This window comes from Chlorocebus sabaeus, chromosome 16 (genome assembly GCF_047675955.1).
Source record: "Chlorocebus sabaeus isolate Y175 chromosome 16, mChlSab1.0.hap1, whole genome shotgun sequence".
In the NCBI taxonomy this organism is placed as follows: Eukaryota; Metazoa; Chordata; class Mammalia; order Primates; family Cercopithecidae; genus Chlorocebus; species Chlorocebus sabaeus.
In genome coordinates, this window is record NC_132919.1 from 58,618,855 (window position 1) to 58,862,647 (window position 243,793).

General features: G+C 43.1%; 4 protein-coding genes and 2 non-coding genes across 18 annotated transcripts; 2 read left to right on the forward strand and 4 right to left on the reverse strand.

The window, feature by feature from the left end:
• Nucleotides 1-26,917: 26,917 nt before the first annotated feature.
• Nucleotides 26,918-28,652, reverse strand: LOC103243152 (crossover junction endonuclease MUS81). The gene has a single exon (XM_008012005.3). It carries the CDS (start codon nucleotides 28,584-28,586, stop codon nucleotides 26,931-26,933), a length of 1,656 nt encoding a protein of 551 aa, XP_008010196.3. The 5' UTR covers nucleotides 28,587-28,652; the 3' UTR covers nucleotides 26,918-26,930.
• A 1,822-nt stretch (nucleotides 28,653-30,474) lies between these two features.
• KPNA2 (karyopherin subunit alpha 2) lies at nucleotides 30,475-42,709 on the reverse strand. The gene is made up of 11 exons (XM_008012007.3): nucleotides 42,579-42,709; nucleotides 41,206-41,303; nucleotides 40,919-41,056; nucleotides 37,359-37,447; nucleotides 35,475-35,743; nucleotides 35,126-35,220; nucleotides 34,764-35,027; nucleotides 34,030-34,263; nucleotides 33,599-33,781; nucleotides 31,421-31,570; nucleotides 30,475-30,815 (listed from the first exon to the last, which is right to left on the reverse strand). Exons 2-11 carry the CDS (start codon nucleotides 41,278-41,280, stop codon nucleotides 30,723-30,725), a joined length of 1,590 nt encoding a protein of 529 aa, XP_008010198.1. The 5' UTR covers nucleotides 41,281-41,303; nucleotides 42,579-42,709; the 3' UTR covers nucleotides 30,475-30,722.
• A 14,925-nt stretch (nucleotides 42,710-57,634) lies between these two features.
• TRNAR-CCG (transfer RNA arginine (anticodon CCG)) lies at nucleotides 57,635-57,707 on the forward strand. Its single transcript has one exon. It is a non-coding gene; the product is annotated as a tRNA-Arg (tRNA).
• A 3,265-nt stretch (nucleotides 57,708-60,972) lies between these two features.
• Nucleotides 60,973-61,079, reverse strand: LOC119622259 (U6 spliceosomal RNA). Its single transcript, XR_005238922.1, has one exon. It is a non-coding gene; the product is annotated as a U6 spliceosomal RNA (small nuclear RNA).
• Nucleotides 61,080-78,258: 17,179 nt separating this feature from the next.
• C16H17orf58 (chromosome 16 C17orf58 homolog) lies at nucleotides 78,259-83,516 on the forward strand. Its single transcript, XM_073005098.1, has 4 exons — nucleotides 78,259-78,604; nucleotides 80,710-81,276; nucleotides 81,458-81,649; nucleotides 82,524-83,516. Exons 1-4 carry the CDS (start codon nucleotides 78,529-78,531, stop codon nucleotides 82,712-82,714), a joined length of 1,026 nt encoding a protein of 341 aa, XP_072861199.1. The 5' UTR covers nucleotides 78,259-78,528; the 3' UTR covers nucleotides 82,715-83,516.
• A 7,985-nt stretch (nucleotides 83,517-91,501) lies between these two features.
• BPTF (bromodomain PHD finger transcription factor) lies at nucleotides 91,502-240,342 on the reverse strand. 13 transcript variants are annotated; one of them, XM_037993308.2, is made up of 32 exons: nucleotides 239,718-240,342; nucleotides 211,987-212,809; nucleotides 200,477-200,700; nucleotides 192,425-192,628; nucleotides 191,701-191,889; nucleotides 180,655-180,840; nucleotides 175,305-175,492; nucleotides 173,724-174,079; nucleotides 173,293-173,424; nucleotides 163,881-164,010; nucleotides 162,956-163,094; nucleotides 159,530-159,709; nucleotides 155,884-158,194; nucleotides 150,487-150,611; nucleotides 148,866-148,994; nucleotides 146,010-146,160; nucleotides 144,623-144,665; nucleotides 140,272-140,518; nucleotides 139,753-139,914; nucleotides 139,384-139,535; nucleotides 136,329-136,437; nucleotides 130,499-130,716; nucleotides 126,803-127,025; nucleotides 124,856-125,772; nucleotides 123,400-123,482; nucleotides 122,905-123,130; nucleotides 113,999-114,333; nucleotides 110,377-110,550; nucleotides 109,478-109,670; nucleotides 107,583-107,667; nucleotides 98,024-98,210; nucleotides 91,502-91,822 (listed from the first exon to the last, which is right to left on the reverse strand). In XM_037993308.2, the coding sequence occupies exons 1-32, from the start codon at nucleotides 240,325-240,327 to the stop codon at nucleotides 91,786-91,788; spliced, it is 9,468 nt and encodes a 3,155-aa protein (XP_037849236.1). In that variant the 5' UTR covers nucleotides 240,328-240,342; the 3' UTR covers nucleotides 91,502-91,785. The 13 variants fall into 13 exon arrangements, with proteins under 13 accessions (XP_037849236.1, XP_037849245.1, XP_037849234.1 ...); XM_037993317.2 differs by having other exon boundaries at nucleotides 125,285-125,772; nucleotides 180,655-180,843; XM_037993306.2 differs by having other exon boundaries at nucleotides 180,655-180,843.
• Between the last annotated feature and the right edge of the window lie 3,451 nt (nucleotides 240,343-243,793).

The window sequence follows — 243,793 nt, forward strand, 5'->3', positions numbered from 1 at the left end:
TGAGGTCAGGAGTTTGAGACTAGCCTGGCCAACGTGGCGAAACTCTGTTTCTACAGAAAATACAAAAAATTAGCCAGGCGTGGTAGTGTGTGCCTGTCGTCCCAGCTACTTGGAAAGCTGAAGCAGGAGAATCGCTTGAACCCAGGAGGTGGAGGTTGCAGTGAGCTGAGATTGCACCACTGCCCTCCAGCCTGGGCGAAAGAGTGAGACTCTGTCTCAAAAAAAATTTTTTTTTAATAAATAAATAAAAGGCTTGATTGGGTTGAATTCACCCAGGTTTAGGCTTTGGAGTTGGCATGAATAGTCTACAATGGCTAACTCAGACTTGACTTAATAGAGACCTAAAGTTAAAGTTCCACCACCCAGAAGGAGCTGGCTTAGAGGGCGCCGAAGTGGCTGCTGAAAGTTCATTTACAGGGTTAGCCTGGAGACGACACCCTGTGGGCTTCAAGTGTTGGTCTACAGAATGCAATTTTGTCTTTGAAAAGCTGCTAACATTTGGAGTTGTCTCCTTCAAAACTAGAAAGTATATATCTAGAGGCCAGTCACAGTGGCTCACGCCTGTAATCCCCAGCACTTTGGGAGGCCAAGGCGGGCGGATCAGGAGGTCAGGAGTTCGAGACCCGTCTGGCCAAGTTGGTGAAACCCCATCTTTACTAAAAATAAAAGGATGGCTGGGCACAGTAGCTCACGCCTGTAATCCCAGCACTTTGGGAGACCAAGGAGGGCGGATCATGAGGTCAGGAGTTCGAGACCAGCCTGGCCAACACGGTGAAACCCCATCTCTACTAAAAATACAAAAAATTAGCCGTGCATGGTGGCAGGCGCCTGTAATCCCAGCTGCTCAGGAGGCTGAGGCAGGAGAATCGCTTGAACCTGGGAGGCAGAGGTTGCAGTGAGCCAAGATCATACCACTAAACTCCAGCCTGGGCAACAGAGCAAGAGTTCATCTAAAAAAAAAAAAAAATCCCATTTACAATAGCAACAAAAGTTATAAAAGGCTTAAGAATAAATCTAGCTGGGTGCAGTGGCTCACACCTGTAATCCTAGCACTTTGGGAGGCCAAGGTGGGCAAATCACTTGAGGCCAGGAGTTTGACACCAACCTGGCAAACATGATGAAATCTCTACTAAACCAAAAAATTAGCCAGGCATGGTGGTGTGCACCTGTAATCCCAGCTACTTGGGAGGCTGAGGCTGAGGCTGAGTTGGAAGGACTGCTTAAGCTGGGAGGTCTGCAGAGGCCACAGTGAGCCTGCGGCACCGTTGCACTCCAGCCTGGGCAACAGAGCCAGACCCCTCTATCAAAAACAACAACAACAACAACAACAAAAACAGTGTAGTATTTGTGCAGGGAGAAACAAAGAATCCAGTGGAACAAAATATAACCAGCAAATGACCCATGCCATATGAAAACAATATGTGGTAGAGAAGACATTACAGATAGTGAAAAGAAGACACTGGTGCTGGCCTAATTAGTTACCCAAATGGGAGAAAATAGTTTGATCCTTACTTCACAGCATACACAAAAATAAATTATAGGTGAATTGAAGACATAATTGTGGAGGCAAAACTCCAAAATGGTTAGAAAAAATACATAGGGATTTTCTTTATAGCAGAGTAGAAAAGAGTTTCTCACATAAGACAGAAAAAGGATACACTATAAAATTATTTTAGAAACTTACCAAAAGAAACAAGAAGGAAAATTTTAAAACCATAACAACAGTGAAAATAAAGCCACAGACTTTAAGATTCATTTTCAGAAAAAAAATTTTTTAAACTCCCATAAAATCAAGAAGAAAATAACAAACAACCCAAGTGGAAAATGGGCAAAAGGATATTAACAGGAAACTCACAGAATGGTCAAGGGCATGTGAAAAGAGCCTCCAAACTCATTAACAGGGAAATGAAACTTAAAACGACCCGGAAAGACCACTTTACATCCTTCAGCTTGGCAAGAGCTTGAAGGACTGACAATGGCAAGTGTTGGCAAGGACACCAGAAATGGGAACTCACACACACTGCTGGCCAGAGTGTAAATTACTACAGTCACTTTGAAGAACAATTTGGCCATAGCTAGTAAAATCAGTGGTGAACAAATCCTTCAGTCCACCAGTGCTGCTTCCGGATATACACCACAAGCTCATACACTTGCCTGAAACAGAGTAAACAGCACTGCCCATTGTAACGCTGTCTGTAATAGCAAAAAACTGCAAACAACTCAAATATTCATCAACAGAAGGCTAGAGAAACAAATTGCATACAGTTGAAAAATAAAAAAGAATGAGAGCCACATATATGACTATGGATAAATTTCAAAAACAAATTTGAAAGCATGCTGAAGTTTTTGTTTTGTTTTGTTTTGAGACTGAGTCTCACTCTGTCGCCCAGGCTGGAGTGCAGTGGCGCCATCTCGGCTCACTGCAATCGCTGCCTTCCAGGTGCAAGCAGTCCTCCTACCTCAGCCTCCTGCGTAGCTGGGACTACAGGCACGCACCACCACACCTTGCTACCTTTTTGAAATTTGTTTTTTTGTTTTGTTTCTAGGTGGAGTGTCACTCTTATTGCCCAGGTTGAAGAGCAATGGCTCTATCTCAGCTCACCGCAACCTCTGCCTCCTGGTTCAAGTGATTCTCCTGCCTCAGCCTCCCGAGTAACTGGGATTACAGGCACCCGCCACCACGCTCAGCTAATTTTTGTATTTTTAGTAGAGACTGGGTTTCTCCAGGTTGGTCAGGCTGGTCTCGAACTCCCGACCTCAGGTGATCTGCCCACGTCGGCCTCCCAAAGTGCTAGGATTACAGGCGTGAGCCCCACGCCTGGCCGAGTTGGGTTTTTTGTTTGTTTATTTTGTTTGTTTGTTTTTTGGTGGAGACTGGGTTTCACCATGTTGATGTCTTTCTCAAAATCTTAAAGAGTCACCTTATATCTCCTTACGACCCAGCAATTCCACTTCTGGCTATACCTCTAAGAATTGCAAACATACGTTTACACAAAAATGTGTACACAAATGTTCATGGCAGCATTATTCATAAAAGTCAAAAAGTGGATATAACCCAAATGCTCTTCAATTGACAAACGGATAAACAAAGTGTGGTATCTCCATACACTGGAATGTGGCTTGGCAGTAAAAAGGAATGAAGGACTGGTCCACGCCACAACAGGCATAAACCTTGAAAACACGCTAAGTGAAATAAGCCAGACACAAATGATGACAGAGTGTATGATTCCATGCATATAAAATGTGCAGCGTAGGCAAGTCCACAGACACAGAGGGTAGATGAGTGGTTGCCCAGGGCTGGGGAGGAAGGGATCAATGGGGAGTGACCGCTAATGGATACGCAGTGTTTTTTAGGGAGTGAAGAAATCTTCTGAAATTAGATAGTGGTGATAGCTGCATAGCTCTGTGAATACAGTAAAAGTACTGAATTGTACACTTTACAAGGGTCAATTTTATGGCACGTCAATTATACCTCAATTAAAAAACACACACACACTTTGAGAATCTTATGTTAAAGTTTGGGGCCTGCTCTGCCTGTTTCTCTATCACTTCCACCATTTGCCCCTAGGAGGAGGTTGAGGACAGCATAATGGGAGTGTGAGCTGGACACTGTTCAAATGCTTGCCCTCCTACAAAGACCCTGAGGACATGAAGCTGGAGCCCAGTGTCAGAAATCCAGTTTCATAGGCTGCAGTGTGGTCATCAAGAATGTTTGCCACTTTCTCCTATAGCCAAGCAAATGTTTAATTGTAGGAAACAAGTGAGCTTTGGAGTGGCATGTAATGGTTTAAAATGTTATTCCATATTTTATTTTATTTTATTTTTTGAGACAGAGTCTTGCTCTGTCACCCAGGCTGGAGTGCAGTGGCATGATCTCGGCTCACTGCAGGCTCTGCCTCCCAGGTTCAAGCGATTCTCATGACTCAGCCTCCTGTGTAGTTGGGTCTACAGGCATGCACCACCACGCCTGGCTAATTTTTTTTTTTTTTTTTTTTTTTTTGTATTTTTAGTAGAGACAGGGTTTCACCATGTTGGCCAGTCTGGTCTTGAACTCCTGGCCTCAAGTGATCCACCCACCTCGGCCTCTTCAAGTGCTGGGATTACAGTCGTGAGCCACCGTGCCTAGCCTAAATGTTACTCCATATTTTAGATCTGCTTAACTACTCTGAATTTACTTATAAGACTGCGATAGTCATGTCACAAAATCATGGCAGTCTCTTGATAAGCAGTCATTTTCATTCATTTTGTAAGCAGATCTGAATGCTGTGGTATTTCAAACGTCTAAAATATTTGTAAATAAAAATATGAAGCTGGGTGCAGTGGCTTATACCTGTAATCCCTATACTTTGGGAGGCTGAGGTGGGAGGATCACTTGAGCCTGGGAAATCAAAGCTGCAGTGAGCCCTTATCATGCCAGTGCCCTCCAACCTGGGCAACAGAGTAAGACCCTGAGAGGAAAAGAGAGAAAGAGAGAGAGAAACAGAGGGAGGGAGGGAAGGAAGGAAGGAAGGAAGGAAGGAAGGAAGGAAGGAAGGAAGGAAGGAAGGCAGGCAGGCAGGCAGATGGAGGGCTGGGTGAGGTGGCTCACACCTGTAATCCCAGCACTTTGGGAGCCTGAGTCGGGTGGATCACCTAAGGTCAAGAGTTCAAGACCAGCCTGGCCAGCATGGCGAAACCCCATCTCTACTAAAAATACAAAAATTATCTGGGCATGGTGGCAGTGCCTGTAATCCCAGCTACTCAGGAGGTTGAGGCAGGAGAATCGCTTGAACCTAGGAGGCAGAGGTTGCAGTGAGCTGAGATCAAGCCATTACACTCCAGCCTGGGCAACAAGAGCGAAACTCCAAATTAAAAAAAAAAAAAAAAGACAGATGGGATTATTCATTTTTATAAAATATTTAACCCAACAAATCCAAAATGTCATTTCAGCATGTAAACAATACAGATGGTCCCCAATTTAACCATAGTTCCATTGAAGGATTTTTGACTTTAATAATGGATTTATTGGAACATAGCCTCATCATAAGTTGAGGAACATCTGTATAAAAATATATTAATGAGATACCCTACATTCATTATCCTTTGCATGCCAAATCTTCAACATACCATGTGGATTTTGCACTTCCCACATATCTCAGTACGGACCAGCCACATCACGTGTCCCCTGCCAGATGCAGCTAGTGGCTTCCACATTGGACAGCTCCACGCTAGAATGACAGTAAGCCACAGAACCAGACTCAGTCCCCTGGCTTCCAGCTCCCAATCTGCCACTTATAGCCATGGGAGCTTTGGAGAGTGCCTTAATAGTTATGAATCTCGGTTAGGCATCGTGGCTCATGCCTGTAATCCCAACTCTTTGGGAGGCCAAGATGGGTGGATAGCTTGAGGCTTTTTTTTTTTTTTCTTAGACAGAGTCTTGCTCTGTTGCCAGGCTGGAGTGCAGTGGCACAATCTCGGCTCACTGCAACCTCTGCCTCCCAGGTTCAAGCGATTCTCCTGCCTCAGCCTCCTGAGTAGCTGGGATTACATGTGCGCACCACCATGCCCAGCTAATTTTTGTAATTTTAGTAGAGATGGGGTTTTACCATGTTGGCCAGGATGGTCTCGATCGCTTGACCTCATGATCCACCCACCTTGGCCTCCCAAAGTGCTGGGATTACAGGCGTGAGCCACCGCGCCCGGCCAGCTTGATGATTGAGTCCAGGAATTCAAGACCAGCCTGGGCAACATGGTCGAAACCCTGTCTCTACTGAAAAAAAAAAAAAAAATTAGCCGGGCATGGTGACACACGCCTGCAGTCCCAGCTACCCCAGAGGCTGAGGTGGGGAGGATCACTGAACTCCCGAAAGTTAAGGCTGAAGTGATCCAAGATTGTATCACTGCACTCCAGTCTGGGCAACGGGAGTGAGACCCTGTCTCAAAAAACAAACAAAAAAGCTCTGAATCTTTGGGTTCTAGCCCTGGGAAATTCTGGATAAAATGGAGTTAACAGTTCACCTGCCTCAGGTGCAATAATGGAAAACTAGAAAGGTCCATACCATTGTGATGTCTAATTGAATCTATTTATCAAAACAGTACCCAAATGCTGTATGTTCAAATAAACTTACAGTGTTAGGTAATAATAACCATAGACGGCCGGGCGCGGTGGCTCACACCTGTAATCCCAGCACTTTGGGAGGCCGAGGCGGGCGGATCACAAGGTCAGGAGATCGAGACCACGGTGCAACCCCGTCTCTACTAAAAATACAAAAAATTAGCCAGGCGTGGTGTCGGGCGCTTGTAGTCCCAGCTACTCGGGAGGCTGAGGCAGGAGAACGGCGTGAACCCGGGAGGCGGAGCTTGCAGTGAGCCGAGATCACGCCACTGCACTCCAGCCTGGGCAACAGAGCGAGACTCCGTCTCAAAAAACTAATAATAATAATAATAATAACCATAGACAAGATAAAAACTATGGGCTGGATGTGGTGGCTCGCACCTGTTATCCCAGCATTTTGGGAGGCCAAGGTAGGAGGATCACTTGAGGCTGGGAGTTTGAGAGGCCTGGGTAACATAGCAAGACCCTATCTCTATAAAAAAATAAAGATATGTATAATATATACACATATATTTGTACATGTTTACTTGGGGTGAAGGGTGCAGGGAGGGTGGAAAGGAGAAAGTCATAATATTAAGCATCAGTAAACAACTCTAGAGCTGGGCACCATGTATCACTCCTGTGATCCCAGCTTTTCGAGAGGCTGAGGCAGGAGGATCACTGGAGGCCAGGAGTTCAAGACCAGCCTTGGCAACATAGTGAAACTCTTCCCATCTCTAAAACAACAACAACAACAAAAAGTTAATTAAAAATTAAAAGAAAAGAAAACTCCATAGCCATCTTCTCCAGGAAAACAAGTCCCAAAGCCACTTGTCACTGACACAGAGGTGTGTAGAACCTGAGGAACACAGAGTCATAGTAGCTCTGCAAATTGATTTTATTCCAGGCTAAAAGATGCTATTTCTCAAAGAAAGGAACTTGGAGTGTCTCTGTTTATGAATTCATTTTTCAGGGGTGGGGTGATTTCAAGAGCCCAGGCCGTTTCCTGACCGTGCACACTGAGCCGGCCTGGAAGCCTCAGGCCCCAGCCAGGCTGACCATGAGCTAGAGCTGGAGTAAGCTTCGTCCCACACTCCCTGTCGGTCCAGGCAGCCTGAGTTTCCTGGTGACCCTTGCCTGCACCCAGCTGATTCAAAGGCCTGGCAAGGCCTGGTGCCAGCCAAGAAAATCTGAGGCGGCCAGGTTTGTTATTTCAAATCTCTAAACCTTCAGACCTCTGGGCTTGGCTTATATATGTGAAAGTTAAAACAAGGATGTGTGTCACGGTGGTGATTATAATTCAAGTAGGCAAAGATCCCTGCATGACCAGCCTTCAAATGTCAGCCCATGCTGACGTTAACACATTTAACTCATAGAACAAAATAATTAAAATGAGGAGTGGACGCAAAATGGTGCTGCCATTCTAGAAAACAGTTTGGCAGTTTCTTATAAAGTTAAACATACACTTACCTCAAGACCCAACAATCACCCTCCTGGGTATTTATCCCAGAGAAATGAAAATTTATGTTCATATAAAATATTGTGCACAAATTATTACAACAGATTTATTTGTAATAGTCATGTATAAATCAGGATTCCCTAATGAAATAGGACCAATAGAAGAGAGATATATATATAATAAATCATATATATAAATGATATATATAAGAAGCTATACACACACACACACACACACACACACACACACACACACACACATATACCTCTCAGGGATCTCCAAAGAAATAGAACCTGTAGGATATATCTATCTATAATAAATCATGGCCAGGCATGGTGGCTCATGCCTATAAACCCAATACTTTGGGAGGCCGAGGCAGGAGAATCACTTGAGCCCAGGAGTTTGAGGCCACCTGAGCAACATAGTGAGACCCTGTCTCTACAAAAAAAAAAAAAAAAAAATTAATTAGCCAGGTGTGATCCAGGCACGGTGGCTCATGCCTACAATCCTAGCACTTTGGGTGGCCGAGGCAGCAGATCACTTTGAGCTCAGGAGATCAAGACCAGCCAGGGCAACATGGTAAAACTCCATCTCTACAAAAAAACACAAAAATCAGCCAGGCATGGTGGCACATGCCTGTGGTCCCAGCTACTCAGGAGGCTAAGGGTGGAGAATTTCTTGAACCGGGGAGGTGGAGGTTGCAGTGAGCCAAGATCATGCCACTGCACTCCAACCTGGGTGACAAAGTGATACCCTATCTCAAAAAAAAAAAAAAAAAAAAAAAAAAAAATTGCCTAGGTGTTCTGGTACACACCTGTGGTCCCAGCTACTCAGGAGACTGAGTGAGGTGGGAGCATTTCTTGAGCCCAGGAGGTTGAGGCTGCAGTGAGCCATGATCACACCATTGTACTCAAGCCTGGGTGACAGAGCAAGACCCTGCCTCAAAAAAAAAACAACATATGGATAAGAAATTATATATAGATCTATATAGATAAATGATATGTATATAATAAATCATATATATTTATAATATATACATTTATCACAAAGAATTATCTCACATGATTATGGAGGTTGACAAATCCTAAGATGTACAGTCAGCGAAGCTGAAGATCAAGGAGGTTCAATGGTATTGGTTCAATGGTATTGTTCTAGTGCCAAGGCCAGGAGCTTGCAGTGAGCCGAGATCACGCCACTGCACTCCAACCTGGGCGACAGAGCGAGACTCACCTCAAGAAAATACAAACAAACAAACAAAGAAAACATGGTGTGTGCCTGTAGTCCCAGCTACTCGGGAAGCTGAGGTCGGAGGATTGCTTGAGCCTGGGAGGTCAAGGCTGCAGTGAGCCAACATTGCGTCACTACACTCCAGCCTGGGCAACAGAGTAAGATTCTGTCTCAAAAAATAAAAACAAAAACAAACCAGTCACCTTAGGAATAAACACTGTATTCCCACTTTATAGTCAAGGAAACACTGAGAGAGTGTAATCACTACCCAGTCACATAGCTGGTAAGTGGCAAAGCCAGGACTTAAACCAAGTGCACCTGACTCCAAGGCTTTGGCCTTTCTCATGTTGCCTGCTAACACACACACAGACTCCAAGAACGGGGCCTCCAGCCTGCCCGTGGAGATCTTTCTAGCCCTGCTGCTGCCTCACACCACAGCGGAGCGTCCGCACTGTGTTTTCCGTACTCCCTGGATAAACACAGAAAGTCCTGCTCTGTGAAGAGGCCGTCAAAACCAGCACAGAGATGAGGCATTGGCGAGCAAACTCCAGGACAAGTCCAGAGAGACAGATGGCTCAGCCCGAGGTCAGGGTCCTCCTTATACCTCACTTGAATTTAGACGGCAGGCCGGGCATGATGGCTCATGCCTGTAATCCCAGCACTTTGGGAAACCGAGGCGGGTGGATCACCTGAGGTTAGGAATTTGAGACCAGCCTGGCCAATATGGCAAAACCCCATCTCTACCAAAAAACTAGCCAGGTGTGGTGGCACGCATCTGTAGTCCCAGCTACTCAGGAGGCTGAGGCAGGAGAATCCCTTGAACCCGGGAGATGGAGTTTGCAGTGAGCCAAGATTGCTCCATTGCACTCCAGCCTGGGCAACAGAGCAAATCTCTGTCTCAAGAAAAAAAAAAAAAATTTAGATGGCAACCAACTTCCCAAGGGTGTGTCTCTGGGCTGCTTCCCCTGACTCCCTCCAGGCTGAGCTACAGACCCCTCTTCCATGCTTCCACATCAGCAGGATTTACCTTAATTGAGGGCCTAATATACAGTTGTAGAATCACTAATGTATAATTTGTTGATGCGAGAGCCTCTCACAGAACTTGGCTTAGGGAGAAGCCCAGTAAGCGTTTGCTGAGTGAATGAATGAACTGCAAGAATCTTATGCAAGGCTGTGGACTCAAATGCCTTCAGAGGCCACCAGACACCACCAATGAATGAGGTTGGGGATGGTGATTCGTAGTGAGTGGAGCGGACAGGGGTGGAGTGGGGACATGTGCGGGAGCCACGGGGGCAGCTGCCACTCGCTTGCCCTCATGCTGCCGGGCGGGAATGTGGGCCATCTATTACCACATCTGATTTTTCAAAAGAAGCCAAAATCCAGTCTTTTATGATAAGCTCCTGATTTGTTCATGTTGTAGACTAATTTTAAGTTTTTTTTTTTGTTTTTTGTTTTTTTTGAGATGGTTTTCGTTCTGTGGCCCAAGTTGGAGTGCTGTGGTGCCATCTCAGCTCACTGCAACCTCCACCTCCTGGGTTCATGCCATTCTCCTGCCTCAGCCTCCCGAGTAGCTGGGACTACAGGCGCCCACCACCATGCCTGGCTAATTTTGTGTGTGTGTGTGTTTTTTTTGAAGAGACAGGGTTTCACCGTTTTAGCCGGGATGGTCTCGATCTCCTAACCTCATGATCCACCCGCCTCGGCCTCCCAAAGTGCTGGGATTACAGGGGTAAGCCACCGCACCCGGCCTAATTTTAGGCTTTTTAAATTAAGTGAGGGCCAAACGAAACACATATGCTAGCTGAATACTACCCAGAGGACATGGTTTGGAATTTCTGCTTTGAAACTTGAGGATGTTCCAGCATTTCTGATGCAGTGACAGTGATTTTCCTGATGACTACGAGACAAAGGTGTCCACAGCAGGTAAAGGAAAGCCAGTGTCACCAACAGCCATGAGCCAATTCCATGTGGATGGCCTCCTCTGCTGGCATCCCACTGGGAGGGGCTCCAAGAGCCGATAAGAGCCCTGAAGGCAGGGTTGGAGGGAGGACAGGGAGGAGGGTACGGATGACCCATGATTGCTGGCTGGTGTAGTATTAGACTCTTAATAACTTGAATTCTCATGAAACATGCATTTTTGATGGATTATTAGATTATTTTCATCCTTGCACTAGTGGCACAAAGACCGGACAATCCCATGTAATGGACAAAAGATAGTGCCACTTGCACCAGACAGAAGGAAGCTAAGACAAGGCTGGACAAGGTCCTGGGAAAGAGGCCACAGGTGGCAAATCCACCCCCCTGAAGGACCTCATCTGGGTGCAGACTTCTACCTCCCACCCTTCGCTTCAATACCGGAGGTCTTACCTTATTTTCCTCACCAGACAGTTCTTTTTCTCAAACTGAGGAAATGAGCGCACATCTCAGAGTGGCCCCAGTTCAAATCCTTCCTCTACCATTTGCCGACTGTGATGAACAGCTTTGGAATCCCCATTTGTCCATCTTTCCAACACGACTCGTAAATGTTGATATCACACCTCCCGGATGTGATAGGATGAGGGCACTTCATCTCTTAGGTACTGTTGCCAAAATTCTGCAGACCCAGTCTAATCATGAGAAGACCAGAAACTGTCACCACTCAGAGGAGACTAAGGACAGATGGACACTCAACGCAACACGGTGTCCTGGATTAGGTCCAGGAAGGGAAAGAGGCCTTAGTAAGACAACTGCTGAGACCTGAAGAAAGTCTGTAGTCCAGTTGAAAAATCATGGATCTAGGCCGGGAGCAGTGGCTCATGCCTGTAATCCCAGCACCCTGGGAGGCCTAGACAGGTGGATCATTTGAGATCAGGAGTTTCAGACCAGCCTGGCCAACATGGTGAAACCCCATTTCTACTAAAAATACAAACGTTAGCCAGGCATAATGGCACATGCCTGTAATCCCACTACTCAGGAGGCTGAGGCAAGAGAATCACTTGAACCTGGGAAATGGAGGTTGCAGTGAGCCGAGATAGTGCCACTGAAGTCCAGCCTGGGTGACAGAGCGAGACTCCGTCTCAAAACAAAACAAAACAAAACAAACAGACAAACAAAAAAAAATAGATAGCTGGGCGCAGTGGCTCACCCCTGTAATTCCAACACTTTGGGAGACCGAGGTGGGCAGATAAATGAGGGTTGAGAGTTCGAAACCAGCCTGGCCAACATGGTGAAACCTCGTCTCTACTAAAACTACAAAAGATCAGCCAGGCATGGTGGCGCGTGCCTATAATCCCAGCTACTTGGGAGGCTGAGGCAGGAGAATAACTTGAACCAGGGAGGCAGAGGTTGCAGTGAGTGGAGATTGTGCCATTGCACTCCAGCCTGGGCAACAGAGTGAGGCTCCATCTCAAAATAATAATAATAAACAATAAATAATAAAATAAAAATTATAGGGCAGGGTGTGGAGGCTCACACCTGTAATCCCAGCACTTTAGGAGGCTGAGGTAGGTGGATCAACTGAGGTCAGGAGTTCAAGACCAGCCTGGCCAACACGGTGAAAAAATGCAAAACTAGCCAAGCATGGTGGGGTGCACCTGTAGTGTCAGCTACTTGGGAGGCTGAGGTGGGAGGATTGCTTGAGCCTGGGAGGTGGAGGTTGCCGTGGGCTGAGATCGCACCGCTACATTCCAGCCTGGGTGACAGAGTGAGACTCTGTCTCAAAAAATAAAAATAAAAGTTAAATAAAAATAAAAATAGTTAAGACGGCAAATTTTATGTTATATGTATTTCACCACAATTTCTTTTCTCTCTTTTTTTTTTTTAAGACAGAGTCTCACTCTGTCACTCAGGCTGGATTACAGTGGTGCAATCTCGGCTCACTGCAACCTCCATCTCCCAAATTCAAGTGATTTTCCCGCCTCAGTCTGCCAAGCGGCTGGGATTACAGGCACCCACCATCATGCCTGGCTAATTTTTGTATTTTTAGTAGAGACAGGTTTTCACCATGTTGGCCAGGCTGGTCTCGAACTCCGGACCTCAGGTGATCCACCTGCCTCAGCCTCCCAAAGTGCTGGGATTACATGCATGAGCCACTATGCCCGGCCTGGGAATAATTTAATTATTACAATGAATAGTGAGAGTCATGGATTATAACCTATTGCATTCACGAGTCCGTGCAGACATAAATAAATCACTTGCCCAAGATCACAGTGGGATAAGGTAGCACTGGGGACGAAGGACACTCACTCTCATTTTCCTTTAGTGCGTCTTTCCCCCCAGATACTGTGAGTGGGAAGGACATGACACACAGAGCAAGCTGGAGGCCCAGAAAATTCCTAGAGAGAGAGCGTCCAGGACATATGGACTTTTGAGATCTGTCCAGTGTCATTTCCTGTTTCAAATCATGCTGGGGGAAGGGAAGGTGCAGGAGGTGCAGTGAGGGAGGGAGTGTGGGGGTGAGAGAGGCCAGAGAGCGGGGAGGAGGCTGGTCCATCAGCTGTGGCTGCCAATGATGCCGAGGGACTGGTCGGGGGAGTACGAGCAAGGGACCTCCTGGAGAGCGAGGTGCCCACATCTGGTTCACATTGAAGGGTAAAAACAAACAGGTTTGTAAGCTGGAAGGAGCCCAGCAGCCTGAGCCAAGCCGTGCGGCTCGGACACTAGGGCACAGCATCCCCTCTTCCACGGGTCACTGGGCGTGGCCAGCTCCCAAGGGCTTGCAGAGGGGACGCAGTTGGAATAAGGCCATCTTCTCTGCTTAGAACCACATTATCTGGGTCCAGCTCCTCCTAATGTACAAACCAGCCTCATCGTGTGTCCAGACAGGCTGGTTCTTTGATTTGTAGATGACTCATTTCAGGCCCTTGAATGAAGATGAGATTGCACACGTGCCAAACGTCACCATGTCCACCCAGAGGGCTTGTTTGTGCTTCGTGTAATGTCTCCCTTGGCTGGGAAGAGACAGCGGCTTGCTGTGGAATCTGGAGCAACTTTCTTAACTTCTATGAGCCTCAGTTTCCCCAGCTATAAAATGGAAACAACAGTTCCTCCTGAAGGGTCATGGTTGGCCTATTAGAGTTACTGAGCATCAGGTCCAGCCAGTGCCGAAAAGCTCTCAGTCAGCGTCCAGCATTCCTACTGGTCATGTGGACTCCAGCCTTATCTCTACTATTGGGTATTTAAAGTTAGCCTGTAGCCCCAGCTCCTTGGGAGGCTGAGGTAGGAGGATCACTTGAACTCGGGAGGCAGAGATTGCAGTGAGTCAAGATCGTGCCACTGCACTCCAGCCTGGGTGACAGAGCGAGACTCTGTCTCAAAAAAAAAAAAAAGAAAAAAAAAAAAAAAGTTTTAGGTAAAAAAGACTTTCCTCTAGGCCAGGCATGGTGGTTCACACCTGTAATCCCGGCACTTTGGGAGGCCAAGGCAGGTGGATCACCTGAGGTCAGGAGTTCAAGACCAGCCTGGCCAACATGGTGAAACCTTGTCTCTACTAAAAATACAAAAATTAACTGGGTGTGGTGGCATGTGCCTGTAGTCCCAGCCACTTAGGAGGCTAAAGCAGGAGGATCACTTGAACCTGGGAGGCGGAGGTTACAGTGATCCAAGATCACGCCGCTGTACTCCAGCCTTGGTGACAGAGCAAGACTCTGTCTCAAAGAAACAAAGCAAAAGTTTTAGGAAAAAAAGACTTTCCTCTAGGATTTGTATTCCAGCAATTAGTACCATCCCTGGCAATATGAGGCAAGTGGCAGGCAGACCACAGATGACTTTCCAGTTTTGCTGTTTGGTGGCTGTGTGACACTAAAAAGCCTCCTTAACCTCTCTTAGCCTCAGCTCCTTCTTCGGTAAAGGCAGAATTCTTGCCCTGCCTCTCAGGTATTTGTGAGAACTCGGAGGGTAATGCATATCAGAGAAGGGGATGGTTTGTGGTAAATACTATTTTCCTTCCCAGACCCATATTAAAGGCTCAAAGAATAGTCTTTGGGTGGAGGGGAAACACATCAGGGAAGCACCTTTCAAAACCACTGGGTACGGCCCTTTCTCTGCTCAGCGTTAGTTCTTTCCTCTTCAGTAAGTGGCACCATGGCCAGGCACAACAGCTCACGCCTGTTATCCCAGCACTTTGGGAAGCCAAGGCTGGAGGATCTCTTGAGCCCAGGAGTTTGAGACCAGCCTGGACAATACAGTGAAACCCAATCTCTACAAAAAAAATTTTAAATTTAGCTGAGCATGGTGGCACATGCCTGTAGTCCCAGCTATAGGAGAGGCTGAGGCAGGAGGATCACTTGAGCCCAGGAAGCAGAGGTTGCAGTGAGCTGTGATCATGTCACTGCACTCCAGCCTGGGTGACAGAGTGAGACCCTGACTCAAAAATCAATCAATCAATCAATCCATCAATCAATCCAGGCGCAGTGGCTCATGCCTGTAATCCCAGCACGTTGGGAGGCCAAGGCAGGCAGATCACTTGAGGTCAGGAGTTTGAGATCAGCCTGGTCAACATGGCGAGATCCTATCTGTACTAAAAATACAACAATTAGCCTGGCGTGGTAGCTCATGCCTGTAATCCCAGCTACTCAGAGGCTGAGGCAGGAGAATTGCTTGAATCCAAGAGGCAGAGGTTACAGTGAGCCAAGATTGTGCCACTGCACTCCAGGCTGGGTGACAGAGCGAGACTCTGCCTCATAAATAAATAAATCAGCAGCAGACAGCAGGGAGCTGATTCATTCTGGAGAGAGCCCTGAGGCTCGCGTCCTGGCCAGCACCTTGTAGAGACCTCAGCTTCCTATCCTGAACTCACCTCTTGCTGTCCCCAAACTTACAGGAAAGGATGTTGGCCCTTTGCCAGATGCAACCAGCTGGCTGTCCTCCAGCACCCGCCAGGGTGTTCTTGGGGAGTCCGCTTCCGTGGGCCCACTTGTTCACCGTCAAAAGCCCTTGGCTGGGCATGCTTGGTGGCTCACGCCTGTAATCCCAGCACTTTGGGAGGTTGAGGCGAGCGGATCACAAGGTCAGGAGTTTGAAACCAGCCTGGCCAATATAGTGAAACCCTGTGTCTACTAAAAATACAAAAATTGGCCCCGTGTGGTAGCGAGCGCCTGTAGTCCCAGCTACTCCAAAGGCTAAGGCAGGAGAATCACTTGAACCCAGGAGGTTGCAGTGAGCCGAGATCACACCATTGCAGCACTGCTCCAGCCTGGGAGACAGAGGGAGACTCCGTCTCAAAAAAAAAAAAAAAAGCCCTTGTCCAGGAGCCCCTACAAAGCAAAAGTCGGAGACACCATCTGCCTTGGTCCTTGGGAGAAGGTAAAATTAGACAAACTGGTTACACCTTGGCAAATCATTTGACCTCATTATGCTTCAGTTTTCTCATCTGTAAAAAGAACTATTTTTTTTTTTTTTTTTTTTTTTTTTTTTTGAGATGCAGTTTTGCTCTTGTTACTCAGGCTGGAGTGCAGTGGCACGATCTCAGTTCACTGCAACCTCCGCCTCCCGGGTTCAAGCGATTCTCCTGCCTCAGCCTCCCGAGTAGCTGGGACTACAGGCGCCCGCCACCACGCCTGGCTAATTTTTTGCATTTTTAGTAGAGATGGGGTTTCACCGTGTTAGCCAGGATGGTCTCGACCTCCTGCCCTCAGGCAATCCGCCCCTCTCGGCCTCCCAGAGTGCTGGGATTACAGACGTGAGCCACAACTCCCTGCCTCTTCATGCAGTTTCTCTTACTCCTGTCAGAAGCAAGGAGTCTGATATTCCATCAACATGGAACCCACACCTATAAACCAGCCTGCAATCCCAGCTGGTGAACTACAGTCCAATCAGGGATTAAATCTAAATTCCTCCCATCTGATCACTGGGATCCCTACCCATCCAACTCACCCCCTCCTCCTCCAGAAATGTTACCAATCCCCTAAATGCCTCCAATCACCTGCTGAACCACCAGCCAAGAGCTTACTACTCCCCGTCTCCCAAGCTCAGGCACTTGATGTAATTGATGGACACGCAGCATTGGGAGCTTTAACATTAAGCAGATCTCCCAATCTCGGTGAAATTGTAGGTAAAACTCCAAGTAGAATACCCCAAATAAATTGCATAAATAATGATAATATGTCATAATGTGTTTATTACATGCATATATATTAGATATATTTGGAATATATAGGTATTATGTATTCTAAACTTCTATCATCTATCTATCTATCTCCATCTGTCTATCTATAGTCACCCCAAAGGCTAAAAGAAAGTTTTCCACACTCAAGAGTGAAATGGGGCTGGGCTCAGTGGCTCACACCTGTAATCCCAACACTTTGGAAGGCTGAGGCAGGAGGATTGCTTGAGGCCAGAAGTTCAAGACCAAGACCAGCCTGGGCAACAAAATGAGACCCTGTCGCTACAAAAAAATATATAAAAATTAGCCAGCTATGGTGGTGCACACCTGTGGTCCCAGCTACTTGGGAAGCTGAGGTGGGAGGATTGCTGAGGACAAGAGGTGGAGGCTGTAGTAAACCATGATTGCTCCACTGCACTCCAGCCTGGGTAACAAACTGAGACCTTGTCTCAAAAAAAAAAAAAAAAAAAGAGAAAGAGAGTAAAATGGAACAAATTATACATCCTTTGCATGACAAGAAAGAGCTAGAAGAATAACATTGTGCAGGGTCCTGGTTTCTCTGAAGGAGCTGTTGAAATCTGCTCTGTGATCAGAAAGGGACATGATTGCAGGTGGAGGCTGGAAAAAGGCCTTTGAGCAACTGTTTAGATTTTGGGTTAAACCATTTTGCATAGCTGGAAAAATATGCTCTCAAAAAAAAATCTATTTATCCAACATCCATGTATCTATCTATCTATCTATCTATCTATCTATCTATCTATGTATCTATCTATCTGAAATGAGTTGCCCCCTTAAACTCCTGCTTTGTAAACTAACACTGACTGAGAGCTTACTTGGTGAGCTGGGTATTCAAATCACCTTTAAAGCACCTCTAGGAGTTAGATACTAGTTTCATCCTCATTTTGCTGAGTTGGAAAGTGAGGCACAGAGCAGTTAAGCGACTTGCTGGAGGTCACACAGCTATTAGGTGTCAGAGCTGGATTGAAATTCAAATCTGATTCCAGAGCCAGCACTATTTACCACTAAGCTCTACTGCCTCCCTGTGGCAGCTTTCCAGTCAGGAGGGAGTCCTCAGCAGCTTTCACAAATACTGTACCTCCCTCGCCCACAACACACGGAACTCAGTCTCCCCCTGTTGTTTTTCATAGTAAACCCTATGCCCTGTGTTCATACTTTTGACATGCATAAAATCTTGACCCACCATGAGAAAAAAATACTTTGTTGATGTGTGTGTGTTTTAACCAATAACTTCTACTTTCTGTCTTTCTAAACTATTAGAAGGAAAAACATTTGTTCTCACCTTTCCTATTTTGTGTGTGTGTGTTTGTTTTTTGAGACGGAGTTTCGCTCTTGTTGCCCAGGCTAGAGTGCAATGGCATGGTCTCAGCTCCCTGTAACCTCTGCCTCGCAGGTTCAAGCAATTCTCCTGCCTCAGTCTCCCAAGTAGCTGGGATTACTAGGCGCCTGCCACCATGTCTGGCTAATTTTTGTATTTTTAGTAGAGATGAGGTTTTGCCATGTTGGTCAGGCTGGTCTCAAACTCCCGACCTCGGGTATCTGCCCACCTCAGCCTCCCAAAGTGCTGGGATTACAGACCTGAGCCACCACGCCTGGCCCTCACCCTTCCTATGTAAAACCAAAAGCATTCACTCACTGTCCATCCACAGCACAGGTTGGAAGCCACTTAGGAGCCGTGGGGGTTGAATCTAGTGAAGAGAATTTGACGATGCTTGGTGCACTTTGGGGTGAATTCATTTTGACACCTAGATCTGAAGTTTTAGAAATACCATTGTTCTTCATATTGGTGTTTTAGATAGAGGAGGCACGTTAGTTTTCTTTTTTTTCCTTTTTTTTTTTTTTTTTTTTTTTTTTTGAGACAGTCTCACTCTATCACCCAGGCTGGAGTCCAGTGATGCAATCTCAGCTCACTGCAGCCTTGACCTCCCTGGCTCAAGCAATCCTCCCACCTCAGCCTCCCAAGTAGCTGGGACTACAGGTGCACACCACCACGCCTGGCTAATTTTTGTATTTTGTAGAGATGGGGTTTTGTCATGTTGCCCAGGCTGGTCTTGAACTCCTAGACTCAAGCAATCCTCCTGCTTTGGCCTCCCAAAGAGCTGGGATTACAGGAGTGAGCCACCACACCTGGCCAAAATGTTCCATGTTTTTATCTGGATAGTGGTTACCTGGGTGTCCAAAAATGCATTGAGTGGCCAGGCACAGTGGCTCACTCCTGTAATCTCAGGACTTTGGGAGGCTGAGGCAGGAGGGTCACTTGAGTCCAGGAGTTCAAGACCAGTCTGAGCAATATAGCAAAACCCCATCTCTACTAAAAATACAAAAACTAGCTGGGCATTGTGACTTGGGCCTGTAATCCCAGATACTCAGGAGGCTGAGGCACGAGAATTACTTGAAGCCGGGAGGCGGAGATTGCAGTGAGCCAAGATTGCACCACTGAACTACAGCCTGGATGACAGAGTGAGACCTTGCCTGAAAAAAAAAAAAAAAAAAAAAAGTGTTGAGTAGCACACTTCAGATTAGAGCACTTCACACTCATTACTGAATATAAATTGCACCTTAAGGCCAGGGCAGTGTCTCATGCCTGTAATCTCAACACTTTGGGAAGCCGAGGCAGGCAGATCACCTGAAGTCAGGAGTTCGAGACCAGCCTGGCCAACATGGCAAAATCCTGTCTCTACTAAAAATGCAAAAATTAGCCAGGCATGGTGGCAGGTGCCTGTAGTCCCAGCTACTTGGGAGGCTGAGGCAGGAGAATTGCTTGAACCTGGGAGGCGGAGGCTGCAGTGCGCTGATATGGTGCCACTGCACTCCAACGTGGGTGACAGAGCAAGACTCGTCTCAAAGAAAAAAAAAAATTAAATAAGTTGTACCTTAATAAAATAAAGACAATAGAAAGGGAGGAATTAGGAGAATAAGTTGTTGTAAGGGCGAACAAGGTTCATAAAACACACACCCCCTGTGGTGGTTGTGAGGACTAGTGTGGGACAACAGAGGAAGAGAAGGCAGGGAGACCAGAGTTGAAGGTTACTGCATGTTGTCCATGTTTTAATCTCTTAGACAGAAAAGGGCAAAGACATGCCCTTTTCATTGTCACCAACTTTACTTTTACCTTTTAAAAGTAAATTGTTGGCTGGGTGTGGTGGCTCACGCCTGTAATCCCAGCACTTTGGGAGGCTGAGGCGGGTGGATCACCTGAGGTCAGGAGATCCAGACCAGCCTGGCCAACATGGTGAAACCCCATCTCTACTAAAAACACAAAAATCAGCCAGCCTGGTGGCACACACCTGTCAACTACTCAGGAGGCTGAGGCACAAGAGAATGGCTTGAACCCAGGAGGCAGAAGTTGCAATGAGCCTAGATCGCAACACTGCACGCCAGCCTGGGCAACAGAGCGACACTTTGTCTCAACAACAACAAAAAGGAAATTGGATCGGAGTGCAGTGACTCACACCTGTAATCCCAACACTTTGGGAGGCCGAGACTGGAGGATTGCTTGAGAAGTCTTCCTGGCTGAAGTGAAGGTTTCCCAGGTTTTCTCACGAGAGAATGTCTTTTAAGTTTACAAAAGGAAAGGCTGAAATTAAATTCCCTGGTATCTTTCCATCGGCTGAATTTCCCTGAATTTCCTCTTGCTGAAACCTGGGGTCTCCCTGGCAGCTGGGCCCAGAGGAGGCAGGAAGTAAATAGCTATTCTCTGAATGGGCTCTTCAGAGAAACGGGAATGTCCCCACTATATTCACTGCAAGAAACACAGGACCTCAAAGCTCTGGGGCCCAACTGGGGACTACACAAGTGGTTCCTTTTCCAGAAAGCCCACTCATAAGGTGCAGAGGCGTCCAATTTCCCAGGAATATATGGCACAGTGAGAAACGAGTCTTCACCACCCAGAAGCTCAGGACAATGTCATCACTCACAGAGGCATCGATGGGAGGGCTGAGCTCAGGAACCCACGAGAGGCTCAGGGTGCTGCCATGAGCTTAGATCCTAGACTTGAGGGGGCTGAAAGGTCACCAGGCTAAGATTTAGGGCTAACACAGAGGAGAAAAGCCAACGCTGAGTCACTTTGAAGCTTGAAATTAGGGTTTTTAACCCCCACGCTATTGACATTTTAGACCAGAAAATTATCTATTGTGGGGGCTGTTCTGTGCATTATGGGGTGTTCGGCAGCATCCCTGGTCGCTATCCACTAGATAACCGTATCATCCCCCTCCCCAGCAAGGTGACAACCAAAAACATCTCCAGGCCGGGCACAGTGGCTCACGCCTGTAATCCCAGCACTTTGGGAGGCCGAGGTAGGCAGATCACCTGAGGTCAGGAGTTCAAGACCAGCCTGGCCAACATGGCAAAACCCCATCTCTACTAAAAATACAAAAATTAGCCAGACATGGTGGCAGGCGCCTGTAACCCCAGCTACTCAGGAGGCTGGGGCAGGAGAATCACTTGAACCCACGAGGCGGAGGTTGCAGTGAGCTGAGACCATGCCATTGTACTCCAGCCTGGGCAACAAGAGCAGAACTCCATCTCAAAAAAAAAAATGTCTCCAGATTTTGTCAAATGTCATCTTGGGGGCAATATCTCCCTCGGTTGAGAATCACTGCTTTAGATAAAAGCAAACTCTTAAGCCAGGCTCGGTGGCTCATGCCTGTCATTCCAGCACTTTGGGAGGCCGAGGTGGGTGGATCATTTGAGGTCAGGAGTTCGAGACCAGCCTGACCAACATGATGAAATCCTGACTCTACTAAAAATACAAAATTAGCCGGGTGTGGTAGTGCGTGCCTGTAATCCCAGCTACTTGGGAGGCTGAGGCAGGAGAATCACTTGAACCTGGGAGGTAGAGGTTGCAGTGAGCTGAGATCGCGCCATTGCACCCAGCCTGGGCAACAAAGGCAAAACTCCATCTCAATTTAAAAAAACACAAAATCTGAGACTTGTCCATTTTTGGGCCATTGCCTGAAATCTTGGACAAAGGCCTAACTGACCCAGTTAAAATACCAGTATCTGAGCCCCACTGTTAGGCTGAAGCAAACCGAGGAGGCAATTAATTACGTGTTGCCTAACTTGCTTCTCCCTTGCAGTTTCAATTGTATTAGGCTGCCAGCTTCCCTTCCTCTCCACGGTTTGAATTGTTGCTGTGACGGGCAAAAACTGCGGCTGGTCCACCTCAGAGCTGGCCTCATTTCAATAACAGCCGGGAGGACTGGCATGGGGCTTTCCAAGCTTAATTAGCTCATGTTTGTAAAGTTCCTCAGGAAGCTCAGGCCAGTATGCTATGGGAAGGCCAAGTTACTAGGATTCTCGCCACACTTAAAAGAAGAACATTCCCGCATAAAAAGACTGGTAGAGCCAGAAAAGAGCACCTCAGAGCGTGTGTGTGAATAGCGAAGGGTCCTTGTGAACCATATTTGAGACCATAAAGAAAGAGAGTAACGCATTCCAACTTTCAGGCCCTCCTCCTATTCTCTAGAGCAGGAAATTATGTAAAGTATTTCCTGAACAGCTGAAGCATGTTAGAAACCTGCTAGCATCCTCCACAGTGTCTCCAGGAAATGGACACTGAAGAATTTCTTTGCAACGAGAAACTATTTGAGCTCTACTGGCTGTTTCTACCTGAATGAGTTGGATACTCTCAGCCTGGGAGTGGAGAATACAATCTTCTTAGATCATGTTTATGTCAAACTCAGCATCCTACAGCAAGAACACACTGGAAGAGAATTCCCCTTGTGTATGCACATATATATGAAGAATTGTCATATATATAGTATACATACACATATATTAGTATACATCAAGAGAGACGGAGACAGAATGAAGAACTTTCTTTGTTAGGTAATTTAGCAACGTCAGTAATAGCTTGCTAGTTAGTTATTCCCGCTCGGTCTTCGGGTGGGGCAAGAATGAGGTCAGCCTCTTCTGTTTTAGGCAGAATTCTAGAACATGCAACAAAAGGGAACTGCTTGGCCCCATCCCACCTCTAGAGATTTGTCCTCTCCAAGGCCTGCCTATAAATCTCCCAGGGTGGGGATCCAGGAGCAGGGTGCCCCGGCAAGCCAAGCTTGAACCTCCCAAGCAAATCAGCGTCGGAATGTTGGTGGGGTCACAGGATCAAGAGCCATCTGGGAGCCAGCTGTGACTTGGGCTGATTCCCATGGTTTCCTATGAGAAGGGCGAGTGTGATCACTACAGCCGAAATACCAAAGAAAAATGGCAATTGTTACCTCCGGAGCAAAGAACAAGGCCTAGAGCAGAGCCGGTTCCTACAGAGAATGACAGATCGGAATATGCTGGCGAAGGCCAGGCAAGTTCTGTGCTTCCTAACCAGTTAGAAGCCCTTCCTCCCGCGGCGGCCGAGCTGGGATCCAGAGCTTGGGAGGTGTGGGACCTGCCTCTCTGAGACCTGGCTGTCGGCAGGAGGATGAGGAGCCAAACTCGTCCCATTGTTACCACCCACCCTCTGGGGCTTGCAGGGAAACTGCACTCCTGGCCGAACGAGAAATATAAACCCTTGCCATCTTCTCTTTCCGGGGACAAAGGCACCACAGATTTTTAGTATTTTATCATGCTTTTGGAACGAATGTCAACCAAATGCCATCTTTTAGGGACAGCAACTAAACTGTTCAACTGGAGTTCTTTAGTCAAATGGCAGTTACATTCATTGATCTGATGTCTTAAACTACTTAGGCTCAGGGAGTGACATTAAAAAAAAAAAAAAGCAGCTGAGTGCAGTGGCTCATGCCTATAATCCCAGCACTTTGGGAGGCTGCGGTGGGCAGATCACAAGGTCAGGAGTTCGAGGCCAGCCTGGCCAACATGGTGAAACCCCATCTCTAAAAATACAAAAATTAGCTGGACACAGTGGTGCATGCCTGTAATCCCAGCTATTCAGGAAGCTTAGGCAGGAGAATCACTTCAACCCAGGAGGTGGAGGTTCCAATGAGCTGAGATCACACCATTGCCCTCCAGGCTGGGCAACAAGAGCAAGACTCTGTCGAAAAAAAAGAAAGGCCAGGTGCGGTGGCTCACACCGGTAATCCTAGCACTTTGGGAGGCCTGGGCGGGTGGATTGCCTGAGCTCAGGAATTCGAGACCAGCCTGGGCAACAACAGTGAGACCCCGTCTCTACTAAAATACAAAAAATTAGCTGGGCGTGGCAGCATGTGCCTGTAGTCCCAGCTACACAGGAGGCTGAGGCAGGAGAATTGCTTGAACCTGGGAAGAGGAGGTTGCAGTGAGCCGAGATCACGCCACTGCACTCCAGCCTGGGCTCAAAAAAAAAAAAAAAAGAAAAGAAAAGCACATTTACAAATGTGTAGAAAATAGGCTGGGGGCAGTGGCTCACATCTGTAATCCCAGCACTTTGGGAGGCCGAGGTAGGTGGATCACCTGAGGTCAGGAGTTCAAGACCAGCCTGGCCAACCTCGTGAAACTCCGTCTCCTACTAAAAATACAAAAATGAGCTGGGCATGGTGGCGTGCGCCAGTAATCCCAGCTATTCGGGAGGCTGAGGTGGGAGAATTGCTTGAACCTGGGAGATGGAGGTTGCAGTGAGCCAAGACTTCACCACTGCACTCCAGCCTGGGCAACAAAGTGAGACTTCGTCTCAAAAGAAACAAAAAAAAAAAAAAAAAAGAAAAAAGAAAAGAAATGGAAAGGAACTATACCTGAAGCTTGTAATATTTTGAAGTTAGCTCTACCTTTGAGAACCTAATTTTCCCCAGGCTATGATCCCCTTTCTTTGAAAAGCACCCACATGTATTTAACAGTAAACTTTGCATACAGTTTCAGATGTTCAGGAGCCCCGTAACCTATCTTGGATCTCAGGTCACACAGGTTAAGAATTCTTATTCATGCCAAAATATACAATCCAATGGTAGAATTTTAGGTTATTATTTTGATCTTTGTGGTATTCTGTTTTTCAAATTTTCTAAAATTAGTATTATTTCTGTAACTAGGAAAATACATTTTAAAGAGTTACCAGGAAGAAAAGAAGGAAGGAAGGAAGGAAGGAAGGAAGGAAGGAAGGAAGGAAGGAAGGAAGGAAGGAAGGAAGGAAGGGAGGGAGGGAGGGAGAGAGGGAGAGAGGGAAGAAGGAAGGAAAGAAGGAAGGAGCGGGGGAGGGAGGGAAGAGAGAGGGAGAGAAAAAAGAGAGAAAGAGAAGAAGGAAGGAAGGAGGGAAGGAGGTAAGGGGAAAGGGAGAGAAAGTAAGGAAAATCAATTAGCTTTGTGTTCCCTAAGTTAATCTTTGCTGAGTGGCTGAGATGTTGGTTGAAAGGATGGGCAAGAACAGAGTAGGGTGACAGTCATTGGTCACCTCCAACTTTAGTCTAAGCCAAAGGATTGAAAGAGACCATCTTGGCCGGGCATGGTGTCTCATGCCTGTAATCCCAGCACTTTGGGAGCCCCAGGTGGGCGGATCACCTGAGGTCGGGAGTGTGAGACCAACCTGACCAACATGGTGAAACCCCATCTCTACTAAAAATACAAAATTAGCCAGATGTGGTGGCGCATGCCTGTAATCCCAGCTACTCGGGAGGCTGAGGCAGGAGAATCTCCTGAACCTGGGAGGGGGAGGTTGCAGTGAGCCAAGATCACGCCATTGCACTCCAGCCTGGGTAACGAAAGCGAAACTCCATCTCAAAAAAAAAAAAAAAAGAAAAGAAGACCATCTTATTTATACATGTTTTTCTACATTTCTCCTGTATTTCAACAGTTTTGCTTTTAAAATATGTATTTTTTGCAGCCACAATCAGGAGATGCCTTCTGGGTGTCATACTTTGACCATTAACTTTAATTTTGAATTTATTCAAAGTTTTCTTATTTATCCAATCTTTCCTCATATTCCCTTGTTTTTATGGATAAGCTTCCAATATTTCTGCCTAAACTTGTTCAAGTTCTAAACATGAGTTTCTTCATAGTAGAAAAACAGTCAAGTGTTCGCTCATTTAAGAAACTTCATTAACACTAGTATTAGGGGCCTATCAGGTATTGATACTGACAAGTTTCCACCACCAAGTTGGACTTGGGTGGTTCGGTCCTGTTCTTGTGGCCAGTAAGAAGTTAGGTGAGGAGGCGCTCAATTATTCTGTCCAATAGAATTAAGAGAAAGGGAACCAGTGGGCACAGGAAGACAGCTGGACCTCTCACTGGGATACTGCAAAGGCTAACAGCCATTCTAGGAACTTAGTCACAGTGGGCCCTCCTTGAGCCAGTTCCACTGTTCAGAGAGCTATGCCAAGCCCCTAAAAGACCTTAAAGGTTGACAAAACATTTGACTTTTCAGTAGAATCCTATCATTAAGTATATAAACAATCCAGTATGGTGATCTTATGTTTACTTGTATCTGACTGACAAGGGGAAAAAAAGAGTACTAATAAACTTAGCCTGGACGGTAAAATATATCAAAACAAGGGTCTATGTAAGAACAAACAGAAATCTTTGGTGTTAAAAGGTTGGAGGCAGCCGGGTGCAGTGGCTCATGCCTCTAATCCCAGCCCTTTGGGAAGCTGAGGCAGGATAGCTTGAGGCCAGGAATTTGAGACCAGCCTGGGCAACATAGCAAGACTTTGTTTCTTCAGTTACTACGGCTATTCCCAACAACAAAAAGTTTGGAATAGCTGTAATACTTAACTGGGATATATCTATTATGTAGGAATTAGTATCTATACTTTTCTTTTTTTGTGTGTGTGTGTATGGTTTTCAAGCTTTTCTTTTAGGAAGTTTTATTTATTTTTATTATTTTTATTTTCCCAATGAGCCCTCTGCACTCCTAAGGAAGTTTTATTGGATGAGGACCAACTGATGACATAAAATCGATTCAAAGCTGCAGTGCCCCACTGACTCCATCTCCCTGACCAGGCAATCCCAGGTCCTAAGCAGCTTTGTTTAAAAACCACTGGTCCAGACGGTATCCCTGGTTCCTGCGTATTTCACGAGGTCCCCAGGGCCAGGCATCTTCTACCTAACACATATGGCTGCAAACACTTAGATTCTAATTTTACTCCAAAAGATGCTGTTAAAAGGCTGGCTAGCCTGCGTGGGGGTACAGATGGGGGTTGGAGGCTCACAGCATAAGCTCAGGTCAGGGGGCTGTAGCTGCAGTAGAGCTGGGATAAGGTCCTGCTCAGAGCAGGCCCCAGATTCCTCTGTAGACGCCCACACTTGATGGTGCTTAGCAGTGTCTCTTGTTCCTTGGGGGTGGCACAGGCATCATAGGCGGCCAGGAGGCTGGCAGGGGTGCTGTATCGATCCACCAGGGCTGCTGCTTTCTCCTCACTCACTCCGCGCACCTGCATCAGCTGCCGGGCAAACACTTCTCGCACTGACTGGGCCTTATTTTTGATGGCTCCTGCGTTGAAGTCACTGAAGGTGAGGAGTGAGCAGAGAGGGTTTGGAGAGGGCATGGCCCCTGATTCAGGGTTCCCAGGGGTTCCCCAGGGGCGGCTGCGTAGGGTGTGGCCCTGGTAGAGTCTCTGCAAACCCCGCGTCAAGAGGGCCAGATAGGTAGCTGACTCCTTAATGTCTGCTGTGCGCTTCACAAAAAAGCCATCAATGACCTGAGTGTTAGTGACAGCCTGCAGCAGCGTACTCTCAGGAAGGCTGAGATTGTGGACCGAGCCATGCTCTTCCACCAGGTATACCCGGCGCTCCAGGCCACAGCGCTTCAGGCGGAACTTCTGCTCCCGGAAGCGGCCGTCAATGATGCTGCTGCAAAGGTCATCCAGCCGCTTGCGCTCTACAATGTGGTCCAGTACCAACTCCCCAGGGCTCGCTGGGTCTCTAGGATTGGTTTCCTGTGCCACCCATACAAAATCCCCAACGTGCAGCTTGCGCACTGTGTGGGTCACGTGCAGCCGCTGTAGCTCTCGGAGCAGCTCCGGCCTGTGCCCGCCCCCCCGGGTCTCGCCAATGTCCACACACAACAGCACCCTGTACTCTCCAGGCCTCAGCTCCAGTGGTGGCTGCTGGACGCCTGCTTCACTGGCAAGCTCTGCTGAAGCTGCTCCTGGCACTGCTGTCTCCTCCCCAGGGGGCTCCTTAGGCCCGATGCCCACATTCAGCAAGCTCAGGCCTTCTGACTCGGCTAACTTCTGGGCCAGCTCCAGGCCCTCTGGGGTCAATGAGTACCTGGCTGGCTGGTGTGTCCTGAGGACCAGGTTCCTGTGGAGGAGAGAGCGGAGGGCTGGCCAGGGTCGAGCACTCCCAGGGGCTACCCTGGGGGCCTTCTGAGCACACCTCTGCAGCAGCTCCTCCTTGGTTAAGAAGTGGTAGCCATTAGGATTCAGGTGCTCTCGGTAAAGCATCAGCAGTATCACTCGGGCTCCTGAGTGCCAAGCTGGCCAGTAGTTGCCAGAGCCTCCCGCTTTGGACTGGGCAGGAACTGGCATGGAAGAGTCCTGGACTTCCGCAGGTCGCCCCTGCGGGGCTGGACTGTTCTCTCCAGATGGCGAGCCCGGGGCATGGTCACCGCCCGATGTTCGGTGCCGCTGCAGCCGCTCGTCCAGCATCCGGCAGAGCCCGTCTCCGAAGTGCTGTAGGATCTTAGCTTCCTTCCCGCTGCACAGAGGCAGTGGGTACCGTCGGAGGGACCGCAGCGCCTTCTGAAACACGAAGCGTGTGCGGCGCCCGCTGCGGGTCGCCTCGTCCCGCCACTCGGTCAGCCAGCGAACGAAGAGCGGATTGGGACAGGCAGGCAGCGGGCGCTTCCGGCCCAGGCGGACCGGGGCCGCCATGAACCCGAGGGCGGGTCCTCCGGCGCCCCACACCCGCGGGACTGGGACGCCGCCAGTTCTGGAGTGGGGATTCGAACCAGTATCTATACTTTTCTTATGCCAGGCACTTAGCTGCCCCACCAAAAGGTCTTTTACTGACATAATAAAGAGGCAGGATTTGAATTCAGACAGATCTGGCTCTTAAATACCAGTCCATTTCACTGCACCATGCTACCTCCCACAACTAGGATGGGAAAAGACATTGACATTGTGAAAAGCCTGGAATGCAAGAACTGATCAGTTTAAGAGGGTTCGATGCATACACCTCCTACAGTGTTATGAAACTGTCCCAAATATTTAGGAGGAACTGGGTGTTTGCAGACACTGGAATTAGCTTTCAAACTATGCCAAAAACATGTCGTTTAACATGCAAGTGCTCAAAATTAAATTGTACTTCTGCCCTCAAAAAACCCTAGTTGATAGCTTGGGTGTTTCTTATCATCTTTATTAGCTGGGGTTATGAAACTTAAATGGGTGATGTTGCTAAAACGCTTTTCTCTAACACTTTCCCATGGGGAGTTAGAGGGAGGCTGCATGATTTGGCCAGGTTTTCATCACAAATTAGGTCAACAGCCCAATCCCAAAAGAAAGCACCATTAATGAAATGACATGTTTCAAGGGCTTTCCAAAATCAGTCCACCGGGTTTTGGCAAGCTCCAGCAAGGGTGGAGAGGGGTAAGGGGCAGCCAGGCCTTAATGGCCTTCTAAACTTGGGTCCTGTATCTGACATGGTTTCCAATGGCTCATATGAACAAAACTGACTTTGCTGTTACTGCTGTTATGCAATTAAAGAAGCCAAATGCTGAAATAAAAATCTTACTTAATGAGGATTTACAATAACAAAAAATTATCCTGAGCTTTTTCTTCAGTGATGATGCAGCCACAGATGAGAGAAAAAAAAATCAACATTAGGAAACAGAATGATTTCCTTTGTTCTAAAAATAATCAAGTAGCTTATTTTTAGCCAAAATGCAATATAGCAATGAATCAATACTTTGTGAAATGTTTAACACTGATATCCAATCTTTTAATGTTACCCTTTTAAGATTATTTCAACAAGCAAAATAAGTGTTAGCAGTTTTTACTGTTAATTGCCAAATAGGTTTAGGAATATTACGTTTCCTCCCTTGCTTACAACAAAAACAAATACAAAAATGAAAGTTATAGGTAAAGATACATTATTTATCAGTGGTTTTTTGTTTTTTTTTTTTGAGACGGAGGCTCACTACTGTCACCAAGGCTGGAGTGCAGAGGCGCAATCTTGGCTCACTGCCACCTCCTCCTCCCGAGTTCAAGCTATTCTCCTGCCTCAGCCTCCCAAGTAGCTAGGATGACAGGCTCCCGGCACCATGCCTGTAATCCCAGCTAATTTTTTGTATTTTTAGTAGAGACAGGGTTTCGCCTGAGTGACAGAGACTCCATCTCAAAAAGAATAGTGTCTATCAACCTACACTGTACAGGAGGAGCCCTTGGGAATTGCATTTTTTAAAAAGACCAAAGGTGGACCCTCACGCCCCTCATCAACTGAACAGAACTGGGTACTTTCCCAGGTGAGGCCCACGTGCAGCCATGATTGACCTTGGAATCCCATTCAGCCTTGAAGTTTGGGAGGAATGAATTCTGCTTGTAGCTCCAGGAGAGATTTATGATTAAATTTAAGGTGTTTAGCCCATCTCCCTGGCCAAGGAGACTTAAGGAGACACTGGCTGAGGGTTTCTAGAAAATGTTATTCATTCTTCTGTAAAAAACTGCAGCCACGACTACTCTGGTTCATCACACCAATTCGGATGGGTTACCTTTCACCAGAGACATTAAAGGCTCCAAATTAGAAAGCCACACACAGGCATGGTGAAGTAAAGGGTGGACTTTAATGTTTATTTACAGGATGCTGCAAGATATGAAATTCCACATAGAAATAAGAAACCTAGTCAGAGGACAAGCTTCATACAGTATGTACAGTTGGAACTGTTCAAGTATAGTTTCAGTGTAAAAAGTGCTACAATAACAAACCACATTTAAAAAGAGTTCTTAGTAGAGAAACAATAAGACAAAATACCAAACATGGTACACAACAAATGTATGCCTCAGCTATGTGATCTAAAAGGTAAAGGTCCCAGGAGCCCCATCCTGAACTTGGAAGGTGTAGCCTTCAGAGGTAGTTTCCGGCACAACGTTTTGATCTTCCTCTTCCTGGAAATGTATTATAAAAAGAATTTAAGTATTTCAAGCAGCAGCCTACCTAGAAGTCTATATTTAATCTCTAGGTCTTGATCTGCATATTATACCTTTAATCCTGTATGATATTCTAGTATTTGACATAGGGGAGGGAGGGTCTCTGAAACTTTGCCAATTCATGAGTGCCTGGGGTGTTGCAGGGACTGGGGATAAGAAATGCTACTACAGTGACAGAAACAGATTTTTTTCTTCCCCAACTGCCACTTTTCAATAGGAAAAGACTGTATTAGGCCCAGAGCATAGTGGTGGGTTTGGCCTCCTTCTCTATCACCTCCTACAATGACACCCACTAACTTACCCTCCAGATATTCTAAGATTCTCAAGGCTGTTCATTTGAAACTAATCTGGTGACACTTAAAATCTCAGTTTAAAAAGATTTTATTACCATCAAGCCAAACTAGAGGGGCAAATAAGTACATTATGTCCTATGCACACTGGTATTTTACTATATTTAACAAAGATATGAGACTTATTTTAAAAAGTATGAGGGGAAAAAAAGGCTCATGGCCTTGACTTTAGATGTTTCCAAGTTGTTACTAATATTACCATCCATTACTCACCTCTACAGAGAAATACTTCTCAATTAAGCTTAACGAAGCCTTATACACAGACTCATTTTCATGGTTTTGTAGAGCTTCAATTTTGTCTAAGCCACCACATTCTTCAATCATTATACTAAGTTTCTCAGTTTCACCTAGTTTTTCAGCAGCCTAAAAAAAAAAAATTCCAAGTTTACTGGTGTATACTCTGAATGTTTTATTTTAATGAACAAAACAACATCGATAATTTGAATATAGATACATGTCAGGCAGAAATAATCACCTAACAGTTCCTTCAACAAACCTATCACTATCACAGTCCATTTTATATTTTGTTGAAATTCAATGTGATTGGATCTGTATCTGCTTTTAGCACTACTTCAACTGGAGCCAAAGATCTTAAAATCAATAGCTCTCAACCTTTTCTATGTATCAAAATCACGTGGGCAACTTTTAAAACATACTACATTCCAGTTCAACTGGTCTGCTATGGGAACAGGGGCTTATTGTTCTGTAAAAAATCCTTTAGCATCACAAGGTGTAGTCAAGGTGTCAAAGGCAAAGATGGCCTATGGAGTGCTAGACTAAATGTCTGACCAGAATGTGTGTTGGTATTAAGGATTTACTGGACATACGGAATGGTATGTAGGTTAGTTTTCCTTTAAATTTTCAACTTTAAAGAGATACATAAATATCTATAGATGAAGTAACAGATTTGCTTCAAAGTAACTTAGGGGATTAGATGAGGTGAAGAAGAAATACTGGCCACATATTGACAAATTATTTATACACAGTGACAAATACACCAGCATCCATTATTGTAGGCTCAACTTTTTTTTTTTTAGACAAGAGTTTTACTCTTGTTGCCCAAGATGGAGTGCAATGACGCAAACTCGGCTCACTGCAACTTCCGCTTCCCGGGTTCAAGCGTTTCTCCTTCCTCAGCCTCCTAAGTAGCTGGAATTACAGGCACCTGCCACCACGCCCGGCTAATTTTTTGTATTTAGTAAAGTCAGGGTTTCACTATGTTGGCCAGGCTGGTCTCAAACTCCTGACCTTGTGATCTGCCCACCTCAGCCTCCCAAAGTGCTGGGATTACTGGTGTGAGCCACTGTGCCCAGCCTGTAGACTCAACTTCTATATGTAAAAATCTCTAGAATCTAAAGTTGATGAGTAGGACTGACCTACCACCAATCACTATGACAAAGTGCCATATGCTGGTATGCTTGGATCAATTAGGGATACAATCAGAAGAAAAATATAAGTTACTCAAATTTTTTTTTTCTGAGACAGTTTCACTCTTGCGGCCAGGCTGGAGTGAAGTGACATGATCTTGGCTCACTGCAACCTCCACCCCCCGCCCAGGGTTCAAGCGATTCTCCTGCCTCAGCCTCCCAAGTAGCTGGGATTATAGGCGCCCGCCACCACACATGGCTAATTTTTGTATTTTTAGCAGAGACGGGGTTTCACCATGTTGGCCAGGCTGGTCTCGGACTCTTGACCTCAGGTGATCCACCTACCTCGGACTCTCAAAGTGCTGTGATTACAGGCATGAGACACCATGACTGGCCAAGTCATTCAAATTTAATTTCACCAAAATTCAGTATGAAATTGGGACATTAGGCCGGGCGCGGTGGCTCAAGCCTGTAATCCCAGCACTTTGGGAGGCCGAGACGGGCGGATCACGAGGTCAGGAGTTCGAGACCATCCTGGCTAACACGGTGAAACCCCGTCTCTACTAAAAAATACAAAAAACTAGCCGGGCGAGGTGGCGGGCGCCTGTGGTCCCGGCTACTCGGGAGGCTGAGGCAGGAGAATGGCGTAAAAACCCGGGAGGCGGAGCTTGCAGTGAGCTGAGATCCGGCCACTGCACTCCAGCCTGGGCGATACAGCGAGACTCCGTCTCAAAAAAAAAAAAAAAAAGAAATTGGGACATTAAATCAACTAAGTAAACAGATGTGATGAGCCCACATAAACGCCCCGACTTCGATTCAGGTCCCATCATCCACTTGTCATCTCTTTCTTCTTTGATAATGCCTGTCACATTTTTAATCAAAGGTGTGGCCCACCTAAACAGGCTTTCTGAATCTGTGGCTTACTAATGAGTAAACTTACAACAGTTGCCCTCCCCCAGGTCTAAATAGTAAACTGATTATTATCAAGTTCAAATTCAAACAAAGCCACCTTGATAGGACTTACCTGAAAGATATTTGAAATGGCATCCAGGATAACCAGAATAATCTTGGTATCTTTTGCAGTTAAGAGGTTCATCAATGGTTCTATTATGCCACAGTGAACAAGGTACACAATCTGCTCAACTGTTCCACCACTAGTGTAGTTGGTCACAGCCCATACAGCTTCCTTTTGTGTCTTAAAATCTGCCTATTAAACATAAGGAAATGGTTTTATTTCAGAAAGTTGCAAGAATAAGTTTCCAAGAGTACTTTTTCACAAAAACAATGACTCAAAGTACCAAGGTTCTATCCAGCTGTAAGTGAAAGGGGTTACTGGGTATTTTTCAGCAAAGGACTCCAAGTAGAACCCAAGATTCTTGCACGTGAAGAAGCTTATCAAGCAGAGCTTTCTATAAATACTAAAAATGACTTGATTAAATCCTAAGACTTCATTACCTTAGAGAGAACACTGACAAGGAATGGGACTAATCCATGATTCACAACTTGCTGTATCTGGTCCTGACGGCCAGCTGTGATGTTTGACATTGTCCATGTAGCTTCCTTCTGAATGTTAGTTTTGGGGTTGGTGAGCAGGCTGGGAAAGACAGCGAGTGCTCCTGCATCAATTACAACCTGAGTCTGTTCATCTGTACCAGTGACAATATTCCCTATGGCTCTTAGGGCAGGAGTCTGAAAAAAAAAAAAAAAAATGTTGATGCTGGTTTTTTCCCAGCACTTCAGAAATTCTGTACCCTAAAAGTTTTAACAAGAGGCCCATCATGGGTATGAAATAGGTAATATTTCAATATTAGTATCAACTGATAATTTTTTTTTTTTTTTTTTTTTGAGAGACAGGAGTCTTGCTCTTGTCACCCAGACTGGATGGAGTGCAATGGCACGATCTCGACTCACTGCAGCCTCTGCCTCCCGGATTCAAGCAATTCTCCTGCCTTAGCCTCCCAAGTAGTTGGGATTACAGACGCGTGCCACCACATCCAGGTAATTTCTCTGTAGTTTTAGTAGAGATGGGCTTTCATCATGTTGGCCAGGCTGGTCTCTAACACCTGACCTCAGGGGATCCACCCGCCTTGGTCTCCCAAAGTGCTGGGATTATACAGGCATGAGCCACCGTACCCAGCCCTGATCATGCTTTTTATACTTATGTCCTAATCTACAAGTAAATAACTTACCACAATTGGCAATTCAGAAGCTCCGAGAAGCTTCACAAGTTGGGGCACAACTCCTGTTTTCACAACCATGTCAATTCGTTCATTTGGACCATCAGTAAGGTAGGAAATAGCCCAGCAGGTATCTGCTAATACTTCTGGATCATCATGATGCAGGAGCCGAACTAAGGTAGGAAGAATCTGCTCAACAGCATCTATCGGGGGTGCAGGATTCTTGTTGCGGCAAAGATTTGAAAGTGTCCAGGTAAGATTACGTAAGTAGCCACACTAGGGGGAAAAAAATAGGCAATGAGAGGTTGTCTTTTGAGAAGATGGGGGAAATTAGAATGAAGAAGTGAGTAACTTTATTCATGTTAGTAACTTACTGCTAAAGATGACATATCAGGAACCGCAAGGAGAGCCAACAGTGGGTCAACTGCACCATACTTAATAACCAAGTCTCGGAACACTGAGCCGTCACCTGAAAAAAAAAGGCAAGATTAATTTTATTACCTTGTCCAAAACCATCAACGTTCAGTGATTGAATGCACCAGCAAAAACTCCCAAATGTACTTAGATGCCCCTCTGCTGCCTTTGTAAAGACGACACTTTCATTCCTAATAACGACTTGAAAGCAAGCTCAAAAGTTGACGAAGTCGTTACTACTTATAAGGCCTTTCTTCGAACTCATTACGCTTAGATACATTCAGTCAAAAGAACTTCAAGTCCAAGTACCTGCAATGTTTCCTAGAGCCCAGACGGCTTGTTCACTGATGTGAGCATGGGGAGATGCCAACAGAGAGATGAATGCTGGGATGGCACCTCCATCTACCACAGCCTTGGTCTGTTCTGATGTCCCAGAAGCAATGTTAGTAAGTGCCCAAGCAGACTCAAACTGAATGGGACTACAATCAGTTCTGCCCAAGAAGTACACAAATTTTGGAATCAAACCAGCCCGGATTATGTTGTCTATGGGGGGCTGTTTTTCTCTAGAAAGTAGTTTCCTAAAGGGGAACAAAAAGAGAAATAAAAGTTGAAAGTGGTTAACAAAAGGAGTTTGTGTAAAAACCAATTTAAAATGCAATTCAACAGTTTAGAACTTCAGACAACCTTTTAAGTAAATCACTAAATGCTGAGACATTCTGGAACCTAAGAGAAGCTGAACAGATTACCTGTATGGTGCTATATATGCGGTATAATTAACTACCATTTTTCCAAAAATTAATGTAGATTACCCTCCTCTCCATCCCTGCAGAAATCTACAGATCTTGTCACTTAAACTTTTGACATTCTGACAGGGTTATACTCCCATTGTTAACTGAATTTGTTCTCCCTGACAGTTGTGGTTAAGCACATTTTTATTTTTTGAGACGGAGTCTCGCTCTGTTGCCCAGGCTGGGGTGCAGTGGCCGGATCTCAGCTCACTGCAAGCTCCGCCTCCTGGGTTCACACCATTCTCCTGCCTCAGCCTCCCAAGTAGCTGGGACTACAGGCGCCTGCCACCTCGCCCGGCTACTTTTTTGTATTTTTTAGTAGAGACAGGGTTTCACCGTGTTAGCCAGGATGGTCTCGGTCTCCTGACCTCGTGATCCGCCCATCTCGGCCTCCCAAAGTGCTGGGATTACAGGCTTGAGCCACCATGCCCGGCTACATTTTGTTTTTTTGAGACGATCTCACTCCACCCAGGCTAGAGTGCAGTGCCATGATCACAGCTCACTGCAGCCTCCACCTCCTGGGCTCAAGTGATCCTCCCACCTCAGACTCTTTAGTAGCTGGGACAACAAGTGTGCACCACCACACCCGGGTAATTTTATTTACTTATTTTTTGAGACAGAGTCTTGCTCTGTTGCCCAGGCTGAAGTGCAATGGCAAGATCTCAGCTCACTGCAACCTCAGCCTCCTGGGTTCAAGCAATTATCGTGCCTGGGTCTCCCGAGTACCTAAGATTACAGGCATGTGCCACCACACCCAACTAATAATTTTTTTTTATAGAAACGGGTCTCACCATATTGCCCAGGCTGGTCTCAAACTCCTGGGCCCAAGTAACCCACCCCCTAGCCTCCCAAAGGGCTGGGATCATAGGCATGAGCCACAGTGCCCAGCCTAGAACTTTTTAATGATAATTTACCATTGAAATTTGTTCTTCCGCACACTGTCATGCTACAGAACTTATTAATCCTTTCTATCATATCATAAATATCTGTGTATGGTGGGAGGTAAAGGTCAAATTATACTTATCTCCTAAATGGATCTATCATTCTAAATGCATGTCTCAATCCCACTTACTATTTATTTCTTCCTTTCCCCGCCAGTGACCTGAAACATTACTTTGGTAAAAATTTTATGAGCAGGTGCAATGGCACACACCTATGATCCCAGCACTTCAGGAGGCTGAGGTGAGAGGATTGCTTGAACCCAGGCATTCGAGATCAGCCTGGGCAAAATAGCAAGGCCTCTCTCTCAAAAAGTTAATAAATAAAAAATACTATTTGGTGTATGGCTGGCTGGCCTAATCTTTCCTTACACACTATCTGTCCCTTCCTGCCCCCACCCCAAAAAAAAAAAAATCTAAAAACCTGAATTTCTTGGGCTACCCATGCTATTGCAGACAAGACTTACCTGGCAGCTTGAGTAGCTTGGAGCTGATTTTCCACATTGCTGCTATTTATGCCTTTGACAATGTCATCAACAGACCAATTTACAGTACCCTAGAAGAAAAGTGAAATTTTGCACATTATCATTAAGCTTAAACACAAACAATAAAATCCACACTTACTTGTGTAAACATCATTAGGCTTATAGCCAGCTACTACATATTTAGCCCTACATTTAATTTTGCCTGCTAAATATTCATTATTTTATATGTAGAACAGTTTCCAAACTCAGTGTCATGACTCATCAGAGTCTCAAGTTATGGAGTATCCAAGTGTTTTGTCGCTAAAAAAGGCAGCTTTGAACCATTTAAAAAATGAACTAGAAGGCCAGGCATGGTGGCTCACACCTGTAAGCCCAGCACTTTGGAAGGCTCAGGAGGGAGGATGGTTTGAGCTCAGGTGAGACGACCTCCCCACGACAAAAAAAAAAAAAAAAAAAAAAAATCCAGGCATGGTGGTGTTTGCCTGTCGCCATACAAGACCAAAGATTATTTCTACATTAGTCTTAATAACTTGCATTCAGATATACTTTGAGGGAGAAAGACATGAAGTTATAGGCAACGTTCTGAGGATTTTCTTTTTTTGAGATGGAGTTTCACTCGTTCCCCAGGCTAGAGTGCAGTGCCACGATCTTGGCTCACCACAACCTCCGCCTCCTGGGTTCAAGCGATTCTCCTGCCTCAGCCTCCCGAGTACCTGGGATTACAGGCATGCGCCACCACACCCAACCAATTTTTTTTGTATTTTTAGTAGAGACAGGGTTTCTCCATGTTGCTCAGGCTGGTCTTGAACCGCCAACCTCAGGTGATCCGCCCGCCTGGGCCTCCCAAAGTGCTGGGATTACAGGTGTGACCCACCACGCCTGGCCGAGGATTTTCGTATCTAATTTTATAATCTGTGTATTTCCATGGTTGAGTGTTGTTGCAAATATAAATGTTTTATGTTCAGCTGGGCGCAGTGGCTCATGCCTGTAATCCCAGCACTTTGGGAGGCCGAGGTGGGCAGATCACCTGAGGTCAGGAGTTCAAGACCAGACTGGGAAACATGGTGAAACCCCAAGTCTACTAAAAATGCAAAAATTAGCCAGACATGGTGGTGATCCCCTGTCATCCCAGCTACTTGGGAGGTTGAGGCAGGAGGGTCACTTGAACCCAGGAGATGGAGGCTGCAGTCAGCCGGAGATTGCACCACTGCACTCCAGCCTGGGTAACACCTCAAGACCCATTCCCCGACCCCCACAAAAAAAAAAAAAAAAAAAAAAATTTATGTTGTGAATCACAGTAGAAAGGTTTGAGAACCAGTGCTACCCGTAATTTAAAAAGACAGTATCCCTGTCTCTCCAGGAGCCTGACGCCTCACAGAGGAAATGTGACAAGCAGACAAACAGCGTACAACAAGTGGTAAATAGATGGGCTACACAGCATTTACTCCCTATTTTGGGTGCAGAACCAAGGTGCTAGAGAATCCTGAGAAAGAAGTGTCTTTCCTGCTAGGCTAAGGAGTGCTATAAGGAGAAGATGAGCTTTGAGTATTAGTACCCTAGATATAGAACATAGGTAGTATTCAATTAAAAAAAAAAAAAAAAAGATAAATGTGGAGTGCTAAAGGAAGCATAATGTGGCTGGGTGTGGTGGCTCACACCTGTAATCTCAGAACTTTGGGAGGCCGAGGCAGGTAGATCACCTGAGGTCAGGGGTTCGAGACCAGCCTGACCAACATTGCAAAACCCCGTCTCTACTGGAAAAAAACAAAAATTAGCTGGGCATGGTGGCACATGCCTGTAATCCCAACTACTCCGGAGGTTGAGGCACGAGTATCGCTTGAACCCAGGAGGCGGATGTTGTGGTGAGCCAAGATGGTGCCCTGCACTCCTGCCTGGGCAACAAAGCAAGACTTCATCTTAACAAAAAAAAAAAGGAAGCATATTGTGAGAAAAAGATGTAGGAAAGTGCCCAGATGAAAGATAAATTTGAAAATCTAAGATAGGTCTACTTTATGGAAGGCCTTCATGGAGCAGGGATTTTTATTTTTACAGATAGGGTCTCACTGTCACCAGCACAGAGTACAGTAGTGCAATCATAGCTCGCTGCAACCTCAAAATCCTGGCAAGTGATCCTTCTGTCTCAGCCCCCTGAATACCTAGGACTAAAGGCCAATGCCACCATGCCCAGCTAACTTTATTTTTTATAGAGCCAAGGTCTTGCTACGTTGCCTAGGCTGGGCTCAAACTCCTGGCCTCCAGTGATCCTCCCATTTCAGCTTCCCAAAGTGTTGGCATGAACAGGCATGAACCACCATGCCCAGGTGGAATATGAATTTTTTTATTTTTATTTTTTTCCTTGATTGTTGCCCAGACTGGAGTGCAATGGGACAATCTTGGCTCACTGCAACCTCCGCCTACCAGGTTCAAGCAATTTGGAGGATGGATTTTGAGGAGAGAAAACACATGTCTAAAGCAGTACTTTAGGAAAAATTTCAGGAAAATAATATATGGCACAGAAAGGAGGAAATGATAACTTAGGAGGCTACCATAAATATTTCAGAAGGAAAGTCCTGAACAAAGCTGGTGACAAATACAAAAAAAGAGAGAATACCAAAAAAGGCAGAAATAAACCAAAAACGGGCAGGGCCTGGTGGCTCACGCCTGTAATCCCAGCACTTTGGGAGGCCAAGGCAGGCATATCACGAGGTCAGGAGTTCAAGACTAGCATGGCCAACATGGTGAAACCCTGCCTCTACTAAAAATACAAAAACAGACCGGGCGGTGGCTCACACCTGTTGATCCCAGCACTTTGGGAGGCCGAGGTGGGTGGATCATGAGGTCAGGAGATCGAGACTTTCCTGGCTAACACGATGAAACCCCGTCTCTACTAAAAATACAAAAAAATTAGCTGGGCGGGGTGGTAGGCGCCTGTAGTCCCAGCTACTTGGGAGGCTGAGGCAAGAGAATGGTGTGAACCTGGGAGGTGGAGCTTGCAGTGAGCTGAGATCACACCACCGTACTCCAGCCTGGGCAAGAGAGGGAAACTCAAAAAAACAAAACAAAAAAATACAAAAACTAGTCAGGCATGGTGGTGCATGCCTGTAATCCCAGCTACTCAGGAGGCTGTGGCAGGAGAATTGCTTGAACCCAGGAGGCAGAGGTTGCTGTGAGCCAAGATTGTGCCATTGCACTCCAGCCTGAGCAACAAACCGAGACCCCATCTGAGGGGGGGGGGGGGGGTTGAGAATAAGCCAGAAACTGGTTGGCTCTGGACACAGTGGTCAGGTCAAGGTACCCAGTTAGCAGCTAGAAATGCAGGGAAGTCAGAAGGAAGGTCAGAGCTAAAGGAAGATCCTAAATCAGCTTCAGTGGATTACGGAAGGCAGGAAAGAAGACAATTACTAATTGGGAACAGAGAAAAAGATCTTCACAGAAAGTTACAACCTAAGGCTAAAAATGTTAAGTTTACTTGAATTTCTAAGAAAAGTTCCTACTGATTTTCTGGATTTCACGTAACTCATAAACTAAAATACATTTTTTACCTGGTTGTTGCGGTTTTCCTGCAGCGGAGAAGTAGCATCATCAGGAAATGAGCTTACGTTTCTCCTCTTCAGCATCTGGTCATCCTTCTTAGCTTTCCTCAGCTCCACATTGACCTCTATTCTGCGACGCCTCATTTCCTTGAGAAAAGATAACATGCCGTTTCACCTATCACATCAGTTTTTGTTGCTAAGTGAGGGTATTTTTAAAAAGATCCCTAAGTTTTCACCCCTTTCCAAATGTCCTCCCATTTAAACACCACCACAGGAAAGCAACAGAAGGTACTCACTGTACTGTCTTTTCCCTTGTTCTTGAATCTGTGAAGACGGGCAGCTGGTGTATTAGCATTCTCGTTGGTGGACATGGTTATGAGACAAAGGGAGAAAGCTAAAAGATGGGCGAAGAGAAAAATATTTCCTTTATCGTTTTCCTTTGTCAATAATAGTACCAAATAAGAATTGAATTATCAAGCATCTAATGAATCCACAACTGTATACTAGAGGATCATCATGTTTTCAGCACTATGAAATAGCTTTCCCCAACGGGGAACTGTCCCCCTTCCCTCTGAAGGGCTGAGACTTCCTGGAGAGGGCTGTCCACCAGAAATAGATTGCAAGCTATATAAATTGAAACTTCCTAGTAGCCATACTTTTTAAAAGGCGAAAAGAAACAAGTGAAACTAATTTCAATAATTTATTTTACTTAACCCAACATATCCAAATAGTATTTCAACATATATATTTCAATATATAAAATAACTGATATCTTTTACATTCTTTTTCCATACTCCATCTTTGAAGTCTTTTGTGTACTTTAAGCTTACAGTGTATTTCAATTTGGACTAGCCACGTGTGTCCACCGTTTCTGACAGCCTGGCTCGATACTCCAGAGTCCCTAATAGTTAATCCAAGGCAAAGTAGGGGAACCAAGTTAACTTACAGCTAAAAATTATGTGCCAGGGCAATAAATTCAGATTCTCAGGAGGCTCGCACTACTTTACTGTCTTTACTTGGCCAAAATAGGTGCAGATTCGAAAACTAGAAATTTGCTTCATCATTACATTATGGTCAACATTAAAAATGCAGTGCCGCATGTCGCATATTTGATTTGCATTTCCAGAGACTAGGAGTGAATGCACTTAATTAGGACGACATCAGCTGTCGTCATTCAGAAGACGACAAAAGTCAAAGCCCTCCTTACAATTTGCTATCTTTGCTTTCATTACGCTCGCCTACGACTTGGTGGCACAGCCACCCCGGGGCCAAAGTGTCAGAGACGGTGCTCCCAACTGCCACCCCCAGCCCCTGCCCCTGCCCCTGCCCCTATGTCGGGGAAGATGCAACGAGAAAGGGGGAAGAGAGGCCAGGGCCGCCACGAGCCCTCCCGGGACATTCGCCCTCAGGCCTGGCTCGCTCTGATTCTCCCGACCGCCACGCGATATGGTCTCCGCTGCCGTTTGAAGAGCGTCGGCGCCCTAAACCCGCAGACCCCGCGAAACCCAGCCGCCTGGTCAATGAACCAGTCGCCCCCGAGGCCTAGTCAACGCGGGAGGCTGAGCCAGGCTCGGCGTGGACCCGGGGCCTCCTTCCCCCCACCCAAAGGCGAACGCCGCCCGCGGGCAAACCGTTAGCGCTCGGGCCGAGCCGCCGCCTGAGTCTGTACCTGCGAAGCGGGCCCGGGCTTCCACGGGAGGCGATGCGGGGAATCAGCGGCTGTGGGACGGATGCACTCAAAGCGTCCACCTCGACTCAGCTCAAAGACCGTGTGGCTCGTGCAGCCGGCCGGCGCGATTTAAATTTCCCGGTGACTCCGCATTCCGATTGGCTGGTTCGAGCCCAAGCTGTGTGCCCATTGGTGGATTTGAAAAACACGTTGAGAGGGGAGGGAGTCATAGGGCTTAGGGGCGAGGGGGGGGGGGGGAAAGGAGGATGGCATCGCGAGATGAGGGAGCGGCCGGGCGGTCCCCGAGCGCCTGGCGGGGCGGAGCGGGAGGACTCCAGATCCCGTCAAGCAACGCGAAGGGGCGGTCCCCTGGGCCGTTCGTGTTTCCACTGGGTTGAATCGCGCATGGTCCCTGGGCGTTTTCCTGGGCGACAGCCTTAAACAAATACCGCAAAATGATTCTCAAAGTCATTATTTTAGAAAAACTTTGTTGTTGATCTTCATGAAAATTAAAAAATGATAATTAGTAAATAAGTAATCTTTATAGAAAGACATATTGCTTTGCATTTTTTTCCTGTTACGATATCCGAAGAACTTGGCAGGGGTTTCTGGCCACTATGGGAGGGAAGATTTATGTTATATTTTTTAGTTTAGTTTTTTTTTTTCAATTGCGTCGTAAAAGACTGTATAGAAGCCGCAAATATGGTAACAAAACGTTTCTTATTCCTGTTTCTCCAAACACTCAAGTTTTGTCTTTTTAAATAATTTCAAATGCAGAATTGCAAATCCTTATCCAGATTTGCCAAATGTTAACATTTTGCCACATTTGCTACTGCTGTCTCTATACATATATATGTATACCTATGCACATGTGTACCTATGTGTGATTTCAATATGTTACTTTTTGAAACATTTGAGAGTTTCAGAATCGTCCTTTTTCCTCTGTTTCACGGTGTATCTCCTAAGAAGACATTCTCTTATATAACCACACTGCAGTCGTCAAATTCAGAAAAACTGAAATTTCATGCTGTTGTTTAGTATGTAGTCTGTGTTCAAGTTTTGTCAATTGGTCCAGTAACATTCTATGCTCGTTACACATTTCTGAATTTTGCAATTTTTGCCATATGCTCAAACGAATAAACAAAACAAAGATGGTCAACAGAGCATCAGGATTATGGGCCATTTTTGTTTCTGCAATTTTTTTGTGTTCTAAAAGATTATATTTTAGAAAAGTTGTCATGGTTTATTTCTTACTATAAATAAATTCAAACACCAAATTTGTCCATTCTTGCAGTCATTAATGCCAGCCTCATTCATTGTATAGCAGCCAGAGTTCATAAGGGGTTGCACCTACACTTAATCAGCATAATCCCATCCCCCTAAATGCAAGAATGTGGAAGGAATTCACCCCTAAACCAATCACTGTGAGGCATTCTCTCAGCTACTGAGAATGGTTCAGGGGCAGGCACATGACCTAAATTCATCCAGTTGGACAGCCTGTGCCTTTTGTTTACTGGTTGGAGGTAGGAAAGCAGCGTCTGTTCTTCTGAACTGAGGGATGTGAGTCCTAGAAATCTGAATAAGAAAACTGTAGGGAAACCTTGAGAGGTCTGACCCGCTCTATCTCTGAAGGTTTGCAATTATGAGATCCGATACACATTTCTTTTGTATTGTCAAGTTGAGTTTCTTCTCTCTCTCTCTCTTTTTTTTTTTTTTGTTTATCTTTTTTTTTTCTTGTCTTTGAGACAGGGTCTGGCTCTGTCACCCAGGCTGGAGTGGAGTGGCACGATCTCGGCTCACTGCGACCTCTGCCTCCTGGGCTGAAGCCATCCTCCCACCTCAGCCTCCCAAATAGCTGGGTCTACAGGTACACACCACCACGTCCAGCTAATTTTTGTATTTTTTGTAAAGACAGGGTTTCACTATTTTGCCCAAGCTGGTCTTGAACTCCTAAGCTCAAACAATCCACCCACCTTCGCCTCCCAAAGTGCCGGGATTACAGGCCTGAGCCACCATACCAAGACAAGTTGAGTTTCTTTTGCTTGAAAATACTGACTACTATGTGTCCAGAAGTGTTCTGAGTGTTTACCATGTATTAATACACTTGATCTTCACAACTGTGAGGTAGTACTGTTATTTGCTCTATTTCACAAAAGAGAGCACTGAATCACAAGTGTTTATGTAACTTGTCCAGGGTCACACAGCCAGTACATGGCAAAGACAGGATTCAGCCATTACAGATCCTGGTTCCAGGATCTGTATTCTGAACCACTATTCTGTACTTGCACCTAAAAACAACCTGAAACAGAAGTATAATGCCCAAAATTGCCTTTGAAAGATACGATATAGTCGGGTGCGGTGGCTCACACCTGTAATCCTAGCACTTTGGGAGGATGAGATGGGCAGATCACCTGAGGTCAGGAGTTCGAGACCAGCCTGGCCAACATAGGGAAACGTCTTTACTAAAAATGCAAAAAATTAGCTGGGCGTTGTGGCGGTCGCCTGTAACCCCAGCTACTTGGGAGGCTGAGGCAGGAGAATCGCTTGAACCTGGGACGCAGAGGTTGCAGTGAGCCGAGATCGCACCATTGCGCTCCAGCCTGGGCAACAAGAGCAAAACTCCATTTCCAAAAAAAAAAAGACTAGCCTATCCAACGTGGCAAAACCCTGTCTCTACTAAAAATACAAAAAAAAATTAGGCAGGCGTGTTAGCACACACCTGTGGTCCCACCTACTCGGGAGGCTGAGGTACAAGAATCGCTTAAACCTGGGAGGTAGAGGTTGCGGTGAGCCAAGATGACGCCACTGCACTACAACCCAGGTGACAGTGTAAGACTCCGTCGCAAAAAAAAAAAAAAAAAGAAAAAGACCTATCATTTACAACCAAGTTTTAGCTGATGTATTAGTCCACTAGCATAGTCTGCTTAGGTTACCATAACAAAGTACTACAGGCTGGAAGGCTTAAATAACAAACATTTATTTTTCTCACATTTCTGGATCACAAAATCTGAAATTAGGGTGCCAGAGTGGTCAGTTTCCAGGAAGGGCCCCCTGTTTGGAGTCCAGATGACCATCGTCTCATTGTGTGCTAGCGTGATCTCTTCATTTTAGCACAGAGGAGGGAGAGTGAAAGCTCTCTGGTGTCTCTTCTTTCTTTTTTCTTTTTTTAGGCAGCGTCTCACCCTGTCACCCAAGCTGGAGTGCAATGGCATGATCCTGGCTCACTGCAACCTCCATTTCCTGGTTTCAAGTGATTATCCTGCCTCAGCCTCCCAAGTAACTGGGATTACCAGTGCATAACACCACATCTGGCTCATTTTTGTATTTTTAATAGAGATGGGATTTCACCATGTTAGCCGGGCTGATCTCGAACTCCTGACGTCATGATCCACCCACCTCAGCCTCCCAAAGTGCTGGGATTACGGGCATGAGCCACTGCGGCCTGCCTGGTGTCTCTTCTTGTAAGGACAATAATCTCATCATGAGGGCCCCACCCTCATGAACTTATCTTAACCTCCCAAAGGCCCCATCTCCAAATACTATCATACTGGGAGTTAGGTTTTCAACATACGAATTTTTGAGGGGGATGCAAACGTTCAGTACATAATATTCATTCACCATCCTGGGCAACATAGCAAGATGCCCTCCCCCAAACCACCATCTCTACAAAAATAAAAATTAAAAAATTAGCCGAGGCCAGTGGTGGCTAACGCCTGTAATCTCAACACTTTGGGAGGCCAAGGCAGGTAGATCACTTGAGGTCAGGAGTTCAAGACCAGCCCAGCCAACGTGGTGAAATCCTGTCTCTACTGAAAATACAAAAATTAGCCAGGTGCAGTGGCTCGTGCCTATAGTCCCAGTTACTCAGAAGGCTGAGGCACAAGAATCGCTCAAATCCAGGGGCAGAGGTTGCAGTGAGCTGAGATTGTGCCACTGCACTCCAGCCTGAGCAACAGAGTGAGACTCTATCTCCAAAAAAAAAAAAAAAAAAATTTAGCCAAGCATGGTGGCGTGTGCCTGTAGTCCCCACTACTTGGGAGGCTGAGGTGGGAGGATGACTTGAGCCTGGGAGGTGGAGGCTGCAGTGAGCCGATGTTGCACCACTGCATTCCAGCCTGGGTGGTAGAGTGAGATACTGTCTCAAAAAAAAATTTTTTTTTAAATCCATCAGATTCTATTCCTTGAAAATATGAATGTTGAGTGAAAACACACAAAGAAAGAAAGAAAGGAGCTGGAGCTGAGTTGGCTGAAAGACACAGGGCCACTAGCTACTGAAGCTGAGGTCCTTTGGTTTCTGTCTTTCTAGGCCGTCTTGTAAACTCATGTTTCAGTTCTGTAAACTATACAACATCCCTCAAATACACCACTTTCTCACTTTTTTCTTCTTTTTGAAACAGGGTCTTGCTCTGTCGTCCAGGCTGGAGTGCAATGGCACAATCAGAGCTCCCTGCAGCCACCTCCTGGGCTGAAGTGATTCTCGCACATCGGCCTCCCAAGTAGCTGAGACTACAGGCATGCACCACCACGCCCAGCTAATTTTTGTATGTTTTGTAGAGATGGGATTTTGCCATGTTGCCCAAGCTGGTCTAGAACTCCTGGGTTCAAGAGATCTGCCCGCCCCAGCCTCCCAAAGTGCTGAGATTACAGGTGTGAGCCACCGTGCTCAGCCAAATACAGCCCTTTCCGATTTAATTTAGTGTGGCAGCAAGCCTAGTTATCCACCAAAACTCATGTTTCACCTTCCATTTGGTATCCTTGTTACTGGCAGATGGCTGCCTAGCCAGTGACTCTGCTTTTCAGTTTCCTTGGATCCAGGTGAGGCCGTAAGTCTATTTGAAGTGAAAGTAATGCATTTGTCTAATGGGTTAGCGCTTAGGAAATGGTGTCTCTCTCTCTCCTTTCCCTGGCTTGAAGCAGACAAGCTGGCCACATTGGGAGCCCTAGGAAGAAGGTGATAGGGCTGCAACATGGAAGGAACCTGGGTCCCTGTGTCAGCTGAAGAGTCTCCAAACCCATCCTGGGTTTACTTGCCTGTTCCTGAGTCTGCAGGTGGGACGGATATTCCCAGCTGCTGGTAGAACCCCCACACTGGCTTTCTTACCCTCTGCGTCAGGGCTACGGTGGCAGGCTTGGCTAAATGAAAGTCACTGATGCTCCCTTCCCCACAAAAAGAGTAACTCAGAAGCAAAACTGCATCCTCGGGGAAACTGCAGAGATCAGTGCCACATATGGAGACTCTTCAGTAAGGAACTGTCCTCGTTTTGAGAAAGAGCTCTTGACCACCTTACTGATCACCAAATAAAAATGTAACCTGCCAGGCGGGGTGACTCATGCCTGTAATCCCAGCACTTTGGGAGGCCAAGGTGGGTGGGTCACTTGAGGTCAGGAGTTTGAGACCAGCCTGGGCAACACGGTGAAACCCCGCCTCTACTAAAAATACAAAAATTAGCCAGGAATGGTGACGTGTGATTGTAATCCCAGCTACTCAGGAGGCTGAGGCAGGAAAATCGCTTGAACCTGGGAGGCAGAGGTTGCAGTGAGCTGAGATTGTGCCGCTGCCCTCTAGCCTGGGTGACAGTGAGATTCCATCTCGAAGCTTCTTGAAGCCCTCACCAGAAACAGATACTGGCACCATACTTCTTGTACAGCCTGCAGAACCATGAGGGACCAACCCCCCCAACCCCGCTTTTTAAAAAAAATATAAATTACCTAGCCTCAGGTATTCCTCTATAACAATACAAAATGGACTAATACACAGCTCTGAAAGAAAGTAAGTAGTCAAACTCCCTAGTGGGTAGAACCTTGAAGCATGCAGCTGGTACACATTTTTCTCAAAGGGCAGATATCCCAAGGTGAGATCTACACTGATTCCCAAACAGTGAAAACCAGTTTGGCTGGCTGGTTGGTATAAGGGTCATTAATTCTTTTATGTTGCCCAGCAGATATGCACACTTCTGTTAAAAGAGTAATTCCTAACTTTCCTGCAGGAACCAGCGCTCACCCGCACCCAGTCCATGTGCTTGGATGAGGTTGACTCCATACCCTGGGTGGACTCTAACTGGCATAAGCCAAGGAGGATAACCCTTCCCCTAGGTCACAGGGATGGCTTCATGGAGAGCATGTAACTCAGTAGGGACCAGTAAGAATCAGGCCTGGGACTTTGACCAATAGGGGAGAGATGTACTTCCTCTATACTTGGAGTTATGATAATGGATGTAAAGTCTGGAGCTACTGTAAATATTTTACCACTGTAAGGAAAGAGCCTGGAGCCTGTCTGAAAATGGAGCAACAATACAACAAAGCAGAACAGGTTCAAGAGAGACACCAGATTCTGATTTCTTTTATTTTTATTTTATTTATTTATTAATTATTATTATTATTATTTTTTTTTTTTTTTGAGATGGAGTCTCGCTCTGTCACCCAGGCTGGAGTGCAGTGGCGCGATCTCGGCTTACTGCAAGCTCCACCTCCTGGGTTCACGCCATTCTCCTGCCTCAGCCTCCCAAGTAGCTGGGACTACAGGCGACCACCACCACGCCCGGCTATTTTTTTTTTTTTTTTTTTTAGTAGAGACGGGGTTTCACTGTCTTAACCAGGATGGTCTCAATCTCCTGAACTCATGATCCGCCTGCCTCAGCCTCCCAAAGTGCTGGGATTATAGGTGTGAGCCACCGCGCCCAGCTGATTTCTTTTAAACCCCTAATCAAGACACATCTGAAAGCAGACTTATCTCTGGACTTTTTTTTTTTTTTTTTTTTTTTAAAGACAGAGTTTTACTCCATTGCCTCAGGCTGGAGTGCAGTGGCACGATCTTGACTCATTACAACCTCCACCTCCTGGGTTCAAGCGATTTTCCTGCCTCAGCCTCCCAAGTAGCTAGGATTACAGGTACTTGCCATCACGCCTAGCTAATTTTTTTTTTTTTTTTTTTTTTTGAGAGGGAGTCTCACGCTGTCGCCCAGGCTGGAGTGCAGTGGCCGGATCTCAGCTCACTGCAAGCTCCGCCTCCCGGGTTTGCGCCATTCTCCTGCCTCAGCCTCCCTATAGCTGGGACTACAGGCGCCCGCCACCTCGCCCGGCTATTTTTTTGTATTTTTTAGTAGAGACGGGGTTTCACTGTGTTAGCCAGGATGGTCTCGATCTCCTGACCTCGTGATCCGCCCGTCTCGGCCTCCCAAAGTGCTGGGATTACAGGCTTGAGCCACCGCGCCCGGCAATTTTTGTATTTTTAGTAGAGACAGAATTTTGCCATCTCTACTGGAGTTGGCCAGGCTGGTCTCAAACTCCTGACCTCAGGTGATCCACCAGCCTTGGCCTCCCAAAGCGCTGGGATTACAGGCACAACCCACCGCACCCGGCCTGGACTTTTGTTATTATTATCATTTTTTTTAGAGACAGGGTCTTGCTCAGTCACCCAGGCTGGAGTGCAGCGCCTCAATCATAGCTCACTGCAGCCCCAAACTCCTGGGTTCAAGCAACTGTCCTACCGCAGCATCCCAAATACCTGATACTATAGGTGCACACCACCACACCGGGATAATTAATTTTTTTTTTCTTTTTTTTTTTTGTAGAGAAACAGGGTCTCCCTCTGTTGCCCAAGCTGGTCACACAAATCCCTGGCTTCAATTGATCCTCCTACCTCAACCTACCAAAGTCCAAAGTGCTGGGATTACATGCATGAGCCACTGCGCCCAGCCTTCTTATTTGAGGTGGTTAATTCCTTTATTCATAAGCCAACTCCGAATTGGGTCTTCTGCCTCTTGCAACCAAAAGAGTCATAAACAATCCAGTCAGGAAGTTGTGAGAGGAAGACAGGATTGACAACAAAGGTGGTTTGGAGAAGGGGTAGATGTATGGATCTCTTGGAATGAACTTAGAGGGTGTGGATATTTGAATTATACGGATGTTCACCCAAAGGCCTCCACCGTGGAATAGGCTATTAATATTCAGGTGGCCATGATGGCCTGCTCTGTAGATGTCCATCATCCTCCTTCCCCTGCCAGGCCAGTGCTTGCTTAATGGGATCATGAACCACATGGCCGAGGCGGCACAGACAGAGGCTATGCATAGGCTCAGTATCATTCACGTCCTACTACTGAGTGTGGTCTGGCTACTATTCCTGCTGGGGCCCAACCAGCCCTGATGTTGACTTCACACCCTGAAGGCACCATTCAATTACCTGGTGATCACGACAATAACATTGGATGCTTTCCATAATAGATCAGGAGGAAGAGACATTGTATCTGGATTGGGCCATATTTACTTTCCAATATGTCAGTCTGCTGCCAGCACCAGCATCCATTCACTTTCTTTTTTTTTTTGAGACAGAGTCTTGCCCTGTCGCCCAGGCTGGGGTGCAGTGGCATGATCCCAGCTCACTGCAACCTCCGCCTTCCGGGTTCAAGCAATTCTTCTGCCCCAGCCTCCTGAGTAGCTGGGATTACAGGCATGCGCCACTACGCCCAGCTAAATTTTTGTATCTTTGGTAGAAACAGGGTTCCACCATATTGGCTAGGCTGGTCATGAACTCCTGACCTCATGATCCACCCGCCTCAGTCTCCCAAAGTGCTGGGATTACAGACATGAGCCACCGCGCTGGCCCTTCCATTCACTTTCTGCAAGTCTTTTATGCTGTCATGGATTCCCAGACAGACAACACTGCTCCAACCAAGAAACTCACCTCACGGCAAAATTATGGAATGGCAAATCAAAATAATGAGACACCACCACACGCCTATTAGAATGGCTAAAATGCAAAACACTGACAACACCAAATTCTGGTGAGGATATGGAACAAGAAGAACTCTCATTCATTGCTAGTGGGAATGCAAAATGGTACAGCCACTTCAAAAGACAGTTTGGCAGTTTCTTACAAAGGTAAACATAGTCTTACCATACCATCCAGGATTCGCAATCCATGGTATTTATCCAAGTGAGTTGAAAACGTGTCTACACAAAAACCTGCACCTGCATACAAATGTTTATAGCAGCTTCATTCGTAATTGCCAAAATTGGAACCAACCAAGATGTGCTTCCATAGCGAAATGGATAAACAAACTGTGGTACATCCATATAATGACAGGATCTTGCTTTGTTGCCCAGGCTGGAGTGCAGTGGCATGATCACTGCTAATTGCAACCTCAAATTCCTGGGCTCCTCTGCCTCAGTCTCCCAAGTAGCTGTGTACAGTAATGCACCATCATGCTCAGGTAATATAAATTTTTATTTTTTGTAGAGATGGAGTCTTGTGATATTGCCCAGGCTGGTCTTGAACTCCTGGGCTCAAGCGATCCTCCGGCCTTGGTATATGAACATACAATGGAATATTATTCAATGATAAAAAAGAAGGCTGGACCAGGCACAGTGCCTCATACCTGTAATACCAGCACTTTGGGAGGCCAAGGCGGGCGGATCACCTGAGGTCGGGAGTTTAGGACCAGCCCAGAGAAACCCCGTATCTACAAAAAAAATACAAAAATTAGCCAGACGTGGTGGCATGCACCTGTAATCCCAGCTACTAGGGAGGGTGAGGCAGGAGAATCATTTGAACTTGCGAAGCAGAAGTTGCAGTGAGCTGAGATTGAGCCACTGCACTCCAGCCTGGGCAACAGAGCAAGACTGTCTCAAAAAAAAAAAAAAAAAAGAAAGAAAGAAAGAAAGAGAAAAAGAAAAGAAGGCTGGGCATGGTGGCTTATGCCTAGAATCTCAGCACTCTGGGAGGCCAAGGTGGGCAGATTGTTTGAGTCCAGGAGTTTGAGACCAGCCTAGGCAACATGGTGAAACCTGGTCTCTACAAACAATATAACAATTAGCCAGGCATGGTGGTGCACACCTGTCATCCCAGCTACTTGGGAGGCTGAAGTGGAAGGATCACTTGAGCCTGGGAGTTGGAGGCTGCAGTAAGACGTGTTGCATCACTGCACTCCAGCCTGGGCAACAGAGTGAGAACCAGTCTCAAAAAAAACAGACCGGGCGCAGTGGCTCACACCTGTAATCCCAGCACTTTGGGAGGCCGAGGCAGATAGATCACTTGAGGTCAGGAGTTCGAGTTTGAGACCAGCTTGGCCAAAACAGTGAAACTCCGTCTCTACCGAAAATACAAAATATAGGCCGGGTGCAGTGGCTCATGCCTGTGATCCCAGCACTTTGGGAGGCCGAGGTGGGCAGATCACCCGAAGTCAGGAGTTTGAGACCAGCCTGGCCAACATGGAGAAACCCCATCTCTACTGAAAATACAAAAATTAGCTGAGCATAGTGGCATATGCCTGTAATCCCAGCTACTCCAGAGGCCGAGGCAGGGGAATCGCTTGAACCCAGGAGTAGAGGTTGCAGTGAGCCGAGATCATAGCCACTGCACTCCAGCCTGGGTAACAGAGTGAGACTCCATCTCAAAAAAAAAAAAAAAAAAAAATTTAGCCAGGCATGGTGGCACACACCTGTAGTCCCTGCTACTCAGGAGTCTGAGGCAGGAGAATTGCTTGAACCCAGAAGGTGGAGGTTGCACTGAGCCGAGATCTTGCCACTGCACTCCAGCCTGGACGACACAGCAAGACTCCATCTCAAAAACAAACAAATAAACAAACAAGCAAGCAAAAAAGAAATGAGCTATCAATCAATGAGAAAAACACACAGAAACCTTAAATGCATATTGCTAAATGAAGGAAGCCAATCTGAAAAGGTTACACACTATATGATTCCAACTACAGTAAATGACATTCTAGAAAAGATAAAACTATGGAGACTAAAAAGATCAGTAGTTGGGGCCGGGTGCGGTGGCTCACACCTGTAATACGAGCACTTTGGGAGGCCGAGGCGGGCGGATCACGAGGTCAGGAGTTCAAGACCAGCTGGCCAATATGGTAAAACCCCGTCTCTACTAAAAAATACAAAAATTAGCCGGCCATGGTGGCTTGTACCTGTAGTCCCAGCTACTCGGGAGGCTGAGGCAGGAGAATTGCTTGAACCCGGGAGGTGGAAGTTGCAGTGAGCTGAGATCAGACCACTGCACTTCAGCCAGGGCGACAGAGCAAGACCCCATTTCAAAAAAAGAAAAAAAAAAAGAAGTAGTGGTTGGAAAGGGTTTTAGTGGAGGAAGGGGACAATGAATAGGTGGACTACCGCATTTTAAAGGCAGTGAAACTACTCTGTGTGATACTGTAACAGTGGATATATGACATTATACTTTTGTCAAAAACCATAGCATGCACAATACAAAGAGTGAACCCTATAGTGTCAACTATGGACTTTAATAATAATGTATACTATTAAATATTAATTATTATGTTATTATTATTATATTATTGTTAATAAAGTTAATTATAATGTATCAGTATTAATCAATTGTAACAAACATACCATACTAAGGCAAGCTGTTAATAACAGGGAAAATTGGTGAGGGAAAGTGAAGGAATATACAGGAACTCTCTGTACTTTCCACTCAATATTTCTGCAAACCTAAAACTGCTAAAAAATAATAGTCAATTAATTAAGAAAATATGCTGCAATGTGAAAACTAGAGCATATCACCAAACTTTCCGTATTCTGTTACATTGAAATCCATTAGTCTGGCCATGCACAGTGGCTCATTAGTCTGGACTCCACTTGGATGCATATTTTACTTTTACCCATGCATGAATATTGAACATTATGTATTGGTCATTTGGAACATACTGGACTTTAAGGTATGCAGATCTTCCAAGTGTTAACACATTGAATTGTACAACATCAAAACATTGCACTCATTAAACAGAAATGTCTTTAGGTATTTGAAAGCTATCAAGCTTACAGTGGTGGATTAAAGGCTTCAGGCTTTTAAATTTTCCCTTGAAAGTTTTTTGTTGTTGTTTGTTTTGAGACGGAGTCTCGCTCTGTCGCTCTGTGGCCAGGTTGGAGTGCACTGGCGCCATCTAGGCTCACTGCAAGCCCCGCCTCCCAGGTTCAAGCAGTTCTCCTGCCTCAGCCTCCCAAGTAGCTGAGACTACAAGAGCGTGCCACCGCGCCTAGCTAATTTTTGTATTTCTAGTAGAGATGGGGGTTTCACCATGTTGGCCAGGCTGGTCTCGATCTTCTCTTGACCTCCTGATCCGCCCTCCTCGGCCTCCCAGAGTGCTGGGATTACAGGCGTGAGCCACCACGCCCGGCCTTCCCTTGAAAGTGTAAATTGTTTCATTAGCCACAAACAGTTAAATTATCTTCCTTGAAGCGACATGCTCACTTTCCTTGAAGCGACATGCTCAGCTATTTTCTAAAAAACATCTGCAAAATGCCCGACTCTGAATAATCTAGTTTGTCTGTCAGTTGTTCCTTCAATGAAAATTCGGTTCCATTGAAAAGCAGCTAGTTCGGAGTGCAACTGGAACATCCCACAAGTGTTTTACTCAAGCAAAAACTATTGTGTGTTCGTATGCATAGAGGTGATTTATTCATACTTCCTATTGTCAAAGAAAATATTAAAAAGCCGCGCATTCAAGCATTGAAACTTAATACACTTATTTATTCTTAGAGCGTCACCAAGGATATGCTTCAGTAAACCTGGCTTTTTCCCACCAGTGCACGAAGGTAAAGATTATGACTATTGGCCGGGCGCGGTGGCTCACGCCTGTAATCCCAGCACTTTGGGAGGCCGAGGTGGGCGGATCACGAGGTCAGGAGATCGAGACCATCCTGGCTAACACAGTGAAACCCCATCTCTACTAAAAATACAAAAAATTAGCCGGACATGGTGGCGGGTGCCTGTGGTCCCAGCTACTCGGGAGGCTGAGGCAGGAGAATGGCGTGAACCCAGAAGGCAGAGCTTGCAGTGAGCCGAGATTGTGCCACTGCGCTCCAGCCTGGGTGAGAGTGAGACTCCGTCTCAAAAAAAAAAAAAAAAAAAAAAAAAAGATTATGACTATTAGTAGTTTAGTTCAACTGCCTTAAATTTGCTATTTCACCATCGGTGCAAATGTCAACACAATAAATAACTTGTTTTCATGAAAAGCATTTCCTGAATGCCTCAGAGTTCACAGACCAAGGTTAACAAAAGAGTTAAGTGACATATCACACACAGACTAGACAGACTAGATTAGAAAGATATGCACCAAAATGTTAATACATTTTGTAGTACTGGTTAACTTCGACTGATAAAAATTAGGGCCACTTTCGATTTTCTTTTCTTTCCCCTAGACGGAGTTTTGCTCTACCTTCCAGGCTGGAGTGCAGTGGTGCAGTCTCGGCTCACTGCAACCTCCGCCTCCTGGGTTCAAGCGCTTCTCCTGCCTCAGCCTCCCCAGTAGCTGGGATTAAAGGCACGCGCCACCACGGCCGGCTAATTTTTGTATTCTTGGTAGAGACGGGGTTTCACCGTGTTGGCCGGGCTGGTCTTGAACTCTTGACCTCGTAATCCGTCCGCTTTGACTTTCCAAAGTGCTGGGATTACAGGCGTGAGTCGCCGCGCACGGCATTTTTTTTTTTTTTTTTTTTTTTTTTGTAAAGGTTGTCTTGCTCTATTACCCAGGCTGGAGTGCAGTGGTGGGATCTCTGCGCACTGCAGCTTCCGCCTCCCGGGTTCATGGATTGTCCTGTCTCACCCTCTGGAGCAGCTGGGACTACAGGCGCTCGTCACCACGCCCCACTAATGTTTGCGTTTTTAGTAGAGATTAAGTTTCACCTTGTTGGCCAGGCTGGTCTCGAACTCCTTAACCTCAAGTAATCCATCCGCCTCGGCATCCCAAAATGCTGGGATTACAGGCGTGAGCCACCGAGTCTGGCCCAATTTCGATTTTCTTTACTTGGCTTACCCTTTTTTTTTTTTTTTCGAGACAGTCGTGCTCTGTCGTCCAGGCTGAAGTGCAGTGGCGCAATCTCAGTTTACAGCAACCTCCGCCTCCCGGGTTCAAGCGATTCTCCTGCCTCAGCTTCCCTAGTAGCTAGGATTACAGGCGCACGCCACCACGCCCGGCTAATTTTTTTGTATTTTTAATAGAGACTGGGTTTCACCATGTGTTGGCCAGGCTGGTCTCCAACTCCTGACCTCAGGTGATCCGCCCGCCTCAGCCTCCCAAAGTGCTGGGATTATAGCCATGAGCCACCACGCCCGGCCGGTTTAGCCATATTTTATACAAACTTGTGAAGAACAAGTGTTACGTGTCTAAGAATAAAACAAAATTGTGTATTTGTAAAAATCACAAATGCAGCATATTTACATGCAACAAGCATACAGATACTGTGCATGGCACCAGAAAGTCTCTAAATCTTTCCTCAAAAGTTAACTTCAGGATGTTGGTTGGGGGCGAGGGGGAGACAAACCCGTACCATTTGGCACTTAGGGACCTTGTTGTGTTAATTTTCCCTTTACTCCAGAGGGAAAGAAGAGTCAGGGGGAGGAAAACGGCCGAGGGTGAATGGCCGTAGGGACAGAGGTCAGATCTGAAGTTCTCTGGGATGGAAAAGCCTGTTCACCCAGGAGTCCAACAGTTCCCAGCACATAACAGGTTATCACATTAATCTCTGCTGAATAAACGCGGGAAAGAAAGAGAAGAAAGGGACAAGAAGGTCGGCGGGAGAAGGAAGCTGCGGGAGGATTTCGCGATCTGCAGGGCTCCCAATGCCGCCTGCCCTGCAGAGGGTCCCGGGGAACTTTGTAAACTGAAGGCGCCCAGGTCCGCCCAAGTCAACTGAACTAGAATGGGATGGGGTAGGCACTGGAACCTTGTTTAAAGTTCCCCAGGTGAGCCCAATGGACAACCAGAGTTAAGAACTCTCGAAGAACCCAACAGAAAAGCCAGCACCCAAACCCGGCAGCGCGGATGCCATGCAGTTACCCGGCAGCAGGGATCGGAGGGTCAGGCGCAGGCGCTCCGGAGCCCTCGCGGCCGCTCCGGGCCCACGGCGCAGGCGCGCGGGAGGTCCAGGCTGCCGGTAGGGACAGCGACGCAGAAAAGCGCAGGCGCGCGCCGCCGCAGCTGGGGGCGGCTGCCAAATCACTTGCCGCTGGGCGCGAGACCGCAATGCGCGGGGGCAGGAGCGTGATGATGGCATCACGTAAGGAGAGGGTGTGAGAAGCCGGATCCTGTGGTGACCCAGTGGCCTAATGGATAAGGCATCAGCCTCCGGAGCTGGGGATTGTGGGTTCGAGTCCCATCTGGGTCGCGTGTGATTAGTTTTGGTGGAAGAAAAGGTGATCGTTGGACAGTAGATTGCGACATGGTTCTTTCGGTTCTCGGCAGCTATCGTTATCACAAATGAAGAGGTGCTTTTGAGAGTTTTAAAAACACTGTCAGCGAATGGGTACAGAAATACGGTCAGACCTAGTGTTACGAAGCACAGTAGGGTAATTATAGCTAACGGTAATTTACTGTATATTTCAAAGTAGCTAGAAGAAAATATTTGAAATGCTCCAAACACAAAGAAATGATCAGTGCTTGAGGTGACGGCTATCCTAGTTATCCTGATTTGATCATTACACATTACACGAATGTAACACAGTATCACTTATTATTCGGGGTGGGGTGGCTCACGCCTGTAATTCCAGCTCTTTAGGAGGCCAAGGCGAGAGAATAGCTTGAGTCCGGGAGTTTGAGACCAGCCTGGACGACATAAGGAGACGACACCACCCCCAACCCCAACCTCCCAGAAAAAAATTTTAAAATTAGCTGTGAGTTATACGATTGGGCCACTGCACTCCAGCCTGGGTAACAGAGCGAGACCCTGTCTCAAAAAACAAAAACAAAAAAATTCAAAATCGATATGAAGTATCAATCTTTAAAAAGAATTTAAAAACCGGGCCGTGGCTCATACCTGTAATCCCAGTGCTTTGGGAGGCCGAGGCCTCACCTGAGGTCAGGAGTTCGAGACCAGACTGACCAACATTTGAAATACTAAATACGAAAAATTAGCTGGGCGTGGTGGTGCATGCCTGTAGTCCCAGCTAATTGGGAGGCTGAGGCAGGAGAATCGCTTGAACCTGAGAGGCGGAGGTTGCAGTGAGCCGAGATCGCGACATTGCACTCCAGCCTGGGCAACAAGAGCAAAACTCCATCTCAAAATAAATAAATAAATAAATATATATATATATTTTTAGGCCAGCCGCAATGGCTCGCAACTGGAATCCCAGCACTTTGGGAGGCCAAGGCAGGTGGATTACCTGAGGTCAGGAGTTCAAGACCAACCTGGCCAACATGGTGAAATCCTGTCTCTACTAAAAGTACAAAAATCAGCTAGGCCTGGTGCACGCCTGTAATCCTAGCTACTCTGGAAGCTGAGGCAGGAGAATCGCTTGAACCCGGGAGCTGGAAGTTGCAGTAAACTGAGAACTGAGATGGTGCCATTGCACTCTAACCTGGGTGACAAAGCCAGACTCTGTCTTAAATAAATAAATAAATAAATAAATAAATAAATAAGGCCGGGCGCGGTGGCTCATGCTCGTAATCCCAGCACTTTGGAGGCCAAGTCGGGTGAATCACGAGGCCAAGAAATCGAGACCACCCTGGCCAACAGGGTGAAACTCTGTCTCTACTAAAAATACAAAAACAGTTGGGCATGGTGGCGCGTGCCTGTAATCCCAGCTACTCAAAAGGCTGAGGCAGGAAAATCACTAGAACCTGGGAGGTGGAGGTTGCAATGAGCGCCAAGATTGCACCACTGCACTCCGGCCTGGTGACAGAGCGAGACTCCATCAAAAATAAATAATGATAATAATAATAATAACTTTAAAAAGTGTTTTTCCCCAGCATTATTGAGATGTAATTGACAAATAAAAATTGCTCACATTGAGGAAGCATTTATTCTTGCTTAACTTTAACTGATTTTTAAACGAAAAAGACCTTACCAAACACAAACTGGCAACTAAACATATGGCATCATCTCTTTTTCTACTTTGTGTGTGTGTGTGTGAGATGGAATCTCGATATTGTAGCCCAGGCTGGAGTGCAATGGCGCGATCTTGGCTCACTGCAACCTCCGTCCCCCAGGTTCAAGCGATTCTGCTGCCTCAGCCTTCTGAGTTCTGTCTACTTTTTCAACCCGACATTCACAATGGGCAGCCACACTTACGAAACTTTCTTCCTATTCTTATCCCAAGGGATGTGTGAGCAGATCCAACTGTGCTGGCCTCAGATTTCCAGGACAGTACTAAGGAAAGTTTATAGCAGAGTAACTGTGGAGTTACACCATACAACTATAATAAACATAATTTATTGTTGCTGTCTTCAAAGTATTACGTACAACAAATTATAATTAGGACAGTTCGTGTGTTCGTGCCTGTGTATGTGTGAGAGAGAGATCTGTAAATTAGTGAAATAAAAAATACACACACACAATAATCAGAGTTTAAGCTTTTCAGATCAGATCAGTTGACTAGCTTGAAATTTTTATTTATTTATTTATTTTTGAGACAGAGTCTTGCTCTTTTGCCTAGGATGGAGTGCAGTGACATGATGGGGGTCACTTCAACCTCCACCTCCCGGGTTCAAGCAATTCTCATGCCTCAGCCTCCAGAGTAGCTGGAATTACAGGCATGTGCCACCACGCCTGGCTAGTTTTTCTATTTTTAGTGGAGGCTGGGTTTCACCATGTTGCCCAGGCTGGTCTTGAACTCATGTCAGGTTATCCGTCCGCCTCAATCTGCCAAAGTGCTGAGATTACAGGCATGACCCACTGCACCCAGCCTAGCCTGGAAAGTTTAAACTCTTCTTGCACACTTGTACAAAAGGAACATCCACTGAGTTCATCCCTACTCTTTAAAAACAACTAAACACTAAATGCAATGTGGTGTCCTGGGTTGAAGTCTGAAACAGAAAAGGATATTAGTGGAAAAAAATCAGTAGACTCAAATACTGTACAGTGTGGAGTGTCTTTTTTTTTTTTTTTTTGAGACGGAGCCTTGCTCTGTCGCCCAGGCTGGAGTGCAGTGGCCGGATCTCAGCTCACTGCAAGCTCCGCCTCCCGGGTTTACGCCATTCTCCTGGCTCAGCCTCCGGAGTAGCTGGGACTACAGGCGCCCGCCACCTCGCCCGGCTAGTTTTTTGTATTTTTTTTTTAGTAGAGACAGGGTTTCACCATGTTAGCCAGGAAGGTCTTGATTTGCTGACCTTGTGATCCGCCCGTCTCAGCCTCCCAAAGTGCTGGGATTACAGGCTTGAGCCACCGTGCCCGACCAGAATTTCATTACTAGTAATGAACCAGTGTTGATTTCTTAGTTTTGACAAACATACATAGTGACATAAGATGTTAACACTAGAGTTAAGGGATATGCCAGAACTCTGCCCTATATTTGCAGCTTTTCTGTAAATCTGAATTTACTCCAAAATAAAAAGTGTATTAAAAGAAAATCCAACTACTAATAACCAGTGGAGAATTTTAACGGACACCCTTGTCCCTTAAGATTAGAAATTAGTGTTGAAATTTTTTTTTTTTTTTTAACATGGAATGCTTCACGAATTTGCATGTCATCCTTGCACAGGGGCCATGCTAATCTAGTCTGTATCGTTCCAATTTTAGTATACGTGCTGCCGAAGCGAGCACTTAGTGCTGAATTTTTAAACCAGAAAGCATTAATAAATACAGAAGACCAAGAATAATTTCCAGTTCAATTCCTGGTAGGTATCTCAGAGTTGAATACTGGTGGCCACATTAGGTCCTTGGATGCAGTAGGTATTCAAAAAATCTGAACTGCGGCCAGGTGAAGTGTCTCATGCCTGTAATTCCAACACTTGGGGAAGCTGAGAGGAGAGGATCAGTTGAGACCAGGAGTTCAAGACCAGCCTGGGAAACATGGTGAAACTCCCCCATCTCTACGAAACAATTAAAAAAAAAATTTGGCCTGGCATGTAGTAGCACACACCTGTGGTCCCAGCTACTCAGGATGCTGAGGTCAGAGGATCCTTTAACCTAGGAGATTGAGGCTGCAGTGAGCTGTGTTCATGCCACTGCACTCCAGCCTGACCGAAACCCTATCTCAAAACAAAACGGCCAGATGCAGTAACTCACGCCTGTAATCCCAGCACTTTGGGAGGCCGAGGTGGGCGGATCACAAGGTCAGGAGTTCGAGACCAGCCTGGTCAATATGGTGAAACCCCGTGTCTACTAATAATACAAAAATTAGCCGGGCATCATGGCGTGGTCCTGTAGTCCCAGCTACTTAGGAGACTGAGGCAAAAAGAATTACTTGAACCCGGGAGGCGGAGGTTACAGTGAGCCAAGATTGCACCACTGCACTCCAGCCTGGGCGACAGAGCGAGACTCCATCTCAAAAAAAATAAAATAAAATAAACTGCATGGTCTCCTGTCCCCCACCTGCAGCCAGCATCTGGAAATTACGACGGTGACAATGTGTCCTTGATCCCCCAAATGCGCAGATACTGGAATGTGCAGCCCCCAAGTCTGGGCACCACAAACTCATCCTGGATTCTCTGCCCTTTGAGCTTCTGACAGCTGCTCAGTCCTCTGCAGTGCTCATCTGCCTCTCCCACCTTCTTCCCCTCCTTCAGCCTCCTTCTGAGCCCAGCTCCTTCTCTCTGGGAGATGTTTCTAGCCTCACTCACCATAGTCCATTGAGCTGGAGTCAGCCAATAGTGATTGAGTGCCTTTAGCTTGTCCCCCTGCTGGCTCTTGCCTCTGAGTCCAGAAGCATTCTGCAAGACTGGGCGCAGTGGCTCAAGCCTGTAATCCCAGCGTTTTGTGAAGCCGAGGTGGGCAGATCACCTGAGGTCAGCAGTTCAAGACCAGCCTGGCCAACATGGTGAAACCCGTCTCTACCAAAAATACAAAAAGTAGCCGGGTGTGGTGGCACGTGCCTGTAATCCCAGCTACTCAGGAGGCTGAGGCAGGAGAATCGCTTGAACCCAGGAGGCGGAGGTTCAGTGAGCTGAGATCACACCATTGTACTCCAGCCTGGGCAACAGAGCAAGACTCCAGCTCAAAACACATACACAAAAACAACAACAAGAAAAAACACTCTGCAGGTTGCAGGTTCTCCACCCCTTCCAAGCTCAGCCCCGGGCCTATGGCGCTTCTCACAAATCCTGTTTGCCCTCTCTCCGAGCAGCCAGGCTGTATCATGAGTGGTGTCTACCTGTCCAGAGTCTCCTCTTCACTTGCTGTCCTCCCTCCGCTGCCACCTGACACACTCCTCCCCAGCAGTGGCCTCTTCATAGACAAATTTAAGGAACACCTTTCAGTCCTTGACTTGCTTAAGTTGGTCCTGACATTTGAAATTCCTGTTGAATCTTTCTTCTGGAAACACACTTTTTCTGGGCTTCCAGGAAATCTTTTTCTTGGTTCTCCAGACAACTCCTTAGACTCCTTGACCAATTCCCTCTTGTTGCCAATAATGGAAACAAACCAGCCCTACCTAAGCAAAGCACATTATAACTCACTGGAAACATAGAGGGGAGAGAGTGCTCACTAAACCACTACAGAGACAGGAGGTGGGGAGCTGTAGGACCAGGTTTGGGAACCCGCAAGAATAAAGACCAGAGCCCCTGAAATAGCAAGCAGCTGGAAGCACAGCAAATGTCAGAGCCAGATGGCCGTCACTGTAGCCAGCGCCTCTGATTGCTTGTGTGTTTGAGATGGACTCTTGCTCTGTTGCCCAGGCTGGAATGCAGTGGCACGATCTTGGCTCACTGCAACCTTCACCTCCTGGGTTCAAGCAATTCTCCTGCCTCAGCCTCCCGAGTAACTGAGATTACAGGCTCTCACCACCATCCCCAACTAATTTTTTATATTTTTAGTAGAGATGGGATTTTACCATGTTGGTCAGGCTGGTCTCGAACTCCTGACTTCAGTTGATCCACTTGCCTTGGCCTCCCAAAGTGCTGGGATTACAGGTGTGAGCCACCATGCCCGGCCAATTTTTACATTTTTAGCAGAGATGGGGTTTTGCCATGTTGGCCAGGCTGGTCTCAAATTCCTAACCTCAAGTGATCTGTCCACCTTGGCCTCCCAAAGTGCTGGGATTACAGGCATAAACCACCATGCCTGGCCACGTCTGATGGTTTGCATTGTCCTCAGGCCACTTGCTCCCGAATCAAGGTTCCAGACAAAAGCTTAACGAGTAGTCCAGCTTTGGCCCGGCTCAGTGTGATGGTTAATACTGAGTGTCAACTTGATTGGATTGAAGGATACAAAGTGTTGATCCTGGGTGTGTCTGTAAGGGTGTTGCCAAAGGAGATCAACACTTGAATTAGTGGGCCGGGAAAGGCAGAGCCACCCTTAACCTGGGGGCACACAAGCTAATCAGCTGCCAGCAAAGCTAGAATATAAGCAGGCAGAAAAATGTGAAAAAAGAGACTGGCCTAGCCTCCCAGCCTACAGCTTTCTCCCGTGCTGTGCTGGATCCTTCCTGCCCTTGAACATCAGACTCCAAGTTCTGCAGTTTTGGAACTTGGACTGGCTTTCCTTGCACCTGAGGCTGCAGATGGCCTCTTGTGGGACCTTGTGATCGTGTGAGCTAGTACTTAATAAACTCATATATATATAAATTCATATATATGAGTTTATTATAACATATATAAACTCACATGCATAAGTTTATTCTATTATAATGTATATAAACTCATATGTGTTTATTATATTACAACATAATAAACTCACATATGTGAGTTTATTATAACATATAATAAATATGAGTTTATTATATATTTTTATATATATATATATTTCCATTGGTTCTGTCCCTCTAGAGAACCCTGATACACTCAGTGACTCACACCTGTAATCCCAGTACTTTGGGAGGCTCAGGCAGGAGGATGGCTTGAGCCCCAGAGTCTGCGTCCCCTTCTCTCTTGCCCTCCCCCTCCCCTCCCCCTCCCTCTCCCCTTCCTCTTCTTCCTCTTTCTCTTCTTCCTTTTCCTCTTCTTCTTATTTTCTGAGACAGGTTCTCCATCTGTTGCCAAGGCTGGAATATAGTGGCACGATTGTGACTCACTGCTTCTCAATCTCCTGAGAGCCCAGGAGTCTGAGGCTGCAGTAAGCTATTATCACACCACCACACTCCCGTCTGGGTGACAGAGCAAGACCCTGTCTCTAAAAGCAAACAAACAAACAAAAAACTCCGCTATGGTAGAGGTGAATTTTCTGTTTTATACTGATAATTCTGCTTACTTTAGTCCCGTGGTTCTCAACTGGGCCAATTTTTCTCCCCAAGTGACATTTGGCAATATCTGGAGATTTGTAATTGTCACAATGGAAGTGGAGGGGGTTGCTATTAACATCTAGAGGGCAGAGGTCGGGATGCTGCTTAACATCTTAAAACACACAGGACCACTTTTTAGTAGAGACAGGTGTTCACTAGGGTCACCAATCACTAATTGATTGATTTTTTATTTATTTATTTATTTATTTTCAGACAGGGTCTTGCTCTGTCACCCACATTGGAGTGCAGTGGCATGATCTCAGTTCACTGCAACCTCCATCTCCTGGGCTTAAATGATTCTCTCACCTCAGCCTCCCAAGTAACTAGAACTACAGGTGTGTGCCACTCCTCCTGGCTAATTTTTGTATTTTTTGTAGAGATGGCGTTTCACCATGTTTCCCAGGCTGATTTTGAACTCCTGAGTTCAAGCGATCCGCATGCCTCGGCCTCCCAAAGTGCTGGGATTACAGGCATGAACCAACCGCGCTTGCCCCTTAACACAGTATTTGAAATTATAATACTATAATACTTTTAACATTTACCAGGTTCCAACATTAAAATGACAGTGAAGATGCCATTATTTTTTTCTACTCTTCTTGGAAATCCCACAAAAGCAACAAGGGGATGAGAATCAGAACCACAAAGACCGCTTCAGTTAAACTGGGGGATATTAGAAACTTCAAATAAAACGAGAAAAAGGCTACAAAAACAGTGAAGACGCTGGGCGCGGTGGCTCACGCCTGTAATCCCAGCACTTTGGGAGGCCAAGGCGGGCGGATCGTTTGAGGTCGGGAGTTCAAGACCAGCCCGGCCAACATGGTGAAACCCTGTCTCTACTAAAAATACAGAAAGTCTCCGGGCATGGTGGCGCCTGTAATTCCAGCTACTTGGGAGGCTGAGGCAGGAGAATCGCTTGAATCTCAGAGGCGGAGGTTTCAGGGAGCCGAGATTGAGCTACTGCACTCCAGCCTGGGCGACAGAGCGAGACTCCGTCTCAAAACAAACAAACAAACAAACAAACAAACAAAACACACCAACCCCTACCTCTGTTGGCGAGGATTAGAAGCGGGATGCGCGTGGCCACAGATCTTAGGGGTGACCAGCAGAGGGCGCTGCTCCAAGATGAAGGTCGCACCCCAAGAGGCCATCCTTTTTTGTAGTGACCAGACTAGGGTGTGCGGACAGTGCTTCTCAGAGCCACAGACCCGTGTTCTGGGTGTGGATTTTCCTCCCTTGCCTGTGGGGCTTCTGCTAGCACTGCCGTTCCTAGACTTAGACAATGTTAGAATGAGTCCAGGAAGCGAGGAGAGGAAGTGGGAGTGGCTCCTCCCACTGTGGCCCCTAAGAATTCACACGAAGAATTTTTGCTTTCCTCGCCAGGGACCGGGGACTCAGTGGGTCCAGAGGTCCTGGTGCCAAAGGAAGGAATGTGTAGACCAGGAAACACTATTGTGGTTTTATTCAACTGGAAGCCGAGGGTGGCCATTTATTTTATTGTTTGTTTATTTATTTAGAGACAGAATCTCACTCTGTTTTCCAGGCTGGAATGCAATAGTGCAATCGTGTCTCACTGCAGCCTCAACCTCCCAGGCTTAAGCGATCCTCCTACCTTAGCCTCCTGAGTAGCTGGGACTACAGGCACAAGCCACCTTGCAATTGTTTTTTTTTTTTTTTTTTTTTTTTTTTTTTTAAGATAGAGTCTTGTTCTGTCACCCAGGCTGGAGTGCAGTGGTGTGCTCTCAGCTCACTGCAACCTCTGCCTCCAGGTTCAAGCGATTCTCCTGCCTCAGCCTCCCAAGTAGCTGGGATTACAGGCACCTGCCACCACGCCCGGCTAATTTTTGTATTTTTAGTAGAGACGGGGTTTCACCATGTTGGCCAGGCTGGTTCAAACTCTTGACCTCAGGCGATTCGCCTGCCTCACGCCCCGCCAGAAACCATTTATTACATCACACTTTCTGTGGGCCAGGAATCTGGGAGGGACTTAGCTGGGTGGTTCTGCTCAGGTCTCTCCGGATGTTTCAGTCAAGCAGTGGCCTGGAGCTGCACTCTTATCTGAAGACTCAGCTGGGAGAAAATATGCATGCAAGGTCACTCATTGGTTGTTGGCAGGCTGCAGTTTCTTACTGAATATTGGTTGAAGACGTCACTGGCTTGCTACGTAGACTTCTCCATAGACTGTTTGAATGTCGGCCGGGCGCGGTGGCTCAAGCCTGTAATCCCAGCACTTTGGGAGGCCGAGACGGGCGGATCACGAGGTCAGGAGATCGAGACCATCCTGGCTAGCACGGTGAAACCCCGTCTCTACTAAAAAATACAAAAAACTAGCCGGGCGAGGTGGCGGGCGCCTGTAGTCCCAGCTACTCCGGAGGCTGAGCCAGGAGAATGGCGTAAACCCGGGAGGTGGAGCTTGCAGTGAGCTGAGATCTGGCCACTGCACTCCAGCCTGGGCAACAGAGCGAGACTCTGTCTCAGAAAAAAAAAAAAAAAAAAAAAAAGACTGTTTGAATGTCCTCCCCACATAGCCAGAGTGAAAGAGCTAAAAGAGAGATGGCGAGAACACATACACACCCCAGAGAAGATTTCAGTCTTCCTAAGTCATATGAAAAAGATACTTGCACATGCATGTTTATAGTAGCACAATTCACAACTGCAAAAATGTGGAACCAGCCCAAATGCCCATCAATCAACGAGTGGATAAAGAAACTGTGGTATATCTATATACAATGGAATACTATTCAGCCATAAAAAGGAATGAATTAATGGCATTTGCCACAACCTGGATGGGATTGGAGACTATTATTCCAAGTGAAGTAACTCAGGAATGGAAAACCAAACACCATACGTTCTCAGTCATAAGTGGGAGCTAAGCTATGAGGATGCAAAGGCGTAAGAATGACACAGTGGAATTTGGGGACTCAGAGGGAAAGGGTGGGAAGGGGGTGAGGGATAAAAGGCTATTAATTAGGTGCAGTGTTTACTGCTCGGGTGACGTGTGCACCAAAATTTCACAAATTACCACTAAATAATTTACTCATGTAACCAAACACCAACTGTTCTTCAATAACTTATGGAAATAAAAAAAAAAAGAGTTCAGTCTTTCTGTAATCTAATCTCGGAAGCGTATATTACCACTTCCATATCCTATCAGTCTCCCAGACCAACCCTGCTACAGGGTAGGTAGGGATTACATGGGATGTGAATACCAAAAAATGGGCGCCACTGGGGGCTGGCTACTTGGAGGATGGTTACTACAAACTATATTCGTAATTTTTTTTTTTTTTTCTGAAGACAGAGTCTCACTCTGTCACCCAGGCTGGAGTGCAATGGCATGATCTCGGCTCACTGCAACCTCCACCTCCTGGGTTCAAGTGATTCTCCTGCCTCAGCCTCCTGAGTAGCTGGGATTACAGGCGTGTGCCACCACGCCCAGCTAATTTTTTGTATTTTTAGTAGAGATAGGGTTTCACCATGTTGGCCAGGCTGGTCTCAAACTCCTGACCTCACTCGTGATCTGCCTGCCGGGCATGGTGGCCGGCCTCCCAAAGTGCTGGAATTACAGGCGTGAACCACTGCGCCCGGTCTTATTTATTTATTTAGAGACAGAGTTTCCCTCTTGTCGCCCAGGCTGGAGTGCAATGGCGCCATCTCAGCTCACTGCAATCTCTGCCTCACGGGTTCAAGCGATTCTCCTGCCTCAGCCTCTCAAGTAGCTAGGATTATAGGCACGCACCAGCACGCCTGGCTAATTTTGTGTTTTTAGTAAAGATTGGGTTTCTCCATCTTGGTCAGGCTGGTCTCCAACTCCTGACCTGAAGTGATTCCCCTGCCTTGGCCTCCCAAAGTGCTGGGATTACAGGCCTGAGCCACTGCACCCGGCTATATTTGTAATTTTTTAACCACTAAAAAAAAAAAAAAAAAAGAAACAAGTATGGGAAAATACTAAGATCTGATAAAACTGGGTTATACTTGTGCACCTGTTCATTACATTATTCTCTATAACTCTTTGAGTGCTTTATAATAAAAATAAAAATATTTTCTCCTTAAAAATGTGCAGAGCATACCCCACATAATGTTGACAAAGAATCCTAAAGACAATTATTATTATTTTTTGAGACAGGGTCTCACTCTGTCGCCCTGGCTGGAGTGCAGTGGCACCATCTCAGCTCACTGCAACCTCCATCTTCCAAGTTCAAGCAATTCTCCTGCCTCAGCCTCCTGAGCAGCTGGGACTACAGGCAAGCACCATCATGTCCAGCTAATTTTTGAATTTTCAGTAGAGATGGAGTTTCATCATGTTGCCCAGCTGGTCTCAAACTCCTGGCCGCAAGTGATCCACCCACCTTGGCCTCCCAAAGTGCTAGGATTACAGGCACTGTGCCGGGCCAAATACATACATATGTACATATATATGTGTGTGTGTGTGTGTGCACGTGTATATATATATACATATATATACATATTTTTTGAGACAGAGTCTTGCTCTGTCACCCAGGCTGGGGAAACAGGCACTCTCGGCTGGGCGCGGTGGCTCACGCCTGTAATCCTATCACTTTGGGAGGCCGAGGAGGGTGGATCACAAGGTCAAGAGATCAAGACCTTTTTGACCAACATGGTGAAACCCCATCTCTACCAAAAATACAAAAAATTAACTGGGTGTGGTGGCACGCACTTGTAGTCCTAGCTACTTGGGAAGCTAAGGCAAGAGAACTGCTTGAACTGCTTGAATCCAGGAGGCGGAGGTTGCAGTGAGCCGAGATCACGCCATTGCACTCCATCCTGGGTGACATAGCGAGACTCCATCTCAAAAAAGAAAAAAAAAAAAAAGGAGAAATAGTCCCTGTAAAGAAGGAAATTAAAAGAAGGGAATAGACCAAAATGAACAAACAACAGGATGAACAAAAAAGGAAGCTGACTAATAATTCCTGAGCTTTCAAACCCTTACTGCGGCCAGGTGCAGTGCTCACTCCCTCAATCCCTGGGCTTTGGGAGGCCCAGGCAGGCAGATAGCTTGAGCCCAGAAGTTTGAGACCAGCCTGGGCAACAGGGTGAAATCCCATCTCTATTAATAAAGAAAAAAAAAGGGGGACGCGGGGAGAGGGAAGGGGAGGAAGGAAGAAGATCTTCATTGGAAAGAGCAAAAGGCAGAATTGATGATACTGAAAATGAAATCGGTGACTGATGTACAAATTCCAGAATGTCCCCTAGAATAACAAGGAAAGCTGGGTGTGGTAGGTTATGCCTATAATCCCAGCACTTCGGGAGGCCAAGGAGGTTGGATAGCTTGAGCCCAGGAGTTGGATACCAGCCTGGCCAACATGATGAAACCCCATCTCTACAAAAAATACAAGAAGTAGCTGGGTGTGGTGGTGCGTGCCTGTAGTCCCAGCTACTCTGGAGGCAAAGGTAGGAGAATCACCTGAGCCCCGGGAGGTCAAGGCCACAGTGAGCCTTGATCAAGTTTTGCCACTGCACTCCAGCCTAAGCAACAGTGAGACCCTGTCTCAAAAAATATATATATTAAATAAATAAACGAGCAAATAAATAAATAATAGTAGAGATAGAAGAGAAAATGGAAGGCAGAAAGCAGAATATCAACATTAATAACGTAACAAGAAAACAGGCATATCTGTCAGATTCCGAAGGCAAAAACAACAGCCCAGGAGTGCAGATAAAAATAGCTCTATATAATCGGTGTAAAATCAAGTTTTTAGTTACTTGAAAGTGAAATATTTGAAATGCTCTCTAAAGATGAGGAATATTAATAAAACAAAGATGATGGCTATGATTAATATTATTCAACAAAGCTTAGAAAGTTCTTATTAAGGCCGGGCGTGGTGGCGCCTGTAATCCCAGCACTTTGGGAGACCGAGGCAGGTGGATCACGAGGTCAGGAGATCGAGACCATCCTGACTAACACGGTAAAACCCCATCTCTACTGAAAATACAAAAAAATTAGCCATGCATGGTGGTGGGCGCCTATAGTCCCAGCTACTCGGGAGGCTGAGGCGGGAGAATGGCATGAACCTGGGAGACGCAGCTTGTAGTGAGCTGAGATCGTGCCACTGCATCCAGCCTGGGCAACAGAGCAAGACTCTGTCTAAAACAATAAAAAAAAAAAAAGAAAACTCTTAATAATGCGTGGCCGGTTGCGGTGGCTCATGCCTGTGATCCCAGCACTTTGGAAGGCTGAGGTGGGCGGATCACCTGAGGTCGGGAGTTCGAGACTAGCCTGACCAACATGGAGAAACCCCGTCTCTACTAAAAATACAAAATTAGCCGGGCATGGTGGTGTCTGTAATCCCAGCTACTAAGGAGGCTGAGGCAGGAGAATCACTGGAACCTGGGAGGCAGAGGTTGCGGTGAGCCGAGATCACACCATTGCACTCCAGCCTGGGCAACAAGAGCGAAATTCCATCAAAAAAAAAAAAAAAGAGCTCTTATTAATGCAATAAAAAGCTAAATAAATATTTGAGCTGGGTGCGGTGGCTCATGCCTGGAATCCTAGCACTTTGGTAGGCCGAGGCAGATGGATCACGAGGTCAGGAGTTCAAGACCAACCTGGCCAATATGGTGAAGCCTCCATCTCTACAAAAAATACAAAACTTAGCCGGGCCTGATGGCGTGAGCCTATAGTCCCAGTTACTCGGGAGGCTGAGGCAGAAGAACCCCTTGAACCCAGGAGACAGAGGTTGCAGCGAGCCAAGATTGTGTCATTGCACTCCAGCCTGGGCAACAGAACAAAACTCTGTCTGGAAAAAAAAAAAAACCAAAAAACAAATTAGTAGTTTTTCTAGACACCTGCTAAAACCAGTTAGAAAATATAAAAGAAAAAATATGCTATCCACATTACATCAAAAATATAAAATACCCAGGAATTAAATCTAAGAAGAAAGGTTTAGAGCTTAGACAAAGAAGACGATAATACCCTAGCTGGGCGCGGTGGCTCACCCCTGTAATCCCAGCATTTGGGAGGCTAAGGCAGGGGATCACTTGCGGCCAGGAATTTGAGATCAGCCTGTCCAACATGGCAAAACTGCATCTCTACTGAAAATATAGAAATTAGCCAGGCATGGCCGGGCGCGGTGGCTCAAGCCTGTAATCCCAGCACTTTGGGAGGCCGAGACGGGCGGATCACGAGGTCAGGAGATCGAGACCATCCTGGCTAACACGGTGAAACCCCGTCTCTACTAAAAAAAAATACAAAAAACTAGCCGGGCGAGGTGGCGGGCGCCTGTAGTCCCAGCTACTCCGGAGGCTGAGGCAGGAGAATGGCGTAAACCCGGGAGGCGGAGCTTGCAGTGAGCTGAGATCCGGCCACTGCAGTCCAGCCCGGGCTACAGAGCAAGACTCCGTCTCAAAAAAAAAAAAAAAAAAAAAAGAAATTAGCCAGGCATGATGGTGTGTGCCTATGATCCCAGCTACTTGGGAGGCTGAGACAATTGAACCTGGAGAGTCGATTGAACCTGGGAGGTGGAGGTTGCAGTGAGCCGAGATCACACCACTGCACTCCAGCCTGGGCTACAGAACCAGACTCCCTCTCAAAACAAACAAACAAAAAAACTGTCTATATTAAAGATGATAGCTCAGATTTCAGATTTAGGAAAGGATGGATTTATTTGTCAATTGGATTAGACAACTTTCTGTTACTCAAGAAAAAAATAAAATTAGATTCTTACATCAGACTACAATACCAAAATAAATTCCAGATGGAATCAAGATTTAAATATAAGCATTATAAAAATATGGGGATATAATATATATATACGTAAAATTTTGATTTCAAGAAAGTCTTTCTCAGATGCAGTGGCTCACACCTGTCATCCCAGCACTTTGGGAGGCCGAGTCGGGCGGATCACAAGGTCAGGAGTTCAAGACCAGCCTGGCCAACATGGTGAAATCCCGTCTCCACTAAAAATACAAAATTAGCCGGGCATGGTGGAACATGCCTGTAATTCCAGCTACTGGGGAGGCTGAGGCAGGAGAATCGCTTGAACCCGAGAGGTGGAGGTTGCAGTGAGCCGAGATGGCGCCATTGCACTCCAGCCTGGGCAACAAGAGTGAAATTCCGCCTCAAAAAAATAAAAGATAAAAATAAATTGATAGATTTTATGATACATAATGTTTGTTTGTTTGTTTGTTTGTTTTTGAGATGGAGTCTCGCTCTGTCGCCCAGGCTGGAGTGCAGTGGCCGGATCTCAGCTCACTGCAAGCTCCGCCTCCCGGGTTCACGCCATTCTCCTGCCTCAGCCTCCCGAGTAGCTGGGACTACAGGCGCCCGCTACCTCGCCCGGCTAGTTTTTTGTATTTTTTAGTAGAGACGGGGTTTCACCGTGTTCACCAGGATGGTCTTGATCTCCTGACCTCGTGATCCACCCGTCTCAGCCTCCCAAAGTGCTGGGATCACAGGCTTGAGCCACCGTGCCCAGCCTGATACATAATGTTAAAGTTCTATGGCAAAAATCACTAAAAGGTTTTAACAAACAAAATTCTGCCGGGAAATATTTGGAACACATATAGACAAACCATATGAACAGCCAATTAACAAAAGAATAAATGCAAATGGCAAATAAATCTATGAAAAAAATGTAAAATTTCACCAGCCATTAAGGAAATATGCATTAAAACGAAGATAAATCCTTTTTTTCTTTTTTTGAAACAGAGTCTCGCTTTGTCACCCAGGCTGGAGTGCAGTGGCATGATCTAGGCTCACTGCAACCTCTGCCTCCTGGGTTCAAGTGATTCTCCTGCCTCAGCCTCTTGAATAGCTGGGATTACAGGTGCGCACAACCACACCCAGCTAATTTTTGTATTTTCAGTAAGAGACGGGGTTTCACCACGTTGGCCAGGCTGGTCTTGGACTCCCGACCTCAAATGATCTGCCCGCCTCAGCCTCCCAGAGTGTTGGGATTACAGGTGTGAGCCACTGCACCTGGCCCCCACCCCATCTCTATTAAAATGAGATAAAATAAACATAAAATAACAAACCAACAAAATAATAATACAACTCATTGTAAGTAAAATGCTATCCTGAGTTCAGTGAGTCATTCTAGAGAATTCAAATTCTCCAGAATTACCACCTCAGCTGACTAATTTTTTTTTTTTTTTGTAGAGACAGAATTTCACCATGTTGCCCAGGGTGGTCTTGAATTCCTGAGCTCAAGTGATCCGCCCGCCTCAGCCTCCCAAAGTGCCGGGATTACATGTGTGAGCCACTGTGCCTGGACTACAAATTCTTTAGCATACAACACAGAGTAGATGCTCAATAAATATCTGCTAAGCAGAAACACACACTCAAAATACCAGAAATTATCAAGGAAGGGAATGCCAGTTGGTCTCTTGGGTTTTTCCTCCTGACAGGTATACACACCTATTGCAGAGACGAACACTTAGGCTGTGAGAAACCAATACTGTTAAACATGCCAATCAGGCGACAAACTCCCCAGGCTCTGGTTTATATTACCAAGCACCCTGAGGATAACTTGGCTTCCTCTGTGGCTTGTTTATAGAAAGAGAATGCTACCCAGGCTGATATGAGTTTGCATTTCTGAGTTGATTTCTCATTGAAAATCAATAAACTGGCATTCTGGCTACATAGATCAGTCTCTTTGAACTCTTTGTACCTTCCACCGTTAGTGTGATTTCTTTCTTTTTTTTTTTTTTTTTTGAGATGAAGTCTCGCTCTTGTCCCCCAGGCTGGAGTGCAGTGGTGCAATCTCAGCTCACTGCAACCTCCGCCTCCCGGGTTCAAGCGATTCTCCTGCCTCAGCCTTCCAAGTAGCTGGGATTACAGGCGCCCGCCACCACGACTGGCTAATTTTTGTATTTTTAGTAGAGACAGGGTTTCACCACGTTGGCCAGGATGGTCTCGAACTCGACCTCAGGTGATCTGCCCACCTCACCCTCCCAAAGTGCTGGGATTACAGACGTGAGCCACGGTGCCTGGCCCATTAGTGTGATTTCTCAGGCTGCCAGCCAGACACTGCCCAAGACCCAGCTCTGGACTCTGGCAAGTTCTTCCAGCTGGTGCCACCCCAGGAACCTCTGGGAGCCCCTGGGAGCCTGCTCCCTGCCTCTGCATTTCAGGGTGTGGGTTTCAGGGCATTCTCAACATTCCTGCAACAGAAGGGTTTCAGGAACACCCCCCAGTAGGTTCTGGGTGATTTGAATGTAATCGTTAACAAGGTATGTCAGAGATGTGGTTGTAACTGAGAAATCTTAAGCCTCGTGAATTTTATTCCACTTGACTTAAAGAAAGAGCACATGAAAGAAGGGGATCTGCTGCCTCTTCCCTCAATAGTTGCCTTTTAGTGCTGTAATAGTTAAATCCTACAGCATAATCAATAACTCGCATATGAAGTAAAAAGGAATACTGTGAAAGGGGAGTACTCTTGTACAGCCAGGTCTTGTATGCAAAAATCTATGCATTTTAAGAATAAGTAGGCCGGGCGCGGTGGCTCAAGCCTGTAATCCCAGCACTTTGGGAGGCCGAGATGGGCGGATCACGAGGTCAGGAGATCGAGACCATCCTGGCTAACACGGTGAAACCCCGTCTCTACTAAAAACACAAAAAACTAGCCGGGCGAAGTGGCGGGCGCCTGTAGTCCCAGCTACTCCGGAGGCTGAGGCAGGAGAATGGCGTAAACCCGGGAGGCGGAGCTTGCAGTGAGCTGAGATCCGGCCACTGCACTCCAGCCCGGGCGACAGAGCAAGACTCCGTCTCCAAAAAAAAAAAAAAAGAATAAGTAATGTGGAATTTTATCACAGTGGTCAAGAAGGCTTCAGGGATAGCACAGATCCAAGATATGCTGTAACGTTTCTTAACCTAGGACAGGTTTGTGCTTTATTTTTAATTTTGTGTATATTAAAAATACGTAAACTATTTTTATTTTCATGTGACTTCTAAATAGCCACATCTTATATTAGCTAAAATTATAATCTAATATAATAAAACTTTCTTGGCCCATTAACTTTTTAGACCTATATAAGTAGGATTTGATTCCATCCATATTGTGTACTTATTTAAGGCCAGTAAAAATCATAGGAAAAGTAGTATAGAGGGTGAAAAAAAAAAAAAAATCTATGCATTTTTACAATCTTATATTAAACGGGTATTTTCAAACAATAGAAACTATTTTTTTTTTTTTTTTACAATTTAGTGTATCTGGTTTCTACATGGAAGACTAAACTCATGCTTATTGATAAATGTGGTCTTTGCCAACTAAATTTAAGATGCAGCATTTTAGAAATTTACATATCAATGTTTCTACAGTATTGTTTGCTAATTTTTAAATAAAGTCATGATCAGTGTAAAAAAAAAAAAAGAAAGAAAGAAGGGGATCTGAGGACATCTATAAACAGGGCCCGAGGGCATGAATTGACTAGTGTTTATCTGGTCTTCTCTAGGGTCTGGAGACCCTGACTCTGGGGTACCTGAGCTTTGCAGTGGCTGTAGAGGTTTACTCTTTTGGATGGAGAATATAATTCACTCCTCTAACACCTGAATGAGGGAAGATCTCCTTCTGCTGCAATTTGATTTAATGCTCAACAGGCAAATTTTTTTTTTTTCTTTCTTTCTTTCTTTTTTTTTTTTTGGAGACGGAGTCCTGTGCTGTTGTCCAGGCTGGAGTGTGTAGTGGCGCAGTCTTGGCTCACTGCAACTTCTGCCTCCTGGGTTCAAGTGATTCTCCTCCCTCAGCCTCCCGAGTAGCCAGGATTATAGGTGCCTGCCACCATGACTGGCTAATTTTGTATTTTTAGTAGATATGGGGTTTTACTATGTTGGCCAGGCTGGTCTCAAACTCCTGACCTCGTGATCTGCCCACCTCGGCCTCCCAAAGTGCTGGGATTACAGGTGTGAGCCACCACACCCAGCTGACAACTTTCTTTTCTTTGATTTAATGCTCAACAGGCAAACTTATTTCCTCCTCCTCCTCCTCTTCCTCCTCTCCTTCTTTTTTTTTTTTTTTTTTTTTGAGACCCAGTCTCACTCTGTCACCCATGCTGGAGTGTAGTGGCACGATCTCAGCTCACTGCAAGCTCTGCCTTCCAGGTTCACGCCATTCTCCTGCCTCAGCCTCCTGAGTAGCTGGGACTACAGGTGCTTGCCACCATGCCCAGCTAATCTTCTGTATTTTTAGTGGAGATGAGGTTTCACCATGTCAGCCAGGATGGTCTGGATCTCCTGACCTCGTGATCCACCCACCTCGGCCTTGGGATTACAGATGTGAGCCACCACACCCAGCCCTCCTCCTTCTTCTTTCTTCCTCCTCCTCCTCCTCCTTCTTCTTCTTCCTCTTCCTCTTCTTCTTCCTCCTTCTCCTCCTCTTTCTTTTTTTTTTCTTTTCTCTTTTTCTTTTTTCTTCTTGAGACAAAGTCTCACTCTGTCGCCCAGGCTGGAGTGCAATGGCATAGTCTAGGCTCACTGCAACTTCTGCCTCCCAGGTACAAGTGATTTTCCTGCCTCAGTCTCCCGAGTAGCTGGGACTACAGGCTTGTGCCACCATACCTGACTAATTTTTTTGTATTTTTAGGAGAGACGGGGTTTCACTATGTTGGCCAGGCTGATCTTGAACTCCTGACCTTGTGATCCGCCCGCCTCGGCCTCCCAAAATGCTGGGATTACAGGCATGAGCCACAGCGCCCAGCTCCTCCTCTTTCTTTCTTTTCCTTTTTCTTCTTTTTTTTTTCTTTTTTTTGAGACAGGGCCTCTCTCTGTCACTCTGTCACTCAGGCTGGAGTGCAGTGGCACAATCTCGGCTCACTGCAACCTCCACCTCCTAGGCTCAAGCGATCCTCCCACCTCAGCCTCCCAAGTGGCTAGGACCGCAGACGTGAGCCACCATGCCTGGCTAATTTTTGTGTTTTTTTGTAGAGACAGTTTCTCTCCATGTTGCTCAGGCTGGTCTTGAACTCCTGAACTCAAGAGATCCTCCTGTTTCAGGCTCCCAAAGTACTGGGATTACAGGCATGAGCCACCCTGCCTGGCCTCAACAGGCAACCTTCTGACTAATAATTAGACCTCTGGGCCGGGCGTGGTGGCTCACGCCTGTAATCCCAGCACTTTGGAAGGCCAAGGTGGGTGGGTCACTTGAGGTCAGGAGTTTGAGACCAGCCTGGCCAACACGGTGAAATCCCGTCTCTGCTAAAAATACAAAAATTAGCCTGGCATGGTGGCGTATGCCTGTAATCCCAGCTACTTGAGAGGCTGAGGCACGAGAATCGCTTGAACCCGGGAGGCGGAGGTTACAGTGAGCTGTCATATGTAATGAAACAGTTTTACTAAACTTAGGAAGCAGTGACTTGGTTTCTCTAGAAATTGCCTAACACACACATTCCAGGATACATTCTCTGTCATCTGGAATATCCTCCCTTCCACAAACCCACGCTATCTTAAGCACTATTTTCCTATTTGTTGTTGACCTAATCTAGAAAAAAGCTTCCATCACTCGTTCTCCCCCACCCAGTCCCTCAGTCCCGAAACACGCTTATTCTCTGCACTTGTCACCCCACCCTCTGCTGCCCCCACCCCAGCGCGCAAACGCACACAGGTTTAAAGTTTAGTCTGTGATGTTATCCTCGCCCGCAGATCGCAGGACAGACATTCTCGGGGACAACTTTGCCAGGCCATGTGCTCGTCCCCCTTAGGAAGGAAGAGGGAGAAATCCCTGGGCTCGGTTTTGTTCCAATGGTCTGCTCAGCGAGTGATTCCCGTTTCCCCAAAGGCTGCCCCTCATTAGCATGAACGGGGGTGGGGGTGTGGAGAAGGGGTTGGGGGAGAGAAAGCAAGCAAAAGCCCAGGCTCACTTTTAGAGCCTGGGAACCCTGTCTGCAAAAATGACAGCTAGAGCTTTCTGGCTCCTCTGTTTGATCGTCGGATCATCCCCCGAAGCACCGGTGGCGGAGAGAAAAAGTAAGATCCGTGTAGTGCGGGGCCCTGGGAGCGGAGCGGGGATCTGGTGGGGAGCTGGGAAGGAGGCTCAGTGAAACGCGGGACGAGGAGGAGGGTCAGAGCTCGCAAGAGAGGACACCCCGGGTCTGCGTTCGTCTTAGAAAGGAGCAAAGTGTATCCCCAAGGTTTCGTGTCTCTTGGCAGCCTTTTCGGAAAGAAGCCAATTCAGCTACTGAAATGATCCCGAGCGAGCCGGGCAGGCTGGGGAAAACTTTGCATGTTAAGTAGTTGCTCCATCACAGAGGAGGGAAAGTGTCAAAAGGGGTCGTGGCGCGCCTTTCGGGAGCCTTGCCCGGGCCGGGATCGCAGGACGCCGCGGGGTCCGCCCCCCTCGGCTGGGTGAGCAGGGGCTGCGGGGGGCGCTGGGGAGGGCTGGGGGGAAGCCGGGTCGAAATCCGGCAGCCCCGGGCACTTCTCTGCTCTCCCCGCAGCCCTAGCGCACAACCTTGGGACACCTGAGCCGGGATTTAACTAACACGCACACACTCATAATTCATGCACGAAATGAAATTAAGTTACTCAGCCCATGAAGAAATGAGGGGTTCTCTGGGGGATCGTGTTTTTGTTTTGCTTTTATTTGGATGTTCTGTCGGCTTCGCTATCTCTGAGAAAAACAGTTTCCGTACCTCACAGGGCAATTTACTCTGGGTTATTTTTCCACATGGAAATTGAATGACTTCAGTGGCATTTAACCCAAATATCAGACAATCTTTCCCATGACAACAGATGGTGATATCAATGGGGAAGCAGTTGTGAGGTCAACAGTTGACAGTCAGGAACTGGATATCCACCAGAACTTTATTCAGCTGTGCATGGCACAACCGTTTAACAACGTAATGAGTCAGAATCAACCCCTTTGCAAAAACATGAACTCTAACCAGCTATTATTGCTGGATGAAAGCTGATTTTAAAGCAGATTATCGATTTGGCAAGACCAATCACTCTAAATGAAGTGTTGCCAGAGCTGCAAATGGGCAGATCCACCTCTTTAAAGAAAGGGGAGAGAAAAATAAAGGCGAATTCTTGCCTGTTTGGAGGGCACTGGGACCCAGGCAAGCAAGGAGGTGAAATTGTGTAACTGGTATGGAAAGGTGCCCAGCTCCCAAGCTGGCTGAAGTTTACCCACCAACCTGTCTGCAGAACTAGGGAAAATCATTAATAATTTTAAAAATTTGTTTTCATGCCATACCAGTTAGGAGTCTTTCCCCCACCGTCTAATGGGGAAAAAAATGTAAGCGATGTGTGCTTTTTTACTTAACCAGGGGCCTCTGCCTCCCAGCCAAGCTTTCAAAACCTTCCTTAGCTGTGGTTTACCAGTAAGTGGTGTCCAAGAAGCCAGATAAAAATCCACTCACAAATATTCGATTCTGCAGGGACCGAGATGACAGTGTAAACACGGATGGGAAAACCAAATAGTTCTGTTGTCAGGGGCGCTTAAACAATTAGGAGAACCTGTAATATGAGACCTTTCCCCCTGGGGTTTGCTCTTGGTACTTTCTCAACAAACTGTAAATAGCAAAGAGGCGGATGTTTATATATGTATTATATATATATACACACACACATGCACACATACTTATACGTATATATTAAAGGAAGGGCAAAAAAAATTGTTATCTAACCAGTGTTGTCAGACATGTTTAGTCTTAGAGTAAATAGGGGGTTGTAATTTTAAAAGCTATAATCTTAAAGGGCAAGACCCTCGTATCCTTCTTCCTTTGGGGCCTGGGAAGCGCGTGCCCCGCTTCGGCCGCGACGCTGCGTCCGGGTTCTCCCCGCTTCACTTCAGGCCTCCGGGCCTCCCTCCCATCTCTCCTCTTGCAGGTGCCTGCGAAGCCTCCCTTGTCCCCCTCTCTTTTCTCCCCCTCCCAGAGCCTTTCTTCTGCAGCACCCCTGCCCCACTAGGGGCCTCCTCCCCTCCTGGCCTCCCTTCCCCTCTCGGCCTCCCGTCTCAGCCTCCCCTTCCCTCTTCTCCCTTCTCGGCTTCCTCGACTTTCCCCGACGGCCTTCCCACACTGCTTCTCCTCCCCCACCGCCTTCCCGCCTCTCCTCTTCTCTCCCCACAGCCTCGCCGCCGCACAGCAGAAAGCCAGACTCCCGCGGCTTTCCGAGCACGGAGGAGACACCGGGGCCCCGCGCGCAGCCGCTCCCTGAGGCCCCGCGGCGGCCGCGCGCGGCCGAGGACGCCCCCGCCGCCCGCCCCTGGCCTGACCCGCGGCGCCGGAAGCCCCCGCCGCTGGCCGACAACCAGGCCAGCTTCCGGGAGGCCGCACGCGCGCCCGCTGGCCCGCCGGGTCCGCGCCTGGCGCAAGCCGAGAACCGCGCGTCGCCGCGCCGCGGGCCCGCGCCGGAGGACGCCCCGCGACGCGCGCGCTCACGGGCTCTGCGCTTCCCCGCCGCCCGGCCGCCCGCGCGCGCCGCCGAGGGCTCCGCTGGCCACGCCCATCCCAACCGGCCGCGCGCCGCCGCGCTGGCCCCAGGCCCGGCGCCCGCGCCCGCGCCGCTGCCGCGCTTCACCCTCAGCTTCGGCCTCAGCCCGCCGCAGAGGGACGCGGAGCCCGGCGCCGAGCCCTGCGCGCGCGCCTGCCGATCCGACCTGGACGAACGCGAGGCGTTCTGTGAGAGCGAATTCGGTGAGCCCGGCCGCCGCGCCGCCGCCCCGCGAGCGTTTCCGAGCCCCAGAGAAGCCCGCCCGCGAGATCCCAGGGCGCCCGACCCGTGCGGGCCGTTTCGCGGTTGCTAAAAACCACCTTCCGGGGGACTGGGAGAGGAGCTCGGGGTAATGCTCTTCTCCAAACTGTTTTTTGGAAACAGCGGTGAACGGGATCGTGCACGACGTGGACGTGCTGGGCGCGGGCATCCGGCTGGTGACTCTGCTGGTGGATCGGGACGGGCTGTACAAGATGAACCGCCTGTATCTCACCCCCGACGGCTTCTTCTTCCGAGTCCACATGTTAGCCCTGGACTCCTCCAGCTGCAATAAGCCGTGTCCAGAGTTTAAACCTGGTATTGAAACGGAGCTGAATGACGCTGCCTATGTACTTTTTACCACCGTTTGTAACGTGGGTGCCACAGCCCGGGCTGTGGATCGCCCAGCTTTTTTTGGGAGGGATGGGGGACAGTGACATGAGTAGGATTTAGACGACAGGTATTATTTCGGCCACTCTGTGACTTGAGCCCTGTCAGTCCCCACCCTCAAGGGTGAGAACAGCAGGGGTTGGCACAAAGCGGTGACTGTACAGAACTGAGTTTAGAAAAGCTGCTTTTTGGGGTGTGTATGTGGGATTGGTGGAATACCCACTCCCACATCTTTCTAGGCATGTGCTCTGGGATAAGGACCTTTGTTCTGTAATGTGGTCCCGCTACATATTGCTTTTTTTTTTTTTTTTTTTTTGAGACTGAGTTTCGCCCTGTCGCCCAGGCTGGAAAGCAGTGGGTGCGATCTCGGCGGCAGTGGGTGCGATCTCAGCTCACTGCAACCTCCGCCTCCCGGGTTCAAGTGATTCTCCCGCCTCAGCCTCCCAAGTTGCTGGGATTACAGGCATGCGCCACCACGCCCTGCTAATTTTTGTATTTTTAGTAGAGATGGGGTTTCACCATGTTGGCTAGGCTGATCTCAAACTTCTGACCTCAAGAGATCTGCCCGCCTCGGCCTCCCGGAGTGCTGGGATTAAAGGCGTGAGCCACCACACCGGCCTGGTTGGTTATCTTCTGAAGGTCGCTAGGCTGTTTCCACCAGATGCCTGTAGACTCAGTATCAATTTCAACTTGTGCAGCAAGATAATAGATTGCAGCTTAGGCATTTCTTAAAGGCCTTACATTTTCTGTTTCATGGCATTTAAAAGACACTATGAATTAATGTTCTGGTTATTTTGTCCAGGCAGCAGGTATATTGTGATGGGCCACATCTACCATAAGAGACGGCAGCTCCCTACAGCTCTGCTCCAGGTCCTGAGAGGCCGCCTCCGACCAGGGGATGGACTGCTGAGGAGCAGCAGCAGCTATGTGAAAAGGTTTAACCGAAAAAGGGAAGGGCAAATTCAAGGTGCAATTCATACCCAATGCATTTGAAACAACCATCCTGGCATTTCTGGACCACAAGAGACTTGGACATCAGCAACAAGACATGAAAGGTCTATCTTCATGTAATGGGTCCTCCTTTAGAAGAGAGGCCGCAGCTACTTTGTGAATGACTTGCATAGTTGCAACTGTAATCTCGAAGGTGTCACTTTGTTATTTACAAGATCTTCTTAAATGGGCTGCTCCTGAGCTCAGTGTAAAGGTTATTTAACTGTAGTGCCAGTGATTTACACAGCTCAGAGAATTGACCTGTCCAGTTAACAGATCACTGCTTCATACGTTTTTAAATTATTTTAATTTAATATTCTTTAGTAGAAATAGTCCACAAAAACATTTTCTTGAATTTAAATATACAACTTTTATATCATGTATCAAACCAGATTTTATATTCAAACTATCACATTTTAAATTCTGTCCAGAACAGTAAGCGCACTAGTCAAAAGACATTTATGTTTGAAATGTCATTTAGATCAAACACAAGGGTCAAAGCCCAGGCCAAGTATTAAAGTTTTACACTTAAAGAGTACTAAAGGGCCAGTGTGCACATGGGTAGATTAAAAAAATAAATAAAAAATAGTGCTAAAGGGCTTACTTCAGGCAAAAGTGTTCCTGATGTACCAAAAAATAAGATATAGTTTATTTTCATGCCTCCCTGCTCCTGATGATGTATGTTTTGTGCTGAACTGGCAGCTATCCCAATGTGAAATGTATTCTGGATGTATCTGATGTCATTTTTCTCTTAAGACCAAGTATAATGTTTGTTTGTAAAGCAGTAAATCTTGCCTTGAAATCAGATCTTGGATGCACCTGTTTGTTTTTGTTTTAGCCTTATTGAGCCCTAAAGGTTTGAGAAAAAGGCTTTTTAAAATTCATTCCCCAAACCTTGGAACCACTATTCACCAATGACAGCTCACAAGGAAGTGAATTTTCAACATTTTTCAGTTGTTTTATTTTATTTATTTATTTACTTATTTTTTATTATTATTATACTTTAAGTTCTAGGGTACATGTGCATAACGTGCAGGTTTGTTACATATGTATACTTGTGCCATGTTGGTGTGCTGCACCAATCAACTCGTCAGTACCCATCAACTCATCATTTACATCAGGTATAACTCCCAGTGCAATCCCTCCCCCCTCCCTTTCAGTTGGTTTTAAACAGGTTTAATTGGCCAGGTGCGGTGGCTCATGCCGGTAATCCCAGCACTTTGGGAGGCTGAGGCCTGCGGATCACCTGAGGTTGGGAGTTCAAGACCAGCCTGACCAACATGGAGAAACCCTGTCTCTACTACAAATACAAAATTAGCCGGGCGTGGTGGTGGGCGCCTGTAATCCCAGCTACTTGGGAGGCTGAGACAGGAGAATCGCTTGAACCCTGGAGGTGGAGGTTGCGGTGAGCCGAGATCATACTACTGTACTCCAGCCTGGGCAACAAAAGCAAAACTCAGTCTCAAAAAACAAAAAACAACCACCATAAAAAAAGGTTTAGTCACTAAATTAAATATTGATTTTATACTTGAGTCCACAAAAGAGTATTTTTTCGGAAGATCAGGCTGTACTTTATATGAAGCATGGTGAACAGAGACACCACTGATGCATAGATGAAGATGACTGCCTAAAGAGAGACAGGAAGGAATTTCACTGGAGAGAGAACAGTCTATTTGGCCTCATGGTGATGCACTCAGGAAGCTTAGAATGCGTCCTGACACTGTCCATGGCACACAGTTGTAGCACTGTGCACCTAAAGGACATTCAGGATGGGTCGCTAGGGAATCACAGGATCCAAGAAGCGACAGCCTAACATTACAATATCTGATACTATTATTTGTTCCAATGATGGGGCAGACAGGTAATAAAGGGTTGAGAGGTTCTGAGTGTTCTATGGTAAAGCACTACTGAGGGATTTTTAGAGTATTTTCCAAAAATAAGTTTTCTCCAAACTTACAAATTTTACAAGAATTGCTTTTTGGAAATCAGTGGCATTATTACACAAACTATTGGTGATAGAGTATATAGCTAATGAAGACCTCCTGAGTGAGTTTTCTTTAAGATAAAAAACATTAACTCAGGCATAACTCAGGCCAGTCAAATCAAAGTTGAATTTTTAAATGTCAAAAGGCTAGGCCAGGCGTGGTGGCTCACGCCTGCAATCCCAGCACTTTGGGAGACCAAGGTGGGTGGATCACAAGGTCAGGAGTTCGAGACCAGCCTGGACAACATGGTGAAATCCTATCTCTACTAAAAATATAAAAATTAGCCAGGCATGGTGGCAGACGCCTGTAATCCCAGCTACTCGGAAGGCTGAGGCAGAAGAATCGCTCAAACCTGGGAGGCAGAGGTTGCAGTGAGCCGAGATTGTGCCATTGCACTCCAGCGTGAGAAACAGAACAAGACTCCCTCTCAAAAACAAACAAACAAACAAAGGCTAAGTGGTTATCTCGAATAATGTGGTAGAGACAACTACAAGATGACCAAATAAATTATTGGCTGGATGGTCAGATGTTAAAACAGAGAAAAGTTATAAATAGTTCTGGAATATTTTTTTGAGACAGTCTTGCTCTGTCACCCAGGCTGAAGTGCAGTGTGTGATCTCAGCTCACTGCAACCTTCACCTCCCAGGTTCAAGAGATTCTTCTGCCTCACACTCCCTAGTAGCTGAGGATTACAGATGCCCAGCACCATGCCTGGCTAACTTTTGTATTTTTAGTAGAGACAGCGTTTCACCATGTTGGCCAGGCTGGTCTTGAACTACTGACCTCAAGTGATCCAACCCCCTCAGCCTGCCTAAGTGTTGGAATTACAGGTGTGAACCACTGTGCCGGGCTGATTTTTAATTTTAGTCTGTATCCTGCTGAAACAGCTCTAGTTTAAAAGAGAAAAAAAGGTCCAGGTGTGGCAATTCATGCCTGTAATCTCAGCACTTTGCGAGGCTGAGGCAGGATCACTTGAGGCCGGGAGTTTGAGTCCAGACTGGGCGACATAGCAAGACCTCATTGCTACAAATAATAAAAAAAATTAGCTAGGTGTGCTAGCATGTGCCTGTAGTCCCAGCTACTTGGGAGGCTGAAGTAGGAGGATGGCTTGTGCCCAGGAGGTCAAGGCTGCTTTGAGCTGTGCCACTGCACTCCAGCCTGGGCAATAGAGCAAGACCCAGTTTCCAAAAAAAAAAAAAAAAAAAAAAAGAAAGAAAGAAAAAAGAAAAAATTAACTTTTACATAATCCTGAAGCTTAAGTTTAGGGTTTTACTTAGATTGGTTTGATAATAGTCAGTTTCTGGGTAATTCTGGAAACAAAAAAAAAGTGCCAGAGCTGTGATACCTGTGATACTTGGAGGTCACATAGTTAACATGCACACCTTGGCAAACACATGCAGGCCAGATTCTTAGAAACTTCCTGGCTAAACATTAAGGTCTTCATTCAAGACCAAGTCTGTAAGGAAAGAACGCGGTACAACAGTGGTGGGTGTGGAGGCGCACACCGGAGGCAGTAGAGAACAGGTAATGCCAGGTGAGGCAAAAAGTCAAGAAGACTCACCTTCTCAATAGGCAGTCAGTACCTTGGATAGAATCTTTTAATTTTACGGATTTTTTTTTTTTTTTTTTTTTTTCCCGAGACAAAGTCTTGCTCTGTCACTCAGGCTGGAGTGCAGTGGCAAGATCTTGGCAACCTCTGTCTCCACAGTGCAAGTGATTCTCATGTCTCAGGCTCCCAAATAGCTGGGATTTCAGGCATGCGCCAACATGCCTGGCTAACTTTTATACTTCTTTTTTGAGAAGGAATCTCACTCTGTCGCCCAGGCTGAAGTGTAGTGGCGTGATCCCAGCTCACTGCAACCTCTGCCTCACGGGATTAAGCGATTCTCCTGCCACAGCCTACCGAGTAGATGGGATTACAGGCACCCACCACCACACCCAGCTAATTTTTGTATTTTTAGTAGAGACGGGGTTTTGCCATGTTGGTCAGGCTGGTCTCAAACTCCTGACCTCGTGATCCACCCGCCTCAGCCTCCCAAAGTGCTGGGATTAAGGAGTGAGCCACCGCGCCCAGCCAGCCTTCTGTACTTTTAGTAGAGACGGGGTTTGGCCGTGTTGCCCAGGTTGGTCTTGAGCTTGTGGCCCCAAGTGAATCACCTCGGCCTCCCAAAGCGCTGGGATTACAGGCATTAGCCACTGCGCCCTGCCAATTTAATGGAAAATTTTAATGAGCAAATTCACTACAGTTTCTTATCATCTTTTCCTATTGATAGATTTTTCTTAGCAAATGGGTTGGGTTTGTGCCTATGTGCACATATTAACAGTCCGTAAATGGAATACTCACTTGCCTTCAGTAGTAATTCAACAGCATCCCTCCTTCAAATGAAGCTATTACAATTCAAGGGGAAAAAGTACTTGTTTTTCTTTGGGTAGGAAAAGGTCTATAAAACATATACACTGTTTATTTATTTATTTGAGACTGAGTCTTGCTCTTGTCACCCAGGCTGGAGCACAGTGGCACAATCTTGGCTCACTGCAACCTCTGCCTCCTGGGTTCAAGTGATTCTCCTGCCTCAGCCTCCCGAGTAGCTGGGATTATAGGCGCCCACCAACGCCCGGCTACTTTTTGTACTTTTAGTGGAGACAGGGTTTTTCGCCACATTGGCTAGGTTGGTCTCGAACTCCTGACCTTGTGATCCACCCACCTTGGCCTCCCAAAGTGCTGGGATTACAGGCGTGAGCCACTGTGCCCCACCCATAGCTTTTTACAACTACCTTGTAAAGTATCATTTGGCACTGTTAGTCTTTCTCCTGAATTTTTTTTTTTTTTTTTTTTTGAGACAGAGTCTCTCTCTGTCGGCCAGGCTGGAGTGCAGTGACACCATCTTGGCTCACTGCAACCTCTGCCTCCCCGGCTCAAGCAATTCTCCTGCCTCAGTCTCCCGAGTAGCTGGGATTACAGGCATGTGCCACCACGTCTGACTAATTTTTCTATTTGCAGTAGAGACGGGGTTTCACCATGTTGACCAGGCTGGTAACTCCTGACCTCAGGTAATCCGCCTGCCTTGGCCTCCCAAAGTGCTGGGATGACAGGCATGAGCCACTGCGCCCGGCCGAAATCATTTTTAAGTTGACCATGAACACATATAAACAAACACCTAAAAACTGACCCGCCACCTACAATGCATCACCTCAATTTCAGGAAATATTTGAGCAAGCAATAAATCAGGACATTACCATTTTAAGAATATAGCTAATTTCTTTAGTTGAAAATTAGTTGAATTTGGTTCAAATTGGATCAAGCGGTACGATCTTCTGAGAAAATCTTTTAGTATCTCGCTCCAAGTGTCTGGAAGTACCTCAGAATGTTACAAATTATTACAAATACTTCTCAGTTGGCTCTTCCCCCCACCTCCTCAAGTACTTCATTACTTTATCCATGAAATACCACCATTCTCACATTAAGGACAAGAAATCTGAGACCTATGGTAATAGCTTCAATCATGAAGAGTGAAAGCTGTAGTAACCATGTAGCTTTGTCTAACTAAGTGTGCAGAGATCTGAAAGGCCACCCGCTTGGCTCTTGAACATAAAGAAGTAGAGAGTTTGCCTAAAGGAATTAACAGAAATAGGGAAATAACTTTTATTTGCAGATCTTAGGAAGTCAGATTACAAACAGCAGCAAACCTTAGTGTCTCTAAATAACACTCTAGGCCATTTGAAATATAAAAAGGTAATTATTTTACTTCAGAAAAGATCTCCAAAAGCTCACTTTTTTTGAGACAACAGTCTCACTCTGTCGCCCAGGCTGGAGTGCAGTGGCACAGTCTTGGCTCACTGCAACCTCCACCTCCCGGGTTCAAGCCATCCTCCCACCTCAGCCACCTGAGTAGTTGGGACTACCGGTGTGTGCCACTTGTCCAGCTAAATTGTTGTACTTTTAGCAGAGACAGGGTTTCACCATGTTGGTGAAGCAGCTCTCTAACTCCTGACCTCAAGTGACCCCCTCACTTCAGCCTTCCAAAGTGCTGGGATTATAGGGGTGAGCCACCATGCCCAGCCACACTTTTATTTAAACCTCCTGAAGAATGTGGATAGGAGAATAAAAGCTTTACCAATAGGAAAATACTTTTTATGAAATGGTTTCTTGGATTGTGAACGTGGCAGGTAAACTATAGCAGGTATTGAAAATACTCTTAGCCAAGGAAATCTATTGATGCAAATTAAATGTATTTATAAGCCCAAGGCCTGGGGCAGAAACATCCTAAGAATATCACAAATGTACAGTTTACTGCCTGGATTATTGGAAGCAAAATAGCTGTATTATGTAGATCTTATTGAACAGCAGAAGCTTGTCAAATATTTCTGCTTGTCACAGAAAAGCAGCTTTTGGAATTCATTATGTTCTATAGGAATGTATGGTTTTCAGGCTGGGCATGGTGGCTCATGTCTGTAATCCCAGCACTTTGGGAGGCCGAGGCAGGTGGATCACCTGAGGTCGGGAGTTCGAGACCACCCCGACCAACATGGTGAAACCCTGTCTCTATTAAAAATACAAAATTAGCCAGGCGTGGTGGCGCACGCCTGTAATCCCAGCTACTCAGGAGGCTGAGGCAGGAGAATCATTTGAACCCGGGAGACAGAGGTTGTGGTGAGCCAAGATGGCGCCAGTGCACTCCAGCCTGGGCAACAAGAGTGCAACTCCATCTCAAAAAAAAAAAAAAATTAAATAAAAAAAAATGTGTTTTTCAAAAATTACTTTTGAAAGACTAAAGCTCTGTAGTTGATGAAACTATAAAACGTCTTTATGTATTTATATGGTGATAGAGACTGTAAAACACTTTATACAATTAAATACACATATTAAATTAACATCTTCCTGGTTTCAGGATTTCCATAAAATTTACCCTTTTTGTACAATTTGGCAAGGCTAACAGCTACAGAAAACATATTAACCAACCAACCATTGCTTCATTAGAAACCACCAAATCCAATGTCAAAAACATTACTTTATTTTTCTAGGATGAAATGTCCTATTACGTACAAAAGAATTGCTGTTTAGAATTTGCCACAATTTGTTAAAAACATAGCAATCTATTGCCTACAGGTAGGAAAGTTCTTGCTGCAACAAATTTTAAATGATTAAGCCCATATATATTTTTATATATATATGAATAAATAGTACAGAAATACTGTGACGTGATGAGATGCAGAATAATTTTATAATTCATTAAAATGTAGAATTCTTGCATCAGCACAGTGCATACAATAAGTAACATTTTTTTTAAAAAGTAAAAGGACAAAATAACCCATATTTAACTACTTCCATCTTAATACTTTAAGCAAAAATTTTTTCATGTTTTCATATTGAGCGATTAGTCTCTTTAGTTTGTAAGCATAGGTTTAAGCGACATCTTTATGTACAAAAAGGAATGGGCTTCATTAGATAAAATTAACCCAGAATAACCTGTACACCTGAGCCTGTAATAAGAAAGAATCGGGAACTGTAGCAACATCTTTCTTTTAAGAAACTGAGGTCTGGGAAAGGTTTTGCATAGCAGGGAAACATTAAAAGGAAAGAAACTTTTAAAAACAGTAATTAGATAAATCCCAGAAGTTGGTAGGACAAAGCTAGAATGAGTTAGTGCAAAATCTAGTAAAATTTTTGCAAAGCTGCATAATCCAACTATGGCAGATTTTATAGAAGCTATTACCACAATGCAGTGATACAACGTGTAAGAACATTGAAAGGAAAAACATGCAAAACACATCTTCCTCTGTGGTTTCCATTTTCTCGCTACTGTTTACACTACTTTTCCTTACATGGAAGAAACAAACCAACCAACCAACAGAAAACAAACCCAATCAACAAGTAACACAGACAATGAGTTCATCCACAAAATGCCCTTCATAAAATGTAAGTAGCTGTCTGTAATTGGTAATCTGCCTGGTATCACAGAATGTACAGATGAAGGCAATGTGTATCTTGCCACATTACCTTTTTTGTTAGTATGATCAACTGATGCAACAGGACTAGCACCCCTGAAGATTTTTCTCTGACGTGATGACAATGGACTGGGAATGGTAAAACGAGGGGCCACTGCTGTGCTGGAGAAATCCAGGCACAATTAGATTCTTCTGCCTTTCAGGACCTTGCAGCCCTCCCTCCCCCACAAAGGCTTACAGATAATCATTAGCGCACATTCAAAGACACCTCTGTCTGTGGGAGAAAAATTATCTCCATTTATTTTGTTTCATATACATCCATAGTTGAATTTTAATACAAAAGAAAAAAATTAGAATCTGACAAATGTTTACAAACAAGATACCTTCAAATAGATTTTACTCGTTTTAGCCTGGTGCGGAGTAATTGACAAATTGTACTGTTTATATTCAAGGCAACAGAGTCTGTAGTCCAGGACCACTTAGCCCAACCTTTATGCAAGCTTCATTTTAATCTACCATGAACAATAAACTCATTGTTGATTCCCAGTTGTGTGTGTGTGCACATGTGTACATAGCAGCTCCTTTCATAGAAAGAAAAGACATCTAGAGGTCGTCTTGTACTTTTACCTACAGGAATCATGATAAGATACAGATGATTATATGTAACCGGGGCTGGATTTTATAAGAAAAAATAATTAGCTGACAAATGAGGGCAGCAATAAAAAAGCGTCTTTTTTGCAACAATAAATAAATACAGTCAAAAGTTTTCTGTGAGACTCTAAACCAGCTTCTTCACTGAAGAGCAGACGTGGCATTTCCATGGAGTTACACTTGACCCCATAGTATCTTTTTTTCTTGCTTTCTTTTTCTTTTTTTTTTTCAATAAACAAAGTTTTCTCGCTTCTGCCACAATAGTAAAACCATTTGATCTTGACAAGATAATGGTGTCGTTGACTTTGCTTTTTTCTTGTCCGTTGGACAAAATTGGCCAAGAATATAATTGGACTGTTATGACCAATAAAAACGAAGTTTAGGTCAAGTCTTGTCAGGATAGCCTGACTAAAAACATCTGGCTCCTTAATTTAAAATAGTTCAGACAACCAGATTCTTGCTGTGTTTTATGTTAGGTTAACACGCTGAACTTTAAGAAGCTGTAGACTGCAGTTTGTTGTTATGAGACCTACAGAATATAGAAAAAAGGGAACAATTAAGCACCCTTCATTTTTGAAAACAATGATGCTTTATGCGGATGCCAAGGTCAGTCAGTCTGGGAGAAGCAGCCATGTTCTTTCATTCACCCTTGGCAAGCGAATAGAAAAGAACGATTAAGAAATTTTTAACCTATAATATTCAAACTTTTCACTGTACACTAAACATAATAACTCACTGGAAAAAGTCAATATTAAAATATATATATATATTTGTCTAATAAAGATTACAATATTTTCAGCCAACTGGACAAATAGAGGCATTTACAGAAGCATTACCATTGTGGTGAAAGGTGTGTGTGTGTGTGTGTGTGTGTGTGTGTTTATTTACATCGATGAGGGGAATATAAAGGGAAAAATATGCTTAAAAAAAAAAAAGCAATCTTAAAATCACATTTTTTCTATTAAAGTCCAGAAAGTCTCCCTTCTAGTTTCACAGTTTTATTCACAACTTTCATTAGTAAACCAAATTACTGTACAGTTACCAGGACTAAGTCAAAGGACTTTATATTGCAATAGCAGATAAATACAGTATTCCAAGAGTTTACAATTTTTAAATACATTGTTCAACATGGCTGCTAGAATAAATGTTTTACCACGATACTAAATCTTTAACATTAAAAAATCATATTAACTAATCTGACTTTTTGGGGGGCAATTTTGAATTAGGTAATCACGAGGTACAATAAAACAAAGAGTGACCACAACATCCAGTTCTGATTCCAGTTAAAAATTCAGACTAAAGATATCACAATCTGTAAGAAAAGAAAGAATATGGATGGTATAAATGATGAATTATAACAAAGTGCAGTAATGAAAAAAATGTGCAAACAATGCTGGAGATCATAAATTAAAATGGGAAAATATGGCAAAGGAAATTCTGGAAATCCATACATAAATCAAGTATCAATAACTGGCTAGTTATGTTTCATTCTGCCTTAAATCTGGAAATTCCCTAAAAAGGCAATAGCAAGTTGCCCTTATACAATTCTTTACATTGTAATTTTGTTTTGTTTTGAGACAAGGTCTCGCCCTGTAGCCCGGTCTGGAGTGCAGCGGCGCAATCACAGCTCACTGCAGTCCCAACCTCCAGGGCTCAGGTGATCCTCCTACCTCAGCCTCCTGGGTAGCTGGGACTACAGGCACGTGCTACCATGCCCGGCTAATTTTTTCGTATTTTTTGTAGAGATGGGGATTCCCCATGTTGCCCAGGCTGGTCTCAAACTCCTGGGCTCAAGCGAACTGCCTGCTTTGGCTTCTCAAAGTGTTGGTATCACAGGCGTGTGCCACTGTGCACAGCCTAATTTGTTTATTTAAGCAGAATTGAGCAAACTTCTCCATTCAGCTCCCATGTGCTTTAATGAAAATTATGTCAACTTGAGTATATTAAAAAGCTACATAAAATAACCAGGTGGCAAGAAGCCATCATAAGTGGCCCCTTCACTGTGCAGGCCCAGCCTAGGCCTCCATCTCTCCTTTACCAAGTTCCCTTTGTCTTGCCTACAGGCCCCAGGACCTCCAGGCAATTTCCTCTCCTTCATCAGCAGTTACCAGCAGTCATCCTCTGGGTTCTGCCAGCAAGCTGGCACCAGGGTAGGATTCTCACCCCTTGGCTTCTACCTCACAGATACCACCAAAGGCCTTTCCAATTTAAAAAAGCAATTTTAGAAACTGAACTAGAGGAATAACCACGATGCACAAATCAAAAAGCATAGAGGGGCTTATAATGAGAAGTTGTGCTCCTCTGTCCTACCTTAACTCCATCTGAAATCCAGGCTGGCTCCCTATGATCAATTCCTTTGACTTTTCAGTTCTCTGGGTAGATTTCCTTCTTTTTGAGACGGAGTCTCAATGTTGCCCAGGCTGCAATGCAGTGGCGGGATCTCTGCTCACTGCAAACTTCTCCTCCCGGGTTCAAATGATTCTCCTGCCTCAGCCTCCCCAGTAGGTGGGATTACAGGTGCCTGTCCCCAGGCCCAGCTAATTTTTGTATTTTTAGTAGAGACGAGGTTTTATCATGTTGGCCAGGTTGGTCTTGAATCCCTGACCTCAAGTAGTGATCCACGCACCTCAGCCTCCCAAAGTGTTAGGATTACAGGCATAAGCTACCACACCCAGCCTGAGTAGGGGTTTTTTTTTTTTTTTTTTGAGTCTCGCTCTTGTCACCTGGGCTGGAGTAGTGGTACGATCTGCAACCTCCGCCTCCCAGGTTCAACTGATTCTCCTGTCTCAGCCTCCCAAGTAGCTGAGACTTACAGATGTGCACCACCATGCCTAGCTAATTTTTTTATTTTTAGTGTAGACAGGGTTTTACCACGTTGGCCAGGCTGGTCTCAAACTCCTGACCTTAGGTGATCCGCCTGCCTCGGCCTTCCAAAGTGCTGGGATTATAGTCATGAGCCACCACCACACCCGGCCAGGGTAGATTTCTTATACAGCTATTTCTTGTTTTATCAACTTTTGTTTAAGCCCTGCTATGGCAATGAGAACCAAGCTCACTTAACCATTTTCTCACCTCCCTTTTTGAGTCCCGAGTTTTATTTCCCTATAATTTAAAAATTATATAATTCTATGCTTTGTCTATAGGGCGATTCTAAAAGTTGAAAATCAATGTCATTATTTTTATTATTTTTGAGATGGAGTTTTGCTCTTGTGGCCCAGGCTGGAGTGCAGTGGCGCGGTTTTGGTGCACTGCAACCTCCACCTCCCAGGTCCAAGTGATTGTCTCAGCCTCCTGCGTAGCTGGGATTACAGGCATGTGCCACCACACCTAATTTTTGTATTTTTAGTAGCGACGGGGTTTCAGCATGTTGGTCAGGCTGTTCTCAACTCCTGACCTCAGATGATCCACACACCCTGGCCTTCCAAAGCACTGGGATTACAGGTGTGAGCCACCGTGCCTGGCCCAATGTTACTATGAAAATGTAAATATTTTTCTCTGTAGCATCTAGTCCTTTGCTAATAGGGCTCTTTTTTTTTTTTTTTTTTTTTTTTTGAGACAGGGTCTTATTGTGTCGTCCAGGCTAGAGTGCAGTGGCATGAACATGGCTCACTGCAGCATCTACCTCCTGGGCTCAATCCTCCCACTTCAGCCTCTGAAGTAGGTGGGACCACAGGTGCACATCACCATGCCTGGCTAATTTTTATGTTTTGTAAAGATGGGGTTTCGTCATGTTGCCCAGGGTGGTCTAGAATTCCTCGGCTCAAGCATCCTCCTGCCTCAGTCTCTCAATGTGTTGGGATTACAGGCACGAGCCACCGTGCCCAGCTAACAGAGCACACTTACACAACTTTCTGTTTTTAGAGGTGTTTCTAATTGCCTTTCATTTTTATCCCTGACATTCTTCGGCTTAATCATAGCCTTATGTTTTTCTGTCTTAAACAAATTATCTAATGTATGAGTCATTTTCTTGCTCTACTGAGCCTCTGGGGAGTACTCCATTCTCCTGCTAGGATTTGGACTGCTGACATTTTACAGCCTGCTGTACAAATGTCACCTTGGGTCAGAGTAATTCTCATTGCTTTCCTGAACCTCCTGTTTTCTGAACTCAAATAAACAAAAATTTTTGGCCAGGTGCGGTGGCTCACGTCTGTAATCCCAGCACTTTGGGAGGCCAAGGCAGGGGGATCACGAGGTCTGGAGTTTGAGACCAGCTTGGCCAACATGGTGAAACCTTGTCTCCACTAAAAATACAAAAATCAGCTGGGCATGGTGGTGGGCGCCTGTAATCCCAGCTACTTGGGAGACTGAGGCAGAAGAATTGCTTGAACCCAGAAGGCAGAGGTTGCAGTAAGCCAAGATTGTGTCACTGAACTCCATTCCGGGCAACAGAGTGAGACTGTCTCAAAAAAAAAAAAAAAAAAAAAAAAAAAAAAAATTTCTGGCCCAGCGCAATGGCTCATGGCTGTAATCCCAGCACTTTGGGAGGCCAAGGCTGGTGGGAGGATCGCTTAAGCTCAGGAATTCAAGACTAGCTTGGATCATAGCAAGACCCTGTCCCTAATTAAAAAGATATATCATGGCCGGGCGCGGTGGCTCACGCCTGTTAATCCCAGCACTTTTGGAGGCCGAGGCGGGCAGATCACCTGAGATTGGGAGCTTGAGACCAGCCTTGCCAACATGCAGAAACCCCTGTAATCCCAGCTACTAGAGAGGCTGAGGCAGGAGAATCCCTTGAATCCAGGAAGGCGGAGGTTGCAGTGAGCCGAGATGGCGCCACTGTACTCCAATCTAGCCTGAGTAACAAGAGTGAAACTCCGTTTCAAAAAAAAAAAAGATGCTTTTCTTTTTTTTTGAGACAGAGTCTCGCTCTGTCGCCCAAGCTGGAGTGCAGTGGCGCCATCTCGGCTCACTGCAAGCTCCGCTGCCCGGGTTCACACCATTCTCCCGCCTCAGCCTCGGGAGTAGCTGGGACAACAGGCGCCCCCCACCACACCCGGCTAATTTTTTTTTTTGGAATTTTTAGCACAGATGGCGTTTCACTGTGTTAGCCAGGATGGTCTCGATCTCTTGACCTCGTGATCCACCCACCTCGGCCTCCCAAAGTGCTGGGATTACAGGAAGATCATTAAAAAGGAAAAAATTTGTTTCCTTATTTTTGATAGCACACATTTTTTTTTCTTCTGATATGGAGTCTCACTCTGACATCAAGACTGGAATGCAGTGGCGCAATCTCAGCTCACTGCAGCCTGTGCCTCCCGGGTTCAAGTGATTCTCATGCCTCGTCTCCTGTGTAGCTGAGACTACAGGCGTGCACCATTATGCCCGCCTAATTTTTGTATTTTAAGTAGAGATGGGTTTTCACCATGTTGGCCAGCATGATCTTGAACTGCTGACCTTAAGTGATCCACCTGCCTTGGCCTCCCAAAGTGCTGGGATTACAGGCGTGAGCCATCGTGCCTGGCCAATAGCACATACTTTTTAAAAATACCTGCCAAGAAAGGATGTCCTGAGTCCTCACGTGACTGAAAATGTATTTATTCTGCCTCTAAACTTGACTGGCTGCAACTGACAATCATTTTTTCTTAAACTTTTAGATTTATTCTTCCATAATCTTCTAGCACTAAATGTCACAGCAGAAAAATCTGACACCAATCTAATTCTTGTTTCATAGATTGTTTTATCTAAGAGTTTCTTTTATTCTTAGCGTTTGGAAATTTTATAGTGATGTGTGTAGGGGTGAGTCTTTTTCCATTTGTCCACCTGGTTTATAAGGTTTATCAGCTGTCCCCCTTGCTCCCCCATACCCCTCATAGAGTGCAGGGGCCTTAATTTATTCACTGCTAAATTCCCTGTATCTGGCGCGCACACATCAGGTTCTCAAAAGTCATTTGCTGAGTGAAGGAATTTATTCTGCTAGAATTTAAAGTCCTGTGACTATCATCAGCTCAGCAAATTTTTCTTTCATTCTTGTCTTTTTTTTTGAGACAGGGTCTCACTCTGTCACTCAGGTTGGAGAGCAGTGGTGTAATTAGAGCTCACGGAAGCCGTGAACTCCTGGGCACAGTCATCTTCCTGTCACAGTCTCCTGAGTAGCTAGGACAACGGGTATATGCCACTATGCCCTGTTAATTTTTAAAATTTTTGTAGAGACACAATCTCACTGTGTTGACAAAGCTGGGAATTTCACCCCCCCACCCCCTACCGTGAGAATCTCATTGTCACCCAGGCTGGAGTGCAGTGGTGTGATCTTGGCTCACTGCAACCTCCGCCTCCCAAGTTCAAGTGATTCTCGTGTCTCAGCCTCCCAAGCAGCTGAGATTACATGCATGTGTCACCACACCTGGCTAATTTTCGTATTTTTAGTAAGAGACGGGGTGTCTCCGTGTTGGCCAGGCTGGTCTTGAACTCTTGATCTCAGGTGATCTGCCTGCCTTGGCCTCCCAAAGTGTGGGGATTACAGGTGTGAGCCACTGCACCTGGCCACTTTGTGAATTTTTAAAAAAGACTTTAAGCAGATCAACGACAAATCCAGCAATTTCCCAATATTTTGTCTGTCCACTTCTCCTTGCCGGTAGATTATAACCCTGGAGTCTTGATTTTTTTTTTTTTTTTTTTTTAAGATATTTAAGGTTAAATTTACCATAAACTGCACTGGTTGAATCTTGAGACAGAGTAGTATAAAGAGAGTGGAGAGCCGAATTAATTCAGAACACTGAACCCATTTGCTCACCTGCTAGCTTTGAATCCTTTCAATTTCTGTACAAAGAATGATTCAAGAACTTCTGCACACTGGTAAAACGGGGAGTCACTTGGATTGTAGTAACGACAGTTATCAAAAATTTTGGTCATATCTGCCACAAATTCCGTCAGCTTTTCATAATACCGTCTTTGTACTCTTTCTTCCATGGTGGCAAGGTCTTAAAAACACAAAATGTAAAACATTTTCAGAGCTTTAAGGTTTTTCCAATGTGAATATTCTCTGAAGTTCTAACAAATATATATGTTTACTTTGCAAGCAGTCCTGGAACCAGTCTGGTTCACCCTGGAGGTTATTTTGCAATTCATGAAGAACAAAAGAGTACTTTTCCAATTTTGTTTCTGACTGAGGTTCTAAAATATAAATCCTGGCTGCTGTTAAGAAGGTTCTTTTACTTTCAGTTAACTGCATAGAATAGTCCTTCATTCAAATGGTTTGAGATCAATGAAACACACCAACATGATCTATACATATCTAAGTATAACACATTTCTACATGCAAACAATTTAGTATATGTACAAAGAAAAGGTGGGAATCCAGAATTAAGAACAAAGTCTCTGTACTAGTGGCTTTATGATCCTTGCATTAGACTTTAATAACATCATACTGCTTTCTTTATTCATTTTTATTGTTACCTTATATTTGTGACAAAGTGATACTGTCTTACCATTCATGACTGCAATGATAAGTGTCCACTTAAATGTAAGGGAAAAATATTAGCTGATACGAATATTAGTATGTAATAGTACAGGCAATATGTAGAAAGGAGAAAATCATTATGGTGATAGATGGGTGTAATATTGTGAAATATATATTTGGTCTTTGTCCCGATTTCTTGACACTTAGCTCCTAACACGGTTGGAATCTCCAGAGTGTAACAGTTTCTTTTATATGTTAATGACTGGTGGCTGGAATTCCCTAGATAGCTTCGGAATGGGGGATGGTCACCGGAAAGACTTAATCAGGATCAGAGGGTTGGGACTTTCAGTCCCATCCCCCAACCTCCGGAAGGGAAGAGGGGCTAAAGGTTAAACTGATCACCAATGGCCAAGGGTGTAATCACTCATGCCTACGTAATGAAGCTTCCCTAAAAACCCAAAAGGACTGGGTTCAGAGAGCTTCCTGATACAGCTGAACGTGTGGAGGCGACTGGCAGGTGGTGTGCCCAGAGAGGGCATGAACGCCCCTCCCCACAGCGTTGCCCTGTGCATCCTCTCCACCTGGTGTTCATCGGAATCCTTTGCAGTGTCCTTAATAAACCGGTAAGCCTAAGTAGGTGTTTCCCTGAGTTCTGTGAGCCGCTCCTGCAAATTACTGAATCTTACGAGAAGCTTGTGGGAACCCTGATTTATAGCCAGACGGTCAGACATGCAGGTAAAACAACCTGGGGATGGCAATTAGCATCTGAAGAGGGGGTAATCTTGGGGACTGAGTCCCCAGCCTGTGGAATCTGACCCTATCTTCAGGTAGATAGTGTCAGAATTGAATTGAAGACACCCAGTTAGGGTCTGAAGCAGACGACTGGATTGGTTGTTCACGGGGAGAAATCCCCACCCACTTCTTGGCACCCAGAGGTCAGCAAACAGAATTCTCCCACGTTGATTGTAGCGAGAGCGCACAGGAAAACAAATCTGTTTTTTTTTTGCTGTAGAGCAGGCAATTGCTTTGGAATGTACTGACTGAAATAAATCTACCTGAAACAACATTGATCCTAGGAGAACGCTGTGCTTGAAATAAAATTCTGTATACAATTTGACATAAATATCTGAGAGAGTGAAAGGCCAGTAATCTCCAATCAATCTAGGGTGCACAGACAACACATTCCAAACTAAAGCTTTGTGAATATTTTTGAATTTGAAAGTGACTTGAAAGTTCATCCAATAAGTAAAAGTACTAGAATACCTAAGAAACAGCTGAAAAGTAAAAGTAATGAGAGATAATCTTTTTTTTTTTTTTTTTTTTTGAGACGGAGTCTCGCTGTGTCGCCCAGGCTGGAGTGCAGTGGCCCGATCTCGGCTCACTGCAAGCTCCACCTCCTGGGTTCACGCCATTCTCCCGCCTCAGCCTCCGAGTAGCTGGGACTACAGGCGCCTGCCACCATGCCCGGCTAGTTTTTTGTATTTTTAGTAGAGACGGGGTTTCACAATATTAGCCAGGATGGTCTCGATCTCCTGACCTCGTGATCCACCCGCCTCAGCCTCCCAAAGTGCTGGGATTACAGGCTTGAGCCACCGCGCCCGGCCAAAGTAATGAGAGAGAATCTTACCTGACAGACATTAAAAACCATTCTAAAGCTGTGATAACGCAAAGTGTGGCAGCACGCAGAACACCACAAACACTAACAGAGACAAGTTCAAACCAGGAACAGATTTAACTGTATCTAGTGTAAGAGTTTCACATATGTTAAGGATGTCCCTTCAGGTCAGTAGGGAAAGGAGTTCATTCATAAATGAGGTTGCGGCCGGGTGGCTCACGTCTGTAATCCCAGCACTCTGGAGGCCGAGGTGGGCGTATCACCTGAGGTCCGGAGTTCTGAGACCACCCTGGCCAACACAGAGAAATCCCATCTCTACTGAAAATACAAAAATAAGCTGGGCATGGTGGCGCATGCCTTTAATCCCAGCTACTAGGGAGGCTGAGGGGAGAATCCCTTGAACCCAGGAAGTGGAGGCTGCAGTGAGCCAAGATCGCACCACTGCACTCACCACTGCCTGGGCGACAGAGCGAGACAACGTCTCAAAAAACAAAAGCAAAAACAAAAAAAAGAGTTTGAGGCAACTGCCTACATATCTGGAAAAAAAAAAAATTCTATCTCATTATATGCCAGATAATTCTGGGTTTATTAAAATCCAAGGGCAAAAATTAAAACCATAAAAAGTACTAGGAGACAAAACACTGTAAATGTAGTGACTGTACTGTATATACAAAAATGATTAAAATGGCAAACTTTGTTATATATATATTTTAGTACACACACACACACACACACACACACACACACACACACAACTACTCTTTGAAAGCTCCAGTTTATGTAGTTAAAAAAAAAAAATGTGTAAATGTGAAGAACTGTGAAAATACACATAGCTTGATTCCAAGCAAGACTTGGCACATCAATGCTGTAGGTTCATGTAAGGTGTACAGGAAAGAGCGAACACATCACACTAGGACATTCTTGGTTCATACTTATATTATGTGCTGGTTACTACCGCTTGACTAATTTTTGTTTTAATAAAGCATGTGAATAACGCTTGGACACTGAATGGCTCCAAGTTAATTAGGTATCCCTTAAATTTAGCCCTAGAACACATAGGTGAGTATATATCATGGAGGAGGAAAAAGACTCCAAGCATGATGCCTATTTATGATTAATAGATATGACTCCAAAAAATGTTAAAAACTACCATATACCAAAAAAATCATAAAACTTTTACTTCTTTTTAGTATACAAATAGCCCTTAAATAGCCAGATGTGGTGGCTCATGTCTGTAATCCCAGCACTTTGGGAGGCAGAGGCGGGCGGATTACCTGAGGTCAAGAGTTCGAGACCAGCCTGGTCAACCAACATGGTGAAACCCCATCTCTACTAAAAATACAGAAATTAGCTGGGTGTGGTGGCGGGCGCCTGTAATGCCAGCTACTCGGGAGGCTGAGGTGGAAGAATCAGTTGAATCCAGGTGGTGGAGGTTGCAGTGATTCAAAATCATGACACTGTGCTCCAGCCTGGGCAACAGAGTGAGACTCCTTCTCGAAAAATGAAAATATAAAATAAAAGCCCTTAAATAATACTGATAACAATATAAATATCTTGAGAGAAAAATAGAAGAAATATGTAAATAGGATACTCTTATATAAAAACACTTTCTTAGACAAATTAGCAGAAATTAAAATGATAACACTGGCCTATTAACAGAGGTTACCTGTAGGGGACAATATGGGAGTAGTGGTAAATATTACATTTTACATCTCTGTAACATCTGCATTTGTACACCATAAAACACACTACTTTTGAAATAAATATTTTCAAAGACAAAAAATATGCCACTCAAAAGAGTGATAATACTCAGTGTTTTTCAAGAGTGCAGACAGAATGTTATAGATATACACAATTAGTGGAAGCTGGTTCAATTTGCTAACGTGTAATTTTTATCTTTTTTCTTTTTCTTTTTTTTGAGATGGAGTCTCGATCTATCACCCAGGCTGAAGTGCAGTGGCACGATCTCGGCTCACTGCAACCTCCACCTCTTGGGATCAAGCAATTCTCCTGACTCAGCTTCCTGAGTAGCTGGGATTACAGGCACGCACCACCATGCCCAACTAATTTTGGTATTTTTAGTAGAGACAGGGTTTTGCCATGTTAGCCAAGCTGGTCTTGAACTCTTGACCTTGTAATCTGCCCGCCTCAGCCTCCCAAAGGGCTGGGATCACAGGCATAAGCCACTGTGCCCGGCCCTAAAGTGTAATTTAAAAATAATTCTTTTTTTTTTTTTTTGTGACAGGGTCTCACTCTGTTGCACAGGCTGAAGTGTGGAGGTGTCACAGTGATGAGCCACCCTTGCCTGGCCGGGACATTGTTTGTTTTTTTTTTTTTTTTTAAAAAAAAAAAAGCCTAAAAAGGGCCAGGTGCGGTGGGTCACGCCTATAATCCCAGCACTTTGGGAGGACAAGGTGGGTGGATCGATCCCTTGAGGTCAGGAGTTCAAGATCAGCCTGGCTAACATGGTGAAACCCTGACTCTACTAAAAATACAAAAATTAGCTGGGTGTGGTGGCGCACGGCTGTAATCCCAGATACTCAGAAGGCTGAGGCAGGAGAATCGCTTCAACCAGGGAGGGAGAGGTTGCAGTAAGCCGAGACAGCGCCACCGCACTCCAGCCCAGGCGATACAGTGAGACTCCGTGTCAAAAAATAAACAAAAGAAGTGTACTACATCCCCGCTACTCAAAAGGCTGAAGTGGGAGAATCACCTGGGCCTGGGAGGATGAGGATGCAGTGAGCTGGTGATGGCACCACTGCACTCCAGCCTGGGCAGAACAGCAGCAGCAAAGCCTCAAATATAGTTAGACCCTTTCACCTGGAGACTGTTTTTTTAGAACAAGTGCAGGCAGATGTATAAACAAGATGTTCAGTGACATGTTGTTTTACTAGCGAAAACTACACACAACAAAACTATTGATAGGGGGTGTTAATTTTTTTCTTTTTTTTTGAGACGGAGTCTCACTCTGTTGCCCAGGCTGGAGTGCAGTGGCGCAATCTCTGCTCACTGCAAGCTCCACCTCCCGGGTTCATGCCATTGTCCTGCCTCAGCCTCCTGAGTAGCTGGGACTACAGGTGCCCGCCACCACACCCGGCTAATTTTTTGTATTTTTAGTAGAGACGGGGTTTCACCGAGTTAGCCAGGATGGTCTCAATCTCCTGACTTTGTGATCCGCCCACCTCGACCTTCCAAAGTGCTGGGATTACAGGCATGAGCCACCATGCCTGGCTAGGGGGTGTTAATTTTAATTTCATATAATTAAAAATGATGTAGGTTTATAACAGCTGATGTGAAAAAGTATTAAGTTTACAAAACACATTACCGAACATAACTCATTTAAACTTATTTCTGTTTAAGAAAATAAAAGTTGCTGATTTTGTTGGTTCCCTTATACCCTTAAAGAAAATTACTATTTTCAGTTTAGTCTATATTGTTCCAGACATTTTCTGTGCATTTCTAAACATATCTAGGTACTCTTAGAAAATAAATGTTTACTGCTTAAAATCTGGGTACTGCTCTGTAACTTTCACTTCTTTTCCCAACAACATGTTTTGGGAGATCTATATTATTATCTTTATTTACCTACTTAGGAGATACAGGAGATTATGTTTAACTTAGTATGGATGTATATCTATCTGTATTTTATTATTATGTTTGTGGGACAAAGTCTCGCTTTGTTGCCTAGGCTGGAATACAGTGGTGTGATTATGGCTCACTAAAGCCTCTACCTCCCAGCTGAAGCGATCCTCCTGCTTCAGTCTCTCGAGTGGCTGGGATCACAGGCATGAGGCACCAGGCCTGGCTAAAGTTTTTTTTTTGGAGACGGACTTTCACTCTTGCTGCCCAGGCTGGAGTGCAATGGCCCAATCTCAGCTCACTGCAACCTCCACCTCCCGGGTTCAAGCAATTCTCCTGTCTTAGCCTCCCAAGTAGCTGGGATTACAGGCATGTGCCTCCACACCTGGCTAATTTTGTATTTTTTTTGTAGAGATGGTTTTGCCATGTTGGTCAGGCTGGTCTTGAATTCCCAACCTCAGGTGATCCACCCGCCTCGGCCTCCCAAAGTGCTGGGATTACAGATGTGAGCCACTGCGCCCGGCCATTTTTTGCCATTTATTTATTTGAGACGGAGTTTCGCTCTTGTTCGCCAGGCTGGACTCTGCCTCCTGGGTTCAAGCAATTCTCCTGCCTCAGCCCCCTAAGCATTTTTTTGTTTTCTTGTAAAGACAGGATCTCACTATGTTGCCCAGACTGGTATTAAATTCCTGGGCTCAAGCTATCCACCTGCCTTGGCCAAAGTGCTGGGTGAGCCACCATTTGGGGTTTATCTTGGTATTAAAAAAAGCAAAAACAAACAGGAAAACCAGCTCTTCAAGAAAATAATTTTGGTTAAATAAGCTAAGGTATATTCAACTAATGGACCATAAAAAGCCATTAAAATCATGGGTTTTTGAAGAAGATTTACATAGGAAAATGTTTGTATTTACTGTATGATATGAATTTTAACACCCATGCATATAAGAACACACCAAAAGTAATGACTATCTCTTTTTGTTTCTTGAGACAGAGTTTTTCTCTGTTGCCCAGGCTGGAGTGCAGTGGCACGATCTTGTCTCACAGCAACCTCTGCCTACTGGGTTCAAGTGATTTTTGTGCCTCAGGCTCCTTAGCTGGGAGGCTAATATCCTCCATGATATATACTCACCTATGTGTTCTCCTAGGACTTTAAGGGATACTTAATTAACTTGGAACCATACAATGTCCAAGCACCTGCCACCACGCCCAGCTAATTTTTGTATTTTTTTTGTAGTAGAGATGAGGTTTCACCATGTTGGGCAGGCTGGTCTTGAACTCCTGATCTCAAGCAATCTGCCTGCCTCAGCCTCCCGAAGTGCTGGGATTATAGGCATGAGCCACTGTGCCTAGCCCCGGCTGATTAAAAAAAAATTTTTTTGGAGAGACAGGGTTTTGCCATGTTGTCCAGGCTGGTCTTGAAATCCTGGGCTCAAGCCATCCACTTGTCTTGGCCTCTCAAAGTGCTGGGATTATAGGCATGAGCCACTGTGCCCGGCTTATCTTCTTTATTTATTTTGTTTATTTTTTATTTTTTTTGAGATAGAGTTTTGCTCCTGTTGTCCAGGCTGGAGTACAGTGGCACAATCTTGGCTCAATACAACCTCTGCCTCCCAGGTGCAAGCGATTCTCCTGCCTCAGCCTCCCGAGCAGCTAGGATTACAGGTATGTGCCACCATGCCGGGCTAATTTGGTGTAGTATCTAAATTTTCTTTTTCTTTTTTTTTTTTGAGACGGAGTCTTGCTCTGTCACCCAGGCTGGAGTGCAGTGGCACAATCTCGGCTCACTTCAAGCTCTGCCTCCCAGGTTCACGCCATTCTCCTGTCTCAGTCTCCCGGGTACCTTCTCAATGGCGACTACCCAAATTTGAAATATGTACAATGATTAACTCCTTCCATTTTCAGCATCGGGAGAACAGAGGTAATAACTACTTGTTTATGTTTGTTTTTCAGAGACAGTCTTCATTTATTTCCTCTTCATGTTTCCCCCTCTTTGAAGCTGCCATGAAACACAAACTCTTCTCATTTAAAAAAATGCTTAGCTGGCTTTTGGAACATAATTCTTTCATTAGCAGTAAGTGATCCTTTGGAAGCTTTTAACTACGTTTTAATATTTCTAATTTCTTTTGCAGATAAATTATTTTTTAATACAATCATTTGTAGCCATTAGTGTTGATACAATTACTTGTGGCTGCTATTACCATTTTTTTCTGGGAAATGAGGAGTATATTCTCTCTAGTTCATCAAATTTGCTCTCCTTCAGAAAAAGATGAGGCAGAATTGAATGGAGAAGGATGAGAGGATCAAATACACCACAACCCAATCATTAATTTCACTCATTCTTTTATAAAGCTGCATAATACTCCAGTCAGACACCATTTGATATAGCTACGCTATTGATGGCTACTTATTTCATTTCCAATCCTTTTTTTTTTTTTTGAGATGGAGTCTCGCTCTGTCGTCCAGGCTGGAGTGCAGTGGCGCGATCTCTGCTAACTGCACGCTCTGCCCTCCTGGGTTCACGCCATTCTCCTGCCTCAGCCTCCCGAGTAGCTGGGACTACAGGTGCCTGCCACCACGCCCAGCAAATTTTTTGTATTTTTAGTAGAGACGGGCCTTCACCATGTTAGCTGGGATGGTCTGGATCTCCTAACCTCATGATCTGCCCACCTCGGCGACTCAAAGTGCTGGGATTACAGGCGTGAGCCACTGCGCCCAGGGTTTTTTTTTTTTTTTTTTGGACGGAGTCTCGCTCTGTGGTCCAGGCTGGAATGCAGTGGTGTGATCTCGGCTCACTGCAACCTCTGCCTCCCAGAGTGCTGGGATTCCAGCGTGAGCCACCCTGCAATTTCCAATGTTTTTGTAATTATAAACACTGCCACAATGAACATACTTGTGTGCCTGTAAATCCTAAGAAATGAAACTGCTGGGTTCAACAGTATGCACAATTAGCTGGGCATGGTGGCTCACGCTTGTAATCCCAGCACTTTGGGAGGCTGAGGGGGGCGGATCATGAGGTCAGGAGATCGAGACCATCCTGGCCAACGTGAAACCGTCTTTATAAAAAATATAAAATTTAGCCAGGTGTGGTGGTGCATGCCTGTAGTCCTAGCTACTCGGGATGCTGATGCAGAAGAATTGCTTGAACCTGGGAGGCGGAGGTTGTAGTGAGGTGAGATTGCACCAGTGCACTCCAGCGTGGCAACAGAGCGAGACTCTGTCTCAAAAAAAAAAAAAAAAAAAAAAAAAAGACCAGGCGCGGTGGCTCATGCCTGTAATCCCAGCACTTTGGGAGGCCGAGGCGGGTGGATCACAAGGTCAGGAGATCAAGACCATCCTGGCTAACACAGTGAAACCCCATCTCTACTAACAATACAAAAAATTAGCCGGATATGGTGGCAGGTGCCTGTAGTCCCAGCTACTTGGGAGGCTGAGGCAGGAGAATGGCATGAACCCAGGAGATTGCATCACTGCACTCCAGCCTGGGCAACAGAGCGAGACTCTGTCTCAAAAAAAAAAAAAAAAAAAAAAGAGTATGCACAACTAAACTTTAATAGATACTACCAATTTACCCTCCAAAGTGACCATACCAATTTACACCCCCACCAGCCTTGCTAAAAATATTCTAAGATATTAATTTTATGGATAATAAAACATCCACTGAGACTTCTGAAGAACTTCATATTCAACTCATGTACTTACCCATAGGTTCCTTAATAACACCATAATAATCTGGTGCATCATTAGGATCTACTGGTTCAAGGAAAGGCCAGGCCATCTTATGGGCCTATAATGAAAAAGTAGCATCATTATTGTCAGTGAAAACACTCATTCCATTTAAGTTTCTCAGCTGAGTTACTACATCAATGAACCCAAAAGTCAGTTTTAAATTTGATACATGAAATACTTTATATTAGGTGATTTCTGCTCTAGTAATAAGTTACCTAAGATGAGTCTCCTCTACAATAATGGTACTCAAAGATTGGTCAGAAGACCTTGTGTGGGGGGTGGAGCACAAGCTCAGAAGTCACAAAATCAGTATTCTGAGCCCTACATGACGAGCTGTCACTGAGTGATGCTGGCATTGCAATCGCTTCTATAAACAGGTGGAATGGGTTCAAAGTGTGGAGTCATTACCACAGCTGGTTAATGATGAGGTGGCAGAGATGTGTCGTTAAATAACATTCAACCACATATTGAGACTATGATTCTCTTTTTAGTTACTTCAATTCTTGTGATTATGATAACAAGAGGAGAAAGTTTCAATCCAGTGCACTATATCCTTTTATTTCCCCCCATTTTTTTGAGATGGGGTCTCGCTCTGTCATCCAGGCTGGAGTGGAGTGGCATGACCATAGCTCACTGTAGCCTCCGGTGCTCAAGTGATCCTCTCACCTCAGCCTCCCGAGTAGCTGGGATTACAGGTGCGTGCCAACATGTCCAGCTAATTTTTTTTTAATGTTTTGTAGAGATGGGGTCTTACTTTGTTGCCTAGGTTGGTCTCTAACTCGTCAACTCAAGTGATCCTCCTGCCTTGGCCTCCCAAAGTGCTGGGATTATAGGTGTGAGTAGCCACACTGGCTTTCCATGTCTTCAATACATCTGTATCACTTGCTAATCCTGCAGACCATCCCCATCCTGTTTTTCTTTTTTTTTTTTTTTGAGACAGAGTCTCGCACTGTCACTGGGCTAGAGTGCCGTGGCTTGATCTTGGCTCACTGCAACCTCCACCTCCCGGGTTCAAGCAATTCTCCTGCCTCAGTCTCCCTAGTAGCCGGGATTACAGGCGTGCGCCACCGTACCCAGCTAATTTTTTGTATTTTTAGTAGAGATGGGGTTTCATCCTTTTGTCCAGTCTGGTCTTGAACATCTGACCTTGTGATCTGCCCACCTCAGCCTCCCACAGTGCTGGGATTAGGGAGTACGCCACCACGCCCAGCCCCCTTTCTGTTTTTCATAAGGAAAAGAATAACTATAATCTTTTTCTTTTTTTTTTTTTTTTGAGATGGAGTCTCACACTCTCACCCAGGCTGGAGTGCGGTGGCGCCATCTCCGCTCACTGCAAGCTCTACCTCCCAGGTTCACACTATTCTCCTGCCTCAGCTTCCTGAGTAGCTGGGACTACAGACGCCTGCCACCACGCCTGGCTAACATTTTGTATTTTCAGTAGAGATGGGGTTTCACCATGTTACCCAGGATGGTCTCAATCTCCTGACCTTGTGATCCACCCGCCTCGGCCTCCCAAAGTGCTGGGATTACAGGTGTGATCCACTGCGCCTGGCCAAGAATAACTATAATCTAATCATACTGCTTCTCAATCCATGGGGGTGAGAGGAAGTTTCTTTAAAAATAAAATGTATAAAGAAGTGAGTCATGTTAACATTCTTGTGAGTGTGAAATAAGCTGAGGTGGTGTGGGGATATGGTAAAGCTCATGACACTGGTACGTGAAGGACTGAGGTTTGTCAGGCACTTCACTAGACTAGCTGGGAGTCAGTAAATAATCACTTTAAGACTGGAAAGTTGAAATCCTAGAAATCTTTCCAAAATTATGCTGGCTGATTTCATTTTCAAATGCTGCACACAGAGGGGTCTCACCTGTAAGGAACGGAGCACCCTCTTCAACCCCTCATAATCCTTCTCTGTTAGTGGCGTGAGCACTGTCATGGCATCCTCTGTTGACTGGCACTGTGGACAGACATACTCATCAATGAGCTCTGCCTCACTTTGCAAGATGCCAACGCAGCGCCCATGGTACCAATTCTGACACCGATCACAGCCAATATAAAATCTGTAAGATCCGAAATGGAAATGTGAGTTCAAAACAGATGGGATGATGTTACTTATAATAAAGCATGCACCTGAAAATTTGCTAAACCCTGGGATACAAAATAGTTTTAGTATTATGGTTTTAATACTTTCGAGATTGGCATTCCAGTACATTAATTTAGTATTTTTTGATGTTAAGAACAAGCAGTAAAAAAATTTATAAGAACACTGTGTAATATTAGAGAACAAATTTAAAGATAAATATGGAACATTTAATTGATTTTAAAGCTGAAAACAAAGCCAAAAATCTTTCAACTAGTACTGTACCATATGGGAGTTCAAAATCCTATAAGCTAATAACAGAGTCTCAGAGCTTGTACCCATATTAGTGTTTTTCTAACCTACAATAAAGCACCATTTCAAACACTGATAAAGTCCAAACAAGTCAGGCTATTTTAATCTCATTAATTTCTATGTTACATATTGAAGAATCAAATCTACTATTAAACCACATTTTCCCCAATGTGTCTCAAACATTCACTATGAAGCAAGATAAAATTTGAAGGGTAGGTAAAAAGGGAAAAAGAAAAATGAAAAGGAATTTGTAATGTAAGTGTATAATAAATGTAGAAAAAAAAATCTGCTTTTTATTTTAAAATAAATAAGTAACCAGTCAGAGCAATTTGGCTTCCTAAATTATTAAATATGATGCTCTTATCAGAACTCACTGTGACTCATCATAAGGTGTTCTGCAGATACAGTACAATTCCTCACTGCTGCCCTCTTGTGCCCGTTTACAATCATTACAGATGTACACATCCATTTTCTTAGCCTCCTTTTCTGTGATGCCAACACATTCTCCATGATACCAGTTAGTACAAAGATCACAGCCAATATAGAACCTAAAAGTATTCACAATGAAAATGACAATGTAATTGTCATTTTGAGCTGCAATGGTACTTAAATCTGTCTTCCCTGCCTTGCTTCAGTTTTTTACAGGATAACTTCCTGCTTATGAGTCAGCTAAACATTCCTGAATCCAACCATTCTACCCCTGGCAAGCTCCAGTATCTGATGCTCTATCACGTGTGGACACATAAAGTCACTCACATCGGTTTCAACAAGTACACTGCTTAGTGAAATATGGGTCTTTAAAAACATACTGGAATTTGAAAAAAGAAACAACACATTGATGGTAATGTCTTCCTCTGAATGAATGTGTGTAAAACTGTAACAGGCACAAAAACCAAAGCCAAAGAATCAAAGACTTACATCTGTCAAACCTATTCCACAGAAGCCATTTCAATATCAGGGCTATTTCTTAGATAGGTTTGAAAATGTATCTCACAATTTAAATTTGAGAACAAAGCGAAGCGCAAACACCAAGTAGAAGTTACACTACAAGGAACATGCAGGTCAGCCAGGTGTAGAAGATAAATGGTCAAAATATGAGATGAAGAAGAAAACTAAGAAAGGTACATAGAGCAATTCAATCTCTACCAGGTTTTCTGAATAAACACTGGAATTTAATCGAATTAAAAATAACCTCTCATAATGGAATATGGCATGGGCCAGTTTTCCTGTTAATGTAATGTTTGTGACAATGTGGACAGTGGCCTGGCTAATTAACGAGCAGGGAACATGGAAGGAGCTGCTTCAGTTCAACACCGGGGACAAGGTGTGGAGAACGATGCAAGGATAGTTATCCGAAACCTGTGAGGGTCTACACTGCTTGGCAAGGCGGAGCTGTGTAAGTGTGTGATTGTGGAGTGCAGAGTGGCCTCTGTAATAAACGACCTAATGACAAAAGGAAAAGTAAATGTAACAAACGCTTATACAGTGTGTCTACAAGTGTTGATAGGCACTGTGTAGGAACACCATGTCAAAGTCATAGTGAGAATTACCATGAATCACAGGGAACCAGACTGGCCTTGCTGATACCATTGGCACTCTTAGTTCTACCAAGGCATTTCTTGAGTAATGCCTCACCTAGAGGAATGGAAGTCGTCCTCAAGCTTCAAACTGACCTGCTTCATGAATGTGAAGGAATAATATATGGTTATGTAGTTTATCCTGTTACCACTAACTTTTTTTTTTTTCTTTTGTCTCACTGTATAGCCCAGGCTGCAGAGCGGGTACAGGATCACGGCCCCCCTGCAGCCTGGTCCTCCCAGGCTTATGTGATCCTCCCACCTCAGCCTCCCGAGTAGCTGGGACTACAGGCATGCGCCACCAGGCCCGGCGTGTTTTTTTTTTTTTTTTTTTTTTTTTTGACGGAGCCTTCCTTGCTCTGTCTCCCAGGCTGGAGTGCAGTGGCATGATCTTGGCTCACTGCAACCTCAGTCTCTCAGGTTCAAGCGATTCTCCTGACTCGGCCTCCCGACTAGCTGGGATTACAGGTGTGACACCACATCTGGCTAATTTTTACATTTTTAGCAGAGACGGGGTTTCGTCATGTTGGCCAGGCTGGTCTCGAACTCCTGACCTCAGCTGATCCATCCACCTCAGCCTCCCAAAGTGCTGGGATTATAGGCGTGAGCCACCACACCTGGCCAATTTTTTTGTACAGACGGGGTCTCCCTATGTTGCCCAGACCGGTCTCAAATACCTGGGCTCAAGTGATCCTCCTGCCTCGGCCTCCCAAAGTGCTGAGATTACAGGCACGAGCCACAGTGCCCAGCACTTTTTTCTTTTGAACTATGACTCTCACATGATTTTCACTTCCACAGGTGGGGGTCCTCCTGAGATACTTTGTGTGTGATCTCCACAGAGTGATAGGCTGTGTTCTGGAAGGATGTTCAGGACTGGAATTTCAGTTTTCAGTCATTCTCACTGGATTCCCAAACCAGCCTAGTTTGGGACAAGAGATTACGAAACACTCCTTAGAAACACTAACTCATCTCAACTAAAATAGGGAGTGAATGAACCTGGTATACTAAAGTGTTAATAATGACAAAATGAAAAATATAAAATAACACAAAATAATGAGGCAATCTCGATGGAATGGGCACATGTATCTGTGTGCCTCATTTTATGCAATGTAGGTATTTCAAAGAAGTTGTGTGTGAAATAATTTCTGTGATCTGAATACTCTAAACAGGCCAAAGAAGTCTTGTTATTTAAAGAAGTTCTGTAAGCAAATCTTTTTAACTGAAAAAGTAAGGAAACTTCTGTTTCAGAAATCATTTAGTATATTGTGCTTAAAGTGAGGCACACTTGTATTAAACTAAGGAAAAAAAATCAGTGAATCAGGTTCTACTGTTTACATTATGTATAATTTCCAATGAGGTAAGATAATGAAAAGCGAAGATGCCTAAATTGATTTGTGTTTAATTCAGCACACAGCTCAATCTGCCAACAAAGAGTTTTCATTTGGCATTTGCAAACAGACGATCATTTAGACAGCGCCACCAAAGCAGCTTCCATGTTGCAACCTGAACATCATTAAAGGGACCACAATTTTATTTCAGGAATCAATTAGGTATCCACTTAAGGCAGGCATTGAGCATTCCTAATTCTAATTAATTGATTCTAAATGATCATTTTTTAAAGCACAATCAAACTTTTTGGTCCTGTAAAAAGTATGGTGGTTAACTGTGGCTTTAAAAAGCTGGACTACACTTTAATGTTCAAAGTATAAGTTAAATATTTTGTAAAATGATATTAATGACCAAAAAATGAAACTACATTTATGGTTTAGTGCCTCTATAATCTTGTTTGTATCACCAAATACAACTGTCAAAAACAGCTTCCAGCTGCCAAATTGTTGGACGTTATACTTGAGGAATGGAACACTTTTTGTATTTTTCTGGCTTTTGTCTCTGATAAGAAAGTGGAAACTCTGACAAAAATATGAGTTGCAGTATTTTAATACAAAAAACAACGGCCTAAAATAAAACAATTAAGAAACCAAACCACTCAAATCCAAAACCTCTGACCATTGATGTTCAAATGGTTTCCAGGATTTCATGTATTTACAGGGCTTTGAACAGATCCCAGAAAGGATGCTCTCCATTTTGGGCAACAGTAATACACGTCCTTCTCCAGACATCAATTACTCGTTGATTTGGAGTTAATTCAGAGGGAAGAGGAGAAAGCAAAGGAGCAACAGAAAGCTTGTTTTTGACAGAAAAGAATATAACAAAGGACAATCACAAACACGTGAAATAGCAAATTTTACTTTACTAGTGTCAATGGTAAGAATATCACATGCAAGACCATGGATGAAACATTACTCTTAAATTTAATATTTTCATTTATATCATTCCCAAAATATTCATTTTCTTCAAAACTCAATTTTATAGCTAAACTTTCAAGACAAAAAACTAGAGCTCAAAAAGATCTACTCACTTAGATTCATCATAAGGCGTTTTACAGATACAGTAAAGCTTTGTGTCCTTCTTAGTTTCCTTTGAGGTAGTAGAGATCATTTTCTTTTTCTTGGACTTTGAGCTTGAGTCTTTTTCCTCTTCCCGCTTCCTCTTCTGGGAAGCTGCAGGTAAGGTGGGCGTGGACAGGAGGCCTGTGTGTTGCACAGCAGGTGGAGGGGGAGGTGAAGGTGGAGGGGCTGGAGGGGCTGGAGGAGCTGCCGTCACTGGGGGGCAGGGTACAGCTACTGCTGTGGACTGAGCCACCTGCATCAGGTCTTTTTCTTTCTTAATTTTCAGGTCTCTCTTCAGCTCTTCCTGTTGTCAATTAAAGACAACACAAGACTATCATTAGAGTCATGTAAATGTGTGATCTGGCCAGAAGATGGTACATTACCCACTCTTGTCAAAGTAGCTCCACAGTTCAGTCTAATGTGAGAGAATTTTAGTTAGTTGCAAACAAGAGTTTTCTTGTATCTTAAACCCAACTCAGACAATTAGAAGCAGAAAATGAAGACTATGTAAGAACAACTAGAAAGATGCTAGTTATCTTCAAAGGAGAGTTGACTGAAAGATGAGCCAAGTGGCTAGGAAGAGCGTCCCTCCTGGCTTGCCCCTGTCCCATCTGGGCTCTTTCTGTGGTTGCTCAGAAGGTGACTGCAAGCATCCTCACCCGCTGGCTGCTTTCTTCTAGTTGCTCTTGCTCTCTGTCCTTACAGTGAGAGTGGACATGAACTGGCCTTGAGACTCAAATGTGGTCTGACCAGCATAAAGCAGAAAAGAGGCAGATTTGCCTTATTATGATGCTCCTATGTCTAGAATTTCAGACTGCAGGGAGAGTTGGGCAACATAACACACTATTTTCTTTTTTTAAAAGATACTTTCTTTTCATGTGTATACTTTTAGAGACAGAGTTTCGCTCTCATCAATGGCGCAATCTCCGCTCACTGCAACTTATGCCTCCTGGGTTCAAGTGATTCTCCTGCCTCAGCCTCCCGAGCAGCTGGGATTACAGGTGTGTGCCACCACAACCAGCTAATTTTTTTGTATTTTTAGTAGAAACAGGGTTTCGCCATGCTGGCCAGGCTGGTCTCAAACTCCTGACCTCAGGTGATCCACCTGCCTCGACCTCCCTAAGTGCTGGAATTACAGGTGTGAGCCACTGCACCCAGTCTTTTTTTTTTTTTTTTCCTGAGACAGAGTTTTGCTGTAGGCTGGAGTGCAGTGGCACCAATCACTCCAACCTCTGCCTCCCAGATTCAAGCGATTCTCCTGCCTCAGCCTCCCAACTAGCTAGGATTACAGGCACCCGCCACCACACCCAGCTAATATTTTTTATTTTTAGTAGAGACAGAGTTTCACTATGTTGGCCAGGCTGGTATCGAACTCCTGACCTCAGGCAATCTACCCTCCTTGAACTCCCAGTCCTGGGATTACAGGCATGAGCCACACTGTCTGGCCCCCCTTCATATATATATATGTACGTATATTTTTAGTTTTAATGAGCAGTGAGGACAACCAGAGGTCACTTTCGTCACCATCTTCGTTTTGGCCGGCTTCTTTACTGTATTCTGTTTTTTCTTTTTGAGACTGGGTCTCACTCTGTCACCTGGGTTAGAGTGTAGTGGCACAATCTTGGCTCACTGTGCCCTTCACCTCCCAAGCTCAAGTGATCCTCCCACCTCTGCCTCCCAAGTACCTAGGACCACAGGCACGTGCCACCAAACTCAGCTAATTTTTGTACTTTCGGTAGAGAAGGGGTTTCATCATGTTGGCCAGGCTGGTCTCGAACTCTTGACCTCAAGTGACCCACCTCTGCCTTCCAAAGTGCTGGGATTATAGGCGTGAGCCTCTGTGTCTGGTCAACATACTATTTTCTCGATATGCATTTTGCCATACTTTTAAAGCACACTTCTTCTGCTATCTAGTAGTACAACTTACTCTTGGAAATGATCAAAGCAAACTTTATTACCCTATGAACAAACCCATTGTGATTGGCATCCACAAACACACTTGGCGTAAAGAAATCATAGCTATGACCAAGAGTATTTCTTATTTGGAGACAGTGTCTCACTTTGTCACCCTGCCTGGACCGCAGTGACACAAACATGGCTTGCTGTAGCCTTGACCTGCCAGGCTCAAGTGATCCTCCCACCTCAACCCCTTCAAGTAGCTACAGGTGCTCACCACTATGCCCAGCTAATTTTTTTGAGGAGATAGAGTCTTGCTGTGTTGTCCAGGTAACTCCTGAGCGCAAGTGATCTGCCTGCCTTACCTCCCAAAGTGCTGGGATGACAGGTATGAGCCACTTGCACCTGGTCATAAAAATATTTCTTAAAATCTGACTTAAAATTTTTTTTTTTTTTAATTCTTTTGAGATGGAGTCTCGCTCTGTCGCCCAGGCTGGAGTGCAGTGGTGTGATCTCAGCTCACTGCAAGCTCCACCTCCTGGGTTCACGCCATTCTCCTGCCTCAGCCTCCCGAGTAGCTGGGACTACAGGTGCCCGCCACCATGCCCAGCTAATTTTTTGTATTTTTTTTAGTAGAGACGGGGTTTCACTATGTTAGCCAGGATGGTCTCGATCTCCTGACCTCGTGATCCACCCGCCTCGGCCTCCCAAAGTGCTGGGATTACAGGCATTAGCCACTGCACCCGGCCGAAGCTTTTAAACATATCACAAATATTTTACCAAATAAACGAAGAGCCCTGGTTTAATGAATCTGTTTCTCTCTCTATAGACTATCTTTTTTTTTTTTTTTTTTTTTTGAGATGGAGTCTTGCTCTGTCGCCCAGGCTGTGGTGCAGTGGCCGGATCTCAGCTCACTGCAAGCTCCGCCTCCCGGGTTTACGCCATTCTCCTACCTCAGCCTCCCGAGTAGCTGGGACTACAGGCGCCCACCAACCCGCCCGGCTAGTTTTTTTGCATTTTTTAGTAGAGACGGGGTTTCACTGTGTTAGCCAGGATGGTCTCGATCTCCTGACCTTGTGATACGCCCGTCTCAGCCTCCCAAAGTGCTGGGATTACAGGCTTGAGCCACCGCACCCGGCCTAGACTATCTTATAAAGTCAAAAGAGTAGCAGTGTGACAAATTATTCAACAGCCCTTCTCTATTTATAGAGAGAGACTGAACTTCTTCCTAGGTTGGAAACAAAATCTTGAGTTTCATTTCCTAGTTCATATGTTTATAACATTATGGTATGGATTTTGGGAAAACTAAGATAGTATAGTGGGCACACACTTTGATCCTCCCTCTCCCTTCAAGAACATACAAGTGAGAGTAAAATACAAAAAAGAGAAATTGAGAAGACATAGCCATGCTTAAATAAGTTACAAAAATCGCAATGGAATAGAGACACAAAACTGTGAGCAAGACTAAAACTGTAGGCCCGCTAGGCTCCAGAGTCAGAACTAGGAAGTGGTGACCGAACACTAACAGTAAGAGGTTCTCGGGGGGTAAGGGAGACTAACATGCTGTGCGTGAGGCAGTGATAAGAGCTGGCTCCCTGTTGGAAGTTAAGGGTTGACTGGGCTACACTGGGCTTCACAAGAGAAAACAAAAACAAAACTCCTCTCAGTCAAAATAAGCTTACAAAACTTAAATGTTTGAAAATGAAAATATGTAATATGAAAAAAAGACAACCAGGGCCGAGTACAGTGGCTTATGCCTATAATCCCAGCACTTTGGGAGGTCAAGGCAGGAAGATCACTGGCTTGAGCCCAAGAGTTTGAGACCAGCCTGGGCAACATGGCAAAACCTTGTCTCTAAAAGCAACAACAATAACAAAAACAATAACACCCCAAAATTAGCCAGACATGGTGGCATGGCACACACCTGTAGTCCCAGCTACCTGGTAGGCTGAGGCGGAAGGACTGAATGATCTGGGTAGGTGGAGGCTGCGGTGGGCCGTGACTGCACTGCTGCACTCCAGCCTGGGCAACAGAACAAGGCCCTGCTTCTCAAAAGAAAAAAGAGCAGTAAAATCAATAGTCTAATCTGAATTCACTCCAAACAAAATTATAGAGCCGGACACGGTGGCTAACACCTGTAATCCCAACACTTTGGGAGGCTGAGGTGGGTGGATCACCTGAGGTCAGGAGTTCAAGACTAGCCTGGCCAACATGGTGAAACCCCCTCTCTACTAATAACACACACAAAAATTAGCTGGGTGTGGTGGCACATGCCTGTAATTCCAGCTACTTGGGAGGCTGAGGCAGAATTGCTTGAACCTGGGAGGAGGGGGTTGCAGTAAGCCAAGATTGTGCCATTGCACTCCAGCCTGGGCAATAAGAGTGAAATTCCATCTAAAAAAAAAATAAAAGAAATTATAGAACAATTTGATGGGCCGGGCATGGTGGCTCACACCTATAATCCCATCACTTTGGGAGGCTGAGATGGGCAGATCACCTGAGGTCAGGGGTTCGAAACCAGGCTGGCCAACATGGCGAAACCCCATCTCTAAAAATTAAAAAAAAAAAAAAAAAAAAAAATTAGCCAAGTGTGGTGGTGGGCACCTGTAATCCCAGCTACCTGGGAAGCTGAGGCAGGAGAATTGCTGGAACCCGGGAGGAGGAGGGTGCAGGAGCCGAGATCGTGCCACTGCACTCCAGCCTGGGTGACAGAGCAAGACTCCATTTCAAAAATAAATAAATAAATAAATAAAAGAGAACAATTTGACAAAAACAGGAGGCTCAGGCCAATTCTCCTGCCTCATACACACACACACACACACACACACACACACATATTTTTTTAGACAGAGCCTCTCACTCTTGTTGCCCAGGCTGGAGTGCAGTGGTGTGATCTTGGCTCACTGCGACCTCCACCTCCCGGATTCAAGTGATTCTCCTGCCTCAGCCTCCTCAGTAGCTGGGATTACAGGCGCCTGCCACCATGCCCAGCTAATGTTTGTACTTTTAGTAGAGACAGGGTTTCGTCATGTTGGCCAGGCTGGTCCCGAACTCCTGACCTCAGCTGATTCGCCCACCTCAGCCTCCCAAAGTGCTGGGATTACAGGCGTGAGCCACCGCGCCTGGCCTTAGACATCATTTTTATTTGTTGGCTTTGAAGGGCAACTGACCAATTTATACATAAAGGATATAAACTACAACTATTTTCCCACTTCATGTAGAATGTGGAAAGGAAATAGTGTGTGGGCACACCTTAAATGGTGCTAAACTTCTTCCTACAGTGTGTAAACTGGCTTGTCCAAAAGGCCAAAGTGCTTCTGTTGAGAAACACTGATGACCAATCTCGTCTTTGTGGTCCTATGATACTGTGAAATACATATTTAACCTTCCTCCCTGTTTCCTGGCATACAATTCCTAAAACCCTCAGAATCTGCAAAATAAGATTTTTTTAATGCTAATGATTGAATGACAGCTGGAGGCTCCTAGAGAGCCTCAGGATTGGGGCTGATTGTCAGGGCTTTCAGTGCCACCTCCCAACCTCTGAGAAAGAGAGAGAGAGGCTGAAGGTCAAGCTGACCACCAATGGTCAATGATGTAATCATTAATGACTATATAATGAAGCTTCCATAAAAACCCAAATTGAGGCTGGGCACAGTGGCTCATGCCTGTAATCCCAGCACTCTGGGAGACTGAGGTGGGTGGATTACTTGAGGTCAGGAGTTCGAGACCAGCCTGACCAACATGGTGAAACACTGTCTCTACTAAAATACAAAAAATTAGCCAGGCGTGGTGGCACACATCTGTAATCTCAGCAACTTGGGAGGCTGAGGAAGGAGAATCACTTGAACCTGGGAGGCAGGTTCAATGTTTATCTTGTAACTGACTATGTTACTAAATTTTTTTTTTTTGGCTGGGCGCGGTGGCTCAAGCCTGTAATCCCAGCACTTTGGGAGGCCGAGACGGGCGGATCACAAGGTCATGAGATCGAGACCATCCTGGCTAACATGGTAAAACCCCATCTCTACTAAAAAATACAAAAAAACTAGCTGGGCGAGGTGGCAGGCGCCTGTAGTCCCAGCTACTCAGGAGGCTGAGGCAGGAGAATGGCGTAAACCCGGAAGGCGGAGGTTGCAGTGAGCTAAGACTAGCTCTCAAAAAGGAAAAAAAAAAAAAATTTTTTTTTTTTTTTTGAGACGGAGTCTCGCTCTGTCACCCAGGCTGGAGTGCAGTGGCGTGATCTTAGTTCACTGCAACCTCTGCCTCTCAGGTTCAAGCAATTCTCCTGCCGCAGCCTCCTGAGTAGCTGGGACTACAGGCATCCGCTACCATGCCCGGCTTACTTTTTTGAACTTTTTTGTTTTTTTTTTTTGAGACAAGAGTTTCGCTCTTGTTGCCCACGTTATAATGCAACGGTGCGATCTCAGCTCACCGCAACCTCCGCCTCCTGGGATTCTCCTGCCTCAGCCTCCTGAGTAGCTGGGATTACAGGCCACGCCCGGCTAATTTTTTGTATTTTTAGTAGAGACAGGGTTTCTCTATATTGGTCAGGCTGGTCTCAAACTCCTGACCGCAGGTGAACCGCCTACCTCAGCCTCCCAAAGTGCTGGGATTACAGGATTGAGCCACTGTGCCTAGTCTTTATTTGTATTTTTAGTAGAGATGGGGTTTCACCATGTTGGTCAGGATGGTCTTGAACTCCTGACCTCAAATGATCCGCTTGCCTCGGCCTCCCAAAGTGCTGGGATTTACAAGTGTGGGTCACCATGCCCAGCCTTGAATTATAAATTGTAATCATCATTTTCTTGGGGTTTTGATGTAATAATCACATCGCACATGAAAACAATGTTGTCTTCTTTCCTCAATTTTGTGTCTTTTTTCTTTTTTCTTGGCTTAACACATTTGCCAGAACTTCCAGAAATGCTAAATAATAATGTCGATTGTTGGCATCATTGAGGATTCTGACTTTAACTGGAAGATCTCTAATGTTTCACAGTTAGGTAATATTATTAGTCTGGTTAATATTTTCTGGGGGTGGGGGATAGTCTCACTCTGTCACCCAGGCTGGAGGGCAATGGCATGATTTTGAATCACTGCAGCCTTCACCTGAGCTCAAGTGATCTTCCCACCTCGGCCTCCCAAAGTGCTGGGATTACAGGCATGAGCTGCTGTGCCTGGCCTATTTCTCCCCTTCTTAAAAAGTTTAGGACATGTTATGAATTTTTTTTTTTTTTTTTTTGAGACGGCGTCTCGTTCTGTTGCCCAGGTTGGAGGGCAGTGGCGCAATCTTGGCTCACTGCAACCTCTACCTTCCTGGTTCAAGCAATTCTCCCTGCCTCAGACTCCTGACTAGCTGGGATTATAGGTACCAGCCACCACACCCGGCTAATTTTTGTTTTTAGTAGAGACGGAGTTTCACCATCTTAGTCAGGCTGGTCTTGAACTGACCTCAGGTGATCCACCTGCCTTGGCCACCCAAAGTGCTGGGATTACAGGCATGAGTCACTGCGCCTGGCCTTGAAATGTTTGATAGCCTACTTCTCTTTTAAAAAGCTGTGTAATTAAGTATAAGTTATATATATATGTGCATAAATAGATGTCTACTTTTTTTTTTTTGAGACAAAGTCTCACTCTGTTGTCCAGGCTGGAGTGCAGTGGCACAATCTCAGCTCACTGCAACCTCCGCCTCCCGGGTTCAAACTATTCTCCTGCCTCAGCATCCCAAATAGCTGGGATTACAGGTGCCTGCCACCATACCCAGCTAATTTTTGTATTTTTAGTAGAGACAGGGTTTCACCACATTGGTCTGGCTAGTCTCAAACTCCTGACCTCGTGATCCGCCCGTCTCAGCTTCCCAAAGTGCTGGGATTACAGGCGTAAGCCACTATACCCGGCCCTACTCTTTTTTTTTTTTTTTTTTGAGACAGAGTCTCACTCTGTTCCCCAGGCTGGAGTGCAGTGGTGTGATCAAGGTTCACTGCAACCTCTGCCTTCTGGGTTCAAGTGATCATCCTACATTAGCCTCCCAAGTAGCTGGGACCATAGGCGTACGCCATCATGCTTGGTTAATTTTGTGTTTTTTGTAGAGACAGGGTTTCACCATGTTGCCTAGGCTGAGCTTGAACTCCTGGGCTCAAACAATCTGTCTACCTCAGCTTCCCAAAGTGTTGGGATTACAGGTATGAGCCACCACAGCCAGTCTACTTTCATTTTTTAATAAATGCCTCTCGAAGGCAGGTTAGCAATACCTACAGAATCATTTACAAGTCAAAGAAGAAATTTTTCTTTTTTCTTTGTTTATGCGACAGGGTTTTGCTCTGTTGCCCAGGCTGCAGTGCAGTGGTGCCATCAGGGCTGACTGCAGCTTCAACCTGCCAGGCTCAAGTGATCCTCCTGCCTCAGCCTCCCGAGAAGCTGGGACCACAGCTGTGTGCCACCACATCTGGCTAACTTTTTCATGTTTTGTAGAGATGAGGGCTTGCCATGTTGGCCAGGCTGGTCTCGAACTTCTGGGCTTAAGTGATCTGCCTGTCTTGGCCTCCCCAAGTGCTGGGAGTAAAGGAGCGAGCCACCTCATCCTGGTGAAATTTGTCTTATTTAATGGACTCATGTTATTTTTCATTCTTTCAACTTACTTCATCGTATCCGTACCTTTCTCATGAAGCTCTGCTCCTAATTAACTTTTGGCCAGACTATGTCATAGACTTGAAAAGCTGTTCTCAGAGTTCTACAACATTTCAATCAATAAGCTCACCTCTCAGAGTCGCTAGTATGGAGAACACAATATAACTATACATTTAGTTATAAAAGCTCTGACTTGTTTCGTAAGACACACGCGTCGCACTGCTTTTTACTCTATGTACACAGATGTAAATTCCAGAAAACATACTGAAATTTTAAGCTTTATTAAAAAGGCAAGGGAAAAAAGCAGAACCTTAGATGCTAAACACTGGACACAAAAGAAAAGGGCATGCCCTCTTACCTGCACTTCAATTTGAAGATCCTTGTCCAAGAGTGCTCTCTTCTTCAGGATCTCGGCTCGGAGCTGCTCTTTGTGCTTGAAGAGCAGAGCTGACAGCTTAGTGGCATTCTGCTTGCTACGTTTCTGCTCCACACTCTCTTCACGCTTCCGTTTTTTTGCTGCCTGTTTTTCTTCTTTATCTATCTTATCCAAAATATACTTCATCACCTGGTTACAGACAATCATTCTAGAGAAAAATACACAACCTATGTAATGCTGCACGTTTTATTACAAAAGGCTTAAGACATGACTCTTCTATGCCTCTACAGATGACACACAAACTTTCTGTGACTGGAAAATTTCAAGAGTGGTTCAAACCAGTTATGAGCAATTATTAGTGCCAAGTGTTCTCATTTAATAAACTTCAATCAAGATAAACAAGTATAAACTCAGAACTCTGTGCATGTGCACGATAAAGAGAAGAGACGGACAGACAAGACCCTGCATCTCCCCTACCTTTGATTCTCTTCTCTTTCAGCTGGAGTCATGCTCTTTTTCTGTTTTAAATGTTCTATTACAGCATTATGCTTCATCACCACCTTCAGGACAGAATAAATCCAAAAGCGCATATTTTATAATGACCACAGGTTAGTACACAGATAACAACAGTAGAAATCTGAGCACATACGTATTTTTTTAAAGAAACTGTAAGAATTCATAAATAAAATTAGCAGCTACTAGATGGCCTGGGTGCTTACCACCTAATGGGGATTGCTAGGCTAAGCACTTGACATTACCTCGTTTATTCCTGATAACAACACTGAACCATAGCAATAATTTTATAAACAAGATACTGAGACATAAAGTAATTAACCACCTTGTTTGAGAAACAATAAGTAATAGAGCTGAAATTTTAACCTGGCTATTCTTCTCCAAAGGCCGTATTTTTAACATTATGCTTTCTTCCCAGGAATGAATTTTAAAAAGCTGTCCCTCGTCTCCCCCATATAAAGATTAGGAGATAGACAGATAGTGTAGTAATTCTCAGTTTATACATATCCAGTAAAGCTGGGTAATAATACATTTAAATATAATACATATAACCATCATTTTCATAAGAATACTACATCTTTAAAATAACTTCGCTGTTTAGAAAGTGCTTCTACATTTATGACCTCATTTAATCAGTGGCTGGAAAGAGAAGAGTTTTAAGAGGCTATAGCTAAGGAGGGATAAATGAGTTTCACGGACTGTGAATGGGAGACCTAGGAACTGAATGAAGGTCTCATGACTTGGTAACACTTAAAATCCACACTCAAACTCCTGCCTAGTACTGAGCGAAGCAAGCTATAGGTAGATGAAAAGATGGTTTTTGCCAGTAATGTTATCAGATGTTATATGTATGACTTCACTTTATTAGACTAATTCTAACTCACCTAAATTGCTTTCTTTCACTAATGTGCCATTGCAAGATGTTGCTGAATGATGCCACTTTTTATTTAAGCTATGAAATAATATGTTTTTAAAAACTTTTTTATGAAGGTGTGGCTAGAAATACAAATGAGTTTAATCCGTCTATAATTTGCATAGTTTACATGCAAACTAAGGAATGACAACTTTGAATAACTTTAAAGGAATTGCTATAATGTCCGAAGTGACTTTAAAACTTAGGTTAAACCCTCAAGTTTTATATTAATCATTAAAGCTCATAACTCCATTCTTCCCATCTTAGTCCTCCCAAAATAGAGGTCATTCCTAATAAGCACTGACTACATATTATATGTATCTAACGAAGAGTTCCACACCACAGTAGTCATTCAGTATTTATTTTGGTCAATTCAGTGTTTCTTCTGAATTTAAACATTAATGACTTTGTCTCATTTAGGAAACCTAACACAACCAAATACTAAGTCTACTGCACAGCACAATAATTCAAGCTACTGAACATGCTGCTTTTACTTAATAACTTTACCTGTTTCTGAATGATTTCACTTTGATTAGAAGCTTGGAGGGTGTGTTCACGCTTAATTTCTATCTGTTGCTGTTTCTTCTTTTGCTGCTGATCCCTGAGTTGCTGAACCCTTTGCAACTGCTCTTGCACACTGGCTGCCTGCACTGTAACCACATTCTGAATCTGGTGAGTCTGCACAGCACTGCTTTGCTGAATTTGGATAGGTAACTGCAGTTTGATTTGCTGGGGCACACCACTTTGCTGAGCCTGTATCTGAGCCACAACCTGTGACTGGATCTGAGAGAGAACCTGGACTTGTTGTTGCAGCTGAGGCACAGCAATGACTTGGGGCTGTGGCTGCTGTATTTGTAGCTGAGGACGGGATGGGGATGAAACAGTAACTTGATTTAAAGTTTGTCCTGATGAAAGAGTTTGAGTTGAAGACTGTACCTGGGGTTGTGATTGTGGCTGGCCTTGGGAAGGTATCTGAAGAGATGTATGTGGTTGAATTGGAATCGGTTGTGAGGTTGTAGTCTGAACCTGGGATTGTTGTCCAGGAGACAGTTGGGATGGAGTTGATGGACGTATTCGAGTCTGTGATGGACTTTGGACACGAACAGGAGACTGTCCTTGGACATTACTTTGAGGCTGAGACTGTGCTGCGACTTGGGGTTTGGATGACTGTGCTTGGGTGGGTTGTGCTTCAGAAGGGACATGGGATGAAACAGTTGTTTGCGTCTGAACTTCAGGCTGAGTCTGAACTTCAGGCTGAGCTGGGGACTGGGGCTGGGTTTGGGGCTGGGGCTGAGCTGAAGGCTGAGCAGTCTGTGGCTGGGCTTCTGCCGGACCCACACTTGACGACTGAGCTGGTGGCAGGGTTTTGTCTTGATGTACCTGCGTCTGGGGTGACAGTTTACTCTGTCTTTGTTCACCTGTACCTGTGAAAAGGAAAGATGAACCATTTCTATTACTCTAGAACATAAGACTGTGGTTAAAGAAGAATCTGAAGGAAATTTTCCAAAGTTGAGAATTCTGGCTAGGCGTAGTGGCTCACGCCTACGCACTTTGGGAGGTTGAGGTGGGAGGATCGCTTGAGCAACACAGTGAGACCCCGTCTCTACACAAAATCAAATAAAAAATAAAAATTATCTGGGCATGCTGGAGCATGCCTATGGTCCAAGCTACCCGGGAGGCTGAGGTGGGAGGATTGATTGAGTCCAGGAGGTCAAGGCTGCAGTAAGCAGTAATGGTGCTACTTCACTTCAGCCTGGGCGACAGAGCAAGACCCTGTCTCAAAAAAATAAATAAAGTAAATAAAGTTAAGAATTTTGTATTTTGGTATAGAAGGTCTATGCCTTTGAAATGCTCCATTTGGACATGCTTAGGGCAGGACTCTCTGAAACTGGGGAGCCTGGGCCCTGCTTCTTGGCTGTCCCCTGTACACTATCCTAACTCTAGAGGGCTGGTTTCCAAAGTCAGTTGCAGCCTCTGGAAATCAGGTGGGTCATCTGGCCCAGGCTAACTGTCAAGCCTCACTTTTCTCCCATGATGTGGTGGTAGTTACAATGACTTGCAGCAGAAGGCCAACAAAGTGGTTCTGGACCCGCTCTCAATCTCAGTCATGAACTGGATTTACCTACCCTCCCTGAGATCACCTCCATGACTCAATCAGCACCTACAAGGCTTAGCAAGGAGGAATTGTGGGCATAGTTACCAAGATAACCATTATTTTTGCCCCTTTTCTCTCTCTCTTTTTTAATGGGAGGGAGAGGGTGGTGGTAACAGGGAGTCTGTAAGAACAGGGTACAAAAGCTTTGAGATGTTGTGAGGCTGACTGTGTCAACTGTTGAGCTCACTGGCTTGAGGTATATCCTTCCAAAGGTAAATACTGGTTCTCCTGTTGGCCTCTGTTAGCCCAGCAACGTGTAGTAGTAACATCCGACATTTCTGATAAACCCACAGCTCTACCTGCTGCTGTCGTGGAAACAGTGGTGGTGGTGGTGCTGGCTGTGGTGGCTGTTGTTGCCAATGGGGTAAAGAGGAATCGCTGAACAGTACCATTTGGCATTGCAGCTTGCATTAGCTGCTGGCCTGGGCCTGGGAGTACAGTCACCCCTTGAGGTATCAACTGCAACTGTCCAGTAGTTTGACCTTGTCCTTGAATTACTACTGTCAAACCTTGATTGCCACCCTGTGGAAAAAACACAACATGTAAACAGTGTTCAAAGCATCAATCTGTATGTGTATCATTTTTATTAAATCATTTTTTATGTGTAATTATCTTTTAATATAATGAAAATGCATATTTGAATGTCACCAGCAGGAATTTAGATAAGCTAAAGTAAGAATATTTATGTTGCTTAGCAGGAAATACATCAACAATCCAGAATTCCAGTTCAAGCCCCCAATGGTGAGCCAGTAATCTGCCCACAAGCAACACTGTTCCTCCAGATCCAAGTTTCCCAATCTATAAAGTAAAGGTATTGAATGACTAAGGTCCCCACAAAATTCTGATTTTAAATAATCTTATATTCATATTTTACAATTTCAAAAGCATCTTCATAGATACTGCCTCATTTGATTCTCACAATGAACTTGTGACTTTGTGGGGTAGGCAGAGAAAATATTACTCTGATTCCCAACTAAGAAACTCAGGTTAGAAAGGGTAAGTACCCCGCCCTACTTAAAGGTGAGATAAAAGGAGGTACCCAGATCTCCTGAATTCTGTCTTTCAATACGTGCCAAATTACCTGTGGGGTGTGTGTGTGCTAAAGTGTAAAAAGCTTAGGGTTTTAGATATGTAATGCAAACACCAAGTAAGGAGGATCACTAAGGTCTAAGCAGTTACCAAAACGGGGTCTAGAAATTTAAAATTCTCTAGGCGCTGTCTCTTCTGTCTAGAACTTTAATTAAACTAGAAACCTTGAATACCAGGAACATGGTGGAGAACTGGAAAGCAAAAGTAAAAATCATCCCCTAAACTCCCAATGACCAAAACTGATGGCACAAAGTCCATGTACTAGGTAAGTTCCATATACGTGTGAGTTCCTCAAAATCTATTTACTCTTGCTTTTCTAAAATACATTTTTTTATGCACAAAATACACAAAATACCAAGTATAATTTAAAAATTGTGAAGTAAACATCTATAAAACTGCGACTGTGGTCACCATTGCCAATGTCCTAGAAGCCCCCATGTGACTCACCCAGATCTCAATTCCCTCCCTCTCCCCTAGAGGTAAGCACTATCCTCACTTTGATGATAACACTTTATTTCATTATTACTTCGGGATATATCTTAGGTATATACAGGGCCACTAAGGTTCACAAACTCAGGAGCAATATTCATGAAGAATACAATGGGAATGGTGTCCCCTCCAGGCAGGCAATGCAGCAGCCCTTACACAAAATAGCTTAGTTTTGCCTATTTCTGAACCTTATACAAATGAAATTATAACATGTATTTTTTTGGCAGCTACTTGCTTCTTCAGCTTACCATTATACATTTATGAGAATCATCTGCATAGTTCTGTGTGGTTGAAGTCTCCTCATTTTTATTGCTATAGGACTATACTACAATTTACTTATCTAACTGGTTTTGATAGACATCTGAGTTGTTCTTAGTTTTTGACTCTTAAGAACAATGCTGCTATGAATATTTATGCCATGTATTCTGGTGCTCACATGACCAAGAACTTCTCTAGGGATATACCTAGAAGGTATACTGGGACCTGGGGCATACACAGCTTCAACTTTACCAGACAATGTCTGGGAGGTTTCCAAAATGGCTTAACCGACTGACAGGCTCACCAGCTGTGCATGAGAATTTCTTCTGCTCTATGCCTTTGCTAACTCTCGGTTTTGTTGGATATTTAAATTTGTACCAATCTCTTAAGCATATGGTTTTAATATGTACTTCTCTCATTATTAATAAAGTTCAGCAGTTTTTTTGGAATTTGGGACATTTAGATTTCTTCTTTCCTCATAATGTTGGTTTGTCCTTTTTTTTTCTTTTTTCTTATTTTCGAGACGGAGTCTATTGCCTAGTCTGGAGTGCAGTGGTATATCTTGGCTCACTGCAACCTCCGCTTCCTGGGTTCAAGCAATTCTCCTGCCTCAGCCTCCCAAGCAGCTGGGATTACAGGCGTACACCACCGCACCCGACTAATTTGTGTATTTTTAGTAGAAACGAGACTTCCCCATGTTGGCCAGGCTGGTCTGAAACTCCTGACCTCAAGTGATCCACCTGCCTTGGCCTCCCAAAACTTTGGCCTCCCAAAGTGCTGGGATTACAGGCCTGAGCCACCACACCTGGCCTGTTTGTCTTTTTTTCTACTGATCTATCTGGATATTTTTCTTTCTTGATTTGTAGTAATTCTTTATATATTCTGGAGATATAATAGTCCTTGGTTGGTTCTTTTCTCATTTTCTTTACTCTCTCTGCAGTGCGTTTAATGAACAGAGGTTCTTATTTTTATATTTAAAGTAGTTGAATTTATAAATATTTTCATTTATGGTTAGCACTTTCTGTCTGTTTAGGAAAGCTATAAAGATATTCTTCTATCTTATCTTCTAAAGGTATTACAGTTTTACCTTTCACAGTTAGGACTTTCATCCTCCTGGAATTGAGCTTATGTAGAGTGAGGTAATAATGGTCCAATTTCATAGTTTCCCATGTATATTCAATTGTCCCGGCACCATTTACTGAAAAGTCATCTCATCCTCAATGATCTGCAATGTCACGTTTGTCACATAACAAGTGTCCACATACATGGGGTTCATGTTCTGCACTCTCTACTGTTCTGTTGGTCTATCTGCCTCTCTTTATGTCTGTAACTTGCTGTATTAATTAGTGAAGTATTATATACTAATTTTTTTTTTTTAAATGAAGTCTTGCTTTGTCGCCCAGGCTGGAGTGCAGTGGCGCAATCTCAGCTCACTACAACCTCCACCTCCCAGGTTCAAGCAATTCTCCTTCCTCAGCCTCCCGAGTAGCTGGGATTACAAGTGCATGCCACCACGGCCAGCTACTTTGTTTGTATTTTTAGTAGAGACGGAGTTTCACCATGTTGGTCAGGCTGGTCTCGAACTCCTGACCTCAAGCAATCCACCTACCCTGACCTCCCAAAATGCTGGGATTACAGGCACAAGCCACCATGCCCAGCCTGTACTAAGTTTTGATATCAGGTTATCATATAGGGCAAATAATCCTGTTCTTCAAAGGTATATTCTTAATACTTTGTACCTCCATATAAACTTTTAGTATCAGCTTGTGAAGTTTCACTAAAAACAAAACCTCTTGGGATTTTGATGGGAGCTCCATTCAATCTATTAATCAATATTAGAAGACTTGCTAACAATACTAAGTCTTGCAAAGCAGCAGCTTAATACACCCAAATTTTATTTGTCTCATGGAGATTAGCCAACGAATACAATTTTGGTGGTTAAAAGGGTATCTGTCTCACTGTTATAGCTCACTGTCTAAGGATTACTCTAGTAGTTGGGGTTTATTACACCCTGTCTAAGAGGTATTTCTGTTTGACTCCAGGAAGTAGCCATTTCTTCAAATCAGCACATTTAAAAACTTATCAAAATAAGTTCATGTTTTTAAACTTACAGCAAGAATAAAGAAGATCACTTCTAAAGTTAAAGTTATGTTACTTACGTGGCCCTGTGTTAACTGAGTGAGTTGAGCCATGGTGAGCTTCACTTGTCCTTGTTGGGGGCGAGGGGGTTGTGAGGCTGAAGACTGTATATTTGAAGTGGACGTTGCTGAAGTTAAGCTTTTCTGCCCAGGTGTTGAGGAAACTGTGTTAGGGGCAGAGATTGCAGTGGAGACAGGCTGTCCCCTGATGATTTGAGTCATCACTTGCTGAGGAGCACCTACACAAACAGCAAAACATTATGAATGCTTATACATCTTTGGCATTATTTTGAATTGAAATAATTCAACACCTTAGATGAATGTATTCTTTTCCATCTTCAAAAAAACATGGGCTATTAAAATTCTTCCTATAAATCTAAAACCAAAATGACAATAGGGAAGACAAAAGAGAATATATAAAATATACCATTTTAAGGCTGCCTTTTCTTAGGAATATAATATTAAAAATAAGATGCTAATTTAATAAAAAAATTCATACGAATTTTAAACAAAATATAAAGAATCTGGAAAATTCTGGGCCAATTGCATTTATAATAAGCTTCTCTTACAGCTATTTGACAGACAGCTTGGGAGAGCCAGGAGGGCAAGGACCACTATATCCTCAATACTAGGGCAGGGTGCTCAAATAACGCTTTCTTTTTTTTGAGATGGAGTCTCGCTCTGTCGCCCAGGCTAGAGTGCGTGATCTCGGCTCACTGCAACCTCTGCCTCCTGGGTTCAAGCGATTCTCCTGCCTCAGTCTCCCGAGTAGCTGGGACTACAAGCATGTCCCACCAAACCCAGCTAATTTTTTGTATTTGTTTTAATAGAGATGGGTTTCACCATGTTAGTCAAGATGGTCTCGATCTCCTGATCTTGTGATCCGCCTGCCTTGGCCTCCCAAAGTGCTGGGATCACAGGCATGAGCCACCGCACCTGGCCCAAATAATGCTTTCATAGTAATTGTTCAATAAATGTCTATTGAATGAATGAAGTTGAACTGGAATGGCTCTACAGTTTTCCATAAATCTCTTTTTAGTTTAACTTGCTGAAACTAGAATAGGCAAGTGGAATTTTCCCCCATGTAGAACAGTTGCTAAGAATAATTTTCTGGCAGCTAATTTGACATTTACAGACTCATTACTAACTACTGAATAACATCAAATTTCTCAAGTTTTTAATATTTACTTGCTACATTTGTTCCATCTGTGAATACACATATACTTTTCTTTGTGTTTCTCTTAATGGCTGAATGATACTTCATGTTACTGCACATGTATAAAATGAAACCTATTTTGACATTTAGAATACTTCCCCTATACCTTTTTGTTGTTGTTGTTATTGTTAAACTAACGCCATGGTAAAATCCCTGCTTATACATTTCTGGGTGCTTCTGATTATTTCTTTAAAGTAATCCCCCCAAAAATATTACTGGGTTCACAGTAGAATTATAGTACTAAGTTGAAGTTTTTTTTTTTTTTTTTTTTTGAGACGGAGTCTTGCTCTGTAGCCCGGGCTGGAGTGCAGTGGCCGGATCTCAGCTCACTGCAAGCTCCGCCTCCCGGGTTCACGCCATTCTCCTGCCTCAGCCTCTGGAGTAGCTGGGACTACAGGCGCCCGCCACCGCGCCCGGCTAGTTTTTTGTATTTTTAGTAGAGACGGGGTTTCACCGTGTTAGCCAGGATGGTCTCGATCTCCTGACCTCGTGATCCGCCCGTCTCGGCCTCCCTAAGTGCTGGGATTACAGGCTTGAGCCACCGCGCCCGGCCTTAAGTTGAAGTTTTGAAAGGTTATTCCAATTCACACTACCGCCATGTCTGTATGCCTATTTCACTGAACCCTGCCAACCCTTGATATCACCAGTAAAGTAAAATATTCAGGCAACTGCAAATAGTATCATGTATCACAGTGTCTGAATTTCCTCAATTACTACAGGTTGGCATTAAAAACTGTTTTAAGTCACTGTTCTTCATTTGTGAATTCTCTCTCCACACTCTGCTCATTTCTCTTCCTAGTTATTTAATACATATTTTTAAATACTAATTTTTCCACTTTGCCACCTACCTTTTTATTTCTAAACTTGCAATTTTAAAAAATGCAGTCAAATAGACTAGTCTTTTTAAAAAGACTGACTTTAATTATTTTGACTTTAATTATTGCTTGTAAAGTTCTCTTGTAATCTCTCATTAGATATATCCTCCCAAGAATGTTCTTAGTCATGGTATATGTTGTAACACAGAAGTCTATTTTCCCCCCAAACTATAAACCAATTATTCTAGCATCATTTACTGATGCAAAATGACACCACTGTCATGCAGCCAATTCTCACGTATAATGCTTCTGTAACTATTTGTGTTGCTTCCTTTGGTATCATGCTCATTTTGGTGACTTTATAATGTGCTTTAACAACTGGTCATACAACTTTTCCATTACTCTTTCTTCTAAATTTTTCTTTGTTACTCTCATTCATTTATTCAAGATAAACTGAAAGACAGCATAACATAGTGTGGCCAAGGGCTTTGAGAACTCCTGTAGCCCAGTGCTAGGTCCTTGCCTTGCAGTCTGAGAAACAATACATGAAAAGTTACCACTTCCAGAGATCCCCTGGTGCAATCTTGGCTCACCGCAACCTCTACCTCTAGGGCTCAAGCAATTCTCCCTGCCTCAACCTCCAGTAGCTGGGATTATAGGCGCCCACCACCATTCCTGTTTTTTTTGCATTTTTAGTAGAAACAGGGTTTCACTATGTTGGGCAGGCTGGTCTTGAACTCCTGACCTCAGATAATCTACAATTCTTTTTGAGTTAAAAAAGCTCACTTTATTTTTATTGTACTTTTTCATTCCTAATTCTGTGAACAAGCATACTCTTCCCTTTTCCCTAGATTAGACTTGCAAAATAATGGTCTTTTTTGTTTTGTAATTATTATTACTTGTGCTTTCATTTCCCCCCTCATTTTCTTTCCTTTTTTTCTTTTTTTGAGACAGGATTTCACTCTGTCACCCAGACTGGAGGTGTAGTGGCAAGACTGTGGCTCACTGCAGCCTTGACCTCTTGGGCCCATGTGATCCTCCTGCCTCAGCCTCCCAAGTGGCTGAAACCACAGGCATGTGCCACCACGCTTGGCTAATTTTTTAGAAATTTTTTGTAGAGATGAGAGTCTCACTACATTGCCCAGGCTGTCTAGAACTAATAGGTTCAAGTGATCTGACTGCCTTGGTCTCCCAAAGTGCTGGGATTACAGGTGTGAGCCACCATACCAGGTCTTGTTTTCTTTTGAAACTTGTTTTATATATGTTTCTAACTTCTGATTAATAGAGGTATTTTTGGTCTGTTTTATTCACTGATTTATTTCAACGGCCTAGAATAGGTGTTCAAATACGTATTGAATAAACTGAATCACCTCCAAGTTTAACTGCGGCGTCAAGGCTTAAGGTTGCTATTTGAGAATTGCTTCGTAATTACATATTTGATATATCTTTAACTTAACAGTTAATTAGAATGTACTTTGAGATGGAGTTTCGCTCTTGTTGCCCAGGCTGGAGTGAAATGGCATGGCCTCGGCTCACTGCAACCTCTGTCTCCTGGGTTCAATTCTCCTGCCTCAGCCTCCTGACTAGCTGGGATTACAGGTGCCCTCCACCATGCCTGGCTAATTTTTGTATTTTTAGTAGAGATGGGGTTTCACCATGTTGGCCAGGCGGTCTCAAACTCCTGACTTCAGGTGATCTGCCCGCCTTGGCCTCCCAAAGTGGTGGGATTACAGGAGTGAGCCACTGTGCCTGGCTTAAGCCTATAAATATTTTAAATGAATGTGTATTTCAGAAGGTACTAAAGTTGATACATAGTTTAACTGTGGCTTACTATGCTCCTATTAATTCCTCCTTGATTTCAAATAGTTTTGCTTTGTACACTTTAATATGACATGCTACTTAATTCATAAAGAGTCAAGATTATACCTTAACTGCAATCTTTTTTTCTTTTCTTTTTTTTTTTAAACAGGTTGTGCTCTGTCTCCCAGGCTGGAGTGCAGTAGCATGAGCATACTTCACTGCAGCCTTCGATGCCTGGGCTCAAGCAATCCTCCCATATCAGCCTCCCAAGTAGTTGGGGCTAAAGGTGTGCTCCAGGATGCCTGACTACTCTTTTATTTTTTGTAGAGATGGGGTCTCACTATGCTGCCCAGACAGGTCTCCAACTCCTGGCTTCAAGTGATCCTCTTGCCTCAACCTTCCAAAGTTTTGGGATTACAGGCTTGAGCTACTGTGCCTGGCCACGATCTTTACCCTTTTTTTTTTTTCACATGGAGTCTCACTCTTTTTGCCCAGGCTGGAGTACAGTGGCACAATCTCAGCCCACTGCAACCTCCGCCTCCTGGGTTCAAGCAACTCTCCTGCCTCTGCTTCCCGAGTAGAGTAGTTGGGATTACAGGTGCCCACCACCACGCCCTGCTAATTTTTGTATTTTTAGTACAGACGGGGTTTCACCATGTTGGTCAGGATGGTCTCAAACTCCTGACCTCAGGTGATCTGGCCCGCCTTGGCCTCCCAAAGTGCTGGGATTACAGGCGTGAGCAACTGCGCCTGGCCGATCTTTACCTTTAAGCCAATAAACAAATGACTATTTTTCATAAAATTTTCCTTTTTATTAAACATTGAATTTTATTCTGTCCAGTATCAGTAGGGCCATCCTTGTCTTTTCTTTCTTTTTATGGCCTTTATTTTGCGTGCCTGTGTCCATCTTTAATTTTTAACCTTTCCAGCTTTTGTAGTAATTTGATTTTAGCTATATTTCTCATAAATGTATAGGGTTTTTAAAAAAATCTTTAATGTCTTCAACTTTTTTTTCTTTTTTGAGACAGCGTCTCACTCTGTCGCCCAAGCTGGAGTGCAGTGGCACGATCTTGGCTCACTGCAACCTCCGCCTCCTGGGTACAAGCAATTCTTCCACCTCAGCCTCCCAAGTAGCTGGGAGTACAGGTGCAGGAGGCACCATGCCTGGCTAATTTTTTTGTATTTTTTGTAGAGATGGCATTTCAGCATGTTGGCCAGGCTGGTCTTGAACTCCTGGGCTTAAGTGATATTCCTGCCTTGGCCTTCCAAAGTGCTGGGATTACAGGGGAGACCCACCTAGCCTGGCCAGTCTTCAACTTTTAAAATGGTGGTTTTAACCTATTCACATTAAGAGTAATAAATGAAAGTCTGGCACTGCATTTGTAATTTTGTTTTATGTGTTTCTTTGCTGTCTCCTTGATTTTCTGTCTTTTGCTATACAGACTGTTTTCCTTACTTCAATTATATATTTTATTTATTAGTGGTTTCTATTACTTTTTTTTTTTTTTTTTTTTTTGAGACGGAGTCTCACTCTGTCGCCCAGGCTGGAGTGCAGTGGCCGGATCTCAGCTCACTGCAAGCTCCGTCTCCCGGGTTTACGCCATTCTCCTGCCTCAGCCTTCCCGAGTAGCTGGGACTACAAGCGCCCGCCACCGCGCCCGGCTAGTTTTTTGTATTTTTTAGTAGAGACGGGGTTTCACCGTGTTAGCCAGGATGGTCTCGATCTCCTGACCTCGTGATCCGCCCGTCTCGGCCTCCCAAAGTGCTGGGATTACAGGCTTGAGCCACCGCGCCCGGCCTTCTATTACATTTTTAATAAGCATACTTCAACCTATTTTTACTGTCAAGGTCAAAATGAAATAATATCAATGAATAGATCTCACAATGGATTAGAAATTTAGTATGCTTTGAAGTATTAATTCAAATTGTATTTCTTGTATGTAGTGCCAAATGCAGATAATTACATATTTCCTAGACTGGCTGTTCAGATGTAAAATGACAATGCTGGATGGATAAATACCTGGCTGTACCATCACAGGTGTTCGAATAATTGCTTTTCCTAGTGTTGACTGTTGGAGTGGTGTTCTAATCACGGTCATACCAGGGCGAATCTGAGGCCCTGTGATTACCTATAAATGACACAAAGAGCAATTAATTAAAATGCTTTAAAAAGACTAAAGTATAATGGACTTAGAATCCAAGATCTTTAAATATTCTATATTAATAAAAATGTTTACAGAAATGACAGGGGCTCTTGAACATTACATTTTAAATTGTATTAAACATCAGAATAAAGATGGAATTTTGAGGAAAGAAAACTTAATTCAAATGCTATCATACAAAATTCCCTGCCACTGATACAAAAAATAGCCTGTGGACTAAAAGGAAGGAACACATGCCAGTGGGGCTCTGCTCTGTAACTAGTGCTCACAGGACAATGTGGAGTCCCACTTTCTGTAAGCTCCAGATCATGCCCGTAACCCACAGAATATAACAGGAAGATCAGAAACCCTATTTTCTTTCATAGTTTTAAAAAAATTATTTATTTGTTTATTTTAAAGATAGGGTCTCACTCTGTTGCCCAAGATGGAATGCAGTGATGCAATCACAGTTCACTGCAGCCTGGCTCACTCTTGGGCTTAAGCAATCTTCCTGTCTCAGCCTCCCAAGAAGCTAGGACTATGGGTGAATGGCACCATGTCTGGCTAATCATTCGTTCGTTCATTCATTCATTCATTCATTTACTTATTTAGAGATTCATTCATTCATTCATTCACTTATTTAGAGTCTCACTTATTTATTTATTTACTTATTTAGAGACAGATTCTTGCTCTTTCACCCAGGTTGGAGTACAGTGGTGTGATCTCGGCTCCCTGCAACCTCCACCTCCCGGGTTCAAGCAATTCTCCTGCCTCAGCCTCCTGAGTAGCTGGGACTACAGGCGTGTGCCAATCACACCCAGCTAATTTTTGTATTTTTAGTAGAGACGGGGTTTCATCATATTGACCAGGATGGTCTCGATCTCTTGACTTCGTGATCCGCCCACCTTGGCTTCCCAAAGTGCTGGGATTACAGGAATGAGCCACCGCACCTGGCCCGGCGAATCTTTTAACTTTTTTTTTTTTTTGAGACAGAGTCTCACTGTGTCACTCAGACTGCAGTGCAGTGGCTCCATCTCAGCTTGTGGTGGCCTCTGCCTTGTGGGTTCAAGCAATTCTCATCCCTTATCCTCCCAAGTAGCTGGGAATAGCTGGGACTACAGGCACGTGCCACCATGTCCAGCCAATTTTTTGTATTTTTAGTAGAGATGGGGTTTTGCCATTTTGTTTAGGTTGTTCTCGAACTCCTAGCCTTAAGTGATCCTCTCGCCTCAGCCTCCCAAAGTGCTGGCATTACAGGCGTGAGCTACTGTCCCTGGCCCTTTCATAGTTTTAAAGGGGAAACCAGGGCCGGGCACAGTGGCTCACGCTTGTAATCCTAGCACTTTGGAAGATCAAGGAGGGCAGATCACAAGGTCAGGCAATCGAGACCAGGAGAATGGCGTGAACCCAGGAGGCGGAGCTTGCAGTGAGCTGAGGTCGCATCACTGCACTCCAGCCTGAGTGACAGAGCGAGACTCCGTCTAAAGGGGAAACTAGAAAGTATGTTATTTTCAGTTCTATAGTTAGGTTCAGAACATTTTCAAAAATTTAAAACTTTAAACCTTTTCTGTAATACTAGTTTACAAAACTTTAAGTCTTTTCCATACTAGTAACAAAGAAATTACGTATCTGGGCCAGGTGCGGGGGCTCACACCTGTAATCCCAGCACTTCGGGAGGCCGAGGCAGGTGGATTACCTGAGGTCAGGAGTTTGAGACCATCCTGACCAACATGGTAAAACCCCGTCTCTAATAAAAATACAAAATTAGGCCGGGTGCGGTGGCTCAAGCCTGTAATCCCAGCACTTTGGGAGGCCGAGACGGGTGGATCACGAGGTCAGGAGATCGAGACCATCCTGGCTAACACGGTGAAACCCTGTCTCTACTAAAAAGTACAAAAAACTAGCCGGGCGAGGTAGTGGGCGCCTGTAGCCCCAGCTGCTCGGGAGGCTTGAGGCAGGAGAATGGCGTGAACCCGGGAGGCGGAGCTTGCAGTGAACCGAGATTGTGCCACTGCACTCTAGCCTGGGTGACAGAGCGAGACTCCGTCTCAAAAAAAACAAAATTAGCCAGGCGTGATGGTGGGCGCCTGTAATACCAGCTACTTGGGAGGCTGAGGCAGGAGAATCGCTTGAATTCAGGAGGCAGAGGTTGCAGAGAGCTGAGATCATGCCACTGCTCCTGGCCTGGGCAACAAGACTGAAACTCTGTCTTAAAAAAAGAAATGATGTATCTAATATGTGTACATATCAGCTGATAACAAACTAGTTAACAGTACTGTAGATTACTTTTTAAATTTTTTTTTTAGACAAGGTCTGGCTCTATTGCCCAGGTTAGAGTGCGGTGGCACAATCTCAGCTCACTGCAACCTTCCCTTCCCAGGCTCAAGTCATCCTCCCACCTCAGCCTCCTGAGGTGCTGGGACTATAGGTGAGCACCATCACGCTTGGCTAATTTCTGTATTTTTTGTAGAGACAGGGTTTTGTCATGTTGCCCAGGCTGGCCTTGAACTCCTGAGCCCAAGTGATCTGCCCGCCTTGACCTCCCAAAGTGTTTGGATTACAGGCGTGAGCCGCCGCGCCTGGTCCAGATTTTAAATTTGATTTCTTAGTGAGCCTGCCCAGCACACTTCCTTGGGTGGTCTAGTGCTGTCCACTGTTTTACATAAAGAAATGTTCTTTATAAAATCCTAGAAAGCAATTAGTATTCTTCATAAACCATACTTATGTGTCATTAACTAAATGTTAAACATTAAAACTTCATGTATCACTTTCACTTACCAGAAATGTAACAGATTTTTTTCCTAATCAGTACTCTGTCACAGATGCAGTAATAGGCAAAGGAAACTGAGTTGGATTAATCTTGGAAGAAGCCATTATAAAAACAATGTGATGTGCTCAACACATCAAACCAAGTAAGTCGGTAAGAATTCTTACTTGTGAATTGCTTGTGGTTCCTCCAGAGCCTGAGGTATTGGGTCTAATTGTGACTGTTGCTGTCCTGGGCTGGAATGAAGTAAAGGTTTGCTGACTGGTACCTGTACTTGATGGAATGATACCCAGGACTTTCTGCTGTACTTGAACAACGCCTTAAAAAAAGATGAAGCCATCATTAAAAACTGTCACTTTATTAGAAAGCATTACGTGTTGCTCGGTTGCTGAGGAGAAACTACGTGTGGCAGGGTTTTATAGTGGGCTACATAGAATGTGAGATCCGAGGACTGAAATCAGTGAAAAGGAGATGAAAAATAATGGCAACAGTATGATCTGGCAAATGTGAATTAAAACTCTTCACATTTCCCTTACCTCCTTGTGTTGCTGGCACATTTACAGCGACAATCTTGCTGTTTGCAGGAAGTGGCAGTTTGGTAATTACTTTTCCTGCCATAGTGACTGGATTGCCTGTAATTTGGAACGTCTGACCTGTGCTGGCAATGGTTGTAGCAGATGTGGCAGCTGTGCTGGTGGCTAATGGGGTATAAGACATTTAATAAGCTTTAGATTTAAAATAACCAGCAACGTAGTGACTTCTAGGAACGGGCACCAATGCATGAAATGTGGCTCATTTTGTATTTTTAATAAAAACATTCCTCTCCACTCAAAGTGAACTATGTAAATGTTGAAAGTGAAATAATGTAAGAGAGGAGTTTGCTAATGTAATATTATGAACATTATTTGTAACAAACCAACTGTTACAGCTTGTTTGCTCAACTGGCTGCAAAAGAAAAACAATCTTCTAAAAAAATGTTTCATTTCAGTAGCTAAAAGGTTGAAAATTCTTTTTCCTGAACCAAAGTAATCTTTTACTTAATCATAGTTGTATACCTGAATTTGACTGGCCTTGCTTAACCCACGTAGCAAAGGTTTGATGAAAGTTCTTGTTTTGTTGGAATGTTACTGTAGCTGGAGATCCAACTTTAGTAGTTAGTACCATTTTGGTTCCAGTTGTAACTGAGCCACTTATGGGGGCCACCATAACCTTCTGTGCTGGAGAGATGGTACTGGTTGTACTGTTTGTTGGGGAAGTAGTGGAAGTTGCAATCACTGTTGGCTTCTGCTGCTCCAGTCGTTTCTAAAAAAGTGAGGGAGAGGAAATATGAATCAAAATAGTTCTAAATAAAAACAATACGATTCTACAAGTCTCTCCACAATTTCTCTCACCTTAATTCCACTACATTTCTGAAATATTTTACTTCCAAAAATATATGCCCATATAAATTTACCCTTATTTATGGCTGGCTGCGGTGGCTCACACCTGTAATCCTAGCACTCTGGGAGACTGAGGTGGTCAGATCACCTGAGGTCAGGAGTTCGAGACCAGCCTGGCCAATATGGTGAAACTCCACCTCTACAAAAAATACAAAAATTAGCCGAGCATTGTGGCTCGTGCCTGTAATTCTAACTACTCGGTAGGTTGAGGCAGAAGAATTGCTTGAACCCGGGTGGCAGAGGTTACAGTAAGCTGAGATCATGCCACTGCACTCCAACCTGGGTGATAGAGTGACTCCATCTCTTAAAAAAAAAAAAACAAAAAACAAACCAACCTGAATTTAATTTCTTGATGAAGACTATACACACACACACACACACACACACACACACACACACACACACATACATATGTATTTTTTGAGACGGAGTTTCACTCTGTCGCCCAGGCTGGAGTGCAGTGGCACGATCTCAGCTCACTGCAAACTCTGACTCCTGGGTTTCATGCCATTCTCCTGCCTCAGCCTCCGGAGTAGCTGGGACTACAGGCACCCGCCACTGCCCCGGGTAATTTTTTGTATTTTTAGTAGAGACGGGGTTTCACCGTGTTAGCCAGGATGGTCTTGATCTCCTGACCTTGTGATTCGTCCACCTCGGCCTCCCAAAGTGCTGGGATTACAGGCGTGAGCCACCGCACCCGGCTCATATATTTAATTCCTCCAAGGTACCTATCTATGAAGGTAGTATTTTCATATCTCTATACCACATATATTACATTAAAAGTACTAAGCTGTTCATAGCAGAAAATATTTTATCAAGTTTTTCTGGCTTGTACAAATATCCAAGGTTTCAGACTGAAAACAACAGAGATGTGGGTAATCTTACTGCAGACAGAAATACCATGCTGCTCAGTGTTGAGATTCAGAGCTGAGAACAAATGGAGCTGTGAAAGGTTTCTGTTTCACTGTAATGTTAATTTATCCAACTATAAAAAGCATGTCAATAGTTAATGACACTATTATTAAAGTTGGCAAATCTGCAATCAAGCAAGCTGAAAATTATAGTTTTCCTAGACTTCTTATAGTATACATTCAAATATTTTTATAGAAAAATACTTCATAGTATACAGAGTTGTATAATATGATCTTTTAACCTAGTTATTAAAGATATTCTGTATATCCTTTATTACAGATCGCTAAACTTTTCTAACAGCTTATCAACAGTGGTGTGATGACCATACACATGTAAAACAACAGGTGAAATTTATTGCAAACCTGGTGGCAGATGCTTTACCTTCATTATCTTATAAGCTGAGGAAACAGAGACTAGAGAGGTTGTGGAACTGGCCCAAGGCCACAGAGCTAGTTAAGGGTGACGCTGGGATGTCTGCTAAAATCAAATTCCAATGCTGCACCACTATCTCTTGCCTTTGCAAACTGCTCACCTATGACATCACATCCAATTTTTTTAGGACTACTTTTGTACCTATCCTATATACCTGAATATAATATAAAGTACTTTACACAATTCCTCATTCCTCAGAAGAAAAAGAGTTTAGTTTTCAACTCTTAGAGACATCACCTGATTAAATCAGTTAAAGAAAAGAAAGAAGAAAAAAAAAAAAAAAAGAGGGAGGCAAAAGTGGGTGTGGTAGTGCATCTGCAGCTCCAGCTACTCAGGAGGCTGAGGCCGGAGGATCACCTTAAACCTGGGAATTCAAAGTTACAATAAGCTATGATCTCACCACTACACTCCAGCCTCAGCAACAGAGCAAGATCCTATCTCCTAAAAAAAAAAAAAAAAAAAAAGGGAGGCAAAGAAATAGAACAGATATATTAGTACTCATTTATTGGAGGATATGCCTTCAAAGCTGAAGTGTTAGCTATCTTCATAAATAATCATTTAAAATAGATTTTTAAAAGTAATATATTGGCTGGGCACGGTGGCTCACCCCTGTAATCTCAGCACTTTGGAAGGCCGAGGCAGGCGGATCACAAGGTCAGGTGTTTGAGACCATTCTGGCTAACACAGTGAAACCCCGTCTCTACTAAAAATACAAAAAATTAGCCAGGCCTGGTGGCGGGCGCGTGTAGTCCCAGTTACTCGGGAGGCTGAGGGAGGAGAATGGCGTGAACCCAGGAGGCGGAGCTTGCAGTGAGCCTAGAGTGCACCACTGCACTCCAGCCTGAGTGACAGAGCGAGACTCTGTCTCAAAACATTTTTTTAAAAAAAAGTATATTACGGCCAAATGCAGTAGTGCTTGCCTGTAATCCCAGCACTTTGGGAGGCCTAGGTGGGCAGATCGCTTGAGCTCATGAGTTCAAGACTAGCCTGGGCAATATGGCAAAAGTCCTCTCCCTCCAAAAACTACAAAAATCAGTCAGGCATGGTGGTGCACGCCTGTAGTCCCAGTTACTTGGGAAGCTGAGGTGGGTGGATTACTTGAGCCCAGGAGATTGAGAATGTAGTGAGCCATGATTGTGCCACTGCATTCCAGCAGCCTGGGCAAGCCTGGGCAAGAGAGTGAGACCCTGTTTAAAAAAGAAAGAAAGAAAGAAAAAAAAGTAATACATTAGGTTACATTGCAGAGATGAGAAAACACACCCAGTAAAATTTAAAAAAATACAACTAGCCAGTTGTTATAGATATTTGGGTTTAGTGATTGATTTCCTATGACAGATAGCATCATACATAGAACCCAAAAGTGCTATCATCTCAAACTTTGATGTAAGTGAAGATAAGGACTTATAGTAAACTGAAAGATACATAAGAGTTTGAAAAAATGTTTTATAAAATGCTAGGGAAAACTGGTTTGAATCAAATAATTTGATTTATATGTGATTTTTAAATAGTTATGTACAACTATGTTAGTAATACTGTATATAGATATATCTATTCACCTGTATCCTCAATGTTTATATGCTGAAGTTGGTAAAAACTTTTAGAGTATTTTCTCAATAGAGTAAGTGGTCATCATCTTTTATTCAGGTCCTCAATGTTTAGGCACATATACCACATTGTATTTTTATTTTTAAAATTTGGTTTTTTTCTTTTATTAGAGACAGGGTCTCCCTATGTTGCCCAGGCTGGTCTCAAACCCCTGGACTCAAGGGATCCTCCTGCCTTGGACTTCCAAAAGTGCTGGGACTACAGGCATAAGCCACTGCGTCTGGCCCTGGCACATTATTTATAGTATGAAAACACCAAGAAACCATCATTAACTTTATAATAATCAATTACAACAAACTCTTATGGAGTTTTAGTATAATTTGCGTTTTCATAGATCACAGAAATCTTTCAGATTAGAAATTCACAAGAAAAAATTATTTTCAGAAATTACTCATGAAACTCTAAAGATAATAAATAATAGAAATCTTATTTCAGATGTCCTCCAGATATGTATACTTTTTACAAAACCACAGCTTGGTGTATCCACAGAGCTGTTTTCAAATAATGACAATAAGATATACATGAGATACACTTAAAAAAAAAAAAAAACCTGGATGGGTGCAATGGCTCACACCTAAAATCCCAGCACTTTGGGAGGCTGAGGCAGGTGGATCACTTGAGTCCAGGAGTTTGAGACCAGCCTGGGGAACATGGCGAAGCCCTATCTCTACAAAAGATACAAATATTAGCTGGGCATGATGGTGTGTGCCTGTAGTCCCAACTACTAGGGAGCCTGAGGTGGGAGGATAGCCTGAACCAGAGAGGTCAAGGCTCGGTGAGCTGTGATCTACTCCAGCCTGGGTGATAGTGAGACACCGTCTCAAAAAAATAATCACCAAAATCCACAAGAATGTATCATTACTGTGCATGGGTGTGCATGAATTTGGCAAAAAAATGTATGTATGCTGTCAAATGGGACCAGGACCAACTCCCCCGGCTGATGGGAAGTCAAGAGCTGCTGTTTTGAAAGAGCCTTCATTTGGGCCTTGATGTCCTCTGCCTTCTTCTGTTCACTAACCTTAGCCTGTTGCTCAACTGCTTGTGCCTTTTCTTTCTCCACTCTGCAGGAAAAAAAGGAGAAACTTATCAGAAACTACCCTATTAGGCATCTGACATCTAATATAAGTGAAATCTGGTTGATTTTCACATCATACAAAGATATGATATTATCTCAATTTAAAAATAAAACATTCGGTTGTGTGAGGTGGCTCATGCCTATAATCCCAGCACTGTGGGAGGCTGAGGCAGGCAGATCACTTGAGGTCAAGAGTTCAAGACCAGCCTGGCCAACATGGTGAAACCCCATCTCTACTAAAAATACAAATGTTAGCCAGGGCTGGGCACAGTGGCTCAGGCCAGGTGCAGTGGCTCATGCCTGTAAATCCCAGCATTTTGGGAGGCCGAGGCAGGTGGATAGCTTGAGGTCAGGAGTTCGACCCATCTCTACTAAAAATACAAAAAATTAGCCAGGCGTGGTGGTGGCTGTCTGGCTGAGGCAGGAGAACTGCTTGAACTTCGGAGGTGGAGTTTGCAGTGAGCCAAGACTGCGCCACTGCGCTCCAGCCTGGGTGACAGAGCGAGACTCCGTCATGGGGGGAAAAAAAAAAAAGTTGGCCAGGCGTGGTGGCACATGCCTGTACTCCCAGCTACTTGGGAGGCTGAGGTGGGTAGATTCCCAAGGTTAGGAGTTCGAGACCAGCCTGGTCAACATGGTGAAACCCCGTCTCTACAAAAAATACAAAAACCAGCCAGGCATGGTGGTACACCCCTGTAATCCCAGCTACTCACAAGGCTAAGGCAGAAGAATTGCTTGAGCCCGGGAGGTGGAGGTTGCAGTGAGCCGAGATCGTGTCACTGCACTCCAGCCCAGCTCACAGAGCAAGACTCTGTCTCAAAAAAAAAAAAAAAAGAGAGAGAGAGAGAGGACCTTACTAAACTATTCACCGCTAGCACTTAAAATCAAAGGTGGAGTAAAGTCAAGCTAGGACTTTACTGCACTGAATAAACGATTAAACTGATAATCCTTTCACCCCAGGTAGGGTAGCTCATGCCTGTAATCCCAGCACTTTGGGAGGCCAAGTTGGGTGGATCGCTTGAGCCCAGGAGTTCAAGATCAGCCTGAACAACACAGCAAAACCCCATCTCTGTACAAAAAATACAAACATTAGCTGGGCCTGGTATCATGCACCTATAGTCCTAGGTACTGGGGAGGCTGAGGGGGGAGGATCACTTGAGTCTGGGAGGCAGAGGTTGCAGTGAGCCAAGATTGTGTCACTGCACTCCAGCCTGGATGACAGAGCAAGATCCTGTCTCAAAAAAAAAAAAAAAAAAAAAAAAAAGTAATTTCCTGATTCTGAAGTGATAAAATCTTCAAATAGTTGACCAGGTATTAACCATTTCCTTACCTCTCCGCAAATGCCCTGATCTCCCACAATTCCAGCTCTTCTTCTGCTACCCAGGTTTCAATAATAACAGGGCCAGTTTGCTTGGGCGTTTCTGGTCTCTTTGGCCGCAGTGCACTTGATCGAAGGCCTTTCCTCTGAGGTGTAGGTGTTTCTTTGGAAAGGAAATCAGAATATTTTAAGCAATATTGCTTCTAAAATTAAAGTACTTCTGGCATCTTCTATCATGAAAAATAGTGGTTGGCAAACTTTTCTTCTTAAATTGCCAGATGGTCTCTGCTGCAGCTACTCAGCTGTGCCTTTGTATCATGAAAGCAGCCAAAGACAACACGTAAGTGAGTAAATGTGGCTGTGTTCCAATCAAATTTCATTTATAAAAGCAGGGTAGGCCAAGGCTCATGGGCTGTGGTTTGCTGACCCCCAAAATAAAAGGCTTATTAGCCTTTATACAACCTGTTTCTTCTACTTGGAGCACTATTCCTAGCCCCCACTGCTCATCTGACTAACGTCAATTCATCCTCCAGACCCCAACACAAATTCAACTTCCTACAAAAGACTAGCATGTTCTTCTCACACTTGGGTGTACAATATGTGTTTCCCTATCACCGCATACAGAAGGGGGATTTGAGAGTTACCAATATAAAGGGGAGATCTGAAACCTAAGAATAGATAAAATCTCCTCATAAAAAGATTTAAAAAATAAAAAGTAGGGAGGGACAAGCATTGAACCTTCCCATATATTCAATCACAAGGAAGCAGCAGAAGGAAACAGAAATGGTAGCAGGACCTGAATTGTACAAAGCGATACAAATCAAAGAAAAGTGATTTTAGGGGGCTGCAGTGGTTTGCATCAAAGGCTGTGGGGTCAAGGAGACTGAAGGCCTGTCAGGGACATCTTCCATCTGTTTCTCTGCCCATCAACAGAGCTCTTTCTGTGCCAGGATGACCTTGTGATTTTTTTTTTTTTTTTTTGGAGACAGAATCTCACTCTGTTGCCCAAGCTGGAGTACAGTGGTGTGAACTCAGCTTACTGCAATACCCCCATCCTGGGTTTACCAATTCTCATGCCTCAGCCTCCCAAGTAGCTGGGACTACAGGTGTGCAATACCACATCCAGCTAATTTTTGTATTTTCAGTAGAGACGGGTTTCACCATGTTGGCCAGGCTGGTCTTGAACTCCTGACCTCAAATGACCCACCCGCCTCGGCCTCCCAAAGTGATGGAATTACAGGCGTGAGCCATTGCGCCTGGCCGCTGTTTTAATTAAGCTAAAATTTATCATCCACTAGGAACAGGTGTTGCTTCATTGGTGCTCTTTTCAAAAAGGCTATTCTCCAAGAACTCCCAAGTTAATTTAATCAAGTTTCAAAAATTAAGTGTATACATTTGGGGAGAAGTAACTTTTTATAAAAACACTATGTTTCTATCTAAGGGCATTATCTTTTTATTTATTTATTTATTTGGAGACAGTGTCTCACTCTGTTGCCCACGCTAGAATGCAGTGGCACAATCTTGGCTAATTGCAACTTCTGCCTTCTGGGTATAAGTGATTCTCCCACTTCACCCTTCCAAGTAGCTGGGACTACAAGTGTGCACCACCATACCCGGCTAATTTTTTGTATTTTTAGTAGAGACGCGGTTTTGCTATGCTGGCCAGGCTGGTCTCAAACTCCTGATCTCAAGTGATCTGCCCACCTCAGCCTCCCAAAGTGCTGGGACTACAAGCTTGAGCCACATGCCCGGCCTGTATTTCTTTTCTTTTTCTTTCTTTTTTTTTTTTTTGACACGGAGTCTCAATCTGTTGCCCAGACTGGAGTGCAGTGGTACGATCTCAGCTCACTGCAACCTCCACCTCCTCCCAGGCTCAAGCGATTCTCGGGCCTCAGCCTCCTGAGTAGCTGAGATTACAGGCATGCATGTTACCAATATTTTTGTAATTTTTGTATGTTTTGTAGGGATGGGGTTTCACTACATTGTCTAGGCTGGGCTCGAACTCCTGGGCTCAAGTAATCCACCTGTCTTGGCCTCCCAATGTCCTGGAATTACAGGTGTGAGCCACTGAACCTGGACTTTTTATACATTTCTTACTAGGTTTTTTCCTAAATATTTTTATTGTTTACATAAAATAACACGGACTTTATATATTTTCAATTTGGATACTACAATGAACTCCTATTAGTGCTAATACTTTTAATTCTCATGAATTTTATAAGCAGACATTCATAATTATCTATAAAACAGTGTTAATCTTCTTTTCCAACATTACTCTCTTATCTTATTGCAACACATATAACACTGATATTATAATACTATAAGCTTTTTTTTGCTTCCTTGAGATTAGGGGGCCAAATCTCATTCTTCTATGTATTTGCCACCCAGTGCCTATTGTATTGGTGCTCTATAAACATTTCTTGAGTAACTCTATATGCCTCTTAGATTATCTCTACCTTGAGCACTGAAGTATTTCACAATAGTTTTAATCCTTAAGAAATCTTTATCGACCCACTTACATATTAGACTCGGTACTAGTTACCAGGACTTCAACAAACCAGACAGACAAGATGGCTGCTCTCTAGGAGCCGCTGGTCTGTGGTCAGGCAATGTCTCACATCTTAACTACAAGAGGTATTATTATAGCCCTGTGCTGTGCTTGGAACAAGGCTCATAGGCATCAATGTGTGTCTACCAGAAACTTCCTATGTTTATTACTTTAATACCATTTCCAAAATTTGGCAGTTGTAAAAAATTTCTTTTTTAAAAGGTGAACAGAGAGAAGAAAAAAATATATCAAATTTCAATTCATGAAATACATGGCTAACAGATTAATAATGAAAGAATATAATTCCTTCTATTCCTTACCTTTTGGTGTTTCTGGAACTCCAATGGGACAAATGATTTTCCTGATACAATATTCAGATCGAATGCCGTAAGGACCAACATCTCTCCTCTTAATTATTTCTGTTGTTGTGATTTCCGTTTCAGATGTTTCTATGGTGATTTAATTCACATAGTATTAATAACCAACTGAAATACTCAGAGACTAAAAAGGTACATCTGGTGCTTTCAAAAAGACACACATGGAATAAACTTTTGGAAACATCTGACTAATTAACAGGATCACTAACATCTAACAGGATCACTGCTAGACTGCAACAATACTGAGCTTCTTCCTCACTGCAAATTTCTAAATGAAACAAAATGCTGCTGGGTATAGCTGAACTCCTGGTGGAAATATTCAATCAAAATAATAAAAAGCCTAGGACAGAAGCAGCAAGCACAGGCCTCCAGAAGTCTTAAATTTGTAATTAAACAATAATAAGTATCTTTTAAAAAATGTAGACTGGTTCACACATAAGTGACTCATTTTACAATCTGAACCTTCCCTCCTGGCCCCTGGGATTTTATAGCATGTGCCAAACTTCAACAAAGCTGTATGTGAAAAAAAACATTTTTTTTTAGAGACAGCGTTTTGCTCTGTTATCCAGACTGGAGGACATTGGTGGACCATAGTCACAGCAACCTTGAACTCCCGGCTCAAGCAATCCTCCTGGCCCCAGCCTCCCAAGTGGCAGGGACTATAGACACCTGTCACCAGGCCTAGTTGATTTTTTTTTCTTTTTTAATTAGTTTCGTAGAGACAAGGCCTCATTATGTTGCCCAGCCTGGTCACAAACTCCTGGCCTCAAGTGATCCTCCTGTCTTGGCCTCCCAAAGTGCTAGGATTACAGGTGAGAGCTACCACACATGGCCAAAACTGTATTTTTAAAATACAAGCATTATATTTTATTATCATTTTATTTTTATTTTTTATTTTTTGAGACAGTCTCGCTCTGTCACCCAGGCTGGAGTGCAATGGCGCGATCTTGGCTCACTGTAAGCTCCACCTCCCAGGTTCACGCCATTCTCCTGAGTAGCCGGGACTACAGGCACCCACCACCATGCCTGGCTAATTTTTTGTATTTTTAGTAGAGACGGGGTTTCACCGTGGTAGCCAGGATGGTCTCGATCGCCTGACCTTGTGATTTGCCCGCCTCAGCCTCCCAAAGTGCTGGGATTACAGGCGTGAGCCACCGTGCCCAGTACATTATATTTTAATAAGAAAACAGAGATACTTAAAATTAAGTGAATAGGCAAGTGATTTTAGCTTTTTTTTTAAAGTTTTTTGAGACGGAGTTTCGCTCTGTTGCCAGGCTGGAGTGCAGCGGCGCGATCTCAGCTCCCTGCAACCTCTGCCTCCTGGGTTCAAGTGATTCTTCTGTCTCACCCTCCCAAGTAGCTGGGACCCATGCCCAGCTAATTTTTCTATTTTTAGTAGAGACGGGGTTTCACTATGTTGGCCAGGATGGTTTCGATCTCTTGACTTTGTGATCCGCCCACCTCGGCCTCCCAAAGTGTTGGGATTACAGGCATGAACCACCGTGCCTGGCCTGTGATTTTGGCTTTTAAACTTAAATTAGAAAATAACTCCCCTTCCCCTTACCTGTCCGTGTAGTCCCTCCTCCTGGAGGAGCCTTGGCCGCCATGTCATCCCATCTCAAACTTGCCCACAGTAACCGTAACATCAGGCTCACTCCAGCTAAGGACTTTACGGTCTGAAGTCTATACCTGAAAGGAAAACCAAAGAAATCCATATATATATATATATATCTATATGTATACACACAGACATACACATTCATATTCGCTCTACTAAACTGAAGGGCTGTGTTTCTTGTCCTCATTAGGACTTCAGTATTTATAATATGGTTTTGTAAGACTTTGGTATTATATGTCCTTTAAAAGAAAAACTTCTTTGTTCATAGGCATAACAGGCACCTAATTTTTTTAAAAAAGGGTCTATATCCATTTTAAATGCCATATAACTTTATAAAATGAGAATGTCTCATTGTAAGGTTGATAAGGCAAAAATTCATGAAGATTTTATAAATTTAACCTAATTCCAAAATATCTGTTAGGAAAATTTTGGGGACCAAATATAGAGAAATAGATAATTGTTATTAAACGTGATAAAGGAGTTTTGAAGGAAAAATCCTAACTTTTGCAAAAATAAAAAACTTGAAAATGTTTAAATTTTCTAAAAGAATAAAATGAGGTCAGATGCAGTGGCTCAAGCCTGTAATCCCAACACTCTGCGAGGCCGAGGTGGGCAGATCACCTGAGGTCAGGAGTTTAAGAGCAACCTGACCAATATGGCAAAACCCCATCTCTACTAAAAATACAAAACTTAGTTGGGCATGGTGGTGCACGCCTGTAATCTCAGCTACTTGAGAGGCTGGAGGCAGAAGAATCAATTGAACCCAGGAGGCAGAGGTTACAATGAGCCAAGATCACACCATTGCACTCCAGCCTGGGTGATAAGAGTGAAACTCCATCTCAAAATAAATAAATAAATTAATTAATTTAATTAAATTAAACCCAAAACATCTTACAAATCTAGTAAGAACCTTCTAAATGGACAAAAACATTCTGCATCCAAACGGTGGTTCTTTAAAACATGAACAACTGGATGATGAATAAAGCTAATACTAATAAAACTTTAACAGCATTAGTGTAGTTTTCGAATTCTACAATGAATAATAAAATTATTAGAAAAAGGACAATTATCAGCTGGGCGCAGTGGCTCACACCTGTAATCCCAGCACTCTGGGAGGCCGAGGTGGGTGGATCGCGAGGTCAGGAGTTTGAGACCAGCCTGGCCAACATAGTGAAACCCCATCTCTACTAAAAATACAAAAAATTAGCTGGGCATGGTGGCAGGCGCCTGTAATCTCAGCTACTTGGGAGGCCGAGGCAGAAGAATCGCTCGAACCTGGAGAGCGGAGGTTGCAGTGAGCTGAGATCGCTCCACTGCACTCCACCCCAGGCAGCAGTGCGAGACTCTATCTCAAAAAAAAAAAAGAAAGAAAGAAAGAGAAAGGACAATACCGTATTACTTATCAACAGACAAATCTCTCTGTGTTCATGTTTGTTTCTAAACATTGTGTATGGAGTTATTAAACGTTTTAGACATTCTTTAAAAATACTCAAAATGTATTTCAAAATAAATTTACTTAACTGCATTAAATATCATGTTCTAAAATGGAATTCATTATATCTTTGTGTAAATGAATACTTTGTTGACATTTTCACTGTACTTAAATGAACTTAGTGGTTGATTATGGTGTAGACAAAGCCTATAAAATAAAAATAATGTCCTCCTCTAATAGATGTGGAAGGTAAATCTCAAAAACTCTGTATGCAAAAGGCAATGCCCTTTTTTTTTTTTTTTTTTTTTTTTTTTCCGGAGACAGAGTATTGCTCTGTCGCCCAGGCTACAGTGAAGTACAGCAATCCTGGCTCACTGAAACCTTCGCCTCCCAGTTCAAGTGATTCTCCTGCCTCAGCCTCCAGAGTAGCCGGGATTACAGGTGCCCGCCCAAACATCCAGCTAATTTTTGTATATTATTTTTTTGAGACGGAGTTTTGCTCCAGGCTGGAGTGCAATGGCATGATCTCAGCTCATTGCAACCTCCACCTACCGGGTTCAAGTGGTTCTCCTGCCTCAGTCTCCTGAGTAGCTTGGATTACAGGCGCCCACCACCACGCCCGGCTAATTTTTGTATATTTAGTAAAGACAGGGTTTCATCACATTGGCCAGGCTGGTCTCGAACTCCTGACCTCAGGTGATCCACCTGCCTTGGCCTCCCAAAGTGCTGGGATTACAGGAGGCGTAAGCCACCGTGCCTGCCCTTTCCGTGTAGAAAGCAATGCTTTCTATTGACAGTATTCAGTTGGAAAAATGAACACTGTGAAAGAGAAAGCTCTAGCCAAAAAGTTGCTGCAGCTTCTTAACTTCCCATATCCACTTGTGACACCATTACTTTCTCTGCTATGTTATTGCACTATGAATCCTCTCACCTGGACAGAGCAGGTCGAGGAGAAATCAGACGGGAAATGTTAACTAGTGCAGGGATGTCCCAAGAGGGGGAAAGTGTCTGTCACTTTCAGACCATAACCCATAGTAATTCCTAGAGATCTTTAATGTCATAGGAGAAAGCAAATAAACATTTATTTGGAAGGAAAAGTTCATCCTCATTCTCTGTGGTCAAACAATGACTTTAAAGTATCCTTATTTTGAAATGGAAATAACACCGGGAAGGAACACACCGCATGCATGGCAAGTCTGCTCATTCAAGCATTCATTCAAAAAATACTTGAGCATCTTTTATGTGTTAGACTATGTGACAGGAGTTGGGGACACAGAGGTGAACTAGAATCTGTCTGTGTTCTCAGAGCTGTAAGAGAGGAAAGGACAAGGGAGAGGGACATCTGAGTTGGCTCGGGAATGAGGATCACAGCTTTGCTGGAGTCTCAAAGGACAAGTTAAGAGCATGGGAGGTGCTGATCAAAGGCAAGGGGCACAAATACACTAAAGAGAATAGTGTGCAGGAGTACACATTTCTTCTCAGAGACCACATCTAGTGTTTTATGACTGGAGGAAAGGGGTGTGGAGGTGCAGAAAGAGATGAAGGTGGCATGAGAGAGAAAGGCAGAAGCCAGAATGCACTGTACCAAATTAAAAGATTAAAGAAGAGCATTAAAGGGTATGTATATTAAGTCCTCTGAGATTTATCCAGTACTGGATGGGTTGTAAAGGGAAGTATTTTCCATGAATGTGATCTACAGGTGACAAATGCTTTCCCCACTCCTTGCTGCAGTAGTTAGCAAGTCCCTTAGCTCAGTCAGACTATTCACAGGATAGAGGGGCATTTTAGGAGAATCTCTGGCAGCACTGTGGAGGACAACTATCAGTTCAACGTGACAATGAAGCACAGAATCAGGGCCTGGGAGGATGGGCATAAGGGAATGGATGGTGTGGAGGGAAAAAGAGGCCCTACTGAGTCTATGAGACAAATTTTCCAACATTGCTCAGCCTTAACATTAATAACAAAGATCATACATGCATCTTTGGCATTCTTAACTCCTAACCATCAGATGTAGTCTATTCAAGTGTTAGTATAAAAATGCATTTCATGTGCATGGCTTTTTATAGCAATATGCTTTTTAAAAATGCATTCTAAAGTCATGATCAATTTACATATTTACCCATGCCTCCATTAGACAGAAAGGATTATGCTTCTCTCAAATTTGTTTCAGCAAATTAAGATGTTAGCATACATTTGAAGGCAGTATCCATTTAAAATGTATAATGTTTAATGGAAATGTATAATGCTTCCTTCCATTAAAAAATGTGAAATCAAGTAATACAAACTGCGCCATAGTGCATACTAAGACATGAAATTCAGCTCCTGAAATTCAGCTGTGCAGAACAGGGCCCCGAGCAACACTTGATCAGGACCGGTGCCTAACTCTGCTGGAGCGTTCAGAGAAGAGTGCTTCCCAGTTGAGCCTACCCTCTGTTTCAGAATACAAAGAGCAGAAAGGTCGGCCTCCACAACTGCCAGGTCACTTTATAATTAAAGTATTTGTACACAGTAACTTTTCCAGTGGGAAAGAAGTTACCTGCAGGATAGTCAAGGACACATTTTGGGACCGCTCTCAATGAAGAAAGCAGAAAAGTGCAGAGTAATCCTATAAATCCATGAATTGTAATGAAGAGTTCCTTGATTCCCTGCAGGATTCTGCAAATCCTTCATTGCAGGCCCTGCAGAGAAATTGTACTTTTCAGCTGTCTCTATTGAATGTGTAATGGAGTGATGATATTTTATTTCAAATCAAAAGATGAGTTATAAAAAACTTGGTCAAACAAACTATGACTGGTTGTATTAATAAATGAATTCCTTCATAGAAGAGTACTTACTTTTTTTTCTAATACTAGCTGATTGTAATATAAAGGAAACCAAAAAAGTGTGATTTTTAAAGAAATTGGAAAAATATTAAAAGACACACAAAAACGAAGCCTAAGGGGAAATGAAAACGGCTCCGTAACTCGCTGAAATAATTTGAGGATCCTAGCAAAATCTAACTGCAACTATGACCGATTCTGATTTCTAAAGATGTTCCCAGAACTCTCATGTTTTCAATGTTTATGTTCCATCCTTCTCAATTACAGGGGTGAAAAGATAAAGACAAGGACATGAAAAAGGAGAAAGCAAGGACAAATAAGTGAAATGTGATATAGCAGATAAAGTACTAGACTGGGATTTAGGAAAACCGGGCACTATTCCTGTGTCTCTGTAGCCACAGGCAAATCACTGTACATTTACAAAAGATAAGAAGTTCTAAGATCCCTTCCCAACATCAAACTACATGATTTTACAACTGCCAACACTATCTATTTAGGACGCATCCCCTAAACCTAAAGTGCCCAGAAAATTTTAAATTAGGACTCTTTCTGGGTTTAAAAAAATTTCTACGGAATCTTAGAGACTACCTATTCATACATAAATAACAGAGAACTCCAAAACAAATGTTTATCATGCAAATAAGCTACATTAGGAAGATTTTCACATTATGATAAGCTTTATGAAATTTACAAGCATGTTTATGTCTTATTTTTTACGAATTACCTAATAAAATACAAACATTCCAGAAAGTTGATGATTATCTTGTTCCCAGAGCAGTAACTCAGAAAATCAGACCACAAAAACAATCACATCTGACACGTTCCTTTTGTCTTATGAAAGTTAAAACTGAATTTCATTTTAAAACATTCTCTTAAATTTTAAGTCTTTAAATATTTTTCCCTACAAAAACTTTAGTACATACCAGTTGGCCAATTTTGAAGCTTTCTGTATCCTGTTTCCATTACTATCTTTAGCCATTAATATATGTTTCCTGTCTTATCTCTATTATCTCATTTTTAAAAAATGAGATATTCTTGAGATAATTCTTTTAAAAATTTTCTCCCTCCCCAAATACATTTTAAAGTACATACCTCCAAGTGATGCCAAAGGTTGGTCTAGGAGAAGGATATGGCCATATATCCAAAGCAGGTTTTGCATTGTAATTAAAATAAGGGACCTCTCGGATTCCTCCTTTTCTGGCCAACTTTTTTAAGTCATCGTTAGGCAAAACAAAAATGCTCTTCTTGCTGCTCTTGGTAACAAATTTTCTATAGGATGGCAGAGCTGTACCTGAGCGAGTCTTCTTTGGTCTTGAAAATTTCATCAGTTTCACTTTGTCTCGTGTGGAATACTCTTTGCTCACAGTCATAGATGTAACCAGCGTGCCTCCTGTGGTGGTCAGGGAGTCTGTCACTGTCGTAGTGACCACGGTTTTGCTCTGCTCCTTTACAGAGATGATGTCCACACTGCTGCCTGTGGAGGGTGTGGAAAGCTTGGTCACCGTTGTAGTGGTGGTTGTGACAGTGGATTTCGCACAATTTTCTGTGGAAGAAACCACAGTTTGCTTATCGCCTTTTTCTACCTTGATCACAGTTTTTGATTCTGTGGCCACAGTGGAAGTCATCGTAGTGACTTCTGTGATGACGGTTTTTCTTTTAGATTCTCCATTGACATTTTCATTTTTGTTGACGGGCAGACCATTTTCATCAATAAAGTCATTACTGAGATTAGATTCCTCTCCAGAAGTAACAGGTGATGAACTAACTTTCTTAACTTCTGAGGTTTCTATTTCCATATCTTCTACCTGATTAACTGAATTGCTTTCTGGACAAGATGGTGAAGGTGTGGTCGTCTGTGTACCGTCAGACTCTTTGGTTGATGGCAGGGTCTCAAGGCTATCTCGGTAGTTACCTTCAGCATCTGAAGAACTCAGTAAATGTGATTTTGTTTCGGAGCTGTTTCTTTCATTAAAATCTTCCATGATGACATCACCATTAATGAACGGCCTTACAGCAGATTCTTTAACAGTCAATGATTTAATATCATTCTCAGGGATTATTTTATTTATATTATTAACCTTTGGTTCAACATTACCACTTACTACTTTACTCTCAGAAATTTCTTTCAAGCATTCACCTTTCAAATATATCTTGGGTTTATTATCTTTTCCATTTATTTGAAATGTACTTGTTCTCTGTCCTTTCTTTTCAGACTCTCGATTTTCATTATTCTTTTTGTCAGTAGTATTTTTTAGCTTTATTTGATCACTACATTTATTAACTGATCTCTCCTCTAATTTCTTCTGCTGACTTGTTTTTTTACCATTTGCTTCAGTTACCTTACCCAGCAGCCTGCCCTCACAGTTTCCAGTGGACTTATCAGAAACCAATTCACATTTTAATGGCTCTAAGCCTTCAATACCTTGTTCTTGAGTTCTGAACTGTTCAGAAATACTTTCATTGCTATTCTGAACAATCATATCTTCTTCACTGCTATCGTGAATAGACACAGTATCAGAACTATTTTCCAAAGTGCTATTAGATTCAGAGTCACATCCCAGTTTTCTTTCAAAGTCCATTGCTTTTGACAGAGGTGTGGCATCTCTGTCATTGGTACTTTTAGGCACTGATGAATGTAAAGCACTCTTGGAGGAAGAAACGATGGTGTCGTTTTCCTCCTGTATGAGCAGTTTTTTGTTCTTATAGATCAAAGAACCAATATCACCTGCATTGGCTAGTTTAGAGTCATCAATGAAAAAATCATTTCCTTTTGTTTTACTCTTACTGGGTTCCTGGCCTTTACTGGCAGGGTCAGAGACATTTTCTTCTATGTCATTTTCAATGGAATTTTGTTTCTGACAGTTTGTTTCTGGGCTCCGAAAGGAGACATCATCTAACACTTGATCTTTTGGATAAAGTTTGTTTGTGGTATGACTAGGATCACTCATTCCAAGAACTGAGGAATCACTTTCCGAACATCCCTGAATCAAGTCCTCAGGTCGATCATTATTTGCATTCGGGCTCTGTTCTTGTCGCATCGAGTCACTCTGACACCCTTCTTTTGTTTTTGTTAATACTGGTGATTCAGAGAGATTTTTTGAAGAATTTGTAGAAGTCTTTCCTATACCCTTAATTCCACCCTCCAACTTGATTTTTTCAAGGCGCTGTTTTTCTTCCAGTGTAAACTGTTTAATTCTCCTTTCAAGAAGTCCATCTAGTTTGGATGATTTTGTTTTCTTTTTGTAACTAGTCCTTAGATGAAAACCCTCACTAACATTGACCACATCTACTTGAGAACTCTCCTGACAATTTACATGTGACTCTGTTTTCATGTCATCGTCTATTTCCATTGGTTCTTCCTTGCAGGGTTTATCACTGTCAGAATCTAAAAGCTCCTTCACATCTGTGAAACAAAGACATTTATAGAAATGTAACTTTTACTCTGAAAGGAGGAATTTATACTTTTTTTTTTTTTTTGAGATGGAGTCTTACTCTGTTGCCCAGGCTGGAGTGCAGCGGCATAATCACAGTTCACTGCAACCTCCGCCTCCTGGGTTCAAGCAATTCTCATGCCTCAGCTTCCCAAGTAGCTGGGTTTACAGGCATGTGACACCATGCCTGGCTAGTTTTTGAATTTTCAGTAGAGACATGGTTTCGCGATGTTGGCCAGGCTGGTCTTGAACTCCTGACCTCAGGTGATCCGCCCAACTCAGCCTCCCAAAGTGCTGAGATTACAGGCACAAGCCACTGTGCCTAGCCAAAAATATTAAAGTATCTATTTTTCTCATTTTCTCTCTAGAGCTTAAACATATATTTCAAAGTTCCTGGTCAATGGATAGTGTTGAACTTTATGAGACATACATCCCCAAAATATTTAAATATTCTGATCCTTAGTATCTAAAAATGATGGAATGCCATAATGAAAAAGTACTTAATATGTGGCAGGCTACTGCACACGCTAGTACCTTCATGTAATATTTTGTATAGACTTTTACAGTTATAACATATCTCTAGCTACACGCATTATTTAGCTTATCTAGTTTTTTAAAAAATGACTTGTTACAAAAGACAATGTAGTTCCTCAAAAGGTTAAACAGAGTTACCATATGATCCAGTAATTCCATTCCTAGGTATATCTCCAAGAGAAGTGAAAACGCTTGGCCACAAAAAACTTCTGCATGAATGTTCATAGCAGCATTATTCATAATAGCCAAAAGAGGAAACAGCCCAATGTCCATCAACTGATGAATGGATAACAAAATGTGGCATATCCATACAGAGTATTATTCAGAAACAGAAAGTACTGATACATGCTACAACATGGATGAACCCTAAAAACATGCTAAGTGGATGAAGCCAGCCACAAAGGACCACATATTGCCTGATTCCATTTCTATGGATTGTCCAAAACAGGCAAATCCAGAGAGACAGAAAGTAGACCGCTAAGCTGGCGGCACTTTGGGGAAGGATTGGTAAGTAACTGCTAATGGGTATGAATGAGGCTTCTTTTCAAGGTTATGAAAATGTTCTAAGATTGACGTGATAATGGTTGAACTTTGTGACTATACTAAAAACCACTGAATTTACACTTTAATTGGGTGAATTGTATGGGATATGAATTACATTTTAATAAAGCTATTATCAAGAAAACACAACGCAGTACCTTTCCTGTGGTGGGACCCCGATCCACTGCATTCTTATCACCCCCAGGCTGCCCTCCACAGCTGACTCTCCTTACCTTGGTCCTTCTTCTCAGTAATCTTTGAGATATCCATTTCACTTTGGTCTGCTCCTTTTGCAGCATCTGAATCTTTTACCTCATCTTTTTCAGAATCAGGCTCTGTTTTTATTTTTTTGGGACTTCGTGAACATTTTCTTTTATCTGACTCATCCACATTTTCATCCATATTATTTTTGGCTAAAAAGAACCATGTATAGCATAATTAACGTTATTTCCAGTATTAGTACTTTAATATGTCAAGTTTAGTGAAAACAAACAAGTATTTTCCAGCAAGTTATGTTTCATTTTTTCATTTAAAAAAAAAAAAGGACAAAGGTCTTATTGAGTATAAGGTACCATATAAACCTATATGCCTGGCTGACCTAAAACACAGAAGGAATGACTGAATTTCAGACATTTCAGAAAACTTTGTACAAACATTTTTTGTGAAACATGATTTATGAAATTTGTTTTAAAACACTGCGGATAAATAAAAAAAAAAAAAGTGGACCTAGTGCAGAGGCTCATGCCACTCTACTCCAGCCTGGGTGACAGAGTGAGGCTCTGTGTCCAAAAAAAAAAAAAAAAAAATTGTAATTCAGTAACATAGTCAGCTACAAGATAAACATTAATACTACAGGCTGGCATGGTGACTCATGCCTATAATCCCAGCACTATGCGGGGCAGAGGTGGGTGGATCACCTGAGGTCAGGAGTTTCAGACCCGCCTGGCTAACATGGTGAAATCCCATCTCTACTAAAAATACAAAAATTATCTGGGCGTGGTGGTGCGCACCTATGATCCCAGCTACTCAGGAAGCTGAGGCAGGAGAATTGCTTGAACCCAGGAGGCGGAGGCTGCAGCAAGCCGAGGTCACGCCACTGCACTCCAGCCTGGGTGACAGAGCGAGACTACGTCTCAAAAAAAATAAGTGGTCAGTGACAACTGAAACAAGAGTGATAAAATTTGGATGGGTGTAGTAGCTTATGCCTGTAATCCTAGCACTTTGGGAGGCAAAGGCAGGTGGATCACTTGAGGACAAGGAGTTCAAGACTAGCCTAGCCAACATGGTGAAACCCCATCTCTATTAAAAATAGAAAAATTAGCCAGGCATGGTGGTGCGCATCTGTGATCCCTACTCAGGAGGATGAGGCAGGAGAATCGCTGAAACCTGGGAGGTGGAGGTTGCAGTGAACTGAGATCGCACCACTGCACTCCAGCCTGGGTGACAGAACGAGACTCCATCTCAATAAAAAAAAGTGGTCAGTGACAACTGAAACAAAAGTGATAAAATTTGGGTGGGTGTGGTGGCTCATGCCTGTAATCCCAGCACTTTGGGAGGCTGAGGCAGACAGATCACTTGAGGCCAGGAGTTGAACACCAGCCCAGCAAGGTGAAACCCCATCTCTACTAAAAATACAAAAATTAGCCAGGCGTGGTGGTACGAGCCTGTAGTCCCAGCTACTTGGGAGGCTGAGGCAGGAGAATCACTTGAACCTGGGAGGTGGAGTTTGCAGTCCACTCCACTCCACTGCACTCCAGCCTGGCTGACAGAGCGAGACTCTGTCACACACACAAAAACATATAATGAAAGGAAACTTGTGTATGAAGGATTATCACAATCTGTTCGATGATTCCAGAAAGTCCACATTAGTGGTTTCTAACATACTTTGTGTCACAGAACCCTACTAGAAATGGATAAATAGTATGATCCTCTACCAAGGAAAAAAGTATGTATATAAACTTTTGTAATCTATTTCAATGGTTCTTGGACTCCTTGAAGTTTATATAACAGAATAAAAGACTGAAGAAAAGTCATGAAAAGCAATGTGTGGCCTTGCCTGGACCTGGTTTACTGCTAACAGTAAAAAGGCACCTCTAAGACAACTAGGGCAAGTGGAATATGGACTAAAAATCAGATGATTAATTTATTAATTATAGTTAATTTGTTGAGTGTGATAATGACATGATGGATATGGAAAAAACGTCTATGTAGAGATACATACTGAACTTCTGGTGAAACATGATTTCTGGGATTTGTTTTAAAACACTACAGGATTAAAAAAAGTGGTCAGTGACAACCGAACCAAGAGTGACAAAATTTGGCTGGGAGCAGTGACTCACACCTGTAATCCCAGCACTTTGGAAGGCCAAGGCAGGCAAATCACTTGAGGTCAAGAGATCGAGACCATCCTGGCCAACATGGTGAAACCCCATCTCTACAAAAAATACAAAAATTAGCTGGGCATGGTGGCGTGAGCCTGTAGTCCCAGCTACTTGGGAGGCTGAGGCAGGAGAATTGCTTGAACCCGGGAGGCAGAGGATGCAGTGAGCCGAGATACACTACTGCACTCCAGCCTGGCAACAGAGTGAGATTCCATCTCAAAAAAACAAAAACAAAAACAAAAACAACCTGCCAACCCCCATAAAAAAACCTCATTTATGTGACAGTGTTTTGGAAGCCTCTATCACTTCCTTTCTGGTTTTCTCTTACGTGCAACAATGCTAAGGTTACCAGATACACAACTCCTCAAGAAGTGAATTAGTACTGAATTTAAGATTTTTTTTTTTAAGAGATTGAGTCTTGCTCTGTCATCCATATTCGAGTGCAACAGCACAATTGTAGCTCACTGCAACCTCAAAACTCCTGGTGTCAAGCAATCCTCCTGCCTCAGACCCCCAAGTAGCACCACGTGGCAACACGTCTGGTTAATTTTTTAAACTTTTTTGTAGACATGGGGTCTTGCTATGTTGCCCAGGTTAGCCTTGAACTCCTGGGCTCAAGTGATCCTCTGGCCTCAAGTGATCCTCCTGCCTTAGCCTCCCAAAGCACTGGGATTATAGGTGTAAGCCACTGCGGCTGGCCTGAATTTTTTTTTTTTTTTGAGACAGTCTTGTTTTGTCGTCCAGGCTGGAGCGCAGTGGTGCAACCTTGGCTCACTATAACCTCTGCCTCCTGGGTTTAAACCATTCTCCTGCCTTAGCATCCTGAGTAGCTGGGATCACAGGTGTGTGCCAGCACACCCAGTACATTTTGTATTTTTAGTAGAGACGGGGTTTCACCATATTAGCCAGGGTAGTCTAGAACTCCCAAGTAATACACCTGCCTCGGCCTCCCAAAGTGCTGGGATTACAGGCATGAACCACTGCATCTGGTGGCCTGGCCTGAATCTAAGATTTTGGAAAATGATAATCAGGTGGCTGAGGCCTCTTCTAAAAAACAAGTTCCATTCTACAATCTTACGGAAATCTGAGATATCAAATTCCTGTGAATAAAGGTAATTTTTAAAGTTTTAGGGTTTTAGTAAACTAAATTGGTAATTTTGCAGTACTATTAAAAATTTCAGGAAAATGTTTTTATCTAAAATATAGTCAATATACTACAAATTTATAAGAAATATAAAGCAGAACGATTATGCAGAAAACGTAATTTTAATTACTTACTTCCTTCTAACGACTTTCTGTAATTCACATTAGTATTGCCTGGCAATTTAGGAACAAACCTATAAACATGAGTTTTACTAATCCAGCTCCAACCACCATATCCTGTCACTCTGTACTCTTCACCTTTTTGTTTCCAAACCTGGTGTAAATGAAAACATTAAACAGTAAGAATGACAATGCTTATAAACCACATGTGGTTTTATGCATTTTTACCAAACAAGTTTCAAAGTGAGGCAAATTAAATTTACTAATCATCCCCAGGTTTTTCCAAGTGGGGACAAAAAAAAATTTACTAATCCACTTAGTTTTCACTGGGAATCAAAGGTCAGTGAAAGAACGCTCCTTTTTAGCATGTAAAAATTAAGACAATTTTACAGTTTTATAACAACTTCAACAAATTGTCCTCATAAGCCTCCTATATTCTACTAAGATAAACTGATGCTTTGTAAATTTGCCAGGAAGATGTACTTCATCCCTAACATATTACTTAAAAGACTATGTCAAAAGTAGGCCAGGAGCAGTGGCTCACACCTGTAATCCCAGCACTTTGGGAGGCCAAGGCAAGAGATCACCTGAGATCAGGAGTTCAAGACTCACCTGGCTAACATGGCGAAACCCCGTCTCTACTAAAAATACAAAAATTAGCCGGGCATGGTGCTGCACGCCTATAATCCCAGCTACTCAGGAGGCTGAGGCCGAAGAATCATTTGAACCCAGGGGGCTGAGGCTGTAGTGAGCCAAGATTGTGCCACTGCACTCCAGTCTGAGCAACAGAGCCAGACTCTATCTCAAAAAACAATAAAAAAAATTAATAAAATAAAAAGACTATGTCAAAAGTAAAATAAAATTAGTAAGTATTCAAAGTTTCAGGATAAAAGTTTCAGAAATGGCTAACACTATTTTAAAGGGTTGCTGTAAAAATTACCTGATGTTTAACTGGAAATGTGTATTTTACCCATGTTGCTTGCTGCATCGTTTCTTCCTCTTCCTGTTTTTTCTCTTTTTTTTTGACTTTCTCCTTTTCTTCTCTTTCAATTGATGTCATCCGGTGTAACCTAAGAATGCATGGATAGAAAGACAATGTTAACTTAGAAAAATAAACAGAAAAGATAAAAATGCAATACTGAAAAATTAGGAAGACGAAGCAGACTTATTTATTATCCTATAAACCAGACAACGCCAATTGACAAAACTTAGTTGTAGTTGTACAATTCCTTAATAAGAAAAGACAAGAGAGTACAAAAAGGCAAAAACAAGAAATGCTATCCTTTCCATGCCTCCTCATAAGAAATAATTATGATTTATTCCTAAAACATTTCATGTACATACCAACATTTATGTATCGCTTTACATAGTCCATTACATATTCACACATATGTATTTTATAGTGCACACACAACCACAGTTTTTAATCAGTGGATAATTACACTAGAAGATCTTTCCTTATCAAAATACACAGATGTTTTAAGGAATTAAAAAATATACCATTGCATGGATAAGCTATAATTTATTAAACCAGGTCACTGTTAAAGAATACTTTGTTTCCAGAGTTTTTTCCTTCCAAAAAACGAAGACCAAAGAATACAAAAACGTTTATTTTATCAAGCAATATTTCTGATTCTCACAAGCACTGGGGATTTTAAAGCATTCACAGGATCTACTAACATAAATCAGGTTTCTTACATCCACAGAGAATGGGACCCATGTGACCCCAGCTTTCGAGACAGAGGAAGGATGAGGAAGGTCGGCCCATATTGACCTAAATCATGAGACACAGGCACCGGCCACAACGCCTTCTCAGGCAGGAAAGAAAATCACTGCATCTACCAGTAAAGACCAGGCCTGTGGTGAGGCTCTACATTCAGGGCATTAGACTAGATTTTCATGAATCAGAATATTTCTCACAAACAGAGACACGAAGCAAAACCTACAAAGAAAGGAGCTCTTGTCTCTAAGAGCGCTAGTGGCAGAAGAACTGCTTTTATCACACCCTAACCAAACGCAGCCAGTTTCTCATGCACAGTTCTGTGGAAAGAATAGAGACCTTTTTTTAACTTGGGGTAGTGATGCCAAAAAGATGTGGGAGGAGATTTCAGTCTTTTTATCTCCTTTCCCCCCACCAAAAACTCCCCATCACTCTCCCTGCTTCTTCTCGCCCCTCCACTTTTAAGGTTTTGTGTCCCTGTGATTGTAGGTCCCCACAATACGTTCTCCCCCAGGCTGACAGCTCATGCCTATTAACTGCACTCAACTGGTGTAGCGAACATTCTCCATAAGGCTCTTCACAGTCTCATAAGGTGATGGGAGGAGGGGAAAGGGAGTGGATCCTCACTGGGAGCTAACGTACTCAAATTCCATCCCACTGGCAACATACTTGGAACTAAGGAGAAGGACAAGCTCTGCAGGCACAATACAGTGGATAACCTGAAGTCTCAGGCTACAGGAGTAAGGCGGGGTGACTATGCCAGAAGGACTGTGTAGGATTTCTCATGGAGATTTTGAGGGCTTCTCTCCTATACGTCTCTGAAAGGCCAGGTCCAGCACGGCAACTGGGCCATTTTTGCCGAGAGAGGCCAGGAATGGAGCACGGTCTGAAGGACTCTGGCGCAGTGACACCCTAGGAGCTCACAGTTGGGCAGCGTGCTCAGTTGTGTTCTTGGTGTTCACGAGGCAAAGAGGTCCCTTTTATCACCAAATACAAAGGCTTCTCTTTGCGGAGGAAGTAAGGCCAGTGAGGCAGTATTCTGGCTAATCTGTGATGCTACCTATTCCAGAGTAGCATGCTGGTGGGTGTGCCAATGGCAGATTTTCCTTCTACTTCTCGTTGATCAACTAAGTCCGACCAGGAGAACGGACTGAACTTCAACTCCACTCCCATCTCCACGTGGGGCTCAGGGTTTTGTGCTGTTTTGCTATCACAGCCAAAGCTGTAACAAACAACATTTTATGTCTTTCTTGGTAAACCTAGGGAATACCCCTCTATATCCTTCAGTGGTGGGATGGCTGGGTCCAAAACTTCCTGCACTGAAAATGTTGATGGATATGGGGTCAAACTGCTCTTCAGAACAGTGCAATCATAGCTCCACACTACCATCAATCATGAAGCCACCCTGCGCTTCTACACTTTCACTCATGCTGAGTTAGTACTGCACTTCTAAACTGTTAGTCAAATTCAGAGGTAAAAAATACTATCCCATTGTTTTTAGTTATGAAATAAGTAATCATTTTTATGTCTACTGGCCTTTAATATTTATTTTTCTGTAAAATGCCTATTCAAATCCTTTGTCTTGCTTGTATTAGACTATTAGCACTTTTCATTTATAAAAGGTCTTTGTCAATTAAGAATATTTTCCATTTGTGGTACAAATATTTTTCCTCAGTTTGTCATGTCTTTTGAGTTTGATTACAGTAACAATTTTCCACTCAGAATTTTAAATACATGTATCCACTTTTTTCCTCTATGGCATCTGGACTTTTTATCTCTTTAAAAAGAAAGTATCACAATAAAAACATAAATTAATTCATGCTTTCTTATTGAAGTTCTCTTTTGTTTTTAGGGTTTTGGGGTTTTTAACAATTCTTCATCAATCTAAATGTTTTTTTGCTAAGGCAGAGATCTAAGTGATATTTTCCCAAACATGCTTTCCTTTTGTGATGTGTAATGCTACCACAGCCGAATCTCCATGCTTAGGTCTATTTTTGGATTCTGTATTTATCTACTGATTTGCTTCTTCTGTAGAACAAATTAATGAAGCTTCAAAATGTGCTCTAATATCTACGACCTTTTTCATTAACATCTATTTTTTCCCCTTTTGGCTATTCTTACACAATAACTTTCTTTTTCCTTTTTTTTTTTAAAGATAGGTTGTCACTCTGTTGCCTGGGATGCAGGGCAATGGCGCGATCGTAGCTCACCTCAGCCTCAAACTCCCGGGCTCAAGATATCCTCCTCCAACTTCTGGGTTCAGCCACCCAAGTAGCTGGCATTACAGGCGCACACCACCACACCTGGCCAATTTTAATTTTTTTGTAGAGACAGAGTCTTCCTATGTTGCCTAGGCTGGTCTCAAACGCCTCACTTCAAGTGATCCTCCCTCCTCAACCTCTCAAAGTGTTGGAATTATAAGCATGAGCTACTGTGCTCAGTATTCTTGCACATTAACTTTTCTAGATCAAATATTAGTTTCATTTTGGTCAAGCCTCCCCTGCTCCAGGATGGAAAATCTTACTCCCAAAGTATCCTTCATGTCTTTAGTTAAGCTTTAAAGATTGCTTAACTTTTTAATTAATTATTATTTTTGGTAGAGACAGGGTCTCCCTATGTTGCCTAGGCTGGTCTTGAACTCCTGGGCTCAAGCGATCCTCCCACCTCACCTCTCAAAGTGCTGGGATTACAGGTGTGTGCCACCACGCCTAGCCTAAAGATTGCTTTACACAGGCCTTGAATATTTCTTGTTACATTTGGCCAAATGTGGTGGCTCACACCTGTAATCCCAGCACCCTGGGAGGCTGAGGAGGGTGGATCACTCGAGGACAGGAGTTTGAGACCAGCCTGGCCAACACGACAAAACCCTGTCTCTACTAAAAACACGAAAATTAGCCGGGCATGGTGGTACTTGTCTGTAATAACAGCTACTCGGGAGGCTGAGGCAGGAGAATTGCTTGAACCCGGGAGGCGGAGGTTGCAGCGAGCTGAGATGGCACCGCTGCACTCCAGCCTGGGTGACAGAGCAAGACTCTCTCAAAACACACAGACACACACATGCACACACACACACATACACAATTATTCCTTCATTATAATTTTTCAAAATACGTAAAATGCAACCAGGTTAAGAAACGTAACTTTATCTATAACCAATACATCAGATGCTTATGTGTCCAATTCCCTGGCAATCAATACTTTTGTGGCAAACATTCTCTTGTTTTTCCTTACACTTTTAGAATCTATGTGTGTGCATCCCAAACAGTATAAAGTTTGGCTTTTGAAAACTCAGCATAGGCTGGGCGCCGTGGCTCACGCCTGTAATCCCAGCACTTTGGGAAGCCGAGGTGGGCAGATCACGAGGTTGGGAGTTGGAGACTAGCCTGGCCAACACGGTGAAACCCCGTCTCTACTAAAAATACAAAAATTAGCCGGAGGTGGAGGCACGTGCCTATAATCCCAGCTATTCAGGAGGCTGAGGCAGGAGAATCGCTCGAATCCGGGAGGTGGAGGTTGCAGTGAGCTGAGACTGCATCACCGCACTCCAGCCTGAGCGGCAGAGCAAGACTCTGTCTCAAAACAAAACAAAACAAAACTCAGCATCAAGTATAAAACTACCTGCATAGAGCAGTTTTGTTACTATCAAAGAAGGTTCCCAGGAAAATATAAACATGTCTCTGGGACACAATCTGGCTTTAGCTTTCAGGAAAGTTCACAGACCTCTTTTGGTGAAATCAGTGGGTGAGATCATGAGCAAACCCTGGAAGATACAGGGCTCACCACAATCAAGGTATCTGTCATGACTGCAGCATAAAACAGGTCTACTACAGCCAAGCATCCAAAGTGGATGGCTCTGTACTTCCTGTTTTTGGATCTTTTGAGGATTGTTTACACCATGACTTGGGATTTGGCCTTCAAGGGTAGGCTGCCATTTGTCTACCTGCAGTATTGCTTCTGCAATTTTATAGGTGGTGTATTTTCTGTTGTTCCCCTTGTCCCTGTGGGTCTGTAATTTTTAAAAAGTTTGGCCACAGTTTTGGTGGAGTTCAGCGTGGAACAAAATTATATGTGTTAATTAATTAGATCAACTGCATATAATAATTGTGTCTGTATCTTGACAACATTTATAAGTTTTATTTCTCTTGGCAAACTGCATTTCCTGGTACTTTTAGAAAATGTTAAAATAAAATGTTGACAATTTTTTTGTTTGTTTGTGTTTTTGAGACAGGGTGTCACTCTCTTGCCCATGCTGGAGTGTGGTGGCGCAATTATTGCTCACTGCAGCCTCCAGCTCCTGGCGTCAAGCGATTCTCCCACCTTGGTTTCCCAAAGTGCTGGGATTACAGGTGGGAGAGCCACCTCACCCGGCCAATAGTGGGTATCTATTTTGTTCCACCTCAATGTTACTGGGAATGCTTCAAGGGTTTCACCAAAAGGCATAATAATTTGGTTTGAAATACATCTTCCAAAAAAAAAAAAAAAGACTTCATACATTCATACTTATCTAAGAGTTTTTTAAAAAATGAATAAATAGGCCAGGTGCACTGGTTCACACCTGTAATCCCAGCATTTTGGGAGGCCAAGGTGGGAGGATCACTTGAGGTCAGAGATTCAAGATCAGTCTGGGTAACGTAGGGAGACCCCATCTCTACCAAAAAAAATGTCAAAAAAATTTTTTAAAAACCAATAAATAATGAGCTTAGACAAAAAACCTTCTTGGCATCTAATGAGATGATCAAAAGGTTTCCTTTCTTTGATTTTTTTCTTTTTGAGACAGTGTCTTGCTCTGTTGCTCAGGATGGAGTGCAGTGGTGCGATCTCAGCTCATTGCAACCTCTGCCTCCCAGGTTCAACTGATTCTCCTGCCTCAGTCTCCTAGTATCTGGGACTACAGGTGTGCACCACCACGCCTGGCTAAATTTTCATAAAGATGCGGTTTCACCATGTTGGCCAGGCTGGTATTAAAACTCCTGGGCTCAAGTGATCCACTCGCCTTGGCCTCCCAAAGTGTTGGGACTATTGGTGTGAGCCATCGCGTCCAGGCCTTCTTTGACTTCTTAAAATAGTATGATATTAGTAATCTCCTAGTATTGGAGATTAGTGTCTAAGGTGAAGCCAATTTAGCCACGGTTTCTTATTCTTTAAATTTACTCCTGAATATATCTGCATACCAATATTTTCAGATTTCTTATAGATATACCTATTTGCTATTAATTATTATAATAAATATTAATAAAGGAGACAGGGCCATAATTTTCTATTTGTCTATTTCTATTTATCAAGTTTTCTAACAGTTTCACACTAACAGAAACAATAATCTGTAAAATTTCCTCCTTTTTGTATGCTAGTAGAAAAGTCTAAACTATCTGGTTCCCGAAACTTAAGAAAAACCTTATGAACTCATCTAGTCCTGCCATCACCTTAATGACAGGTGCAGTGATAAACAACCAGAAATCCTTTTCCTGCCTGAGTGTGGCTTCTGCCCTATTAAGGACTGAGATCACTGTGGCGTCCTTCCCAACCCTTCCCCCACCCAAAGGGAGCTCAGTGGACCCCTTTCTGTAGTGGTGGGGATGCAAGGTGGGGCACGATCAGGTGGGGACTTCTATTCCACCATCTTGGTCCACTCCTTCCAGGTGGACCCCTTTCTTTGTGGATGTAGGAAACCCGAATACTATGTTAGTAGGCCCTGTGAAGGCTTTAAAATTCCAAGTTCTAATAAAAGAGAATCAGAAATATTGGTTAGTATGTCTCTTGTTTTACTTTTTTTTTTTTTTTGAGACAGAGTTTCACTCTTGTTGCCCAGGCTGGAGTGCAATGGCACAATCTCGGCTCACCGCAACCTCTGCCTCCCGGGTTCAAGCGATTCTCACGCCTCAGCCTTCTAAGTAGCTGGGATTACAGGCATGTGCCACCACACCTGGTTAATTTCATATATATATATTTTTTAATAGAGATAGAGACAAGGTTTCTCCATGTTGGTCAGGCTGCTCTCGAATTCCTGACTTCAGGTGACCGCCCATCTTGGCCTCCCAAAGTGCTGGAATTACAGACATGAGCCACCGTGTTTTTATTCTAGATATTGGTTATTTGTGCTGTATTATTTTTCCCTCCTTGATAATCTTATCAGAGGCTTATAAAACATAATGGGATCCTAAGCTATATCTGTTTTCTATTTCATCACATTTGCTCAACTTTAATATTTTCTTTCTTTAGCTTGGTTCCTTGAGATGTACCCCTAGCTAATTAATTTGCAGTTTCTTTTCTAATATGAGCACTAAAAGCTAGCAACTTCTCCTAGGAAGTCTTTAATTGCATCTCATAAATTTCAATGTATGTAGTACCTTCATGAACATCCAGATCAAAATGTCTTCTAGTTTTCATTATGATTTATATTTGAGCATTTATTTATTTAGAAGTGTATTTCTTACCTTTCAAGCATATAGCCCTTGCATTTAAAATTTTACAAATGTCTATATTCCTAAACAATACTGTAACATTGCATTATCACACAAGCTTTTAAACTCTACACAAATATATGTGCTATCCACATTTATCCTGACGTATTTTTAGTGACGGAACTGTTTTCTGTTTTAAAATTTTTATTTCAGATTCAAGGGGTATATGTGCATGTGCACTGGGGGTAAATGAGTTTCTAGTTACTCATTACCTGTATAGTAAACACTATACTCAATAGGTAATTTTACAACCCTTGTGCTCCCCCTACCCTCTCCAAATGTTTTCATTCTATTGTAAACTTACGAGATTCAATCTCGACACTTGTTGCTCTAGTATGTTTTTCACTGCTATGTAACAGTCCATTATGAAATAACACAATTTAAACATGCCTGATTGGCCAGGCGCAGTGGCTCATGCCTGTAATCCCAGCACTTTGGGAGGCTGAGGCAGGCAGATCACGAGGTCAAGAGATCGAGATCATCCTGCCTGCCTAACGTGGTGAAACCTCATCGCTACTAAAAATACAAAAAATTAGCCAGGCGTGGTGGTGGGCGACTGTAGTCCCAGCTACTCAGGAGGCTGAGGCAGGAGAATGGCGTGAACCCAGGAGGCGGAGCTTGCAGTGAGTCAAGATCGCGCCACTGCACTCCAGCCTGGGAGACAGAGCAAGGCTCCGTTTCCAAAAACAAACAAAAAAATAGGCCTGATTATGAGTACTTAGGAATTGTTTCCAAATTTCACCATATGAAATAATATTATAAGGAACACCCTGCTACAATGTCTTCTCATGTACACAGGGTAGAAGTTTCTCTACTGTATTAGGAAGGAGTGGAATTGCATTTTTAACTTTGTTTTTGTCAAACCACTCTCTAAACTGTTATAGCAACCATTGTACTTATTGTGCTATTATCAGAAATGTATCACTAATCCCAGCACTCTGGTAGGCTGAGGCAGGCAGATCGCTTGAGCCCAGAGTTCAAGAACAGCCTGGGCAACATAACGAGACCTCTTGTCTATAAAAAATACAAAAATTAGCCAGGCATAGTGGAATGTGTCTATAGTCCCAACTACTCGGGAGGCTGAGGTGAGAAGATAACCTTAGCCCAGGGAGGTCAAGGCTGCAGTGAGCTGTGATGGTGCCACTGCACTCCAGCCTGGGTGACAGTGAGATCCTATGTGAAAAAGAAAAAAAAAAAAATGTATGTGGTGGAAACACTAAAGAAAACTGAGAGCCATACCTTTAGTAGAAGAAAAACATTTAATAGGCATAAATTTATTTTTCTCAAAAACATATCTTATGTCCCTTTTGTTTTCCTTTGAGATGAAGCCTTGCTTTGTCACCCAGGCTGGAGTGCAGCAGTGGCGCAATCTCGGCTCACTGTAGCCTCTGCCTCCTGAGTTAAAGCAATTCTCCTGCCTCAGCCTCCCGAGTACCTGGGACGACAGGCATGTGCCACCACCACACCCAGCTAATTTTTGCGTTTTTAGTACCTCGGTCTCCCTAGGTGCTGGGATTACAGACGTTGAGCCACTGTGCCTGGCTTGTATTTACATTTTAAAAGCTATAGGGCTATGCCTTTGGAGTGGACTCTGTAGAAAAGACGGGGGCAGGGAAGATAAAATAGTTCTTACTTTTTGCTTTATGCGCTTAAATATTCTTTCCATTACCATAACCTTAGTTTTGTAACAATAACTTTTTAAAGACTAAAGCTGGGCGCGGTGGCTCAAGCCTGTAATCCCAGCACTTTGGGAGGCCGAGATGGGCGGATCACGAGGTCAGGAGATCGAGACCATCCTGGCTAACACGGTGAAACCCCATCTCTACTAAAAAATACAAAAAACTAGCCGGGTGAGGTGGCGGGTGCCTGTAGTCCCAGCTACTCGGGAGGCTGAGGCAGGAGAATGGCGTGAACCCGGGAGGCGGAGCTTGCAGTGAGCCGAGATCCGGCCACTGCACTCCAGCCTGGGCAACAGAGCGAGACTCTGTCTCAAAAAAAAAAAAAAAAAAACGAACTAATAATATTCATTAATGTTTACAACTTATACAGGAAGAAAATGAGGCCAAAGGTAAAGTCTTCAATATGGCCTCTTAAATACACTAACATTCATTATTAATATGCTAGTATTTCAAAAGGGAGTCCAACATCATTTACAAGGCTCAGAATTCACTTACCTGGTATGTCCTAAAGATTCTCGCCATATTGGTAGCATCACAACTGGTTTAACCGCACACTCTAAAATGGCTAAAGCCAATGCAAATTCTCTGGGTTTGCTACACATCTGAACTGCCTTGATCCAATTTGCCCTATTTCAGAAGAAATGAAAGAAATTATTTCACTAGGTTGACCTTAAGTTAAAAGCACAGTAGTTGTAATTTTGGCCTCCATCTGATTCCAGGGATAAAGACTCTGACTCCTAATCCTCCAAATAGTGGTGTTGGTTCAGTAAGTTGGAAGTACACTCATGCCTCTAACATCCTGTCTGCTGACCACATTGACTTCATTCAACTCATTGGTAATGACGTTTTCAAGTGTACATCTACAACAATCATTTTATAAACATTTAGTATATCTACAGCAATAAATTAACCTTAGTTTCCTTTACCTATGTGATGCCCAATTGGGATGAAGAAAGGATGAAGGGATGTTGTTTTCTAATTGGGTGATAGTCAGTCTCAGAGTAGATATAGTAAGAACTTTGGACCCATGGACAGAACCGTTCCATTTGAACTCTCCTGCTGGAGTCAGACAGAATTTATGTGCAAGATGCCTTCTCTTATCATGATCTTCTCTGTGCTGGTGCTTATTCAAAGCAAATGAATTGGTGGAGTATTGATTGTGGTAGACGCGATACTTCCCTTCTTGACCCAACTTAAAATAATTGTTGATATTTCCTTTCATGACCACTTCCTTTTTGGTGCTCAACCGTGAAATTTCCCCTTGAGAGTTAACTACCAGTACCTGACCAAAAACATAAAAAGACTGCATTATTTATGTCAATCAAAGATATAAATTTCATCTGATCAACTGTCTTTCAATAATTAAAATTAATCGCTCAAAGTAAGTTAAGATAAATCTTATGATAGAACTTTTGAAGTCTAAAAGCTAAGTTAAAAGCTAAAGCTAATTGTTTACAATTAAACAACCAAGATATGCCTGCAGAAAGAAAACTAACACATATTAAGTACCTATTACATGCCAGATACTATTATTCACTGCTTTCATGTATTAATACTTCAAATATACACATGAAACCATACATATAAATTACTCACCTACCATTTTTTTCAAGTATATAACGTACACTTAAAAGAAAAAGAAGGGCATTGCATGTACTATCCCCCAAAAACTATATCCCTAAAAACATCCTTTCGGGTCCTTTTATCATTCCAGCTATAGTGTAAGACCCCATGGATACTTCAAAATAGTATTTTCAAACAGTTGGTCCCAACTTTTAATGGACTATGAAATAAACAGTGGGTCTTACTCAGCTTTTTAAAAAATAAAATGTAATGCAATATAGGCTAGCACAGAAAATACCAGAGTGCTTCCTACGTAATAAGGTAAAACAGTATTTCAGAAAGCTTTTGAATATGTGTACTGGACTGCTATGGAAAAATGTGTGACTGAGGGTCAGAGTCAAAAAGAAGTAGGAAAGGCACTGCTTTTAAGCAATTGCTGTGATGTTAAGAACATCATTTATTCTTGCATATCTACCCTGCAAATAATTCTTGAATATGGGAGACACAGTTGGGGCCATGTCCTGTCACCGTGGCTAGCTGAAGGACAGAGATACCGAGTCCTAGCTCTGATCCCATTGTTCATGATCAGAGCTGGGATGCCATGCACAGTACTCTGCTATCAAAGGGTAAGCCTCATCCTTTAGCTGCAGGTTCACCTGAAGTGATCATAGCTAGAACTGAGCAGTGAATCACCTACAGTTATTTAATAAACCATAAAACCCAAAATAGCCTACTCATATGTGTAAAGGCAGCTTTAATTCTTTAGAATGATACGTAGAATAAAACTGATCACATAGTAAGAAAGCATATCAGCCATTTATAGCATGTTTATGCCTTGGCTGAAATTTGGGTATGCAACTATACTTATAAAGCCTAATGCTTTCAATCTTGTTACCTACTACAATTTTGGAAATAGATGTTTCTTTTAAACAGAAAGAACACACCTCTTTGCCCTCCTTGAATAATTTATTTGCTTCATGGGCAGCAGCTGCCACCTGCTGGCTCTTCAGCTGACTAAGTTTGCTATCTGGATTCCGCAATCTGGTGATGATTCGAGTTGAGCCAGATGATCCTTTTCCAGCTCCAGGAGATTCGCTGAGCTCCCCATTGGACTTCTCTGATTTGAAGTCACCTATTGTCAAATGAGAAGGCCACAAAGCAATTGCTGACAATAAGTAAATAATTATAACCACCTTATTTCACCAAAACTCATATCAGGTGTATATGTAAAATCCACGAAGTAAACTGATTTTTTAAAAAGCCCTTGAATGGCAAAGCAAGTATCATTAATCCTTAAGTTTTTCACTTAAAAGAAAATGTCGTAACTTTACTGAGTCATCTATTGTTCCACAAAAAATTCAAACATGCTAGGTTATCTGTTTCAAAGTTCATCTATGTGAAAACAGGAAGGGCTGCTACAAACTTACAAGTAACAAAAACATAATAATAACTCAAAAAGCAAACTAAAAACGTGTTGCCTTATATATTCAATATGGATTTCTGTATAAAAAGGTGTAAGTTTTCAAAAGATTTCCATTGAAATTCTGTTTAAATACCAAATAGTTTTGAGCTTATAAACATAAACGTCACGCATTTTCCACTAGGGAATTTAGATAATTATCTGTGTATGCTTATCAATATAAAAAAATCAACTAGTGTTTTACAACCTAATAAAGACCTCTCAACATTTTCCTAGTAATTTAACTTTTTAAAGAGACAAACTGCACAGGAGCAATTTCTGCTTCATATACTGATCAGTCTCAGTTTAGCTGATTTTTTTTCTCTTTTTTTTGAGACAGGGTCTCATTCTGGAGTACAGTGACACAATCTCAGTTCCCCTTAGCCTCAACCCCCCAGGCTCAGGTGGTTCTCCCATCTCAGCCTTCCAAGTAGCTGGAACCACAGGCATGCACCACCACACCTGCTTAATTTTTTGTATTTTCTGCAGAGATGGCGTTTCACCATGTTGCCCAGGCTGGAAAAATTTGTATACATTCTAAAACTACTGCATCACTGTTCAATTTCCATTGACAGTTGAATAAGCTCTGACTTTTCATTTAATTTAAGGCTTTAAAAAATGAAGACACTGTGGCACTGGCAAATGAAAGGACAGAGAATTTACTATATTACATATAATAAAGACGGCATTTTAAGTAAATAGAGAAAAACTAGGATTGGGAAAACTGGCTATGCATTTTGAGGAAAATAATTAAGACAATTTCATAAACATTTGTTAATTTTATCTGTTCCATACACCTTCTTTCCTTTGGGGAGATACTTCCCTCACCATTGCCCTCCCACACTTTAATCACATGATTCTGCCAGGGCTGCAAATCAAGTATGTTTCCCCTTTGGAGTGAGCAGCAGGACCCAGTGTGGTCAGACAAAGCACACCACTAGCTGGCCACAGTGACTGCCCCAAGACTGGCTCTCTGGCCCAATTCTCTCAGCATCCTTTCCAGTTTTTAAAATCTGGAGTTGGAGAAGGGGTCTTTGCTTTTTGTACTAATGAGCAGGAAGGGTGTAAATCAGAAGTTGGCCACTTTTATTCCCACAACATGGAGAAAACCATTGATAACGGCAAACAATAAGCCCATCACAGAGAAGAAATAAAGAGAAAAATATGAAAGGGCAAAATCAGAAGCAGCCTTAATAACCTCATTTGGCTCCCTAGATCCAATAATGCACCTGAGACTGTCACCAACACTGGACTTCTCAATAGCGTATGTCAATAAAATTCCCCTTTTAAGCAAGTTTGATGGATTTCTATCAAAACCAGTGAATTCTAAATAATGCAGTAGAATATTTTAAGATTTTGACTCCAAAATATCACACTAGTACAGTTTTGGAAATAAAATACAATTCAAAAGCAGGTCTAGAAATTTCTACAAATTTCCAGCCCCTATCTTAAAGGTATGGTAATTAAAATTATCTCACATTCCACAGATTTTTGTTTTAAACAGAAAGAACACACGTCTTTGCCCTCCTTAAATAATAAGTCAAAATGGAGAGAGGGTGCTGAGCATCTTGCCACCCCAGGCTGGAAAGCAAGTCACTTTGGATGTGTGGTAGCAAAGCAGTTGGTTAGACTATCAATTTTCTCTTGGATCTCAGATCATGGAGGATTTTTTTTTTTTTGAGATGGAATTTCGCTCTTGTCGCCCAGGCTGGAGTGCAGTGGTGCAATCTCGGCTCACTGCAACCTCTGCCTCCCGGGTTCAAGCGATTCTCCTGCCTCAGCCTCCCAAGTAGCTGGGATTACAGGCGCCCGCCACCATCCCCAGCTAATTTTTGTATTTTTAGTAGAGATGGGGTTTCTCCATATTGGTCAGGCTGGTGTTGAACCCTTGACCTCAGGTGATCCACCCGCCTCAGCCTCCCAAAGTGCTGGGATTACAGGCGTAAGCCACTGCGCCTGGCTGTCAGATCATGGAGTTTTATGCCAAGATATTGAACTACAGTGGTTAGTTCTTGGGACCATCTATAAAGTCCTGTAATAGATACTTTTTTAGACGTCATTTGGTCAGGGTCAGATTTCCTGAAAAGAGAAAGAGAATGACACAGTGCTTTTAAAAAGTTTCCTAATTCAGAGCCAACAATCCAATACTGCTCAGAGTCAGTCCTTTATCACTTGCTAAATTTAGTGCAAATAAGGGAAAGAAGAAAAGTCAACCACGGGGTAAGACTTACAGGAATGGAAAAAGAGAACTAAACTGAGGGTAGGGGTCTTTACTGAACACCCTCTGCCCAAAGGCCATATTCCTCCTATTATAAAGCAGTGGATCCTTGTGACGCAGCCTGGTGGCAGGCTACAGATCTACATCAGCCTCTGCAGCTCATTGTTTAATGATACCAGCAGGCAGAAGCCTACACAAACTCTTCACCTGAGGGCTAGGACTATTGGTCTACTAAACAGATAAACTGAGGAAGTGGAGGGTGTTCACCTTCATGGATCCTAAAGCAAGTTACTGGGCATTAAGTATTAGCTGGGAACCTAGGAATCTACAAGTGAGTGCTACTGTCAGAAAAAACCCCAAACCTGACAAATACGGTTATATGATTGTTTAATCCTACAGAAGTCCCCAGCAACCCAACCCCAGTAACAGACAGCAGGAACCAGGCAGCTAAAACAGAATAGCCTCCAGAAGGGGAATCTTCTCATATGCTTCTCATCTCTCAAACACAGTCACTCTCCCAGAAAACCAATGGCATCCTGATTTATTAAAGAACACCCTCCACGATGTTTATGAGTGTCATAGGCAGTTAAATTCAAAATGTGGCTCATGGATTGTAAGATCAAGATAAGCCACCTCCAGATCTATCGGAATTAATGTACACACACAGAAATACTAGATTTGGGTCTAGATACAATTAGAGTATGTAACTGTGGGAAAGAGGTTTTTGAAAAAGTTTTAAGTTGTGGGTGAAATATTTGCATTATATTAGGCAGAACCATTTTTGAATTGTATATATGGGAACAAATGTGAGTACACACATGTGCTGAGCTACCAAAAGCTGGAAGTGTAGATATTTACTATGCTATAATCTTTGCGGCATACTTCTTTCCTTATAAAACCATTCCTACCCAACTCCAGTCATACACTTTTGCTGGAGGCATCAATAGTAGTACCTTGCCTGCCCTGGTCATAGGGTTAGAAACAATATGATCCAAGATAAGCCACTCAAATTCCTTCCTCAAGGACTTTTGATTTGGAGCAGAAGTAGGGGCCTTGCCTTTGGGTCACAGACCTTGGAAACATAAATACAAATTGCTGCTGCCATCTTCCCTGCCACGTGGAAATAGCCTATCTGTACTGGGAGAGAATGGGGTTAACACACATAAATATACATAGACCTAAAAGGTGAGAGAGAGAGGAAAACGAAGAGTTTGATACCTGAGGGTCCAATTATGCCTGATGATGGCTCGGACTTCCCAACTATATGAGCTAATTAAATTCCCTCTTCACTTAAGCTAGTTTAAGTTGGTTTGGTCACTTGCAAGTGAAAAAGTCCTAATTAAAACAGATTTCCAACTCATATCAAATGAAAATTATTGCCTTAGATAGATTGAAAACAAAGTTATAGAAGTATTAAGAATTACTGTAAAATATATGTATATTCTTGGGATAGGGATAACCCTCCTTAATAAAACACAAAATTCAGAGAAACTCTAAAGAAAAAGATTGATAAATTTAACTATATAAAAATGTAAAAATTTCTGTATGACAACAAAGAGCTAAAAGTAAGCAATTACTATGCAAATATATGTAAAATTGAAGATTAATAGCCACAATACATAAAGCATTCCTAAACTTCATTAAAGAAAAATAACAAAACTCTATTAAGAAAAAGTGAGAAAAAGATATGAATAAGCAATTCACAGGAAATTCAACAAACACATGTAAGAAACTTAACCACGTGAGTAAGAATATGTAAATTTGTATACGAAATACTTTTTACCATGGGCAAAAATGTTAAGAAGAATGATGTTGAATTTAAGTGAGAGAATAAGGAAACCAAAATGTATGAAAATTACTGGTATAAATCTCTTTTGATATACAATTAAGCAGTAGCCATCACTGTTTTTTAAATGTAGCTACCATTTGACCAGCAAGTCCACCTACTGTTTCTATACTGCCAGAAATACCTGCACAAGTACACAAAGATATATGTTAAGGATGTTCAAAAGCACCACTATGTGTAATAATGAAAAACTGTTAACAACATAAATGTCCATTAATAGAGAAACAGTATATGAATTATGGTTTATCCATACTCTGGAGTACCATGCAGCAGTTAAAAAAAAATGAATTCAATTCATAACACAAAAAGATTCTCTACATGTATCACTGAGTAAAAAAAGCAGGATGCAGAACAATACTTGCAGAATGATCCTGTTTATATTTAAAAAACCCCCAAAACGAAAAAATCACCCAAAGCCCTCCAAAAACTTTGTAAACATATATACATAAATGTAACTGCAGAGAAAGATCTAAAATGTTACACACCAAACTGTTGATGGATGGTGGTTACCTTTGTGGAGGGAAGTATGAAAAGGATCTTTCTTCCCCAATCTGTGTGCTTTTGTAGATTTTTAAAACAAAAACATTGAATGCAAGTGCTATCTGTGTTTTTAAAAAAATGAAAAATAAAGGAAAAGAACATCTAAATTCCCCCACCCCCACCAAACTTTCATTTAAAAAATTAAAAACTAAAAAAAATTTAAAAACACAAAAAAAAAAAGAAAAAAGAAAAAAACCTCCCTTTAATGTAATGGATGAAGTATATTCTTACCTATCTCTTCCTGAATAGAGACAGGTGTATGAGATTCTCTTTCTCCATTTTCAGGATCATCAGCTGCCTTAGCAGATTCACTCTGGGAAGAATTTAGTTCACTGCTGCTGTTACTGTTTTCCAGATTAGGTTGGATGGAGGTAGTGGTAGCACTAGTGTTACTGCTCTCACATATCTTGTTAGGTTCTTCTAGAAAAATAGAATATCTGATTTTTAAATTGGAAATCACATGAAAAATGACAAATTGTCAGAAAAGACATTTGTTTTAGGATTTCATTACAAAGCTGTATTTTTAAAAGAAAAGCTGTTCATGTATGAGTAATGCAATGTATAAAAGAAAGTGGTAAGCAACACCTTATTTTTTTAAGTCTTCCAGGCTATTAACTCACTGACTTTTTTGGGGGGGTGGGGCAGTGGTGAGAGCCTAACCCTAACTCACTGACTTGTATCACCTTAGTCTCCAGTACAAGGCAGACAATTTTTTGGATACCCCAGAGCTGGAGAATAACCAAGTGATATGACTATCTCTCAACACTTACAGTGCATCAGATATTGCAGAGGTGGTTTGCTGAGATACTATTCAAAATCTGAAGCTTATAGTCTTACTTTTCAAAAGTACTCAAACAGTATTAGAAACAGAATTAAGCAGGATTATTTAACTCTATGGTTTTCTGCCTGAATCCTATGCCCCCCAAATTAACTGGAAGGTAATGCCTAAATGTGATTGTTAACTTCTTCCTCTCTTTAAGATGGAGTCTCACTGTTGTGCAGGCTGGAGTGCAGTGGCACAATCTTGGCTGACTGTAGCCTCCGCCTCCCAGGTTCAAGAGATTCTCCCGCCTCAGCCTTCTGAGCAGCTGGGACTACCGGTGCACGCCATCATGCCTGGATAATTGTTTTATATTTTTGGTAGAGACAGGGTTTCACCATGTTGGCCAGGCTGGTCTCGAACTCCTGACCTCAGGTGATCCACCCACCTTGGTCTCCCAAAGTGGCTGTGATTACAGGCGTGAGCCACTGTGCCCAGCTGTGACTGTTAACTTCTAAGGACAACTTAATAGTATCATTAAGAGTATAGTTCTTAAAAACATATAAAAATTACCACTACCATGAACAGAAAGCCTGTCTCTCCATGGTAGTTCAGAAATTAAGAGTCTCCCTCTGCATTTGTTTTTGCCACTGACAATACACTCTTTAAATCATCTAAGTAAAAATTGGTTGAGTCTACTGAAGTAACTATCTTTAACATATAATGTTGGGTTTCAGGGAAAAAACCCGACAACGTGATAAAATATGGAAAAATATGTGAACAGTCACAAAAGAAAAGAAAATGCCCTTTAGGCATATGGAAATACATCCAATTCATACTATGAGAAAAATAAAATAAAACTATATGAAGGAACTACTCTCAGTTATCAACTGGTAAAAATCCAAGTCTCACAATACATAAAGGGAAAATTACACATGCATTTACTTAACATAGTAATCCTGTGTCTAGAAATCTAGCCCAAAATACACTAAAAAAATTACTAAATTACTTATCTATAGAGCTAGCTATTCATTGGAATATTTAAAAAGGCAAAAGACCCAGAAACAAAGAAAATGCCAATGAAGGCTGGGAGCAGTGGCTCACGCCTGTGGAAGGTTGAGGCAGGCAGAGCACTTGAGGTTAGGAGTTCGAGACCAGCCAGGGCAACATGGTGAAACTCCATCTCTACGAAAAATGCAAAAATAAGGCAGGCATAGTAGTGCATGCCTCTAGTCCTAGGTACTTGAGGGAGGCAGGAAGATTGTTTGAACCCAAGAGTCAGAAGTTGCAGTGAGCCGTGATTGCGCCATTGCACTCTAGCCTGGGTAACAAAGTGAGACCTTGTCTGAAAAAAAAAGGGAGGAGCCAGGCGCAGTGGCTCATGCTTCTAATCCCAGCACTTTGGAAGGCAGAGGTGGGCAGATCACCTGAGGTAACCTGAGGTCAGGCGTTAGAGAGCAGCCTGGCCAACATGGCGAAACCCTGTCTCTACTAAAAATACAAAAATTAGCCAGGTGTGGTGGTGCACGCCTGTAATCCCAGCTACTTGGGAGGCTAAGGTTGCAGCGAGCTGAGATCATGCCACTGCACTACAGCCTGGGTGACAGCACGAGACTCTGTTTCAAAAAAAAAAAAAGAAAGAAAAAGAAAATGCCCATCAATAGGGCATTGGTTGAATAAAAGTTGGTATACACAATGAAATATCATGCAATTGTAGCAAGAACTGAGGATAATCACTATGTTCACACATAAAATGATCTCCAAGATTAAATGTTAAAAGCAAGGTGTAGAACAATACTTATAATATGCTTACTTTTGTGTGAGAAGAAGAGGAAATACACATTTATAAACAGATTTTACTTTTATAAAAAACAAAACCAGCTGGGCGCGGTGGTTCACGCCTGTAATCACAATACTTTGAGAGGCCAAGGCAGGTGGAGCGTGAGCTCAGGAGTTTGGGCACGGCGGCAGGCGCCTATAATCCCAGCTACTTGGGAGGCTGAGGCTGGGTTCAAGAAGTGCTTGAACCCAGGCGGGCAGAGGTTGTAGTGAGCCAAGACCATGCCACTGCACTCCAGCCTGGGCAACAGAGTGACACTCCATCTCAAAAAAAAAAAAAAAAAAAAAAAAAAAAAAATTGAAGAATAACCAAAAACCAATAAAAATGGCTACTTATAAGAGAAAAGAAAGACATAGTTAACTAGAGAGAGAAGGAATGAAAGTCAAAATTCTCTTAATATCTCCAGTTACATAGTTTTGAATTTATAATAATGTAAATGTTCTACATTTTCAAAGAATTAAAGTTATTACAGAAAAGCAATCCCTAAAAATTAAACTGAAACAAATGAACTGTGTATCAAGTTGTGCATAACCACACAAAGGATTATTATCATCTTTTTTTTTTAGATGGAGTCTTGCTCTGTCACCCAGGCTGAAGTGCACTGGCGTGATCTCAGCTCACTGCAACCTCTGCCTCCCAGGTTCAGGCGATTGCCCTGCCTCAGCCTCCTGAGTAGCTGGGACTACAGGCACCCACCATCACACCACGCTAATTTTTTTTGTATTTTTAGTAGAGATGGGGTTTCACCATGTTGGCCAGGCTGGTCTCGAACTCCTGACCCGTGATCCACCCACCTCGGCCTCCCAAAGTGCTGGGATTACAGGCGTGAGCCACCAAGCCTGGCCCCTTTTTTCTTTTTCTTTTCTTTCGTTCTTTTTTTTTTTTTTTTTTTTTTTTTTTTAAGACAAGGTCTGGCTCTATCACCCAGGCTGGAGTGCACTGACGTAATCTCAGTTCACTGAAACTTCTACCTCCTAGGCTCAAGCCATCTTCCCACCTCAGCCTCCTGAGTAGCTAGGACTACAGGCAAACACTAGCATGCCTGGCTAATTTTTAGAGAAAAGGAATTTTGCCAGGTTGGGCAGGCTGGTCTTGAACTCGTGAGCTCAAGTAATCTGCCCACCTTGGCCTCCCAAAGTGCTGGGATTACAGGTGTGAGCCACAATGCCCAGTCCAGGGGATTATTTTAAGCGACTTTGGAATACGATATTTTGTCTGTACATCCTTCCTAGAAATGAAGTATAATGAGAAATAAAGAGCAGCAAAAAGTTGTAAATGCCATTCAGTAGTCTTAGTGTTAGCAGTAATACTGGTATTATGAAAATACTACTATTTAAAATAAATCACTTCCTCTTATTATTAATGCACATTAGGATTGGAATACCCTGTATTGGAATAAAGCAAATGTATAGCTGAATTACTGTTGCTGGAACTGAAACTTTCAGTGTAAGGGAACAGAGTTACAAATGTAAAAACAAAGAAACTAAGTATGCTATCCGCAATCTGAATTTGAAATGTTAATATAAACTGATGATCTTTTTCTTTTCAAAAACATATCTTTCATAACACACCCACCAAAAAAGCATAGGGGCAGTGACAGCCCAATAGCAAAAAGTATCTCTGAGTTTAGATTGTAGACTTTAAATATTGTTTCCCATTAAAAGGAACCAGGACTTCTTGGAGGAAAAAAAAAAAAAGATTCCAAATCGGGATAGGTACTGTGTAACATAAGTCTCAAACATTTTATTCTGCTAAAAAGCAAGAAGTCTGGCCAGCACGGTGGCTCACACCTGTAATCCTAGCACTCTGGGAGGCTCAAGTGGGTGGGTTACCTGAGGTCAGGAGTTCGAGACCAGCCTGGCCGACATGGTGAAACCCCGTTGCTACTAAAAACACAAAAATTAGCTGGGTGTGGTGGTGGGCGCCTGTAATTCCAGGTACTCAGGAGGCGGAGGTTGCAGTGAGCTGAGATTGTGCCACTGCACTCCAGCCTGGGTGACAGAGCAAGACCCTGTCTCAAACAAACAAACAAACAAACAAGAAAACCCCCAAAACTCCATATTACAGTCTCCATATAAATATAACTGATTCTGGGCCGGGTGGGTGGCTCATGCCTGTAATCTCAGCACTTTGGGAGGCCGAGACAGGCAGATCACAAGGTCAGGAGTTCAAGACCAGCCTGACCAACATGGTGAAATCCCAACTCTACTAAACATACAAAAATTAGCTAGATGTGGTGGCACATGCCTATAGTCCTAGCTACTCGGGAAGCTAAGGCAGGAGAATCGCTTGAACCTGGGAGGACAAGGCTGCAGTGAGCCAAGATCGCACCACTGCACTCCAGCCTGGGCGACACAGCAAGACTCCATCTATCCAAAAAAAAAAAAAAAAAACCCTGATTCTGGAAAGATCATTAATGAGTGAGAGATTAACAGAGAATCATGCAATCTCACCACCTAAACTCATTGATCCATCTAGGCATCTCTGAAGGTAGAAAAACCATATACCATGAGCCTTTTGGTGTGACACAATATAAATTAACCAGCACATTGTCTATAAAGTATTCTTGCCAAAGACAGTTGAAACTGAATAGGTATTAAGATATTTAACTTTTTAACTTTTTAAAGTGATATGTAGCAATCTTTCCCCAAATATTGCCCAACTTTTTCAGTTTAATCTTTAATCTGAGCCACACAAAATGTTTGTGATCACTGATCATACTCAATATAATGGGTAGATTTCTTCAACATGAAATCCACCCAATTTTCTTATATTTTCATTCCTATCATTTTTCATACTACAATTTTGTCATTTTTTCCTTCACATAATAACTTCTACCACATTATATGAAAATGACAATGTTCTGACAAGATTTTATTTCAAAGTAAAGCCTGAAATAAAATATATACAGAAGCAACTGTATATAAAGAAATTCTAAAGTAGATGTATTTGTACAAAAATTTTAAATTCTCAGATTTTTTTAAAAGTCTTTCTGTTGCAGAAAATATACACAATACAAACATTACCCAAAATAAAGCTAGTATAGCTTGAAAATATTATTAAAAATAACATTTCATAATGATAAAAGATTCAACAAAAATATAAATATTAGGTGCTCCTAATAACAGTTTCAAAGTGTATAATGCAAAAACTGAAAAAAGCAAAAAGAGAAAAAGGCAAATCTACAATAAATAGTTGGAAATAATTTTAAAATATCTGACAGGAAAAAAACAAAAAACAAAAAACACCACCACCACCCAAAAATGTACCAAGAATACAGATCAGAACAATATAATCAGAAACCTTATCTGAAGCCAGGTGCGGTAGATCACTTGAGGTCAGGAGTTCAAGATCAGCCTGGCCAACATGGAGAAACGCTGTCTCTACTCATACAAAAATTAGCAAGGCATGGTGGTGAACACCTGTAGTCCTAGCTACTCAGGAGACTGAGGTGGGCAGATTGCTAGGACCCAGGAAGTGGAGGTTGCAGTGAGGCAAGATTGAGCCACTGCACCGCAGCCTCAGCAACAGAGCCAGACTCTGTGTCAAAAAAACAAAACCAAAAGCAAACAAACAAAAAAAAAAACAAGAAATCTTACCTATCTTATACTGCACTCAACTGAAAAAATATATATATTACATATATCTATGTAATGTACATATATGTAATATACATACAACCTTTTCAATTGTTCAAGGAACATTTATCAACATTAATTAAATGTTGGGCCATAAAACAAGCGTCAATAAAATTTAAAGGACATAAATCATGCATAGAATGTTCTCTGATAGAGGGTTAAACTAGAAATCAATTAGGAAAAAAAAAAAAGATAATTAGCTACTTAGGAAGCTGAGATGGGATAATCACTTGAGCTCAGGAGTTCCAGGTTACAGAGAGTTATGGTCACTTTACTGCAATCCAGCCTGGGTAACAGAACAAGACCCTGTCTTACGCACACACAAAAAACAAAACACAAAAACAGAAACCTACAAATGTTTGAATATTAAGCAATGTACTTCATCACACACCACATTAAAACAGAAATTAGAAAATATTTTAAACTACAGGATAAAGGGAACATGACATATAACAGTCTGTGGCTGTGTTCTGGTCATGCATTTAAAAATAAAATAAAATAAGTCTGTGGGATGTATCTACAGCAGGACACAGAGGAAAGCTGATAGACTTGACAGTAGACATCATAAAAAAAACTAAACTACAAACCATCAAAGCAACCATCTTCAGAAGCTAGGAAAGAAAATCCACAAAAGTACAAAGAAAATAAAAGAAAGAACATAATACTAAGACCAGAAATTAATTTAGAAAAAAACATACAATAGAGAAGGTCAACAAAGATAAAGTTGTTTTTTTAAAAAAAAGACTAACAGAATTGCTAACAGCCTTGCAACATGATTAATGGGGGCAGATAACGAATTTCTGGATTGGAAAAACAGAACGAGTATAGACTCTATATATATAAAAAAGATAGGATGTTATGCTAATAAATTGTAAAAATTCAGCAAAATGAGCAGATTCCTTAAAAAAGGCAATTAAACAAAACAAACCTAAGAAAACAACAGAAAATATGAATAGCCACTGCTGTACTTCGGATAGTTTAGGTGTTTGTCCTCCCAAAAATCTCATGTTGAAATCTGATCCCAATGTTGGAGGTGGGGACTAATGGGAGGTGTTTGGATTCTGGAGTCAGATCCCTTAAGAGTAGATGACTGCCCTTGGGTTGGGTGTTGGGGGTGAGTGAGTTCTCACTCTATTAGTTCCCACTAGAGCCGATTGTTAAAAAGAGCCTGTCATTTGCCACCCCTGCCTCCCCTTTCCTCTCTCACCATGAGGTATCAATATACACAGGCTCCCTTTCCCCTTCTGCCATTAGTGGAAGCATCATGAGGCCCTCGCCAGATGCAGATGTCGGTACCGTGCTTCTTGCACAGTCTGCAGAACCACACCCAAGTAAATCTCTTTTTTTTTTTTAAATAAATTACCAGCCTTAGATACTCATTTACAGCAACACAAATGGAATAAGACACCCATTATCTACTAAAGAAGTGAATGAAAACTGTAATAACCTTCCCACAATGAAAACTCCAGAACCAAATCACTCCAGCAAACATTTAAGAAATAACACCAGCCATAGCCGGGCGCGGTGGCTCACACCTCTAATCCCAGCACTTTGGGAGGCCAAGGCGGGTGGATCACGAGGTCAGGAGTTCAAGACCAGCCTGGCCAACGTGGTGACAACCCATCTCTACTAAAAATACAAAAATTAGCCAGGGGTGGTGGTGGGCACCTGTAATCCCAGCTATTTGGGAGGTTGAGGCAGGAGAATCGCTTGAAACTGGAAGGCAGAGGTTTCGGCGAGTTGAGATCGCACCACTGCACTCTAGCCTGGGCAAAAGAGTGAAACTCCATCTCAAAAAAAAAAAAAAAAAATTAACACCAGCCCCACAAAAACTCTTCTAGTACCAACTCATGATATGAGTCCAAAATATTCTTGATACTAAAGACTGACATTATCAGAGAAGAAAAATGCAAACCAATTTTACTCATGAAAGTAAATGTAAAAATCGTAAACAAAATATTAGTAAACTGGATGCTATAATATATAACAAGGAAAATACATCACAACAAGTTATATTTACCCCAGGAACATGAGATTAGGTTAACATTCAAAATTCAATGCAGATACTTCTGCTTCTAGTCAACGTAAAGTGGAAGAACCAAATTTACCCTCTCTCATGAAACAACTACAAAGCAAAAAACAGAACATTTAGAGAAAATGAACAAAGGAGCAGACAGGTACTTCCCAAAAGAGGATATCTAAATGACTGACACATATACACACACGAACACAGAAAGATGCTCAACATCCTTAGTCACCAGGGAGCTGGCAAGTGCAAAGAACAATAAAATATCCCTACATGCCCACCAGCATGTCCCCTCAGTCCTCCAAAAAGACAAAGAGTGATGCTGATGATACCAAGTGTTAGCAAGGATGCAGAGGAGCTAGAACTCTCATACACTGTTGAAGTGAATACTTCCACCACCTCTGTGGACAACTGTTGAGCAGTATCTACCAAAGATAAGCATATACCAGCTCCATGACCAAGAAAATCCACAACTAGGCTTATACCTCTGGAAACGCATATATATGTGCACAAGAAACACGTAAAACATTCATAATAGTATTATTCATAATAGTATTATTCATATTAATCAAACCAAAAACCATTAAAATAACTACCAAAATGTAACAAGAATTAAGACAGACATATCTATATAATGGAATATCATCCTGCAATAAAAAAGAATAAGCTGTTACTACTAGCAACATCTGGATGGCTCTCATTGATGTTTTGTTGAGGTGGGGAAAAAAGCTATCAGGCATCAAAGAGTATATACTGCATGGTTCCAGTAAAATTTTTTAAAAAGGCAAACTAATCAGTGGTGATAGAAGTCAGAATAGTTACTACCTTTGTTGGGCTAGGTGTAGTGGTGGCTAAAAGGGGGCATGATATGGTTACACAGATGTGTTAACTTTGTCAACATCCATCAAGTTATTCACTTAATATTTACAAACTTTACTGCAGGTTACATTTCAATTTTTTAAAGTTGCTGGATGCAGTAGCTCATGCCTGTAATCCCAGCACTTTTTTTTTTCTTTGTTTTTGAGACAGAGTCTTGCTCTGTCACCCAGGCTGGAGTGCAGTGGCGTGATCTCCGCTCACCGCAAGCTCCGCCTCCCAGGTTCACGCCATTCTCCTGCCTCAGCCTCCCAAGCTACAGGCACCCACCACCACGCACGGCTAATTTTTTGTATTTTTAGTAGAAACGGGGTTTCATTGTATTAGCCAGGATGGTCTCGATCTCCTGACTTCGTGATCCACCCACCACGGCCTCCTAAAGTGCTGGGATTACAGGTGTGAGCCACCGCACCTGGCAATCCCAGCACTTTTGAGAGGCCAAGGTGGGAAGATGGCTTGAGCCCAGGAGTTCGAGACTGGTCTGGGCAACACAGTGAGACCTTGTCTCTACGTACTTACTTACTAAATAAATAAATAAATAAGCTGGGCATAGTGGTGCACATCTGTAGTCTCAGCTACTTTGAAGGCTGAGGTGGGAGAATCACTTGAGCCTGGGAGGTCAAGTCTGCAGTGAGCCGTGATCACGCTACTGCACTCCAGCCTGGGTGAAAGAGCAAGACTCTCTCAAAAAAAAAAAAAAAAAAAAAACACTTGACCAAAAATACCTTTCCATCCAAAATGCTTTCCAATCTGACAGTAACTTTTGTCGATAAGTTTAAATTAGGTGTCTAAATACATTCTGAAAGTTTAGAAAAGAAAACCAAGTAAGATGTCTTCTATCACGGCTATTGTTCTTAATCTGCTGTGAATAATTCTCCCACCCCAATTCTTCTAAGAAGGCATCTCATCCACTGACCATAGGTAGTGAACAGTTGTAACAGAGTTTGGTTCAGGGACATCACAAAGTGTCTAGCACATTGCCAGGCACATTGTAGGCACTCAATAAATATCTGCTGAATAAATAACTGCATAGAGAGCCACAGAAACAGAAGGAAGCAGGTAATTCTCTCTGAAGGTCAGAACTCTATTAAGTCTGTCTACTGCTCACTAGAATGTAAGTCACCAAGGGCCCAGACCTTATCTATTTTGGTCACTGATATATCCCATTAGTATATTCTGAAGTCAGGGACCTATTAAAATGTTTATCTACTTTACCAAAGTACCAAACTCCTCTTTAAAATCTGGTAATGGGGTTTTAACATGTTGGTCAGGCTGGTCTTGAACTCCTGACCTCAGGTGATCCACCTGCCTTGGCCTCCCAAAGTGCTGGGATTACAGGTGTTAACCACCATACCTGGCCCTGTTCTTGATCTTAAGGACCAATCTCTCATCAGTATAAAATACGGTGAACTTACTGCTGATTGCTGTGGTTCTTCTGGAGCTTACACTTACATCCCTATCTGTAGCGCCCTGTTAAACTGGTGTTTTCAGCAACACAGCTCACTGTTGACCAGTACTCAAATGGAAGTCGTCCCCATAAGAACTGCTGGTTGTCAAAATCCTTCATGTTATGCAACAGGACATTCTTGGTGTGCTACAACTTACTTGACGTATAACTTTAATTTCAAAAACTGAAAATACGAATTACTGGTCAACTTACATTTTTATGTCAAAATACATCTGACAACAATGTTCTGTGATAATGATTTTCTACCATAACACTACGATTTGAAATGTTATAAATATTACACGAGCACATGCAAACATAAAATTAATTTGTTAGTATCTACAGAACTGGAAAGGTCAGATCATTCAACATTGAGCCATTAGTACATAAGTAATTAAAACCAAAATATCTGCCACTATGGTCTGGTGATAAAATATAAAAATAAATCTATTAAACAAAACCAGCTAAATGAAGTTTAAGAAGCATGAAAATTATGATGAGTTTCAAGCACTAACTGCGAGGACATTTATCAAACTCCAAATGTTAGGTGACAACTTAGCAAACAGGGATGGCACTGTAAGCAAGCAGCATGAATGAACACACAGTTTAGTTTCAGGTGACATTCGCCTTTTACTACAAAAGGGAAGGATTCCCCCCATTACAGAGGCATTGATACGCTGCCCTCTGTACCTGGCACATCCTGGGGGAGCTCAGATGCCACCTTCTTCTCTGCCATGTTGCTGCTATCAGGGGTTTCTGAGAGACACCCCACGGGGCTCCTCCCTTCAGAGGGACTAGTCTCTTCTGAAGATGCATTTGTTGTGTTGTCGCCAAGATTTGCTGACACAGAGTTACCTTTATCCCCAACTTCTGTTGGCTCTACAGCAAAATGCACAACAAAACTTTAAAGATATTCTTTAAAATTGCTTCAGGGCAAATGGCCACATTCAGTCAACTACTAAATGATCAATCACCAAAAATCCTGTTTCCGTTGGATGGCCATTTTAAAGCAATTAGATTCTCAGATATTGCTGCAATAGGTAATCCAGAGAGTATTTAAGAATACTTAATAATATATTAAGAATGCTTAACTAATTACTATAAAAATGAACATATTTCATCACATTCAAAAGCGTATATTCTGGTATAATATAAAAAATAGTACTTTTTCATAGGGAAATGGCAAACTAATGGGAAGTATAGAGACATGAATATAACATTATAGCAAATTCACTAATACGTAAAACACACTACAATTGTTACACGTTACAAGAGGGGATGGTATCCTGATCTCTTTAGAAATATTAAACTAGGTAGTTGCTTACAACATTTCACTTTCATTTTGCAAGTAAAACTGGAGGTTTCATAAATAACACTGATGAAATATTTCTTTTTAATCAAGTAATTTTTTTACCCTCAGATTTTCCTTGCTCAGGGTCATCGTCTGGTGTTTTGTCGTCACTGTCTTTTTCAAGGGACTGATCTTCAAATTCTTCTCTACTTTTCTCAGCATCTTTAGAGTCACTCTCAGTCTCGTTCTTGTCTTTTTCTGTTTCTTCTGGGCTTTTAACACTATCAATGTCTCCCTTTTTGACTCTTATGGATTCCAAAATTTCTTCTATAATGTGTAAAACAAACAAAAAAATCATTCCCATATATAACCAAACAGAACAGTACCACAAATGTCACTTAAGAGTTTCAATACAAGTTATTAAGGAGGAAAAATTAAGTATTTTTAAAGCATTAGATCTATGAAATAAGAATCAAGATTACAAACAAAATTGTGTTTACAGAATTCAATCAATTTGGTGTACCTTCACCTCTAGAAAATACATGCTAATTATGGGCTCTACTTTTTTTTTTTTTAAAAAAGTAAAATTAGTCTATCTTTTTAAAATATAGGCTTGATACAGATATTTGTGACAGACGACAAAAACTACGAGCTGACATAGACCCACAGTCTGGGCAGCACACTGTAGTGACCAAAACCTAGAAACCCAAAACCCACTGTAAATCTGACTTGGATTAGCTGTGAGACTTTGGGTGAGCTACCTAACCTCTCCAGGCCATCATTTCCTCAATTTTAAGAAGAGAAAACAGAGGCCCTTTTGGAAACAACTTTCTTTCTGAAGTCCCTTAACTGTTCTGAAAGTCACTAAGTCTCTAAGTACACTTACCCTCTTTCAACTTAGATAGAGTGATACTACGGCACATTATAGACCATGGGATATAAAAGCACCACAGTGTACAGAACACATGGTGTATCAGTATGGACTCATGGATATTAATTATATTCTTTGGTTTATCATGTGATACTATCACTTTTAATTTTGTTGCACAAATTGTTTCAGCTTTGGCCAGTGGGGACTTTTTCCGAGTCTAGTGTCCTTTTGACACATATTCATCCATCCATCCATCCAGCCAGCCAGCCAGCCAGCATTTTCTCACTTTCTGGTATTACAAGATGCTCTGGGCTCACCTTGTATTTTCCCTGCCCCAGCCCTACAACTCACCATCTCTCCAAGGAGACCTTGTTCTTTTTTGAAGAACAAATTGGAGAATGATGTGACAAGTCACAATCTAGGTGCTTGGTGTGCTTGTTACTACTGGGGTGTTGCTATTCTAGAGTCTCTCAGCCAACAGAGCTAAGAAATGTAGTCATAAACATACACATCGATATTATTTCTGTATTTATTTGTGTGGACACATATGTGTATGACTGAAAGCTTATGTGTCTGTGTAGGATTCATTTACCATTGCCACTTGCTTATTTGTAACTTCTCTGACAGTGAGAAATCTGGCTCACATTATAATATATCTAGTTATTTGTTCATTCCTAGTACACACAGTAAAAGAGTTTCAGAATTGCTAAACTGTTTCCTCATAAAAATAAATTTACCAACTAGAGTACACTATTTGTGAATAAGAAGAAACACGGTTTTTCTTTTTCTTTTCTTTTTTTTTGAGACAGAGTTTTGTTCTTGTCACCCAGGCTGAAGTGCAATGGCGCAATCCTCGCTCACTGCAACCTCTGCCTCCTAGGTTCAAGCGATTCTCCTGCCTCTGCCTCCCAAGTAGCTGGGATTACAGGCACCTGCCACCATACCTGGCTAATTTTTGTATTTTTAGTAGAGATGGGGTTTCACCATGTTGGCCAGGCTGGTCTTAAACTCCTGACCTCAGGTGATCCGCCCACCTCAGCCTCCGAAGTAGACGGAAATAGAGGTACGTGTCACCATACCTGGCTAATTTTTTAAACTTTTTAAAAATAGAGATGAGTCTCATTATGTTGCCCAGGCTGGTCTTGAACTCCCCCTGCCTCGGCCTACCAAAGCACTAGGATTACAGGCATGAGCAGTGCCCAGCCCTTAATTACTGTATTGTAAAGAACATTTTATTTGGAAAAAGAAAATGTAGTTACCGATTATCTGTCTGTCTTAGAGGAACAGATTTCCTTTTTCTTTTTTTTCTTTTTTTATGAGACAGAGTCTCACTCTGTTGCCTAGTCTGGAGTGTAGTGGCGCAATCTCGACTCACTGCAACCTCCGCCTCCTGGGTTCAAGTGATTCTCCCACCTAGGCCTCCCAAGTAGCTGGGACTATAGGCATGTACCACCACACCTGGCTAATTTTGTATTTTTAGCAGAGATGGGTTTCACTATGTTGGCCACGCTGGTCTCAAACACCTGACCTCAAGTGATCCACCCGTCTCAAAGTGCTAGGATTACTGGCATGAGCCACCACGCCTGGCCGTCTCTGAAACATAACTACACCCTATAGCTTTTCATAACCAAATCATTGTACATCCTTCCTACTTTCCCAGTGATAGTTAATGAAAATAAAACCAAAAAAATTGTTTTAATTGCCTACTAAGTTTAGACCATTTAAATTGGTTGAAAAGCACAAGTTGCATAACCATAGTTCTCTGATTTTCTATAAAGATTCTAATTTCAAACAGTCTGTATTGTTAAACACTCTTGTATATATGTGTATACGTATATATGTGTATATACATACACACATTCACACTAGTTTCAGGTTCAAAAAGTATGGCAATCATAGCCGTAAGAAAAATAGACCAAAAATAGGGCCGAGCGCAGTGGCTCACACCTGTAATCCCAGCACTTCGGGAGGCCAAGGCAGGTGAATCACTTGAGGCTAGAAGTTTGAGACCAGCCTGACATAGTGAAACCCCGTCTCTACATAAAATACAAAAATTAGCCAGACATGGTGGCACACGCCTGTAATCTCAGCTACTTGGGAGGCTGAGACAAGAGAATTGCTTGAACCTAAGAGACAGAGGTTGCAGTGAGCTGAGATCATGCCGCTGCACTCCAGCCTGGGTGACAGAGCGAGACTCTGTCTCAGAAAAACAAAAACAAAACAACAAAACAACAACAAAAATAAAAACAGACCCAAAATGTTCAGCAGAGAAAAACATTAAAGGATGAAAGAAAATTACATTGTATCTCATCTATACTAAATATGCATATTCTATAAACAAGTATATTCTACACTTTGCATGAACATTTTTCAAAACTAAATAATTAACCTACCAGATTTTAGAAACCATCTCTACTTAGAAAAAATTCTTCTAAAAATAAACTTCCTTCCAATAAGCAAAATAAAGCATTTCATAATTACCATACAGGCACAGGATAAAGCAAATATAGTAAGCTGTATATTTAGCTACAAATATATAAAGTATACATCTAGACAATGAATATATGAGTATTTACTATGTCATTCTTTTTTTTCTTTTCTTTTTTTTTTGAGACAAAGTCTCACTGTTGCCCAGGCTGGAGGGCAGTGGCACAATCTCAGCTCACTGCAACCTCCACCTCTGAGTTCAAGTGATTCTTCTGCCTCAGCTTCCCAAGTAGCTGGGATTGCAGTATTTTTAGTAGAGACGGGGTTTTGCCATGTTGATCAGGCTGGTAACTGTATAATTTTTTCAACCTTTCTGTACATTTGAAATTTTTCGTAAAATATTGAGGAAAAATGGAGAAGAAAAATTGAACTATCAAAAATAGAATTAAACTCTCCTAAGGTAGACATGTGTGTCTGTATAAAAACCAGAGAGTTATATATTAGAAATGAAGTATTTTGTTTGAGAGGTTAACATCAAGTCAAAGTCATCAGGACAGGCTACAATTCTGAAATTCCTGTTAAGCTGTAAATTATTCTTGGCCATTATCAGAACCCCAGTGGTTTCCATTGTTTTCATCTCATAAAACCAAAAGTTAAAGAACTTTACTATATATTATTTTGGGTATTTACCTGGACTGGGTGGTCCTAAACTGACTATCATAGCCAAGATTTTGGTTACCAGAGAAAGCAAATAAAGGTTAACAGTGGTGGACTGGTGTTTTAATGGGGAATTCTTCTATTTGAATGTTCAATTCATTAACAATACACTCCTTAAAAAGGTGCTGGGGCCAGGCGCCGTGGCTCACGCCTGTAATCCCAGCACTTTGGGAGGCCGAGACGGGCAGATCACGAGGTCAAGAGATCGAGACCATCTTGGCTAACACGGTGAAACCCTGTCTCTACTAAAAATACAAAAATTAGCCGGGCGCGGTGGTGGGCACCTGTAGTCCCAGCTACACGGGAGACTGAGGCAGGAGAATGGCATGAACCCAGGAGGCGGAGCTTGCAGTGAGTGGAGATTGCGCCACTGTACTTCAGCCTGGGCAATGAGCGAGACTCCGTCTCAAAAAAAAAAAAAAAAAAAAAAGAAAAAAGAAAAAAAAAAGGTGCTGAGAGGATTAAAGAATTGTAAAACACCTAGCTGAGCACCTGGCCCACAGTAGGCACTCAAAAATGTCAGTGTCCCCTTCTCTTCCCCAACAATTTTCAATTCTCATGAATCCCTCCCCTCCTCTAGTACCAGGTTGATGTTGTACCTTAGCCAAAAAAAAAAGGAAAGAAAGAAAAAAATATTTATGTCATTTTTGGGGTCCAGATCTCACCATTAAACCCAAGGTACAACTCACCTTATTTCCATGTACTCCATGTAGTACTAAGAGGATAACTGCAGGTTGCAAGGCAATCTCACAGCACACAAATTTTACTCATCTAACTTTCTAAGAACATATTGTGGCCTAAAGCTCAATGCTCTCTATGTTGTTCTCCATTACTACAAAACGTTTAACTAATGTATTTTGTTTTGTTTTTTAAGACAGAGTCTCGCTCTGTCACCCAGGCTGGAGTGCAGTGGCTCACCTGGCTCACTATGAGCTCTGCCTCCCGGATTCACGCCATTCTCCTGCCTCAGGCTTCCAAGTAGCTGGGACTACAGGTGCCTGCCACCACGCCCGGCTAATTTTTTTTGTTTGTTTGTATTTTTAGTAGAGACAGGGTTTCATCATGTTAGCCAGGATGGTCTCGATCTCCTGACCTCATGATCTGCCCGCCCCAGTCTCCCAAAGCGCTGGGATTACAGGCATGAGCCACCTTGCCCTGCCGGTTTAACTAATTTTTAAAAGTACGTTACATGCTGAATTATACTGAACTATAACATGCTCATTGTAGGAAATGCAAAAAATACGAAAAGGAAACCAACTACAATTTTACTATGCTAATTGGTTATTTTTTAATGATAAAACCTAATCCAGTTGGTTATTTAGAGGAAGAGAATTTAAGTATCTCACACAGTTTTTGAATGGTACTTTACTTAACTCTCCAACACGTAGTGTTCTATCACATGATACTTCATAATGAAATTTATCAATTCCCCTATATTAACATTTTTAGGTTTTTACATTCCCCCACATCAAATCACTTAATACTTGATTGTCCATTCCTGTTTTGATTTTGTTCTTTAATTATGATTATACTGTATATATAATACACAGAAAATACATTTTTCTTTTTGTTTTTTTCCATTTTTATTTTTTATTCTGGAAAATATTTTAATTCAATGTACTTTATAAAATCTCACACTGCCTTTTAGGGGACTGAAGATGGTTCTCCGTTGTTGTGCTAAAACACAGGAGAGCAAAAAGGGATTGGTCTATTTTAATGCCATGAGTCACAAAAGGAAATTAAGGGGGGAAGTGAGCTGGCTGAAATTAATAAAATTGCCTATGATTTGATCTATATGGAGGGGAGACTAAGGCTGAGATTGTGTTACTGCAATTACTGATCTCCCAAAGACTTCTGAACACTGAAACTTTTCTAATAAAAAAATTACACATTTTCCTAAACAGATCTAATAGAGAAATACTTTCAACTACCAGATATGAATAAATATAATTCATGGTAACTAAGAATGCTTTTTTCTGAAGACCAAGTATATTTGCGCCAAAGAGTATTTATATGTGAGAGCCTATCATTCTCCAAAAATATGCATGAATTCACAGGAATATTGATGCAGAATATGTGAGAACAAGCGTGGATACAGCTATCTGGGTATCTTTATTAAATATAAACATTCCATTTTTAAGCAAATGGAGAATGGGGAAAATTAATAAGATTATATGTATAGCAGATAATGTATGCAGAAGAGCAGAACTCAGAATCAGGCACTTAAAAGTGTACTTGCAGAATCTTACCTAATCATTTCATCTAAGTTAAAACTTAAAAGGCACTACAGTTGGCCCTCTGTGGCCAAAGGTTCTGCATCCTTGGATTCAACCAACCTCAAATTGAAAATACAGTATTCTCAGGATGCAGAACCCTTAGATATGGAATGCCAACTTTTCATATCAGTAGATTCCACATGGCCGACTGCAGGACTTGGGCATCCACGGATTTTGCTATCTGCAGAGGGCTCTGGAAGCAATCCTTGAGAATACTGAGTGATGAGAATACTGAGAATACTGAGTGATGGCTATATTAAACAAAGGTAGTATTTATTAAACATGCACAGAATACATCTGGCAGCACAAAAAAATATATAGCAATAGTGACTGCCTCCGGAGAAAGGAAGGTCAGATTGGAGATTATGAAGGAGATTGATTGATTTTTCACAGCATACCCTTTATACTATTTAAACTTTTGAGACATGTATATATTTATAACTTAAAAAAATAAAGAGTTGAGTAACAAAATAAGTAAGGTAACATTGAATTATGACCTAATAAATATCCAGTTATAATCCAATAAGTATAAAATATCCATGAATGTATACTCATAGAAATAAATGCTGAAAAAATAAATGAATAAACAAATCTCCTGTGCAGAAAAATTCCAAATAATTTATGTAGATATTGTCCCTTCAAGAAGGTAGAACATAACTCCCCACCCCCTAAGTGTGGCTGTTTACAGTGACTTACTTCCAGAAAGTACAGTATTGGGGGGTTGAGGGGATGGGGGAGGATGTGGAGAAACCTGACAAACACTGCCTCAACCAGGGGACCAAAGTTGACATCATCAGTGATAAGTCATGAGGACAGCATGCACTCTTGATAAGAAGATGAGAATTGTACTTCACCTCTGTGGTCTTCCTCCCCAAAAATGCAAAAACCTAGGCTAACCATGAGAAAAACCCATCATGAGGGCTTTCTACAAAATACCTAATCAGTACTCCCCCAAACTGTCAAGGCCATCAAAAACAAGGAACGTCTGAGAAACCGACAATCCAGAGGAAAACATGATGACTAAGTATCACGTGGTATAGGATCACGAGGCAGAAGAAGGACATCAGGCAAAAACTAAAAAAATCTGAATAAAATACGGACTTGAGTTAATAACAGTGTATCCATACTGGTCCATTAGTTGTAACAGGGGCAACCAAGTGTAGGATATATGGAAACCCTTTACCAACTTTGCAACTTTTGTATAAATCTAAAACTTTTCTAAAATTCAAAGTTTTATTTTTTAGAAAGGCAAAAAGTTCAAAAAGAATATTATTTCTTAAAATTAAAAACTGGAATGTCAAAGAAGTTTAATAAGACACTTGAATTAAAGAAACAAACTAACATTTTAGGGAATATTAGTAATGACCCAAGGCAGAAATAAAACACTCAAATGTATAGCATGCCTAATTTATGTGGGAATGAACAAGGTTCTCTTGGGAAAATGAAATATGGAGAACAAAAGTAAAATATACACAGTCATGTACTGCACAATGTTTCCGTTCACCAGGAACCACATACATGACGGTGATCCCATAAGATTATATGTATTACCTTTTGAAAAGTGCAGATATGCTTAGATACATAAATCCCTGCCATTGTGCTACAACTGCCTATGGGATTCAGGACAGTCACATGACGTACAGGTTTGCAGTCTGGCAGCAATAGGCTATGCCATATAACCTAGGTGTATGGTTTGTGTAAGTGTACTCTGTGATGTTCACACAATGATAACATCGCCAAATGACACATTTTTCAGAATGTATCCCCATCATTAAGCAATGCATAACTGTTCTTGAAAACTTTATTTTCAAATTTTGCAGTGATTTCATACCAACAGTTTAGCTCAGACCTAACAAAAATAAAATGAGAAAATGCCCCTCTCACCATTAGCTGCCGCCAGAAAGGATTTGTTACTGCCCCGAGCCTTATTGGTCAGGTCTTCAGTTATGTCCATGTGTCGGTGGATTTCTTCACGCATTTCTTCTAGAATTTTGCAGAGTTCTGCTTCCCAATAATCTTTGTCTAGACAGTCAATTAATTCTGCAAGCTGGACCTTTGTGCTGTAGTACCAAATTTTCTTTTCATTTTCATTTTCTGTATCTTCTTCTCTGTTTAAAAATAGGGGAAAATATATGTTACACATAATGCCACTTATCTGACAGTTCATCTACCCAGTGAAAAGTTAAAACAAAGCTTATGCACTAAAACTCAACATAGGTGCTCACAAGAAATCCCTGCAGGTCTTATTCAGACTTGATTTACTCTGAGAAAGGACATCTAAAAAACATGACACAAAGAAAGATGACCTCAAAATTCAGAACCATGTGAGAGTACTTTGTGGAAGCCAGTTTCAGCTACATCTCAATCAACTTTAAGATCATCAATGTAACAATATGATGAGAAGAATGTATTTAGAATTACTTTAGAATAAAATAAATTTATTTTAGAGACAGGGCCTCACTTTGTCGCCTAGGCTAGAGTGCAGTGGAACCATCACAGTTCACCGCATACTCAAGACTCCTAGGCTCAAGCAATTCTCCTGCCTCAGCCTCCCACGTAGCTAGGACTACAGACATGTGCCACGATAGCCAGCTAACTTTATGATATAGTTTAGATATATTAACAAAATGGTGTAAATGCTTTGCTAAGTTCTGGTTCTTGAAGGGGTTATCTCAAGTAATATCTCATCCCTCTTCTCTACTTCTGGACAATCGAAGCCCAAACTGGAGAGAAGGGGAGCTTCCTCTCCTGCCTAAAACTCTCCTAAAGTTCCATTCACTTTTAACGGAGTTAAAGACTTTAACAAAGATGGTCACTAACTTAAATCAAACAGGCAAATTAATGTCTGGGACTAGACGTAGAGAAACATACAATGGTATTTCTGTCCCCACTCAAAACGAATTCTAGAGTATGTGTGAGGCACCTGATGTGAGTCTGATTTCCCTGTTTACTCAATGGCAAACTGAGGGAACTGAAAGAACTGGGCTTTAGGAGAGATCTGGCTTTAAATACACTCATTTGCTTATAAGATATGTGGACATGGACAAGATACAAGCTCTCTGAGTCTCTAAGCCATTCTATTTACCTCACTTGTAAAATGAGGATATAATAAAACCTGCCTGCGGGCCACTATAAGACTTAAGGGTGTAACAATAAGGCATCTACCACAGTGCCTGGGCACATCAGTGATCGATAAATGTTCAATATTATTATTAAGGTAATAAATGAAAAACAATTTAGCAGCATTCCAGGAAGGAGTCATTCAGTAATTCTGAAGAAAGAAGGCCTACATTAAATCACAGATAAATAAAAGGATATAGGTGGAGTACCCTTAATCTGAAAATCTGAAATCCAAAATGCTCTAAGATCCAAACGTTTTTGAGTGCCAACATGCCATTCAAAGGAAATGCTCATTGGAGCATTTCAGATTTTCATATTAGGAATGACCAACTGGTAAGTATAATGCAAATATTCCAAAGCCCGTAATACTTCTGATCCAAAGCATTTTAGATAAGGGATACTCAACCTGTACGGTCTTCACTGACTTAATATTTTTCTTCTTGAAGCCACAGAAAGATAAATTCATTAAAGCATAAAGTAGCAAAACAGCAAATACCTACTAATCCAATCAAAGAAAAGTTGGGGGTTTTTCTGGTCTGTTTTAATTTTTTTCTTTTTTCTTTTTTGTGACGGAGTCTCGCTCTGTTGCCCAGGCTGGAGGGCAGTGGTGCAATCTTGACTCACTACAATTTCCACCTCCCAGGTTCAAGCAATTCTCTTGCCTCAGCCTCCTGAGTAGCTGCGACTACAGGCGCATGCCACCACACCCAGCTAATTTTTGTGTTTTTAGTAGAGACGGAGTTTCACTATGTTGGTCAGGCTGGTCTCAAACTCCTGACCTCACGATCCGCCTGCCTCAGCCTCCCAAAGTGCTGGGATTACAAGCATGAGGCACCGTGGCTAGGCTTTTTTTTTTTTTTTTTTGACAGAGTCTCGCTCCGTCATCCAGGCTGGAGTGCAGTGGCACAATCTAGGCTCACTGCAACCTCTGCCTCCCGGGTTCAAGAATTTCCCATGCCTCAGCCTCTGAAGAAGGTGGGATTTACAGGCACGCACCACCACGCTCAGCTAATTTTTTTTATTGTCAGTAGAGACAGGGTTTCGCCATGTTGGCCAGGATAGTCTTGAACTTCTGGCCTCAAGCAATCTGCCCACCTTGACCTCCTAAAGGGCTGGGATTACAGCCATGAGCCACCGCACTGGGCTGAAAAGTTGTTTTTTTAATACTTAGTTACTTGGCCTATATACAGTTTATATTATCAAAATTATCTGTCACTGTAAAAGTAACAACAGCTTTCGGTACAAATATACATTACGTATGTATATTTGGTTTTGGAGTTATAATGTGGTTCTGTAGAAGCTCTGGTTCTTACAAGGCCTACCATGTTCCTCAGGTTCACCCAAACTGGCCCGGCTTCCCTGAAGTTACCACTCGGCACACATTCTCAAGGACTCATAGGGTGGCAAAGACAAGACAGGCTGGCAAGAAAAGGTTTGCTACAAATATAATTAAGAGTAAAGATACATATTATATGTCTACATTTTAAAGCTTCTTTGACTTTTACCTAGGTTAGATAAATAAAGGTTAATGACTAACAATAAGTTTCAAGTTTCATTTCTAAACAAACCCATAGAAATGAAGAGTAAAGAACACTAGTGAGATGAGTTGAACAATGTCTCCTAAAGTTCATGTCCACCTAAAACCTCAGGACGTGATCTTATTTGGAAATAGGGTCTTTGCAGATGTAATTAGTTAAGGAAAAAATTCATCCTGGATTTAGGGTGGCCCCTAAGTCAAACGACTGGTATCCTTAGAAAAGGAGAGGACCCAGGGTGACACAGAAAAGAAGGTAATGGGCCGGGTGAGGTGGATGATGCCTGTAAACACAGCACTTGAGAAGGCCGAGGCGGGCAGATCACAACGTCAGGAGATGGAGACCATCCTGGCTAATACGGTGAAACCCCGTCTCTACTAAAAATACAAAAAATTGGCCAGGAGTGGTGGCGGGCGCCTGTAGTCCCAGCTACTCAGGAGGCAGAGGCAGGAGAATCGCTTGAACCTGGGAGGTGGAGGTTGCAGTGAGCCGAGATCCTGCCACTGGACTGCAGCCTGGGTGACAGAGACTGCATGTCTCAAAAAAAAAAAAAAAGAAAAAGAAAAGAAGGTAGCATAGAGGCAGAGATTGGAGTGATGTGTCTGTCTGTAAACCAAGAAAGGCCAAGGACTGCCAAAAGCTAGGAGACAGGCATGGAACAGATTCTCTTTGACAGTCTGCAGAAAAACCAACCCTACTGACTTATGATTTTAGACTTCTGGCCTCCAGGACTGTGAGACAATAAATTCATATTTTTTTAAAGCCACCCCATTTGTGGTACTTTGTAATGGTGGCCCTAGGAAACTCTCAACTTTTGGTACGGGAAGTAGGGTGCTTACTGCTAACATACTCAAAAATGTGAAAGGGGTTTTAGAATTGAGTAATGGGAAGAGGCTGGAAGAACTGTTAGATGGTTGATTAAAAAAACCTAGGCTGCCTTGAAAAGATGGTGACAGCAAGATTGGAATTATGCTGCCAGCAAGCCAAGGACACTTGGGGTGCTAGAAGCTAGAAAAGGTCAAAAAAAGCAAGGATTTTTTCCTAGGGCCTGCAGAGGGAGCATGGCCCCGCTGACACCTTTGAGTTCAGACTTCTATCTCCAAAACTGTTAAATAATCAATTTCTACTGTTTTAAACTACCCAGTTTTATAGTACTTTGTTATAGCAGCCGCAGGAAACTGATACAACTAGCAATTCAGCAATTAAAGACAAAAGCTAGGTCCTAAGCTCTTCGTCAAACAGCCCAAGTAGTGCTTAGGAGCACATTCTGGAGCCTGAATGCCTGGGTTCAAATCCCGATTCTATCACTTAGTAGTTGTGTGATCTTGGATAAATTACTTAAAACTCTCTATGCCTCAGTCTCTCCATCTGAAAGACAGGGTGATGGTATGTATCCTGGAAGACGCTGTAGTTAGAATTAATTAAAATATATAAAGTGTTTATAGTAGTACCAGCACTTCGTGGGTATAACATACATAGTTGTCATCATTTTCCTCACCTTATGAAATATATAATATTTACCTTAAAACAAATAACTGGGCTGGGCGTGGTGGCTCACACCTGCAATCCTGGCACTTTGGCAGGCTGAGGCAGGTGGATCACCTGAGGTCGGGAGTTCAAGACCTGCCTGGCCAACATGGTGATATCCCATCTCTACTAAAAATACAAAAATTAGCCAGGTGTGGTGGTGGGTACCTGTAATCCCAGCTACTTGGGAGGCTAAGGCAGGAGAATCACTTGAACCTGGGAAGCGGAGGTTGCAGTGAGCCGAGGTTGTGCCACCGCACTCCAACCTGGGCAACAAAGTGAGACTTGTCTCAAAAAACAAAACAAAACAAAAAAACTATTGGTAGGATGGGTGTTTAAAAAAGTAGTATTTCAGGATGCAAGAGAAAAAGGGGTTCAGGGAAAGAAAGGGGGCAGGCAAAGGAAGCTCTAGGAGGTAGCATAAATAGGCTGAGACCTGAAGAATGAGTTAGTTAGCCAACAGGTTTTTAGGTGCTTTTGTTTGCTTTTTATTTGGTTTTAAGTGTTAGAAACCAAGATAATTAAATGTACAAAGTTAGGGATCTGTGTTAAAGAGTCTGAAGTTTCTGTTAACAGCAAATGGAAATAATTGTAATTAAAAGGTTTTTCAACTTAGGGGAAAGGAGACTTGATCAAAATTGCTGTTTTAAAAAATCATCCAGCTATGTGTGGCTGGACATAGTGGCTCACATCTGTAATCCCAGCACGCTGGGAGGCCAAGGCAGGTTGATCACCTGAGGTCAGGAGTTCAGTATCAGCCTGGCCAACATGGTGAAACCCCGTCTCTGCTAAAACTACAAAATTAGTAGTTGTAATCCCACCTACTCGGGAGGCTAAAGTACAAGAATCGCTTGAATCTGGGAGATAGGGGGTTGCAGTGAGCCGAGATTGGGCCACTGCACTCCAGCATGGGTGAGACTCCATCTCAAAAAAAAAAAAAATTTTTTGGAGGGTTGGGGTAGGGGGTTACATATAGACCACTTGACCACTTCAGGGTGACTGACTAGTCTAATGAAGATGACACTGGCTTGTATCATGGAGGGACAGTGGGAACGGAGAGAAACTGATTCAATATTTATTTTAAAGGCATAACAAACAATAAAGGAAAAAGTTTATTCCCATATTTCTAGTTTGAGCAGCTGGTGGGACAGTAATCCCATTTACTAAGATGAGAACACTGGACAAAGAGTAGGTAATGGGGGGAAATGATGAGTTCAGTTTTAAACATCTTTGAGGTGCTTGCTTTGTGGACACGTCCAGGAGTCTGCTGGACATACAGAACTGAACGCGGACAGAAGAAATTCAGACACAGGTCTGATGGCAACTAAAGTCAGTAAGTTAATATGTGGCTTGTACCTAGAATGGGGAGTAGAAAAGCTGGATAGATTTAAAAGCACAGTTTAGTTCATTCGGAAACTAAAAAGAATACAGATTTTTAAAATGCCATTTAAAGGCGTATAGTGGTTCACGCCTGTTGTAATCCTAGCACTTTGGGAGGCCAAGGCTGGAGGATCGCTTGAGCCCAGGAGTTCGAGACCAGCCTGGCAACATAGACTCTCTCGCTACAAAAAAATATATATATAATGCTGTGTTCGCATAATTTTGTTTAGAATGGAGAGTGACAGAAAAATGTGCTAATCTAATCTGGTAATTTCTATTTCAGTAGGTCCCAATTTCAAAGGATTGACAGGATAAAAGCAATAGTTAAGAAAGACTGGCCCACTTACATAATGAATGAAAACTGGCCTCTAAGTTATACACTGAGTATGTCTTGGCTCCTCAGGTGGACTATAAATTCATATATAAGAACCTTTTTTTATTATATGCTTCACCAATCTATACAAATAACATATTTTAAGCACTTATTAAAAGCAATAATGGAAAACTTAATTTCTATAAATTGCTAACATTACAATTAAAACCTCTGCATACTATTAACTGTGTGAAAATTTTACATGGTATTAAAATCATCACCAGGAGTCCACATACAATCTACCACAAAGGTACAGTTAAACTGAAATTATTTTAATCTCATTTTCAAAAATGATGTAAAATCTTTCAGATTTGTCAAAATTGTTGACACAGAATACTTAATTATCACTATGTTTAAAGTTTCCTACTTGATTTTACATAGAAAAATACTCAAAATATCACAGCATAGAAAAAGATATCCTATTTGCCTGAAATCATCTTTAAAATCTGTGCACTTTATTAAGCATCAAAAAGGCAATTTGAATGACAACTATAGCTTTTAAAGCAAATAAACTTAAATGAACAGTTTTATTGACAAACATAACTTAAGAATTTTACTGTTGCACTAAGAAAAATAAAATATTTGATTTCCTCAATAATGCATCAAAAATTCACCCACAGGTATTAAAAAGTCATCTGAGTCATGTGATTTCAAAGGTTTGCATTTATGTAACTATAAAATAGTATATATTTTGCTTCCCTGAATGCTGTTTCGTATATTGATACTGATATATCAGGAAACAGAACTTTTCTGAAATGCCACTTAGTTTAGATTTTCTAAGAATGCCTTTATTTCAAATTTGTTAAGATTTCATAAATACTCACTGCAGATACAACAAAAACCATTTTAGGATCTTTCTCCCCAAGTTATAAAGCACTGGTTTTAACAGCTAAAACAATGCAAGTTGCAGACTTCTCAAGAAGATGGTTTGAAAACTAGACTACAGTATAAAATAAGGTACTGAAAATACTCTCATAAAACATGCTCTGAAAAAAATTCCAGGTTCTTTTTTTTTTTCTTTTTTTTTTTGAGGCAGAGTCTCGCTCTGTAGCCCAGGCTGGAGTGCAGTGGCTGGATCTCGGCTCACTGCAAGCTCCGCCTACCAGGTTCACGCCATTCTTCTGCCTCAGCCTCCCGAGTAGCTGGGAATACAGGCGCCCGCCACCTCACCCGGCTAGTTTTTTTGTATTTTTTAGTAGAGACGGGGTTTCACTGTGTCAGCCAGGATGGTCTCGATCTCCTGACCTCGTGATCCGCCCGTCTCGGCCTCCCAAAGTGCTAGGATTACAGGCTTGAGCCACCGCGCCTGGCCTAAAAAATTCCAGGTTCTAACTCCTAAGAGCCACAGGGTCTTGGGCAAAATCAAGGGCAAATTATTTAACCTCTTTGAGATTTAGGCTCTTCATCTATAAAATGCAGACAAAAATAGTGCCTGCAAGGCACCGCATGGTGGCTCAGGCCTGTAATCCTACCACTTTGGGAGGCTGAGGTGGGAGGATTGCTTGAACCCAGGAGTTCGAGACCAGCCTGGCCAACGCGGTGAGACCCCTACAAAATAAAAAATTTAAAAATCAGCTGGACGTGGTGGCACAGGCCTGTAGTCCCAGCTCCTAGCAGGGCTGAGGTGAGAGGATGGCCCAAGCCTGGGAGACTGAGGCTGCAGTGAGCCATGATCATGTCACTGCACTCTAGCCTGGGCGACAGTGAATCCCTGTCTCCAAAAATAATTAAAAATAAAATAAAAATTAAAAAATAAAGTATCTGCATTATTGGGCTGTTGGAAGGATTAATTTAAAATACATAAAACGCTTAGGACACTGTGAGGCACGCGTGGAAGTGCTCAATAAATGTTGCTCTTGGCTATTCCTAATTTATCACAGCTACTTCTATTTACAGGTCTCCGAAACTAAGACCTATACCACTGATTACTGTGTAATGAGCCTTAAAGAGGTCAAGGTTTTTCTGTATGTGGACAAGGCAGCTTTGGTCTCTATCTGGCCAAAAAGCGCAGCACAGGGAAAGAAAGAGGCAATGAGAGTGAATATCCAAAGGGTGAGGACAAGCAGCACAGGAAGGAAGGCACAGGAATGGGAGAACTGGAACATGGACTAAATTTCACTTACTTCCTAATTTGTTCCCAGCCATCCTGATGACTATGAGCTCCTTTCAGGAAGGCACTTGAGACTGTGTGAACGTGACCTGCTGACTGCTGAATGTCTATACAGAGTACAGCACCGGGCTGCCTGACAAGCAGCATGACTGAATTTCCACTTACAATGACAACACAGCAGTAAACTATTTTTTTTTTTTTTTTTTTTTTTGAGACAGACAGAGTCTCACTCCATCACCCAGGCTGGAGTACAGTGGCGCCATCTCGGCTCATTGCAACCTCTGCCTCCTGGGTTCAAGTGATTCCTGTGCCTCAGCTTCCCAAGAGCAATAAACTTTAAAAATGTGGTTACAGTTATTTCACCATTTGGAATGACCTTGCTGACAAAGGTTTCCGTGTTACCACCTCAACAGCAAAATGTCAAAACAAAGATAAAAACAAAAAACGGCACAAGGAATGCCATGACATGTATGGGAGGTAAGGGAGCAAGAAAAGAAAAAAATTACACATATTTTACACATATTTCTTAAAATACCTGATCCAAACCAAAAGACAAGGAATATACATTTAAAACCTTATGTATTGTTTCTCACAGCAGTTTCTGAGTTAAGGTGACAGATTTAATTTTGCTCCCTCCTGAAAACTTCTTAAAACCATGCTAAAGAAATATTGTTAGGCTGGACGCAGTGGCTCACGCCTATAATCCCAGCACTTTGAGAGGCCGAGGAGGGCAGATGGCTTGAGCTCACAAGTTCGAGACCAGCCTGAGTAACGTGGTGAAACCCTGTCTCTACAAAAAATGCAAAAATTAGCCAGGCATGGTGGCACACACCTGTAGTTCCAGCTACTTGGGGGGCTGAAGCAGGAGGACTGCTTGAGCCCAGGAGGTCGAGGCTGCAGTTAGCCGAGATAGTGCCACTGCACTCCAGAGCCTGGGTGACAAAGGGAGAGCCTGTCTTCGAAAAAAAGAAAAAAAAAATTGTTAAAGACAAACTCATAAGGATAAAGTAGGGGAGACACAGAAACAACAACAACAAAAAATCCAAATGTAGATGAACAGTGATTACTGTCTCAGCAGACCCAAGAAAGTCCATCTCAAACTAAAAAGGAAGGTGAGGTTGAGAACACAATCCTCAAAAAGCAATGATAACGAGGAGGGGTAGGTGTCTCTAGAATAGGGAACTGGCTGGAGCAGATTTCTAAACCATCTCTCTCCCCTTCAAGCTATCAAAGGTCTAGTCTCCGGAGGAGTTAAATTGAGGGTCCCTGGACTGGGAGAAACCACACTCAGTTGTGAACAAAGGTATTGTACAGAAAACTGAGGATTTAAGTGACAATACACATAGTAAATGCTGTGTGCACAATAAATGAAGCTTTCTTCCACCACTCAGCCACCAGAATACCACTAGCAAGACCTTCATGCTTCAAGCAGGAAACAGGAAAAGGCCTTTCCATGCCATTGCTCCTCTAGAGCTTACTCTTGAGGACAGACCTCAAGATACTGACAAGAGGGATTTCCCCCAATAAAAGAGACAATGAAAATCATCCAATGGTTACATCAAAATTGATAAGGCTCACCCACTGGCTCAGAGCTTCCAATTGGCTATATAGTACCACAATGATAATGAGGAGCAGAAAATTAAGAATTAATAAACATCTGAATATGAAATAGAAAAACCAAAACAAAGAATAGGAAGAACCAACTTAGAAGAAACAGACCATGCAGAGAGGAGAGAAAAAAATCTGTCATTAATGGCCTCAGAAAGTTAAGAGAAAATACTATATCCAAGACACAGAAAGAGGATTTTACTATTTTTTTTAAAGGAAGATTCTAAAACCAAAAGAGCTCTTAGATAATAAAAATATGGTAGCACAAAGGAAAAACTGGATAGTAGGGTTGGACGACCAAGATAAGGAAATCTTAAGAAACTGAACACATACACATACCCCAAAGAGAAAGAGACAAAGAGGAAAACTGGAGAGAATGATAAGAAAGTCAGAAGACCAAAACAGGAAGTCCAACATCCAATAAAATCATAGCTCAAGATAAATACAAGAGGGAAAAGAGGAAGTTGTCAAGAGAAGTTCTCAGAATCAAAGAACACAATTGCCAGATTGAAAATGCCCACCAAAATTACCTCGTGGATGAGAGCGGCCCACACAAGGGCGTGTCACTGTAAAACTGCGGAACACCATAGACAGTGAAGATTCTATAAGCTTCCAGCCACAAAGAATGAAGAATCAGTGTGGATTCAGATTTCTCGACAGCACAGTGATAAAGTTTCTACTCTCCTTTCCATGCCCTGTTCTGACATTCATTTCATCCTACCAGATTTTTTCATTTGACCTAATTCTAAGAACTGGAAGAGGGCTTTGAAGACTTCAGAAGCTGAAGACACAAAGTAGCCTATCCCTCTGACCCTACAGCCACAAGATGTCAGATACTCAGTCCACACTACAACCCTGCCTGATGCCCTGACTGAGGTAAACCCTGAGACTGTCTCCTGACCTCGCCCACAGACTTCTCAGAAGAGCTTCTCGAAAATCCTCAGGAACACTGAGGCCAGCCTATGACCCTGAGTCTGTTGGGATCATCGTCTCCTGGGGGATTCCAACCGATAATGGCAGAGCTGACCTTTCCTTAGACAACTAGGTATTTTTCTTGCTGTTCTATTGTACATACAGATACGGTAAAACCAAAAAAGAGAAGTAAAACAATCCTGACACCAAAGTTAGGGATGGATGACCTGAGCTAGGCCAAAAACAGGCTCACAGTGGTATTCCACCTAGAAACATTCTTTTTTTTTTTTTTTTTTGAGACAGAATCTGTCTCTGTCACCCAGGCTAGAATGCAGTGGCATGATCTCAGCTCACTGCAGCCTCCACCTCCCAGGTTCAAGCAATTCTCCTGTCTCTGCCTCCTGAGTAGCTGGGATTACAGGTATGTGCCACCATACTTGGCTAAGTTTTGTATTTTCAGTAGAGGTGGAGTTTCACCACGTTGGCCAGACTGGTCTCAAACTCCCAACCTCAGGTGATCCACCCACCTCGGCCTCCCAAAGTGCTGGGATTATAGGTGTGAGCTGCTGTGCCCAGCCCACCTAGAAACATTCTATTTCTTATCCTAGGCATCAAAAAAATGGAATTTTGCTTCTTTCATATATGTTTCCTTTACCTTCTTAAAAGCTATTTTAATGCACATATTCCTTCAACTAAAATTATTTAACTGTATAGCTATTAAGTTACAAAGGTTTATACCACATCAACAGCATAGGTCTGCTGTATCAATCATGAAGGAAACTGGTTTAATTTTAAATGCATACAAAAAATTAAGACCAGATTTACTTACATTATGAGTCTTCGGTTCAGGAACCAGTATTTCCTCCGACTTCTGTCATATCCAATAGGTTCGTGTCGAATATATGGTTTATTTTTTTGGATTTCAGCAACACAGTCAGTCACACCAGGCACCTTGTGTGCTACACAGACTTCACACTGCCACTCGTCCTCTGGCACCTCCTCAAGAGGTGGCTTCACACATTCCAAATGGTATACTGCTGAACATGTCTCACAGCAAAGCAAATCCCCAAGTTTGTGACAAACCCTACAATGGTCATCATATTGTATCACCCCTTCAGACATCAATTCCTCTCGAGCAATATTTGTTGTAAGAAACTGATCGACTAAAAACTGTAGAACTTTGATCTTGTTCTCTACTGGTCCATATGGGTAGTCCTCTGCCTCTTGGTAAGGAAGAACGTGATGGTACTCCTTATCACTCTCACAGTACACCCGCAGCACCTCTGGCCACGTCATCCCATCTATGAAATACAGCGTGGAATTAACGCTATCTTTCAGATCAGCAGGTCCAAAGGTAGTATTGGAAGTGTCTTCTTCACGCAGAACTGCTTTCAAAAGCACAACGTGCATCTCTGCCATGAGTGTGCACTGCTCTTGGCTCACCAGAGCTGCACAAAAGTCCTCAAAGCGAAAAGGAGATAATCTCAAAACAGTGCCAAAGTTCCGCAGTACCTCGTAAATGGCAATAACATTCATTATATGCTCATTAGGCACCATTAAATCCTCAGAGGACTTGGGAAATTCAAGGGGTGGGATGTCTTTTTCTTCCAATATCGGAGAACGAGGCCGATGTACTCTTGGTTTTCGCCTACCTGTAAATAAAGAAATGACATCATTACAGATCAATATATTACATCATTTCTACAAATTTCCTATTTGAACATATACCCCCCTAAAATAGATAAGCACATTTCTTTAATAATTGTCAAGTTAAAATAATATGAAGAAGTAATGATTCAGCTCTAATTTTTAAGTCTACAGAAAATCTAAATTCAAAGTTTTCCCATTAGACTATAAACCAGAAGTAAAAAAACTATAATCAGTTCTCAATTACCTAGAGGGATTAATTGGCTCACAGGTAACCATGATTAAAACATAACAGTGTCAGAACAAGGATCTCTAAGGAAATAATAATAATAATAAATAACTGCATTTATGAATGATTTGACAAGAATATAAATGAGAAAAAACATTTACACGTAAGATACACAGCACAAAGTAGGGACAACAGATCTCACACGGTCAGCTGTAATACAGAAATGCCTGTCAACAACCAGACAGGAAGTTCCCAGTGTAGACCTCTTTTTTTCTGCCAGAAGTACCTCCTAAGCAGAGTTCCACAGTGAAGCATGGGCTCAAAGTGAAGACAGAAAGGAAAGAAGGGCAGAGAAGGAGAGAAGAATTCCAATGCTGGGGGAAAAGAAAAGTGGCTTACCTAGGAAACAGACAACAGACTACATTTCTTACCAGTCAGTTAAACAACTTTTTAGATACCTGTTCCCCAATTTATAAGATGTGATGTCCAGATATACATATGTAAGTATATAAATATACCAATATACATAATTGAGAGTTTTGTTTTTAACAAACATATGTACCTCACTTAATCACCTAGAGCCGTCACCTAGGCTGGAGTGCAGTGGCACAATCTCAGCTCACTGCAACCTCCGCCTCCCAGATTCAAGCGATTCTCCTGTCTCAGCCTCCTGAGTAGCTGGGACCACAGGCAGGCGCCACCACCCCCAGCTAATTTTTGTATTTTTTAGTAGAGATGGGGTTTCACCACATTGGCTAGGCTGGTCTCAAACTCCTGACCTCAGGTGGTCCACCCACCTCGGCCTCCCAAAGTGCTAGGATTACAGGTGTGAGCCACCGCACACGGCCCATTCTGATCTACTTTTGGGAGAGTATAAATTGGTTGAATTTTTAGAAGGCAATTTGGCAAAAATCTATCTAAATGTATATCCCTTTGAGACCCTGTAATTTCACCTCCTGGAATTTATCCTACATACTCACACATTCATTTAAGTACAAAACATTTAATTCAATATAGTTTACAAAAGCTGAAACTTTTGCATGGGTTTTCTTTTTAATCTAAATATACATAAATAGTTAAATGAATTATGATGCATCCACACAATGGAATAAAATTCAGTAGTGGTAAAATTCCTATGTGTTAAAATGAAACAATCTTTAAGATACAGTGTTAAGCAGAAGGAATGAACAGCTACACAACAATGAATAGAATGTTATTTGAATAAAGAAACTAAAAGTAAAAAGAGGAGGCCGGGCGTGGTGGCTCAAGCCTGTAATCCCAGCACTTTGGGAGGCCGAGACGGGAGGATCACGAGGTCAGGAGATCGAGACCATCCTGGCTAACACGGTGAAACCCCGTCTCTATTAAAAAACACAAAAAACTAGCCGGGTGAGGTGGCGGGCGCCTGTAGTCCCAGCTACTCGGGAGGCTGAGGCAGGAGAATGACGTAAACCCGGGAGGTGGAGCTTGCAGTGAGCCGAGATCCAGCCACTGCACTCCAGCCTGGGCAACAGAGCGAGACTCCGTTTCAAAAAAAAAAAGAGGAGGGCAAGGGGATAGTGATAAAGTATATATATCTAAGAGGTCATATAAGAATCTTTTTAGAGTAGTTGCTTCTGGGGAGAGTTGGAGGACAGGAAAAGAAGACTAATTTCTTTTTACTTTTTTATACTTTAAAAAATAATTCATGCATGTATTTTCAGCATAAAATTTTAAAAGAAAAAATTGGACAGGTATCTATACAAACATAAAACTATTAATACTCAAATCAATAAAATGATGCTGCTACTAATGACTACTGATAGTCTTATATAAATACAACGTCATTATACTAAATTCAAAGATTCAAGTTTATAGAATTGAACACAGACTACAGTGTATAAAGAGAGAACACATTAAATTAAACCATTTAAGCCCCTCAACTGTCAATCATTAGTATAAGAAAGTCAAGTCATTTCACTTATTCACAGAAGTGTATTCAGAATACACCACTGAGCATTACACTCATTATCATTTTCAACACTGATCAGGCATCTATCGACCAGGTGAATTACATTAATTTTCCTGCATTAAAAAAAAAAAAAAAAAAAGAGGACCCCAAGCTCACTAGTTAGCAAGGAAAGGCAAAGTAAAACCACAATGAAATAACTGTTCTCATACTCCTCAATGGACAAAAATTTAACAGTTTAACCAAACAAACTATTGGGAAGGATGCAGAACAATGGAAACAGGAGTATACCACCATTGGGACTGTAAACTTCACAACTTCAGACAGCAATTCAGTAATTAGTCAAGTTTAAGGTTCTGCATATAACTGAACAGCCTGCAAACCCATTTGCCCACAACCAAGTAAGAAATATCATTTTACATCTTATCCAGTACACATACCCCTGAAAACAAAAGCTCTATAAAATACTATTCTCACTACATGCTTTATAATAGTATCTTCTCTCCTACCAATATTTTCTATTCTATTCTCTTTCTACTTTTGAAACATGCTCCTTGCAGCTCACAGTTAGAAAAATACTTCTCTAGAGAAACTATCCTTATGCATATGCATGTGAAGGAAAAGTTAAATATTAAATTTGAACTCAATTGAACGTGGACACAAACAATGGTCACCAAGTGTTGGAACAGGCTGTGTGAGCCCCTTGAGGCGTTCATCCAGCGCTGTTGGGGAGAAATCTCTATTTCAATTTATTCCTATACGGTGGTTAAAAACAAAAAACAAACAAACAAAAAAAACAGCAGAAAATCACAAAAACAAGTTGACCTTTTTGTGTTCCTTGAGCCCAGTCCCGAAAGGCCCTTGTGACTGGACCTCATGCCAAACAACTCGTTACAAAAAGAGCTAGGGTCCCAGGCTCTGCCCAAGCTTCATGAGAACACTCGTCTGTGCACAGATGAGTGGCCGACTCTGGAGCCCAGCCTGCAGTCTGGTGATGAATCCTCCATAGTCTGGTGAGTGTAAACAGATATATCACTTTTCCCTTCCCTTTCCATTACAATTTGCTCACTGTATCAATTTGCTTATTATATCATTTACTTATTATATCCACATTGCCATTTACGTGGGATAAAGCTTGTCTACCCTTAAAGGTAGCGTGTGTGTGTTTTTTCTTCTCCCCTAGTGTATTTCCCACATAGAACAACGCAGAGCATTTAACGTTGTTTATAAAAGCAAAGAAACAATCAACCAAGCTAAAAACAACCAAAATGTCCATCAACAGGAAAACAGTTGAATTGTGGCTTATTCATTGGATAGAATTCTACAGATCAATCTTAAGTAATTTAGGGCTATGCATATCAACATGGTTCAATCTTAAAAAACAAAAACACCAGGCAGGGTATAGTGGCTCATGCCTGTAATCCCAGCACTCTGGGAGGCCGAGGTGGGCAGATCACAAGGTCAGGAATTCCGGACTAGCCTGGCCAATATGGTGAAACCCCGTCTCTACCAAAAATACAAAAATTAGCTGGGCGTGGTGGCACACACCTGTACTCCCAGCTACTCGGGAGGCTGAGGCAGAAGAATCGTTTGAACCTGGGAGACGGAGGTTGCAGTGAGCCGAGATCATGCCACTGCCAGCCTAGGCGACAGAGTGAGACTCTGTCTCAAAAAACAAACGAACAAACAAAAACACCATGAAGCAAAAGAAAAGTTTTTTAATTTTAAAATGTAAAACCATGGAAAAATAGTTTTATATACTACTTATGGATAAATACATATATGAACTAATAGTTAACATCACCACTAGAATATAATCTCCGTAAGGGCAGGGATTTTTTAAGCTGTTTGCCAATGTTTAGTGGCTAGCATATAATAAGCTATTAAATAAACATGTATTGAAAGGATTAGTAGTTTTGAAAGTGCTAGCCCATGCACTTACACAAGAAAATTATATCCTTGCATTATCTGATGACATTAGAAATGTGTTTTGATTTCTATGTAAGTAAATACATGACTACAGTGAGAAGCCTTAAAACCGTGGTTCTCAAACTTCAGAGAGCATATGTTACTGATTCAATAGGTCTAGAATAGAGTCGGAGAACTTGCATTTCTTTTTTTTTTTTTTTTTTTTTCTGAGATGGAGTCTTGCTCTGTTGCCCAGGATGGAGTGCAGTGGCACGATCTAGGCTCACTGCAACCTCTGTCACCCAGGTTCAAGTGATTCTCCTGCCTCAGCCTCCCGAGTAGCTGGGATTACAGGTGCCCACCATCATGGTCGGCTAATTTTTATTTTGTATTTTTAGTAGAGACGGGGTTTCCCCATGTTGGCCAGGCTGGTCTCAAACCCCTCACCTCAAGTGATCCACCCGCCTTAGCCTCCCAAAGTGCTGGGATTACAGGTGTGAGCCATCACGCCCGGTCGAGAACTTGCATTTCTAACAATTCCCAGGTTGTGCTGTTCTGGCGAACCATACTCTGAGAAACACCTCCCTATAACCTGATAGGTTATTTCCCCTAAGATTCAGATGAGTAAAAATTAATACACATTAGATGAAATTCCAGAAGTTACCTTCAAACCTTGCTATTCATTGAATGTCATGAAAATATTGGAAAAACAAACAAACAAAAAGAAACAAAAACCTTGCTACTCAACAAGTGATTGGCATTATCATGTTTGAGAGCAATTCAGAATCTCAGGCCCAAGCCCAGGCCTACGAAATTAGGATCTGCAGTTTCTCACCATCTTCAGGTAATTTATATGGTCATTAAAGTTTGAAAAGCTGCCTTGAGCCGGGCGTGGTGGCTCACGCCTGTAATCCCAGCACTTTGGGAGGCCGAGGCGGGTGGATCACCTGAGATCAGGAGTTCGAGACCAGCCTGATCAACATGGAGAAATCTCATCTCTACTAAAAATACAAAAATTAGCCATGTGTGGTGGCACATGCCTGTTATCCCACCTACCCGGGAGGCTGAGACAGGAGAATCGCTTGAACCCAGGAGGCGGAGGTTGTGGTGAGCCGAGATTGTGCCATTGCACTCCAGCCTGGGCAACAGAGCAAGACTTCGTCTCACAGAAAAGAAAAAAAAAGAAAAGCTGCCTTGAAATGGAAGTGCAGCAAAAATCATCTGGTAAATTGTTAAAAGTAATCTCAAATGCAACCCAAATTCACAGAACCCCAGGTGAAGCTCAGTATTTTTATCCTTCTCCCCAAATAATTCTGATGTGCAGGCAAGTTTGAAAACCACTACTTTAAAGAAAATGGATACTCACCTTACCAAGCAGAAAGGGCTTTGGAAATTCATGCAAGGGAAGCAAAAAGATGCCTCAGGAGGCATGATTACAATAGGATTGATGCAAAGGGAAGTTGAAGCTTAATCAAAGACATTAATATATGCCGACAAAAGAAAATGCTAAGGAAGTCAAGTGGTCTGCATGAATTCTGAAGAAAAATGGAGAACCAGAGAACAAAATTTGTCAATGAATTTCCAGCACAGTCTAGCTTAAGGGAGTGAATTTCTTGACTGAATGGCAGACTCTGGACCACCTGGCAGTTATTACCTCAATGGAGGAATTATGTTATAATGTATAGGTATTCTAATTAGAATGACCTGGCATTTACTGAGGCAAAATTTTCTGCTCCTTTGTATTCTGTAATATCAGAGGGATCTACATGGATATTCTCTTCTCTGAACTGTTTGGATGAACTAGTCAACAGCACTCATCATTCCTTGGTTTTTAAATATGCATTGTAGTCATAATCTGTTATTTAATTAATTTCTCATACTTTTAATAAAAAAAAGTTTGCCTATATGGACAGAATTTGCCTTACTTTTCTGAAATTCTGAGAAATCCTAGACAGTTTTCAAGCCCGGGCACAAATGTCACCTCTACTACCCTTTGCTGCGCCTCCAGGCACTGTGCTTCTTACACTTTGTATGGTCCTCCACGACACAGCGTTGAGCACCATTATATTACAGGCAATTACTCATGCCCCCTCCCCGACTCATTTGTTGACTCCTTTAGAGCACAGATCATGTTTTAGTTATTGTAGCAACTAAAAAAATATTTGCTCAACCAGACACCCATAAACAAAACTACCTGCAGAGCGCAGAGATGCAGGGATAAAGTCATGCCAATATTAAATCCCAGAAACCACTGTCGATTTTTTAGAGCTGAACCCTACATTTATTGTATTAATTAAAAAAAAAAAAAATTAGTGTTTTCAGACTTCTAGACCTCAAAAGACAACTCTATATAATGTGTGTTTCTAGAAGGAAAAAAATGTCATTGTCCCCTTATTTCTAATTGGTATCTGAGAGAAAGAGGCCTCACTCAACACTGGTATAGGGAAGCGGGAAGTTCATTTCCAGCAGAAGTTAATACTCCAGAACTAATAAAATCTAATTATTTAATCTACTGTTACATATATATAAACCATGAATGGCATATTAAGAAGAAATAATCTGTGATGCATTGAAATCTTTTAAAAATTATGAAACTTACTTGTCAAATGTAACAAGGATTCACCTTTGGATGTGGAATAGTGTCCCAATCTAGTATTAACATTACTGAACAAGGCTATGCTCTTCGAGTACATTCCATTTGCTCCCAATCCCTATCTTCTGTGTCAGTAATAATATAACAACCAGCAGCCAGCTTTTATAGAGTGCTTTCTTTTTTTTTTTTTTTAGAGACGGAGTCTTACTCTGTCACCCAGGCTGGATTGCAGTGGTGCAATCAAGGCTCACTGCGAGCTCCACCACCCAGATTCAAGCCATTCTCCTGCCTCACTCTCAAGTAGCTGGGATTGAAAGTGCCCACCACCATGCCCAGCTAATTTGTGTATTTTTAGTAGAGATGGGGTTTCAACATGTTGGCCAGGCTGGTCTCGAACTCCTGAACTCAGGTGATCCACCAGCCTCGGCCTCCTAAAGTGCTGGGATTACAGGCGTGAGCTAGCACGCCTGGTCTATAGAGAGCTTTCTATTTGCCAGACATTGTACTAAGTAAGCACTTTAAAGTGCGTTATTTCATTTTTATCCTCAGATCAACTCCATAAAATAGATACCATTATTACCTCCTTTCAAAGATGTTTATAGAGAGGCTAAATGACTTGTCCAAGGTCACAGCCAGTACCACTAAGAGTTACAACTAAAACACAGGTCCCAAATAAAACAAAAAACGACGACAAACCCACAAGTCCAGCTGGACTTGGTGGCTCATGCCTGTAATTCCAGCACTTTGGGAGGCCAAGGTGGGTGGATCACTTGAGGTCCAGAGTTCGGGACCAGCCTGGCCAACACGGCAAAACCCTGTCTCTACTAAAAAAACAAAAATTAGCTGGGTGTGGTGACGTGCGCACCCAGCTACTCCAGAAGCTGAGGCACTAGAACTGCTTGAACCCAAAGGGCAGAGGTTGCAGTGAGCCAAGACTGTACCACTGCACTCCACCCTAGGCGACAGAGACTCTGTCTCCAAACAAACCCACACAAATCCTAAGCTATGGTCTTTACTACCATATCAGACTTCCTCCCATATTGTTAAAAACCACCTGACTTGACCTCTCAGTGAAAGGGAATTTGAGAAATAACAAATGCCTATTGTGCAGGTGGGAGAAATGACAGATAAAGGAGACAAACCAGTGAAGTGACAATGTTATAAAGTATGAGACCTGAATAAAAATTTAAAGTGCTTACTTAATAGCCACATATTTCTCGTGGCTACCATACAGGACAGTACACATATAGAATATTTCCATCATCACAAAAAGTTCTGTTGGACAGCCTTGGTCTAGAGATACATCTAGGGACTACCACACAATAACTGAAGTTCAAATAACCCATTGGGTTATCAACACAAAGCTAAGATACGTTCAGTATCCTCTATGTTGCCCAGCTTGCTCTCAAACCGCTGGGCTCAAATGATCCTACCTCAGCCTCCCAAAGAGATGGGATTACAGGTGTGAGCCACCATACTCAGCTTATATTTTTAAATGTTTCTGAATGTTTGAACTATTGTATAATTATTTTAATGGGAGAACTTTTTATATTTGAAAGATTTATTTACAGAAGATTGCCACCAAATACAATGATTCATCAACCACTAGTGAATGTTACCTTCCACATATTCAAGAAAAAATTTTGCTTCAATAGAAAAATAGGCCAAAGAAAAATTTTGCCTTCAAAAAAGTTTAAGAACTCATTTAATGTCTTTTAACCTTTGAAAGATAAAAATGTCTTTCATATACCTCTTTAGTCTTTTCCCCAAATAAATATGACTCTAGGACAGTTTGGTAAACATTCCTAAAATGTGGCTCAAAAACTATGACATAAAGATCCCTTGTTTTTCTTTTTTACTGTATACATTTATATATATAATTATACATATATATAAAAAATAAAATACATATTTTTTGAGACAGAGTCTTGCTGTCACCCAGGCTACAGTGCAGTGGTGCTATCACTGCTCACTGCAGTCTCGACCTCCTGGGCTCAAGAGATCCTCCCACCTCAGCCTCCTGAGTAGCTGGGACAAAAGACGTGCACCATCATGCCCACCTGATTTTTACATTTTCTGTAGAGATGGGGTCTCCCTATATTGCCCAGGCTGGTCTTGAACTCCTGGGCTCACACAATCCTCCCACCTCGGGCCTCCCAAAGTGCTGGGATTACAAGCGTGAACCACCATGCCTGGCCCCTTGTTTTACACAATGAATAAAAGAAGAACTCAAGCCCACTCTTCAGTAAGACTCCAAATGGAGGGAGGAAGAAAGGGAGATGTCGTCAAATGCCAGATAATGAACGAAGAAATGACAGAAATAGAAAACTCACCATTTGTAATCACCGGTGTAATTCATCCAGGCAAGAACCATCAATAGATCTTAAAACCGTTGGGTGAAAGGTTGTTGGGCAACAGGATATTCTCAAAGAATCACCCCACAGATAACTACTACCTTCAAAGATGAAAGGTACCTTTACAGGGATAATTCTAGCACATGTCACCTTTACCAAGTGTTCAAACTTATCAATAATGGAACAAATTGATGGTGTACCTCCTCATGAGATGTGCTGAGGAGGAGATGTGCACTTATACAGCATTCCTACCACAAGTATCTAAACTCAATCTATGCACGTAAAAAACAATCAGATAAATCCAAATGGTGAGACATTCTGTAAGACAACAGACTGGACACAGTAGTTCACGCCTGCAATCCTAGTACTTTGGGAGGCCGAGACGGGCAGATTACCTGAGCTCAGGAGTTTGAGCCCAGCCTGGGCAACAAGGTGAAACTCTGTCTCTACTGAAAACACAAGAAAAAAAAAAAATTAGCCAGGCATGGTGGTGCATCCCATAGTCCCAGCTACTCAGGAGGTTGAGGCACAAGAATCTCTTGGACCTGGGAGACGGAGGTTGCAGTGAGCCAAGATCATGCCACTGCACTCCAGCCTGGACAAAGTGAGACTCCATCTTTAAAAAAAAAAAAAAAAAGGGGGGGGGGGGTTGGCGGGGGGGGCGGGTGGTGGCTCACACCTGTAATCCCAGCAATTTGGGAGGCCGAGGTGGGCGGATCACCTGAGGTTGGGAGTTCGAGACCAGCCTAACCAACATAGAGAAACCCCGTCTCTACCAAAAATACAAAACTAGCCAGGCATGGTGGCACATGCCTGTAATCCCAGCTACTTGGGAGGCTGAGGCAGAACAATCACTTGAATTCAGGAGGCGGAGGCTGCGGTCAACCAAAGATTGTGCCATTGCACTCCAGCCTGGGCAACAAGAGCAAAACTCTGTCTCAAAAAAAAAAAAGAAAAGAAAAGAAAAAGACAACTGCTCCGGACAGTTTAAAAATTTAATTATCACAAAAGACCACCCTCACCCCCAAATGTGATAGAACTGCTCTAGAGTAAAGGTGTTAAAGAGACATTAACTAAATGAAACACATAATCCTCAACTGAATCCTAGATAAGGGGGGAAAAAACATCAATAAAAGGCAATTGGGGAAATTTGAAATGGAATATATCAGTGTTAAATGAAATGTCTTTTGAGTACGTCAAATTATTTTGAGGTGAAGTGTAACACTGCAATTTACTGTCAGCAAAAATAATATTTTAAAATACAGTATGAGTGAGAGAACACACACACACCAAAATATAAAAAATTGGCAAATCCCTCGAGAGGATATACTAGGTGATTGTTGTACTACTCTTTCAGCTTTTCTGTATATATATCTAGATATATACAGATATTTATACATATATATATCTAAATATGTATCTACATACATTCAAAGTCTCACGTAAGGCCGGGCACAGCGGCTCATGCCTGTAATCCCAACACTTTGAGAGATTTAGGAGGGCAGATCACTTGAGGTCAGGAGCTCCAGACCAGTGTGACCAACATGGTGAAACCCCGTATCTACTAAAAATACAAAAAATTAGCCAACATCACACCACTGCACTCCAGCCCGGGCGATAAAGCTAGACTCAATCTCATGTAGATATATATCTACATGTATCTATGTCTACATATGTATCTACATATCTAGATATATATTTGCAAGTATGTAGATATATACCTTTATATCTACATGTATATAGATATATGTATCTACATATATATCTACATACATTGAAAGTCTCATCAGTGTTCTAACTTTCGCTTTCAACCACTATACATATTTTAAAGAGCTAAAGAGGAGAAACTGTTTGTGTTTTTCAATTTTTCCAGGTACTATTTCTGTGCTCTTTATCTCTGAAGTTCTAGTGTTCCCTCTGGTATAATTTTCCTTTGGCCTAAAGACCTTCTTTTACATTTATTTTAGAGCAAAACTTTTGACAACACATTGTCTTAGATTTTCTTCATCCGAAATTTCTTTTTTTTTTTTTTTTTTGGCCTTAATTGTTGAAGGGTATTTATGCTGGATATAGAATTCTGGATGGACATTTCTCTCAGTACTTTAAAGATGTTCTGCAGTTACTTGAATCGCTGAAAGGCTGAAAGTTGGGAACTGACTCTATCACATATATGTTTTAAAGAAAGGTTCATTACTTTTATATCTTCATTGTGGACCATAGCCTTTATCATCACAAAATCTTTGTCTCATTTATGAGTTTTTAAATTTTGCTTTGAACCTAAACTTTTAAAACTCCTTTCCATTTCCTACAAAGTGGAGTTTATCTGGGACCGCACAGGAAGTTGGAAATACATAACTGGAGTTTAGAAGAGAGGTCTGAGAAGAAAAATTGATCTAGAGGTCATTGATATTTTGGTGGTAACTGAGTCAACTGATAATTAGGGGAAAGTTGGGGAAACTAAATGCTGAGGACTATCACACGTAAGAGGGATGTTTGAAAGAGGAATAACCGGTCAAGGAAATTGAGTCATGAGTGGCAACAGGAAATTTAAGAAGGATGTAGTGGCCAAAGGTAACATGCATGCATTGTATCTGTATGTAGATATATATATTTCAATGTACGTAGATAAATGTCTATGTATATATACAATGTATGCACATAGATATAACATACACTGAAAGTGTATATAGATACATATCTATATATATCTACATACATTGAAAGTGTATAAAGATATATACATACACATACATAAACACATATGTACAATTATAACACGGGGGGTGCTAGAATAAAGAAACCTATATGGTTGCAATACTTTTATGTTTTATTTTACATCTTATTTAGAGGTAAAATGCTAACTCTAAGTAGATAGTTTAGGTATATATTTTGTAATTCCTACAGCAAAAACACAGTACAGATATAATCAAAAGCCAATTAATAAAACGTAACACTAAAAAATATTCAATTAGGCCTTGCGCAGTGGCTCACGCCTGTAATCCCAGGACTCTGAGAGGCCAAAGTGCGTGGATCACAAGGTCAGGAGATCAAGATCATCCTGGCTAACATGGTGAAACCTCGTCTGTACTAAAAAATACAAAAAATTAGCCGGGCGTGGTGGCGGGCACCTGTAGTCCCAGCTACTCAGGAGGGTGGGACAGGAGAATGGCATGAACCCAGGAGGCAGAGCTTGCAGTGAGCCGAGACTGCGCCACTGCACTCCAGCCTGGGCAGCAGAGCGAGACTCCATCTCAAAAAAAAAAACAAAATTCAATTAATCCAAAAGTAGGCAGACAAAAGAAAGAGAAGAAACCCCCCCCCAAAAAGAGATAATCAGAAAACAAATAATCAAATAGGAAACCTAAATCCAATAGTTATCAAGCATATTAAATGTAAATGGTTCAAAACTTATTAATTAAAAGAGGCTGTCAGATTAAATTTAAAAGAAAAACAAACAAGAAACCATCTGAAAATATAATGATACAGCCAGGTATGGTGTCTCACGCCTGTAATCTCAGCATTTTGGGAGGCTGAGGCAGGTGGATTGCTTGAGCCCAGGAATTCAAGACCAGCCCGGGCAACATGGCAAAATCCCATCTTTATTTTTACAAATTAAAAAATAGATGAATATCATGATATATAGATTAAAAGCAAAAAGGTAGAAAAAGATATGTCATTCCATCACTAGTCAAAAAAAGTATTATATTACTAATATAAAATACTAATTTTATATTAGTATTAAATAGTGGTATTTATTTTTATTATTATTATTTTTTAAGATGGATTTTCGCTCTTGTTGCTCAGGCTGGAGTGCAATGGCACGATCTCAACTCACCGCAACCTCTGCCTCCTGGGTTCAAGTCATTCTCCTGCCTCAGCCTCCCAAGTAGCTGGGATTACAGGCATGTGCCACCACGACCGGCTAATTTTTGTATTTTTAGTAGAGACAGGGTTTCACCATGTTGGTCAGGCTAGTCTCGAACTCCCGACTGCAGGTGATCCTCCAGCTTCAGCCTCCCGAAGTGCTGGCATGAGCCACTGCACCTAGCCTTACTATCTGACCTTTTACACAAAAAGTCTGGCAAGCTCTGGGTTAGGCAAAGTTGTTAGATGAACTCCAAATGTGTAAAAGAAAAAAAGTGATAAATTAGATAAATTAGACTTCATCAAAATTTAAAACTTATACTCTGGGAAAAAGACACTGTTAAGAGAATGAAACACAAGGCACAGATGGGGAGAAAATATATGTACATCACACAGCCTAACAAAGCACTCATATCCGAAATATATAAAGAACTCTTATTACTCAATAATAAGAAATTGGCTGGGCCATGGTGGCTCATGCCTGTAGTTCCAGCACTTTGGGAGGCCAAGACAGGCGGACTGCTTGAGCTCAGGAGTTCAAGACCAGCCTAGGTAACACGGTGAAAACCCAGCAATAAAGGTTTATCTTTATTGCTACTCAGCAATAAAGAAACTGCTGATACACACAACAACATGGATGAATCACAAATACATTAGGCACTGTACATGTATAAACTATTTAAAAGTTAAAATACCTTTTTAAAAGTCAAACAGTACATGAAAAAAATATGATCAAGAGAGGTTCGCCGCAGGAATGCAAGGGTGGATCAATATTATAAAATCTAATATAAATCTATGAATATACACCACTGCAATTAATATGTAGCATGCAGGAGAAAAACTATATGATCACCTTAAAAGATGCTAAGATGACATTTGACAAAATACAATAGCCATATCTGATTTTTTTTTTTAACTTAAACAGGGAAAAAAGAGAAATAGGTGAATATACTCAACATATTGAAGGTCTCAAACCAACAGTTAACCATGAAATAGTCACATCAGTTCCATTAAATTCGGAAAGCATACTAAGACGACTATCATTATAACTAACATTTAACATTGTTTTGGAGATGCTACACAATGCAATTTGCTTCTTTCTTTTTTCTTTTTTTTCTTTTTTATCACCCAGGTTCCCATCAATGGTAGAGGGCAATGTAATTTGAAGAGAAAAAGGAGATATAAATATAAGAAAATCAGAGGTGTACATATGATTCATTTTTGCAGATGATACTTTATTCCTAGAATAAAATTATTCCAATCAAAGCAAAAGCTACAAGAAACAACTAGAAAAAAGAATAGGTGGCTAACTACAAAATTAATTTTTAAAATTCATTAGTTTTCAACTAGAAGCCCCAGGAGAGCAGGTATTTTTACAGACAAAGATAAAATAAGATTTCATGGCATAGGTGAAAATATTTAGCAAATGAATTATACTTCATCCAATTTTGTAAAAAGTATGTATGCACACATGTGCTGGGCGCAGTGGCTCACGCCTGTAATCCCAACACTTTGGGAAGCCGAGACGGGAGGACTGCCTGAGCTCAGGAGTTCGACACCAGCCTGGGCTAGTGAAACCACATCTCTACTAAAAAAAAAAAAATTAGCCAGGTGTGGCAGCGACTGCCTGTAGTCCCAGCAACTCAGGAGACTGAGGCAAGAGAATCACTTGAACCTAAGACGTGGAGGTTGCAGTGAGCCAAGATTGCACCACTGCACTCCAGCCAGGGCGACTCCAGTTCAAATAAACAAATAAATAAATAAATAAAAGTATGTACGTACACATGTTTACACAAAGATGGTTACCTAATGAGAGGAACCAAAATATTAATGTTCTGGGTTTTCTAAATTGTCTACATTACTTTCCTGATAAAGGGGAAAAGCAAAAAAAAAATTTAAAGGTTTTACCAAATTTTCAGAAGCATTATTTATAAAAGTCAAAGCTTTTTTCCTAAACTAATTACCGAAATCACAGACTAATGAATGTCAAGAGCTCAAAAATAGGGTGAACAAACTATGGCCAGCCACAGCCTGTTTTTGTAAAGAAAGTTTTATTAGAACACAGCTATGTTCATTTGTTTACTTATTGTCTATGGCTGTTTTCATGCTACAAGGGCAGAGCTGAGCAGCTATGACAGAGCCAGGTGGCCTGCAAAACCTGAAATATTTACTAATCGGTAACCTAAGAACAAGTATGTCAATCCCTTGCCCATTAGATCATCAAGTCCATCCTATACTGTACAGGTGAGTAAACTGAGGTCCACAGAAGAATGGTTTCTCTACGTTCCAAACTCAAGTAAGAAGCAATGAAGAACTCCATTTCTACGGTACTTTCCACCACTTGGCCAGGAAACTCTCAAAACAGACATCCTGCCATTTGGGAGGTAAACCTCAGGGTCTCATATCACATCGCAAGTGAGTGTATTTGCCAATAAATTGATGAGAAGAGGACTTTGGGCCTAGTCAGTATCCAAGAACATCTGCCAAAGGTCTGAGTAAACCTCAGTAGATTCTAGAAAAAGTCAATTTAAAACCACACACGCCAAGCACGGTGGTTCACGCCTGTAATCCCAAGCAATTTGGGAGGACAAGGTGGGCAGACTACCTGAGGTCAGGAGTTCCAGACCAGTCTGGCCAACATGGTGAAACCCCATCTCTACTAAAAATACAAAAAAAATTAGCCACGCGTGGTGACGTGCGCCTTTAATCACAGTCACTCAGGGAAGCAGGCAGGGGAACTGCTTCCACCAGGGAGGTGGAGGTTGCAGTGAGCCAAGATCATGCCACTGCACTCCAGCCTGGGCGACAGAGGGAGACTCCATCTCAAAAAAAAAACAAAAAAAAATACCACATAAGCACAGACTAGGGAAGGCTTAAAAACAGATGTTGAGAGTATAATCTGGTTCAGTCTTTTAAATGGCACACACTATAACGTAAAAATCCAATCCCACTCCTAGGAATCGATCCTACAGAAACACCAGTTTAAGTGGCGAAATGTACATCTCTAGCACATTTAGGACAGCACTGTCTGAAAAGGCAAAAACAGCCTGAATTCTCAATAGGTCTAGTTTTTTAAGGCAAATCAATATTATCAGCAAATGCAGTTATGTATTAATAAAGAGAGGGGCGCTTCATGTCTTTACCTTACAGAGGGTCCTAACCTGAGCAGGTAAATGTGTGACCCTTGCCATAAACAATCTCCACTGTTAGGTTTCTTCTGAGACACAGAGAAGATTCATAACTCACGCTATTAAGGCAATTAAGGAAAACCAATATACCTGGAAGCAGGTAATCTTCCAAGTTTACAGAGGATCAGAAATCCAATGCATTTCACCTGGATAATTCAGACTCAAAAGTTCAAATACGTATCTGAAATTACAGTAAAACCACTTTAAAACTTTTTATTCTTTGCACAGCACTTTGAAAGCACAGTACAGTCATAAGGTGGAGAAATGAGTAACTTACTGAATAAGACTTTAAGAAGTGTGTGAAATAATTTTAATGTCTACAAAAACAGGGAAAAGTGCACTTTCTTTCTGTCTATTTGATCTCTTGATTACTGTGACAAGAGTGTTGAAGTCTACAATATTGTTAAGGATTTGTCTGTTTCTCCTTGGAGTTTTATCAGTCCTCATGTACCTTATAAACCTTTAGAAAGAATTGTTTCAGGATGGACTATCATTCACTATATTAAATATTGGACCATCTCTTGAGACAAGTATCTACGCAAGAATTAGAAAGGCAAAAGGACAAGAGAAATTCCACACAGATTAATACATGCATTTCTGAAATACTTTTTTAACTTCCATAAATAGAATATGCTATATACTATACACAGACCTCAAAAGAGGCACTATGAACATACTGAAATCAAGCAGGAAGCCATATTTCTAGTAAAATATATAAACTGCATCTACTGACCATTGCCATTTGGTATGAATCACATGGACACGCCATTTCCCAAGTGTGTGAATTACAGAACATATCCATGAATAGAGGGGAGTCTAAGAATAACTTTCTTAGCAAATCTCAAGGGGGTTCCATAGATAAATAATTTGGCCAGTGACTCCTGAGAAAGAGATTTTATACAGGAGAACCCAGACACACTAGGACATACTAACATCTCACAATTCAGTTTGTATATCAGCTTTTACACTTTTATAACACTGAAATTCTCTGAATTATCACATTTAATTTCTCAACCAAAAGTCTCTGAATCCTAATCCTTCCTTCTCTTCTGGCCTATATATATAACTTTTAGCTTAACTTTACCAGGACTGCGGCAGATTTTCTAATCACATGTTAACTGCCTCTTCACCCTACCACCAAGAACAACAAATAATGGAAAGTCATCTCACACATGACCCCAAATCTTGTTGCAGAAAAGCGATACCATCACATACACAAATAATGCTGGGCCCAGAGTCTCCACAAAGGAGAACCTCACTCAGCCAGACCACTGGGGCTACCCAAGTTGTGCAGGATTTAGGGCAAGTAAAAGGCTAGAGAAAAAGAGATGTTAGGTAAATTCTCACTGGTCTAACACAGGCAGACTGCCTACAATGAGTCCTGGGGAACTTTCTGCAATGATATGAAACGCCCCAAATGCTCTACATCTGTGTGGTGCAATACACGTGGCTACAGAGCACTTGAAATGAACGTATAATAGCTAGTGCCACTGGAGAAACTGAAGTTTTCATTTCACTTAAATTTTTTTTTAAAGAGATGGGTTCTCACTCTGTCACCCAGGCTGGAGTGTGGCGGCATAGTCCATAGCTGACTAGGGCCTCAAACTCCTGGGCTCAAGCAATCCTCCCACCTCAGCCTCCCAATTAGGTAGGACTACAGGCATGCCATCCTACGCCCAACTATTTTAATTCTTTTGTAAAGACAGCGTCTTACCATGCTGCTCAGGCTGGTCTTGAACTGCTGCCTTAAGTGATCTTCCCACCTCAGCCTCCCAAAGTATTGGGACTACAGGTGTCAGCCACCATGCCTGGCCTACCTAGTTTTAATTAATTTAATTCTCTACATGTGGCTAGTGGCTACCAAACTGGACAGTACAGAGGGTGAAAAGAATCCACAGGCTTTCTTTGACTCGTCATTCAGCTCCACAATTACCTGTGCTGCCTACTGCATTCAAGAGATTGAACCAGGCACTACAGAGACTGAATGAGACTGTCCCTGCCCAAACTAGGTTGTAATGAAGGGCCAGATCATCAAAAGCCCATTTCAGTTCCATGTCTTAACAGATAAAGATACAGATAAAGGGGTTACATAATTAAGAGGATAAAGGGATCCTTCCTAAAGATTTATGGACTTTAGGAAGGAGTCTCAAAACACATGAATACAGAGCCTCAAAATACATGAAGATTGCTAGAACTTCAAGGAGAAACAGACAAATCCTTCACAATAGCTGTAGACTTCAACACTTCTCTCAGTAATCAACAGAACAAGTAGAAAGTCAGACAGATCGTAATAACACTATCAATCAACTTGACCTAATTGACATTTATGCAATACTCCACCCCACAAGAGCAGAATACAAAATTCTTTTCAAGTACATACGGAACATTCACTTAGACTGACAAAATTTTGGGGTGCAAAACAAACCTCTAAAAACGTTTTATAAAATTAAAGTCATACAAAGTATACTCTGAACAAAATGAAGTTAAAATCAGTAACAGAAAGATACCTTAAAAATCCCCAAATATTTGGAAACCAAAGCAATTAATGCACAAGGTCCTGGAGGTTAAGGGAGTGGGAAACAAAGGAACTTAGCCCCACCTGGCGGTACAGGGAATGGTGATCTGAGAAGGCAGGCTGGAGAAGGTGATGGATAGGTGACTAGGAGTTAGGTATGTGAGAACTACAAAGAAATCAGTATTATTATATCCATTCGAGATGGAGAACAAACAAGGAGTGAATAAGGAAAAGAGAAATAAGGGAGACTCAGAAGTCAGTTCATCCTTGAATCTTTTTCTCCCACTCACCACATCCCAGCCTAACCAATCTATCACCAAGGATTCATTCTAACTCCTGAATTACTTTCTTCCAGGCGCGGTGGCTCACACCTGTAATCCCAGCACTTTGGGAGGCCAAGGCAGGTGGATCACTTGAGGTCAGAAGTTCAAGACAAGTCTGGCCAACACGGCGAAACCCTCTTCTACTAAAACTACAAAAATTACCCAGGCATGGTGGCGTGCACCTGTAATCCCAGCACTTTGGGAGGCCAAGGCAGGTGGATCACTTGAGGTCAGAATTTCAAGACAAGTCTGGCCATCATGGTGAAACCCTCTTCTACTAAAAATACAAAAATTACCCAGGCATGGTGGCGCACTCCTGTAGTCCCAGCTACTCAGGAGGCTGAGACAGGAGAATCTCTTGAACCCAGAAGGCAGAAGTTGCAGTGAGCCAAGATCATGCCACTGCACTCCAGCCTGGGCGACAGAGACTCAAAAAAAAAAAAAAAAAAAAGAAAGAAATTAAAATTGAATTTGCAATAATCCAGCAAATAATCCTAGTTATATACCCAAGAGAAATGAAAACATATGTATAGACAAAAACATGTACACGAATGTACTCAGCAGCATTATTCCTAATGGCCCAAAAGTGGAAACAGTTCAAACGTCCACGAACTTAAGAAATGGATAAGCAAAACATGGTCTCTGGGCACAGAGGTGTGTGCCTGTAATCCTAGCTACTCTGGAGGCTGGAAGCCTGAGGCAGGAAGATTGCCTGAGTCCAGGAGTTTGAGGTCAGCCTGGGCAACACTGCAAGACCCTGTCTCTATAAAAATAAAAAATAAAAAAAAGAAGTGGTATAGCCATACAATGAAGTGCTATTCAAATATAGTACTGATGCCGGGCGCAGTGGCTCATGCCTGTAATCCCAGCACTTTGGGAGGCCGAGGTGGGTTGATCACGAGGTCAGGAGATCGAGACCATCCTGGCTAACACCATGAAACCCCATCTCTACTAAAAATACAAAAATTAGCTGGGCGTGTAGCGGGTGCCTGTAGTCCCAGCTACTCGGGAGGCTGAGACAGGAGAATGGTGTGAACCTGGGAGGTGGAGCCTGCAGTGAGCCAAGATCGCACCATTGCACTCCAGCCTGGGCAACAGAGCAAGATTCCGCCTCAAAAATAAATAAATAAATAAAATAAATTTAAAAATACATATATACACATACACATATATAGTACTGACACATGTTAAGATATGTATAAACCTTGAAAACATTAGGCTAAATGACAGAAGCCATATATTATCATAGTATATTATTCCACTTATTAAGAAATGTTCATAAGAGGCAAATCAGGCCGGGCGCCGTGGCTCACGCCTGTAATCTCAGCACTTTGGGAGGCTGAGGTGGGTGGATCACAAGGTCAGGAGTTCGAGACCGGCCTGGCCAACATGGTGAAACCCTGTCTCTATGAAAAAAAATACAAAAAATTAGCCAGGCATACTGGTGGGCGCCTGTAATCCCAGCTACTTGGGAGGCTGAGGCAGGAGAATCATTTGAACCCAGGAGGCAGAGGTTGCAGTGAGCCGAGATCCCGCCACTTCACTTCAGCCCAGGTGACAGAGCAAGACTCCATCTCAAAAAAAAAAAAGGCAAATCAACAGAGAATGAAAGTAGATTAGTGGCTGCCAGGGATAAGCAGGAGGGAGGTGAAGAACAGGGAGTGACTGCTATAGGTATGGGCTTCTTTTGAGGGGGCATAAAAACATGCTGGAATTAAGGAGTGTTAATGGTTGCACAACTCTATCAATATACTAAAAAAACCACTAAATTATATACTTTACAAGGGTACATTTTACAGTATGTAAATTATATCTCCATAAAGCTGTTACCTTTTAAAAACTGAATTTTCATAAATATTGCTTGAAAATCATTCAGCAATTTAGAAGATGTCCAATAAATGTTAGTTATTACTGTCACTATTTTTAAATTGTGACAATCACAAATTAATATTTGAATACAGCTTACTATCTAGAAAAACATAAAAATTTTAGATATATACCAGCAGACGAAACAATTAAAACATTATAATTATATTTAATTACATGCATTTTAATTATTTCTATATGGTCATTTTCTATCTTTTAAAGTGCATTTTGATGTACATATTTTTTTTTATTTTAGTTAAGAAACATGCTGCCTCCTGAGGCTTGTCATTTTAAAAACCCAAAAGCATGAAAAAAATTAGAGGCCGGGTGCAGCAGCTCACGCCTGAAATCCCAGCACTTTGGGAGGCCAAGGCGGGCGGATCACAAGGTCAGGAGCTTGAGACCAGCCTGGCCAATATGGTGAAACCCTGTCTCTACTAAAAACACAAAAATCAGACAGGCATGGTGGCAGGCACCTGTAGTCCCAGCTACTCGGGAGGCTGAGGCAGGAGAATTGCTTGAACCCGGGAGGTGGAGGCTGCAGTGAGCTAAGATTATGCCACTGCGCTCCAGCCTGGGTGACAGACTGAGACTCTGTCTCATAAATAAATAAATAAATAAATAAATAAATAAATAAATAAAATTAGAATAATGAGTGTCAGCGTTAAGCTAGTGCTGAGATCATAACCACTGTAAGCAGGCACTCAAAGAGAAGGAAGACCAAGGTGCAAAACAGGACTCAGGGAAGATCTCCCAGGAAGAGGGATTCGAGCCTGGCTAAGGAGTAGGAAGGGAAAAGGGCATCAGCTAGGATTTGCTCCTGTGTCACCCAGATTACTACTTGCCCACCATGACTACCACTCTCTCACCCCCATGTCTCCACCATTAAGGGTCTTTAGTCAAAGGGAAGACACAGGGTCTTGAGGAGTGAGGAAAGGAGAACCTAACAGAAGAGACCAGAGCTCCTGGTCTTAACATTCCCAGTCCTGTGATATGCATGTTTCTCAATTCCAAACACACCCATGGGTGAGCAGAAGAATAGAAAAGCACGAACTGTGTGCAAGACTACTTATTAATGCATACCTAGGACACGCCTCTCTACTACTCACAAATCATATTGCCCAACTTTTTCGTAACCTTTTGGCTCTCATTTTGTTTAATTCTCATGTTTAACCTCTTGAGGTGCTGATACCTGAAACAAGATGTCATTAATTTCCCTTATAATCTTGACCTCCCTATTGTTACTGAAAGTGCTACCATTCTTAGGGAGGCATATGTAATGCATTCCTCTCTCTACACATCTATGTGTCAAGGCCTGAAGAACTCTAAAGTACCTCCTGGACAGGTCTTCCATCCAGGGCTACAGAACCCACCAGCTATCTCGTCCTTGTCAATCCATCCCGCAGCAGAGAATCTAAGCTAAACTTCGTGGCACTCCTCTGAAATCATGCCCTGCTCTTTCGAGATCTTCCGGTCATCCCAATACCCAAAATTAAACAAATTTGAAATAGATTTGAAAGAGAGAGAGCTCCAGGCCATTTCCTCAGTAATTCCCTCAATTTGGGAGAAAGGGCTACAGCAGTGGTTCAACAGCATCTCTGTGATTTGATGTGGTTCTGTTTCATGTTTGTGCATGGTGCTGCTGGGAATACAGCATATCTCCTCGGGGTGTTTAGGAGTGAAAAAGGCCTGAGGATCATGATCTAGTGCAATCCTTATTCTACAGAAGAGGGGGAAAGTACAGTTGCTATAGCCTGATCCTCTAGGTACTGCCCAACACAGCATACAAAGGAGCTTTGGTTTATTTCCTGTTCACACACTCAGGCTCTTGCTAAACCGAGTTACTTGAGACTGCCCACACTTTACTATCAGTGCCTGCTGCTCCCTCCCGCTCCCTCCCCCTCCCTCCCTCCATCTGCCTGTCCTTACTCTCCACATGCCCATCCAGGAAGCCTATGCCCACACCAATCCCCTTACAGGGTATATAATCTCGCCCTCCTTTAAATGTCCACTGCACTTTGTACCTCGCATGTAGCAATCAGAAATTATACTGAAAAGATTAAGTTGGCACTGGTGGGAATAATATTGTCAAACCAGTGATAAATTCTGTTTGAGGTAAATCTATGGTTCACTCATGACATCTCTGCCACTGATCTCCACTGTCACAATCCTTAGAGGACATAAATCGCTAACTCTCCCAGGATAACACCAGGGCTTTTGTTTTATGAAGTTATCGGGGGTTCCAAGTTTTAAAATTCCAGTAAGTATTCTCAGAAGTCTCACACGAGACTGAGACTGAAACACAAGAATCATTCTGTTTTAAATATAATTTCTTAAAATTAGCAAATGCTTAATTTCAAAGTGCTGTCAGAACTTCACCAAATGCCTATTGAAAACACTTCCTATACAATCCTTCTCATTATACTGGCAATGTCATAAAACCTATAGGCTGAAGTAATTCTAAATTTAAAAAGTAAAAATGAATTAAAGCATTATTCAGTCATATGCCTTTAGCTTAAGCAAAACTAGGTGATTTCAATTTTATACTAAAAAGTTGCCATCCTTACATTTTTTCCATAAAAGGAAAACAATCTTCAATGAATAAACCTTTCATGACTTTAGTAATGTCAACTAATGTCTTTGCATTAAGTTATATTACCTACAAAATACTGAGTTATTTCTTATACTAGGAGTGAGCTATTTATGAAGTTAGGAATGTCACAAGTCAGTACTTAAACCAACACTGTAAACTACAAAAATTAATCAAATTACTCTAAATCACCAATAAAGTAAATTCCTCTTTCAGCCTTCACAGTACAACAGGATTCAAATTCATCATACTTCTTGATGTGTTATTTGGATATCTTAAACCAGTTCTAAAACTTTTTTTCTTCTATCTACACATTTACCTGACAGCCTCCAGGAAGTACAGACCATAAAACCAATGAAACTGGTGCTTAGCCTAAACAACTCACTGTCATGCGTTCTTACTCATTTGAGGCAAGTGGGCATGTTCTAAAAGTTTAGAACTCAAAATGTCACTCACATCCGGGGGTTAGGGGGTAGGGAGACAGGGGTGTGGGGAGGGAACTCAGAGGGCGGGTCAGTAAGTGCAGCAATCCACCACGGCACACGTATATACCTATGCAACAAACGTTCTGCACATGTATCCCCTTTTTTTTTTTTAACAAGAGATAAGGAAAAAAAAGTCACAACTATTTTACCATAATCTTAAGAAAATATGTGTTGCAAAAGGTAAAACATCCAAACTAACATCACAGTCAATAAAGGAAAATGCCTAACAAGCAATATGAAATAGCAACTCCAAAACAAAGTAACTCTTGCAATGAAAAACATTCACTGAAAAAAAAAGAAAAACATTCACTGAACAAATTGTCCATCAAAACCCAATTTAAAAAACAAACACAAAAAAAAAACCAATTAGATCAATTTTTAGTTTCCTAAATCCAAAGTATTTAGTGGTTATGACACCCACTGTAGAATGATGAAAACTTCATCTATTATAAGTTCACATCTACTAACAATTTATCCAACCAATCTTTGATGAACATCTGCTATGTGCAAAACACTGTTACAGGAGCTGCAGGGGGAATAAGCTCAATATCTATTTCCAAGGAGTTAATAATTTCATATAAGGATAAGACAAGTAGACACATGGTAGGCTACAAGTGTCATTAAGAAAAACAAACCGTCAGGCCAATCACCGTGGCTCAAGCCTGTAATCCCAGCACTTTGGGAGGCCGAGGCGGGCACATCAACTGAGGTCGGGAGTTCAAGACCAGCCTGACCAACACGGAGAAACCCTGTCTTTACTAAAAACACAAAATTAGCTGGGCGTGGTGGTACATGCCTGTAATCCCAGCTACTCGGGAGGCTGAGGCAGGAGAATCGCTTGAACCCAGGAGGCGGAGGTTGCAGTGAACCAACATTGTGCCATTGCACTCCAGCCTGGGCAATAAGAACAAGAGCAAAACTCCTTCTCAAAAAAAGAAAAACAAAATGTCACAAAAGTAGCAAAAGTAAACACATTTTATTAAAGGACACCTAGCTACAAATGGTAATTTAAGTCAGCATATGAACAGTCTTCAATCTTAAATATCATTTGATAGGCCTTCAAATAGGACTTAAAGTTAGCTGAACTGCCCTGCCAAAATGTCTCAGCTCTTTCTAACCAGAAAAAAACTTCCTCCAGGGGTGTATGCAATTCAGTCTCCATGTTTCAATTACCAGCTCTGGGTACAAAGAAGACCGACATGTGAAGCATAGTCAAAATTATTACTATAAAAGATGCACTAGGCTGGGCGCGGTGGCTCACACCTGTAGTCCCAGCACTTTGGGAGGTCGAGATGGGCAGATCACGAGGTCAAGAGTTTGAGACCAGCCTGGCCAACAGGGTGAAACCCCATCTCTACTAAAAATACAAAAATTAGCCGAGTGTACTTGTGGGTGCTTGTAATCCCAGCTGCTCGGGAGGCTGAGGCAGGAGAATCGCTTGAGTCTGGAAGGCAGAGGTTGCAGTGAGCCAAGGTCGGGACACTGCACTTCAGCCTGGGCGACAGAGCGACTCCCTCTCAAAAAAAAAAAAAAAAAAAAAGTACTCCTACAGCCTCCCCCAGACAAGACTGGCAACGATTCTGACCATCGGGCAAAATAAATGACCTTTTTTCAGCTTGTGTTAGTTAGAACAACCTATGTGGGTTTACATTTGGCTTAATACTACCCTACTTCTCCAATAAGTATTTAAGCATTTATTAAAATCAGAAACTTTTCAAGTTAACCACTTCTACTACCCTAGTCTCTCTAAGAAAGACATGACACACCTTATTTCAAGGAAAAAAAGGTCTTTTTTCCTCACAAATATTTTCTCATAAACTTTATTTTTTAAATGGTTTTAAAACCAGATTCTAAATTAATCTAGATTGGCAAAATTATAAAGGAAAAGTCTTGCCAGTTGCTGCTTTGGTTATGTTAATTTCACAATTTAGTAAATTGCAACTACGTACAAAGCAGCCTTTTGCGGGGGGGCGGGGGTGTTTAACAAAATGCATCTCAGCACCAGCCTAGAGAAACTTTCTGTGAGAAAACAGAAGAGGGGTTACCATGGAGAAATTCATTACGGATTTCGGGAGGGCTTTTTCCTCAGAAATAGAGTGAAAAGAAAAAGTCGTCGTATAATAAATCTGATACTGACGCTGTGTGACTTAGAAGTTGGTCCAAAAGTTCATCTTCGGCAACCATGTCTAGATGATCAACTACACATCTTCTGCAACAGGTGACACGAAACTACATTTCCCAAGCAACGCAAAGCGATTAAATGAGTTAAGACGCGCGTTCCTGAGGTTTTGTACTTTTATTTTTGATTTAACCAAAATAATTCTGAATCGGATGAATTCCCAAATTTGGTTAGGTCTTATTTGGCTTTCTGCTTTGCTTGATAATCAGCCATTTACCAGCAACTGTTGCACGGGCCCATTAGCACTCGAAGAATAAAAACAAACACACAGGACCAGATAAGGTTCCCCTACTAACCCAAATGATCCGTTTCCTTAACACAATTTTAAAACCACAGCTAGGGGTGTGAAAATCCATTTTTGTGTGTGTGTGTTTGTGTGCCACAATCTGTCCAAATCCTTAATTCCCTTTTAAGTAACAGATATATAATAAAAATCCGAAAGAAACCACATTAGAAATGCAAAGAGGTTTGCAAAACAAGAGGCTTCTTTCATTCCAGAAAACCACACCAAAACAAGGGGAGAAAAATGAATGCAATGGATATGTGTTTGCCAAAGTTTCAATCCTGCCCGGTGGAGACACTGCACTGGCACAAATTTTGAAGAGGAAAAAGAGGGGGTGGGGGGGAGAGAGAGAGCGAGCGAGTGTGGCCTGCAAACTGCAACAATGCAATCTCCATTTTGAACAATGCGCCTCTTTCCTCTTGTAAATCTAGTTTTTTGCCACTTGATGTGCCGTCGCATTTCCCCTCCGTTTGGGGGGGAGGCGGGGTTGGGGGGAGATCGGAGCAGGATGCACAGCACACGAGTGAGCAAGGGGGGAGGGCAGAGGAGGTGGGGAAGGAGTCTGCAGCAACTGGGCTGGGTGGGTACCTGGAGTGCTGCTGTAGGTACTATGGCTCCTGAAGCTGCTTTCCGTGCAGTAACTGGCGTCGTCGTCGTCGTCTTCCATCTCCTCCGGATAATCGGAGTCATCGTCGTCCTCCTCCATCTCATCCTCCTCGTCGTCCTCAGAATCCTGGGTCTCCTCGGCGTCGCCGTCCTCCTCCTCCTCCTCCTCGGAGACCATGTCCTCCTCTTCCTCCTCCTCCTCGCTCTCGTGGTCATCGTACACCACTTTGTTGACGGCCCTCCGGGCCGCGGTGGTCCGGGCCAGGTGGCCGCCGCCGCCCCCGCCCCCCGTCCTGCCGCCCCCGCCTCCTCGCCCCCCCCGGCCCGGGGCGCTGGTGCTGGGGGGGGCCGGCGGCGGCGGCTGCTTCCTCCGGCTACTGCTGCCCCCCCTGGGCGAGCTCAGCCGCGTCTTGGGCGCCACCTCAGCCTGGGCGGCGGCCCACCTGCCCCGGCTGCTGCCGCGGTGCCGCGAGCGGAGCCCCCCGATGGGTCCGGACGTGGGCGGCGGCGGCGGCGGCGGCGGGGCCGGGGCGCAGCGCTCCGCAGCGGGAGCCGCGGGCTGCTTGGGCGGCCTGCCCCGCCGGCCCCTCATGTCGGAGCCGAGGCGGGGGGAGAAGGAAAGCGGAGGGGGAGGGGCGGGCGCAGGGGGGGCGGTGGGGAGCGCCGGGGCCGGGTGGGGAGGCCCGCGGGGCCGGGCGGGAGGGGCCCGGCCGACGGAAGCGGGTGGAGGGAGAAGGCTCAATCCGAATTGCTGGGGCCCCACTCCGGATCGCCTTCAGCCGCCATCTTGTTTCTTCCCTCTCGCTCGGTGACTGGGGGAACCGACAGCGGCCGCAGGCCCAGAGCGCGGTCACGTGAGCTGCGCCGCCGACGAGCCTGGGACGGAGTGAGACGGCACGGCGGCCGCTAGGGGGAGCGCGGGAGCGTCGACTCGGGGGCGGGGAGCCCTGGGCGCCTGGGCTCTGCACAGCGCGGTGCGGCTGGACTCCGGGCGCGGGTGGCGCGGCTGAGAGGGGCGCGCAGCTCGCGAAATGCCCGGCGTCAAAGGCTTTCGGAGACCAAGGTCTCCGCGGACCCCTGGCTGGAGCCCAAAGCCGCTCGGACGTCCTCCCCGCGTCTTCCCTTCCGCGGCTCGGAGAGGAAGGCAGGGGAGCCTCCAAATATCATTCCCCTCCCGCCCCCTAGGGAAACTGATGCTGAAAGAGCCAGCGAGAGAAAGAAAAAAAAAGTTGCGGAGAGGGGCGGCCCAAGCGACCGAGGGCAGCGCCAGCGACGGAGGGAAATTAGTCGAGAGGACAGGGAGACAAGCCCCCCTAATTTAGGAAACTCCGAAGCTTGGAGCTGGAGTCCTGAAAATGACTCCGATGACAACTGCTCCGGATCTGTGCCAGGAGCCACGCCCCGGGATGCCACGCCCAGAGGGAGGGCCGCCCTAAGACCTGTTGCGTGGAATCCCTAGTTGGAAAGCCTCAGTAAACTCCAGAACGCAACTACTGCACGTTCCAATGTCCCGCCACCTTCCCAGTGCCCCAGCGAGGACCTCGATCACCTCAGCAAGCACTTACCTTTCCTTTGCAGTGGAAAAGAGGGAATCCTGCGTAAAACCTACTTCACGGTGTTAAATGTTTGTATTATCGGAAAATAGCCTTAATTGATTTACTGGACAAGTCACTAGGTTTCAGCTTAGCCCAAAAGACGAATCATGATGACATTTCAGGCACCCTCAAACCGTATCACAGGGACTCAACCCTGAGTGGTTGAGGTCAGGTCTTCAGATAAGAGAAAGGTTTTATAAACATATATTAATATTTACTGAGATAAGTGACAACCAAATAGTAATTTAAAGAAAAATAGTTGGTCGAGCGCGGCAGCTCACACCTGCAATCCCAGTCCTTTGAGAGGCCAAGACCAGAGGATAGATTGAGGTCAGGAGTCCAAGACCAGCCTAGGCAACATAGCAGGACCTCGTCTTTAGAAAAAATTTGAAAAATTAGCCGGGCATGGTGGTGCGCACCTGTGGTCCCAGCTAGCCAGAGGCTGAGGTGGGAGGATCGCTTGAGCCTGGGAGGTGGATGTTGCAGTGAGCTGTGATTGCACCAGTGCACTCCAGCTTGGATGACAGAGCAAGACCCTGTCTCAAAATTTTTTTAAAAAAGAGGCTGGGTGCGGTGGCTCACGCCTGTAATCCCAGCACTTTGGGAGACTGAGGAGGGCGAATCTCGAGGTCAGGAGTTCGAGACCAGCCTGACCAATATGGTGAAACCCCATCTATACTGAAAATACAAAAGTTAGCAAGGCGTGGTGGTGACTGCCTGTAGTTCCAGCTGCTCCGGAGCCTGAGGCAGAAGACTCGCTTGAGCCCGGGAGGTGGAGGTTGCAGTGAGCCGAGATCGCGCCACTACCCTCCAACCTGGCGACAGAGCGAGACTCGTCTCAAAAAAAATAAAATTAAAAAAAAAAAGAAAAGAAAGATATCTAACAGGATTCTGTATACCAAATGGCTTATTTCAATCTAGTTAGGAAAATGGAACACATATGTAAAATGAAGATTAAAATACAAGCACTAATTGCCAAATAAATGCATTCAATACAATTTGGTTGAGCTCTAAGGGTGACAAATGTGTATATGTCTCCAGGGACCAGGTAAGTAATGTAAGTCAATAAAGTAGGAAAGATGAAGACCTAGGCCAATGGAAGTGCCCATATTTTGTTTGAAGAGGGTGGCCAGGCACGGTGGCTCAGGTCTGTAATCCCAGCACTTTACGAGGCCAGATGGGAGGCTCACTTGAGCCCAGAAGTTCGAGATTAGCCTGGGCAACATGGTGAAATCCTGTCTACTAAAAATACAAAAATTAGCTGGGTGTGGTGACTCATGCCTGTAATCCCAGCTACTCGGGAAGCAGACAGGAGAATCGCTTGAACCCAGAAGGCAGAGGCTGCAATGAGCCAAGATCGTGCCACTGGACTCTAGCCTGGGTGACACAGCAAGACTCTGTCTCAAAAAAAAAAGATAGGAACTGAGAATTTTTTTGGGGAGACACAAAAATTGAAACCTTAAATATGCATATATTATCCCAGCGACCTTGGCTCACTGCGAACTCCTGAGCTCAAGCGATCCACCCCTCCCTCCCAAAGTGCTGGGATTACAGGCCACAGCCACCATGCCCGGCCACCCTCTTTAAACAAAATATGGGGCCAGAGCTGGGCGTGGTGGCTCATGTCTATAATCCCAGCACTTTGGGAGGCCAAGGCAGGCAGATCACTTGAGGGCAGAAGTTCGAGACTAGCCTGGTCAACATGGCGAAACCCTGTCTCTACTAAAAACTAGCCAGGTGTGGTGAGGTATCGGTAGTCCCAGCTACTTGGGAGACTGAGGCAGGAGAATTGCTTAACCCGGGAGGTGGAGGTTGCAGTGAGTGGAGATCGCACCACTGCTCTCCAGACTGGGTGACAGAGCAATCCTCTGTCTAAAAAAAAAAAAAAAAAAGGCGCTTCCATTGGCCAAAGTCCTCATCTTGCCCTACTTTATTGACTGTCATTACATACCTGGTCCCTGGAGGCATATACACATTTGTTAACCGTGGTACTCAACCAAATTATATTGAATATATTTACCTGGCAATTAGTGCTTGTATTTTTTCATTTCACATATGTGTTATATTTTCCTATCTAGATTGAAATAAGCCACCAGGCATGATGGCTCCTGCCTGTAATCCCAGCACTTTGGAAGGACGAGGCGGGCGGATCTTCTGAGGTCAGGAGTTCGAGATTAGCCTGACCAACATGGTGAAACCCCATCTCTACTAAAAATACAAAAATTAACTGGGCGTGGTGGCTCTTGCCTGTAATCCCAGCTACTCTGGAGGTTGAGACAGGAGAATTGCTTGAACCCAGGAGGCGGAGGTTGCAGTGAGCCAAGATCACACCACTGCACTCCAGCCTGGGTGACAAAGTGAGACTCTGTCTCAAAAAAAGAAAAAAATAATCCATTTGGTGGACAGAATCAGAATCCTATTAGGTTTCTTTTCTTTTTTCTTTTCTTTTTCTTTTCTTTCTTT

Bases quoted from the DNA above. Each gene is read 5' to 3' on its own strand.
- KPNA2 (XM_008012007.3), bottom strand. From the start codon at position 41,280: ATGTCCACCAACGAGAATGCTAATACACCAGCTGCCCGTCTTCACAGA. The intron at 35,028-35,125 runs GTAAGTTACTAA...TTTTCCCCCTAG, and splicing joins CTGATATGTCATCTTTAGCA to TGTGGCTACTTACGTAATCT. The intron at 30,816-31,420 runs GTGAGTAATGGA...ATACATTTCCAG, and splicing joins AGAAGTATTTCTCTGTAGAG to GAAGAGGAAGATCAAAACGT.
- LOC103243152 (XM_008012005.3), bottom strand. From the start codon at position 28,586: ATGGCGGCCCCGGTCCGCCTGGGCCGGAAGCGCCCGCTGCCTGCCTGT.
- BPTF (XM_037993306.2), bottom strand. From the start codon at position 240,327: ATGAGGGGCCGGCGGGGCAGGCCGCCCAAGCAGCCCGCGGCTCCCGCT. The intron at 139,536-139,752 runs GTAAGGGAAATG...TCTTTTTTTAAG, and splicing joins TGTGCCAGCAACACAAGGAG to GCGTTGTTCAAGTACAGCAG. The intron at 91,823-98,023 runs GTGAGCAAATGG...TATATTCTGTAG, and splicing joins AAAGGATTCAAAGCTAGCAG to GTCTCATAACAACAAACTGC.
- C16H17orf58 (XM_073005098.1), top strand. From the start codon at position 78,529: ATGACAGCTAGAGCTTTCTGGCTCCTCTGTTTGATCGTCGGATCATCC. The intron at 78,605-80,709 runs GTAAGATCCGTG...CTCTCCCCACAG, and splicing joins ACCGGTGGCGGAGAGAAAAA to CCTCGCCGCCGCACAGCAGA. The intron at 81,277-81,457 runs GTGAGCCCGGCC...TTTTGGAAACAG, and splicing joins GTTCTGTGAGAGCGAATTCG to CGGTGAACGGGATCGTGCAC.